Source organism: Saccopteryx leptura, chromosome 10 (genome assembly GCF_036850995.1).
Source record: "Saccopteryx leptura isolate mSacLep1 chromosome 10, mSacLep1_pri_phased_curated, whole genome shotgun sequence".
NCBI classification, from domain to species: Eukaryota; Metazoa; Chordata; class Mammalia; order Chiroptera; family Emballonuridae; genus Saccopteryx; species Saccopteryx leptura.
The window spans coordinates 46,119,797-46,406,343 of NC_089512.1; the positions used below are offsets into that span (position 1 = coordinate 46,119,797).

General features: G+C 48.6%; 3 protein-coding genes and 1 long non-coding RNA gene across 11 annotated transcripts in view; 2 read left to right on the plus strand and 2 right to left on the minus strand.

Annotated features, from left to right (window-relative positions):
- Positions 1–35,473: 35,473 nt before the first annotated feature.
- Positions 35,474–38,062, minus strand: LOC136382181 (uncharacterized). Its single transcript, XR_010747213.1, has 2 exons — positions 37,972–38,062; positions 35,474–36,593 (listed from the first exon to the last, which is right to left on the minus strand). It is a non-coding gene; the product is annotated as an uncharacterized lncRNA (long non-coding RNA).
- Positions 37,567–125,240, plus strand: SLC6A6 (solute carrier family 6 member 6). Its single transcript, XM_066351191.1, has 14 exons — positions 37,567–37,853; positions 81,561–81,803; positions 84,180–84,314; positions 85,392–85,626; positions 96,137–96,269; positions 103,350–103,484; positions 104,631–104,734; positions 104,864–104,988; positions 108,672–108,784; positions 113,370–113,507; positions 114,695–114,797; positions 115,366–115,466; positions 117,716–117,886; positions 120,550–125,240. The coding sequence occupies exons 2-14, from the start codon at positions 81,575–81,577 to the stop codon at positions 120,688–120,690; spliced, it is 1,863 nt and encodes a 620-aa protein (XP_066207288.1). The 5' UTR covers positions 37,567–37,853; positions 81,561–81,574; the 3' UTR covers positions 120,691–125,240.
- Positions 125,241–128,021: 2,781 nt separating this feature from the next.
- On the minus strand, positions 128,022–232,183 carry GRIP2 (glutamate receptor interacting protein 2). Of its 8 annotated transcripts, none has more exons than XM_066350957.1 (25): positions 232,101–232,183; positions 159,820–159,900; positions 158,571–158,706; positions 157,595–157,740; positions 156,468–156,554; positions 155,829–155,904; positions 154,467–154,612; positions 153,446–153,593; positions 153,164–153,333; positions 152,087–152,212; positions 151,605–151,754; positions 148,116–148,302; positions 147,515–147,660; positions 146,761–146,841; positions 143,648–143,714; positions 143,398–143,543; positions 142,085–142,229; positions 139,935–140,074; positions 139,184–139,363; positions 138,008–138,179; positions 136,274–136,379; positions 132,340–132,483; positions 130,840–130,986; positions 130,368–130,582; positions 129,887–129,962 (listed from the first exon to the last, which is right to left on the minus strand). In XM_066350957.1, exons 1-24 carry the CDS (start codon positions 232,153–232,155, stop codon positions 130,400–130,402), a joined length of 3,165 nt encoding a protein of 1,054 aa, XP_066207054.1. In that variant the 5' UTR covers positions 232,156–232,183; the 3' UTR covers positions 129,887–129,962; positions 130,368–130,399. The 8 variants fall into 8 exon arrangements, with proteins under 8 accessions (XP_066207056.1, XP_066207059.1, XP_066207054.1 ...); XM_066350960.1 differs by lacking the exon at positions 232,101–232,183 and adding an exon at positions 186,567–186,672 and having other exon boundaries at positions 130,368–130,504; XM_066350956.1 differs by lacking the exon at positions 232,101–232,183 and adding an exon at positions 186,567–186,672.
- A 50,338-nt stretch (positions 232,184–282,521) lies between these two features.
- CCDC174 (coiled-coil domain containing 174) overlaps positions 282,522–286,547 on the plus strand; it is a 20,219-nt gene continuing 16,193 nt past the window's right edge. Inside the window, exons 1-2 of the mRNA XM_066351295.1 lie at positions 282,522–282,662; positions 284,911–285,015. Of these exons, the coding sequence (XP_066207392.1) occupies positions 282,621–282,662; positions 284,911–285,015 (147 nt within the window). The 5' untranslated portion in view covers positions 282,522–282,620. The remainder of the gene's footprint in view (positions 282,663–284,910; positions 285,016–286,547) is intronic.

Below are 286,547 nucleotides of genomic sequence, written 5' to 3' on the forward strand. Positions count from 1 at the left end.
TCTGTCCCTGTAAAAAAAAAAAAAATCAGGGCAGGCTGCACTGACAAGAGGACATTTGTACAAAGGCTGCAGAAGTGAGAGACAATGGTGTGAATAATTTGAGGGAAAAACATCCCAGGCTGGGGGAAGTAAATACAAAGGTCGTGAGGCAGTAGCCTGAGATTAGAACAACCAGGAGGCCAGTGAAGCTGGAGCAAAGCCACGGGGAGCTGCTGAACAGAGGATGGATGAGGCTTCACTAAAGGTTTAACAGGATCCTTCTGGCCCCTGTGAGTAGAGACTAAAAGGGCAAGGGAAGAAGCAAGAGAGATTATGGTGGCTGCACTAGGTGGTAGCAGTGATATATCAAGAATTAAGTGGTTTCTGGATATGTTTGTTTTTGTTTTGTTTTTTTTTTCTGAAGTTGGAAACGGGGAGGCAGTCAGACAGACTCCCGCATGCACCCAACCGGGATCCACCTGGCATGCCCACCAGGGGGTGAATGCTCTGCCCTTCTGGGGCGTTGCTCTGTTGTGACCAGAGCCATTCTAGCACCTGAGGCAGAGGCCATGGAGCCATCCTCAGTGCCCGGGCCAACTTTACTCCAATGGAGCCTTGGCTGCAGGAGGGGAAGAGAGAGACAGAGAGAAAGAAGAGGGGGGAGGGGTGGAGAAGCAGATGGGCGCTTCTCCTGTGTGCCCTGGCCGGGAATCGAACCTGGGACTCCTGCACGCCAGGCCAACACTCTACCCCTGAGCCAACCGGCCAGGGCTGGATATATTTTTAAAGTGGAGGCAATAGCCTGACTAGGCGGTGGCACAGTGGATAGAGCATCAGACTGGGATGTGGAAGACCCAGGTTCGAGACCCCAAGGTCGCCAGCTTGAGCGTGGCTCATCTGGTTTGAGCAAAAATTCACCAGCTTGGACCCAAGGTCGTTGGCTCAAGCAAGGGGCTACTCGGTCTGCTGAAGGCCTGCAGTCAAGGCACATATGAGAGGGCAATCAATGAACAACTAAGGTGTTGCAACGCGCAATGAAAAACTAATGATTGATGCTTCTCATCTCTCTCCGTCCCTGTCTATCCCTCTCTCTGACTCACTCTCTGTCTCTGTAAAAAAATAAATAAATATAAATAAATAAATTAATAAAGTGGAGGCAATAGAAACTGGAGAAAGAAAGAGAAGAGAGGAGAGGAAAGGGAAGGAAAATGGAGGGGAAGATAGGAGAGAGGGGAGAAAGAATGTCGAATCCATAGCACATACACACATCTCTGTTCTCTCCTGGGTCCATGACAGACACTATTAACTGAGGCCTTTTCCTCATTCTTCCTAGATTGATCCTCAGAATCTCCCTAAGTCAAAACCAGTAAGCCATCATTCCCATTAATCAAGATTGAATACTGAATAAGGTTAAAAAGCAGCCTAGGCTCACACAGGGATGGAAACCATTGTTTGTGGGTACTACTATGTGCCTGGCACTAACTAGTTGCTTTTCTTTTTACTTATCAATTATAATTTTTAATTAATCTCTAGCTTTATTGCTAGTTGTTTTTCAAACTCTCTCATTTCAGTACTTGCAACACAAACTATAGTGTTGGCATTAGCATCCCCATTTCACAGATGAGGAAACTGAGGCTTTGAGAGGTCAAGAGACTCATCCAGGATTTTCCAATTAGAAAGTTTGGCACCAGGATTCAAACACAGCAGTTACTTATTTCAGCTCCTCATTGGAGACCCTACTCCCCACCGGAGACCCTGCTCCCCACCCTGTTCAGGCCTCAGTCACCGCACCTGGGCCTCCTAGCCCTGCCAGGGCTCTACATTCCAGCAGGCAGATAGAGGCAGGTGTGAGCAGAGCACACATGAAGGCTGAGAACCCCACCTACCAACCCCTGGGCTATCACCAGGCACAGTGGCGTGAGGGGTACGTGCTCGACTTTGGGAGTCAGGTGCTGGCTAGGGGATGGCCCCACCCAGCCCAGGGGCTGCCAGCTGAGCCCGGCCAAGAGCAACAGTCTTTTCTCTCTGACGCACCTGGAAGTTCAGGGCCAAGAGTTACTAAGGAAAAGGTACAACTGAGGACACAATGCCGTCAATGCCTGGAGATCACACCAATCTCAAGGCGTTAAAGTTGGCCATTGTCACCTGGGCCACACTTTCCTCCACTGGGACATCTTCCATATAATTAGAGAGTTAATGTGTCTGCTGTCCTGATGTATTGTGGGGGTCTCTAAGAGCCAGTTGTGACTTAGGAGGACAAAGAGGCTCATGATTCCACAAGGGGCTTCACAGTGAGATAGCCCGAGCTTAGTTCTCAGCTCTGTCACATACCTGCTGTCTGGGCCTCTTTCCAGATATATAAAGACTAGTAATACTGTCCACCTCCTAGGTTTTTGTAAGTATTGTGAGTGGTACATGTGAAACATTTAGCACCGTCAGTGCTCAGGAAGGTTAACTACCATCATCATCTTGATTCATACATGAGTCTTCAGGATTCACATGGACCTGAGCAGATGCCCAGTAAATCTATGGAGAAACACAGTGATAGCCAGTCTCCTTGAGGTGGTACCAGGGGGCTGGGGCATGAGGGAGCTGGCTATGAACCTATGTGAATTAACACCTTGCTGTGTGACCTTGAGCAAGTCCAATGCCCTCTCGCCCTTGTTCATTTGCAGACATGCATGAAGGCCCTCCCAGGTCTGCTGCTCTATGACTAGACTTTTGTGGGGCAATAGGTACCTGCTGTGGGCCCAGCCCAGGGCCAGGTGCTTGGTGATGTCTTGATATCAGATTTGGAGGGGGCTTGGGACCCCTGGGGCTCCCCATCTCTTGAAGGAGTAATTGGATCTTGCTGGTTATTTGGTTTCCCCTGTGCATTCCTACCCCCTTGCAGGCTGTAAGTTCCGGAGGTGAGTGTGCTTTCTCTCCGTGTTCTGCCAAGCTCAGTCACATGGTACCAAGCAGGCTCCTCCTTCCACACTCAGGTCAGGCTCTACCTCCTCCAGGAAGGCTTCATTGACCCAGGCTGACTTAGCAGCCTCCTCAGGGCCCCTTCTTATGAGATGGTTAGGTTTGGGTTCTGTCTCCCTACCAGATAAGCTCCCTTGGAGGTGACCTGTTGCTGTGTCCCTGGTACTGTAGAGTGCCAGCCACAGTATGCACAGGAAATCCTTGATAAGTGAATGAATGAGTGAATAAAGGAATGTGTGGAGGCCACCTAAGACTCTAGGGATCTTTGACACTGTCAGCCCAACGGGATGGGATGTGCTGAGAAAAAGCACAGAGAACGAGGAGCCAGACAGGCTAGGATCCAAATCCTGTCTCTGCTCTGTTCTTCCTGAGCAGGCTATCCCACCATGAGCCTCAGTTTCCTTATCTGTCAAAAGTGGCCAATTCTCACTGCCTCTCAGGCAGGCACACAGAGAAAGTTGGTTCCCCAAGGGACTGGAGACAGTGTACACTGAAGGGTCCGTGCTTGGAGGGTTTCTGTCCAGCTCTTCTGACTGAGTCAAGAGGGCTCAGAGCAGGACTGTGTGTCTTGGAATCCTCTCTGCTATTTGTTGTTCTGTCCTGTTAGCAAACTGACACATCAGTGGTGGGTTTCAAATAATTTAACAACCGGTTCTCTGCCTTAATGACCATTTTAGGTATAAAAAAACGATATACCAAAAGGTATTTTATTATTTAATACATTTAATACTTAAATTAAAAGAATAAAAGAGGTACACAAAACTAGATTATAAGATTTTTAAAATATTAATAAAAATATTAAATACTACCTGACCAAAAAACAATAAAACTGTTATTTAAGATATTTTCATATTGTTTTTTGATTGGCGTCCTCACTTCCTACTGAAGTAACAAATGGGAGGGGATTAAAATGTAGTCTTTATCAAAGGTATAATGAGTTTTATGAAATGAATAAATAAATATTACAAGCATAGTTTTGTCAAATTTTTTTCACCCCAGAACAGGAGAGGCTGCTAAGCATGTTATAGCTCATTGTCTGTATGCATTTTTCTATTATTGGATTTCCTAAACTGGTTAAAACTGACCATGCTCCTGCATATTTAGCAAAAGCATTTACTGTATTTTGTCAAACCTTTCGAATTATGGGTATTTCTTACAATCTTTAAAGTCAAGGTATTATTAAAGCATACCCAGCAAATATTTTAAGGTCAATTTAAAAAAATTTAAAAGGGGGGAGTCATATCCTGGAACTCCTACAGGTTTACCATATCATGCTTTTTATTTAAAAAAATTTAAATTTCTTTTGAATGCTGATGAACAGGAGACGCCAAATCTTCTCCTGCAAACTTCTACCTTCTTTTATTTGATCCAGCTAATAACACTGTTTTGTCTTTTTCCAAATAGCTCCAGATACATGGAAAAGGTTTATATAGGTGGGTGGGGATCCTCAAACCCTTCAGCGAGATCTTCTGAGCATGGCTTTTAAGGTACCAAGAGGCAGAAAAAGCCCAATAGAGATCAGGTGAACTACCAGCTTTTAGGATATGCCCTTAAAGGCTCCAACGCCCCAAAGAAGTCTTATAGGAATCCATCTGGGCCCTGCTTCAATAGTGGAAAGGAAGGTCATTGAGCTAAAGCCTGCCAGGCTTACATGCCTCTGCTGTGAGGAAACAGGGACACTGGAAGGTAGGCTTCCCCCTTGCTCCTCTAAGGGAGGGTTCAGTCTCTTCCAGCCCTGCTCCAGCCACCTATGACCTAACCTTGCCCAGAATGCTGGGGTTTGCCACTGAAGGCTGAAGGTGCCCAGGGCCGTCGGCCCCATCTACAACACTGTGGACGAGCCTAGGGTATTTCTTCCAAGAAGTAGGTAAACTGATCTCATTTGTACAAGGGCCACTTAACTATGTCTTGCCTGAATAGTCAGGTTTTTTATTCTTCCCTCAAAGATCTCTGTTGTGGGTGTTGATAGTCCTATTTTCTGCTGCTTTGTTTAATATATAGTGTTTCCTTTATCCCTCCTACCTCAATGCCCCACTTATATTTCAGGCTAGGACCTACTCCTAATTTAGAGCTCTTTCTCCCCCTTTTGCCAACTTCTACTATGAATCTACATTTGCCACCCAGCTTAGTGTATCCCAAGGTTTTCTTTACCAAGCCACAGTCGCAGAGCTCCAGGGAAAAGCACCCTGGTCTCATCTCTCCAGGCAGAGAACAGAGGCTCCATCTCTACACATGCTGCAGATGGCTTTTCCAGTCTACCTGAATCATTACCAGCTAGAAGCAATGGTCATTGGGACTTGGACGTGAGCTGCAAAGTATAGAATTGTGACAACAATTTCAGTGCCATGCGGACTTTTCCTGAATGTGGACTTTTCCTGGACTTCTGCTCCTTGTGACAGCTCCTAACGGACTGAACTGGGGTTGGGTTGCATTCGCAGGGATTTGGAATGGTGTTGGTGCCAACTTGGACTTGGTGAACATGTTAAGGACACTACTCTTTTATGGATTCTTGTTGTATTGGCCAAGAGTTTGCTTAAAGGCTTTAATCACTGTAAAAAAAAAAAAAAAAAAAAAAAAAAAAAAAATATATATATATATATATATATATATATATATATATATATATATATGACTGGATAAAGAAGATGTGGCACATATACACTATGGTATACTACTCAGCCATAAGAAATGATGACATCAGATCACTTACAACAAAATGGTGGGATAAAAAAAAAAAGGTGGGATCTAGATAACATTATATGGAGTGAAATAAGTAAATCAGAAAAAAACAAGAACTGCATGATTCCATACATTGGTGGGACATAAAAACGAGACTAAGAGACATGGACAAGAGTGTGGTGGTTATGGGGGGGGAGGGAAGGAGGGAGAGGGGGAGGGGAAGGGGGAGGGGCACAAAGAAAACTAGATAGAAGGTGACGGAGGACAATCTGACTTTGGGTGATGGGTATGCAACATAATTGAATGACAAGAAAATCTGGACATGTTTTCTTTGAATATATGTACCCTGATTTATTGATGTCACCCCATTAAAATTAATAAAAATTTATTTATAAAAAAAATTTTTTTTTTCACCTATGGGCAGAACGAACATTACTACAGGCGCTTAGAATAAGCTGTTGTGCAGACAAACGTTAAAAAAGAGTAAGGAATGTAAATTTGTGATTTCCACATTGGGCAGCTGCCCAGGCGCCCACCTTAGAGAGAACCCTGATTACAAGTGCCATTTTACCAACCGGTTCAACAAACTCCACAAAAAGCTAGGTATGGGTTCTACGGAACCGGTGAGAACCGGCTGAATTCCACCACTGGACACAGGTCTCTGGCTCTGAACTCTCCCAGGTAACAGCATCTAAAGAAAATTATAAAACTGTGTTATATCTTTGTTCTATTTGTTTTCCTGGTACCATCTGTTTGTAGCAGCCATTTCTCAGATGTGCTGTGGTTTTTCCTTTTAAAGTATGCTGACCTAAGCAATAGTGTCAGGGATGTGGGGGGGGGGGGTAAGTGCTCCAGGTTCAAATCCCAGCTCTGCCTCTTCACTGCTGCATGCTCTCAGGCAGTTCTCCTTGCCTCTGTTTCCCCACTGGACAGTGTGAAGATAGAACTGGCATCCCTGTCTGGCTGAGGGCTATTATGAGGGTTGATGGGTATAAAGTGCTTAGACTTGAAACAGTGGCATACTCAATGTTACCTTCTGCTATGAAGCTATTTTAAAAAGTGGGTTGACAGAGACTAAGCATATTAAGTAAACCTGGTGACTGGCAGACATCATGGCCTGGGAAACTCTGGCCGGGGCCACCTGCTCCGCCCCGCTCCCCAAAGCCTGCTGCTACCTGCCTGCCTCCTGGTAAGCCCCAGCAGCATAGCCTTAATCTCCAAGCTGGTAAACATGTGATCAGGTTTCTCAGCTTTGTCCTGTTACTTGGAGCACTTCTCAAGCCCTGCACCCTACTCTCACCAGCACCCCCTACCACCCTGACTCCAAAAGCCTTAGGTTCCAGGCCCAAGTCTGTCCCTGACCCGTGCCTTAATGACCTCATCTATGAAATGGGCAGAGGTACTTGCCTCTCACCCCTGAGATGGGCATAATGCTGTGCTTACCTCGTAAGCTGTGATAAGAAACAAAGATGTTGTTGTCACATGCATTGTCATTACTATTGTTCACTGGCTGGCTCACTTGACTACAGAGCCCCCCAAAATTCCACTGTGCCCTGTACCACCCCCTACACTGCCACCTCTCACCTTCCTCAGCTGGGACCCTCATCTGGAATGCCCCTCACATTCTTCACTGCCCATCCCTCTTCCCCCCGACTCTGAACACCCCACAGTACAGAACCAAGGCCCTCGCCTGCCACCTGGTAGGTCAGCTGGGGCAAGAAAGAATAGCGAAGGCCAGTTGGTCCTGAGTTACTTAGCTGTGTGGCCTTAGGAAGGTCACTTGACTCTCTGTGCCTCAGTTTCTTCATCCATAAAATGGACAGTAGCTTCCCTGTAAGGGTGATTGTGGTGATTTCATAAGCTGTGTGCCCGGCTCACGGTCAGCCTCCCATGGCTGTGTCCACTGGGATTATCATCCTTTTGAGACTGAAATGGGGAGGAATCCGGCCTTCTGTAGGGTGGTTTCTTGCCCTGTGCTTGACATGTATAGAGAAATTCACCTCATCCTGTGCTCTCCACACACAGTTAGCCTGGCAGGGAGGAGGCTGGCACCTCTGATCTGCCCTTCTCCACAGCCCATTCATTCCACCGCATGGCCACCAGCACCTGGCGTCCTCGCCTGCCCCAAGCCTTCAGTGGTGCCTCACTGCCCTTGCCCCCTCCTGGCACTCTCCTGCTGCCCCCACTGGTGCCCTGCTGTGTGATTCCCCAGTTTGCCTCGGGATTTCCCAGCCGGACCTTCAACCCAGAGGCCTCTTCTGCCAGCCCCCTCTCATCACCTGCTGAAATTTCACTCATGCTTCAAAGCCTGCTGCTTGATATCTTCCTACACAGAGGACAGGCCCTGCGTTTGAATTATGGCTTCCACCACTCATTTGCTGCTTGCTCTGGGCCAAGTCACTTTTGCCTATCTGGAAAACAGGCTCATATTGGAGATTAAAGATAACATAACAGCCCTGGCCAGTCGGTTCAGTGGTAGAGTCTCAGCCCAGCATGTGGAAGTCCCAGATTCGATTCCTGGTCAGGGCACACAGGAGAGGCAACCATGTGCTTCTCTACCCTTCCCCTCCCGCAGCCAAGGTTCCATTGGAGCAAAGTTGGCCCCGGGTGCAGAGGACAGCTCCATGGTCTCTGCCTCAGGCACTAGAATGGCTCCGGTTGCAATGGAGCATCGCCCCCTAGTGGGCTTGCTAGGTGGATCCTGGTTGGGCACATGTGAGAGTCTCTCTGCCTCCCTGCTTCTCACTTCAGAAAAATACAAAAATAAATTAAAATAAAGATAACATAACATATAGAGAGGTTCCATTGCTCGGGGCATCCAGACAAGGGTTTACCAGCAAGATTTTGTTTTCTCTCCCTAACTGCACTGTGACATGGGGCACAGCTGACCTTTATGAGCAACAACTCTGTGCCAAGAACTTAATGTGTATTCAGTCATTTAATCCCCAAAACAATGCCATAGGAGAGGGACTGGTATTATCCCCATTTTACATATGGGAAACTAAGGTACAGGATGGCAAAGTCACCAGCCCGAGGTCACACCATAACAAATGAGCTGGGCAGTCTGGCTCGAGTCTAGAACATAGGTACTTAGCCACTTGGTGAGCTGATCTCTAAATATGCCCAATTCAGATGAGGACGCTGAGATCCAGAAAGGAAAAGTGACTAGTCCAAGTCCACACAGCAGAACTGACACAAGGTTGTATCATGCCAAACTCCACACTCACTGTCCAAGCACAAGGCCAGGCACACAGCAGAGTCTCTATAGAGGAGATTGAGTGAGTCTACCACCAATTAAGGGAGATCACTGTGCCTGAGAATCTGAAAGTTTCCTTTTGGGGCCCCTGAGCTTTTTTTTACCTGGGGTAGAAATGACTTGTGAACAAAGGTACCTCTCCTACCCATCTGGAAGCTTCCTGGTGATGGGGACTTTGCTTCATTTATCCATCCACATACCCACCCACTCATCTTTCCATCCTTCTACATATCCATCCATCCACACATTCACCCATCATCTATTCATACATACATATATCCATACATCCATCATCCATTCATCATTCATTCATCCATCCATCCACCCATCCAGTCAGCCAGCCAGCCAGCACTTGTTCAATGCTAGGCCCTGTGCTGTACTGTGCTGGGCTGAGGACTGGGGTGAGTTATCTCCCTAACATCCAGGACTCACTCCCCAGTAAAGGGTACCGACATAATTTAGTGGGATATAAATTGACAAATGCTATGCAACAGAGGCAGCATGAAGGGCTATGATAGACCAGGGAAAGTAGAGAACTCTGCTTAGGGATCAAGGAAGACTTCCTGGAGGAGATGCTCTTTGAAAGGCATCTGTATTAACCAGGGCTCTCTAGAGAAACAGAACCAATAAAAAGTATATGTATGTTCGATTCCCGGCCAGGGCACATAGGAGAAGCGCCCATTTGCTTCTCCACCCCCTCCCTCCTTCCTCTCTGTCTCTCTCTTCCCCTCCCGCAGCCAAGGCTCCATTGGAGCAAAGATGGCCCGGGCACTGGGGATGGCTCCTTGGCCTCTGCCCCAGGCGCTAGAGTGCCTCTGGTCGCGGCAGAGCGATGCCTCGGAGGGGCAGAGCATCGCCCCCTGGTGGGCAGAGCGTCCCCTCTGGTGGGCGTGCCGGGTGGATCCCGGTCGGGCGCATGCGGGAGTCTGTCTGACTGTCTATCCCCGTTTCCAGCTTCAGAAAAATACAAAAAAAAAAAAAAGAAAGAAAAAAAAAAAGTATATGTAGCCTGACCAGGCGGTGGTGCAGTGGATAGAGCGTCAGACTGGGATGCAGAGGACTCAGGTTTGAAACCCTGAGGTTGCCAGTTTGAGCGCGGGCTCATCTGTTTGAGCAAGGCTCACCAGCTTGAGCCCAAGGTCACTGGCTTAAGCAAGGAGTCACTCGGTCTGCTGTAGCCCACCGGTCAAGGCATAAATGAGAAAGCAATCACTGAGAAACTAAGGTGCCACAACAAAGAATTGATGCTTCTCATCTCTCTCCTTTCCAGTCTGTCTGTTCCTCTCTCTGTCTCTGTCACCAAAAAAAAAAAAAGAGTATATGTAAAAAGAAAGATTTATTTTAAGGAATTGGCTCATGCAATTATGGAAGCTGGCAAATCTGAAATTTGCAGAGTGGGCTGGCAGGCCAAAGACCCAGGAAGAGCTGATGTTGCAGTTCAAATCTGAAAACCATCTGCTGCAGAATTTCCTCTAGCTCAGGGGATACTAATCGTTTTGTTCTAGTCAGGCCTTCAACTGATTGGATGAGACCCACCTACATTAAAGAGGACAATCTGCTTACCCAAAGTTCACCAATTGAAATGTTAACTTCATCCAAAAACACTCTGACAGAAACAATTACAAAAATGTTTGACCATTTATTTGGGCGCTGTGGCCTAGACAAGTTGACACATAAAATTAAACATCACAGCAGCTTATATGAGGAGAAACAGGGATTCAGAGCATTCTAGGCAGTGGAAACAATCTTTGCATTGGTCAAGAGGTGGGGTGTGGCTTTGGGACAATGGACAGTCCACTAAGAACAGAGAATGTGAGCAGAAGGGGGCAGCAATAGCAGCGAGTAGGTGGCCCCATCCTGACATGCAACAGGAAGCATTTGCTGAATCCTCATCTCTCAGCAAGAAGCATTTGCTGAATCCTCATCTCTCAGCAGGAAGCATTTGGGGGAAAGGGGGTGGCGTGCAGTTGGCATTTTCCCTCCTTTCCCTTTCTCCAATCCCAGGGATCCTCCAGGCCCAAGTCAGACGTGGAGGGCAGAGAAGAAAACCTGGCAGGCTGGGGCTGCTTTAGCTGCTGCCTCCAGCTGCCCCTGAGCTCGTTAGAGGCCTGTGCCCTTGTCAGGGAGAGACCGGCCTGGCTGAGCTCTCCTTGCTTCCCACCCCATTCTCTGATTTATCTCACCCTCCACTCCCCATGTCCTTACCTGTTTACCTCCTCAGCTTGTTCCACTTTTGTCCTTGGCTGAATCTCTCTCTCTCTCTCTCCCTCTTGCTTCATCTCTGAGATAAATGAAGCACAGATTGATGGCTCTTTGCCACCCTGACATTCGAGCATCCCCGATACAGAGACTACCCAGCTGCAAACACCTCAGAGACCACCTTGTCCGACAGTCGAGACAGTGGAGGCCTGAGTCTTGCCCGGGATCACTCAGCAGGTGAGAGAGGGTAAAAACACCTCCTACCCCTCTGATTCAGAAGTGGGCCATCCTTGGAGCCTCTAGGGCTGGGACCTTTGTCTCCAGCTCCCACAACTGCTAAACCCTAGAAATAGCAGCTAAACTGTAGGCTTGCCAAGGAGCCTGTTGCCTAGGGCCAAGGATAGAGCTTAGCAAAGAATAAGCTCAAAGGAGAATACATGGGACATCCAGGAGGAGGCGGTCAGGGAGGCGGCTGGCACATGTGTGCCTCAGTTTCTCCTCCTGTCTCCTTCTGCCTCCGTGATCCCTCCAGCCCTCGGACAGCCATGGCTGGGGCCTCACGCGGAGATTTCTGCAGACCCAGCCCTTCCCTGGCATGCACCCTTAGAGGACCCACATTTCCTGTTCTTCAGCTTTTCTCCTCAAACCTGTCAGTGTACAGCCTGGGACACAGGTGTCCACCTTGCTGTGTGGCCGTGGGCAAGTAAAGCCCCTCCTGTAAAAATGGGATTAATTGCCCTCCTGGTGCTGGCTCTGGTGACAACCAGGTGTCAAGTTTCTGCCATTAATCTCTCTTGCCTCACTTTTCTCACCTATGAAATGGAGATAACAGCACGTGCTATAGAGCTATGGTACACTATAATCTAGTTCATATTTATAAGTGCCTAGAATGGTCCCGGCACAGAGTAGGTACCATAGTCCTTTTCCTCTCGTTTGTTAGTGTTGTCATCATTACCATTACAGCAGGGGTCCCCAAACTATGGCCCACGGGCCACATGCGGCCCCCTGAGGCCATTTATCTGGCCCCCACCACACTTCTGGAAGGGGCACCTGTTTCATTGGTGGTCAGTGAGAGGAGCATAGTTCCCATTGAAATACTGGTCAGTTTGTTGATTTAAATTTACTTGTTCTTTATTTTAAATATTGTATTTGTTCCCGTTTTGTTTTTTTACTTAAAAATAAGATAGGCCTGACCTGTGGTGGCGCAGTGGGATAAAGCGTCGACCTGGAACACTGAGGTCGCCAGTTCGAAACCTTGGGCTTGCCTGGTCAAGGCACATATGGGAGTTGATGCTTCCTGCTCCTCCCCCTTCTCTCTCTCTCTGTCTCTCTCTCTCACTCCTCTCTCTCTAAAAGAATCAATAAATAAAATATTAAAAAAAAAAAAAGATATGTGCAGTGTACATAGGGATTTGTTCATAGTTTTTTTTATACTCCGGCCCTCCAACGGTTTGAGGGACAGAGAACTGGCCCCCTGTGTAAAAAGTTTGGGGACCCCTGCATTACAGCAAGTGGCAGGGTGAAACAGGCTTCAGCCTCTCATTTCTCTGACCAAGAAGAGGCCAAATCTACATGTGTTTGCTCTGGAGAAAGAGCTTAAGAAATCCCCACCAGCTGATGCTGTGATCTTGCTAATACTACCACCTTCAGGTCTGGAGGCCTGCACACTCACCCCACTTCTGCTAGGCGATCACAGGCAAGTCCCTGGCTCACTCTGGGCCTCAGTATCTCCACCTGGAAAATGATTTTGCCCCAAAGCTCCTTCCAGCTCTGACATGATTCAAATCTGGGAAATTTTAACACAAAGTTCAGCCCAACTATTTAAGTGTGAAATGTTGGTAGGCCACGACCCTTGCAATGGGAGCAAGGAGGAGAGAAGACGCCGGAGCCTTCTGTGATGGGACAGTGGGCTCTGATGCCAGAACCTTGCCAATGGGTCTTGGCCTGCCTGCTGGCATTGAAGGACACCAACTGGTGGGACTCATCGCCTTCCTGTCCTCGGTCAGATCAACCTCTCTTTGGGCCCTCCTCCACGCTCTAACTCTTCCACAGGCATCCTCTGGGCTCAGCTCAAACGCCCCTTCTCTGAGGAAGTGTTCTGAGCTCCCCACCCGATTGCTGTCGTCCCCGTCCCCTGTCTGACCAGCTCTCCTCTCTCTCTGATTCTCTTGTAGTTGCCTTTTTCTCAGTTCCGCTGTCTCTTCCTCTCTTTGTCCCTGTCTTTCTCTGGCTAACTTCTCTTTGCCACTCCTCCACCCGCGCACTTACCAGCCATACCCAGCTCAGCCCAAACCCCCAGCCCTGGCCTCCCTTCTCTAGCTGACAGTTTATCATGGAGTCCTGGGTGCGAGCCCTCTCAGCTGAGGGCGGGGACACGCTCGCCTCCTGGTCTTCAGTGCCAGCCCCTCTGCGGCACCCAGTCCCCCTCATCACCCTGTCTGATCCCAGGGCTTAGACGGGACATGCAGCGAGCCAGGGCCACACCGTCTGACAGTGGCAGTGCTGAGATCAGCCCGGGCTGTCTGACCCAGTTCCCAAGCCCTGCCTCACATGCTCCATCTAGAATGAGGTCCTTGAACCACCGCACAGAAGGTCTTTCTGAAGGTAGTGAGGGACAGGGGAGGCAGAAAAAGACAGAGGTCGACACAAGATGAGCCAACACAGGTAGAAATGGAAGGGACCGACAGGACCCTTAGCACTTGGTGATAGCTGAGATAAGATTTTCCAGCAGGGCCTGCTGTGGTCTGAGCCTGGGCAGTCCCCAGGGTGACCTGAATTGGCTCTTCCTGCCAGGTTTGAGTTTGTGTCAAGCGGGTGCCTCATGCCTGAGTGACAATGTGAGGGTGGGCAGGCGCCCCTGGCAGAGGACACCCTTGGCAGGATGGGCAGGGCCCAGCGCCAGGCGCCACGGGTTGGTGTTCTGTGGTGGTGGGCAGGCAGGGGTGGCTGTGGAAACTCTGAGAGAGGCAGCTGCCTCTCTCCTGGGAGTGGGAAGGAGGAGGTGACGAGAGGAGGGGGGTTTCTGTGGGCCCCAGTCCTCGGGGTGACGTGTCTGCATGTCTGGGGCATGAGCTGACAGCCCAATTGAGTCCATGGCCATATTCCAGGGCCCTCCCAGTGTGGGGTGGTGCCAACAGGCAGTGCCCTGGGCTCCAAGGTGCTCACTGGGCGTCCTGGTAGGCTTGCCTCTGCCTGGGGGGCTTAGATGGTGCTCTGTCCGGGTCAAGGGACAATGATACAACCCACTTCCCTGTAGCCACAGAAGGTCTAAGCACCTCACAAAACCCATCCCACAGGGGAAGAAAGAGAGGTATAGAGAGTGGGGGTGGCCCAGGGTCCCACAGACATTTCCTGATCTGTGATTAGAGTCCTGTCTTCCATAGCCTATGGCTGTATCCTCTGCCTCATTCTGACTCCTAATTCTCAGTCTCTGTTGAAGCCTCAGTGTCCCTTTTAACACTTGGCCTATAGCAGATATCCAGCACAAGTTTGTTGAACGAATGAATGAATCTGGAAAAGCCTAGAATAAAGCACCGCAAGATCATTGAATCTCAGATGCTCTAAACAGTGTTTGAACCTTCCTCTGTGCAGGGACAATGATCATCCCCATATTACAGATGAGGACACTGAGTCTTAGCGTAGACTTTCTTATTCAGTGCCCTAAGCAGGAGCTGTCTTACGGAGCCACAGTCTACCCAGTGACTTGTGCGATGTTGCCCCCCTCTACCCTGGTGTGGACTGAAACCTACAGATGGATTTAGAGCCAGGGTGGTTTCTGACCACTGGTCACCTTCCCCAATCAATGCTGTGCCAAGGCCCCTCTCCCGGCCACGCCCGAAGGCTGAGATGGCTGGCACTAAGACCCGCTTGGCTTCATGGTCTCTTCCCTTTTTTTTTTTTTTTTTTTACAGAATTTAATGTAGAAAGAGCATGTGAACATTCAAATGAGGCTCAATGGGGGTTTCTCTGCCACTTAAAAGCTGGTTGATCCCAGATGAGCCTTTAACATCTCTGAGCCCACTTTCCCATCTGTAACATTGGAACCAAAATCATACCCACCTGAACCAGTGGTAGTTAAACATAAGAACAAAAGATTGAGTTAGTACCTCTCCGTGGAGTACCACATAGCAGTAAGAACTGAATGAACTGGAGCTACACGTACCAATTAACGGAAAAGAAAGGGCAAGTTCTAGAAGAAAGTATTCAGTGTGGTCCTCTTTACCTAGTAATTAATGACACAAAACATTTGGTATATACCATTTGTATATACATACATAAGTATTAACAGTGAGAGAATAAAAATACATTTTGAACAAGACTCAGTTACCTTTGTGAAGACTGAGAAGTACTCAGAGGTGTTCAGCATATCCAGGGTACAGGTTTGCTGAAACCTGACCTTTCCCAGCATCACTTTTGTCCATCTGCACGTTGTCCAGGCATGTGATAAAGGTGGACGGGACCTGCATGGTGGTAAAAAAGAGGGAGAGAAAGAGTAGGTTTGAGTGGTATTTTGAGGGTATATTTGGACAGGACTTGGCTTTGGGGTTATATGTGCCTTTGGGCAACTGACTTGACCTCACTGAGCTCAGTTTCCTCATCTGTGAAATGGGGATGACCCTGTCTGGAGTACAATCAATGCCCATAATGTGCTCAACACGATGCCTGGCTCGCTGAGGCTCCTGTCCAGAAGTAGAGGGCCATGACCACTGTGGTCTTTATGAGGTGGGGGGAAAATGAGGGAAGGGCCCATGTGGGGGCCCCCATTAGCCCACTAATTGGCCAGGGCTTCCATGGCTCCGCTCCACCTCGGAGGTGGGAGATCAGGCATGGAGACACTTTGCTCCAAGCAATCCCTAAAAATCCCTCCCCATGTGACTCACAGGCCCAGCTAATCAGTCATATGTTTGACCTTGAGCTCAGAAGCTGAACCACACAAGTCCATACGGCCCTCCTCCCACTGTTGTGAAGCCCTGAACCTGGTAGGGTTTCCTGGTGGTGGAGAGAGAGGTCCAGCCAGCACCAGCAGCCCAGAGCATTTCAGAGAGCCAGGCTGAGGGCTGACCACTGTGCCCGCTTAAAAAATCTCGGAACAAAAGGCTTGGCCCTGTGACTTTGACCTATACTTATGGCTCTGAGCCTCAGTTTCCTCATCTGTCAAATAGGAATATGATAGTGCTCACTGCAATAAAATCATGATTTTTCATGCTTGACTGGAATGGAGCTACCTTTTCTGTTAATACTAATCTCAAGCTCATCTCCAGGCCCTGTTCCTGACCCAGGACTATAGTTTTAAGTACCATGGGATCTGGTTGACCCACTGCTAGCCAAAACAGTGGCCAGCACAGGCCATGGCACACGGCAGCACAGTATGTGATCAAGTGCTTTGTGTCAAGTAAGAGTTGGAGGAATGTGTCAGGAAGACGCTGGCATGAACCTGAGCCCCATATCTGCTCTGACCCCTGTGTGACACTGTCTTCCACCTGCCTAGTTCGCCTGGATATCAAAACCAGTTCAAATGCCACTTCCTGCTGGAGCCTTCCCAGGCCCAGGCACTTGTTCTTTCCTCTCTGGTTCTGTTGCCCTTCATCCCAGCACTTCTGACACCACTGGCTGTTCATTTGAGGCTCTGGATGGTGTGCAATGTCTTTGCTATGGAGGCTTTGTCAGATTTTGGTGGCTTTATTCATCCTTGCATGGCCCACAGGGTTTGCTCCCCTGATGAATCCTCTGAATAGATAGAGTTCTTTCTCTGCTTGACTGAGCCCAAGCCTTCTTACATTCACCTTGCATGCCCAAGACCTGACACAGTAACTGGCACACAGGGTGGCTGGAGAGTGGACAAGTAGACCAGAGGGTTGGTAAGGTTCTTCCCTGTTCATTCTTATCTGGCTGCCTGTGTGCCTCCTTATGGGTCTCTATAATTTTCTCCTCCTATTATTCACACCCTTATACAGTCCCCACCCACAATGAATAGGGCTGACCAGTGTAACTGATAAGATATTGCAGAAGTGACCATGTGTGATGTCTGAGGTTAGGTCATAGGGTATTGCAGCTTCCTCCCTATGCTGGGACTGCTTCCTCTGGGGAAGCCAGCCACCATGGGGGCAGCGGCCTGTGCAGAGGAGCTAAGGCCTCCCACCAACTGCCAGGACCAACTGGCCAGCCCTGAATGTGAGCCACCTTGAATGCAGAGCCTCCAGCTCCAGTCAAGCCCTCTGATGACAGCAGCTCCAGCTGACACCTTGACAGTGATCTCACGAGACACTACACTGCCCCCTCCCAAGCCAGAAGCACCCACCAAAGCAGTTCCAGAACTCCTGGTCCACAGAAAACGTGATATATATAATCAATGTTGATTTGTTTAGGGTAACTTGTTACACAGTGCTGGATAATTGATACAGACAACCTGGGCTCCCACCACATTCTCCTGGGCCAACAGGATTTCAGGCAGGAGCTGCTCCCAAGTTTCTGAGGGACTTCTTGTCAGGTGTGGATGACAAACAGGGGCCTGACCCAACCCCCTGGACCAATTTGCATATGTGTGGGCCTGAGCTGAGGGGAAGAAGAGCAAGTTCTCTGTCCCAGGCCCCATGCTGGGAACTGTCTGTCCCCAGGAAGCAGATCTGACTGTTCTCAACCGTCTGTCACTGTGACAATGTGAATGATGCTCCCCAAAGGCAGAGAGGTCTCCCTGGTGATTCATGGAGTTCAGGGAGGAGGGCTGAGAGTGTTATTAATCAGAAATTGCTTCAAGGCCTGCTGGGTAACCAGGTTGTTATATTCTTGTTCTGTTCTGTTTTTTTGTGTTTTGGGGTTTGTTTGTTTTTTTGGTTTTTTTTTTTTTTTTTTTTTTATTGCAGCATCAAACCGCAAAAGTTGCAGTTTCCCCGAAATTGACTAGGACATCCTCTCTGTCAGTCTCCAGACGCTCAGCTCAGGCCAAATAACAGTGACTGGCCACCTACCATATGTAGGTGCGAGGCTAGTACGGCTCTGCTCAGAAGACGGCCACCTCTCACCCCCTCCACCGCTGCCAACATCACCACCTGCCTGGGCTGGGGCAGCAGCCTCCTCACTGGTCTCCCTGCCTTTGTCCTTACCCCCCCACAGTCTATTCTCCAAGTGGAGCTCAGAGAGGTCTTTACAAATTATAAACCAGTTTATGTCGATCGCTGCTCAAATCTCTCCACCGACTCTTTTCTAAAAGTGAAAACTTATCTTAACAGTGAAACAGTCTGGGGTTACTGCCTGCTAGTCTGGAATCACTCAGAGTCTGGGACATCTGGCAGTCAGAGCCTCCTGGTGGGATGTGACACGAGGGGCACAGCCCCATCTGTGAGGTCTCAGCTTATTCAAGGCGTTTCAGTTCATAGAAAATCAGGGGAGAGAACAGGTTAAGTGACACCACAAGGAAACCAACAGCTACCACAACTGTCCTGGACTCTTCATGAAAGCCACTGTCTTATTCACTGTCGCCAAACACACCCAGATGTCCCTCCGCAGGACAACAGAACACTTCATGCAGAGCTGATAGGCACAGGAGCACAGGGAATTTCTCAGATGTCATCCTGAGGGACAGAAGCCGGACACATGAGAAAATGCCGTATGATTCCACTTATGAGAAATTCTAGGACAGCCCAGACCGATCTGCGGTGACAGCAGCTAGAACTGTGGGTACCTCAGGTGCGGGTCGGGATTGCTTGAAAGGAGCTTGAGGGGACCTTCTGGACAGGTGAAAATGATCTGTAGCTGGATCTGGGTGGTGGACTATATATAAACAAACTTACCAAGTTGCATACTTAAGATTTGTCCATTGAATGGGTGATATAATTTAATAAACTAATAGAAGGAATACACTTTCTAAAAAGTCAGTGTCAGAGGTAATAGGTGGGAGACTATTCTAGTTTAAAAGAATTTGATATAGGAGTCAAGTGCAACATGTAGACCTTCCTGAGGTTCTGGCTCCCAGAAAGAAAAGGAAAGAACAGGAGGAGGGAGGAAGACCCACCTATGTAGAATATTTGGGGGACAATTTGAATATAGATAGAGCATTAGAGAATTATTTTTGTTTTTATTTTTTTGGTAATAATGGTAATGTGCTGACACAGAGGGATAGCCTTGCTCTGAGGAGACTCATGATCAAGTGTTCAGGAATTAATTATGGGTCATGAAATCTTCAAGTTATCTTCAAATTTTAAGCCCCCCCCCCAAAAAAAGCCACATTTATGAAGATAAGGCAAATATGCCAAAATATTAACAGTGGCTGACCCTAGGTGAAATATAAGTGTTTGTTCTAAATTCTTTCAATATATATATATGTATATATATGTGGACATTTTTATAATAAAATGTTGGGGTACAATGCATAAAATCTAAAGTTCTAGCTGTGGTCTGTGAGGTCCGACGTCATCTAGCACTGCCACCCCGATCTCATCCCTTGTCATTCTGCCCCATCGTTCTTCCTACTCCTGACACAGCACACACACACACACACACACACACACACACACACACACACACACACACACACACACACCTCACTGGCCCCAGAACACACAAACTCCTTCATGGCTGAGGCCTCTGTACTGGCTATTCCCTCAGTCTGGACAACCTGCCCCTGGATGGCCACATGGCTGGCTCTTTTGCCTCAGATCTCAGATCTCAGTTCTGATCCCAGGAGATTCAGTAGCTCAGTTCCTAGGGGACTCCCAGCACATTCTCACTTTTTACAGCATCATCCTCAGCATGTCAGTGACACCTTTTCGTGGAAGACTTCGATAGTGGCTATAGCTCCAGATACGAAGTGCCCCAAGCTGGGATAAATGAGGCAGTGGCTGCCTCCCCTGAACAACGAGATGTCCCTTGTCTTTTCCCCAGGAACAAAATCTTTCTCACAGGCCACCGAACAGACTTCTCTTCTTTTCATTGGCCAGAACCCAGTCAACTGCCCACCCCAGACCTGTCACTGAATATGGGGGATAGAATGGCTGGAACTGTCTAGACAAATCAAGATTATCCCCTGGGGTAATCTTGTATTGTAGGGTGTGTTGCTCCCTCTCCTAGATTAGAGTTCTCTTGGCCAAGAGGAAGGAAGACAGTCACTGAGGAGACAATGCCAGAGGTGGCCCTCACATGTTTCTGGAACTTGGAGATGATAAAGCTCATTCGGCATCTGTGCATTTTTTAATCCTTCCTGAAGGCCTAGGGAGAAGCTGGGGGTCTCAAGTCCTATTTTGCAGATGGGCAAATGGAGGATCAGAGAAACAGAATGACTCGCCTTAGGCCTGCTGGTCCAGCCCCTCTGTAAGTGCAGAGCCTACAAGGCAGGACTGGCACAAGGTCATGGAGATCCAGGTGGGGAGAGATTCCATCAGAGCGGGGAAGCATCAAGGCTTCATGGAGAGGTAGCATTCCGTGGCACCTGGAGAGTGGAGGGGATTTCAACAGAAGCTGGACAGAGTGTCAGGAGGAGGGGACGGGCTGAACAAGGACAAGGAGGGCAGCGGACACTGTACATCTGGGTCAGGAGAATGGAGGAGGAGGCAGGAAAGAGAGACACGGCCAGATTTCAAGGCCACCTGGAATGCCAAAGGAGGGGAGCCACTGAAGGTTCTAGGGGCAGGAACACTGCAGAGCAAGCTGAGAGAAAACTGGAGGGGCAGGTGGAGGCCAGGAGGCCATAGAAGAGGCTGATGCGGAGCTATGGATGTAGCGAGGAGACTCAGTGATGGCTCAGAGGGCCAGGAGCTTGTAGGGCACATCTTTGGGGAGAATATTCCTACTTCCTGGGCAACTGGGCCTCATCTGTGAAATGGCATCATGGCAATGCCACCACCTCACTGGCTCCTGTGAGGACATTCTCAGCACAGTCCATTCGTAAGGAGCCCTCCCCTTTCCACACCTTCTCAGGCACTGTTGTTTTCTGCTGTGGCTGCACACTTCCTATGTAGTGGCCTCGTGCCGAGGACGGCACTACTTCACATTGCACTGACATTCCGCAGACACCTGTGAAGGCCATATTGTTGGAAGGGTATTGTCCAAGGCACGTAGCTAGGAAAAGCTCCAGCCACCGTGTCCTGGAAATCAGGGCCATTGCACCAGTTGCATGTGACCTCCTGGCTCACAGACCCACTGAGTAAGGTCAACCCAGCTCAAGGACTCCTAGGACCTACAGTAGCTTGCCTCAGATGACCCTATCTCACCTCCAGCCCACTGTTGGACCACCTCTCAGGTCCCCCATCCCTGCCTCTGTCTCAGCACTGTCTCATCTCCCAGACCCCACTTCCCTCCTGACGATGCCTTGCCCCCGGGGACCCTACAAAGGGATTTGAGCCTCCTGAAGCCAAGAAAATAGGCCCAACGACAGTGGCTCCTACCAACCTCCGGAGTACAGCCAAGATGCAATTTTTGCCTAAAGGAAACCTCACAATTGGAAGAAGCACTTAAGAGTCCTGCTGATGGGAACAAGGGAGGTCCATGGTGAGCTGAAGCTTTCCTTTAACTGCTGACTGGTATAATTCCATGAATCACTAAAATGGGCACAGGGTCACAGCTTTTCATAGCAGAATGAATGGTTGGCAACAACGTCAGGTATGCCGATTTTTTGAAAGCCTCCTGGCTGACATTTTCTGGGATGCTCTGGGTATGGGAGAGGGAGGACTCAAGTTTATGGCTTCTCAAGTTCACACATATTTGGAGGTCCCTTACGTCTAGGCACTAAATCTTTGCTGCCCAATATTCCCCCATTAGAACACCGGCCTCCACTGGGTTTTATTTCCTGTGTCTTGTTAGGCTGAAAGCTCCTATCACCACGTGATTCTCACTCTGAGGCTGGGGAGGTGACGTGGCTGCAGGGGAACAGAGAGGGCTAGACTCCAGCCCCAGCATAGAGGGGCTCAGGAGTACTTGCACAAAATGCACAAAACAGGTTAACAATCTTTGTCACCTAATTCAGGAGGAGCCATTAGCTTGGCCTGGGAAATAGGCAGGTGGACTTCAGAGAGACTGCTTATGCAAAGACACACATGGGAAAATCCAAAGAAAAGAGAATCCTTTTGTATAGCTAGTGGAAGTGTTTAGGGGAGATAGCTGGCAGTCCATTTGAAGAGGTAGGACTGCAAGACTTGGGGTTGGCTGAGGGATTTGATCATTTAATGCAGTGGTAGTCAACCTAGTCCCTACCGCCCACTAGTGGGCATTCCAGCTTTCATGGTGGGTGGTAGCGGAGCAAGCAAAGTATAAATAAAAAGATAGACTTAACTATAGTAAGTTGTTTTATAAAGATTTATTCTGCCAAACTTAGCAAAACTCCGACATAAAGTACTTGTTAAGTAATTATTATTAAATGCTTTAACTTGCTGTAATTCTGCTTTATAAATTTTATAAAGTAAAGTTACTTCCCTACTTTATAAATCACCATTACTGTGGAACCGGTGGGCAGTTAGAAAATTTTACTACTAACAGAGATACAAAAGTGGGCGGTAGGTATAAAAAGTTTGACTACCCCTGATTTAATGGATAATAGGGAGCCAATGAAGATTCATTAGCAAGGGAGTGATGTGTGAGTTGGCTTTTCCCTAGGGGTGCAAGTGGAAGCAAAACAAGTGAGGAGGGTATTAGCAGGGGCTGGGCAGAGGGGCAGAGGTTTAGTTAGAGACAGGGTCTTGGGCTCCCCTTATTTTGGAGAGTCTCTTAGGGTGCTGTGGACCTGGGGACTGGGAGTGACTTTGGGCTGACCGAGTGGGGTGGTTAAACCCCAGTGAGGAGCAGGAAAAGGCCAAGAGAGATGAGCCCGTGGGCAACTCAAGATGGCAGGACTCAGCCCTTTATTGCACAGATGGGATAACGGAGGTCCAAAGAGGGCAAGGGCCCCCCACGAGTCGATGGCAGTTCTAGGTCTCAACCCCACGCTGCGAGCTCTGTATGGCTCAGACAGGCAGCCTCTCCTCTGCCCGCTCTGGAATCAGGCCGCTAACCCTGCCTCTGCTCCCCAGATTCTGTCACACAGGAGTGAAATGCTGCATTTCTCTATTGGCGATGATAATAGCACCGGTCTCCTTGGGTTATTGTGGGGATTAAATGAATTAACAGGTATAAAAGCTAAGAGTAGGGGCTGACACACAGCATCCCTGTCGCAGTTACTTCCCCTTTCCCTGTCATTCTTCTTCTGTCCCCTTATTTTCCTTCCTGCCTCCATTCTCATACACAACCCTTTCCCCCATTTTCTTTTTCCTTCTAAAACAAACAGACGTCCACCTGGTCAGGTGTGTTTTATGAAAACAAAAAAGATCAAACTCACAGATCCCTGGGGGACTTGCCAGCCAAGGGGAGCCTCTCAAACCCACACTCCTACCCACTGAGCTCTCCCTCCTTGGGGGGCTCACCACTCCTCACCAGGGAGCCTGAAGTATTGGTAGCTATCACAGCTCCATGGTACAGGAGAATATGCCAAAGTGCAGAGAGGTTGCCCAAGACCACACAGCTTGGAACTATGAGAGCTAGGGCTACCCCACCCTAGGGCCTGTGTGCTGAGCCCCGGTACTGTGTTGGAAAGGGCTAGCCCTTGGGGATAGTCTACCCAAGAATATATCACTCGTTCATTTGCTCACTTATTCATTCATCATCATCTGTGTTTCTTCATGAATCTCACATTTCTTTAAAAACATTTTTTTTCAATTACAGTTGACATTCAATATTGTTTTAGTTTCAGGTGTTCAGCATAGTGATTACACATTTATATAAAAGTGATCCTCTCCCCCAACACCATACATACTTATTACAATGTTCTTGACTATATTTCCTATGCTGTACTTTACACCCCTGTGACTACTTTGTAACTGCCAATTTGTACTGTTTAATCCCTTCATTTTTTTTTTTTTTGAGAGTGAGAGAGACAGGAAGAAAGAGAGATGGGAAGCATCAACTCATAGTTGCAGCACTCTAGTTGTCTATTGATTGCTTTCTCATACATGCCTGGGGGGAGGGGCGGTTTCAGCCAAGCCAGTGACCCCTTGCTCAAGCCAGTGACCTTAGGCTAAGGCCTTCCACTGGGATCATTTCAATGACAATGCTCAAGCTAGTGAGCTTGCACTCAAGTCAGCGACCTGGAGGTTTTGAACCTGGAACCTCAGCATTCCAGATCAACACTCTATCCACTGCGCCACCACTGGTCAGGCAATTCCTTCACCTTTTCACCCAGTCCTTCAACCCTTTCCTGTGTGGCAACCATCTGTTTACTTTCTGTATCTAGATCATGCATTTCTTAAAGATGAAATGAAATTAGAGGCTAAAATCACCAAACCCACAAGAAGCCTCACCTTCCTTTTAAAAATTTTGAACATTAAAATGCATTCTGACACAGGAGCAAGAGAACACCAGCATTTAGTGGCCATCTTTTCTGTGCCAGGCTCTGTCTAAAGTAGAACCTCATTTATTCCTCACCAGCCCACAGAGGGTTGGAGTGGGAGGTATTAGTTAGTTTCGGCTGTATAACAAACATCCCAAAACTAAGTGACTTAAAACAACAACAGCCCTGGCTGGTTGGCTCAGTGGTAGAGCATCAGCCCAGCATGTGGAAGTCCCAGATTCAATTCCTAGCCAGGGCACACAGGAGAAGCGCCCATCTGTTTCTCCACCCCTCCCCCTCTCCTTCCTCTCTGTCTCTCTCTTCCCCTCCTTCAGCCAAGGCTCCATTGGAGCAAAGTTGGCCCAGGCACTGAGGATGGCTCTGTGGCCTCTGCCTCAGGCGCTAGAATGGTTCCGGTTGCAACGGAGCAACGCCTCAGATGGGCAGAGCATTGCCCCCTAGTGGGCTTGCTGGGTGGATCCCAGTCAGGGGCATGCAGGAGTCTGTCTCTCTGCCTCCCTACTTCTCACTTCAGAAAAATACAAACAACAACAACAACTTATTCGGTTCACAATTTCATGGGATGGTGATTTGGGTGTGGCTCAGCTGGGTGATTCTTCTGTTGGCCTGGCTGGGCTCCCTCCTGAGTCTGTGGTCAGATGGTGGGCTGCTCTCCACATGATCTGTCATCTGCCAGCAGGCTACCGTTTTACCCAGCAGAGGAAAGTTCCTAGATAGCTAAAGCAGTAGCTGCAAAGCCTCTTGAGGCTCAGGTTTGAAACCAGCAGTGTCACTCCCACCACACTCAATTAGCCCAAGCAAGTCACAGGCCAGCCCTGACTCAAGGGCAGTAGGAACATATCTCAGCTCTTGTTGGGGAGAATTATATAGTATCATGGTCATGTCCTAATCTGCCACTTGGACAACCTGCATTTTACAGAGGATGCTGGTAGGGACAAAGCAGCCCGAGGGAATCCAGGTACAGTGTCCCTCCCACGGACCCAAATCTGTAAGCCTTTGAGCTTGGAAAAGCAGATCTCACTGAAGAGGCTGCTCTGAGGGGTCCCTGGGAGTTTGAAAACCCCAGAAATCAAAGCTCAGAGAGGAATGATGGCCCCAAGGTGCCCTGGTTATAAGGGCAGGGCTTGGGCAGGACCCCTCTCCCCAGACTGCCTTTCCCGTGCTCTTTGGCTTGAGCAGAGTCCTCAAACCTTTGTTATATCTCCCGTACAAGTTTTTCTTTTGCCACTATTACCTGTTATGGGTTGAACTGTGTCCCCCCAAAAGATACGCTGAAATCCTAACCCCTGGCATCTGTGAATGTGACCTTATTTGGAAATAGGGTCTGTGTAGATGTAATCAAGTTAAGATGAGGTCACCAAGGTGGCCCTAATCCAATATGACCAATGTCCTTATAAGAAGAGGGAAATCTGGACACAGGAGGATGGCCATGTGAAGTCAGAGACACCCAGGGAGAATGCTATGTGACGATAGAATGGAATGACGACGCTGCAAACTAAGGCATGCCAAGGATGAATGGAAACCACCAGAAGCTAGGAAGGGGCAAGGAAGAATACTCCACGGAGTCCTAGAGGGACTATGGCCCTGTGATCTTGGACTTCTGGCTTCCGGAACTGTGAGAGAATACATTTCTGTTGTTTAACCCCCTCAGTTCGTGGCTCTTTGCTTTGGTCACCCTAGGCAGTCATATACCTCCTCTATCATTACTCATTTAATTTCTTTTCCTTAAATGGACTCATTTTAAACAATTTGCACACATTTTGCTACGAAGTAAATTTCCCATCACTGCTATAGATGGAAGAGCACAATGTTTTCCATAAATAAAAGGTGCCTTAAAAATCAAGACAATGAAAACTAGACATTTTAGCCGGATGCTGTTTCCTGACGGCTTTGATCTAGGAACACCTTTGTTGAAAAAGGAAGTGATCAAGTGACAAAAGGTGCTGAAGACACACAAGCACCTAGCTGAGACTTCTTCATTTACCAAAGGGCTAAAAAAAGAATTGAAAAGAGAAAACTCCTTTATTACCTGAAAATGTCTCCTTCTGAGATGACTCCAACGATTAAGGACATTCCCCACGTCAAACCTCTACTATATTTGAAGAAATTGAGGTCCAGAAAAGCACAATGATTTGCTCCAAATCACAGAGCATCAGTGACCATGTCTGGATTTAAGCCAAACTCCTATGTTCTTTCAGGAAATCACATATCTCGGTCTGTCCAGTGGCCTTGGGTCATGCCCAGGTGGCCATGGGCTAAGCACATGGACACAGAGCAGGGGCAGTTAACTCTGAAGGCTGTGCAAACAGACAGGCTGTGTGTCCTAATTTCATAGCAATTACAACCAAGTGAAGGCCAGGCAGAGTTACTACGTTTCAAGGTAACTGGATCTGGGCAAAGTCTGACTCACGTTGAGGATTATAATCCAAGTGATGATCAAAGATTTTTCTCTTCTTGTTCCATTGGACCATCTAGATTGAAAACCAGGGTCCATGCAGGCAGCTGCTCCACATCCTGTCACATATGGTCACATGCTAAGCCACAGAGGTCATGGAGCACATCTCCAGAGCACATCTCCTTCCCCTCCATCCTGACCCTGTGCCATTTGCTTGCTTCTAACCTCTGCTTCTCTGTTCTTTTGCTTCCATTGCCTGCTCTGGCCCACGGAACGGAGCAGGGCCATAGCTCAGAGTTTGATCTGCTTGGATTCAAATCCCAGCTCCACTGTGTGGCCTTGGGGAGGTAGCTCATCATCTCTGAGCCTCCGTGAAATGGGTTCCTTCCTCTCGGGTTTTTGGGAGGGGTCAATGAGATCAGCCTGTGAGCATTAGACTCTGTACCTGACACATGGTAGGAGCTCAGTAAATATCACTTCCTTCCTCCTACGATACTGTAACCTCCTGTTGTCCCTGCCACACAGCTTGCCACAGGCCTTCTCAACATCACCATCAATAATGTGAACTGCCCTGCCTGACCAGGCAGTGGCGCAGTGGATAGAGCGTTGGACTGGGAAGTAGAGGACCCAGGTTCGAGACCCCGAGGTCACCGCTTGAGCGCGGGCTCATCTGGCTTGAGCAAAAAAGCTCACCAGCTTGGACCCAAGGTCTCTGGTTAGAGCAAGGAGTTACTCAGTCGACTGAAGGCCCGCGGTCAAGGCACATATGAGAAAGCAATCAATGAACAACTAAGGTGTCGCAACAAAAAACTGATGATTGATGCTTCTCATCTCTCTCTGTTCCTATCTGTCTGTCCCTATCTATCCCTCTCTCTGACTCTCTCTCTCTGTCTCTGGAAAAAAATAATAATAATGTGAACTGTGCTGGGCCCTGTGTTAAGCCCTTTCCTGCATTAACTCACTTTACCTTTCCGCCAATTTTGTGCAACAGATACAGTCACTACCCTAGACAGAGGGGCCTGTGCCTGAGAGGGCCCTGTGGGACCACTTTCTCACAGAACGAGGATTCCTTAGAGCCAAAGAGAAGTGCCCACCCAGAGCTGAGAGTGCTTGACTGTTGGCCTCTTACCCCATCCACCCACCTGAGGGTGGAGATTTCCACTGGTGTGTCTTCCAGGCCCAATGGGGAATAAGCGGAGCTATTTGAGGGCTTGCAGGGTGTGCCTGAGCTAGAATGGGAGTGCCTGGTTGTTGTCATATGTGCATGTGTGCAAAACTGCTCAAGGGTGAAGGCAGAGCCAGGGGTGACAGGAGAGGAGCAAGGGACGGGGTACCAGCCAGGGCCTCAGAGAGAGGGCTGGCTCCCTGCCCCCACCACCACTTGCAGTATCGAACTCTAGCTCACCATGAAAGTACACCAGGCTAGGTTTTATTTAATAGATTAGTAGCTTGACGTGTAACTTTCCAATATTGAGACAGATGCGTGTGGGCCTCCATTTGTCGTCTTGAGGCAGGCCCTGCTGGTGCGAGGAATGGACTGGTGTCATCCCTGTTCTCTCAAACACTGATTCACAGAGAACAATGCATTCATCGAATAAAAGAATGTGCTAGCTGCTTGACCAGGCAGTGGCGCAGTGGATAGAGCCTCAGACTGGGACGCAGAGGACCCAGGTTCGAGACCCCGAGGTCGCCAGCTTGAGCAAAAGCTCACCAGCTTGAGCCCAAGGTCACTGGCTCTAGCAAGGGGTTACTTGGTCTGCTGAAGGCCCACGGTCAAGGCACATATGAAAAAGCAATCAATGAACAATTAAGGAGTCGCAACGCGCAATGAAAAACTAATGATTGATACTTCTCATCTCTCCGTTCCTGTCTGTCTGTCCCTGTCTATCCCTCTCTCTGACTCTCTCTCTGTCTCTGTAAAAAAAAAAAAAAAGAATGTGCTAGGCCCAAGCCTTATAATACACAAGTGGAGAAGATCAGGCTTAAGACCTGAAAATAGCATTCAGGTACAAGTGTGGACAGTGGTCCTGGAGACCAGCTTCAGGTCCTATGGGGCAAGCCACCTCCTCTCTCAGCACCCCGGTTTCACCACTTGAACAGTGAAAGCATTTGCCTCCCCCCTCCCTCCAGTGCCTGTCTAGGATCACCCTTAGTAACCTTGGCCCTTTCTCTTCCGTTCTCATCCTCCAAAACTATTCCCTTACCTTAAGTAAGAGGCATCAAAGACCTAGATGAATAACCTCCTATATTCCCCTTTCCCACAGTTCTCCACACAGACTTCTCCCTTACTCATTCCATTCTTCCAAGATGGCAAAAATAATCAGACTGACAGCAATAATTACAAGCACTCATCTTGTATAGCCCCTGACCCTTACAGTGACCTTAGAAGGGGCTCTAGTGCCATACTTGTTTTATAGATGGACAACCTGAGGCTCACTATGGATCTGGTCCCTCCCTAAGGTCCAGCTAGCAAGGGTCAGAGCCTGAACGGAATGCACATCTCTCTGACCCCTAGAGCCCACACATCTGCCTTATAGGTGGAAAGTACAGATGAGAGGGACTTCCTCCAAACTGCTGTGTGTCCTGGGACAAATCACTCAACCTTTCTGAACCTCCATTTCCCTCGGGAAGTAGCCTCAGAGGGCACTGGGGTCACTGCGAGCTGAGGGATTCTGGGATGCGGGGAGTGGAGCTGGGCAGCTGTGTGTGAGCCAGGGCCACCCCCCCCCCCCCCCACCGGGCTCAGATGACCAGTCCTGAGGGCCCAATCAGGCAAGCCTGGGATCAGGCCATAAGTGGGAACAAAACAGTCAGGGAGCTTGCCTCCCCGGCTTTGTTTATTGTCTGGGAGCTGGGAATATTTTGAATTGTTGTGTTTGGGGAGGGAGGGAAAAATAACCAAATATAAGAAGGCAGCCAGTGAGAGGCCCGGACAGGAATGCAGAAGAATTAGGCCTGCCTGGGGATGTCTGGGACCTGGTGATGCTCCCAGAGGCCCCAGCACCCTCTGGGTCAAGGATGCTCAGCTCAGATGAGACATTCAAATTGTCTGGAGAACTTTCTTTTTTAAAATGCCTCATGCCCAATTAAATCAGGATTTCTGCAAGTGGGACCTAGACAGAATGTTTTTTAAAGTTTCCTGTGTAATTGCAATGAGCAGCCCAAGCTGAGAACTAGTGCTGCCTTGCAGCAGCCCATGAGAAGCCCCATCAGAGGGCTTGTAAAACATGATCCCTGGGTCCAGCACAGAATTCCTAATTCAGAAATTTTGGGTGGGGCCTGGGACTGCGAATTTCTTGCAAGTTCCCAGGCACGGCTATTGCTGGCATGGGGGCCACACTTTGAGAGCCACTCAGGGTTATAGAACCATTAAGGATCTCAGGGCTTTGATCCCAGTCTCTCTAGGAGGGCGGGGGAGGGGACATGGTTCCCATGATTGAATGTGCCATCTTCAAGACTGGCTCCTTTTCCCCCCAGCTACACGGATAGTTAGTTTTACAATGTGTGTGTGTGTGTGTGTGTGTGTGTGTGTGTGTGCAGAAACTGTATCCAGAGTGGGTGTGTGCAGAAACTGTAGGCAGCTACAGAGCCATTCATTCAGCAGACATTTGTTGGGCACCTACCATGGGCCCGGCACTTCTCTAGGCCCTGCAGATAGGGCGCTGGACCCTGCCACCTCAGCTCTGCCCGTGAAGTGGGCAGCCTGGATGTGGAAACAGACATAAAAATGTGATCAAGGTACATTCATTCACAAGGTTCTCCAAGTTAGGATGAAAATAAAACCAAGCCGAGACACAGTACGGGGGGAGGGGTAGATGGCTATCTGAGACCCAGTGGTCACGGAAGGTCTTTGTGAAGGAGGTAGTGGCCGAGACCTAAAGTATGGGAAGGAGCCAGCCCTGGGAAGGACTGAGGAGACTGTTCTGAGCAGAGGACTAGCCAGAGCAAAAGCCCCATGGCAGAAGGAGCATGGGGCCAAGGAAGACCCAGGAGAGCAATGTGGCTGGAGGGGGTGAGGGGGTGAGTGACAGAGGTGATGGGGGGAATGTCTCAGAGGCTGTGAGGAGTATGGGCGTAGTGCAAGCATGATGGGGCCTGGGGTTCAAAGCAGAAAGGAGAACTAAGTGGGTCTGAAACTCTTTCTTTGGATGTTTTACTGAGATATTCAGAGCATTGAGTGATATGCAACAAATCTAAAGTATATAGCTCCATGGGTTTGTATATGTATACACCTACACATACACCTGTGTAGCCTTCACCTAAATCAGGTTATAGCAACTTTCCAATTCTCTGAAAGTTCTCCTAGGGTCCTTCAGGCCAACTCTCCCTGACTCCCCCCAATCACTGCTCAGATTTCCAGGACCATAGATTTACTTCCTCTGATTTAAAAGTCCCCATCACTGGAACAAACGGCACAGCATGTGGTCTGTGGCGGTCCTCTCCCCCATCAGGTGTTTTGGAGATTACCCCCAGGGTTTTGTGCATCTCAGGAGCCCTTCCTCCTGCGGATATACACAACCAGAGCTGTTTCCTCCCCCCTTCCCCGCTTTTTTTTTGTGGCTATTATGAATAATGCTGGTATTTACATTCTTGTGCAAGTTTTGAACAGAAAAATAAATTCAACTAAGTAAATTTGAAGTTCTAATTGGCTTTATTAAGCGAATCATGAATTAGGCAGAATCCAATTTAGTAAATAGAGGGTGCTCTGAGGGGGTGAACAGAATGGAAGGTTTTTAAAGAGAAGAAGGGTGGTGCAAAAAAGCTATTAGCAAGAGAAATGAAAGGATTATTTTTGGGCTGGGACATCTTCCTTTTGGGGAAAGAGAACAAGAAGGGTTTTATAATGCGAATTGCCTCTTCTTTTGGCCCTTGTGACAGATTACCTCATTGGTGTTGACCAGAAAATTCCAGACTGGTTGATTACAGTTCTGCAGAAGGTCAAAAGTCAAAACTACAATTAGGTTAGGTATTAAATCTAGATTTGGTATCATGGGCTTTTAGCACAAGTGATGCCATTCTGGACCTGTGGTTTTTCTTTTAACAGTAGGCACAGAATTCAGGATGAAAAAGGGGTCCTGTGAAAAGTAGTCTTAGAAGTTGATCTGATCATAAATTCCTAACTGGGTAGGTCATGAGGGTAGTCATGCCCCAGGCATATAACTTCCTTGTAAAAGGTTTATCTTCCTTTAAGCAAACCCTGTCCATTGTTCTGTGCATCTAGATTAACACACCTTTGTTAATCCCTTTTCAGACCCTTCCTTCTAAAGCAAGACCACCCTCAAAATAACAATCCTGTAATCCTCCCACCTTGCTTTCATATAATCTTCCTTCTGTTCCCTCCTTAAATCTAAATGCATGAGAAGTGGCAAACTCATTTCTTGGGAGTTTTTTTTCAGTCTGTTGAGATCTTGCTTCCAGGTGTATCCTCTGTTTGACTCAAATGATTATTATAAAAATTCTCTACATTCTTACTTCGACAGAATTGTTAGCTGATAGGTTAAGTGGATGTTTAAACCTTATAAGAAATTGCAGGCCCTGGCTGGTTGGCTCAGTGGTAAAGCATTGGCCCGGCCTGTGGAAGTCTCGGGTTTAATTCCTGGTCAGGGCACACAAGAGAAGCGCCCATCTGCTTCTTCACCCTCTCCCTTCTCTCTCTCTCTCTCTCTCTCTCTACTCCTCCCATCCTGCAGCCATGTCTTGACTATTGGAAGTTGGTGTTGAGGATGGCTCAATGGCCGTCCTCAGGCGCTAAAAAATGGCTCCAGTTGAAACTGAGCAAGGGCCCCAAATGGGCAGAGCATCGCCCCCTAGTGGGCTTGCTGGGTGGATCCCAGTCAGGGCACACGTAGGAGTCTATCTCTGCCTCTGCTCCTCTCACTAAAAAATTAAAAAAGAAAAGAAAAATAAATAAAAAGAAATTGCTAAACTGTTTCTGCAGTGGCTGTGTCATCCCATGCCCCCACCAGTAATGGAGGAGAGTTTCAGGATCCCTCTCACAGGCTGAGTGAAGGTGGCTGGGGCGTGGGAGAGGAGGTCAGGGAGGACCCTACTGTACCTTCCCCTGCAATCATCAGGAGGGAGACAATGGCCTGGCTTAGGTGGCTAATGAGCTGAAGAGTGGCAGCAGTATTGGTGAATGTGTAAATGTGCACATGTCCCCCCCCCCCACACACACATATTTGCAGTACCCACCAAGGGAGAGGAGAGAGTGAACCCTGGAGGCTTGCCACTCACAGACCACATCCAGCAAGGTTTCTTGGGCTTCTCTGCACTTTGGGCCCTGCGCTAGGCATTGCTAAGGACCCCTGCCTTCTGAGTGCTCCCTCACTGTGGCTGTAAGTGTGCTTGAGATCCAGGCTGCAGGTGGGCAATGGGCTAAGTGCTTTGGGGGAGGAAGCAGTCTGGGAGAGGAGATAGCATGTGGGGAGGCCAGGAGGAGGAAAAGCTCAGGGCATGCATGCAGGAGGGTCACTGAATGCCCTGCCAGGCACCGGACTCAGGGCTTTTTGTGAGTCAGCTCCCTACAACAACCTGGGATACAGAGGTTATGATTAGTCTGGCTTTACACTTTAGGAAACTGAGTCACAGGGAGGTCATACAATTCACTCAAGGTCTCAAAGATTTTTTTTTTGGTATTTTTTGTATTTTTCTGAAGTTGGAAACGGGGAGGCAGTCAGACAGACTCCCGCATGCACCCGACTGGGATCCACCCGGTACGCCCACCAGGGGGCGATGCTCTGCCCATCTGAGGCATCGCTCTGTTGCAACCAGAGCCATTCTAGCGCCTGAGGCAGAGGCCATGGAGCCATTCTCAGCACCCGGGCCAACTTTGCTCCAATGGAGCCTTGGCTGCAGGAGGGGAAGAGAGAGACAGAGAGGAAGGAGAGGGGGAGGGGTGGAGAAGCAGATGGGCGCTTCTCCTGTGTGCCCTGGCCGGGAATTAAACCCGGGACTCCTCCACGCCAGGCCGATGCTCTACCACTGAGCCAACGGGCCAGGGCCAAGGTCTCATAGATTTTGAGAGATGAAGCTGGGATTTGCAAGCAGGCAGGAGGAGGGTGGGGAGGTGAAGCAGATTCCCGAAGACTCAGATGCTCTGACAAAGCCTCTGTGGTACAACCAACTATCTGTGCACCTCCAGAGATGTGGTCACATGGGATGTGCCCAGGAGAAAGTGACTAGGATAGCGTCGTCACTTTGTCTCCTTAGGGAGTGACGTTCTGAGAGGTATTAGGAAGCTGGCCAGATGGACCTCCAGCTGGCATTTCAACAACTCTTGTTGGTTGACTAAAAGATGAGACAAAATATTCCGAAACAAGGGACAAAGGGTTTTGTTCAAAGTTCTGGATCAATTTTAATTTATTATTGCCAACTGCTTAAAAAAAATTCATCAAGTTTCCTTTTCACAATATCATTCTCTGCCTTGTTCAAGGCTGCAAACGGAAGAAAGCCTGACCCTTGGCCATCTCTCCTCAAGCGCCCTCCCTGAGCGCTCCCAGCTATTGATTTTCATTTTTGAAATGGGCAGAGGTAGTCCCCGCAGAATTTCAGGCTGGCATGTGGCTTCTGATGGAAACTGATGCTTGGGTTTCCTTGAAGTTCCCTCTTCGTTGCCAATGGGTTTGGTTCCTTGGTGCTCAAAGTCTCTTCCTAGAGCTTCCAGCTGCCATCCCCTGGCACGGGGACAGGGATGATGCACAAAGTACACCATGGGTCTCACAGTCATCCCCATGCAGGGAATAGGCAGGTGGCATAAATGAACTAGCCAGGTGGGGACTCTGGCAACCTGGAGAGCCCATGTCCCCATGCAAGAGGGGTGCTGATGCCACTTAACTCCAAGTGATGGTAGACAGATGAATAATGGGACTAAGGTGGCTTTCCAGGAAAGCAGACATTCAGGTTTCTAAACTGAAGTCTCCCAACTTTTTATTCATGGCAATTAACTCAAGTATTTTAAAGCCAAATGGAGGCCACAGAAGCATATCTGGGAGCTGGATTCAGGGCAGACTCTTCCCCTCTCCTCCTCCCAGTTTGAGATCTCTCATTACAATGTGTCTATGAGGCAGGATTTATTGTCCCATATTATGGATGGGGAAACCGAGGCACAGGGAGTGGGTAGGCAGGCCCAAGTCACACAGCAGGGAAGCAGAAGAGAGGAAAATAGAAACTGTGTGTCTCTGGTTTTGTGCCAACCTCTCTCCACCTCATCCTGGATTTCCCCATGCCCCCCCGTCCCACCTCTGGCCTCTTATTCACCCACCTGGCCTTGGGTTGAGGTCAGAGCCCTTCCTGGCTCCTCTCCTGCTCCTTTCTCCCACCTCTCTCCTGCCCTCTAGGGCTGGGTTTTTGTCTGAAAACCATTAAGAGCCTAGGAATACAGTCATTTAAAAGTGTGGCCTCTGGAACCAGATGGCCTGGGTTGAACTCCAGCTCCACTATGTGACCACTGAGTGACCTTGGGTAAGTTACTGAATTTCTCTGAGGCACAGTGTTCCTCTCCATAAAATGGAGAGAGTAATACTACCAATCTGATAGGGTTATTGTGAGGATTGAACAAGTTAACCTATTTAAATGCATTGAACTGTCCCCAACATGTCGCTAAGTGCTATCTATATAGGGTTTTTAAAAATAAAATAAAAAAACCAAACATTTATTGAGTAACTTGTGTATGCCAGGCTCAGGACTCAATAGGGGCATAAAGGACAAGATCCCAACCCTTGTGGAAGAAGACAGAGGGTTGGACAGAACTTGTCGATGTGTTCTGTGCCAGCACTATCTGCACTACACTGGCTTGCTGAAGTTCAGACGACCCAATGGACCTTTTCAAATTGCAACCCTGGACATACCATTCCCCTCATTCCTCTTGTGGCCTCACTGCCCTCGCTTACTCTCTGCCACCCTCAGCTGGGCCCGCATCAACTTTGCTTAGGGCCACTACCATGCTCACCACTGAGCTTTTGTATAACAGCTTCCTTTGCCTGAAACTTGCTTATCTCTCCGTTCTCCTTAACCCTGTGGCTTAGTGAAAGCCTCCTGGTTCCAACCTCAACTCCAGAGTCACATCCTCACACTAGGACCTGCCACTCTGCACTGTGTGCAGTGACTCGCACAGTCAGGAGTTTCTGCTTGCTGTTGGCTCCCTCAATTCGTAGAGGAATCTTAATTCCAGCAGAAGGAGAGAAATGTGGGAACTCAGTGGCTTCTCCTCTCCAGCTCTGGTTTCTTTACTGATAAAAGGGGTGCAGGTTGCCTGAACTAAGGAAGGAGCTGAGGTGACTGGAAGTGGATGCCACCTGGGGCTGCTGGGACACTGGAGACACTGTTGGACCGTGGGTGCTTCCTGGAGAAAGGGGCACCTAGGGCCAGGAGAGAAGGGCAGGGAAGACACAGGGGAAGGCAAGGGAGGGTATGTGCCAGGAGTGGCCAGTGTCTAGGTTGGCTGGAGCTGAGTGGGGGTAGCCTGCCAGAAGGTCAAGATGGAACCAGTCAGCAGGGGGCCTCAATGAGGAAGCCTGAGGAAGCCAGGGTAAGGTAGTGTCATTTCCAGAATCCTGCTGTTCAGCATCCCTGGTCCATCTCTGGGGCTACTCAGGAAGAGTGCTATGGAGCTCCTCTAGGCAGTGGGTCCCTGCTGGGCCAGGTATACCATGGTGTGTGGGGAGGTGGCTGTCTGCAGGTCCTGCTTGGTATTTCTTCCTTCATTTTCAGTGTAAAAGTGGAAGGATCCAGTTTTCCACACAGCCTCCCTGCTGCAGAGAGGGAAAAAGAGAAAGAGAAGGGAGAAAACTGGAGCTTGGAGAGGGAAAAGACCTTGCTGGAAGTCACAGAGCACTTCCCCCTCATGCTCAGCCAGGCCTCGTTATGGAAAATGGTCTCTGAGGATCCGCTCATGCAAATAAGGACAAGAATAATGGCACATTCCCCATTTTCATTTAAAAATAGTCACAGTAGCTGACACTCGCTCGGCACTTAAGTGCCTGGTGCTGTTCTGATTGCTTTACACTGTTAACCTTGGATCTTCACAGCAGCCAGGGGTGATAAGTTTTCCTATTTTTATTTCCATTTTACAGATCAGGAAGGCAAGGCACAGAGAGCTGGAGTAATACTACCCCAAGGTCACCCAGTTGGGGCAAGACCAGGAATTCGGGAGCTCTTTTCCAGCTTCACATCACAATCTCAGGTTGCCCTCATGCCTGAAAGGCAGCGAGGGCGCTGTGCCCATTTCTTGAAGGAGCATATCAAGGCTGAGAACCTGGATAGTCGCCTAGGAGGACGTAGTGGAGTGGTTTGGACCTGGTCACTCAAGGAACCACAGGCCCCTCTCGTAAACCAAGTGAATGGGTGAGTGGTGGGTTTTAAAGACTGGTGTTAGGAGTCAGAGCGGGTCGGGGTTGCGGCCTCTCTTGGCAGGAGGTGGTAAGGACGGGCGGTATCATTTGGCATCAGGGGTTGTAGAGTAAGGGTTTCCTGGAAAATACGCTGTAATGGGGGAAGCAGCGGACCGAATGTTCGCCCACTGCCTGAGGTGTGCGCGCGCGCGCTCGGCGAGCCCGGGCTCTTTGTGTGTCCGAGCCCGTGCGCGCGTGCGTGTGAGAAGTGTGCGTGTGTGCACGCGCGCGCATGTACATATGTGTGTGTCCCCGTGTGGGGCGGGGCGGGGTTCTTCGGCCACGCCCCTAACCGCCCCGGCCCCGCCCCCGGCCCGGCCAAGCTGGTATTTTTCCACCCAGCAGGATGGGTGATGCTGAGAGCTGCCTACTCAGACAACAGACACGCGAGGTCAGGAAGAAGCCGCTTATAAATTACTGCTTCCTTCGCGCCGTCACCAGCGCCGAGCTCCGGGCCGTAGTCTCAACCCCGCTTGCTTGCCGTCGCCGAGCTCAGAGGACAGCGAGCTCTGAGACCCAGTCACGCGGAGCAGCGCGGAGCGCGGACCCCGCGGGCCAGAGATCCAACGGGCGGGCAGCCCCCGGCGAGTGGAAGGGAGCGCAGCGCCGCTGCCGTTCCAGGTACCCGAGGGAGAGGGAGCCGGGCACGCCGAGCCCTCGCTTCGTCCCTGCGCTCCAGCTAGTCCCGACCTCCTTTCCACCCAGTGGCCCCCACCCCCATTCTGGCGTCCCCTCTCACCACCAAGGGAGGGACGGACAGTCGGCTGCTCAGACCTGCTGGCGGGGCTGTTATTGTTTCCCCAGAGAAAAGACTCAGGCTTCTTGTGCAGGCGGCAGGTGTGTGTGTGTGTGTGTGTGTGTGTGTGTGTGTGCGCGTGTGCGTGCGCGTGCGCCTGTTTTACGGGGGTCTGTATGTATCTCCCCGTCCGTGTGTGTGTGTGTTTCTGAGGGTGGCTGTTTCTCCATGTCCCCAGCAGCATGCACTGTGTGACCCAATGTATACCTGCTATTCTCTGTGTCCAGGACTCTGTGTGTGTGTGTGTGTGTGTGTGTGTGTGTGTGTGTTCTGGTGCGTCTGTAATACCTGAGTGTGGTTGTGTCTTCAGACGTCTGCATTTGTGTGTCCCGGTGTGTGTGTGTGTGTGTGTGTGTGTGTGTGTGTGTGTCTGAAAGTACCTGGCTGTGCACGTGTGTGTCCCCAAGTGTGGCTGTGTCTCTGGGTTCCTGGTTGCTGGTACTTGTGTGTCCTCGGCTGTACCTGAGGGAGTGTCTCTGGTGTCTAGAGGGCTTAACCGCAGAGCTGGTTCTTCAGGGCAGGCACTGAGTGGGGAGAGGAGACAGGGCGGCATGGCTCCAAGAGTGCTGCCCGTGTGTGGCGTGCAGGTGGTAGTGCCAAGGTCCAGCCGTCTTGAGGGACAGCTGGAGGCCAAGTGGGCTGTGAGCAGGGACAGCAGGACACTCTTGACTTTTCCTCTTCCTTCTGGGGGTTGCTTTTTGGGGCAGGAGTTTCTATCGCTGCCACCGGCCAGAAAGAGAATCTCAGAGAGAATCCACAGCCCCAAAGCGTCAGCCTGGACTGGAGGGAGGACCTGTGGGCTGCCTTCTTGGGCACTCAAGAGGGAGGTGTGTGCTAGGCAGGGCCACCAGCCTGGCTATTTTGGTCACTGCCAGGCCTCTGCCAGATCCCGGCCTTCCCCAGGACCAGCCCCAAAGGCTTGGGAAGCAGCCCGGGCCCCCATTTCCTGCCTGGTGAAATAAATCAGCTCAGTAACTGACCAGGCGCTTGAACGGAGGGTCTTCAGGCTGAGGTTTTGAGGTTTAGCAGCGCGTGGCTCCATTTGGACTTTGGTAAATTGGCCCACGCTTTGGCACTGCTGATGTTCAAATAAATGTCATGGAGGAGATCTTTTAACATTTCTTTTAAATTTTTTCTTGGCTAGAAGGGAGGGGATCTCATCCAGAGTCTCCTAGCCAGAAGGAGTTTATTTTTATGAGAGAGAGAGCGCGGGTGAGCACTTAGCAACCAACCGCCTGCCTTCCTCTCAACTAGGGAGTCATCCAGGGAGAGTGGGGTGGGCAAGAGGAGGTGTGGGGGTGGAGTGGAGAAGGAATTTCATCAGGATGGTGTTAGGAGGAAGGGGGATTAAAGGGGCCTCAGGGCACTGGCTGATGGGTACCCACCATAGGGTAGAATGGCAAAATGGCTAGAGTTCCTAGGTCTGGCTCAACCCCCCAGTTGACGTTGGGCAACCTATTTCTGGGCCTCAGTTAACTCATCTGTAAAATGGATGATGTAAACTGGTTATGGGGTAAGCAGAATCTGAGTCAGGAGCTTGTCCCCAGGGAGCTGAGTTCAAGTACTGTGTCTCTCTGTCTTATTCTGCCTGCGACCTTGGGTGATTTCCTGGGCCTCAGTCAGCAAGGACGCCAATGCCAGCCTCACTGTGTCCTTGAGGGGATTGAGGGAGATGAGGCTGAATAAGCCTGTGGTAAGCTGTAAAGCCGTACTAGGCTTCAGAGCTGCTGATTAGAGGGTGTCACGAGGTCCCAGGTCACTGCAGTATGGGGTAAAGGCTAAGGCGCACCTCAAGGTTTTTTCCTTCAGGGATACCCTTGTACTGACCTGTGACACAGCTGCAGTCAACCTCTCTTTCAGCTCATCTTGCTATGATTGGGTCACATCTGCTTTGTGGAATTGGGAGGCCCTAGTGGGAGTACCCATTTTACAGATGGGCAAACTGAGAGCCGCCAGAGGACAGCAGCAATGGTAGGATTAGGCTTCAAGCTTTGGCCAGTTGTGAGTTTTGGCTCTGTGGATTTGTAGTAGCTAATGTTTTGAAGGGTTGAAATTGGACCAAGACTGGGGAAAACAAGGGACAAAGGTGTCCCGGTCCTCAGGGTTGGAGTGTGTGGGACTCATTGGCACTTTTGAGTCTGTCCCTAGTTATCCATTGTCCTTTCTCTGTACCTTCTCTTTGAGCCTTGCTGCTTTTACTACGCAAGTGTCAGCCTCCCCAGGAGGTTATTTGGCCACATGAGTAACATTGTCTAATTCCAATTTGTCCACCTGTCAGCCTGTCAAAGGACTTGGGAGTTGTACCTTTGTACTTTTTGGTGTCTTTCCAAAGTTCCCAAAATGATAAGACACTTGAGTTATTGAACATATTCCTGTATATCGGAAAGAGCTAAAAAATAAATCACAAGGAATATCTAGAATGCAGCTTGGCTACAGGTGGAGGGGGTCTGGGTAAAAATTAGGGCTGGCTTTGAAGTCCTAGTGTCACCTCGATTGGTGCGGTTGGTGCGAGCTGACCCCCAATTTCTGCAAAAGGTCATAGCGAGAGTCAGATTCTTTGGAGCTGCATCTCACTTCTCTGGGTTCACCAGTTTATCTTGACCAAAGTGTTTGTGTGAATTAATGGGATCTGGGGAGGAGCTGTGGATGTAGAAATGCTCAGTGACCTTCAAATGTGAATGAGAGCTCTTTTTTTAATGTGCCTCATTTAGTTGGTTAATAAACCTTGTTAAGGTCAGTTCTGGTCAGGCACTGGATTCAGGGTAGAATATTGGCTTTCGAGGAGCTCATAGCCCAGAGGAGAAAGGACAGTGTGGCAGCTGCTGTGACTGTGCCATCCTTGGGGTGCTGTGACGACTCAGTGTGCATTGATGGCAGGGCCGTAGGCAGGAGGAACTTTTGTCTTCTTAGAGGAGGTGATTTTGGAGTTGGCATCTGAATGCAGGAACAGGATGGTCTGGTGTTATAGGGAGCACAGCAGTTGCAAAGGCACAGACATGTCTGTCTCCCAGGGACCCAGCTGGAGAGAGGAACTTGTCGAGGGCCTTGTGTGACAGGTAAATGGGCTTGGACTTTATTCTGAGGGCAGCTGAGATAGAAATAGCATCAGACCAGATTTAGGGACAGTGCTCGGGAAGCCAGTTAAACACGGAGCCCTGGAGACCCCTGAGAGTGAGTGAGGAACTAGTCTGGGGTATAGAAAACGGAGGGTAGCCCAGGCACTGTTGGTCATGACTCAAAGCAGTTTCTGTGCCAATGAATTTTGCCCTAAGCTCTTTTTGTAAACACAGGGTAAAAGCCTGGACATGCTATTTAACAGGTACACAGGCCATTAACATACTGGCTTTGACCTCCTGGGATCATGCAAGCCTGGCCTCTTTAGGGTGAGGTATGTCTGTCCTAGACTGGGCTCTGGGATTTCCCTTCTCACCTCACCTGGTCAGAGGCTTCCTTTGGAAATCTGAGCTGAGGGGCAGGGGTTAGGGTTGGCTGTGAAAGGTCAGAGAGAATGAAAATTGTTACGTTTCTAAAGCTTGATGATCAACCAGCACTCTCTTGTAAAAACCAACTGCAAATCACTCAAAACAATAAAGGGGGGGGGGCAGCAACTGTAATTCTAGTCAGGTATCAGAATTACCTGACTAGAATTACCTGAATTACTTTTTATAAATCCAGATTTCCAGGCCTAGTCTGGATAGTGAAGCAGAACCCCTAGGGGTAGAGCTTGGGAATCTGTATTTAAAATTTTTTTCCTCCTGATTTAAAATAAAATAAGTTGTCTGGTGGAGTAGCTCAGTTGGTTAGAGTGTTATCCCTATACACCAAGGGTGCAGGTTCAGTCCCCCATCAGGGCACATACAAGAATCAACCTATAAGTGCATAAATAAGTGGAACAATAAATCAATGTCTCTTCCTCTCTCCCTTCCCCTCTCTCTCTAAAAATCTATTTTTTAAAAAGATAATGTTTTAAAAAAAAGAAAAACATCAAGTTGAGATATAATTTACATGTAGTGAAATGCAAAGATTCTGTTACAGTTTGATGAGTTTTGGCAAATTATACAGGTGTAACCAACACCCAGATCAAGATAAAGAGCAGTGTTTTTCAACTGCTGGTCCAAGGACCTGTGCTGATTTGGTTCATAATCTTCATTCATACAGTGTCAGGGTGGTTAACTCTTTCCTGGACTGGCATGAATTTTCTGGTAGACCTGTGGACCAGCGGTTGAAAACCACTGATACAGAGCATTTCCAGTTGCCTCAGAAAATTTGTCTGTGTCCTTCCCCCCCAAAAGGAACCAGTTTCTGATTTCTATCACCATAAATGAGTTTGGCCAAACCTAGAATGGGCTTGAATGGCATGTACTCTTTCGTGTCTGGCTTCTTTCTGCCTGATGTTTCTGAGATCCGTCTGTGCCGTTCAGCATATATTAATAGTTCATTCCTTTTATTGCTGAGTAGTATTTCGTTGTATGGATGCACCATTTTGTTTATCCATTCTTTTGTTGATTGATATTTGGGTTGTTTCCAGTTTGAGGTGATTTGGAATAAAGCCTCTATAGCATTGGTGTACAAGTCTTTTTTGTGAGTATATACATATTTTCATTTTTCTAGTGGGAAACTGTCAAAGGAATCTTTTAATTACAAAAAATAATATACCTCAAGCAATACAAAAAAGTATAAGCTAGAAATGATCCTTGAAGATCATTTAAAAAAATAAGTGCAATCTAACCTTCAGTTTTTCTATCTGACTGACAACCTATCATAGATCTCTCTTTTTATAATAACAATGAAGGGATTTAAGATTATACATTTTCCTCTGCCTACAGCTTTAACTGTATCCCTCAGATGTCTACATGGGCGTATGCTCCTTTTTATTACTTTCTAGATTGGTTTTTATTTCCTCTTATATCTAACGATTATTTAGGATCTAAGCTAGATGTGGTTTGGTTTTGTTGTTAATAAAAATAGCATCGTAGTGTTCTTGGTCCTGCCTCTCACTCTGTTCAAACAGCAGACTATTGTAGAAACGCTGCTTTTCAGAACATACAGATCTGCCAGGCCATTGTGAGCAGCTAGTGTGCACTTGGGAATCACTAATCTAGGCTGGCCTGTCTTCATCACCTCAAGTGCTGCCAGCACAGTGAATGAAATGCCCCCACCCAATGATGGTGGACTTGCCCTGACGGTGGGCAGAAAAGGGCAGAAAAGCAACCTGAGACCATTCAAATTCTGAGATGGGAAGAAACCATTCTCACTGAGCACCCATTCTGCCCTACCACCCTGACTGCAGTGACTTGTTCCAGCTCACGGAGCTGGGAAATGGGGAGGAGCATTGGAAGCAGAGCTCATCTTGTCCTCTTGTTTATTGAGCACCTACTTGGTGCCAGGCATAGTGCTGTGACCAGGGGGACAGGGTTAAATAAATCAAACAGTGCCTGTGCTCAGGTAACTCACAGCCTCCTGGAGGGAAGGAGATCTCTATCAGGAAGAGTTAATGAACAACCCCAGGCAATTTATGTCAAGGAACACCTGAAAGGTCTAGGGGAGAGTGGGCCCCTCGCTGGAGAGTGTGGGGACTTTGGGATCATTGAGTTAACCCTTCCTGTCCACCCACTTTATGGATGAGGAGGCTGAGGTCTGAGTGAGACATAGGTCAGCTCTGGAAGATAGGCCATCAAAAAGGCCATTGTTCACAAACCTGTGGTCGGTCCCCAGCCCCACTTGCCTTTCAGTGATTATGTAAAACAGGTAGGTGTATTTAAGGACTGTTTTTTACCTCTGTCTCAGACTTTCAATGGTTGGTGGTCAGGACTCTCAGATCCTGATTTTATCACAGCGAAATTGGAAAAGGGTGAGGCCACAAAGTCATACTAATCTGAAAGATTCCTTAGAGCTTGGCTGCTCAGGAGGCACCTGTAGAATCAGGAATGGGGGTTCCTGGAAAGCAGGACAACCTGCGTGGGGAGGAGCATGGAGCCTGGCTCCTGGTGGGCAGCTCTGGCCCCTGTGGAGTAGAATTGGAGAGCTGAGTTCTTGTTCTGCTCACCTTGGGTTCTTCATGGCCCCTCTGAGCTTCAGCCTTCCCATTAAGTGGAGGCTTGGACTACATCGCCACAGGGCAGCTCCAACAAAGTCTGCCTTGGCACAGAATAAAAGTGATAACGTGAATTATTGCCATGTCTCACCACCCCCATCCAGCAGAAAGTTCTTAACCCTGGGGGCCACGTTGCCCACTGCCTGGTTGGGGGGGGGGAGGTGAAGTTGGCCAGTGGGTTTCAGCAGAGCCATGCTTAGTGGGTGATGGACACTAGAAGGGGTGGTTTGGAAGGCTCTCCTGTCTTGCTGCATAGCCAGTCAGCACCTGGAGATGACGGTGGCTCAGGCCATTATTTCAAGGACATTCGTTCTATTACCAGATGGCACCTGGTGTCTCCTCTCTGGGTGGATGTAACCACAGCTCAAGAGAGTAGCCTCCTCACCAGCCTCCATGCCTCCTGGGCATTTCTTTGTATGATCACCTACTTCAAGAAGCTTTCATTGAACCCCTTAATGATGCCTGGCACATGGTAAGCACTCAAAAACTTTATGAGAGTCAAAGTAGACATAACTTCACCCTGCTCTGAGCCCCTGTAGGGCAGAGCTCAGGCCTCTGTGGTCTTGGTCTTTTCTTGAATTCATCCCCCTGACTAGGGGACGAAGGGGGAGGAGGGTGCTCCAGCACACGCGCACACACACACACACGCACACACGCACACACACACACACACCCCTCCAATTTCCTCTATCCTGAGATGGGAGGCCTTAGTTTAAACATCTGAATGGGCCCAGGCTTGGAAATTAAATTCACCCCGGTGATGTATGTAGCAGGTGACCAAGACAGAACAAATCGTGCCCTTATGAAGCTGAGCACGGGATAAGTTAATGAATTATCACAGGGGCACTGGAACACCAGGGTTTGGATGATCTTGGCTGCTGGCATGCTGTGTAATCTAGGCGAATCCTTTATCTTCTCTGGTCCTCAGTCCTAACTTGTAAGGAGAGTTTGAGTTTAGGGGAAAGTACCTGCTGAATAAAAGGAGGAAATGCCCTTTCTTTTCTCTATTGGGGAGCTCATGTCATCCCCGTGTTGGATGCTGCTCTGGTTGACCTCCTTAAGGATACTGTTATCATCCTGTTGGTTCTCAAGATGTCTTGGCCCTGGCCGGTTGGCTCAGTGGTGGAGCGTCGGCCTGGCGTGCAGAAGTCCCGAGTTCAATTCCCGGCCAGGGCACACAGGAGAGGTGCCCATCTGCTTCTCACCCCTCCCCCTCTCCTTCCTCTCTGTCCCTCTCTTCCCCTCCCACAGCCGAGGCTCCATTGGAGCAAAGATGGCCCGGGCGCTGGGGATGGCTCCTTGGCCTCTGCCCCAGGCGCTGGAGTGGCTCTGGTCGCAACAGAGCGACGCCCGGAGGGGCAGAGCATCGCCCCCTGGTGGGCAGAGCGTCGCCCCCTGGTGGGCGTGCCGGGTGGATCCCAGTCGGGCGCATGCGGGAGTCTGTCTGACTGTCTATCCCTGTTTCCAGCTTCGGAAAAATACAAAAAAAAAAAAAAAAAAGATGTCTTAGTCCTCCTTAGGAAGGAGCCTCCCGATTTGGGGCCTGTGTTCTCAGATGCTCTGAGCAGAGCTATGGCAATGGGCTTTTAGTGAAAAACATTTGCTGGGAGAACAGGGTGGGTTTTTCTTCTACCGTAGGTAGAAGAACATAGATTAGAGCATACCTTAAAAAAAAAGAAAAAGGAAAAGGACCTCTCTCCCCCTCAAACCTGCCAGCCTCTCCTCACTGGTACTGAGCAGAATTCGGTGGTCTTCCACTTCTCACCAGTGGAAGGTGTGGGTTGTTTTCAAAGGATTTGCGTGCCAAACCTGAGAAAACAGTACTAGTCACCGCAAAATGGTCTCCCAGGGGCAGCTCTGGACACAGGCGTGTTCTGTGTTGTCCACACAGAGTTTTAGAAATTTGAACCAATAATTTTCAACATGGGATTTTTTTTGCATCTGCACCTGGTCACCTGGTTTCTCTGACTGCAGTGCTGTCCCGCTGGGCAGCGCCCCCTCCCCTCCCCATGCCGCAGCTTGCTGGGGCTCCAGCCCTGGAGGTGTGGCAAGTGTGGCAGGGTGCCGCAGGGGGACCACCAGTGGAAGCACAGGGGAGGTGATTCAGGGGCCTTTCCATTCACAGCCCTCAGTGGGGACACTTAGCACTTTCACAGGGCAGTTCAAGGCTAGAGCTGGGGAAATCCTAGCTTCTTGCGGGGCTCACAGGCTTTCACTGCACACCGCCCCCCCAGGGCTCCCCCCGCCAGACCTTCCAGGGCAGCCCCTTTCCCACCTCTGCTGTGAGTTTGAGGCAGTTTGCTCTAGGCAGAGGGTAATTTAATTTGCCTCCTTCAATGCAAAAGGTTCAGCCTTTTGTGGAGAGGAGCAGAGGCAGCCTGACTATTTATTGGAAGCCCCAAATGTAAGACCTGGGATGTTTTTAGTAAATCTTATTACCTTAGCTGAGTCATGTGATCAGCACCTACTCCTAAGTCTCACTGTAGGACACACCCCGCCTAGGCCCCTTCCCCTTTCCCCAGCGATCAAGGGGCTCGGGAGACTGAGAGATATATAATTTTTCTTTCCTCTCAACATTTCATTACCTCTGACCCCTACCTGCCATCCCCCAACTCCACGCCAGTCTCGGCTCTGTCTTAGGGTGCTGCTACCACAATAAAAACATATACCTGAGCCCCTCAGACTTGGACGCTGTAGACCTCTCCTGGGATCTTGGTAAAATGCCCCTTTCTGCAGGAAGACCAAGGTGGGGCCAGGTGATGCCAGTGCTGCTGGTCTGGGGACCAATCTGAGCAAAGGAGATAAGTCATAGCTGTGGGGTGCCCACTGCCTTTGTAGAGCCAGACCCAGGCTCAGGGCCTTGTCAGCAGCATTTCCCTAATCACTGCAAAAGGTACCGTTATTCCCATTTTGCACAGGAAAAGCTGAGGCCCCAGAGTGAGCAGGTAACTAGCCTAAGGTTCCATAGCTAGGAGGCCAGACCCTCTGAGCCAGTGCCACCTTGGAAAGGATGCTGGTGGGGAAACCCTTTTCTGCTGAACAGTGTCCTTGGTCCAAAAGCCACAGGAGGCTTTTAAAGGCAGCCAAGTAGGATGTAAATCAGGGAGAGCCCAGGGCCCGCCAGGCCCTGCTGACAGCAGGGCAGCCGAGGCAGCGTTTCAGGCCCAGGCCTGCAGCAGGATCTGGTGCTGGCATGCTGCCTGTGCCCAGAGCCACTGGGGGATGCTCACAGCTCCTGGAGGAGCCTCAGCAGCCCAAGGAGGCTCCGTGTCTCTTACAGCCTCCCCAATATTTAGATAAACCCCAGGGTGAAGGGCTGGCTAGAGAGGTGGGCAATGGAATGGGTGTAAGCTGGGACCTAGTGCTTTAGTTGTTTAAAGACTGGCTCATGCTTGAACCATGTGATCACTTTACTTAATTGGGGGTCTGCTTTAAAGACCGAGTGGCCTTGGTCTCCAGCCTGGCTGGGGCTTTATTTTGCACAGGCACCTGCCCTAAGCAAATGGGAAGAGTAGGACAGATTTAGAGTCTAGGTGGTCACTGGACCAGCAGTAGTAGAATGATAAAGCAGACGGGGGTGGGCCCAGCTTTCTGTTTTCACAAGCCCTCCAGGCTGAACTCTGAGAAGGGCTGATTTCTCTTACATGGGGAGGATCCGCAGTCTAACCTCTTTGCAATAGCTCTTTTGGTAACTAGAGTTACTACCACTACAAAGGGATCTCAGATACATTTCATCTGTACCCCACTTTTCTGATGGCCTGAGTGGGAAGGGGGCAGCATAAAATTATACAGCATATTCACAGCAGGGCATAGGTCTAGATTCTCTTGGATGCAAGCAACAGGAATCAGTTCAAACTAACTGGAAGAAAAAAGATAGTTTACTGACTCCTTTAAGTGAAAAGCTCCAGGACCCTCCTTCAGGCATGGCTGGATCCAGGTGCTGAGAGCTGTCATTGGGACACCTTTCTCTCCATTTCTCTGCTCTGTGTCCCTCTTCTGTTGGCTCCATTTTCCTTGGGGTACCCCAGCTGCACAGGGTTTTCCTTCTCCTAGCATAGCCATTTTGGCTTAGAAAGAGCCTTCTTTTTTTCTCAGTATTTTTAGCATAACTCCTGTCATCACTCTCATTGTCCAGGCTTGGTCATGTGCCTGTCCTTGAGCCAGTTGTGATGGCCCCTCTGGATGACTAGGCCTTGCTCACATGGCCACCCTGGGAAGTAGGAGGTGGGGTTAGCCCACCCAGAACCCCACAGACTGAAAATGGGTGCATGTGGGTCTCCTGGTGGACTCCATGAAGGTTGTCCCTAGAAGAAGGGGCCTGGGTGCCAGCCACCAGACCCACAGGGACTTAGTGCCATTCTTATCCTCCTCTCTGAGCTGGCCTCATGCAGCTGCTTAGGTCTCACCCCACGTAGAATTATACTCTTCTTCCTCTGGTTCCCTTAATGTGCTTGTGATTGAGCATTCAACATGCTACCTTCATCCTTCCCTTTGTCCCTCTTTCCTTGATATTGTCCAGAATAGCAAGGTACATGTTGGCACGTCCATCACCCACACCAGTTGGAGATGTTTCTAATCTACCCCAGCCTTCACAGACCTATGTGTCTACCCAGAAAACAAAGGTTCCATGACATCTTTGTCACATGTTAGCCTTTCCCATGGGGTTCCAGGCTCCATGAGAGTGGGATCTCAGCTGTCTTGTTCACTGCTGTGTTCTCAGTGCCCAGAACAGTGTCTGGCACAGAGTAGGTGCTCAATAAATGATTGACTGAAGGTCCCTATGCCGTAGTACCTTTGACTCAGCGGGCACCAGTCTGAGCCTGTTGACAGTGGGGGCCCTAACAGCAATGAGGGGACAAGGAGCCCTCTGGTCTGGTGAAGAGGCTCTGAGAGCAGGGCTGCAGACACAGTGAGGTGTGAATGGAAGCACCTGGCCTGGAGGCCCCTGTCTGCTCAGCCATTTCAGTGTAAGATCTTAGTTGTTAAGAACTGTTTCCTGGGTTTCTGCCTTTTAACTATATTCCAGTAAAGCAGGAGAGCCTTCCAGCACAGCTCTGCTGGTGGGATGAGACCCAGGAGGGACGGCCCCACTTGCGTTATTTCCCAAACTGAGTTCCAAAGAGCAGGAGGTGTTCTATTAAAAAAAAAAAAAGTCTTCTGGGGTCAGTCACATTTGAGGACTGCTTGGGTCAGCAAAGCTCAACAGATTTTCTTGGCACATGACTCTCAGAGCCTCTGAAGAGTTGATAAGTATTCTCCAAGAATCCGGGGTCCCCAGGGCCTCCCACAGCCCACCTATCTAGCGTTGGCGTGTCCTCTTGCTTGCAGGGAACAGTCATTCCTAGACCTGGGCATATGACTGGGCTGCTGGGGTGCTCACAGGAGTGCAGACCTTTGGGTCGAGGCTGGCGGGGGCGGGGGGCAGCTTAGTCAGCAAGAAGAGCCATCTCCTCCTGACCCTGGGCTAGGCCATCTGCTCCTCCCAGCACAGGCTACCTGTGGACAGTTTCAGGGACACTGCTTCCAAGAGAGGGATGTATGAGCAGGTGTGTCTGCATGCATGTGTGTCAGTTTGTGAGTATGTGAGTGCATATACAAGCACCTGAACTCCCAGTTATCCGGTCCCTGCTGGGTGTTCATGGGGGTCCCTCCTAGCACGTGCGAGTTGGGTAGTCACATCTGGAAGAAGACTTAGAGTCCTGTGTACAGTCACAACCTGACCAGGTCTTCTTTCCTTCTTCCTCTTATTGTAGTAGGTCCAGAACAACAGCCCTTTCTGAGGAGCCTCCAAATGTAAATGGCACCGAGCTCTCTCCATGGCGAGGGGTTTCACAGTTGTGGCAGTGAGCAGAGGTGTGGCTGCAGTAGCATGGTGTTTCCGCCAGGGCCTAAGAGGAAGAGACAGACCGAAGCCTCAGGCCCTTGTCCGCACGTTGTCACCTTGGTGGTGGGTCCACAGCCTGGATTGGCCATCTTTGCCCGCCTGTGCCAGGGAGACAGCCCTGCAGATGGGCCAAGCACTGATTTGGGAGCCCTAGCCTAGCTCCCCTCCTGGCTTTGCCACCAAGTGGTGATGGGCGCCTTGCTGAGTTGATGCTGAGGATTGGGGTCAGACGCATGTGAGAGGTGAGCTGCTTGACTGCTAGCACAGACAGGATGTTTCAGGAATCAGGGCTGCTACCCCAGTTTTCTCTTTATTAGATTTTTTTCTTTTTTAAAATCGAAAGCCTTCAGAAAAGTTGCAAGAATATTATAGCCAACTCTCATATACCCTTCACTTATTAGATTTTCCCACTGTCGACATGCGCCACTTCAGTTCATCTCTTTTTCTTTTTATGGTATAAGAATAGTCACTTTAATATTCTCTCTCTCTCTCTTTTTTTTTTTGCTGAATCATTGGGGGTTTTGCAGTCAAGATGCCCCTTTACCCGTAACCCTTCAGCATGTGTTTCGTAAGAGTGAGGCCGTTCTTTTATGTAAGCACACGTAATTATCAACCCCAGGACTTTTAACATTGACACAGTTCTGTTATCTAATCTACAGACCTTAATGCCATTTAGTTTTGGCTGATGGTATCCTGATATTTACAGATTTTCCACCCTAGTTCAGGATCACAACACTGTGTTTAAAAGGGTTTTAATGGGGCAGGAACCGGACTCACTCACTTTTCTGCAGATGTCTTCTTTACCTTGATTTAAAACGTTCTTACTGTAGGGGTTTTCAAAGTCTTCTAGTTGTGACATTCAGTAAGACATTTTACGACAGGATGCTGCATTTACTCACACAGGTACACACGCATGAAACTGAAACCACAGTTTCAAAAATAATAACTCACGCCCCCACCATTTACGGGGCTCTGCTCACTTCTGGTTTCTTGTGTAAAAATGATAGCTCTGACCTCTAAGTTGATCTCATGACTCGCTAGTAGATTCTCCTCTGGAACTGGAAAATCCTGGCTCCCTGGGCAGTAATTTCTCCTGGAGGGTAGGGTTGGGGGAGAGGTGATGCCCCTGACCAAACTTGTACTGGTGTAGGATTGGGTTTGGTTGACTTGGGGTCACCTGGCAAGCCAGGACCAGGAGAAAAGGCCTGCAGACCCTTGGTGGGCTGCTGCTAGTGGTGGTCCAGATTCTCTACTTGTCATTCAGACCCTCCACCCCAGGTACTCTGTCACAGTTCACTTGACCCTGTGGAGACCTGTTTTTCATGCTGTAGCATCAGAGTGAACAATCAGGCAGGCGTATCTGTGGTGGCTCAGGATACCTCCCTGACCAGCTGCCAAGTAGGTACAGAGATGTCTCTTCTCTGTCACCTCCAGAGTCATCCTAATAAACCATCATAAATGTCAATAAGAATACTTGCTAACATTTAACTCTTAACAGCATGCCGAATGTGGTGATGAGAGGTTTAATTGTATGCTAGCTCATTTATCCTACAACACTCCTACAACTTGGGTACTGTTATTCTCTTTGCAAGAATGACAGATAACATTTATTGAGTGCTTACTCTGGATCAGGCACTGCTAGGCACTTTCTAGACTCATGCATTCCTCACAATAGCCCCGTGAGGTGGGCACAGATATTATCTCCCTTATACAGATAGGAAAGCTGAGGTTTAGAGAGGTCCATTGATTCGCCTTGAGGTCACAAAGCTAGGAAGGATTTGAACCCTGGCTGATATGACCCTAGTATCGGCATCATCCAGCATTGCCTTCCCCTCTCCTTTCCCCAGACTGGGAGCAGACTCCTGGTTCAGCCCTTTCCTGAGGCCCAGTCCTGGTTAATGAGTAGCTCAAGGCAGCTGGAAGCCAGGTACCTGCTGTTGAGAAGTTGGAATGTGAGTTCTGCTTTCAGATAAAGAGAATATTGTGCTTGGTGACCCCCACCTGGGCTGGTGACTTTATAGGAAATAAACAGATAAAAGCCAGCTACTGTTCCTTTCTTCTGAGGTTTGCTGACCTCCTCCACACTGGGTGGGAGCTTATTTTACAGGAGAGGTAATTGAGGTTGACAGTTTGGTTTGCTCTCAGGCCTGTCTTATGCCTCCTCCAAGCAGCCCTCCTGGGTTTACTCTTGACATGGCAGGCAATGGGATTTTGGAAGAGGGTGTCTTGAAAGAACAAAAGCTGTCATCCCTAAAGTCTGAGCACTACTGGGTTGCAGTCCTCCTTGCTGTGACCTCCAGGTTCCCATCTGAGAAAATGGCTGATAATCACTTATGAGTCCCTCACGGAGTTGTGCGCAGCCTGGAGGAGAGGATGTGTGGGTGTCTGCAGTTGTTCAGGAGACTCTGAGTTATTCTGTTTTCCCGAAAATAAGACCTAGTGCAATTTTTTTCAAGCTTAAAAATATAAGGCCTCCCGTGAAAATAAGACCTAGTGAGTCTTTAGGAGCAAAAACTAATATAAGACACTGTCTTATTTTCAGGGAAACAGGATAGATTTTGTGCATGGAAATAGAGCCACAAGAAATTCTTGATGGAATTCAGTTTGGCTCGTTATGCTGATGTTTGTGATGACATGACTACAGTATATTAATAAATGTTGACTTTTTGTTCAACAATAAATGTGAATTCTTGTTCATGGAAAAATAAGACATCCCCTGAAAATAAGACCTAGCGCGTCTTTAGGAGCAAAAATGAATATAAGACACTGTCTTATCAGAAAAAAAACAAGAACTGCATGATTCCATACATTGGTGGGACATAAAAACGAGACTAAGAGACATGGACAAGAGTGTGGTGTTTGGGGGGGGAGGGAAGAAGGGAGGGGGAGGGGGAGGGGCACAAAGAAAACTAGATAGAAGGTGACGGAGGACAATCTGACTTTGGGTGATGGGTATGCAACATAATTGAATGACAAAATAACCTGGACATGTTTTCTTTGAATATATGTACCCTGATTTATTGATATCGCCCCATTAAAATTAATAAAAATTTATTTATATATATAAAAAAAGACACTGTCTTATTTTCAGGGAAACACGGTATTAACGAACCAGCCAAAATACTTATTCCTGATGGGACAATTCATGCAGTGGAAAGTCCATGGAGCTGGAGAGTCAGACAATTTTGGGTTTAAATCCTGGCTTCACCCTGTGCAGCTGTGTGAGGAGAGAGTCACTGAACCTCTGAGCCTCAGTTTCCCCACCTGTGACCTGCAACATGGAACAATAACAGCATCCAGGAGGATTAGAAAGACAGCGAGTGTGGGATCAGGGGTAACGGTCACTTTGTCATCACAGCGGCATTTTGAAGCACTCAACAGCCTAACAAAGTCAGTTCCAAGAACCCCACCACATTCTCTCATTCATCTCCCTGGCAGGATTCCCTAGAGCAACCCTTACTTACCCCCACCGCAGCTGAAAATCAAATCCACCCTCCTGGGTGTCTGCGGTAATTTTAGCAAGAGGGGAACCTGTCTGGACTTGTCATAAGAATTCCCATAGGGCCTTCCCCCACCCCTCCAAGTTGTAAGCTCTCAGGGAAGGGCTGTTAATATCAAGACCTGTGACCACTTTCAAGCATCAAAGTCAGCAGTAGTTCCTCTGATGGCAAGGCAAGGAGAATAGTATTTACTGTTTCTTACCTGATTAAAAAATGGAGGTGTTTGACATAGAAAAACATTGTGTAGGTTTAAGGTGTACAGCATATTCATTTCATACATTTGTATTGCAGCATTGATAGTCATTGTGCTGTTAGGCTTGGGTCCTCCAAGTAAGGGCTCCATGAACTAATTAAGGGTGGAACAGTGTGTATTTTGTGTGTGAGCCATGTGGTCTCACCTCTGCTTTTGTAGTTAGAATGCAAAGCCAGTATGCAAATCATGGGTGTAACTTTGTGTCAGTAAATCTTTATTTACAAAAACAAAATCCTTGGATCTGGCCCAGGGGCTGCAGTTTGTTGAGCCCTTGTTCAAATTGGTTTTCATTTGTTGGGTAAACCATCATTTATTTAATTAATCCCCTAGTGATGAGGGATTGGCCTTTTGCAGTTTCTCTTTCTTGTAAACCACTCTGCTGTGAGCATCTTTTTCCTTTCTATTTTTAATTGTGGTAAAATACACATAACATAAAATTTGACATCCTAACCATTTTTAAGCCTACAGTTTAGCAGTGTTAAGTATATTTACAGTGCCGTGCGACCAATCTCTGGAACTTTTTCATCTTGCAAAACTGAATGCAGTGAACGTATTTACAGGAATCTCGTCAGCCAAGTGGAATTGCTAGCCTAAAGGGGCTGTGCATTTTTTTGTTTTTGTTTTGTGTGTGTGTGTGTGTGTGTGTGTGTGTGTGTGTGTGTGAGTGTGTGTGTGTGTCAGTGAGACACAGAGAGAGGGACAGACAGGAAGGGAGAGAGATGAGAGGCATCAATTCTTTGTTGTGGCTCCTTAGTTGTTCATTGACTGCTTTCTCATATGTGCCTTGATGGGGGGGGAGGTCCACAGCAGAGCAAGTGACCCCTTGCTCAAGCCAGCGACCTTTGGGCTCAAGCCAGCAACCATAGGGTCATGTCTATGATCCCACGCTCAAGCCAGCAACCCGCTCAAGCCAAATGAGCCCACACTCAAGCTGATGACCTCTGGGTCTCAAACCTGGGTCTTCCACTTCCCAGTTCGATGCTCTATCCACTGCACCACCTCCTCATCAGGTGGCTGTGCATTTTTAAGATGCTGGACACAATGTTGCCAAAATTTTGACTCTAGAAATTACCTTAAAGGACAGCCCCAGGCATTAAGAGGGAGTGGTGGCACCTCCTTGAGGAGGCCCTGTCTTCAGGGCTTTAGGGAGCAGAAGATTTAAAACAAGCCATCGCAGAGAAGTAGCTCCCAATCTGCTCGCCTTCCTTGTTTGGGGAAGAAAATAATAACTCAGTAAACAAGAAATGCTATGAATGCAAAACAAAGTATTTTTCTTCATTTGTTTATATAGAGTCCCCTGGTTAAAAATAAAGTTATATATGTCCCCCCACCCCCCCAAAAAAGATCTTAACTCAGATGTCCGGTGAGTGTGGATATAAATGCCATTTGGCCTTTATCTTACTGTTTGACTTGGGACATGCAAATTAACTTCTCTGGGCCTGAGTCCTCTGTCAAAATAGAAATGATATAGAATGATGTAGTATCTCCCTTCTCTCGTTGTTGTGAGGATCAGGGAAGAAAAACTATGAAAGTTCTCAGTACAGTGATGGGGAACACAGCAATTACTAAGTAAATGGTAGTTATTACAATTGCTATTCCCTTATGGTAATTATCTCGGACACCTCTATCTCAGAGTAGTCTGAATATATGGACAGTAGTAGCATGAGCAGCCTATTGCAGTTCTCAGAAAATTTTTCCATCTTTAAGACTTATATTATCTTACAGCTTAGTTATTACTGTCCCCATGTAACAGTTGAGAAATCTGATGCTCAGGAGGGAGGTGGCCCGCTCGAGGTCAGCCACATGTCAGGACAGCGAGCCGGGGTTTCAGCCAGTGTCTCCGGCTGGTAGGCTCTCACACAGCAGCTGCTGGGAGCTGGGCCTCTGGACGAGCAGAGCAGTGGAGCCTCCCTTTCTGGCCGCACCTGTGTCGGGAGGGCTGGGGTCTCACTCAGGCAGAGAGAGGACTCCTTGGGTGTATCTTCCTGTCTTGGCTCTTAGCAAGCGGTCAGTCAGGGATTTCTTTCAAAAAAAAAAAAGGGTTACAATTCTAATGTACGGAGATTTTCCCACACGACCAAGCGATTCTCCCCCAGCAGCTGGGTGTCCTGTCATTCAACGCAGTTCCGACACCATCTACCTGGCGACAGTGTCCGATTCCACAGGGCGAGGTCTCAGTCCCACAGGGTTGCTCTCCCCTCCTCAGACCCAGGTTGTCACCTGTGCCTCTGACCAACTGGGATAGATTGGAGGTTCCCATGATCTCCTCTTTGGATTCCATTAATTTGCCAGAGTGACTCACAGAACTCGGTGAAACATTGACTTACTAGCTCACTGGTTTATTATTCAAGGATATGAAGGCACAGAGTTCCCATGCCCTCCAAGCACATCACTTCCCCAGAATCATCAGGAACCACCAACCCAGAAGCTATTCGAACCCATCCTTTCGGTTTTTTGGAGGTTTCATGAAATCGTTGCCACTGCTGGCAGTTGGTTCCACCTCCAGCTCCTCTCCCTTCCTGGAGGTCCTGTGGGAGGGACTGAAAGTTCCAACCCTCTAATCACAGGGTTGGTTCTCCAGGCAACCAGCCCCTACCTTTGGTCCCATTCTAAATCACCTCATTACCATGACAAAAGCCACCTTTATAGATTTCCTCAGAGGAAATTCCAGGGGTTTTAGGGAACTCTGTGCCAGAAATAGGGATGAAGATTTAATATATATTTCTTACTATAAGTCACATCATCACAAGGGTTTTTCCCCCCCCCCCCCAGAAACTGAAAGGACCTCTCGAGACCAGGGCTTCCCACCATGGTGAAACCTGAGAGACATTTCAGGAAGCTATTCCCAGCTGTGTCCAGAGGCCAGCTCACTGGGGTATCCCTGAGGTGGGGTACCCTCGGTCACTAAGAATCTCCAAAGTTGTAAAGAATTCATATAAGCCCTGGTGGGTGGCACAGTGGATAGAGCCACATCCCCAGGCACCAAGGTCACCAGTCTGATCCTGGTGTTACCATACCGATGCCGATCCCGAGGGTGTCAGCTCTGTCCCAGGGTGAGGGCACCAGCTTGCCCCCCCTCCCCGGGTCTCCAGTTCAAGCCCCAGTCAGAGCACAAATGAGAAGCAATCAATGACACAACTAAGTAGAACAGAGTCTCCCTCCCTTCCCCCTCCCTTCCTCTCAAAGGAAAAAAAAAGAATTCATGTAAGATTTTATTTGAGCCAAGTTGACATCAGTGCTGGGAAGCAAATCTCAGTGCTTCCGAGAAGGGCAGTTTTGCAGTTTCTTGCATCTGGAATTAAGGAAGATTACATGGAGGTGGGAGAAAGCAAGGTGCAGAGTAGTTAACAAGATTACCAGCATTGACTCCCTGGAGGGTGGTTACACCTGTGAGGGGTCTGGAAAAGAGGATTACTCCTGGCATCTCAGAAGTGTGTTAACACTAGACAGGGCTTAGAAACCTTTTACTAGAGAACTCACATGCTGGGGTGTGAACTTTTGATCAGATCACCCTGTGAGGTTACTTTCCATAGAGTCCCTTTTTCATTCATAGTCTATATTCAGACCCAGCCAGGGAAGGGCCCCTGGCACCTCCGCCACATCTGGTGTCCTCCCCTGAAACTTGGGTCTAGAGCCCCTTCCCCAGGGTGGCTGCTGAGGCGGCGGCGCTGACCTTCAGATGGGAATCTTAGCTTTGCCATTCAGGAGCTGGGTGCCCTGGTAGGAGGCGTCTCCCTTCTTGAGTGGGGTATTTGCTGTAAAATGGACAACAGGGCATGGGACCCCTCCCCCCTGTCCACCCCAGATCTGTATGTGCTTAGGAAAAGAAAAGGGCTGGGCCTGACCTGTGGTGGCACAGTGGATAAAGTGTTGACCTGGAAATGCTGAGGTCGCTGGTTCAAAACCCTGGGCTTGCCTGGCCAAGGCACATATGGGAGTTGATGCTTCCAGCTCCTCCCCACCTTCTCTCTTTCTCTCTCCCTCTCTGTCTCTGTCTCTCTCCCTTTCTCTCTCCTCTCTAAAATGAATAAATAAAATTAAAAAAGAAAAAAGAAAAGGGCTGGCCCCACCCGAGCCTGGCAGCTTAGAGGCACACCTCAGTCTTTGTCCCTAGGAACAGAAACAGGTAGTTTTGGGTCCTCTACCCTCCTGCCCTTCACTCCCAGTCCAGACTTGACTCCTGCCTCACCTTGCACATCCGTGGGTGCTCTCACCCCCACATCCTCCCATCTTCTCCTCTCCTTGTCCCCGAGCTCTTGCTGTGTGGGGTCCCGCCAGGGCTGTCGTGTAGCCACAGTGAGGGGGGTGTGTTCTTACCCATATTTTCAGGGTTGAGTGGTACTGTGAGCCCCTGCTTGTCTTGCTGTCCCCCTGGTCTTTTCTGAGTGTCCTGCTTGCCCTGACCATCTCTCACACATGAGACCTTTCTCTTGTCCAGTAAGTTCCTGGAGCCCAGAGAGAGCCTAAGTTCTGGTGAGGAATGGAAGGCTGGGCTCTGATCAGTGAGAAGGATGCCATGATCCATTAGCGATGTCTGTCAAGGGGGCAGGGTAGTAGAATGTGGAATGTGATGGTCTACGTGACATGACGTCTTTGGCAGTGGACACCTGCTTCGGAAAAAATGTGGACCCAGAGGCGCCAAGAGGACGGTGAAATCTCCGCAGCCATGAGGCAGGAGGCTTCCTCTGGGTGGCGAGAAGGAAAGGAGCCTGCCTGTGGGAGACTGTGTGGTCTTAAGTCCTGACTGACTTAATTTGTACTCAGGTGGAGGTTTTTAGACCAGACAGCCAGAGTATCTGATTCCTGTTATTTCCTGGGCCTCATATTTTGTGCTGGCTTTGGGGTGGGTAACACATCCAGACGTTATGGATTAGGTTGCCAGATAAAATGTGAAGCACCCAGTTAAATTCAAATTTCAGATAAATAATGAGTCATATTTTTAGTCTAAATATGTCCCGTGCAATACTTGCTAAATCTGACAAGCTTACCTCTGTAGCCTCATTTATCCAACAGCCCAGGGAGGTCATTCCCACGGAAACTATGACGAACTGCTTCTTGAAGTTTCAGATTGTCCCATGAATCTAGTTACAGCGGCTGTTGCCCTGGCCCTGAACCTCTTTGCGGTGAGACTCGAAGACTCTGCTGTCGTGGGTCTCTGTCTCCTCATCCAGGCACCAGGAGCGGAGGTCAGCCTCACTGATTTACGGAGTCTCCTTCTGACATAGGGATGCTTACTGAGCACTTACCATACCCCAGAACTTAACTCTTCTGAGCTGAGACAGCCCTGTGAGAAGGTTACAATGTTTTCTGCTTTGTGGATGAAGAGGCCGGGTTCAGAGAGGTGCCCGGTGATGCCATTGTGGCCACATAGAGTAGGAGACAGAACTGGTGGGCTTTTGGGCTTTCCACCTGCCTCCCCCTTCCCTGGGGTGCTCCCAGGAGGCCCCTGCTGCCCTTCCTGGTTTTATTCCCTCTTGACCCTCTTCTGTCCTGAGACGATCTCATGGCTGAATGAACTGAGTCATTTATTCAGCATCATTGATTCATTTACTTAGTTTTTATTGAGCTCCCACTGTATACCAGGCACAGAGCAGTGCAGTGGGGATAGAATGGGGACCAGGCAGGAGGGGAGAGACATAAAGGATTACACAAACCATTATTCGGTTGCAAAGTGGGTTAGGGGCCCCCAAAACTCAGTCAGCATGTGTAACCAGGAGACTGGACCTTGTCTCAGGGTGAAGGAGAGAAGTGGTCTGGGAATGGGGAGTCAGCCCCCTTCTCATGACTGTCTGCCTCCACCTGCCCATCCATCCTTCTTTATAACGAGCCTCCAGAGATGCCAGGCCTCTGCTCCTCTCAGAAGCACACTTCCTGTCCTGCTCTGCTGCGTCCTGGCTGTGTGACCTCCCTCAAGTCCCATCTTCGGCCCCAGCTGTAAAATGGGGCTGTGATGCCCACTGGGTTAACTGGTACGTGTAGGAGAAAACAGTTTGGTAGATTGAAGGCCTTGATGCAGATATTTCTTATTAATGTGTCTTACCAATAATGGTCATAATAAAGTGGTTTCAGGGACAGTTTAGTCACATTAAACAGTCCAACTCACCCTAAAAGACAAAACTAGAAAAGGAAACCTCTGGAAGGTCCCCAGGGCTGGGGGGTTCGTGGCGGGGCTGATACCTCCACGGATCTGTGACCTTCTCTGGGCCAGCTGATCTCTGTGTGGCCAGGCCTGCAAGTGTGATGGCTGAAGACTGGGCCTGCGGGGTGCTTCTGGGGAGAAGGGTTGCCTTCCACTTTTATTTATTATTTATTTATTTTAAGACTTTATTCAATTTTCAGAGAAGAGAGAGAAAGAGAGAGAGAAGGAGGGGAGGAGCAGGAAGCATCAACTCCCATATGTGCCTTGATCAGGCAAGCCCAGGGTTTCGAACTGGCAACCTCAGTGTTCCAGGTCGACGCTTTATCCACTGCACCACCACAGGTCAGGCTTGCTTCCAACTTTAAAAAAAAATTTATTCATATTTATAAACATGACAGATACTAGTGATACAAATATAAGTAAGACGTAGTGTTAATTTAAAAACATTTTACAGTCTAATGGATGAGACAAATATGTGAACATAAATTACATTAAAGTTTGGTGAGTTCTTATTTCCAGTTTTATTGAGAAGTAATTGACATACATCACTGAGTTTAAGATGTAAGGCCCGATGGTTTGATTTACATATATTGTGAAACGATTACCACATAGGTTTAGTTAACCTCCGTCATTATGTAGATACACAATAGCCCCCCACCTTTTAAAAATGATTTTTAAAGAAAGAAGGGAGAAAGAAATATCGATTCTTTTTTCTTTTTTTTTCAGTGAGAAGAGGGGAGGCAGAGACAGACTCCCGCATGCACCCCAACTGGGATCCGTTTGGCAAGCCCACAAAGGGTGATGCTCTGCCCATCTGGGGTGTTGATCCGCTGAGGCGGAGGCCATGGAGCCATCCTCAGCACCTGGGGCCAACTCACTCCAATTGAGCCATGGCTGCAGGAGGGGGAGAGAGAGAGAGAGAAGCGAGAGGTGGGGAGGAGGGGTGGTGGAGCAGATGGGTGCTGCTCCTGTGTGCCCTGGCCGGGAATTAAACGGGGACATCCACATGCCAGGCCAACGCTCTACCCTGAGCCAAGCGGCCAGGGCTGAAATACTGATTGTTTTTGTCCACTTAACTGTGCATTCATTAGTTGACTCTTGTATATGCCCTGATCAGGAATCGAACTTGCAACCTTGGCATATTGGGATGATGCTCTAACCAACTGAGCTACCTGGCCAGGGCCAAACCCCTACTTTTTAAGATCATAAGTTGCAGACCTTTCATTTTCCCTGTGGCCTTTACAGTCCATTTGACATATTTTCAACCTCCTTTTCAGTCCTACTGAGTGAGGGAAAGGCCCAGGTGAAAATTATTTAATGCCAGGGGAAGTTTGGGGAAAACCTGTAAACATTCAAAAACTGAGAATTGAAAGTTTGTTTATTTTGTCATCAGAGAGTTATGGGCTTTTCCTATGGGTCAGGTCCTGATGGGGTCCAGGGGACCCAGAAATGAATGAGTCTCACTGTCCAGACTGTGAACTCTTGGACCGGTGGGGAGGCAGATTGGGTGTCCATTGGCAGGGTCTCTTGAAGATGTTTTGGGACACAAAGTTTTAAAATCTTCCCCAGAGGCCTTGAGTAGGCTCATGCCATGTGGGCACAAGACCGGAAGGGCTTTATTCACTGGCAGAAAAGTCACCCATGAAAAGGTAGGGCAGAGTGGAAGCATGGAGTGAGCGCTCCTTGTGCCATAATGGGGTAGCGTGGCTGAGTGTCCTGTTCTGGGCAAAGGAGAGCAGCTGGATGGAGTGGTCTGGACTGCTGACCCCAAACACCCTGCTGAGTGGTTGGCCTTGGTTCACTTTGGGGAACCAGCCTGAAACCAGAAGTCCTTTATTTAATGCTTCTAGGTGCCCCTTAAAGGTAGTGACTGTTGTTTAGTTGTTGTGACAACTGGGGGGAAAACAAAGCCCAGCCCTCACCCAGACACACTCGTAGGGGAATTCCAGGCACGGCTAGAGGTCCCATGAGGAAGCCCACTCTAATAAGATGTCTAACCTTTTTTGCTGATGATGTGGTTTGGGGAGCATTTGAAGTGCCTTGATAGGCAATGAATGGCAGTGCCAATGAACTGGCTGTTTGACATAAAACACTGATGGAAAAGCTGTTTATTTGGTATTTACCTTGCAGGACAGATCAGCGCTAGGTGTTTGTGTCCACCTTTCTCAGCCCTGGTCGATGGCGAGAAGGGGTGTAGTCAGTGTTTACTAACTATGTAAAATGAAAGATGGCTGACCTTTCTCATTCAGGGCCATGCTGTTTTTCTTGAGAGCAAATCCAAGCTTGTATTGAGGTACTTCCCTGTACTTTCCCTTGTGTTAATGTGAGGCGTCCCATTTTACAGATGATGCAACTGAGGCCCAAGATGGAAGTGACATTCCTGAGGTCACTATTTCTTACAAATGGCAGAATCAGGTTCCAACTAAAGTCTTTTCTGGTGACACAGCATAGGCAAAAGTGGAACTAGGCAAAGCGCATTTGGGTAACAGTCTCGAGGGGAGTGTGTGGGGTGCCTGTTGAGGAATTCAGAGAACAAAGCTGGTGAGGCTGGTAAGACCCCTCCTCTCCTATGATGGCATTGGGCAGGAATTATTTAGAACTCGGCCATCGGCCATGGGGGGGTCAGCAGGAACTGATTGACCAAATAAATAGATGAGTCAATTAAAAAGGGTGGCTTTCTCAACTATTTATAGTTGTGGCCTAAATCTCAGGTATCCTTGCCCTGAAGCAGTAAAAGGAGACTTTTTCAGATCCTATCTACAGGATGAATAAACCGATTAAGTCCTGGATAGGACACTTTGCCTGAGGGTCAGGGTGAGAGAAGGCTCAGGGGAGGTGTGGGGGTGGGGGGTGCTCTCTGGGCTGAGAGGGAGTCAAGTGGAAGGGGGCAGTTGCATTTCCAAAAATGCTACTGGGTTTGGAGGCCAACCCCTGGATCCCACCCCTTCCTTCATCAATTATTTGAGATTAGTCACTCCCCTGGACACAGTACTTAATTGCTCCTCCTGGCCAGAGGGGCCAGTATTAGTCATCCCAGCAGGTATACAAAATTAAATGGGAAAATCTTTGTGAAGCACTTAGTACAAAGGCTCAGCAAAGTATGTATATATTCTTGGTGGCTGATGTTCTGTGGTTGAAAATGGCCGTAGCCTAGTCCTTGAAGATGCAGAAATACCTGTGATCTGGGCCCTGAATCAAGAGACCTGGATTCTAATCCAGCTGGTTAATTTGCAAAATGACACCCCTACCTCAGGTCAACTTCAGTTTCCTTCTGTAAAGGCCAGTGGCTGCTGCCATGGCCATGCAGGTTGCCATTGGATTCGGGCAGATGGTAGAAGAACTGTGGAGCCAGAGAATGGTGGGCCATTCTATTTATTAGAATCTCATAATGGCAGATAAGCAAACAGTCAGGGAAGACCACTTCCCTTTCTCTCTGTGGACTCCCCCAGACTCATAGGCCCTACCAGCCTCAGCACTCCTGTAAAGCCAGTGACTGCCATGGTCATGCACATGCAGGTTCTCATTGGATTCGGGCAGACTGTAAAGAAACAGTGGAGCCAAAAAAATGGTGGGCCATTCCGTTTATTAAAGTCTTATACTAGCGGACAAGCAGACATGCAGGGAAGACCGTTTTCCTCTCATTCAGAGCTCTCAAAGCCCTGACACATTCTCCAGTTCCACAACCTGGAAAATCTCCATTCCTTCTGCAGAGCTCCCAAAGCCCCTCAGCTCTGGTTCCCACAAATGCACTTCTCTTCCTGCAAAACCCAGGCTAGGGAAAAAAAAGCTTCTCCAGCAAACAATAGCAAACAATGGCCCCTCCCAAGCAGGAAGGTAATCCGCAATTTGCAATCTGCCTCCTGAGGACAAGCTCCACAGCCTTTCACAGAGGACGTACACAGGGCCCTGCCCCTTGCCAATGCAAAATATAAGTGAGCGAACTTAAAAAACACATTTTACAAACTTATTTGCCCAACAGCTCCCCAGCCAAACAGGCTGGGCCAACTCCCAAGCCCCTCAGTACACTCTAGACTCATTCTAGAGACTTTCCCTCTGGGCTCAGCACTCCCGAGCAAAACAGAGGGGGTGAAAATACCCCTTTTCTAGCAAACATTAGGAAACAGTCACCCCTCACACACATGGTGCTGCCCCAGTACAAGCAAGCAAACCTACAAAAACACTTGTTTACCCAACACCTTCTGTGTCTGTGAATAGAGGGACTTCCTGGTGGAAAAGCGAGGAGATGCCCCAGAGCCCAGTGGCTGGAACCCAGGACTCTGGATCCCTGCCTCTCCCTGGCTGTGCAGCCTTGTGTGAGTTGCTTAACCTGTCCAAACCTCGTAGGGTAAGAGCCCTTGTCTCTGTATAGAGTAGTTGGTACAGTGGTCCCCCATCTGTCACAGGGGTTAGGTTCCAGAACCCCCCTGTGATAGGCGAAAATCCGCGAAGTAGCAACCTTATATTTTTTATATATTTATATATATTTTAAGGCTTTATAAACCCTCCCCATACTCTTATAAACCTTTCCCACACTTCCTTTGCTTATTTAACCGCAAAATAATTAAAAATTATAAATATATAAGAATACCTATATACTACACAATCCTGCCGTGATACAAAATTAGATATATACAATTTAAAAATCTGCGACAGACCGTGAAAACTGAACCGCGATATGACGAGGGATGACTGTAAGGACTGGGTAAACTGCACCCAAATGCCGGAGGTTGAGCCAGGAACACACGGCTGGCTGCTCAGCCCAGGGAGCTGGCATTTCTCTCTGGAACTGCTTATGCAGTTGGAGGATTTTTCATACTTTTAAGGTATTTTGAATGTCCTTTTTGTCCTATCAGACTCTGAAAATGCTGTGAAGTCTCCTTACCTTGGACAAATTACGGGAGAAAAGTAAGCAACCATAATCAGTAATTTAAAGAAATAAAAATATTTAGTATGATTAAAAAACTACTATTAGCTAGAATTATACCAAGTGCCCAGCTAAGTGCCAGGCACACAGTCTTACCTGAAATGATTGTTTCTAGGATATAATAACAGTTGGAATAGAACCAAGGGTTGCTATGACAATGATAGTCCAGGGTCCTCTTCATTTGCTGCCCTCTGGGCAGAGGCCTGCCCCTTTTTATAGAACACCCTGTGATGCATATATGACCACAAGGGGAAGATTTGAGGGTTACAGCTGGGGAATGAGCAACTCGTTCAGTTGGGAAAGGGGCAGGAAATGGCGGAGTTGGCATGTGAAGATGAGAAGAGCAGGAATGAGTGTTCCAGGGCCTTGAACCGCCTATAAAAATGCTCTGAGCTGTGAAAGCCCACAGCCTCCCAGACAGTGGTGTGTAGAGACAGTGAGTTCTGTGATTAGGAACTCTCTGGCTTTGGTTCTACAAAGGGACATTCCTAATCAGCATTTTTCTGGAGAATGCAGTCTCTGGGCACCTGGGCTGTGTTGGAAAGGGCATTGTAACCTCATGAGCAGATATTCTGAGGCCCAATGTGCTGGGTATCTTCTGTATCCTTGAAGGCCTTTGATGTGCCCCATTTGCCAGCCTGGGGTAAGTCACTTGCTTGCCCGCTGGTAAACCCTGGCTGCATGGAGCCTCTGCTCCCTTAGAGAACCACACTGGGCTTGCCTTGTCTGATTCAAGCGTGTGAGGTCTCCAGCAGCCACAGTTTCCTGGGAAACGGTGTTCAGGGAGTCTGCCTAGATGGGAGAGGGTAGAAGAAGCAGGGACAAATGTGGGAGCCCTGAGATGCTCTGAGTTCCGACCTGAGTGGTCCTGCTGGGGCCTGGTGGGAACAAGGACCTCAGAGGCATCCAGCTTGGAGCAGGTCATGGCTCCCAGAACTGTGACCTGCTTGCCTGGTTTGCCCACCCCAGACCACCAGTGGGACCCTTTGTCTACCCAGTTCCTCAGTCCAAATCCTTGCTTCATCGAGCCTGTTAGCCCCTGAGTTGACTGAAGGTAGGTTGCTGGGTGACCAGGAAGGGCATTCCTTTGAGGTCAAGGACATCCATGGGATTTGGGGCTCTGATTTCCCTGAGTCTGGAAAAGAGCTCCCCAAATAAGGAGTGGAGCTGGTCCTAAGCATCGAGTCGGAGCAGACTGTGCGGAGTTCAAAATTGAAACATCGTCGAAGACTCAAGCTCTTATACCTAGGCTTCAGTTGCTCCCATCTGTAAAATGGGCACGAGACTAGATGATGGTATAAATTTCACAAACTACTACACGTTTATAAAACAAGTTGGGGCTGAGGAGTGGAATGGTCTACCCTCAGGCTGGTAAACTTTTTATTTAACTCTTTAGTGGCAATTTTTAAAAAGATAACACCTGCTCTCACTGTAGTGTTGTGAAAGAAATGACACCTTTAATATCCCTCCAAAAGTAAGACTAATCAGGTTTAGGAAAGGTGCCCAGGCAGCCCCTCTTCACAGGCCTGGACTCCATGCCCTTGGCTTTCTCTTTGCACTTGGGCTGGTGAAGGCTCACCCAGGTTGGCAGGGGACTGGCGCTGGACAGCCACAGATCAGAAGCTTTAGAAGGCTCTGAGAGCAACTACAGTGATCTCTGCCATCTTGCCTTCCTGCTAGGAGGCACTTCTCTTAGATTTGCTCCAGTGTGAATAGATATTCACCCTCATGCGTATTATCTCAGGATGCACCGTCTGTGTGCCTGGCTCTATGCCAGGGCATTTACCTGCCTTGGGAGGTTGATGCTCCTGTCAGCTGCATTTTCAGCTGAGGAAGCTGAGGCATAGTAGGTTGTCCAGGGTCACACAACAGAGCCAGGATTTGATCCCTAGCAGCCTGACTCTGGAGCTTCTTGGCAAGCCTTCGTCCCCTTTCAGGCCTCAGTCTCTTCTGTAACTCTGGGCATGGGATCCTGGGTGGCTGTGTCATTCAGTGATGGCCTGGCGAGGAATCTCAAGTGCCCAGGGACCTTTGGGGTTTTGAGGCTGCCAGTCGTTGAGGGGTCACAGTATCTGATTTCTATAGCTCTAGCCGCCTGGGGGACACCAGCGAGGCCGTCTTCCTCTCCAGAGGTTTTCTTTACAGCTGCCCAGAGTCTCCAGCTGTGACCAGGCCTTGCCTCCTCACTGGCAGAGCTGGAGCCTCACCAGGGCCTCCTGGGGCCCTTCCTGCTGTTCCTTGTACTTTGGAATTTTAGGGATAGGTATTTCTCCTTTTGGAAGGCCCTATCTGCTGCCTCTACTTTAGAGGAAAAGTGACCCCTGCCTCTGCAGGGGTGACAGCCAAGGAGGTCCCCAGGTCCCAGGCAGTATACGCTGCTCCTTGTTCCTGTGTTTGGAGACGCTGCTGGTGGCCGCTCAGTTGACCTCCGAGCCTCACCAGGCTTGGGAGCCAGGTCCAGGCTTCCCTCATGCTCCCTGCTGGGTGGGGGGTCTCTGATGCATGTCCATCCCCAGGATCCCAAATACTCCACTGAACTCCCTGCTCCAGAGCCCCAGGTAGTCTGCCTGCCAGCCCTCTCCTGTGTTTCTCAAACTCCTTCTTACTTAGTCAAGCAGATAAAAGGAGTGTTGGCCTTGTCCTGGGTTCAAATTCTGGCTCTGCTGCCCACTGGGTAACTTTGGGCCAGGTCCTATGGCCTAGGTCCTATGGCCTCTCTTAGCCTCAGTTTCTTTATCTGTAAATTGAGGACAAAAGTGCCCATCCCCAGGGGAACTATAACGAGCAGCAGCAACAGAGTGTAGGAGAACCAGTGGGAAACTGTTGAGTCTGCGCAAACGATTCCTGGGGTAGGCCCTGGACTTGCTGGGGCTGGCGGAAGTGAAACCGAGCCAGGCCCAGTCCCCAGCTGCTCAGACCCTGGAAGGGGAGACCATCCACGTATACACACATGCATAGACACATGCACACTTATGTGCATTATCAGCCACCCGTCGTCATCTTTTTCTTTGGTTGATTTTGTTTTATATTTTACCAGTGTCTCCCAGTTCATTAGCACCACTGTTCCCAACCTCACCTGATTCTAAGATTCACTGTGGGTCTGGGGGCTGGCTTAACAGCCTTGAATATTCATATTTCATAGACCTGAGGTGGGCCCAGGCTCCTGCCATTTTAGCCTGAGTCCCAGGCAATACTGATGTTTCAGGCATATGTAAGGGTTTTAGTCATTTACAAACCCTTTTGTCTAAGAACCCAGAAACTTCAGCAAGGAGCAGTTTTACAGATTATGGGGCCTGTTTTACAGATGAAACCGAGGTTTTCCAAAGAGAACTTTGAATTTGTTCTGCGGTTATGAGCAAGAGCCCACGCTGGAGAAGGAGAGGGGGAGGTAGTAGGGTGGGGAGGGAAGGCTTCCTGGAGGAGGCGAAACTTGGGCCAGGTCTTCAAGGTGGGTGGGATCCACCTACACATGAAGGAACTCACAAAGCACAGGGTTGAATGGGGGAATGCTGGGGAGGCCCCAGGACTCATGCAGGGAAAGAGGAGAAATAAAGTGGCAGAGATTGAGGACTGGGGCAAACAAGTATAATGAGCCTCGGATTCCAGGTGGGAAACTGAGAAACTCGTCAAGCACCTGGGAGCCAGCGCTAGCTCTGGAGCTGAGGGTGACACGACAGGGAGTGGGATCTGGAAACAAGCTTGACGGAGTTCAGGGCACACCTGGAGTTACCAGTGGCAGGGGTGGCCTTGTTTTGTGATGCTACATAAGGAATGGGGCCCCAAGGAGGCAGTGCCATGTCCGAACACTGCACAGACACTAGCTAAGAGAAAGTGGACTCGATGCAAGTTTGAGGGAGATGAAAGCTGTCTGGGTTGCCCTGGGGCGGGGGTGGAGTGAGGGTGGCGGCACATGTAGGAGGACCACAACTGAGAAATGTCTGTCCTTCCTCGAGCTCATCTTTGACCCTGGTGTGGATTTTTTTTTTTTTGTATTTTTCCGAAGCTGGAAACGGGGAGAGACAGTCAGACAGACTCCCGCATGCGCCCGACCGGGATCCACCCGGCACGCCCACCAGGGGCGATGCTCTGCCCACCAGGGGGCGATGCTCTGCCCATCCGAGGCGTCGCTCTGTCGCGACCAGAGCCACTCTAGCGCCTGGGGCAGAGGCCAAGGAGCCATCCCCAGCGCCCGGGCCATCTTTGCTCCAATGGAGCCTCGGCTGCAGGAGGGGAAGAGAGAGACAGAGAGGAAGGAGAGGGGGAGGGGTGGAGAAGCAGACGGGCGCTTCTCCTGTGTGCCCTGGCGGGGAATCAAACCCGGGACCCCTGCACGCCAGGCCGACGCTCTACCACTGAGCCAACTGGCCAGGGCCCTGGTGTGGATTTTAATGCTGGGTTTTTCTTGTAGCTGAGCAGTGGCTGCTGTTAGGCACCATCTTGTAGCCCTGGAAGCCACCATTGCTGCCACACCAACATCTTCCAACCTGACAGAATTAGCTATGAATCCGGTCTACCCAGGTTTGGAATAAGAGCTTTACTTTCAGCCTCTGGCACCCACTGAATTCTGCCGGATTGGGGATGTCTGGAGTGTCCCTGCCCTTGGCTGCCTCCTTCCAGCTTCAGTTTCCCTTCTGTGCACCGAGTTCCCTGCAGCTCTGATGGTCTATCTGTGAAAGAGACTGGTGTCTCTTGTTGCTTGCCCTAGGTCCCAGGCCTCTGTTTCCTCGTCTGGAAAGTGGGCGTGCACCTACACATGCCGAGACCACTAAGGATCCATTTGAGCATTTGGTTTTTGTGCAGGGTCCAGCAGCTTCCCCCAGCACTTGGCCAACCTTTAGGGGACCAGGGAGAATTCACTTCAAAGTCATTTTGGGAAGATGTTCAGGGAACATGGTGTTTCATGAAAGTGGATTTTCTAAAGCTTGGGGGCTTACCTCAAAAAGAGGCAAAGGTTTGGAGATTTTTATAGCATTTGGGGGAACAGTGCTCAGATGCTGGGAGTATATCTCTTCTCTAGCAGAGAGTATGCAGGCCTCCCTGCCTGTGTCCTAAACGTCTGCCATTGCTCTATCACAGCGGTTCTCAACCTGTGGGTCGCAACCCCGGCGGGGGTCGAACGACCAAAACACAGGGGTCGCCTAAAGCCATCGGAAAATACATATTTTATTTAAAAATGTATAATAAATATTCTCAACCCACAGGTTGAGAACCGCTGCTCTATCACCTTGGTGGAGGAGCCCTCACAGCTATAAGGTAGAAGATATTTACGCCTACATTGAGTTTCCCCAGAGTCCTGAGCTCTAAATGTTCTGTCTGAAAAATATTTACAGTGCCAGGCCCTGTCTGGAAGCAGACCCTGGGCAATAAACGAGCAAGCAGATAATTGCATTATGGGCTGGTGAGTGTGGCATGGCCCATGTAGCTCAGGCACGGCACTGGAGGGTCTCGGGCCTTTCTTCCTGGGGTATTTATTGCCTGTGAGTTCCTTGAGTAATAGTGTCAACAGGCTAAGGGGAACAGCATGAGCCAAGGTGTGGTTAGTCGTCCCAGGGATCCTGAGTGGTGGACTCTGGATGGTGCAGGACACCTGAAACTTGACTTCCAGTAAGTGGGACAGTCATCCAGACTGAAGCTCCTTTGCTCTGAAACAGGGGCGCTGGAGGCAGGCATTGCTAGTCGATCACCCCTCGGTCTTGCTAAATCCCAGGCTGTTTCATTCTGCAGGCACCAAACTCCCCTTGACTTAAATTTCTAAGTTGGGGTGAGGTAAGGGTGAAGCTAGGAAGGAAGATGAAGATCTTTCCTCACTGAGGAGAAGCATGTTTAAAAGAGGAACAGTGAAAACAGGGAGCTTGTTTCCATTTACTGAGCTAGGAGTTTTCACATGTTGTAGACGAGCTGTTGTGTCTACCTTGCGGAGGGTAACATTGAGACTGTGCGGAGGGTAACATTGAGACTGTGCGAAGCGACTTGCCCCAGGTCCCACAGCTAAGAGGGCCATGGCTGGTTTCTGTGCTGCCGTGACTTCCTGCAAAGCTCTGGCGATGATAGCGTTGGTTGGGATTGGCTGGGATTGGCTGGCTCTGAGTGGGCATTGGGCCACAGGTGCGCCACCAGCTGGCCCTCCACCCAGGCCCTGTCTCTGTCCAGTTTCTCCACAGCGAGGGAGGGGCTGTTCTTTGTTGGCTTTTCACAGCCAGTGAGAGGAAGGTGGCTTTAGGGCTTAAAAGGGGAAGTTTGAGGAAATGAAAACCAAGCCTTTCTTTTTTCTCATGTCTCTTTTTGTGGCCTCCAGAAATAATCCTGGGTTCTGCAGAGCCTGCCTCAGGATGGTGTGCTTGACCCTGCCCACCCCACCCCCACTTCCGGCCAAACCATGCTGAGGCCTGGGTGGTGGGGAAGCTGACAGGGAGAAGAGTGACAGGCTTGTGGCTGGTGAGTCAGTGCCTGGAGGCTGTTGCCTGCTGACTCACCGCCCTGTGCCTGAAAACAGGCCCCTGGGCACCCAGCAGACATCATGGCGGCCCTCCTCTGTCTAATCCTCTCCTTTAGCTAGGCTTCGGTTATGGCGGTGTGTACCATCTGCTACAAATCTATTAAGTGGCCTTTGGGGTCTGAGCCCCAGCAGACAGGATCCGAGAGGCTCGGCTGTTCTGGACCTCCGCCTTCCTGTGGAGTGCAGGGCCAGCTCTGGCAGGGCCCGCAGAGGGTGTCATGAGACTTCCTCCTTGAAGCCTCTCTTGTTCCCCTTTAACTCAGACGTGTGCTCCTGGCCTTATGAACTTGTAGAATAATTTTTGATTTACTTTGACAAAATGAGCCCCTCCCCTGTCTCTGGGCATTAGCACCTTGAGGACATAAAGGTGTCCCCTGCAGTGGGCTTGGGCCAGCTGTGTGCAGGTATTCAGTCAGCATACTTGGGGCTTTTCCTTCTGACCAGCTCTAGGTGAGTAATGGCCCGCTCAGTGCAGGGAATTGACTTGTCTGCGATCGAATAGTATCAAAGGCTGATCCTGTTCTTTCCAAACCCACCAGCCTCACCCTGGAGGAGCGAGGGGTCTAGACATGATGCAGAACATTTTCTTCTGGTGTCACTGGTGTTGTGGCCCTTGGTCTCATGAGGGCCACAACAGCAGTGCTGGGCAGCTCTGGGGGCTCTGGGGAAGGATTCTGGCTCTATATGCCCCCACTAGAAAGTCCCCACTAGCAACTGCTTATAGGGAAAATCCCACCATGGGCCCTCAAATTCCCATTCAGAATGGGAGGAAGGTTTTACCAGGTGGTCAGGGACAAGCAGGGACTTTTAGCCAAATGTGCTGAGCCTTCAATGGGCAGAAGAAAGCTCTCGTGGGTTCCCACCACCTTTGGGATAAATCTAAGTTCTAATCCAGGCTCTAGGCCAGGGGTCGGGAACCTATGGCTCGCGAGCCAGATGTGGCTCTTTTGATGGCTGTATCTGGCTCGCAGACAAATCTTTAATAAAAAAATAATAACATTAAAAATATAAAACATTCTCATGTATTACAATCCATTCATTTCCTACCGCTCATGTTCATGGTTGCAAGTGGCTGGAGCCAATCACAGCTGTCCTCTGGGACAACACCAAATTTTTATTGGATAATGCGTAACGTACACGGGTCGTTGTATGGCTCTCATGGAATTACATTTTAAAATATGTGGCGTTCATGGCTCTCTCAGCCAAAAAGTTTCCCGACCCCTCCTCTAGGCCCTCTCTAGGTCACCCTGTTTTTCCTGTTCCCACACTGGCCTTCTCTGTTCCTTTACCATGCCTAGTGTGCTCCTATTTGCACATGCTGTTCCCTGCTCTGGGAACACCATTCCCCCAGATGTTTGCTGTGCAGAACTCAGCTTCAATATGGGTTCAAATGAATCCCAGTGATCATCTGGGTTCAAATGAATCCTGGTGGTGTGACTTTTGGGCAAATGACTTCACCTGTCTGGGCCTCATTCTTTCATTCAGGCTCTTTCATTACCCCTCTTAGAAGAGGGGTAAATGAGTTGGTGTCTGAAAGGGTTTAGTGTGGGGCCTGCCCAGAGTCCTCAGTATCTGCCATGAAACATCACTTCCTCAGAGGGGCCTCTCTGACTCCCCAGGCCCTGTCACCTACATCTCATCCTACTTGATTGTCATCTACATGCTGGCCCTGGTCGACACTGTTAATTCATGTTTAGTGTCCATCTCCCCTTCTGGAATGTCAGTTCCTCAAGGCTCATGTCCGAGCTCTCAGTGCCTGGAGCCGTGCCTGGCACCTAGGGGAGGTTGTCAGTAAATGGTTATCCAGCATTCACTGCTTGCTAAAGCCACCCTTGCTCCGTTTTGTCCCTGGACATCTGAGATGCAGAAGGGAAGTACCTGCCCTGCTTGACCCAACAGAACTGAATTAGAGCTAGGAATCTGACTCCTAGCCCACTTCCCTTTCTCGAGTCCATGGCCTGCACAGCTCATGCCTGAGGCACCTCTATTTTGGGCATGATGTGTACCCAACTCGCTTTCACCTGGAGTGGGGGGCACCTCTACCCTTCTCCAAGCCCAGCCCTGCCACAAGGGAGTCTCCCCCACCCCCGCAGTGTGCACATCCTCCTCTTCGTTTCATCTCTGCTGCTCGCCTGTGGTCTCTGGGCTTTGGGTGAAGGCCTGTCATCTCCAAGGAGATAAGAAAAATATTTGGTACAGTCCCCAGACCTTTTACCTTCAAATGTCTTTGTGAGGGGAAGAGAACAGGTGGCTGTACATCAGGCCCACGTCCTTCTCACTGGCATTGTCCCAGAGGCTAGTTCTTCGCAAAAATTTTCTTGGGGAGAAGTAAATGCTTCTGTAGTTTGAAGGCTGAACCTGAGCCAGGCAGGTGCTCGCAGCGGAAGTGGAGGGGGGTGGTCTCTGAAGGTAGGCCTGAACTTTAGTGGTGTGGGGGGTTGCAGTTAGATTAGAGGAGGGGAGGATCTTGCCACAGACACTGAACCCCAGGTTGATAACAAGCCCTGTCCCCAGGGATGTCATGCTGAAAACAATTCCGCAAACAATTCACTTTCACTAGGACCAGAATATTGTCGCTCATTGTTTCAGCTTTGTTCCGGGCAAAACAATGCCAGGCTTCCTGGATGACCTCACTAGGGTGAGCCATTAGGCCTCTGAGGCTGGGCTGGTCAGCATGTCCTTTGCTGTGGCCACCTTGGGTGACCTGGGGCAATGATATGACCAAAGAGGGCAAACTGTTTGTATTTGGCCCACGCAGTGTTTTAGAAATGGGAGTGTGTGTGCTCTTACATCTCAGGTTTCAGTTTGTCTTGAGAAATTGAAGGAGCTGGCCCCAGTGGGCCCCAATCCCAGGAGCTGGAGCTGAGAAGAGCTGCCTGTGGCTGGAACCTGGGCCCTTTTGCCACAGTCCCTACTCCTCCCTGTGGCCTCCCTACTGTACTCCTGTCCTTTGCCTGCCAGACCCCTGGAGGCCTTTGAGCTTTAAGGCCTTTGAGCTTGTCACACCTGAGTTGGCCTTTGTTAAGAATAAACAAGATAGAAGGATACAGACTGAATCTTTTAAAGATGTATCTTTATGAGAAAAAGAGAAAAAAAGCTTTCTTTGATTAACATCTACTTTTCAAAAACAGCCACTCTAGGTAGAGGGTGAAATGGTGCTCTTAACACAACTCACTTTTGAGGGGGAGGGTGCTTAACGGCTAAGCGTTTCCTAGGCCAGGATGGTGTGTGGCAGACATTACTGATTGACCTCAGGCCTCATTTTCACTGAGCCTGTCCCTAGCCTGGAATCTGTGGAGACAGTGCTCACAGGAGCCTCTTCCAATCCAGCAGAGAAGCCTGGGAGACTGTTTGCTAGAGGAAGCCTCCGGCACATAGCACCATCCGTTCTGACCCTAGTTCATGGGGTTTCCTCAGCCTGCCCAGCTCAGCTCATCCATGTGGCCCTGGACACTGACTGCTTCCCAGATCCCCAGGCCCTGCCCCATCTCTGTATGAGCCCTCACTTCCCTCTTGCCCCTGTCTACTTCCCTAACTTGTCAGCCCAGTCCAGTGGCTTGAAGTTGGCTTAAAGGCATCAGACCTAATTTCACTTTGTGACTTTTTTTTTTCTTTTCCAGTGAGAGGAGGGGAAATAAAGAGACAGACTCCTGCATGTGCCCCGATGAGAGGAGGGGAAATAAAGAGACAGACTCCTGCATGTGCCCCGCCAGGGACAGATCCATCTGGGCAACCCCCCATCTGGGGCCGATGTTATGCCCATCTGGGGCCATTCTTGCAACCTCAGCACCCGGGGCCCACGCGCTTGAACCAGTCAATCCAATCCAGCTGCGAGAGAAGGGGGAGAAGCAGATGGTCGCTTCTTCTGACCGGAAATCGAACCTGGGACTTCCACTTGCTGGGCCGATGCTCTACCACTGAGCCAAATAGCCAGGCCTCACTTTGTAACTTTTTTTTGTAAATATTTTATTTGTTGATTTCTACAGGGGGAGAGGAGGAGCGAAAAGTATCAACTCATAGTTGCTTCACTTTAGTTGTTCATTAGTTGCTTGTTGTATGTGCTTTGACTAGACCAGAGTCTCGAACCAGCAACCTCAGCGTTCCATGTCAACACTTTGCCCTTTGCTCCACCACAGGCCAGGCAGCACTTTGTGACTTTTAAATGATCCCAAACTGCTGAGTGGTTGAGGCCAAAACAGGAATTTAAAGGCCAGAACAGACCTGGGAGTTGTTTGAAGTTTCAGCAGCCTTTTGCTTGCTGAGTGACCCTGGGCAAGTGACTTCACCTCTCCGCACCTCATCATCTAAACAGAGATGGTAACACCACCATTGAGGGGCTAAGAAAATGCTGGCAAAGCCTTAGCACGGGCTGAATAAAGGTGTCTGCAGTCAGTGCCCAAAAATGCAGCCTACTTGCACTTTCTTTTTTTTAAACACTCAGGATACAATGCCTGCCACACAGTATAATAAATTCCCAATGTGGTCAGCTATTTTCCTCAGTAATAGCTAGTATTCATTAATCACTTAATATGTACCAGGCCATGTGCTGAAAATTTTATAGGCATCATTCTATTTAATCCTTGTGAGGTGAGTTATATTTTTATCCCCATTTTATTAACCATGGAGGAAACAGGCACAGAGAAGGTTGTCACTGACCGCAGGTCACACAGCATAGTCATGGCCTCAGTGAGCCTGGAACATGGACTCTGGAGTGGCTTCAGGACTGGAGAGGAGGGCAGACCAGCGCCCCAGCAGTGTGCTTCACTCTACAGCCAGCCCAGGAGGCAGGGCCCCAGGAGGCCTTGGGTTTCCCCACTCGTAAAATGGGAGTCATCCAGGTCTCCTCCTTACCCAGCCCTGGGATGCTGGAAGCCACTTGCTTAACCCCCATAGGTTCACGAGAAGCGGCAACTATCCAGTCGATTTTCGAGGCCGGCTCTGTGTAGGCCCTTTTGGAGTGGGGGGCAGTATTCCAAAGAGGAAACAGAAAAAGTACCTGTCCTCTTACTTAAAAACATGGTAGAAGCTCCTGGGTCGTTGTCAGTGACAAGGAGAGATTTAAGTTACTGTTTTCTGTAAGATAGCACTGTGGGAAGCTGTTCATTTGAGAAAGTTCAGGTTCTGCAGAGGAGGCCAAGACAGAGGGCCTGCCTGGCAACTGGGCAGCTTGTCCTAGAGAGGTAAGGGCTTGGTTTCTCCACATCCTGGGGCTGAGGTGGCAGATGTTGGGGGGAGACAGCCAGAGCAGCATCTGCAACTTAAGTCAAGGCCCAGCTGGCTGGGTTATGGGCACCTGGGGCCAGATGGGGTGGGAAGGCACCAGAGGAGGCAGGACTCCGGTCCATGGCCGTGCACTGCCACTCCCTCTGTACCTCCGTAGTCCTTTCCCCTTGGCCTCAGTGTCCCCATCTGCAAATAGTGCAGAGGCCTCCTCTTTCAGCTTTGCTCCAGTGCCTTAGGCCTTGGGTAGACCGAGGTAGGAATTCTGGCTCCAGTCCCCTTTCCTGCTTGAACCTATCTTAAACTAAAAGCTGTTCTACAATAAGGATCTTTGAAGAGTCAATAGAAAACTGTTTTCAGACAGCTCAGCGTAGAGTAAATACTGGTAGTTTTCAATTAGGGGGAGCAAACTAAATCCACGGTTTCCCTGCCTCCAGCTTACATCTGTCTGAGTACGAGCCAAAGCTGACCAGGTGATCTTAATGTCGGCCTAAGGGCATGGCTGCTTCTGGCCTTAGTCCCTGGAACAGAGACAAGTAGAGATTCAGCTGGGCCAGAAGGGAGCCTTCATCTTGGAGCCTCTGTTTTCAGAGCCAGTTCTAATCGCCTGTAGCTGTAATAATCAAAGAGGAAGCTCTTAAAATGGGGAATTATGTATCACCTTCGCTACAAAATAGCCCTGGGCCTGGCGCCAATGAAAACAGCCCTCGGCACAGGCCAGCACTGCAGCGCCTGCTGGGATGCCTGTGGGGGGAGCTCGGCCCTCAGCGCTGAGTCCCGGGGTGGGCTGTTCTCGGTGTTGGGTGAGAATTGGTGGGCCTCATCAAGTGTCATCTGAGATCAGGCTGGGCTGGCAGAGGGGCAGCAGAAGCAGAGCCAAAAATTCAGACATGTTATGGTCACTGTCACAATCCATTTCATGACCTTGGGAGTATCACTTGGCCTCTCTGGGCCTTGCTGATTTCACCCTGAGTAGGACTGACCCCAAGGTCAGGCCAGACTCAATAATAATTATGGCAGTAATAACAACAGTAATACTAGCAGCTGCTATTTAAGGAGTACGTGCCATCTGCCAGATACTGTTCTAAGCACTTTCTGTGCACCTCTCTCATTCAGAGCTCACAACACCTCTGTGAGGTGGTTATGATTATCCCTACTTTACAGATGTGGATGCTGAAGACTAGAGAGATTGAATAACTTGCCTGAGGTCATCCAGCCAAGAAATGGCTGTCAGCTTCTAGGCCAGGGTGCATGCTTCAATTCCTGCAGGGGGACGGCCATCACTAGAGGGCCTGGGGCAGCCATGCAGAGCCTGAGCCTGAGGGGGGATGAGCTAAAGCACTTTCTGTGGGGTTAGAGTTCTGAGGAGAAGGGGCCTGTGCTGGGGGCCTCAGTAGGCTGTGAGGAGGAGCTGGTGTGTTCTAGTAGTGGAGTGTCGGGCAGGAGGGCATTATGATCTGAGTGTCCTTTATACATTGCCTTTAGCTGCCGTGTTGAGAATAGATCAGGGGAGTAGGTGGGTAGACAGAGTATCGGCAGGCAGGCCTGTGAGGAGGCTGCCTCCCATGCCCTGCAAGGACTGCTGGGGCCCAGAGCACGGTGGTTGCCATGGTGATGGAGTAAAGTGGGTGGATGCCAAGAATGTATGAGACAGAATCCACCATCTTGCGGTTATGGGCTTCTGTAGGCGCAGGGCTGGTCAGACACCTTAGAGGGGCTTGTAATAAGCCCCCTGAGAGGGAGTTGGGGTGTCTGCACCTGGGTGTGACCTCATCCATGTGTGAGTAAGCATTGAGTGAGACCATGAAGGATGGCTTGGCCTGAGAGAGCCAGAGGTAGGGTTGCTGGCTATGTGTTCTTGAAGGGCAGGTGGGCCTGTGATTTGCAGCAGCCACAGGTGGGACAAGTGATGGTGAAGGACGAACTCATCTCTGGATACACCCTGGGAATGCGGATCGGGGAAGCCCCCATCACACCAGGCACAGGACAGACCTCAGCTCTGCCCCATTCAGACCCTCCCCCAATCTGTGCTCAGCCACAGGGGTCAGAAAGACAGAGTCCTTAATGTGGAGAGGGAGCTAGAGGCCTCATTTTGTAGGAAACCAGGGCAGAGGAGTCACAGGGAACTTGTTGCTACCCCTCCTCTCCCATGTTTTCAGAGGGTTCTCTGAGTGCCAGTGTGGCTAGTGGGTGTGGGGCCCAGAGGGCATAGCCAGGACTCTCAGGGTAGCCATGTGAAGCAGACCCCGCGCCTAGTGGGGAAGAGCTTTCGCCAGTCTCAGCTGCCTATGTGAGCAGAAGCTGGCCACCTCCCCCTCTGTCTGGCTGACCTTGCGGAGTGCCTTCCAGCTCTGAGATTCGAGGAGAGCCCAAAAGGGCGGAACCAACCTTGCTCGGAGGCTCAGGGGTCATTCCCTGAAAAACATCTTCACTAGAAGGGAGTTGAGTCCCACATCCTCCAATTATGCTCCCATCCAGCCAGCCCACAATGGATTGCTCAGATAACCATCGGGGGCTGCACAAATTAACACTGAAACAATGCTGGCTGCTCGGCTATTTTTACAGTAGCCATACGCCCGGCCGAACCCCTGCGTCGTCCCGAGGGAGCAGGGCAAGAAAGGCCATGCGGATGCCGCCACCAGTCTGCATTCTGGGAGACAGAGGAAGGGCTCAGTGAGCCGCCCGGCGGCTCCAGGAAGCCTTTTCTTGGTCTGCTCACCACCAGATAGCAAAACAATTGGGGTCCCCCACCCCGAGGGAGAGGAAGGGGGCGTGGGGGAAATAGGGGTTCTGTTGTGCTTTTGTGTCTCTGCTCCTCAGATCATGGCCCCTGTGGGCCTGGCTGCTGGGGCCAGGCCAACACGTCCCCTCTCCACACCCCAAGTCTTTGCTCTGCTTTGGACTGTCTTCTGGGCCAGGCATCTTGGGAAGCCAGGCCCTGAGGCCCGGTGACTCGCCGAGTGCTGTAGTTGTAAAGTGGCCGAGCCACGGTTCACACTTAGCACCAGCTTCTGGCACATCGCACTCTGGGAACCATCTGCCCAACAGCTCTTGCTGACCGCCAACCCTGTCCCAGGCTCTGGGCAAAGAGCGGTGGACAAGATAGGTCCTTGTCCCCATGGAGGCACTACTCTAGTCAAGGAGGAGACTACAAGGAGAAAAGGACATGAGTCAAGTCATTTTCAGGTGGTGGACAAGACAGACTCAGATGCCCACTGAAGATGTCCTGTACTCTGAGTGGTGAGCTGGCCCGGGTGATGGGGCCACATCTGGTCCAGCTTATGGCTGCTGAAAGGCGTGTGAGCTACACGTGGTCTGAGCTTTTGGTTTTTGTTTTGTTTTTTTAAATTATTTTTATTTATTCACTTTTTAGAGAAGAGAGAGAGAGAGAGAGAGAGAGAGAGAGAGAAGGGGGGGAGGAGCAGGAAGCATTAACTTCCATATGTGCCTTGACCAGGCAAGCCTAGGGTTTTGAACTGGCGACCTCAGCATTCCAGGTCGATGCTTTATCCACTGCGCCACCACAGGTCAGGCATATAAAGTTCCCCATTGTGGGGCTATTAGGTTTAGTAAGCAAATGACCTAGGCTATGTGAGACCTCTTTGGTTTTTTAAAATCATGATGATTTTACATCTAAGTCTTAGTAAATGGATCACAAGGACACTAGTAAATGGATCACTAACGGGGTTAGTCACTCAACATTGGTTAATATTCTTTTTGAGCTTTTGGTTTTTTAAGAAAACCTAGACATCTTGACTTTGCTCTGAAATGTGGTATTTTCAGTGTTGACCACCGATTTTGATCACGAAGACAGGTTGTGTTCCAGGGTGCCTGGCTCTGAGGCAGTCACCTTTGCCATCATCCTTTTCATTCCGCAGATGGAGAAACAGGTGCATGGAGGGTTGGGTAGGCCCACTAGCCCTGGTTCCCCAGCTCATCTGTCTTCTGTAGCCCTCTGCCATGTAGAGGTAAACCCTTGAAGACACCTAGTCTCTCTGGGCTGGGGCTCATGATGCCCTTGTTTTCAAGGCTGAGCTGACAGGGAGAGGGAGGACTCGGGAACCTGAGGAGGTGCAGAAAGAAGGGGCTCCACCATGGTGGGTGGCAGATGTTCTCTCTAGTGTGGGGTCTAAGAAGAGGTGGGCTGAGAGTGACCATAGGCAGCTCCTGGAGGCTTAGGGATTTGACCTTCTATGGGGCCTTCCATTGCCAAACTCAACAGGGTGTCAGAACAGGGTGCCTGGATAATGCAAGAGTTGGAGCAAGCCAGAAAAAGGATGGGGAGGGGTGGACAAAAGGAGATGAGCTGGCTTTCTTACCTAGTCCTCATTAGTGCAAATCCCTTAATTTTTATGCTGCAGAGATGAGACTGGTTAATGAATTGCAAGTGTGTTCATAAACATCCATTTTCCATATTTTGACGGAAACCCCATTTTTCAAATATTGTTTCCATTCCAGCCTGAAACCCCATTCTTCATTCATTTTATGTTTATCTATTCTTTAAACAGTTAGAAACGAGCACCTCCGTGTGTTACGCACTGTGCTGAGTCATGAGTGAAATGGGAGTTGTCATTTTCTATGCAAATCCAAAATTTAGAAATAGTATCTATTCGTTTCTAGAAAATTCAGGCAGGTGTTATTTGGAATGTGCCTTAGAACTGCCAGGGGTGTGTCGTATTTGGTAGAGGTGATGCCAGGGCAGGGGGTGGCTTCATGCTTATCTGCCTACAGGTACAGGTGAGATGACATTCAAAGACGGCAAACGTGGGCTCCCATGCTTCTCTTTAGCGGTTGCCCTAGGAATGGAATCTGTCAGTTTTTGAACCATTGGGTCCCTGAGTACCTAGAGGGGGTCTGAATTGCTAAGGATGTTTTCAGATCAGTGGACAGACAAGGGGATGGCAGGTTCCCTGCCACAGACCCGGGCAGTCAGAGCTGGCATGTGGGTGAGAGGGAGAGGTTGTGTTGAAGACACACGGGCTGTTCCTTACTGCCCCTTGGGTTCTATTTTGTCCCCCATAGAAAGCGAGGAGGAGATGGCCACCAAGGAGAAGCTGCAGTGTCTGAAAGACTTTCACAAGGACATCCTGAAACCATCCCCAGGGAAGAGCCCGGGCACGCGGCCTGAGGACGAGGCGGAAGGGAAGCCCCCACAAAGGGAGAAGTGGTCCAGCAAGATCGACTTTTTGCTCTCTGTGGCTGGTGGCTTCGTTGGCTTGGGCAACGTCTGGCGTTTTCCGTACCTCTGCTACAAAAATGGTGGAGGTGAGTCTAGGCTGGGCAGAGAGAAGGGTGGGGCAGGGTGGCCTCTCGTGCCCTGCTTCCCTAGTCCCCTCGCTGACTCTCCTCGGCCAGCCTGCCGCTCCGTCGCCCTGCCCCACCCTACCTTACAGGGAGGAGAAGAGCATGCTTGGGAATCAGGTGGTGTTCTGTCGGGGTCTTACTGTGTTACCTTGAGAAGATTCTTTACCTTCTCTGATCCTTCCGTTTGCTATCTCTGAAGAGGGGTGATGAGGCCAGGCCCATGTCCCCCAAATCTCCCGACACACACGCTCCCTTCATCAGTTTCTTCTTGTCTACGTGCCTTTTGACTCCTCCTTACTTTACATCTTTCTTAACGTTTTCTTTGGTGTTTTTAATTTGCACCAAATGTAGTTCAAAAGCAGTTTCATTTCCTCCTGTAAATGGAAAACCAATACTTTTTACCATAATGGAAAAGTATGCAGGAAATAAAAATACAGTGAAGATATATATATTTTTTTATTAAAAAATATTTTCTAGTTTTATTGAGCTATAATTGATGTATAACCTTGTATCAGTTTCAGGTGTTGTACAGCATAATGATTTGATATATGTTTATATTGCCAAATGGCCACCACAGTAAATTTAGTTAGCATGCATCACTTCACAGTTACACATTATTATTATTATTTTTTTTTTTTTTAAAGCAAGACAGAGGCGGGTAGACAGACAGGGACAGACAGGAAGGGAGAGAGGGGAGAAGCATCAATTTTTTGTTGCTTTCTCATATGTGCCTTGACCCGGGGCTCCAGTAGAGCGAGTGACCCTTTGCTCAAGCCAGTGACTTTGGACTCAAGCCAGCGACCGTGGGGTCATGGCTGTGATCTCACGCTTGAACTGGTGACCCTGCGCTCAAGCTGATGAGCCCGTGCTCAAGCCGGTGACCTCAGGATTTGGAACTTGGGTCCTCAGCATCCCAGGCCTATGCTCTGTCCACTGTGCCACCACCTGGTCAGGCTACATATCTTTTTCTTGTCACAAGAACTTTTAAAGTTCCTCTCTTAGCAACTTTCAGGTGTAGTACAGTGTTATTAACTGTAGTCACCATGCTGTACATTCCATCCCCAGAACTTACTTATCTCTGAACTGGGAGTCTACCTTTTACCCCCTCCACTCAGTGAAGATATTTTTTAAATGTAAGGTTTCTGTTTGTCTGGTTTGTTTGTTTGTTGGTTGGTTGGTTGGTTCAACTTTTTTGGTTTTTTAATTTTATTTTTGTGTTTTTTAACCTGAAGGCTCTGAGCTAGAGTCCTCTCCTATAGGAGGTGTGCAATCCAAGCAGCACCTACTGGGGGTGTTCCTGCTGTGCAGTAGGAGGGCCTGGAGAGGACTGGGTAGAGAGAACTGTCTGTCATCGAGGGCTTATCTGTCAGCAGAGATGGGCATGCTGCATACAGTTCATGTTAGGAGAACTACCTTTCGGGACATTCTGCCTTAGAGCCTGGTTTCTCAACCCTTTGTAGGTCTCAGGCGCCTTTGGGACTCTGATGAGTGTTCTAGACGCTCCCCAGAGCAAAGCACATACACATAGACCCAAGCTGCCCACAGTTTCAAAGGGTTTATGGACCCGCTGAAGCCATTAGTGGACACCAGGTAGGAACCCTCGCCCTGGGGTTTTGCCCCTCACTCCTCCCCTGGCTCCCACCCCCGCTGAAGGTGCCCACCTCTTGCTTCTCATCACCGCTCCCTTCCAGCTAGTTCATCTCAGCTTCCTGCCCTGGGCAGGCCTGGGGCAGGTGGGAGGAGGAAGAGGCTTCAATGAAGAGGTCATATTTGAGGTGGGTCTTAAGGTCTGAAAAGTCCTTATTCAGGGGGACAGTGTGGGGAAGGCAGGCAGGCAGTTGGCACAGCCTGACCAGAGGCTCAGACGCTAAAAGCAGTGGTTTTCAACCTTTTTACACTCGGGGACCAGTGAAAATAGACGAATGATTTTGGGGACCGCTAAGGCAGAAATGACCCTGAACATAAGTGAATTCGACTAAGACCATTGGGTCTATAATCTCCATACAATGCCAGGGTGGTTAACCTTTTTTGCGGAGTGGCACGAAATTTCTGGCAGACCAGTGGTTGAAAAACACTGCTAAAAGCACTTCGTAGATTTGAAGAAGGTGAGAGGGCACACTGGAAAGGTGGTGCTCGCTGGACAGGTGGGCAGGGTCTGGAAAATTTTCAGCCACATCCAAGAGTTTGATTTTTACCCATCAGTGGCCTTTACCCGTCACGTTCTTCACTCATTCTCTCTGGTTCCATTGGCTGGGAGGACTTGGGACTGAGCACCTGCAGTCCTGGCCCCTGTGCCAGCCACAGCCTGACCCTTGCCCCACTCTGCTCTCTCCACAGGTGCATTTCTCATACCGTATTTTATTTTCCTGTTTGGGGGCGGCCTGCCTGTGTTTTTCCTGGAGGTAATCATAGGCCAGTACACCTCTGAAGGGGGCATCACCTGCTGGGAAAAGATCTGCCCCTTGTTCTCTGGTAAGTATGGGTCAAAGGTCACCAGGGGCCTGGTGTTCATCAGTTCAGCAAATTTTTATTGAGCACCTGCTGTTTGCCAGGTACATTGGAACCTCGTACAAGTCACTTGGCACTGTGCCTGACACAAGGTGGCAGCCAGTATATGATATAGGCAGTGCTGCTCACAGTGACTGCTTAATAGGTGCTAGCTATTTCCACCTCTCTGGGTTGTTGAAGGACAGAGAAGCTAACAGCTGCTTAGCAGTATAGTGTGGAAGATACACAGTCATATTCAGGAGCCTTACTGTCTAGATTCGAGTCCCTCTTCTTCCTCTTGCTAACTCTTGTGACTTTGGGAAAGTCAATCTCTTGGTGGCTCAGTTTCCTTATCTATAAAATGGAAATGGAATGCTTACTTCAAAGGATTACTATGAAGACAACATGACATAAGTCATGTAAAAGTGTCCACATAGTAAGCACCAAATTAATGGTAGCTTTGTTATTATAACATTTAATCCTATGTCTATTACCTAGTATGCATTCATAAGATAATACAGTTATGATTATAATTGGCAAGGATGGGAGGATGTATGTCTAGTTAGTCATCCACATAAATTTATCCGTCATCCATCAAACCTTTCTTCAGTAAACTAGTCAATTTAGTTAGATTACTCAGCCATTTGTCTCTCCCTCTTTCTAGCATCCATCCATATACTCATCTACTTATTCACCCATCTATTTCATCTACCCAAACTGCCAACCAGTCGCTAGCCATACATTCAGTTAACAAATCAAATGTCCATCAATCCAACATCTACCCATTTAGCTATCAGTTCACATGACCATCTAACTATTCATCCATCTAACCCTCCTATCATTGACCTGTCCCATTTCTATGCATTCTTCAATTCATCCAAGCCACCTACCCATCTATTTTTTTACCTATCCATTTATCCAGTCATTCATTCCATCCTACAGATATTTGCTGGTCACTGTTGAAGGTCCCTTAGGGGGCACCACACCTTCCATTTGAGTATGTGAACATGGTGAGTCGGGCCTTCCTCCTGATGCTTGTCTTGCTTTTGTCCACACTCACAGGCATTGGCTATGCTTCCATTGTGATCGTGTCCCTCCTGAATGTGTACTACATAATCATCCTGGCCTGGGCCACGTATTACCTGTTCCAGTCTTTCCAGTCAGACCTGCCGTGGGCGCACTGCAACCACACCTGGAACACACCCTTTTGCATGGAGGACACTATGCGCAAGAACAAGAGCCTGTGGATCACTCTCAACACCAGCAACTTCACCTCCCCTGTCACCGAGTTCTGGGAGTAAGGCTGGCCTCAACTAAGGAAGGAGGGAGGACATGGGTGGGGACAGAGGGGACAGCTCACTCCCTCATTCTCTCCTCAGTGATGTGGGAGTCACTATCTTGGGGTGGGATTGGGGAGGAGATAGGTACACATAATTCATAGAGATAAAATCCATGCCTTTGGCCTCAGACAGGCCTGGAATCAAGCCCTAGTTCTGCCATTTTATTGGCTGTTTGACCATCAGCAAGTTTCTGCCCCTTTCTGAGCCTCAGTTTCTTTAACTGTCAAATGAGGGCAATGTATTGTTTCAATACCCATGGGATCTCTGAGGATTTTTTTCCCCAAAGACAGGTATATATGTACTTATATTGTCTGAAAAGTGATATAGTTTTCTTAATGTATTTTAGAAGAAATAGAGTAGCACATCAAACCTGTTATTGCACAGAGAAAAGTGCATATATGAAGCTGAAGTAGTTACTCAAGTGAAAAGGTGAGTAGATAGAATAAAAATTATGTGTCAGTTAGCTTTTGCTATGTAACAACCACCTCCAACTTGATGATTTTAAACAACAACCATTCTGCTGATTGGTAGTTTGGTCTGAGCTTGACTGGCAGTTCTTCTGTCTTTCCTGGGCTCCCTACTGAGTAGATCAGCTATAGAGCAGGAGGGTGGCTCTTCTGGGGATGGTTAGTGGCTGGCTGCTAGGGTCCATATGATTTCATCACCCAGCAGGCTACCCTGAGCTTGTTCCAGTGGCAGCTTGACATTCTAAAGCAACGAATGGGATGGTCCAAGTGCAGGAGCACTTTATAAGCCTCGGCGTATATCATTTTTTTGTTTATGTCCCATTGGCAAAAGAAAGACACAATACTAACCCAGATTCAAGAGGTAGAGAAATAGGTTCTGTCTCTATGAGAGGAGTGTAGAATTATGGGCACTTTTACAGTTTACCACACTACTGTCAATAGGAGCATATACATAGGACAAACATCAGAAAGGCAGAATGTGGAGGGGCTGGAAGTTTGGGTACCTCTTATCTGATTTATGGGAAAGTTCTTTTAACACAATCCTTTGTGGCCAATGAAAAACATATCAATGCATCACTTTTGTTGCTGTTTGTGGGCAATTAAATGTGGGACTCAGCACTTGGGCGCCCCCCCCCCCCAATCTGGAAATAACTGAGGTAGCCTTGCATGAAGCCTGAAAGCGAGGAGCAGGGAATGCAGTTAGGAAGCAAGTGGACCCTAATCATCACAGGACGATACTGTTCCCTCTCTTGTGTATGTGGCTTTGCTGTTTTCAGGGTGTCTCCGACCTCTTAGAACCTGGCCCAGGAACAGTTCCCACAGGAGGGGAGTTGGTCCTAGGCATGCTTTGGGGCTGGAGCTGGGAGGTAATAGGTAAGGTCAGGCAGTCCTCACTCGGGTGGCGCCTGTCTCTATCATGACACGTGAGCCTTTCTTTATATGCCCCCAGATTCCTGGGGCTACTTGGAGTGGGGCTCTTTATGTGTACATATTTTCCACTCGCAGACAAAGAGCCTCTACAAGCACATTCATCACCCCTTCAGCTCCCCACCCTCTGGAGAGCTGAGGTTACAGACAAAGAAATGCTCCACTTCATTCTTCTCACTTGAATGGGGCCCGAGACCACAGCCCTGTCCGCTTTCTGCTGTTCCTGGCACAGCCTGATCACCCATGGCCTGCCCCACCCAGGACACTGGCACTTAACCAGCCACTTGGCGCCTGTGGGAGCCTCCTTGCCTAGGGCATGATTGCTGCCTGGGTTCAAACCCTAGCTCTGCCGCTTTGAGCCTGGCCAGGTGCCTTCACCTCTGGACCTTGGTGTCCTCACCTGCACCTGGGGAGGTTATACCACTGCCCGCCCAGGGACGCAGGGTCACACTGACTTGAGAAGATGCATGGCCAACCCCAATAAACCTGGGCCCTTGTTATTTCTGCAGTGTCCTCACAGTGGATAAAATACCCCTCAGGGGCATTTGGAACTGTAAGTGATATATGGCCTTCAGAAGGTTATGAGTGGCCCCTCTCAAATGCCCGTATTGTCCCTCCTGTTGTAGAGGAGTTCCTCTTTGCCTGTCTCCCTGCCGTCTAGGCCTGAGGGCTCTTGAGAAAGACGCTCACATGAGCGATGAGGTCCTCAGGGTGTCCAGTTTTCACCCATGCACTCTCGCCTGCTTGTCCCCCAGGCTAGGCCCTGCCAGGGGGTTTTAGGTCTCTGGCCTGGCAGAATCTCCAGTCAGAGTGCCCCACCTCCCCTTCTTGGCCCAGAAGACATTAAGACAGTGTTTATCTTTACAAATTTCCTGGTCCTGCGGCACCTCCCCACGCTTCACAAGATCCAGATAGACTCGCTCAGTCTGGTCAGTTCTGGCCCCTGTCTGGTGTTCCCTTCCTGTTGCAGCCTTCACACCCCCTCCTCCTGGGTGCTAGCAGAGCTCTGTGAGCCCACTTGAACATCCATAAATAAACTGCTCTCTTTCTAGAACACTGGAGGACTGGGGTCCCCAGAGGAGGAGCCTGGGAACAAGCTTAAGTGAGAGGAGCAGACCTGCTGCCTGTGTGAACAGAGGCTTAGCCCACCGAGCCGCTGGGCCCGGGGCTGCAGCTCAGTGCCGCCAAGTCAGGCCCTGGGCACGAAGAGCCTGGCTGCCTGCCTTCAAGAACCTCCTGTTCTCTTGGTCATGAAAGGGGGGAAAGAGAACTAGTGTGGAATGACTGACTCCCATGAGCACTGTAACAGGGACTTGTCCCTGCCCTTTCATTCCATTGCAGGGGCCCTATAAACAGGAATGTCTAGGAATCATCCCAAACTGCTTTCTACCTCAAATGCCACACCCAGTTTGTAGGTCCTCTTGGCTCTTCCTTTCAGGTATATTCAGAGTCTGACCACCTTCCCCACTTACACTGCAGCGGTCTTCTCTTCACCTTGGGACCCCCATCATCCCTCTCCCGGACCCCAACACTGGTGTCTCACTGCATTCCCTGCCTTGCCTTTGCATCTCTGCAATCAATTATGAATCCAAACGTATCATTTCTCAGCTCAGAATCCTCTCGTGGCTTTTCCCATAGGGTGTGATCTCTCCCAGCCAGAGGGCATTTTAGGTGTTTCCACGTAGTAAGTGCTCACTGACTGCTGATCTTATTAATTGCATATCTGCAGCCACTTGACTGTGTAGCCTAGAACAACAAGTCACTACCAACCTCTGGCCTCATTTCCCCGTCTGCAAATAGCCACCTGAGCTGGGCTTTGAGGGATGAGTGGAAGTTCAGTAGGCTGAAAAGGAGAGAAAAGACATTCTGGATCGAAGGAGCATCCCATGAATCCTGAAGGCATGTGACTGTTTTGGGAACAGCAAGTCATTGGTTTGGCCAGAGCATAGGACACATGGAGCCAGAGAGAAGGATTGAGGCCTCAAATGTTAGGCTAAGTTTGAGCTTTGTTCCCTAGAAGGGGGAACCATGGAATGTATGCAAGAAGGAGTGATGTGATTGAATCTGTGTTTATGGGCATTGCTTAATGAGCACACTGGTGGGAAGAAGGCTGGGACATGCATTAAGCACTGACTGTGTACAGGGCCTCAGAGGGCTTGGCCATCAGTGGGTCTGGGTGCCTATTGGGGTAAAACTTACATGGTTTCCCCTGAAAATAGCTACCAGCTGCACAGTGACTAGCTTCGGGGTTGTCAGTGAGAGAGGACTGCTGGGTTATTATGGGGGTGTCACTGGTACCCCTGTTGGGCTGCAGAGCAGTGAGAATCTCTCAACGGCTGTTTCCTATGCCGCTCGAAGTGAAGTCCAGTCACAGCCATTGTTTCCCTTCACTTCTCTTACTTGCACCAGATGCATGGGTCCCTAAACTCTCTTTCCTTTGGACAAATGATGCCTGATGGGTACTCAGGAGCTCCCTTGAAATCAAGATAACAAGATACCATGAGACCTGATGCTTCCTCCTGGCCCTGGACAGAGAAGGACCTTGTTGATTATCCCTGCCCCCCTCTAGTTTTAAGAGAAGATAGTAGGGAGCAGTGGGTGGTGCTCCCATCTCATAGAATGGGAGGCTGGCTCAGGCTCCTGCGTGTCCCAGCTGCACAACCTTGGGGCAGTCACCTCCGCTGTCCAAACCCTCAGAGGTAGCCTGGTCCCCAAACTTCAGCCTAGCTCAAGTGTTAAAAAAGCTGAGACGGCATGCAGGCATGGCTAATTAGATTGGAGGGCACTGAGGACCAAAGAGGTTAAGTAACTTGACAAAGGTTACTGTGCAGCTAGACACAGCAGAGTCCCCAGCTCTGACCTCAAACACTGGATACCACCTCCAGGGGTCTGTTTTCATTAGCTATAAGTCCAGGGTAAGTCTGCAGTCAGAAGTAACACTGCCGTGTGTGTGTGTGTGTGTGTGTGTGTGTGTGTGTGTGTGTGTGTGTGTGTTCCCACTCCGAGGGTCTGCATGGGGTCTTCTCTTGGCCTGGACCTTCCATGCCCACCCTGTCTACCATGCTAAAGCACCATGCTCAGTTGGAGCCAGTGTGATGCCCTTTACCAGATCCCTGTGAAAGAAAGCTACCTGGGCTCCTGAGACAGTCATTACTCACTGGCTTTATATTTTATCTCTGAGTCAATGTGTGATGGGGAAGCAGAGCTTCTTCTCCTGGTCATCTCTGTCCTGTTCATCCCTGCTCTGGGGTCACCTCTGTCCTGAGGGTCCTGCTTAACTCCTAGCCCTGGAAGACAGGTGGGGCCAGATCTGGCCAAATGCCCCCCATCAGGCTGGAGCCATGCCTTCCTCCCCAGTTCCTTCAGAGCCCTCTGGGAGCTCAGCACGTATCATTAGACTTTATTAGAATCAAAGAAATGAGTCATATTTGCAAACAAGCCCGGCTCAGCCAATCTTCCACTGCAGCTGTCAGAAGGGGGGGCGGGGGAGAAAGTCTTGTGTGGCCCCATGCTCAGGGCAGACGGGCTCTTTTATAATTGTTGCTTCCATCAGTCTCCAGGGAAGAGCCATCGCCAATAAATGGCTGGCCGGCAGTCAAAAGGAAACGATTTGGCCCACTCGGAGGACGTATTTACATCTCTGAGTCCCGGCTGGACGGCAGCAGGCTGGCCAACTCAAAACAGACGTCCAGGCAATTCTTTTTTGGATCCCACCCTAGAATGAATCATTACTATTCTTGGACAAGAATGCAGCTCACCTCTGTATCGCCTTCCTCTGTATGAGAGATGCAGGGTAGTATGGGGTGCTGGGGACCTTGTGAAGGGCAGTGTAGGACCCAGCATACTGGTGGCTGGTCCCCAGTGTGGCATCAAAAACACAACAGAAAAAAAATGGGCCCAGGGTTGTTTTTTATCTGGGTAATTTCAGATGAATTCCTGAACCTCTCTGAGCCTCAGTTTCCATATCAAACAAGTGGGTATAATCATTTACTTGACTAATGTCTATTGAGCAACTACTATGTGCCAGGTGCTGTTCTGGATCGAGCAGTGATCAAGACATACACAGGCCCCGGCTCCATGTCTTGGCACTACAGTTTACGGAACACTCCCATGCTACACGGGGGGAAAGCTCAACGGAGCTGGTCTGCTTTGTGGCTGATGTCATTTTAGGAGGACTGGAAGACGTTAAACAGATACCACAAATAAAATTGTAATAGAGAAGTAAAAAGTGACGGGAAATAAAGCTAGGGTACGGGAAGAAAGGTGACCAGGGATGCTTTTTACACAGGCTGCTCTGGAGAGACTGCCCTGGGGAAGTGGCAGGGTGGCAGGTCCTGTAATGAGTGGCCAAGGGACCAGCCAGTGCAAAGGTCTCGAGGCAGGAACATGCTCCACCTATTCTGGGAACATTCCAGAAGCCAGCGTGGCTAAAGGAGGAAGTGAAGGGCCGTGTGGGGATGAGGTTCGAGGTAGGACTACCCACTGTACATAGCTTGTCCTGGACATGTCCCATTTACACCTGTGGTCCCAGAGTCATTAGTAGGCACCCCCCCCCCCTTTAGGGTGTCTGGGTCTAAATGACAGTGTGTTTGGTCACATCTAGGAGGGTAGAAGGGGGAGGGCAAGTCGGGGGGCCTTACTGGCCAGGTAGGTAGGAGCCACAGGGGGAGGATGTGGAGCAGAGAAGGGGTGACCTGACCTAGGTCTGGGCAGATCAATGAGAACGAACTGGGGGCTGAGAGTGGAGGAGCCGTTGAAATAGCCCCGGGGAGCCATGGGGGGAGGTGGCAGTGTTGGGGAAATATGGCCAGATTTGGGGTAACCTGTACAGGCTCCTGGCATGGTTAGGAGGCCCCTGTGAGGGGCAGTGCACCGTGGCAGTCCCTCAGGCACATGGCACTACAGTTGACGGAACACTCCCATGCTACACGGGGGGAAAGCTCAACGGAGCTGGTCTGCTTTGTGGCTGATGCCATGCTGGTCCGCCAGGGAAGGGGCTTGGGAAGGGTCCTTTGAACTGCGTCCCTTCAAAAAGGGAATCAGATCGACCCACACACTTTGTGGCCTCCACAACTACCCTTGAGACGTCTTTGGAAAGGATGTCAGTCCCTTTGGCCCCGAGCCCATGTCAGGCTCTGTTATGACAACCTCTGATTGATGAGACATATTTATTCCATTCCTAGAACATCTGCATAGCCCATTACAAACATTTCCTAGAATTTAAAATAATTTGTATAAAGCAGGTATGTGCACATTAAAAACACTCAAATAATGAAAAATATATTTAATGCCAAGTGATTCCCCTCCCACCAGCAGTGACACAACCAGTGCCTTGTATGCCCTGCCAGAAATAGTCTGTGCGTGTTCAAGCACAATGTGCATTCATCCCTTTCTACACAATAGGGAGCATGCCGTGGGCGCTGTTCCTCACCTTGCTTTGTTCATGTATTTATCTCCAGGATGGAGCTCCTTATCAGTACCCAGGGAGTTTTCCCGCTGTCTCGTGGGCTGCCTAGCATTCCACTGTGTGTCTTTGTCCCTGCCCTGCCCCTATTGATGGCCATTTGGGTGGTTTCCAATTTTATGCTCTTACAGCACTGCCTTTGGCCACAGGTGCAACAATAACTATGGGGGGGGGGCATGTTGGAAATGAAATTGCTGGGTCAAAGAAAACATGCCTTACAATGTCACTGGAGGCGCCATGAGATCCTACGAGGAGATTGCCACCAGCAAGGGAAAAAGCAGGTTGTGACTCAGGTTCCTTGTTGAAGCCTGCCTAACTGATCAGTTGTTTAGAACAAGCCGATGTGGCAGCCTCCCATTCATAGTGGGCACCCCTGGTTGCCCCAGAACGGTGTTGGGAGAAGGCAGAAAGGTGTCAGTAAACTAACTGTGGGCTTGGTGCAGTCAGAATCCCCGCTCCGGAGTTTCAAACTTCTTGGCCACCCTGCTGCTAAAGAGAAAAGAAAAGGCTGTTTGATGACTGGGCACCTCAGCATTAGCTGAGCACCTACTGTGTGCCTGTGAGATTCTTGTCCTTGGGATGTTTAGAGTCTGGTAGGCAAGCCAGACTTGTCACCTGAGGGTGACATCCAGAGAAGGCAGCCAGCGATGCTACAGTTAGACATCTGTGGAGCAGAGGGAAGCATGAGGACAGTGTGCTTGGCGTTGGAGAGGGAGCAGCAGTATGGAGGTAGAAAGTGCTCTCCCTGACACTGCCCGTTCACCAGGAAGTCTTGGGCCACTGCCCAGCATGCCCTGGTCTTCATTGAGGGCACGAGCTCTGGAGGCTGCACGGGGAAGGCTTTTTTGTTCTAAAGCTGCTGCAGACGCTAGGTCCATGTGCTTGGCAGGGACCCAGCTGGGATGCAGCTGGCCGCCAGCCCTGCCTTATAGGGATGTCTGTCTACACCAGCCCCGCAATTCCAGGTGACCCCGGCCCTTAGCAGGACCTGGAGAGATTTCTTTTTAAAGTTTAGGTTCTGTTTTCTCTGTGAATCAGAGGGGCAGTTAGGTGGAGTTCAGCTTTCAAAGTCAGATGGCCTGGGTATAGGGTGGCAGCTCTGTCCCCTGCTCTTTGTGTTCATAGGCAGTTGGATCCTCCAAGCCTCATTTTCCCCATCTGTAAAAGGGGACATAGGACCTCTAGTCATTGGATCAGATGAGATGAATTGAAAAGGCCTTGTTAGTGTTACTGTGTGCACACACCATCCCATGTGCCAGTGGGAAGCCCACTGATGTTGGGGTGACCAGCAAGAAACAAAGGAAACTAAGCTGCTCCCTTTTTTTTTTTTTTCTTGAAGTTGGAAATGGGAGGCAGTCAGACAGACTCCCGCATGCGCCCAACCGGGATCCACCCACCACACCCACCAGGGGGCGATGCTCCTTCCATCTGGGGCGTTGCTTTGTTGTAACCAGAGCCACCCCAGCGCCTGAGGCAGAGGCCACAGAGCCATCCTCAGCGCCTGAGCCAACTTTGCTCCAATGGAGCCTTGGCTGCGGGAGGGGAAGAGAGAGACAGAGAGGAAGGAGAGGCGGGGAGGGGTGGAGAAGCAGATGGGCACTTCTCCTGTGTGCCCTGGCTGGGAATCGAACCCAGGACTCCCACACGCCAGGCCGACGCTCTACCACTGAGCCAACCGGCCAGGACTAAGCTGCCCTTTTTTAAGGTTTGCTAGTGGACATGCAAACTTTCCGTTCACCCAGTTACGTACTTTTATTCGCTCAAAACGTACTTACTGAGGCCTTGCTGTGTGCCACGTGCTATCCGAGATGCTGGGAGCACAGCAGAGAAAGGCCTTGCTTGAATGCCAGTGGAGTAGGGATTTTGAATTTATTCAGGGTCTTCGTGTTGAAGCTTCTCTGGGGAAAAAAAGAAGCAAAGAAAAAGTGTCCCCGATCCCAACCACAGGGAACGTCTCACGAATGGCTGAGAGCCGGGACGGCCCGGAAGGCGTTCCCATTGGCATCTTGGGCAGGAGCTGCTCACATTTTACAGATGAGGAAACCGAAGCACAGAGTCACACTCCCCTGCCTCCTGCTCGAGAGTGTGGCCCTCAGATAGGGAGCTGAGTTTGTTAGAAGCAACCCAGCTTCTCCCGAAGAGCGTGAGCACTGTCTCCCAGGGCTTGTGGCCTAGAGATTTGGTGGGCAGGTGACTAGTGGACTGGTGGACAGGGCCAATGTCCCTTTGTTTGGTGTGGCTGCTCCTGGTCAGTACTGCAGCTGTGAGAGCTCTGGGACAGTGGGGACGTTTCTGGGTATTAAGTTGCATGGTCTTCTCAGCCATCAGCACCCTGTGCTGCCCTGCCCTGGTTTCAGATGGCATCTGCCCGTTAGGGTTGTATCTGTGAGTAGCTGCTTGTGTGCGTCAGCAGGGTTCTTGGACTGCAAAGACTCAGGCTGTGCCACGTGCCCTGTGCTAATTGTCCTTCAAATGGTCTATCTCAGTGGTCCCCAACCTTTTTGGGCCACAGACCAGTTTAATGTCAGAAAATATTTTCATGGACCGGCCATTAGGGTGGGACGGATAAATGTATCACGTGACCGAGACAAGCGTCAAGAGTGAGTCTTAGACGGATGTAACAGAGGGAATCTGGTCATTTAAAAAAAATAAAACATTGTTCAGACTTAAATATAAATAAAACGGAAATAATGTAAGTTATTTATTCTTTCTCTGTGGACCGGTACCAAATGGCCCACAGACTGGTACCGGTCTGCGGCCCGGGGGTTGGGGACCACTGGTCTGACTCCTTTCGAGACCTTCACAATCCTGGAAGGGAAGGGGGGCGAACCAGCACTGCTTAGGTGCTAGGAGCTGCTCCAGGACTCTCAGCATCATGACAGTGACAGCTGCTAGGGTTCTCCAGGACTCTCAGCATCACGATAGTGGCAGCTGCGAGGGTTCTCCAGGACTCTCAGCATCATGACAGTGACAGCTGCTAGGGTTCTCGGTGGCTGGCTGCAGCCCCTGTCCCCGGAGTTAGTGCTTTATGTGGGTTTTCTGACAACAGTCCATGTAAGGAGGTGCATGGGAGTTCTATAGCCACAGCTAGAATACCTCATCCCCTTGAAGCTTACATTTTAGTGAGAAATCCAGGTAAGAAACGGGTGGAAAAATAAAAGAGGCATGGAATAGCATGTTGGGGGATGCTAGTTGTTCCCATTTTATAGATGAGACTGAGGTCTGGGAGGTTGTGTAACCACCAAAGTCAGTGATTATACAGTAGAGCTTGGTTTGAACCCAGTGCAGAAGGGTCTGCTGAGAATCACACAGGATCAATACCCATTTTACAGATGAGGAAACTGAGGCTTGGGGGTTTACTTAACTGCCCAAGGCCACGCTGGGTTAAAGCCAGGTTCACCTACGTTAGGAGTCTGAATTCATCCTCTGGTTGACTTCCCCACAACTCTATGACAAGGGTAATAACTGTTTCCTGACACCAGCGGGGATTCCAGGGCCTGGAGAGGACAGGTGACCTGTGCATATGCAGTACATGATCTAGGATTTGATCCCCAGCTTGTTGGAGTCCAGACCTTGGCCTGACTGACTTGTGGCTCTGTTTGCTTCAAGGCGCAACGTGCTGAGCTTGTCTTCTGGAATCGACAGCCCCGGTCCACTGAAGTGGGACCTTGCTCTCTGCCTTCTCTTCGTCTGGTTGGTCTGTTTCTTCTGCATCTGGAAGGGCGTCAAGTCCACGGGGAAAGTGAGTTGTGCTTCTATCCCTCCTTGGCCTCATGGAGATTGGCCCTCGCCAGAGGGGTACCACCTGAGCCCGCAGGCTATCCTGCACAAAACTGGCCCCAACCTAGGAGGGGGTGCAGGCTGATAAACCAGTCCTTGAAAAACAAACACAGCCCTGGTTTGCAGCATTTCCTCATTTTACAGTATAAAGACTCCCATCTTGTCTGATTTCAAGTTATCGATGGTTCAACAACCAGCTCACAAAATTCCTGACAATTGAATAGTCAGCTCTCTCTGGAGCCTGTGCAAGTGTCCCTACCCCACTGGATTTCCTATCAAGGTGTTGGCAGTAGAGCAGAGGTTAGTAGATAACCAATGTTGAGGTTGTCACCGATAAGTTAGCTGGTAATGAGATCTTTCTCAGTTCCATTGTTAATTGTCAGCTCTTAACGGGCAACATGGACCCTTCCTTGCTTTGCAAAGCTCCCTGACTAGCAGCGTCAGTACCCTCTGGGAGTTGTTAGGCATGCAGACCCTGTCAGCCTGCCCTGGACCAACAAAGTAAGAGTCTGCATTTGCACAGTAGCCCAAGATAATCCAAACGCACATTGAAGTTTGAGAAGCACTGACTTGGATTTTTGCTGCTGAGTCAAATTAACTGGATTATTTTACCACTAATATTTCAGCTAGTAACTAAGATTTCTTATTAAGGAAAACTTTCACTGATGATTAGGTCATTCACTCATTACTCAGATGTTAGTTGGTAACCAAAATGTTAGCTGTAACTAAAATATTTGCTACTGGTTAATATGTTATGTGATGACTAGGATGTTAGCTATTAACAAAGGTGGTAGTGGATAATTAAAATGTTAGCTCATAAATAAGACCAGGTATATTGTACACTGCTCATGAAATTAGGGGATATTTAATCGCAGTGGTAGTCAACCTGGTCTCTACTGCCTGTTAGTGGGCGTTCCAGCTTTCATGGTGGGCGGTAGCTGAGCAACCAAAGTATAAATAAAAAGATAGATTTAACTATAGTAAGTTGTTTTATAAAGATTTATTCTGCCAAACTTAGCGAAAATCCGACATAAAGTACTTTGTAAGTAATTATTATTAAATGCTTTAACTTGCTGTAACTCTGCTTTATAAATTTTATAAAGTAAAGTTACTTCCCTACTTTATAAATCACCGTTATTGTGGAACCGGTGGGCGGTTAGAAAATTTTACTACTAACAGAGATACAAAAGTGGGCGGTAGGAATAAAAAGGTTGACTAGCCCTGTTTTATCGCTTCGTATTCATTTTGAAATATCACCTAAATTTTGTGAGCAGTATATATTGGCAATAATGAAAATGTTAGCCTGTAACTAAAATGTTCTGTGTGAACAGAGCTGAACAGTTCCCTGCTAACCAGGATTGCCTGATACCATGGTCACTGTAATGACAGTCAGTGCAGAGGGGTCTGCTGTGGTCCGAGGTGTGAACCTGAACCCACGGCACGAAGCCGTAGTGCGGGTGTTGGCTTGATCTGCCTTCACACGTCCGTCCATCATTTCCCCCCAGCATCTGCATCTTGATGGGGGGGAACTTTAAGATCAAACCTGGCTGCTCCGGAAGTTAGAATTAAGGACCATGTTCTCTGGGCTGAAGAGCCCCTTAGGCAAAATCGTGGATCTGAACAGACTCCAGCTGAGCATGAACTGGGACCCCACGGTTGCAGAGACAGATTGAGAATGATTTTGGAGTGGGGGCCTGTACCCCCACCAAATGATCCCTGCCTGTTTCTCAGGGAAGAATCACCCTGTGACCCTAAAACCCAGTGTGGAAAGGAAGCAGGCCAGGCTTCAGAAATCTCTACCCGCACACCTGCAGCTAACAGCGTCCCCCAGGAGGGGCAGGACGAAGGCAGCTCAACTTGTTTCCACAGCTCCCGTGAGCTCATCCACCTGTGTAATCCCATTTCATCACCTCCTCTCTTTCAGTGATGAGGGAACTGAGCTGGGAGAGGTGAAGTGACTTGTCCAAGGCATTCCCCTCACCTCTGAGCCTCAGTTTCCTCATCTAGAAAATGGGTGGTAGAGAGGGTAAAAATGAGGTGAATTCTGCACCCAGCACAGTGCTTAGCATAGACTGCAGTAAGCACCAATCCCTTTCTCCCTGTCTCCATTCCCCACAGAGAGGTGAGCCTATCAGGAAGTTTCTGTGGAGCATGGTCCCGAGCAGTGTTGGACACTGATCATTTACTTAGGCACTCCTATGCTGTGAGCCTTTAGATCTGCCAGGTACTATTGTAGGAATGGGGCTTGGGGAAACGCAGGGGTCAACAAAACAGGCAAAAATACCTGTGGTCCAAGAGCAGACAGATTCATTGGTTGTAACAAGGGGAATGTATAAAGTACAGGATGGGGCAAAAGTAGGTTTACAGTTGTGAGTATGTGAAACAGAGCTTATTCTTGTATTGTTATTTATTAATTATTGCATTTTACATAGGAACAACTATAAACCTACTTTTGCCCCACCCTGTAATAGGAGTAAGATGGTGACAAGACCTATGAGAAAGAATAATGTGGCAAAGGAGAACAGGGAATAGAGGGTGGCCAGGCAAGGTTCACCGAGAAGGGGACTTAAGGCAAAGATCTGAAGGAAGTGAAGGGGTCAGCCATATAAATATCTGGAGGAGAAAAAATTTCCAGGGAGAGAACAGCTAGAGCAAAGGCCCTGAGGTATGTCTGACTCAGACCTTTGAGGAGCCCCCGGTCTGATGGAGGAGGCCAGTGTCTACTGGGAACTGTGGGCAACATTTGAGATACAATAGAGGAGGGGGCAGGAGAATAGAGTCAAAGTAAAAAGTAGTTTCAGGCTGCAACTGGCCAGTTGAAGACGTGACCTGCCTAAGGTCTCCCTAGCCTACCCTAGAGACAATCGCCTCCTCAGGCGGCTCCAGGCCCCTGAAGGGCAGGTGTGGTTCCCAGAACAATAGCAGGGTCTGGGCCAGCCCAAAGTAGCCAAGGCAAAAACACAGTTATGCTCAAGCTCCAGGGGCTAGCTGCCCACCCATCCACCACTACCCATTGGCTTTCAGCCCTGGCCACCATGGTGCAGGAAGGTGACAGAAGTCCAGACCTACACACAGGAAGTACAGGCCTGTGGACTCGAAGGAGGGACGCAGCACACGTGTCCTGAGGCTGTGCCTCTCCGTTGCTAGCCTCCAGGGCAGCTGTTCCATCCAGGGCTTAAAATAAAGTAGAGGTGGCGGTCAGAGCCAGACCTGGTTTTGGGTCTCAGCTGTGCTGCCCACAAGCTGCATGGTTGCAGGCAAATTCCTTTTCCTCTCTGATCCTCATTTTCTCGTTGTGTAAAACAAATAAGCAATGCCCGTCCACCCCCCACCCCAAGACATGGGGTGCATACCCTCCGGGCATGCTTAGGTACTGGGCACTGACCTGGCCCCACCCGCCCAGGCCTTAACCTTGGAGGCAGCTCGGGGCAGTGGGAGATGAGCCCAGCTCCCTCCTGCCTCACGGGCTACCCTCTCCCCACTGTCACCAGAGAATGAGGAAGAGTTGTCCTTGCAAGTTTCCAGGGCATTTGGGCCACAGGGCATTTGGATTGAGGGCTCAGAGGAGCCACAGAGGTTTGCCGTCAAGAGTGGAAAACTACCGTGTCCTGTGGCAAGGCCTGCTGGGCCACCGCCAGAGGCCCACTGGCGGTGGTTGGCATCAGCCTCTCCCACAAGCATCCCCGGGGAGTCATGGAAAAGTTGAGAGAGTGGCTCTCAGGGGCTTGTCCTCAGAGCGGTGAATTCTGCAAAACAAGAGGCGGCTGAGGTGAGGCTGTGACCAGGTGAGGTTGTCCTCGTCCAAGTTTGGGGAACACAATACAAGATTCAGGACCCTGAAACTAGCTGGCGTAGATCAAATTCTAGTTCTCTAAGCCCAGACAGCTTATGTCACCTCTCCGAGCCTCAGTTTCCTCAACTAGAAAATACAGCTAACAGTAGCACTGATCTTTTTCAGTTGTGAGGATTAAATGAGTTAACACGCAACAAGATTTTAGCATAGTGCCTAACACACAGTTAGCCAACAAAATAAATACAGAAAAACAAGGGAAGCCACCCCCCCCCCCCATCCCCCGGTGGTGTCCTGTGTCCCTGACACAAAGCTCTCTGGCCACTGCCTGGTTGTCTGTCCAGTGGAGTCCGGCCGGCTTTGAAGTAGCTGCCTCTGGGGATGCCCGCTGTCGGCAGCTATTGTTCAGTGGCCCCGGGCGGGGCCCACTGCAGCCCAGAGGTGGGGACTGGTCAGGGGGCCTGTCCGCAGGAAGGGAGGAGCTGCTTGCCGGTTTTCTTCTTTCACCCCTTCTGGGGCTTCCTGCCCTGCTCCCACCCCCTACGTCAGTCTTCTTGTCTTTGGGAAATAGTGAGGAAACGAAAGTGTGGATGGCTGGGGAAACTGAGGCCCAGAGGAGAAAGACACCCAGGGAGAGTGTGGCACAGGCCAGAGCAGGGCCCACCTGCCTTTTGGGATCATCAGGGGAGCACTCCCTGCTAAGCTTCCTTGAGGGCTCACTATGTGTCAAGCGCTGAGTGAGGTCAACAATTTTCCTCTTACACTTGGGGGCTGAGGTCAAGCTGCCCAGCTGGGAAGTGGCAGCAGTGAGGATGAAGTGTGCCATCCAGGCAACCCCATGCTGGTCGCTTGGCCCCTCCCCCTCCCCCAGAGAGAACCTCAGGACTCGTCTGGTCTGAGCATGCACCATCTCACAGGTGGAGAATGAAGCCCAGAGAGGGACAGTAACTTGCTCAAGGTCTCACAGTAAGCCAGCCCCGAGCCTCGGGGACTCCAGCCTCCCTCTGGCCTGTGGGAGGATTGAGTAAACTGCCTGCCGGACTTTGTACTGCTCTATGTTGTCATCCAGAGGTCTGCACTGGGGTGTGTCCCACTCTGCCCCTCAAGTGCTGTGTGATCTGTGGGGGCGAGCAATGGACTCTCTCTGGGCCTCAGTCCCCTTGCCTTCAACCTGGAAATAGTAATATAACCCACCTCAAAGGGTTAGAGCAGGACCGACTGCATATAGAAGTTTCTGCACTTGGAATAGCAGCAGGCATATAATGAGTGCTCAATAAATGCTGGTTGGTGGTATTGACTGAAGGCAACAGAGTCAGACCCTATGAGCTTCCTTTTTGTCCTTTTCCAAAGCTCCTTTCTGGTTGTTTCCACACAGAGGGATGGTGGCTGCCTGAGAACTCGGCTTCATCAAGGGTTTCTGTGCCAACCAGGCAAGGTCTGGGGCTCTGTCACCTTCTGTTGGTGTCCGTGACTTCCCTGGACCCCAGCAGTGCTCTGCAGTACCCTGGCACCACCTCCTTCCCTCGGCACCACGGCACATTTGTCCTGTTCTCAGCCTTGGTTTTCTCACCTATAAAATGGGTGCATTTGCTCTGTGGCAGTTCCTCCCTAGTCTCCTGGCCTCTCAGGGGCTCTGAACCAGTCCGAGTGTTCTGGGTGCAGATCCTGCTCTCTGCAGATGACTTGGGAAAGTCCGAGCCCTGCCAAGCCTCAGTTCCCTCTGTTAACAGGCGGCAGTGCTACTGATTTGGGAGGCATGGTGAGCATGACGTGGACCTGTGCCTGGGGAGTCCTAGCTCAACCGTGCCCTGCTGGAAATGTCAGAATTTCACCACCCATTCAGCCACACACCTTCAAGCTCCTTCCAGGCATAAACCGTACATGGAATCTTCTCACTGTAAAGGAAAAGATGGAGAAGTCCATCCACAAGAACTGAGGCCATAGGACATTTGGAGACCAGTGCTTTCAGGACAGGAGAAGGAGAGAAAGTAGGGCAGGCCCTTGGGGATGGAAAGGCCCAGCCTGGGTCATCTCTGATCCACACCTTGCATTGACCTTGGCCTGTCTGAGATGTGCTCTGTGACCCAGGGAAAGCTGTGGTCCTCCCACAGCTCCAAGGAAGTCGAAGACCTTCCCCATCCTCCTGGCTGAGGGGCTGTAGAGGCCTCATTTCCTTCCCAGAGGTTTCCTTGTGCTTCCTGCAAAATCACAATGTCAACAGCAGGGCCTGTGTCTTGACCACCTAAGTGCCAGGCAGGCACTCTCTTGATTACATTAAAAGCATCAATCAATCAATCATCCTGTTGACTACTTGCCTCACTGGGTTTTTTTGGGGTTTTTTTTTTTAAGAGAACGATACAGAGAGACAGGAAAGGAGACAGATGAGAAGCATTAATTCATAGTTATGGCACCTTAGTTCATTGATTGCTTTCTCATATGTGCCTTGACTGGGGGTGCTCCAACTGAGCCAGTGACTCCTTGCTCAAGCCAGCGACCTTGGGCTTCAAGCCAGCAACTTTGGACTCAATGTCTATGGGCCCAAACTTTGGGTCATGTCTATGATCCCACGCTCAAGCCAGTGACCTTCGGTTTTATAATCTGGGTCCTAAGCTTCCCAGGCCGACGCTCTATCCACTGTGCCACCGCCTGATCAGGCAAATATTTGCCTTGCCTCTTGATGGTCACCTTTTATTTCCCTTATCTCCATTTTACACTTGAGGCAATAGGCACAGAGAAGTTAAACATGACGCCCAAGGCCACACTGCAAGTGAGGGGATAGAGCTGGGATTTAAACCCACACTTATCTGATTCTTAACGGTGAGTCATACTGATAGTTGTTCTGTTAGTTAATATGAACTAAGTGCCATGTACCAACTACTGGGCTAAGCCTTTTTCATACACAATTGATAGTTTACTCTCTTATTTTGCATTGTTCATCTCTACCCACTAGAATGTCAATTCCAGGGATCCAGGGACTTGTATTCTGTCTTGTCCAACGTTATTACGAGTATAAATATTTACTAAATATACGATTTTTAAAAATTGAATCTCAGTAAACTTATGAGGTACCTGCTTATACTCTGGTTATAGGTGAGGCAGCTGTGGCCCAGTGAGGTTAAGCTACATGGCCAAGGTCACACAGCAAGTGAGACGGCAAGCTTGGTCATAGACCCCTGCCTCAGAAAAGATGCTGTAGTTTAACAGCAGCAGGTGATGCCACGGGCCCCCCTGAATCCGGCTTGTCCCTTGCAGGTTGTCTACTTCACGGCCACTTTCCCGTTTGCTATGCTCCTGGTGCTGCTGGTGCGTGGACTGACGCTGCCTGGTGCAGGGGCAGGCATCAAGTTCTATCTGTACCCTGACATCAGTCGCCTCGAAGACCCACAGGTACTGCGGGGCAGCCTGTCCTCCCTCCTACCCAGGGCTGTGGTTCTTGGGTGCACAAATCTAGCTACCATCACCCCCTGGTGCTTTTCCAGTGGGCGGTGACAGATCATTCGCAGTGCTCATGGGCTTTTCCAGCTGTGTTTTTATGTTTTCATGTCAAGGGCTTCTGAGTCAGGCCAATTATAGTCCTCTCCAGGCACTATGTCAGGGAAGAGAGAAGACTTTCCGAGCTGATCTCCCTGGACCTGGCACCAGCCGAAAGGGCTGCATCGTGGGGGTGGGAGAGATGCTGGCCTCCTTGGCCAGGGATGGCATTCACAGTTGGTGACCTCTTGAAAGCTGAGGGGTCAGTACTGAATGTCCACTTCGTGGCACTCAGCCACGTGACCACAAAGGGGTGAGAAAACTGGGAGATTTTATGGGCCTGTTTAAAGATCTTTCTGTATCCAGGATCCTCAGCCTTCAGGTTGCTGCTTTGGGTTTCTTCCCACTCTCTTCTCCTCCTAGGTAGGAGGTAGTTGGGAGGGGGCATGGCCAGCATCAGAGGACAGTGTGGAAGGTGGCTTTGTGGCCGAAAGGAGACCTGCTTGATGAAGGTTCTGGAGAGCAACTTTGCTTTCAGTTGACCATTAGGGATTCTTTTCTATTCTCACTCAGGGTCCCCAAACAAGAACAATTACTGTAATGACAGCAGCCTTGACTTACAGGCTACCGCTGGCACTAGATTTTTTTTTTTTTTTTCCCCCGCTGGCACTAGATTAACTTTTATTCTTTGAACCTACAAAACAGCTCTATGCAGCAGGGCCATGGAGCCCATTTTACAGATGTACAGATAGGCTTTGGGAGTCATATTTACTTGCCCACAATGATTCCATGGTTGGGATCCAGCTCCATCTGCTTAAAAACCCAGCCTCTCAGCCCTGATGCTGAGTGACTGTGGGGTTTCTTCAAATTCAGGGGATCTTTTCAGTTCAGTGTTGTCTTGAAAGACACTTTGGATTTTAGCACGACCTAATTGCAATTGAGAATGTGCACATTTTGAGGGGCAGTCCTCGGTGGCCAGATGGCCAAGGACCCACACTGCCTACTACAGGAGACCAGCTCTAATGGTCTCCTCTCTCTCCATGCCACCCCACACCCCCATAGGTATGGATTGATGCTGGGACCCAGATATTCTTCTCCTATGCCATCTGCCTGGGGGCCATGACCTCACTGGGGAGCTACAACAAATACAAGTACAACTCGTACAGGCAAGTGTTGTGCCGGCGGGCCTGGTGGACCTTAGAAATGATGATGTTTAAAGAAAAAAGAGAAGAAGTAGGGAGCGTGGCTTCCTTGTGTTGTGAATTAACTTGCTCCCTGACATATGTGTAACTTAGGGACTGTATGCTGCTGGGATGCCTGAACAGTGGTACCAGTTTTGTGTCTGGCTTCGCAATTTTTTCCATCCTGGGCTTCATGGCACAAGAGCAAGGGGTGGACATTGCTGATGTGGCTGAGTCAGGTATGGTGGTATCGGTGGCAGTGGTGGTGGGCACTGCCACCTAGTGTTTAAGCTGAGTACTGCAGGCATGAAGCCAGACCCCAGGGGCTTTGGAGGGGGGGGGACGAGCCTGGTTTCCAAAATGGACCCCCCCCACCAAGATGTCCCCCAAGTACCAGAGTATAAAAACTAAATTTTAAACACTTTCATTGCAATTTGGCCCAAGGGGCGGCAGAAACATGGGTTTGGTTAAGTTGGGATGTGATCTTCCCCCCTCCCCATCCTTCCCCAGTAAACTCCTGGTTTCCGGATAGAAACAACTTTTGTAACTCAGGTCCAAGTCAGCCACCAATCGGCATTCCATCACCACCTTCTCAGCTTTGGTTTCTGTATTTTGCACTTTGCTCCTAGCGCGCTCCCTCTAAGCAAACCCATCCATTCATTCCACTGATGTTTATTGATTTATTGAGCCTCCACTCTGTGTTAGGCACCACCGTAGGCATGGGGTGGGTGAGGCATCAGATGTGGCAGGCCACCCTCTTGGATTGTGGTGGATCTGATTTGGGGGTGGGATGTGGGTACACAGGCACCCTCTCAGGATGTGGGCCCTGGTGCTAGTGTGCTCCTCCCTGGGACACTGGGAAGTGAAGGGTCTTAGAGTCATGGACTTTGCAATGCCTGGGCTCTTAGGCTGATCCTGGAGCTCCAGCAAGGTAGTTCCAGAGTCTGAGGATTGTAAGGTCTTCAGTTGCTAGAATCCTAGAGTCTCAGAACTACCATATCTCGGGTGCCTAAGTTTTAAGACTTGTCATGATGCGCTGAGTGCTGGACCTGCAGCTTTAGTACTGCAATGGCTTAGCCGTGGAAGTGGGGACCTTAGGCTCTCATGATCCTCAGAGTCCACCTTTCTGGCTTCTCTGCCCTTTCCTGGTTCTGCCCAATTTACTTGGAAGGTGGCCATCAAGGTGCCTGGGAGATTTTGTTACTTTACACACCTCCCTCTCCTCTGCCTGACCTAATTTTTCATGACCTCTGTGGGGCCTCTTGGAGGCAAGTGGCGGTCCTGGGCTGAGGCACCTCAAGCCCTGAAGAGAGCAGCTGATTCCAGGGACCACCACAGACCAAGGTCAGGCACAGCTGGAGTCTCCACCAAGGTGTCAGTCAGCCTTGTCCATAGGACCGTAGAGTTGGGGGCTCAGGTACCTCAGCATTGCACATTCAGATGTCTACACAGATAAGACCAACGGCCTTGAGAGACTTGGGCTGGTCAGGGACAGAGCTTGGGTCTCCAGGACAGGGCTCCTCTGACATGAGGGTGTCCCCCCTCCTACCTAACCCCCCCAACCCTGGCAACATCTGGCTGTTCCTGTGTGAGAAGATGTCTGGGTTCCCCTTGCTTCTCTGAGCCCCTGGTCCTGCTTTCCTCCTCACATGTAAAGATGCAGCCAGGCCCCGTCCTCACACCACAATGTGCAGGACAAGGTGGCAGGTTCGTGCTTCGGCCCATGCATTTCTCCACTGGCCCCAGTTCCAAATCAGACCTTCAGACATAGTTTTCCTGCCCTGAGAAACCCCCAAAGGCAGGCCTGAGACTTAAGGACACAGAAATTAATTCCAGAAATATCCACACCCATCTGTGAGTTGGTAGAGTGTGTAAGGGAGACAGTATACACCTTTGCAGATGGCTTTTTTTCAGTGGAGGGCTTGTAAACTGCGTCTGATTGGGAATCGCCAGGAGCGTGGAAGTGAACTTGCTGGTGGGAGATAATGTATCAATATGTAAGACAGTTCTCTGTGGACAGCTAGGTATTTTTATGTGTATGTATGTATACATTGTCAACCTAAGTTGTTTTCTTCCTCCCCATCCACTTCAAAGATCTTGGCGTTTATTCCCCATGGTGATGTCTGAATAACCGACACATCAAGGGTGATTATTTCTCTAATAAGCTTTTAACAAGCACCAGATTGAGCCAAGTACATTTGAACAACATATTATTTAGCTGAACGGAGTGCAAATGAAATGTAGAGAAGTGCAGTCTCCGCTAACAGAGAGGCATGCAGAATGCTCGAGCGGCTGCATTATTTCACAGGGCTTCTCTAGAGGCACCGTGCGCTTCGAGAGAGAGGCGCTCAGACCCTCTCCCAGAGGCTGGCTTGAGAAAGGCAAAACTGAAATACAGAAACGAGTGCATTGAGAACCTTCACAGGCCCCTCCTGGGGGGGGAGGCTAGGGCACCCATTTTACATCTGTCTCAAAGTCGGCTGGACTTGACTCCTCACGCGGAGCTGACGTGTTGGGGGACCAGGGCCCTAGCCTTGGTGGAAGCGTGGCTTCCGAGTCCCACTTGGGCTTCAGAGTTAGAGCGAGCACTCCTTCCACCACTTCTTAGGGGCTAGTTCTCTAGCCACCTGAGGATGCTTGGTCATGGTGGGTTTGTCACCAGGTTGAGTGGACTCTGGATTATGAAAGGACTCGCCCTTGACTGCCACATTTGTGTTTAATGCTGTGCCGCGTGGTTTCTGGCTCCAATTTATTTCAAAGGTTCCCTCGACCCTCATTTTTTTTTACTGGTCATTTGGTTCTGGTATCTGCTTTAAATATCCTGCCTCCAGGCTGTTTTGTTTTGCATTTCTTCATTTTTTTTCTTTTTTTTTTTAAGTTGTGGGTTTTATTATTTTTTTTTAGCTCAGGCCATTTAGGCCTCCTGTGTCTTGGACCCACGGGTCTCAGTTACACTTCTGTCTGCCCCCTGGCATCTTCTCTCAGGTCGACTAGAGATGGGAGACATTTCTCCATGTCTTTAGAATGGGTCTGATCAGAAAGGCGCCCCCTGAGCTGATGGGGTTCCTGTCTCCCAAGCCCTGTCACCAGATTCTGTCAGTGTCCCCTTTTTAGAAAACAGAAGCCCTTTCCTAGGGAGGTGGTGTCAGCATCTGAGAATCTGAACACAAAAAGGCTCCGTGGGAGTCATTTATGGTATGGTAACCTGCCCTTTACTTCTCAGGTGGGGAAACTGAGGCCCTGAGTGGGCGTGTGGTAGTATAAAGAGTAGATGAAGGAGACTGTGGCATGAGCACCTGAGTGAGGCCCGGGGTCCCCCTGGCCCGGTGGCTGACCCCACACACTCCTCCCTCAGCTTTGGGCTCGGCCCCGACGTTGCGTGGGTGAAGGCGCAGAGGCACGCCTGAGGAGATACTTGCCCTGCGGGACACGGTCCTCTGTTCCTTCTCCTGTCTTTCCCACTCATGCAGTGTTTCAGGAGGAACCTTTTCTTTGCAAACAGGGATTTAGCAGTCACATAACCAGACCTTTCCCCCTAGTTTCCTTCCAGCAAATGTTGGCACGGCTGCTCTGGTCTGAGGGCTGAGGGTGCTTCCTTTCCAAGTCGGCCGAGTCCAGGCTCAGCAGTCCCAGTTCCCAGCCCAGTAACCAGGGTCTGTCCGGATTCTGGTGTGTGAGGAGGCTACTTGTGCTGCTGCTTAGGAGACAGATGCTAAAACGGGGCCCTGCCTGAGCCCCTGTGCGTCCCACCCAACAATGGTGTCTTTCCCTATGCAGGCGTCCAGGCCTGGCTCCTCCCTGCATCTTGGGTTGGGAGACCCGCCTTAGGCGCAGGTGTCTGTGTATGAGCTCCGGTGCTCCTGGTGCTCGGCCGCTGATGCGTCTCTCCCCTCTGTCCCTTCCCGTCTTCTCTTCCCTTTAGGTCCTGGCCTGGCCTTCATTGCCTACCCAAAAGCTGTGACAATGATGCCGCTGCCCACATTTTGGTCCATTCTTTTTTTTATTATGCTTCTCTTGCTTGGACTGGATAGCCAGGTAGGTGCAGACGGAGGGTTCGGCCCAGGGCGGGGCTCAGCCCAGGGCGGGGCGGCCCAGGGAGGGCCTGGTTCTGGAAGAGCTTCCTTTGTGCTGTGAGGTGGTTCTGCCCGTCCAGCCCTCATGGGAGACTTGCAACAGTTTCAGCTAGCAAGGTTCCTCTGGGACCACGGGAGTGGGACAGGCCTCAGGGACATCTGCCTCAACGCTCAGGTCTTTGACATCATCAAGGGGAAATGGACAACTGAGGGGTGTGGTTAAAACAAAGCCATAGGTGGGAAACGAAAGGGCAAGGCCGAAACAGAAATGGTGCACTCCCCCGTGGGTGGCTGGGCAGGGGCCCAGGAGTGACATGGCACATGACAGTTAGGGGAAGAGGGACCAGCATCTCCCCTCCAGGGCTCGGGCCTCCCTCTAGAGCTCAACCAGCCAGGGGCTGCATCTGACTTTGGAGTAACAAACAGTGCTAAGCCCCCCAAGCTGCTGTGTGATGTTGGTCACGTTTCCTTTCCCCTCTGAGCCTCAGTTTCCTCATCTGGTAAATGGGTACGATTATATCTCCATTGCATGCATGAAGCACCTGGTACAGTGCCTAGTACAGAGCAGTCAGAGGTGCTCGGAGGATGAATAGTGCGAGCTCTAAGTCACCTGTCCCTGGAGATACTGTATGTGTATTTTCATTGGGGTCTTCCCAAGACAACAGTTTGAGTACAGGCATGATTCCGGAAGTGGGAGTTATCGTGTGCAGGGCAGGCTGGTCCCGTGCCCAGGCTAGTTAGAGCCTTGCATGTGGTGTCTGTCATCTAGGGGCCAGCATCTGAGGTCAGTCACTGAAAGCAGGCATTTTGCAGCCTCATGTGTGATGGTCTGGGGTCTGGCTGCCTCATAGAAAACTGTTGGTCATCTGAGACCCAGTGAAAGGTGGGGGCCTGTGGCCAGTTCAGAAGACTGCTCTGCCACGCACCCTGAGGGCAGCAGCTGCAAAGCCAGTGCCTAGGGCAGATCCCTAGGAACTCAGGACCAGCAAGGAGGCAAGTCTTAGAAGGTTAGGCAGAGCAGAGGGGGTGGTCCACCAGCAAGGTCAGGAGCAGAGCGAAGTATTTGACAAAGTGGAGCAGGATTAGCAGAGAAGACAGAATGAAAATATTTGGGGGATAAAAACAAAGTGCTTTCCCAGTTGTTGATGGGCTTAAGCTGTGTACACAGCAGGACTCCATTAATCATCCCTAGTTAATGAGTTTGGCCTTCGGAGGCACCAAGCAAAGGGCTGTTCTAACTTCTTCCAGACCTCTAATTGAAAGCAAAAAACAAAAACAGAGAGAAGTTAATAAATGATGAAGCCCCAAATAGGCCTCTTGGGCTGCGGAACCTACTTCCTGAGCAAGCGGAGGTGGTTTTATTCGTTAGGTTTTTCTCCCTGGGAGGCAAGTGGGGACAGCTGGGGATGTGCCCCTCTGAGCTTGCTCCCTCAGTGGCCCAGGCACTTAGGGAATCAGGGAGCTCCTAAAGCCAGCCTCAGAGGGAACAGTTCTCTTTTCACTTCAGAGCATGGAAGTCTGCTCAGAGCTCAAACGACCTGCCTTTGATATACCAACAAGGGACATGGTAGAATTATACGTGGAGAGCTGGGTGGGCACGGTGTCTCGCATCCAGTGGCATAGGTTGGGATCCCTCCTTGGCACTATGTGCTGTGTGAACTTGGGGACATGAGGGAAGGTTTTTGGAGCAGTGCCACTAGAGGTGTTTACATGGGCCAGGCTTCATGCTAGGCTTTTATGTGTATATGTGGTAAAATACACAGAACATAAGATTGCCCATCTTTGCCATTTTAAAAAAATTTTTATTAATTTTAATTTATTGTGTTAACATGGATTCAAGTGTGTTAACATGAATTCAACACCCTCACCCCCACCTCCATGTCCCCCATTACACCCCCTTAGCCATTTTTAAGTGTGCAGTTCAGTGGCATTAAGTATATCCACATTGCCTGACCAGGCGGTGGTACAGTGGATAGAGCGTCGGACTGGGATGCGGAGGACCCAGGTTCGAGACCCCGAGGTCGCCAGCTTGAGCGCGGGCTCATCTGGTTAGAGCAAAAAGCCCACCAGCTTGAACCCAAGGTTGCTGGCTCGAGCAAGGGGTTACTCAGTCTGCTGAAGGCCCGCGGTCAAGGCACATATGAGAAAGCAATCAATGAACAACTAAGGTGTTGCAACGAAAAACTGATGATTGATGCTTCTCATCTCTCTCCATTCCTGTCTGTCTGTCCCTGTCTATCCCTCTCTCTGACTCTCTCTCTGTCCCTGTAAAAAAAAAAAAAAGTATATCCACATTGTTTTGCATCCATCACCACCATCCACCTCCAGAATTTTCATCTCCCCGAAACTGAAATTCTGTTCCCATTTAAACACTTAACTCCTCTCCCCCTCCTCCCACCCAACCTGGCTTTTTCCTGCATTAGCTCCTTAATCTGCACAATGTCCCGATGCCTGGAAAACTGAGGTTTAGAGAGATGGGGACTCCTCCGGCTGAGGCCACACAGCCGGTGAGCGAGTGGAGCCACAGCTTGTTCCCAGGTCTGCTAGTTTGTCACCCTATTTGTACCTTTGAGTTACCCCCAAATAGCTCCCTCATCTGGAAGTAGAGACCCGTAGTCAGTGTAAAGCAGGACCTCTCGCTGCTGTAGGAGCTGCACCCTTGCTCATTACAGGAAACACTCTCCCCAGATTTCTAGCACTTGGCGGGGCATTGTCTGGCTGAGGAGCCATTGCACTGCTGAGTGTTTCTTGGTGAGATGGAGCAGGGACAGATGCCTGTAGGTGTCTGGCCTACCTGCAGGTGACAGCTGTGAACAAACATCACAGGAAGAGAGCTGGAACCCCTCTCCCAGGAGCTCAGCCATCCCAGCCCCCTGACGTGGGTTAAAGTTAATCATGCAGTTGCAACTTCACTCTAATGACTTCACATCTGTCTCAGCATCCCTGCTGAGTAGGCAGGACCCTCCCATTTTGCAGGGGGAGAAACTGAGGCTTGGGGAAGTCAGTCACATAGCTGTTAAATGAGGCAGGTCTGAAGAGGCCGGTGGAGTGGGGGTGAGGGAGTATGTTCTCCGGAAATGCAGGGAACTTGGAAATGAGGGGCTTGTGCAAGTCTTGGCCCTGACTCACAGTGGCACTGGGTCTTCCTGTCTGTAATTTCCCCACTTCAGAAAAAAAAAGAACGAACCTTTGTTTTTAAATTCCCTTTGAAGCCAACGCTTGAGCTGCAGGTTTGCTTTAATTCAGTAGCAATTTAATTCAAAACCCATTTACCTGACGCTGTCAAAGAGAGGTTAAAACATCAGCCCCTTGTATTTGGGCCCCTTTCAAGAGTTTCTTGGTCATCTTTTCCCTGAGTCCCTGGCAACAAAGAGTCATTTCTCCTGCCCCTTTCAGCACATGAAAGGGGGCTGCTCCTTGTTTGTATCCCTTGAGCCTCCTGTGATGCATCCCGGAGGAGTAAGTGCTTGGACTTGTCTTGTAGGAAGGCTGAGGAAACATTCCTTCCCAAAAGCCTCTCCCAGATGAAAGAACAGAACAGATGGGTGGGGGTTTTAGCTTTTCAACTTTTAAAGGAATCGGATTGGCCTTAGAGGGTGTGTTGGTTGGCAGGGCAATGTGTCTGTAGCCATCCAAATGAGCCCTTTATCCTGAAGTTTTTCTTTGTGCACATCCGCCTAAAGACAGATGTAGGGGTAGAGTTCTGGCCCAGCTCAGTAGCTGCAGAGGCTGGAAACCATCTGTCGGGCACTGATTATTGATCTATGATGGCATGTATCCACAGGACGGAGTTTTATGTCACCATTTAAAAAATGAAGCAGCTTTCCATGTAATGACATGGAAGTCTCCAATATAAATTGTGAGGTACAAAGATGGGAAGATTTAGAAAGATAAAGGGTCATTCTAGAACATTAACTCATGGTTGGGAGCCCAGGGGTGGGTTCCTAGAGTCCATGAGCCCTGGAGTCCTGGCTATATTGAGCTAACACATGTGGACACAGATGTGCATGCACACATGCAAAATTCTCTTGTGGGCCTACAATCCCCAGTTAAAAATCATCACGTGAACCTGATGAGGAAACTGAGGCCCAGACTTGTTTTGGGTTATCCATTCATTTGTCATGTGTCTGTTGAGCATGTGCCTGACCCATCCGGTCACTCGAAGCCTAGAAATGAGAGGACACCACTATGGTTTCAGAGAGGATCAAGACCAAAGTTGGAGGTTGTCTGTCAACACACACAAGTGCCAGGGCAGAGGGTCAGCATTGGCTTCAGAGAACAGTCATTCTTGAATTGAGTCTTGAATGATGGGGGCAAAGCATTCTTGTAGCGGGACTAGCCTCGGCAGAGATGGAAGCTATGGAATATGGGGGGAACTGTGCCTGGGTCTCCATGGCCTGACAGGCAGGCCAAGCCCACAAGACCGGGTTCACAGGTTTGGACTTGACCCCACAGGCTGACTGTGATGCCAGGCCTCTCTCTCTAAGCAGAGGGGAGGTATTGGGCATCTGCCACTCAACTGCTCTCTTTCCCCCCCCTCCCCCCAGTTTGTTGAAGTCGAAGGACAGATCACGTCCTTGGTTGATCTTTACCCATCCTTCCTAAGGAAGGGTTTCCGTCGGGAAATCTTCATCGCCTTGATGTGTAGCATCAGCTACCTACTGGGGCTGACGATGGTGACGGAGGTAGGTGGCTCTCTTACCTGGTATGAGGGGCCTCCCCTTATAGGGCCCTTGGTGTCCCAAATATGTGTCTTAGAGCAGTTCAGGCCATACCACCTCTCGGGTCCCCCCAACAGCTGGGTGAGAGGGTCAGGGTGAGCAGTCTTCTACCCCCACCCAGTTCAGGGGCCCTGTTCTGCCCAGTGGCTCAGCCCACACTGTGGAGGGGAACCCAGCAGTTGATCCAAACTTTCTACCCCTTTTTCCTGTTCCCATGGCAACACTGCTGCTCTGTCTCTCCCTCATCCTGGGAGGCTTAGGGGAGCGGTGCTTCAGCTAAAAGCCATTTTAACAACAGCTCTGTTCACCCATAACTGTGCAGCTGCCCTTCACAGGCCTGGTGGGGAGGTGATTCTTGAAGGTAAATACTAGATAGTGCTGAGGCTGGGAATGTGCACTGTTCAGAGAGTGGGCAATGGCCAGAAGAGGATCCATTCAAAGTGGGACAAAGGAGCAGGAGAGGAAAGGAGCAAGAGTGTCTAAGGCAGCAGTGGATCAGCATGTCCAGCAAGAGGTGGGCCAGAGAGGAAAAGATTCTTGTATTCAAGAACGTAGGCCTGTGAACTTGGCATAGGCCTAGAGCACTATCTCTCCTGTACCTCATTCCACCCACCTCCCCATAGTCTTCAGAGAAGATTGCATTAGCTCCCAAACCAAATTCAGGGCTTCCCATCAATCACACTTTTCCTTACTGGCAATAAAAAGAAATATTTTTCTGGAAGTGTCTATAAGAAATATCCTCCCACAAAAGGTAGATCACAGGTCCACACTGAGTAGCTGGATGTTGCTGAAGTCTTCTATGTTGGCCACTGTTGGTTTTAAATACCTCCTTTGGAAGCAGCCTTCAGTGAACTCATCATTTTTTTTGCTAAGGAAGACATGTTGCTTTGTTTTCTGTGTGTGTGTGTGTGTGTGCGCGTGTGCGCGCGCGCACGCATGCACGCAATTTGTCAAACGTGGAGTGGAGTATCTTTTTACATAGGTATCTGGTTATCATAGACTTCAGTTTTTTGGGTTGTTTTGTTTTTAGATTTTGTCAGTTTTTCTTTTGGGTTTTGTATTTTCTTATTGATTGCCAGAGCTCTTTATATATTAAGGGATTTAGATACCAAATAACAAATCAAACATCTGTTTCCCCCTCCCCCCCACAGGGTGGCATGTATGTGTTTCAACTCTTTGACTACTATGCAGCTAGCGGTGTATGCCTTTTGTGGGTTGCATTCTTTGAATGTTTTGTTGTTGCCTGGATATATGGTAAGTGCTAGTTTTTGCCTACCTTTTCTCAAGTCTTTCCTTTGGGCCTCTCTATAGAAAATTCAGAAACAGAATTCTAAGGGGAATTCATGCTGAGTCGAACACAAAGGCCTCCCCTACCTGGACTTTTCGTCTGAAGGCTGCCTTTTCCTTACACAAATAATATTGTTGTAGCCATACTACAGATTCTCCCTCTGCTAAAGGTGCAGGGTGTGACTGTATGTTTTGGCAAATGCATAACTTGGCTGTGCAGGGCTCTATCTGATAAACCGTTCTGGAGTCCAGGAATGGTCCATCTGGACCTCCTTGAGACCTTGGCTTTGTCACACCAGGTTTTGGGTGGGATAGCTTAATGTGGCCAAAAAAATACAGGATGCCTAGTTACTTTTGAATTTTAGGTAATTTCAGACAAACATCTGCCACACTTGGGTATATATGGTATAAAGTGCAAGGCCCTGGATCAGACCTCAGAGACCCCTCATGGCTCTTGGGTAATGCTCTGCTGTTCCCAGGGTGGATGTTGGCACTGGACATCACATCATCACCTGTGTACCTTTGTCTCTTGCAGGCAGTGATAACTTGTATGACGGTATTGAGGACATGATCGGCTATCGGCCTGGGCCGTGGATGAAGTACAGCTGGGCCGTAGTCACCCCAGTTCTCTGTGTTGTGAGTTTGTTTTGCCTGGATGTGGGTAGCAGCCTTTTCTCATCTGCTAAACTATTTTGCATTCAGCATCTGCTGAGGGCTGTCTTTTAAAAAGCCTAGTGACAGCTCTGTCTGGAAGGAAGTGAGGCAGGCTGCTCCAGAAAGTTACCTTGAGATGAGTTTTGAAGGGTGAGTAGGAGCTTGTCAGGAAGAGAAAACAGAAAGGGCGTTCCTGGCAGAGGACCCAGCACGTACGAAGGCAAAGCGTCCTCAAAGAGGAAAAACGTATCAGGGCACATTGAGAAATTAAGAGGATCCACCACAGAGCACATAACCTTTCTCCAGACCCTTCCAGAGCTCCTGAGCCCACTCTCAGTCACAGCCTCAACTAAGGAGCCATTAGGATGTACAAAGGAGAGGTCACAGATACTGGAAATGTGGTATTTCCCTGGCAAGATGGGGGTTGCGACTAGAGAGGGGATTTCCCAGCAGAGAGATGCTCTGGGCGCTCCCAAGAGCAACAGAGCTGCATCCCAGCCCAGGGCCCAGGGCCCAGGGCAGTGAGGTGCCACGCTTGTCTTCCCACCAGGGTTCCTCAACCACCGTCTTGGAAGGTGGCCTTGGAGTACATCTAGGTTCCCTGCGTGCTTCCAGGTTTCTCTCAGAGGCTCCAGCCAAAAGGAAGTCCTCTGTAGCAAAAGCTGCTTTCCTGTTGGTGTTTGAAACCAGCTGTGAGCTTTGCAGCTAATTGCAGGGGAACACACCTGCTGTGCCTTCTCATTTCACTCTGTGGGAAGCACAAAGGGCAGACATGTGCCATGCACTTGGGGACCAGGGGCTAAGAAGTAAATGGGCCCTCCTCTCAGTGACCTCTGCTCTCAGGCCAGAAGAAGTCAACATTGCCATTAACTCACACCTAAAGTCACACCTGAAGTGTCTTTTCCTCTTGGGCCCCGTCTCCCCATTTGTAAAACGAGGAGGCTGTGACATAGGACATGAGTGGCAGCTGGCAATCTTAGGTTGTTACCGTTATTATTTAATATGGCTGTGACCTTTCCCTCTGAGGTACTTATTTTATTTTCCCCATAAAAGGAAGTAAATATAGCAGCCAGTAACCACAACATTTGGCGAGTTTATTTTTGGAGATAAATTCTGTGACAGGCAGTTACGGGTCTCAAGCAGGTACAAAACTTCCTCCTGTTGGGAGAGCCCAGAGCAGCCACTTCCTGGCACCCTCCCTGTCTAAGCAACAGCCTCACACATAAGGACAGAACAACTGTAGGGTCAGGCTTACAGCAGGACCTACAGTTGTGGGTAATTCCCCCAACTCGTTTTCCCATTGTGGGTAATTCAAGACAACTGGGTTATACTCTGAGATGCTGTCATTCTGACCAGAGCAGGAGCCTTGGGCCCTCCCAGTACAGCCATATGTGGGAAATTGGGTCTTTGCATAGGTTTTGGGACTCAGAACTGACCCCTCCTCTCCACATCACATCCCATTGTTCAAGGATGCTGATGGCCAGTGGCCAGTTTCATGGGCTTAAGGCTGGGCTGTCGACACCCAGTATGGGAAGGCCCAGGTCCACACCTTGTCCTGGGGGGCTGGGCTTGGGGCTCAGAGATGGGAAGGTATGGGGAGGGAAGGGAAGCTTTCACCCACACAGCTAGCATTTATTGTGCACCTGCTGTGTGCACCTGGAACTGCACCAAATTTTAGAGAAATGAAGGAATGAGACACACATCTCTGTCCTCACTGACTCAGGTTGGGTGGGCAGGAGGTGCTGAAAAGTGGTTTTAACCTCATGATTTCTGGGAAGGAAAGTATGGATGCCTGACTGAGTCTGGCCAGGACCTGGGCAAGTAAGGCAGGACCATTCAAGCTAAATTGGAAAGAGAAGGAGGCGAGGGGAAAAGAGTTCCGGTCAGAGGGAACAGCCTGGGCTAAGGCCCTGCAGCAAAGGGTGGAGGAACCGGAAGGAATTCAGCGTAGCCGGAGTGCAGATGCAGTGGGAGGGGTAGGTGAGAGGGAAGGGGCACAGCTCCCGGTAGTGCTCTGGCCAAGCCGAGGAGCTGGGACTACATCCTGAAGGCACTGGAGAGCCACAGAAGTTTGGAGCAGATATGTGACTTGGTCACATTTGCACTGGGGGAGGTCCTACTGCTGCAGAGTGGAGAAGGGGTAGGGCTCCTTGGGTGGGGCCTGCCCTGGTCCCAGAAACCCCCCACCCCTGATGCCCAGGACTCCCCTAACTGTTCCCATCTCTCCACAGGGATGTTTCATTTTTTCTCTTGTCAAGTACGTACCCCTGACTTACAACAAAGTGTACGTGTACCCCACCTGGGCCATCGGGCTGGGCTGGAGCCTGGCCCTGTCCTCCATGGTCTGCGTCCCCTTGGTTATGGCCATCCGCCTCTGCCAGACAGAAGGGCCGTTCCTTGTGGTGAGCACTCGGGGGCCCCAGGCTGGACTGAGGCGGGGGGGGGGGGGGTGCCGAGGCCCCGCCTGCTGTCAGTTTGCTGTGCGATCTTGGGCACATCACCTGCCCTGGTACTGCACCCTTGCTGCCCAATGGAGTGGTTGAGATTGTGGACAGGAGAGTGCATCATGGGAAAACTGGAACGAAGTCCAGTTCACAGGGGAAAAGGCTCTGTGGTGGCATTCAGAGCAGGGCTGCAGCAGGAGGAGGGACTTGTCAAACAGAGAATTTGAGATGGAAGGCTGTGGGACATGGTGCAAGGAGGTGGGACCGCACTTGGGCAGCAGTGACACATTCTGGGGGGTGGGTGATGAGGCTGGAGAGGTGACAGCAGCTTTGGATGCCAAGCTGAGAGCTAGGGCTTTATCTGGAGAACAATGGATGCTGCTTCTGAAGCTGTGAGACAGGAGACGAGGAGCCAGGGAGGAAGCCTGAGCTCCACCAGAGGCCTTCCCTTCCCCTGGAGCCAAACTGCAGATAAGCCTAGCCCATGCTGGTGTCCCCCTCCCCGGGTCTGTGGTCCTGTCTGTTGCCTGACCCTCAGAAGCTACCTCTGTCCCAGGCCAAGCCTCCAGCTCCCAGGCCTCTATGCCCGCCGTCTCCTCCCCACCGCCTACCTCCTCTCAGAAATTCCTCTGACAATACTGTAGATTCCAGGCCTGGTGAAAACCAGGGCTCTTTCCAAGAAATCCTTTTCTTAGAATCTCCCTTAACCTTTGGGCTTGGATGGGCTCCAAGAGTGCACTGTTTTGTTCTGGGCTTTTTTTTATTGTTATTCTCTTTAAAAATCTGGAGCCAGGATGTCCTGGGGCCCTGGCTCCCCCTTGGGCTGGGTGGGTTTCCTTGTGGACAGGGGAATTGCCTGGAGGTGTTGGGGGGGGGGGCTGGGAAGAAAGGGACCAGCCTTCTTGAGACAGAGGAAGTAGGCAGGGGTGTGCCAGGGAGGAGAACATGAGGCATGGCCCTGGGTGTTCCTGCAGCATGTGGGGCTCACTGTGTTTTTAGAGCGCACAGGGAAGGACCCTAGTGTCCAGCCAGAATGCTGAATGGCCCTGGCATTTGTTAAATATTGAAATACTGAGCCTGGGGACATACAGGCAAAGGTTCTTGCCCTGAGCCCTGCCGGTCCCCCCTACATATACCCTGTGCCAACCCAGCCCCTCCCCAGTAATTTCCAGAATGTCCCTACCATCCAGGAACTAAAGGGCTAATTGGATACATAGCAGAGGGGCTTGGATGTCTGTTCTGATTGGTCAGTGTCTACAGCACTTATATAGTTCAGTTACATGGTGTGTGTGTGTGGGGGGGGACACAAGGACACCCAACGGGTCACTAACTTGTTTCCTTCCTTCAAAATCTAATATTTTTTTGAAATTTTTTATTTAGTCATTTTAGAGAGGAGAGGGTGAGAAGAGAGAAGGGGGAGGAGCAGGAAGCATCAACTCCCATATGTGCCTTGACCAGGCAAGCCCAGGGTTTTGAACCTGTGACCTCAGTGTTCTAGGCTAATGCTTTATCCACTGTGTCACCACAGGTCAGGCCCTCAAAATCTAATTTTAAAACATTGTTTCAGCCCCAGTTTAGAAATTTAGTCAGAGTGGGGTTGGTGTGGGAGGAGAAAGGAGGGGGTGAGGAATCCACCCCAGCCCAAACTTGACCCCTTCCTTACCTCCAAACCTAACCCCCTCCTCTGAAGGCAGGTGGGTCGCCAGCCTTCTGTCTCTGCCATGTGCACCCTGGGGCTGCCCCTGTGCAGGCTGCCCAGGTGTTCTCCCAGCCATGAGTATCTCTCGGAGCCAGGTTCTGCACACCCGGGTCTCAGCCTGGGAGCAGTCCGGCTGCATCTCATCCCCCACATAAACAGGTGGCTGGCCAGGGCCATTAGCTTCTTGTTCCGCCTGCTGTGTGCACACCCCATTGTACAGGTGTGCAGACGGGTGGAGCGATGGAAGGAGAGCAGGGCGCCCTTCCTGCTGGCATCCTACCCCTCACCCCTTACCTTGGGCCTCCAGCCCGTCCCCCGGGACCAGGCGGGCAACCCAGATGCGGGAAGTCACAGGGGCAGGCCCAGGTGAACTGGAGGAGGCGATGGAAATCTATGGCGGCAGTAGTGCACTCAGCTCTGGCCAGTCGTTACTGAGAGGGGACATGGGCCTGAGGTTGCCAGACCTTGCACTTTTTAAAGAGAAGGTGGAAATCTGGATTTTCAAGTGAACTATAGCTTTTAATGAGCAGCTTTGAAAAATTACAATATACCTAACCCAAGTGCCTAGGTATGGAACATCTTGTTCACAACTGCTTTCTGTGTAAGTTTCTGTGTGGACACTGGACAGAGGTGGGCTGGAGGCCGGAGCCCTGCGTCCCTGTCCCAGTCTGCCACTGGTTTCTCAGTGTCCTTGGGGAGGGCTTTCCTTCACGCTGTCCACGAAGGAGCAACCAGCTGGGAGGTTGAAGGGACCTTAGTTCAACTTCTTTATCTGCCAGTGGACAGACAGAGGTCCAGAGAGGGCAGTGGTTTGTGAAATGCCAAACAGCACACGGGCAGGACCCAGAGCGGGTAGAAGGCTGTGGCGGAAGGGAACCAGACTGTCTGACTTCCGCCCACTCCTGTCCCCTTCCTTCTCCAGAGACTCAAGTACTTGCTGACCCCGAGGGAACCCAATCGCTGGGCTGTGGAGCGAGAGGGGGCCACACCCTACAGCTCCCGCTCGGCCATGAACGGCGCTCTCATGAAACCGACCCACATCATAGTGGAGACCATGATGTGAGCTCCTGGGTCCACGGGGCTGCTTTCCTGCTGTTTACTAACATTAGATTCTCATAGGACCAGGTTTACAGAGCTTTATATTTGCACTAGGATTTTTTTTTAATTGTCACAGAAAATATTACTGTGTGTGCGTGTGCGTGTGTGTATGTGTGGTGTCGTGTGTATGTGTATTTTGTTTTGTTTGGGGATATTTTGTACAAAAACCCCCATGGACAGAAGTCCGGGGCAAGGCAGAGCTTTCATACTGAATTAGATGTATTTTATGGGAACTGGTAAATTTTTCTTTGTATTTTTTTTTTTTACATGTAATTATATATACACTTAGAGATTGTCATACACTTTTACCACTTGAATTGATCTTCTTGCCAGCAATAGATCTCATTTTCAAAAGCAATTCTTCGGTGCTTGTGTAGCTGGCAGGAAGTTCTGCCCCCGAAAACACACGGTGGAATTTTCCTGGGACAGCAGACCCATTTTAAAGGTGTAGTACCTCCCAAACCTGGTTCAAGCAGAAGCAGAAGGCAGGGAGAGGATCCCACTCACTGGTCAGACCCACAGGAGCTGGGGAAAGGAGGGCTGTGAGGAGACGCCTCATTACAATTGTAGCCAAAAAGAGAGATGCCAAAATAATGAACCAACCCCTCAAACAAAGGCACTAACTTAAAGCTGACAGGTGAGGCCCTATAGCAGGGGTCGGGAACCTATGGCTCGCGAGCCAGATGTGGCTCTCTTGATGGCTGCATCTGGCTCGCAGACAAATCTTTAATAAAAAAAATAATAATGTTAAAAATATAAAACATTCTCATGTATTACAATCCATTCATTTCCTACTACTGCTCATGTTCATGGTTGTGGGTGGCTGGAGCCAATCACAGCTGTCCTCCGGGACAACACCAAATTTTTATTGGATAATGCGTAACATACACGGGTCGTTGTATGGCTCTCACGGAATTACATTTTAAAATATGTGGCGTTCATGGCTCTCTCAGCCAAAAAGGTTCCCGACCCCTGCCCTATAGCAAAAGTCTGAGCAGTAGAAACCATTGTACCAGGAACAAAATTACCTTTTAATTTGAGATCAATGGTGGGTAGTGAGATGGACTATCTGAAGCAGTCATCCAAAGTGGGTGGTGAAGATGGGGCTCGGGTGCTCGGGAGCCCTTGTGAGGCTGACTGCCCAGCTGCCATCCTTCCGGGGGCTCCCCAGGTAGGCAGAGACTGAGGCCGGCCCAACAGGAGCCGGCAGTCTCAGGGCTCTGAACCTCCCACACCTGGGACTGTTGCATTTCAGTGGGGTTCTGTAAGGTTCTGTTCATTCCCCATCTGTCAAAGCTGCCTGTAGGAGGGAAGCATCATGTATTTGATGAGGGATGAGGGGTGAGCAAGTGGACCAAAGGATGTGGGGCCCAGGGTTTGGGGGGCCCAGTGGTGGGGAGGGGTGCTTTTTTCCCCTCATCTCTCCACCCTCATCTCCCAGTGGCTGAGAATCTCCTGACAAGCTCTTGTTAAAGATCCCAGCCCAGGGCCATGCGGGCTCCTTGCAGGGAGTACTGAGTGTCTTTGGAGTTTCACTGAATATTTAAATCCGGTGAAGTGCTCCCAAAACTCTCCTCCCAGTTCAGCCACAAGTGCAACATTTGGTAGACCCTGGGAGATAGTAAAACTTCATTTCCCAACCCCTGCAATAGCTGGTGTCAGGTACGCGCTATGTGGGGACTGAGGGGAGGCAGTGAGGAGCGTTTTCTAGGAAGTTGTGTTGTTCAGGGGGCTGGCACCCCAGAACTGGCTCAACCAAGAGCAGTGTCCTCTCCAAACCAGAGAGAAGGTACTCTACCTTTAATAACCCAAGTATGGACACACCTCCACCCTGGCCCCCATTTGAACCTAAACTGTGCCATTTAAAGTCACTTCCAAGTTCAGAGTCTAAACTAAACCGAAGCGTCACAAACCAGCCGTGTCTGCCTAGTGGGTAGAGGGGGTTAGTGGAGGGTGAAGTCCAGTTCAGGTTTTCAGAGCAGGGGCTCTGAATCCTGGAACCCCTCCCTAAATCAGAGAGGGAGGAGCCTTTGGTGTCCCCCTCCCAAAGGGCAGAGGCAGTTCTGAACCCCTTGCCTTTGGTAAACTTTCACATTTCGCTGTTTCCAAAGTATAGACATACTCTGCCAAACAACACCTATTCCAAACTGTTCACAGTTCTAATGTGTTCCTGTTTCTTTATGTATTTATGGTTGCCGCTGTCTGATTTGATTTTATTGTTATTTTCCCCCTAATTTTACTGAGTAGTAATGTGACCTGTTTTTCTCTGTCTTACGGAACTTGAGTAAACTAACCGCTGTCGGTGACTGGGGACAGGTGATGTTTGGGAGTGAGGAGGGCTTGGCAAGCTGTGGCTACCTGGGCATCTGTCATTTCAGGCTAGATACATCTCCCCTCTGGGGCTCAGATCCCCCAATGAAAGGCACAGAGTGGCAGGCAAATTGCAACATTCTGGAAATGGCCCAAGGAAGGCCTCCTCTTATAAGATTCCCAGACCAAATTCTAGACCAAAGACACATGCAGACCAAGCCCCAGGTCCCACCTGGTTGGAAGGTCAGCCACTTTCGCCAAGCCCATTCCTCAACAGTCTCCCCGGGCACCTGTCTCCAGTTGCAACCCTTTTGTCTAAATCCCCTAGCTCTGGTGTATCCGCAGAACTTGGCTCTATGAGTACAATGTGTAATGATGCGCTACTCTTATATATCTCCACGTAAAGGAAACTGTCATTGGCACTCCTGACTCCTGTCTGCCTGTCTCAGGAGAAGGGGAAGGCCCACTCTCTGCACTCCCTGTCCCGGATGGGTCACAAAGTCTGGTGCCCGCACATAGTTCAGGCAGATCTGGAAGGGGATGCAAAGGAGGTGTTTAAAGAATTTTTGTAGGATACAGAAATGGGTAATGACCCCAGGATAAATCTCACCAGGGGGATGTTTCACCAAGCTGGGCCTGGGCCACGGTAGCCCCTGAAGTGGAGCCACATGGTCAGTGATGAAGAGGCCTCCAGTCCCCCCCTCCCCCGCCCCCCAGTCAGCACTGTTGTAAAAGGGGGAAGTTGAAGCCTGGCCTTCGGGAGGGCCTTTGGCACAGCGCACAGCAGGCGGGAGTGGAATGAGGCTGTCTGCAGTCAGTTCCAGCTGGGGGTCCTCTGAGGTGTGTGTGGGGAGTGCAGCTCCCCAGAGTTCTCCCTGAAGACCAAAGATGAGCCTCTAGGAAAAAGGAAACTCCATCCCCAGCGTTCAGGGACAGGGTGAGCAGCACATGCCACTCTGGGACTCCCAGCCATTCTCGGGCCAGCGGGTCCCCGAGCCGTGACTCGGATCTCCAGAAGGAGAGGCAGCCCCTCTTCACTCTGCCCTGCACCCAGCAGCCCTCTGAGCTTTTGCACGTGAGGAAACTGAGGCCCAAAGAAGCCAGCTGGTGTGCAAGAGGCAGAACCTTTCAGCAGGACTCAGCCTGAGACGGCTACCTAGGACATTCCCAGGCATCAGGAAGTGGCCTTGGCTTCTGGTCTCTGGGTGGCACACCGCTCCCTCTCTGTACCTCTGGTCCTTGGTCTCACCCCAGACCCCAGCAAGGCCTAGCACCAGGTGTTTCTGTGTCACCAGGTCTGACCACGCGGTGGCCCAGCCACCTTCGCAACACTGCCCCTCTAGGTGGGGGATGTGCTGGGCATTTAGTACTGAAGATAGAGATGCCTCCCTTCGATTTACACCTTAGACACAAGCCAGGAAAGGACCCAAGAGAAAGCCCCGCTAGGTGGCTAGAGGGCCTACCCAGCCCTCAGACCCAAGGTCAGGCAACTCCAAGCTGGGCTCTCCACGTGGATGTTATAAATACCACTGTGCAAAAATGTAGCAAGCACAAAGCCACAAAACAAAACCCAGAGATCAAAATTGGAGAGGAATGCGGGGCCCTTCCTCTTGGAATGCATCCTACTGTAATAGGAAGCTGTTTCATTGTTCTCTGTGGGTGTCACTACAGACCTGTCTCTGATGAGGTCCCTGAGGGATGGAGCATCTTGTGATACATTTGGCTTCAAACTGAGATGTTAGCTCCATTATTATTATTATTTTTTACCCAATTAATTTTCACATCCTCACCAACTGTGACTGTCTAGCACAAGAGAAAGCTGAGAGCGGGGTCTTACCTCCTTCCACAAACATGTCTGGCTCATCAGGACTTTTTTTTTTTAACTTCAAAATATTTTTAAGATATTTTAAACTTTTGTAAAAAAACAACAACAACAACAACAACAACCAATGAGAGACTCTTCCGAGGAGGAACATTTGTATTTGAATAAGATCCTTGGTGTATAATTCAGTCTTGCAACATACAAGCTTTTGTGTATAAATGTTTTATGATATGAATCCCTGTATTTGGCAGGGTTTTTCCTTTTTTCTTTTGCTTTTTAGATAAATATGTATATCAATATTTTAAATTCATCTTTGCTTTTTTTTTAGAGGAGTTTGTAATCACCTTATAACATGAAAATAAACATTTCCTTTTTAAATCCAACACATGTGGGTTCTATTTTAATGAGGCTGTTTTTTTTCTTTGGCAAGTGCTTTAGGGTTCACAGAGGGCCCTGCCCCAGGTGCCCCTCAAAGGTATCACCCAAGGTTGGAGTCACAGAGGCAGGGGCTTCCCAATGGGATGGGGCTTGTTGAAGCACGCAGCAAGTCTGAAAGAGTCCATTTGCACCCATGTCCTCTGACTCCTGGGTCTGCTCTGGCTGTTCACCTGCGCACACATAGCCCCATGCAGCTGGGGCAGGGGGATCTCACACAGTCTCCGGAGCCTCGGTTTTTCCATCTGGAATAAACCACCCCCCCTTTAGAGGGTTCAGGGATGATTAGAGGTGGTGCTCATAATGCTGCAGGCCCTTGCCTACTCTGGCTTCCTTTCCTTCTTTCCTAGCTCAGGAAAGGGGTGTGGGGAGGGGGCACTAACCTGAGGTCACTGCCTTCTTCCTGCCCACTCTGCCTCCCACTGGGTGCAGTCACTAAAGCCTGCTCCCATGCCATCCCAGCAGGCCTCTGATTGCCAAGGCCAAGAGTGAGGCTGCGGGGCTGCTAGAAGATGGGTAAGTGGCATCTGGAGGCATGCACATTGGGACCTCGGGAGGACACCCAGGACCCCAAGAGGTCAGTGGTTGGCACAGAGGTCCTCAGCCTTAGATGGGGACACACTATTCTAGATGGCAAACAGGTCAGGAGAGGGTTGATGTTTTGGGCAGCCTTCTAGCTCACTGGCCTCATCACTTTGAGTGGCCAAGGTCAGGGGGACCTGCTGGGTCCCTTCCCCAACTTCCCACACCAAAGGAATCTTTCTCAGTATTTCATTATTTATAGACAATGTTTGAATCTCCCTTCCCCCCTATTTTTCTATCAGCCTTTTGTTCAAATCCTGGCTCCACCCCTTATTACCTGTGTGGCCTTGGACAAGTTATTTAAACTCTCTGTGCCTCATTTCCTCATCTGTAATGTTGGGTTGTAATAGAGCCGCCTCTGAAAGCTGTTGGGAGCAGCCAGGCTGTAGGACCAGCGCTGCTGCTCTTGAAAAACCAGCAGTGTGCCCTGTACAACACTACAGCCCCCAGTTTGCTTAGCCCAGCCACATCAATGCAATCAGTGTGGTCCAGCCTTGCTTACACCCCTCCTGAGATGGGGAGTTCCCTCCATCTGGCATAGCTGATGGGAAGAAGCTCTTCCTCTGTTCACACAGAGCTGTTACTTGCCCGGGGGGCCCAGCACACCCCCGGGACTCATCCAACCTCATACACTGCCACCAGGCTGCCCTTCTGGCCCCTTCGCCACCCAGGCAGCTGATCCCCCACTTTCCAGCCTCAGTGACTTCCCTGTATAGAGAATAAAATCCATAGTCCCTACACAAGCCTTCATAATTGGGTTCTGCAGCCTTCAGTCTAGCCTCTAACCCCACTCCCTTCCACGCCTCCTTTCTCTTCCTTTGAACAGGTCAAGCTCATTCCCAGCTCAGGCCTTTTAACATGCTGTGCCCTCTGCCTGGGACATGCTTCCTCCATGTCTCCACAGGGCTGACTCATGTCCTTAAGATCTTGGCAGAAGAGTCACCTTTTCAGCAAAGCCCTTCCTGACCCCGTGACTAAAGGTCCCCCACCCCTATTACTATCCCCATCACTGTTTTGTTTTCTTTGCTCTTTCTTCCTCCTGCAAGAATTCTCTATGATTTTTTTCACTTGTCAATTGTCTGTCTGTCACTAGAATATAAGTTCCATGCAGACAGGACTTCATCTGTCTTGTTCTCTTGTCCTCCCAGGAGCTAGAATGATGCATCGTACACAGCAGACCTTTTGAATGAATTAATCAAAAGCAGGTGAAATGTCACAAGATCCAAACAGAAGCTGACTCTTGACTCTTGCCAGCTTATGATTTAAAAAAAATAAAAAAGCCCTATCCAGATAGCTCAGTTGTTTAGTGTCACCCCAAAATGTGAATGTTGTGGATTCAATCCCTGGTCAGAGCACATACTGGAACAGGTCAGAGTCTGTTTCTGTCTCCCCTTCTCTCTAAAGTCAATTAAAAACAAAAGTAGACACTCAACTCTAGGTGCATTTAAATAATTTTATTTTAAAAAGTCCAAATCAGCCCAACAGCACCCCACCCCCCAACTCCCAAGTCACTGTAGCCCCTGGTGGGACAGACAGATTTACACAGGGCCTAGACAGACCCTGAATGACCTTTGCAGTCTAGCCTCTTGGCTAGTGGTGCTTCCCAAGAGCCCTAAGAAACCCCATGTAGAAAAATACTTTACAAGGAATATGCTCTCATCTCAGCCAGAGAAAAATACAGCTTTTAGGGGTGAAAGGGGCATGGTGCAAGGGCTGTACCCAAAATGCATAGGCAGGCAGGACACTCACTGGGGACGGGTGTCGGGAAACATCAAGTCTGGGATGAACGATTCCCCAGGAGAAGCCAGAAGAAATATTGCATATGAGAAGACGGGCCACAGCTAGGAGGTCTGTGGGGGCCTCCAGGCCTTGTTGCATACATGGGTGGGGGAGAGGGTGGTAGAGGCCTCAGCCCGCGGAAAGGGGAGCATTTGTCAGAGTTAGGGTGCACCTTTCCTCCTGCAGTCCAAGGCAGCTTGCCAAAGCCAAGAAGCCCTGAGAATGTGTTCTCTCCAGCTCTGTCACATGACAGAGGTCCAGAGAGGCTGAGCCACTTCCCTAAGGTATATGGTTGAGACTGGGAGTGGCCATGTCTCTGCTGTACCCCCACACCCTAAGCTGAGAGTTCTTGGCTTTTGCTTGGTCCCCCTGTAATGGGTGAGCAGTGCCCTTTCACTCAGGGGTGGATATTCACATAGGAATCCAAGATAGTAGAGGCGCTGGGCAGTCCAGCCAGGGCATGAAGGGCTCTCCAGGGAAGGGTGAGGGGAAGGAAGGGGAGGCAGACCCTTAGGGAGAGTGTGGGCAGGGTGCCAAGGGGCCACAGTGGACAGGGAGGCCTGTGCCTGCTCAGAGACTGTCCACCCCTTGACTGTCCAGAAGGGGCATCAGACTCGGAGGGAGTCACACAGCCACCCAACGGCAACTCGGGGTAAAGAACAGGCCTCTTGACTCCCTATCTGGTCTCTTGAGTGGAAGAAGGTTTTTCGGGCCTCCAGGGGACAAAGGTGGAGGAGGGTGCAAGTGGGAGCGGTGGCCCGTTTCCCTGAGACCCCCACCCCCCCAGTAAGAGCTGGGTGAAGGCAAGGCAAAGCCCCAGACCGGGCTGCATCCTGCCTGTCCATCTCCACCCCAGGGGCCACACCCAGACCACCAGTTGGAGGCCCCATGCCCTTTTCAAAATCAAAAGGGTTTATGGTCTGTGGAAAATGAGGAAAATGATTTTAAGAGATGCTGGTGCTTCCAGATTTCAAGTGGGAAGAGACTTCCTTGAATGACAACTTTGAACACTGCCACCATTAGGTGTGAGAGAGAATGGCCCATCTCTCCAGCCTATCTCTCTCCTGTCTATCTCTGTCTCTGCTTCTCCCTCCTGCTCCACTCAGTTGGACATTGGGAGTAGCTGCATCAGCTTATATATCATATTTCCACGGCTTCCCATCTTCCCTGAATGACAGGTGGATGGAGCCCCAATTTTGTCCCTAAGTGACTCCCTCCTTATGAAGGGACCTGGGCACAGAGGGGTGTATGCAGATTGGTCAGCGACTATGCATCCTACAAAAGAAGCAGGAGGGGCCAAGAGCCCAAAGCCTGACCCACACTAAGCTGCCCAATGGGCCCAGGACCACAGTCTCAAACCCAGATGCTTCATACCGGAGATACTGAAATGAATCAACTGACTTTCACATTGAGGGCTGGTGCTTCTTGGGTTCCAGACACCCCATCTCAGAACCTTCTAAATGAGGATGTTCCGAATCAGAGTCTCAGGACCAGCAAGCCCCAAACACCAGAATTTGGGAGAAGGAGGTGGGCTCCTACCCCAAGCAGCATCCTTCCTGGCAATCAGCCTCCTGCTAAAAGTGGCCCTCCAAGCCTCATCCTGAATGCTCCCCCTATGGGGAAACGAACCCTCTGAGCATGTGCGGATGCATCACTGGATGCCTCACACCTCAATCAATAACCCCACTGAGGTAGCCAGCCCCCACTTGCTCACCTCCTGTGACGAGGAGTTCTCCCCTCCGTGGCCATTCATTCCAGCTCCATAGCTCTGCTGGGAGAAAGTGCTCCCTCCACTGAGCTGGGCTCTCCCACACCAGATAACCTTCCCAGGAAGCCCTGAAGGGGCCTGGGGCCACCTCCAGACCCTTCTTTGTCCAGCTGAGCAGCCTGTCTCTATTGGGCCGGGCACCCCTGGGCATCTTGGAGACCAATGTGCAGAAAGACTTAGATGCCACTCCAACTGGGCAGGGCCCTCACTGCCTAGAACCCCAGTTCCACTCAACCAAAGAACAGAGACAAGGTCCTGTCCACTGCTCAGAGCCTGCCAGATGCACAGATGGGTGAGTGGGTGGCCACTTCTCCAGCCCGGCTACAGGTGTGGGAGCCAGGATCTACTCAAGTGGCCCTCGGGTGTCTGGATCATGCTGACTTCAAAGCATCCGGGGGCTGCTGGGGCCTGGTGCCCGCGGGGTCTGGCTTCTCCGTGCCAGCGGGTTGCGGCTGATGATCAGCTCCAGCACATCGCCTGCCTCAGCCAGGAGCGGCACTGCCAGGCAGCAGTCGAAGTCCCGTGTGCGAACGTGGTTGACCTGCACAGGGCACAGCCACGGGGGCAGACTGGCATCGGCTCAGCCTGGGCTGAAGGGGTGGGAATCGTGGGATTTCCTAAATGTGGGCCCCACCCCAGCACAGACACGGTAAATCTAGAACACTCACACAGAGGAAGTCATTTTTCATTTAACTTTTTCAATACTTCTGGTGGGTTTAATCAAAGAGAAAGTCCTAGGGAGCTGCCAATACTTCCTTCATACCCCTGACACTTGCTTCTCTCCCTTTTTAACATGAATGAGCGCGCGCGCGCGCGCACACACACACACACACACACACACACACACACAGACAGACATATACACACTCAGCCTCCTGCCTAGAATTTTGTGACCAGGCCTTGTTTCTGGTTGTGTCAAGGCACCCATAACTTTCCATCTGCTCACCTACATTTCCCAGCCTCCCTTGCAGTTGGTGGTCACATGACTAGTTCTGGCCAATAAGCCATGAAGGGGAGTGACAGGTGAAGGCAGGAAAAAAACCCAAATGGGTTTTTCCAGTCTGGTTTCCTGTGCTGTGGAGTCTGAAGCAATAACAAGAGGGCAGAAGCTCCATCAACGCAGGCGGAGCAAGGCTCACACAAGTCCACAGTGGACACGTACTGTAAGCAATAAATAATTGTTCTTGTGTGTTAAGCCACTGAGATTCAGGATTGTTAGTTACTGCAGCATAACTGAACCTAACCTGACTAATACAACTAGTGTCGGCATGCCCTTTTTACAGATGGAGAAGCTGGGGCTCAGGGAGGGGAGGTCACCTGCCCAAAGCCACTTAGCCACGGTAAAAGTGCATGCTCTTTTTCCCACCCCAGGGCTAGGAAAGACCACTCAGTCTGAGGTGTCCCTGCTGCAGCATTACCTGGAGGACTCTGTCAAAGGACTGGAGGCCCCCGCGTTGGGCGGGCCCTTCAGGGCGCACAGTGTGGACATAGATACCCTTCTCCAGGAGGCCATCTGAGACGCTGAAACCAAAGTCATTCCTCATAGGGTCCCTGTGCAGGGTCACCTGGGAGCAGAGGAGGAGAAGGTCCCTGGGGTGCTGAGCTTTGTCCCCAGCTTCCTACAGTAGCTAGAAGGCTGTGGTCTGGCATTCAACACCCCTGGGACCCAGCCCCAGCCCTCTGCCCGGCTGCACTCCCTGTGCTGCTCTGCCTGTGCCCACGCGGCTCCTGCCCTCCCTACATCCCAGCAGACTCCGTCCCCAGCCCACAGCGCTCAGTCACAACAGAGGCCCTGAGGGAGGGAGTGCTTTTCCATCCTCTCGCCTCCATCCAGGAGGAGGTCTCAGGGGGGTGCCCATGTGTTTCCACCACCCCTAACACTTGCTCATCTCCCAGTTTACCAAAGAGCTGGCTTCTGAGGGCTACCAGGTGAGAGGTTTTTCCCCTCCACTCTGTGTTATTTTTATGTATTATAACCTATAGATGGCAAAAATGCTTTAAATTAGTAATATCTACACATATATAGAAAGTACACACACACACATATACATACACAATAACTGAAGTTGGGAAAAGTGAGTGTAGCCTGACGTGTGGTGGCGCCGTGGATAAAGCATTGACCTGGAATGCTGAAGTCGCTGGTTAGAAACCCTGAGCTTGCCCAGTCAAGGCACTTACAAGAAGCAACTACTATGAGTTATGCTTCCTGCTCACCACCTACGCCCCTCTTTTCTCTCTAAAAAAGCAATAAATAAAACCTTAAAAAAAAGAGTGAGTCTACTTAAAGAAAAATAGCTCGGCCAGGCAGAGCACATTGGATAGAGTGTCAGACTGGGACACAGAGCACCCAGGTTCAAAATCCCCAGGTCGCCGGCTTGAATGCGGGTTCATCCAGCTTGAACACAGGGTCGCTGGCTTGAGCATGGAATCATAGACATGATCCCCTGGTCGCTGGCTTAAAGCCCAAGGTCACTGGCTTGAGCAAGGGATCACTCACTCTGCTGTAGCCCCCCAGTCAAGGCACATATGAGAAAGCAATTAACAAACAACTAAGATGCTGCAACAAAGAATTGATGCTCCTCATCTCTCTCCCTTCCTGTCTGTCTGTCCCTATCTGTTCTTCTCTCTGCCTCTCTGTCTCTGTCACACACACACACACAAAAAAAAAAAAAGAAGAAAGAAAAATAATAATAGTGCAGGGTGTATTACAGGGGTGTGTGTGTGTGTGTGTGTGTGTGTGTGTGTGCGTGCGTGCGTGTGTGTGTGTGTGACGGGACTTTTGGGAAATCAGCACAAAATCCCCATTTCATGGTGGAGGAGAATGAAACCTAGAGAGGGGCGGGCCCATCTGGAGCCCATGTTGCGTCCTCATGGCACCAGGTCAGGCCCAGGCCTCCTGCGCCCACCCTAGCACCCACCTTGTGCATCTCCAAGGGGGTCGGCAGCAGCAGCTCCTGCCTCTCTTCGGGGGAAGCTCGTACCTCCCGGCCCCTCCGCCAGGGATGGTGGCTGGGCCTGCCCTCGACGGCCACGCTCTGCACAGTGCCCGTCATGATGGATGCCTGGGAGGACACAACCCTTCGCTCAGACACTCAGTCTCTTCTCAGTCAGCAGCTTTGTACACCTACTATGTGGCAGCCTTCAAGGTCACAATGGCAAGGAGCATAGATGGGGCGCTGCCCTCCCAGGGCTCTCGGGACTGATCAGTCACACTAGCAAACAGAATAAGCACCATGGCACTGAGTTAGCACTAACTCTGCTGGGCTCAGTTCTGAGCACTTTATACAGAGAACTCATTTTATTCTATATGATATTATGAGACCAGCAAATACTGTTATTATTATTCTTTTTCCATTTTACAGATGGGGAAACTAAGGCTTAGAGAGAATAATATTTGAACTCAAAGTCTAGCTCCAAAGTCAAGGGTCTTAACCACATTGCTACCTTGCTAATTGCAAAAACAAATCAGATAAAATTACATGTGGCAGTAAAAGTCACAGGGGCCAGGTACATGGAAGGTGAGGACCTAGGACCATAGATCTGGTCCAGTGTGAGGGCTCAAGGAAGCTTCCAGAGCAGAGATCTAAGAGATGAGCAAGAAAGGGGGGTGGAGAGAAGGCGGATCCCTGGCAGGCGGAGGGGCAGCATGTACAGAGCCCTGTGATAAGGAATCTGAAAGAAAGCTGGAGGGGTGCATGGGATGAGGTTGGGAGGCGAGGGCTTGATCCTGCATACCCTGTGGACTACAGTGAGAAATGTTCACTTTATCGCAGGAGCAATGGGGATGCTCTGAAGGATTTATGTGTGTGTGTGTGGGGGGGGGGGGAGGGACAGGATCAGATTGGTAGATACAGTAGCCTCGTCCAGCTGCTGGGTGGAGACTGAACTACAGAGGTACGTGTGAAAGCCAAGAGGGAGACCTGTTAGGGACCATGTAATTGTCCAAGCAGATGATGACTGCGGTCTGGACAGGAATCGTGGCAGCAGGGAAGGACGGAAGGAGCAAAGCTAGGACTTGTGTCAGAGATGAGTCGAAGGCATGCTCAGGGAGGGGCAGGCGGAGTCGTGAAGGCTGTGCTCTAAGCGGAGAGAAGCAAGTCTGTGGCCCCGAGGGAAATTTACTCATGTTCAGACCCAGAAATCCACAGATGGGAGTAGGGGGCTTTGGGGGCTGGTGAAATGGGAAGATGTACTTCTTTTTTTAATATATAAATTAAGATGAATTACTTTTTATTTTAAGTTTTTTAAAGTGTTGCCTGACCAGGCGGTGGCACATTGGACAGAGCATCAGATTGGGATGCGGAGGACCCAGGTTCAAAACCCAGAGGTTGCTGGCTTGAGCTCGGGCTCATTTGGTTTGAGCAAAGCTCACCAGCTTGAGCCCAAGGTCACTGGCTCGAGCAAGGGGTCACTCGCTCTGCTGTAGCCCCCCAGTCAAGGCACATATGAGAAAGCAATCAATGAACAACTAAGGTTCCACAACGAAAAATTGATGCTTCTCATCTCTCTCCCTTCCTGTCTGTCTGTCCCTATATGTCCCTCTCTCTGTCTCTGTCTCTTTCTCTTTCACACACACACACACAAAATGTTTATTTTATTGATTTTTTTCAGAGAGAGAGAAACAGGAACATATTAATCTGTTCCTGTATGTGACCCGATGGGGAATCAAACCGGCAAACTCTGAGTTTTGGGACAATGCTCTAACCAACCAAGCCATCTGGCCAGGGCCAAGATGAATTACTTTTTAAAAATGTATTGATTTTGGAGAGAAAAAAAAGAGAGAGGAAGAGAGAAAGAGAGAGAGAAACATTGATATGTTGTTCCACTTATTATGCATTCATTTGTGGTTTCTTTTATGTGCCCTGATCGAGGATCAAAACCTCAACCTAAGTGTGTCAGGACAATGCTCTAAACAACTGAGCTACCCAGCCAGGGCCTGAGGATATATTTCTTACATGTGATATTATAAATTTTGCTAGGCACAGAGGTATATTCCCAGCGTAGAAACTTCTTTCCTCCTGCCCAACACAGTATTTGAGTTTCCACTATTAATACAAAGTTCTATCTGACATTGGGGCTGGAAGTTTGGGCCTTTTAGAGGTCCTAAGGAAAGGCAGATTATGACAACAATCGTCTTAGGGCCAGAGGGTTAGGTTGGGGTGGGGAGGAAGAGAGGAGAACGGGAGAGGACACTGAACAAAGAGGCAGAGGCACCTTTCTCAACTCTTACAACTGGTTATTACTTTCCTGGAGAGCTAGGGTCCAAAAGGAAAAAGACTCACAATCTTGGGGTAATAGAATCATTAACAAATGAAACTGGGGTATCGTATAGGCTCTTGGACTCCTAGGATTATAGAATTCTAGGACTTCCAATTAAGATGCAGACTGAACTGATATAGAAAGCTTATACCTCCCTCCAAATCTTGTCATAAATTAAAATAAAAAAAAAAACACTTTCACAGCAAGAAATTAAAATGAGGATGAGCAGGAGTAGAATCGTTTGGCCTATGGAACCAGATATGCATGTTAGGAGCTGGGGTACCCATTCAGGGCAGAGCAGAGAGCTGGTGCAGTGCCATCTCCTGTTGAATGGGGACCAGATATGTCTGCCTGGCAGAATGAGGGTGGAGGAAGGAACCACCAGGACTGGGGAAACCGCTTGTGAGAAACCAGAAAGCTTCATGTGACCACTGTATAAGCATGGGGCCAGAATCTGCCTTCTATAAATAGTGTACTAGAAACACCAAGCTGAGAAATTAATGTGAAAAACTGATCTGGAAATGATGATGTTCAAAGCCCCAGCAAAGACCTATGAGGCTCCACCTTGGAGATGCTTCAACAACACAGAGCATGTGTGGGACACACCTCCAGGAGAAACCACTGCTGAAAGAAGCACAGCGATGAAATACAAAGTCCACCTGCTCAATACAACAGACAAAGGAATTTTCACCCAAGGACCTAGAATAAAAAAAGACATCTAAAGAGGCATTAAAATAAGTCTGCTTAAAATATGCAGAAAAATAAGAAGATGAGACATTAAAAAAAGACAGTGAAGAGTTGAAAAATAATGGGAAATTATAGAAATAAAAGATGTAGAAATTGAAGTACAATACTTAAGAAATAGGTTAAAGAGTTGACTAAATACGGCCAAGGAGAGAATTAGTGAATTGGAAAACAGATTAAAGAAAGCAACTACCAACACACTACAGGGAAAATGTGAAAGAACAGCAGAAATTTAAATGATTGCTCTCAGAGTATGAAAGAGTTTTAGAAGTAACCCAGTCAGATCCTCCCTAGATGGTCCTGGGCAGCGTGTCCCATCATGGGCAATGCTGACCTCACACAAAACAGAATTCACCTTTCAGCTCCTCTGGCTCCTCATCTCCTGTGTTGTAAATACTGTCAACATCCACACACTTGCACAGGGCATGCCCACAACCACATCTACATATGGCACATGCACACACAATGTCAAAACTGTCCCTATGCATCCAAATGTGCACATTCAGACACACATGATGTGAAAAGACACTCAGCATTTGTGCATGCATGAGCGTGCTCACATTCATGCATACATACATGGTTCCAATGCATACACAATGACCTCAGACATGAACACATGTGCACACACCCTGATGTGCCAACCACGATGCTCTCAGTCACTTGCACACATGTCCATGCATAGTCTGCCCATGTATGAAGACACCTTTACACAGAGGGTGCTGGGTGAGTGCACACATACATGTTGCACGTGAGCACAACCCATCAACATGCTTGCCTCCCTCAGGCACACACAGCAGTGCGGCCAGATGCAGGTGCCCCTCCACAGGCCTGCAGGGCAGGCAGCCCTACCTCCAGTTCCCTCAGTAGCTCTGACTGACCACACGACTCCAGGTCTTCGAGGGCTTCCCCAAACACACGCCAGAAGCCCTCCTTGTGGGCAGGGCCGGGGGCCGGGCTGTAACGTAGGAACCAGAGAGCATCAACTTCTGGTAGCGGGTGGGCAGGCAGCAGGCAGGCTGGGGCCTGAGGAGTCTTCTAAATAGCCATCAGCGATGGGCTTGAGGGGCCAGAGAGTGGGCGGGCAGGCGGGCATCCTCGGCAGTGCTGGGGCCCCGGGGCAGTGGTGGGTGACACAGAATGGGGGGAAGATGCAGTTAGGGGCGACCAAGACTGCCGGTGGCCAGTTAGAACAGGGGCAGATGAGACGGGGTGGAGAGCGGTGACACAGGACGCCTGGGAAGAGAGACGGAAGGACAGACAGACAGACAGACAAAGAGGAGATCCATGGTGTAGCCCCAGAGGACAGCTTCTGGCCCCCACCCAGACACACGGCATCATAGGAAGGTGACAGGGACACAGCAGGAGCCAGCAGGACAGATGGAGAGGATGGAGTATTTGTGCCCCATAACTTCCATCACAGGTTGTAGAAGCCCATTATCAGCTCTAAAATTGAGTCTCGTTAGAGAGGTAACAAGTCATATTTTCATGTTTCAGAGTTCACAAAGCCATCTGCCGTTGTGAAAATCCTGGCTGCTTATAAAGTGTGCTGTGGTTTGCAAAAACACTTTCTCCCAAAGGCATACAGGCTCTCCTCTAGGGAGCCTCAGGGACAATGCCGTGAAATAGTTGCCTCCTTTTCTTCCCATTTTAAAGATGAGAAAACAGGCGGAAAGCCATTCTTTCCATTTAAGTCAATTGTACAAACAATTGGGCTATGGAGGGGAATAAGGCGTGGTCCTTGTCTGCAGGATGGTGAGGATTCAACCACAAAGTGCATAAGCACCTACTGGGTGCCAGGCAGTGAGATAGGGGGCCACGTAGAAGAGACAGAGATGAGCCAGGTAATTAACCAGGTAGACACAGGTGGCCAGCCCCACTGGAAGCTTCACGCAAGCAGCTGTGAGCACCAGCAGAGAAAGGGAGGAATGTTATCTGCCTGAAAAAGCCAGGGGAGCATCCCGGAGGCAGGGGAATTGGAGCTAGGTTTTGAAGGATGAGTAGACGTTGGCCAGAAAAGGAGAGGGAAAGGTGTTCTGAGCAAAGGAACTACTTGACCCAAAGCACAGACACAGGGAGGGGATGGCTAGGGCCAGACAAGGACAGCACTCCTTCACAGACCCATCTCCTTCTTCAGGGGGAGAGGCTGAGTCCTTCGAAGTCAACATTACAAAAACCACCACCATATCCACAACCCAGGGCTGGTGGCCATGACCTAGAAGGCCTTTGCAGAAGGCTATCAAGCAATCTGGGCTCAGTTAGGAGGGTCTGGGTTCAGGTTCTCAGTCTGCCGTTACTCCTCTGAGAGCAGGAGACCGGACTTGGGAAGGACAAGCCAGGCTGTTTGCAACCTCCCCACCTCTTCCCTGCTGCACCTTCCACCCCGAATGCTTTTGCTACCGTTTCAGCCCAGCTGAGGCAGTCTGCTTGCTGTTTTCTCTCCTCTCCCAGGAGAATCTCCTCCTTGGGGGCCAGGTAGGACTCTTCCCTTGTCTCCACCATTTTGGCACAAGGACCAGCTACCCTCACCCACCCCAGCCAAGAGACCATGACTGTCTTCTTCCTCATGGCGTTCCCATCACAGACCTAGTTGGTGGCTCCCAATCCTCTTCCTCCTCCTTGGGGAAGCTCTCGTCAGCAGGAGCTGGAGTATAGCTCGTCCTCCAGGGCTCAGTGGGTGGGGGGCTGCTTCTCAGCCGGTTGGGCTGCCACTCCTGGGGAGTCACACCTCGGGCTGTCATCTGTGGAGTGTAGGAACCTGGCAGGTAGAGACCAGGGGGCGGCTGCATCCTCTGTGCCATTAGCTTGCCCTCCCTCCTCCTTCCTGGTCCCCTTGTAGCAGTGTTGGGTAACTCTGAATAAGTCTTTGCCCTCTCCGGGCCAGCAGAAATACCCAGAGTGCCCTGAGGGTTCCTGCCACCCACCCTTACCCCAGAAACTCCTGGATATCCTGATCATCTGGAGGAAAAGTTAATGCTTGCAGCTCCAGGCTCCACTGGGCTCGGCTTGGCTGACCCCTGACTGAGAGGGAGGTTCAATGTTTTGACCATCCTTCTCTCCCTGCCTGGGAGAGCTCTGAAGGTCCTGCCTGGGGTTGAGCTGAGAGATGCTAACCAAGTGTTGAAGACGGAAGCTGTGACCCAGAGAGCGAGGACCAGGGCTGGGAGCCCCCTGAGGCCACCTAGACTCCTCACTCCACTAGTTCCCTGAGCTGGTTCTTGGGGAGTCCCTCTGGCTCTGGCTCACAGGGGTCAGGAGGCTAGCAACCAGACTCAAATGCCATCTGCTCCTCCTGAGGTCACCTAAGGGTCTCAACATGCGTAGACAGGGGAATTTGTATCCTAGGAGGACACCTTGAAGGTTTCCACCCCAAGTTGGGTCTTGTAGGAGGGGTTTCTGCCTTCCCATCTCTAATTGGATGCAATGAACATTTACTGAGCACCTTCTATACGCTGGGCATCAGGCTAGAATGGGAGAGACAGCAGAAGGCAGATAAGCACGGTCTCTAACCTCACGGTGGATGCTGTGGTGCCAATGAAAAGATGTGTGAAGGCCCGTGGTCTGTGCTCTGAGGAGTGAGGGGCCCTGGGAATGTCTAATGGGGCCCAATCAGGTTTGCCTTCAAGGAAAGTGTCCCTAAAGGATGGAGACAGGAGAGAAGGAGTAAGGAGAACTAGGCAGAGGAAACAGCCCTGCCAAGGCCTGGCAGTTGGGGAGACCCACAGAGAGTATGTTGCTTGTCCAAGGGCTCCTAGCTGTTACCTGGGCCCCCAAAGCCACTCTCGGTGGCTGAGCTGTCCCAGGACTCCACAGCGCTGTCCACACTGGGCACAGCAGGCGAGAACCGGGCTGCCAGCAGTCCGCCTTCCAGTGCCTCTGGCGGGTCCTCATCCACGTCGCTGGGCTCACTGAAGCTGCCTGACTTGCGGGGTGGGAGTGGGCCTAAAAGGAAAAGGGGGTATCACTGCCACTGGTCTCTGACCTTGGAGTCACAGAGATGCTCAGCAAACCTCAGTTTCCCCATTTGAGTCCTGTTTGAGAATGCACAGATATTGAGCCTCCCAGCCTATTGCTGGGTAATCTGACATGTGGGAAGTGACACACTAATAAACCCATTTCACAGACATGAACACTGAGGCTTGGAGATACTGAACAACATGCCCAGGTCACATGGTGAGCAACATGGTGGCCTCCCTGCCAAGGCCAGGTGGTACAAATTCAGGGTAAGCTGAGGAATGCACAAGTTGTGACTACAAGGTATAACAAGCAGCGTTAAGAGGCAGATGGTGATGAAGGGTTCAGACCCAGGCTCTGCCCCACAACAGCTGTGTGACCTTGGGCTCATCACTCCCCTCTCTGAATCTTGTCTCCTCAGCTGTCTCAGGCCGATACCCGCTTCCATGGGGTTAGCAAGGATTCTGTGAGATGGGGCACACAAAGCCTGGCACAGAGACACAGAAGGATCTCCCTTCCTAAATGGGCTGAATGGCCCCAAGTGTAAGGTGAGGCTCACGGTCTAGCTGCTTCTTGATCTTCAGTGTGACGGTCTCGCCAGCCACCTGCAGGAGGTGGATGGCCTCACTCAGTGGCCGGCCCTTGAGGCTAACGTTGTTGATGGCCAAGATCCGGTCCCCAACGTGGATAGCGCCAGTCCTGGGGAGGAGGCACAGGGCAGAGGATGGGAGTTAGATAGTCAGGGCTTCTGAGTGGGGTCTGCCCCCAGGAAACAAGGAACCCCAAGGCACAAGACTGGCTGACCCAGTCAGTTAAACCCAGATGCCAAAAAAAAAAAAAAAAAAAAAAGTGTGATCTTGAGTTGCATTAATAGAAGTATAAAGTCTAGAATCTAAAGTTAGGTTCATGCTTGAATCTAAAACTAGTGTCAAGCATGAGTTTTAGGCATGGTTTGAATCCCACAGACTAGCTGCCAAATTCTAGCTACAAGATCTTGGGCTAGTTTTTTAACTTCCCTCTTTTCCTTCATCAGGAAATTGAGAGTGATAATACTTACTTTATTGAATTATGATGGAAGAATGGGTAGATAGATTCATGTTTCCCTCCAGCAGAAATATGTGGGTAGCTGATCCCTCTCTCTGGGCCCCAGTTCCCCACTTACAGAGTGAACATAATCCCCAGGGCCCAGTGGTTTTCTAACTAGATGCTATTAGAATGACCTAAGAAACTATTTAAAAAATGCAGATGCCTGACCCCACCCCTGAACAATGAAATCTATGGGACTGAGGCTAGGGAAGGTGGTTTTGAGGAGCAGCCAGGCCTGAGGGCGGAGGATTGGCCAAATGTAGATGCTGCCCCAGGTGGGAGCTCACAGAGGGTCCCGCCCCGAGTCCTCTATCTCCGGCTCCGCCCAGCAAGCTTCCCTAGGGCCTGGGGTTAGGGTTGAGTGGGTCAGGGAACGGCAGACTCAGCGAGGGAGGTCAGAACTGTGCTATTGGTCACGTATGGCTACTGGGCCCCTGAAATGTGCTGGTCTGAACTGAGAGTTGCTCAAAGTGTAAAATACACAAGCTTCTGAAGATATAGTATGAAAAAGAGAATATAAAATATGTTGTTAATAATTTTTATATTGATTGCATGCTGGAATATTTGATTCATTTTATTTATGGTTTTGTGTGTGTGTGTGTGTGGTTTTTTCCTTTTTTTTTTTACTTTTCTGATGTGGCTCTAGATAGTTTATAAATAAATTGATGGCTCACATTATGTTGCAGTTGGACAGCCACGCTAGATCAACCGAAAAAATCAGGGGGAATTGAATTGTCTGTTGCATCCCGGCGGGGGGATCAGAACAGGCTGGCACACACAGTAGGTATCCAGTAAATGTGGGAGTGACTTGCGAGGTCAGAACGATCCACACTGTCCTCTGCAGTCTGCCAGGTGACCAGCAGGGGGCGCCAGAGGAGCAGGGACACTCAGAGCGAGCCGCCCTACAGAGACTCAGCCGAGTCCTTCCCATACTGCTGCACCCTACCACCATGTAGCCCTTCTGCACTGTGTCCTCCTCCAGGGACCCATCCTGCCTTTCCAGCCTGGTCAGGCTCTCCTTTCACAGTGGGCTTCTCTCAGAGCTGGGGGCTCACTGCACAGCTGAGGGGAGAATGCTCCCTCTCACCCACACTGGGATGACCTCTCTGTGAATCCTGTGGGGTCCCTTCCACCGCTGGGCCCCAGATCTACCTGCTTCCCCAAGCAGTCAAGGAACCTGGGATACTCTCTCTTTTCACAGCTCCCCAGCTTTGGGGACACTTTCCAAAAAAGAGGACAGCAGGAAAAGCCCCAGGCTGTCCAGGATCCAGGTGCTGGGGCCCAGGTACCAGACACCGCTCTTATACTATACAGGCACGGCAGTTGTTCCACAAAAGCTCACGGTGCTGATTTTCCAGAAACGGTGGAGTTTCCAGACAGAGAGGGAGCAGAGGGATTAGCACACATTCACCCAGCACAGATGTGGGGCTGGGAGGTCTATAGGGCGCTGGCCTGCTTCTGCGGAAATGAGGCCAGAGAAGGAAGGAAGGGACATGCTGATGTCCCCAGAGCATAGATGTTGAGACAAAGGTCAGAATCCAGTTTGGCTAATTCCAAAGTTCAGCTTCTGCTCCAGGAGGGTCCCTGGCCCACCCTGTGTGTCCCTACAAAGCCCTGGCTCACCTCTCAGCCAGACCACGCTTGGTGAGGCCGGAGATGACAATGGGGTCAAAAGGCTCCTCTGTGCCCGAGATAGTGATGCCCAGGGGGCCCCCGTAGCGTTTCAGCTCCACTGTGTAGCTGATGGCACCTGTGGTCTCCTGCTCATCTGCAAGGATGACACCAATCAGGGGCAGGGTCCCGCGGGGTGGTATCCAGGAGCTGGGCACTCCAGCCCCCTGAAACCCGGGTACACTTCCTCATACTCGTCCATCCATTCATCCATTAATTCACACGTTCACTCGTCCATCCATTCATCCATTAATTCACACGTTCACTCGTCCATCCATTCATCCATTAATTCACACATTCACTCGTGCTGTGACTTCAGAGGGTGCAACCTGGGGACCCTGAGGCCATCTCCTGCCTCTAGAATGTTTTTTTTTCCCACCCACACACCATTTAGAAAAAGAAAGAACTGTGGAACAAACATTTTAAAATGTAGATTTCACACATCACACAAAATAACAACAATAATGGTGGTGATAAGAAGAAAACAGATTTCCAACTTCTCTTTAAAAAAAAAAAAAGGCCCAGTAGCGACCCTCTTTCCCAGGGTAGGAGTTGGTGACTGCCCCTCTGGATAAGAGACTTTACCCTCCAGTGGCCACAGTCCTCACTCCTTTTTACATCCCAATCTGTATCGTTTTCCTTATCTTCTGTCACTTCATTCATTTATGTCACCTGTCTGGCCTCAGATATGCCCGAGTTTGCGGTGTTTGCCTGTTCATTCGCACGCCCACCCACGCTGTGGTGCATCCGGCCCTTCATTCACGCCCCACCCACTCTTCTGCTCACAGTTACTCCTCGTGGGTCTCCTCTGCTAGGCTTTATGCAGGGCGTGGGGGATCCAGGCAGTGACTTAACCCCACCATGGACCTCACAAGGGTCCTAGAGGGCCCCGACCCAAGGGACAGCAAGAATTCTATGGTGCTGCCCCCCTGAATCTATCCATCTCCACCAGCCAGCCCTCAGGTGGCACTCACCACCAACCCTCCTTGGCCAGAGGGGACCCCAAATTGCCAGCTGGGTACCCACTGGTCTGGAAGGTGGACCTCGAGAGGTGGCAAGGCAAGGTGGGGTCCGAGGGGTGGCAGGGCAGGGTGGGGTCCGAGGGGTGGCAGGGCAGAGTGGGGTCCGAGGGGTGGCAGGGCAAGGTGGGGTCCGAGAGGTGGCAAGGCAAGGTGGGGTCCGAGAGGTGGCAGGGCAAGGTGGGGCCCGAGAGGTGGCAGGGCAAGGTGGACCTCGAGAGGTGGCAGGGCAAGGCGGGGCCCTACCGGAGTTGTCCTCGTCCTTCCGGACCTTCAGCTTCACCAGGTCCTCACACTGCCGCAGGATCTGCACGGCGTCCTCCATGGCACAGTTGTCCAGGCGGATATTGTCGATGGCCAGTAGCTTGTCTCCCGGCTCGAGGGTGCCAGTCCTGCATGAGCAGGGATGGGTAACAGGATGGAGCCTAGCACATACTAGTGCACTACCCACCCCCACTGCCTACTCACCCCACCCCGGGCCCAGGGGCACCCCTACCTGTGTGCCACACTGCCTTTCTTGATGTCAGAGATGGTCAGGGGCTCCCCTCGCTTCCTGCTGGCCGCTGGAGGAAGAGAAGCCATGACTCTGACCTTTGATGGTTTCAGTCTCAGGTGGTGGGGGTAGGACCCAGGATTGGGGCATGGACTTAGGCTACAAGTCCTGCTCCCACTACTGCCTGGTTGGAAGGCTGTGAGCAAATCAACTCGATTCTCTGTGCCTTAGTTTTCCCTCTGCAAAATGGGGTGATGCCACAAAACTCATAGGGATGTTCTGAGATTAAACTAGATAATGCAGGCTCCTAACACATAGTAGGTACTCAACCCACATCAGCCATTTTTCCGTGTGTGTGTGTGTGTGTGTGTGTGTGTGTGTGTGTGTGACAGAGACAGAGAGAGGGACAGACAGACAGGAAGGGAGAGAGATGAGAAGCATCAATTCTTTGTTGCAGCACCTCAGTTGTTCAATTGCTTTCTCATATGTGCCTTGACCGGGAGGCTACAGCAGACCAAGTGGCCCCTTGCTCAAGCCAGCAACCTTGGGCTTAAGCCAGTGGCCATAGGGTCATGTCTGTGATTCCACACTCAAGCCAGCGACCCCGCACTCAAGCCGGGTGAGCCTGAACTCAAGCTGGCAACCTTGGGGTTTTAAACCTGGGTCCTCTGCGTCCCAGTCCTATACTCTATCCACTGTGCCACTGCCTGGTCAGGCCATGTTCTATTTCTTAAGTGGGGTAATGGAAAGTCACAATTTGCTGTATTATTATTAAAGTATTAGGAATAATAAAAATTATTTCAGAATTTTAATTTTATTTACTTTTTTTAGAAATCATCAGAATTTTCTTTTTCTTTTTTATCAAGAGAGGGAGAGGGAGACAGAAAGGGAGATACTGAGGGAGGAGAGAGATGAGAAGCATCAACTCATAGATGCATCATCTTAGTTGTTCCTTGATTGCTTCTCATATGTGCCTTGATCAAGGGGCTCAGGCAGAGCCAGTGGCCCCGTGCTCAAACCAGCAACCCTGGGCTCAAGCCAACAACCACGGGGTCATGTCTATGATCCCACACTCAAACAACCCTGCGCTCAGGCTGGTGAGCCCGCGCTCAAGCTGGCAACCTTCGGGTTTCAAACCGGGGACCTCAGCATCCCAGGCCAACGCTCTATCCACTGCACCACCACCTGGTCAGGCTGTTTATTCCTCTGCTCATCCCCCAACAAACTGTGAGCTCCTTGAGGGTCTTGTCTGGCAGGTGTCTGTGTCCCCAGCACCTGGCACAGGGCCAAAACCCAAAACTGGGTGATTCTTCCACAATGGAGTTCTTCCTCTCAGAGCTGCAGGGAGTGTTGGCTGCTGACAGCTCACAGCAGGATCCCATTCTGGTTACTGCCTTTGGCCAAAGGAGCAGCCTCGCTCAAGGTAATGCCCCTCCTGGGTGCAGCCTACATCAAAGGACTGCTCCACAAGGTGATGCAAAGGCCTGTCTCCCAGCCTCAGCTCGGACAGCTTCCAAGGCCTCCCGGCTGAAAGCTCTCTGGTGAACTTGGCTGAGCCTCTATTGCTACTGCACTGTAGCTCAACTTCCCTCTGTGCCACCCCTGTGGCCCTTGCTGCTCACTGATGTTGATCTCAAGAGGCCTTCTCAGTAAACCTCCTGCGTGCAACTTCTTGTCTGAGTAGTTTGTGTCATGTACCTGTGCGGTCACACCAGGTGGCCCCGCCCAGAGGTCCCTGGGCTGGAAGCAGCTTCTCCCCTCCTAGATGGCTAACACTCCTACCTCCATCAACCGCAGAACCTAGGGCAGGGAGGAGCCACAGCAGCAGCCCTTCTAGACAGCTCCCCTTCCACAAAGCCCAGGTGGGGGCTGAGGGTCATTCCAACAGGGACTGCAGCACTGGCCACCTGTCCTCAGAGGCGGTCCTTGGGGAATGGTGGCCCACCATCCCTTGTCTGACCTGCAGTCAGCTCACCAATGTATGTGCTGCTCTGGCCAGAGTGAACAGCTGCCAAGAGGCCACCTCAGCAGGGCAGTGGGGATGGTGATGCTGTGGCCAGGTGGGTGGGGTCTCCAGTCTCCTCACCCCAACATCTTTCCCCTTAGGGTCCCCAGGACAGAGTGGGGCTGAGCCAGACTTGGGACTCCCGGGCCCTAGTCAGCATCATTCTCTCTCCTCATCGATTCATCCTATAATTTTTCATTCACTAAATAAACATTTACTGAGTCCCTACTATGTGCCAGGGAGGAAAAGAGCAGTGAATGAAAAAGATAAGATCCTTGACCTAGAGCTACCAATTTAGTGGGGTGGGTCACAAATAATCAACACAATTTTTTCAAGTGGTTTGTCAGACAATAAAGCGTGTTGGGGAGAAAAATGAAGAAGCGCGGAGACCGTGCAGAGGGCAGTGCAATTTTAAATCAGGTGGTAGGGATGCCTTGCCAAGGTGACTGTGAGCAAAGACCTGAAGGGGGAAGGGAAGAGGGCAGAGGACAGAGCCAGTGCAAAGGCCCTAGGCTGGAAGGAATATAGCCCGTTCAGGGAACAGCCAGGAGGCTCGCAGTGGCTGGAGGAGTGTGACCGAGGCAGATGGCAGGAGGCAATGTCAGGTCACAGAGAGATCACAAAGGGCATCGTGGGCCCTGAGTACTTCAGCTTGGGAACCCTGGGAGGATTCTGGATGTGCTTTGCTGTGCTGCCCACTTCGTCTTTCCTTCTGTGGGCCTCTCTCTCATTCTTTTGGCCAATGTGAATTAAGCACTTACTGTGTCTTGGGCCTTTTCCGGGCCCTGGGTACACAGAGGGAGACAGAAAGCCCAACCTGGCCTGTGAGTTTGGCACCTGACAAACTGTTCACCCCACCGGGAGACCCGAAGGGCCTGGAAACTCCCATTGTGCAGAACAGGAAACCAAGGCTTTGAGCAGCTCTGGTCTTGCTTGAGCACAGATCTGGGCAGGGCAGGGCTCAGGGAACCCAAGTCAGCCAGTCCTCCCACTGGGAGCCTTTCCCCTGGGCTGGGTGGTATAGTCTTTCTCTCAGCAGGTGGGCTCTCTCTGCTCCCAGGGTCAGGCAGGGACAGTACAGAGGGGACAGTGTGGTGGGCAGGGGACTCACAGCTGATGGTGATGCCCAGCTCCACACCACGCCTCTTAGGCAGCTTCACGTGGAAGGTGCCGCTACTCGGGATGATTGACTCTGGGTACAAACAGATGTGGACCCATGTGAGACCCAGCACCCCACACATTCTGGTCCAGCTAGGAAAGACCCCAAAAAGTCACTGTCCCAACCCCATCCTGCTTCTTACACTCGACCAATGAGAGAACTGAGGCATGGGAGCTGACAGATTGGTTCAAGACAACCAGTCCTCCCACCCCCCAGTCAGAGTGGCGTCTGAGACTGGAACCCAGACCTCTTAACTGCCAGCTGGGCGTTCCCCTAGCCAAACCCAACACAGTTTGGATCCAGCGACAATTTCCTGAGCACCCATTTGTATGCCAGGTTGTTTTAGCTGGGTGTTGTCACGTGGTCTATCTCATCTAACCCAAGCAACATCCCCTGAAGTGAAAGGATTCCATATTTAATAGTTGGGGAAGCTGAGGGCGAGGCGGGGGAAGTGTCCTGTCCAAGGTCACAGATTGTCCCAATGCCAGGACCAGAATTCTAACCCAAGTTCCGGTACAAAATCCCTCTTCAACCCTGACACTGGTGTGCGGAATTCCTTCCTCCGGAGAGGCGCCCGTGCCTCTGCCTTGCTTCCTGCCTCCCTCGCTTAGTGCTCAGACATGCACCTTGGCCCGAGGCAAGAGCGAATAGAGGACAGAGCGCAGGGTTCCAAAGTGTGAGGAGGAAGTGAGGGGCACTCACTCACCTGCCACATCAAACTCAATCTCCAACACGACCTTGTGGGCCAGCGCAGCATCCCGCAGCAGCTGGTTGGCTTCCTCCATTGTCCCATCCTCGGTGGCAATGCCATTGATGGACAGGACACGGTCCCCCACCTGCAGCAGCCCACACCTGAACCCCAGCCCGCCCAGCAGAGAGAAGTTCCATCACCGTCACAACTCCATTGGGAGACAGAAACACTGTGCAGGGGTTGTGAGTCAGCTCTGTCCTGTACCAGCTGGAGATCCTCAGGCCATTTACCACCTGGCTCTGGCTAAGGGTTTCACTTTGCTGGGCCTCAGTTTTTCTGTCTGTCTAATGGGAATGATGCTGTGCCTTATTAGATGTATATGTAGAGGACTTTGACCTCAGATGGAAAGAGGTTCAAATCCTGATCTGGGAAAGTGAATCAGCTTCTCTGTGCCTCAGTTTCCTCGTCAATAAATGGGCTGGTGATGGAGTTAAATGTGATGATTAAGTGAGAGAATTCGTGAAGCCAGTTTTGGTGCGTAACTAAGTTTCCCCAGCTGTCCGTGAGCTCCCATCAGAGAGCAGCAGGCCCAGTGGGGAGGGGGCAGTAGGCTCACCTCTCTGCCGGGCTGTCAGGCTCAATGAAGCGCACAAGGGGCGGGGAAGACAGGGTCTCCGTGGCGAAGATGCCGCCCTGGAGCTGGAGGCCGAAGCCGCTGAGGGGGTCACCGCAGAGCACAACTTCCGTGGTCTCCGTGTGCACGATCTGCCCGCCTGGCCCCACTGTGCTGGAGGCCAGCGACACTGTGGGGCGGGTGGGCATGGCACTCAGTGGGACTGGTCCAGTCAGGCCTTCCTGTGGGGGCCAACCCACCCCTGGGCCCAAGGACCTAGAGTCAGAAGGGCAAGGGAGCGGGAGTTCTGTTTCGCCCTGATGCCAGCCAAGTCATGGCCCATTCTGAGCATCAGTTTCCTCATTTGTGCAATGGAGTCATGATTCCCACTTGGCAGGGCTGTGGCAAGGATTAAGGAAGACCGCTGCTGGGATTGTCATGTTATAAAATAGTAATATTATGTCATATGCTATATTATGCTATCTATGTTATAATGCTATTATATACTATAGTATATATTATATTATTTTTGGTAACAGTTTTTTTTTGAGATACAATTCACCTACCATAGTCTCACCAATTTAAAGTATACAATTCAATGCTTTTTAGTATATTCACGAAGTTGTACAACCATCCCCACAATCAAGTTTAGAACATTTTCATTACCTGAAAAAGAAACCCTCATTTCCTTTGAGCTATAGCCCAAATCCTTCCGTCTCTCTCAGTCCTATTTACTTTTTTTTAAAAAAAAAGATTTTATTTATTCATTTTTAGAAAGTGGGAAGAGAGAGAGAGAGAGAGAGAGAAAAGCGGGAAGCATCAACTCCCATTTGTGTCTTGACCAGGCAAGCTGGGGTTTTGAACCAGTGTCCTCGACATTCCAGGTTGACTCTTTATCCACTGCACCACCACCGGTCAGGCCCTATTTGCTTTTCTATAGATTTTTCTATTCTGGACATTTCGTATCAATGGAATCCTGTAATATGTGATCTTTTGTGTCTGGCTTCTTTTGCCTAGCATCATGTTTTCAAGGTTCATTCATATTACAATATATATAAAAATTTTACTCTTTTACCGCCTTTTTAAGGCTGAATATCCCATTGTACAAATATACCACATTTGTTCATCCACTCATCTGTTAATGGACATCTGAATTGTTTCTACCTTTTGGCTAAAATGAATAATGCTGATATGAATATTCATGTATAAGTTTTTGGGTGGATGTGACATATGTCTTCATTTCTCTTGGACAAATGCCTAGAGGTAGAATTGCTGGGTCCTATGATAACCTTATACATAACTGTATTATTAATATGGATATTGGAAAGGGATTAAGCAGTACAAATTGGTAGTTACAAAATAGTCTTGGGATGTGAAGTACAGCATATAGAATCTAGTTAATAATATGGTAATAACTGTGCACGATGTCACAGGGTACTAGACTCATTTGGGGGATCATATAAATGTCTAACGACTGTGCTTTATACCTGAAACTAATGTAACATTGAATGTCAACTATAATTGAAAATCCTTTTTAAATTTTAAATGTGGATATTGTTTATTAAATAAAATTTATTTTCATATTTCATTATATCACTAATTATAAAGTTATATCTTTAAACCATTTTGTTATATTTCATATTACACATTATAATATGCATAGCCTATCATGTTGCTAGGTATATTGTACTATTATATTTATATTTATTATTTTTTTACTATTACATCCCTAATGATAAGAATGGTACCTGGTACAGAGGTGTTCAAAAAATGTCACTTAAATAATTAATTAATTGTCATCATCAATAATAACAATAACTTTATAGTCATTCATTCTAGGAAGAGGATAGGTAAGGGTCCCCAAAGCCCCCAGCTTCCACATGCTCCTTCCTATATACCGCTTTTCTAAATCTTTTCACAGCCTTAGTTTTGCTGGTTGACAAAGGTGTTTGGGAAAGGTGCGTTTTATTTCTCAGATGCCTTTGAAATGTTTTCCTCTTCACCTTGGCTGCCAGAAAGCTCATAATCATATTTAGCTCCTTTCAAGTGCCAGGTGTCTTATACTTGCCTTTTCCTTCGCCTGGTTCAATGGCCCAGTTTGACCCTCCATCCTTCCTGGAGGCCTCTGCTACTCACATGGCAGGAGGCTGGGTACACCTTCTACATCAGGGGTCGGGAAACTTTTTGTGAGAGAGCCATGAATGCCACATATTTTAAAATGTAATTCTATGAGAACCATACAACGACCCATGTACCTTAGGCATTATCCAATAAAAATTTGGTGTTGTCCCAGAGGACAGCTTGTGATTGGCTCCAGCCACCCGCAACCATGAACATGAGCGGTAGAAAATGAATGGATTGTAATACATGAGAATGTTTTATATTTTTAATGTTATTATTATTTTTATTAAAGATTTGTCTGCAAGCCAGATGCAGCCATCAAAAGAGCCACATCTGGCTCATGAGCCAAAGGTTCCCGACCCCTATTCTACATCAACAAAGGAAAGACTTTTCCCAGGAAAGATTTTAAAATTCTGGGCATTCTTGTGACTTTTGCTACTTCTACATGGCTCCTACATTTTCATTGGCTATTGTCTGTTTATTTATTTACTCTTTTGGCCCTGGCCAGGTGGCTCAGTGGACAGAGCATCATCCTGGTGCACTGAGGTCACAGGTTTGATCTCCAGGCAGGGCACATACAAGAAGCAACCAATAAGTGCAGAACTAAATGAAATAACTAAGTGAAATGAGTTGATGATTCTCTTTCTCTCCCTCTCTTATCCCTCACCTCCCTTCCTCTCTCTCTTTCTCAATGGAAAAAAATATATTTAAATACCTTCATAAATAAAGAGAAAAGTCTATAATCAAAAGGTAACTAGAAATATACAGGGTAGGGCAAAGTAGGTTTACAGTGGTGAGTATGCAAAACACTGAGTTTATTCTTTTATTATCTTTTCATTATTGGATTATTTTCCATATGAGCAACTATAAATCTACTTTTGCCCTACCCTGAATATATAGTAAAAATAAAAATGATTACATTCTAGATGGCTAGTCTTGGGCTGGTGTGTCTTTGTCTTAGGGGAAATTTTTTAAGTGTCAGGTGATAAAGTCACAGTTATACCACACACTAGACTATATCAGAAAGGAGTAAATAAAAGACAAGTGAAATAGAATTACTGTGAGAAGTTCATGCAAGTCTGAAAAGGCATGCTGTCCTGAAGACACTTTGTACCACCTACTAGGAATTTTACATGACAAAAATAGAGGACTAAAATGTACAAAGTAACTGGTATCCCTCAGATGTGTCCTTGTGCAGTACACAACCTGCCCAACCATCCATGGCAGCCTGGTGTTTCCCTCATGCTATTTAACCACCCCCCCCCACACACACACCCAGGGCCCTGCCCCAAATACTCCCCCCATCCTTTGGTAAACCTCTCTTTCCGGCATACAGGCAGCCCAGAGGGGAGGGAAGAGACCACGGCTTACATGAGCTCTTGTGTTCCCTTCTTCGCTGCCTCCTCCGCCCCATCGTGGTCCGGGGGCTCATGGGCTGGGATCCGCGGGGAAGGGTGCTGGGGTTGGTGCAGGGAAAGGTGTGGTTCATGATCGGCGAGGAAAATGGAGTTGAGGACAAGGCTGGGGAGATGAGAGCACAGCCCCGTGAACCCCAGCAGGGCCGTCCACCTTACTGCACGGTGGGTGCCAGGAAGCCACCTACCACAAGGAGACACAGGGAAGCCTTCCCCCACCCCCTTAACCACTTGCTGTGTGACCTCAGACAAGTCTCTCCCACTCTGGGCCTCAAAGACTGCAGGGTTTTCACAGACCTGGTGAAACCCAGATGCCAGGACAGGGGATCTTCTCATCCTAATGGGCTAGGTGACACTGGGCAGGCCCCCGAAGTTCTCTGAGTCTAGGTTTCCCCCCCTATGAAACATGCACAAGCCCCAGTGGGGTGGGCACATTACATCGGCTCTGGTCTTGGCAGGCAGGTGTGACCCAGGTGGCTGTCCTGTAGTGGCTGGGCCGGGGGCTGTGGCAGGAGGGCACACAGGGGTCCCAGCGATGTGGTTGCTCACTTCTCTGCACCTTCACTGTGGCCAGCGGAGGAAGGGGAGAGAGAGGTACAGGTGTCAAGGGATGAGCGAGTCTGAACTCACCACACCCACAGAGATCCTGAGTTTCCCCTGAGCCAAGGGAGGCAGTGAGGACTCCGCTCATGTGTCCAGGATGCTCATGACGTGCCGGGCACTGTGCTCAGGGCCCAGCCATGCTGCAGCAGGAACAGGGGAGGAAAGGCAGGTCCAGCCAAGGCCCACAGTGGGAGGTGGTGGAGGAAGAGCTGAACCAGGCTGACTGGCTCTGGAGCCCGGGAACTGGTCTATCAGCTTTGAGAAGTGCAGTCGGCAGTTGGCATCTGGCCGCAGCACCTTTGGAACCTGCCGCAGGGCTACAGCCTGGGCAGCCTCGGCCGGAGGCTGAGCCCGCCAAGTCCCAGGGCCTGGCCATTTCTGTCCTGTGCTGAGCTCTCAGGGGTGGCCCGTGTGCCAGCGCTCCTGTTGGGTTGGCCGAGTCTTGCTCAGACCTGCGTCTTCCCCCCAGTGAATTATTTGCACTCCTACTCCATCTAAGCATCTGCTTCCCAGGGGACCCCAGAGATCCTGCCTCCCCACCTGTCCCACCTTAACTGGCTGCCATGTAACACTTCCTGCTGGACTGCCCCAGGTTCTGTCCTGGCTCTTTCCTCCGCTGCAGGGCTTTGAAGGGCCCAACCTGGTACAATGTATCCTTGGAAGGAGGGATGAGGCCCCAACTATGTCAGCCCATTGATTCTGCCTCCTTGTGCAGCACCCCCACCCTCACCTGGGGCTTGGCTGACTCGAGCCAGCTGCTAGATCACCTGGACAAGTCACTTAACCCCTCTGTGCCTCACTGTTATTATCTGTACAATGGGACTAAGGTAGTGGCCACTTCCTAGGATAATGGGGAGATTCAGAATGAGTTAATACATATGATGTGCCCTGAGATCCTCCAAAGGGACCCACCTGTCTCTGAGGGCTTTAGGGGCCGTCGGCTTTGGGGCACAGGCATGATCTCCAGTTGCACTTTCTCTGACACACTGGCCAGGAGCTTGGTGGCCTCAAGCAACGAGCAGTGTTCCGTGCTGGTGCCGTCGATGGACAGGATGTGGTCTCCAGCATGCAGCGCTCCACTCCTGGCCGGGTGGCAGGGAGAAGGAGGAGGCTGGTCTGGCCAGACAGAACTCTGGGTGGCCTCTCCCCCCGCCGGCCCCCCGTCACCGTGGCAGCGCCCAGCGTGTGCCTCACCTGTCCACCACGCTGGCCGGCTTAATGCGGTCAATGGTGATGACCGGCTTATTTCGGTAGGAGCCGGTGTTGAGCGAGATCCCTAAGGCGGACCCCGGCGTCTTGGTTATTTCCACTATCAAAGGCCCCGAAGCATTGGCCACGGTGTCTGACACATAGAAGAGAAGAAGAGTTTAAAATGCAAATATTGAGCACTTTTGTCCCTAGCCTGACTTGGCTGTTTCGATGTAATTCTTATTGCAGGGAGAGGATTAATCCTCATTGCCAGGGAGGGATCATTGTGCACATTTTACAGACTAGAAAACTGAGCTGTGTGGAGGTAAAGGCTTTCTTTGTCCAGGCTCACACAGCCGCTGTGCAGCTGAGGCCAGGGATTCAGGTCTGAGGAGCTCTGACTGCAGGGCTTTGCTGGACAACACTACTTTGCTCACATTTATTGAGAGCCTGCTGGATGCTGGTACTGAATTATGGTGTCCACGGCAACCCTTGTCCACCTCAGAAAATGGCACCTCAACTGACCCGCCCCGTGGCTCAAAAAAAAAAGTGAGCTCTTTCTGCTCTTGGCCCCGCCACCATGTTTGAATACCAGCAAAGCGGCCAGCTGACCTCCATCACACTTCCTGGATCTGACCCTACTGTGTCGCTCCTCATCCTCCAGCCTGCCCAGGCACTGTGGCCTTTCTCTCATTTGATGCTACAAATTAGAGGGCAACCCCAGCCTTTCCTATCTCTCTCCTCCCTTTTTTTTTACAGCACCTGCTGCCAACTGCCAGCCTCTATATTTGATTTATTCTGTTTGCTGTCTTTCTATCCCCACCAGAATGTCAGCCCCATGAGAGTGGAGACCTTGTCTGTACTGTCCTCAGCCGAGTCCCCAATGCATCTGACAATGTTGGGGACACAGAGACTGACGGGCCCAAGGTCACACAGCCTTTGCAGTGGGGAGGGTCTGTGCCCACGATCTCCTCCCTCCGCCCGTGGCCTCTTCCTGCCCAGCCCTAGTCCTCAGCGCCCAGCTCACCTGGAATGGCCACGTCATACTCCACCCGGAAGAGAGCCTCGTGGCTGCACTGCTGCAGAGTGGCCAGGGCAGCCGTGTGGCTGGCCCCGTGTAGCGGGATGCCATCAACACTCAGCAGCCTGTCCCCCACCTTCAGAGAGCCCTCCCTGTAGGGAAGGGCCCAGTTAGCCAGCCTGGCCCGTGCGAGCACGGGGCACGGCCCTGACGAGAGGGCATTGGTAAAAGTGGGCACAGAGGACAGAGGAGGGGCGGGGAGTGGGTGAAGGAGAAAGGGACGGAACAGATGGATGAGGAATGCATGAGTGACTGAAAGAACGAGTGACTATAAACCGCAGCAGAATACATGAAGTGGGCGAGAGGAGAGGGGAGCTAGGTCAGCGCTGACATCTCCCACCCCACTTGCTGCTTAAGAAATTCAGTCCCAGCTTAGCCTTAGAATGTCTGAGCTGGGGGTGGCCCTTGAAGTCACCACTTCGCTCCTGTCCTGAGGAAAGAAGGGAGTGCCAAGGTCTAGAGAGGATGGCAGCCCTGCCAGGCCAGCAGCAGCAGCAGTAGGGTGGTCTGGATGCTTCACGCTGCCATCATAGAGCTTTCCTCCCAATGTCCTCACCCTGGTCTCTCAGCAGTGAGTCTGTCATGGTCACCAATGTGCCTGGGAACCACTGCATCAGGGGCCCCAGGGTGTGGTCCGAGCGGGGCTTCACCTCAGTTTGGGTCAAATCCCCGCCCTGGCATGCCTGCTCCAACAGGTGGCCAAAGCTATTCTGGGAGGTTCTATGAATAGCTTGTCACAGGGCCCTGTCCCAGGACAGATTTAGAAGCCATTCCAGGCTTCTCTTAAGACGGCCAAGAATCTCCCACTGGGGACATCAGAGGCTGGGAACTGGATCCATTCTTTCCTCACATTCTCTCCGCCTGGCATGTGTAGGCAGGGCCGGGGTGGGCAGCACAGCCAGAGCTGGGACGCCGGGTCACAGAAGGCCACAGCGATGCCAATCACCGTACCCCAAAATCTCTCACAGCAATTCTTTGGGGCTATAATATTGCACCATTCCACAGAAGGAAAAACTAAGGCCAGTGAAGGGAAGATCAAGGTGACACCAAGGCTTGCTCTCCCTCTGGCTCAGCCAAGACAACAGAATATTGGGGAAGAAAAAGCGTGGCGTCTCTCTCATTGGGGCATTAGTCCTGGCTCCACCAGCAACTCCCTGAGTGACTATAGGCAAAGGGTGTCCCCTCTCTGGACCTCAATTTGCTCATCTGGAGAATGGGCACCATGGCTCCTGCTCTACCTCCTTCACAAGAAGCTGGGGTTGGCCAGCACACTGCGAGGCTATAAGGTTTCCTTTGGCTCAGGCTCACCTGTCGGCAGGACCCCCGGGCCGCACATAGGTCAGGACAAGTGGGCGACACTTGTGGCTGTCTTCATGGGCACCTCCTGGACAGAGTTCAACAAGAGGCAGAAAACAATCCACCCACACTTCCCCTGATGCCTAGAGGCCCTGACCCAGCCCCTAAGCAGGCTCCCTTAATTGAATCTCTTTGAGGACCTTGTCCTTGCTATTCACAGTCCCTCTTATGAGACCCCAACTATAAATCCCACTTCCCGCCACCCAGAGCTGGGGCAAAAGTAGGAAATGTGACCAAAGTCCTCTCCCTGTCAAATGGTTTGCTCCCCATCTTGTTTCTCATCCTATTTCCCTTCATGCCCTGATTGCTAGACAGCTCCAAACTTTGTTCCCAATCTCAGTGGCAGCTGTCACCATCATTTTCTGCCACAACTTTTCCCTCACACTCGCCTCAACCACACCCACATCATTGCTTGGCAAAATATTCCATTTGACACTTGGTTTAATGGTCCTGGATTCTTTAAATTCAGAAGCAAGACATATATGATATATCAGATTTATATACAGATTCATTAAAGCAAAACAGAATATACACAGAATGAGAATTAGGTACTCCCTTGCCCCCTGGCCCAAGGGTGACTTTTACACTCACCTCTGAGGACAAAGCCGAAGCTATTGCCCTCCTTGTAGAGGGAGACATCCACTGTCTTTGAAATGATCCCCAGGCTGTTTTCAGGGGCTACAGAAAAATGGAGGACTCCTTTGAGTCTCTCAGACACGTTACCGAGCTGGCAGATGTCCCCAAAGCTCATTCACGAGAGATGGGTGACCAGTTAAAGAGACTAGATGGCGGGTAAATTCCTCCCCACTTAATAGGTAGGACCAGTGAGGCCCAAAACCCACGTAGCCCATCACTTGGAGAGGGAAAAGGGCCTGCTCATGCTCACACAGAGACGATGACAGAACTTAGGCCTGAATCCACGGCTGGCGGGCTCAGGCCTGGGTTGAATTCCAGACAGTTACTCAATTTCAAGACTTTAGAGCAGTGGTAGTCAACCTGGTCCCTATCGCCCACTAGTGGGCGTTCCAGCTTTCATGGTGGGCGGTAGCGGACCAACCAAAATATGATATAAATAAATAGATTTAACTATAGTAAGTTGTTTTATAAAGACTTATTCTGCCAAACTTAGCGAAAATCTGACATAAAGTACTTGGTAAGTAATTATTATTATATGCTTTAACTTGCTGTAACTCTGTTTTACAAATTTTATGAACTAAAGTTACTTCCCTACTTTATAAATCACCATTACTATGGAACTGGTGGGCGGTTAGAAAATTTTACTGCTAACAGAGATACAGAAGTGGACGGTAGGTATAAAAAGGTTGACTACCCCTGGTCTAGAGCAACTTTGTCAATTCAGAGCTGGGTCACCGAACCCAGTGCAGGATGGTATGGCGGGGACAGCAGTAGGTCAGGGAACAATTTATTCAGCCAATGTTCCCCAAACGTGCCCCCTTAAAAGAAAAAATTTGCAAATTAAATATGCAAAATAAAAATAGATTATAAATGGGGCCCTGCCACCTCTTGGTGAGAGCAGCATACTGAGGTTGTAAGCGAAGTCCCTAGGGGAGGTATGGTGTTCGTGGCCAGTCTCTAGGTCCCACCTATCCCATCTATCCCATCTGGCACGATCCCTACCACCCAGGCCCTGATGGGGAGGCAGATGGTCCACCCACAATCAAGGCAGTGGAGAAAGTTCCCTGTCCAAGGGCACCCACCAGGCGGGGGCAGCTCATACTCCACCTCCAGCACCACGCGTTCGCCCACATTCTTGAGCAGGGTGATGATCTCATCGTGGCGGAGCCTGGTCAGGTGGATCCCATTCACTGATCGAATGTAGTCACCCACATTCAGCAGGTCACTCCTGGGAGCAAGGAGGCCAGAGCACACGCATGGTGACAGGTGCCAGCAATCACACCCCCACCCTCCCATTGATTCCTTATGTCCTCTGGATCCTCAGTTTGCAGATGGGGAGTTTAGGCTCAGAGAGGTCAGACAATGTCCAGGGTCACACAGTGAGTGAGTATGAGAGCATGGATTCTAACCTTGACCTGTCTGACACCCAGGCCTGACATCCCTCCCACCCCTAATGCTGGTCTGCCTCCTTTTCCTCCTTGTCTAACCAGCCCCAGACAAGCCTGCAGAGTGGCCAGGTTATCACCTCCTTTGCTAGTCCCTAATACTCTTCCTGGCTTTTCACCAACATTTTTCTCTTCTGTTCAACTGAACCTTCATCAGTGCCTGCCCTGTGCAGGCCCAGAGAGGCAGCGATAGAGAGGCTTACTCCCAGGTCTCAGGGAACCCATAGTCTAAGGGAGCCACTGAGCTAAAACGACAGAAGTGCGTGCAGAAGTGGCCACAGAGCTGTGTGAGCAGAGCGGCTGTCCCAGACTGGGGTTTGGGCTTTCCCAGAGGCATTCTGGAGGGATGAACAGGAGTCTACCAGGAGGATGTCGTGGGGAATGGGACTTACAGGCAGAGGGAACTGCTCAGGCTAGTGCACGGAGGGCCTGGCAACAGGGGCACTGTGGCCAAGTCAGTCCCTAGCATAAAGGAAGAGGAGAAGCTGGGGCCTAGAATGACAGCTCCCACCGAAGGGCTTCCTTCTATAGACACTGAGCTCTTGGGTGCTTCCAAAACAACTGCTTTTCATTTTCCACTGGTCCCCAGCCCCCACCAAGCCCCACTTCTCACCTGGCTGCGAGCCCCCCAGGTCTCAGGTTGGAGACTCTGGGCTTCCCGTCCTTGTCGGTGCCACCTGAGATGGTCAGGCCCAGTGTGCTGCCTTCTTTCTTGATCAGCTCCACCACGGTGACCCCTCGGAACTCCTCTGCTGACATATGGGGGGGTGATGGGACAGCATGGGGCAATTTAGGCCCCCAACTCTAAGACAAGTGAGGCTAACACTTGGTAAGCAGGGCACTTGGCTGCATTCCGCTGGGTGAGATCGCTCCTTTTTACAGAGCAGGATCAGAAAGCTTATGCCGCGAACCAGCGCAGCTAGTAATTCCAGGTCCTGAGTGGGAATGGTGCAGAATTAACAAAATAAGCTTAGGGTAAAAGGATGGGCTCTACAATGCTGATGGCAAGAACAGAGGATGATCAACACCTGCTTCCTGCTTTATTTATAGGGCAAAGTGGGCCGTTAGCAAATCAAAGAGATCTCTGAGCACATTTCCAAAGCAACCCAAGAATTCTACCAAGTGCAGAAAACCCCCACCATATATAACATCTTAACTTCACAAGACAAAAGATAAAAGAAACTTGCCTCCAGTCTTTCTGGGGGTTATGGAGGGCAGGATGGGTATAAACAATCCAGCACCATAGCAAATAGCCTTTAGCAACTTGACAGAACAAGTGAGGTGGGGGGTTGGGCAGACTGTCAGCTTACTGCCAGTTCCCCACACCTCTGTCCCCCAAAAATCTAAACTGCAAAGACTCTGTTGGCTTTCAGTCCCCAACAAGGTTATATGGTTGGTCTAAGGCAGTGGTAGTCAACCTGGTCCCTACCACCCACTAGTGGGTGTTCCAGCTTTCATGGTGGGCAGTAGCGGACCAACCAAAGTAGAAATAAAAAGATAGATTTAACTATAGTAAGTTGTTTTATAAAGATTTAGTCTGCCAAACTTAGCAAAAATCTGACATAAAGTACTTGGTAAGTAATTATTATTATATGCTTTAACTTGCTGTAACTCTGCTTTATACATTTTATAAAGTAAAGTTACTTCCCTACTTTATAAATCACCATTGCTGTGGAACTGGTGGGCAGTTAGAAAATTTTACTACTAACAGAGATACAAAAGTGGGCGGTAGGTATAAAAAGATTGACTACCCCTGGTCTAAGGTCACAGAGCAAGTTAGCAGCAGAGCTAATGCTGTCTGACCCCTACCCAGAGCTCTGTGTCTCCAGGACAGAGAAATAGGAAGGAGAGGGGTTCATTACCTGGAATGCTCTGTCTGCGGCAAGCCAGGGCCACGTCGGCTCCTCCTGCGTCCTTGCCTCCCTTGGCATAAGGCCCATCGTCTGCAGGCAAGAGAGACAGAAAGGCCCTGAGTTCCATTTTCACTTCTATTCAGGCAAACTCTTTCGCTTTGGGAATCTTCCACTTTATGGACATGGCCTATAAGAGGGGTTCCTTCCTGCCAGCAGCTCCACTGTCTCTGCTGGGGATTCTTGTGGTTTCTCCTCCCAAAAGAGGCTTCGTCTCTGCTCCTGGGGCTGAAAATGTTCATTTGAACACTCACCATATCCAGGGTCCCCAAACTTTTTACACAGGGGTCCAGTTCACTGTCCCTCAGACCGTTGGAGGGCCGCCACATACAGTGCTCCTCTCACTGACCATCAGTGAAAAAGATGCCCCTTCCGGAAGTGCGGAGGGGGCCGGATAAATGGCCTCAGGGGGCCGCATGCAGCCTGCGGGCCGTAGTTTGGGGATGCCTGCTACAGTACTGGAAACTTCATACCTGTTCTGCATTTAACCATCTGCACAGCCTCCTGGTAGTACTAAGTAATATTCCATTGCACACGTAAGGAAGCTGAGGCCAACAGAGGGATAACTCATGCCCATGGTCACACAGCTGGGGAGTTATGTAATGTGGATGAGGACCCAAGTCTGTTGACTACACCACCCTAGGCTGTGTTTGCATACCTATGGGACAGGGAGCTCTCTCACATGTAGGTGGATGTCAGAGCACATGTGAGACAGTGCTATGAGCCAGTTCAATCTACAGTGGACCTGATTAATGTTTCTTCATGAAGACTGTACTTTACAGTGCACCAGCTAGCTGTATTCTCAGACATTCTAGTCAGCACAAGGTAAGTCTGTTTCCCCCAGCTTCAATTCTAGAAAACACTCTCCCATTATTCCTTCAAGTATTATTTCCTTCATCTCTCTCTTTCAAAATGCTTAGCCAAGTACCTGGCCGGTTGGCTCAGTGGTAGAGCATTGACCCGGCATGTGGAAGTCCTGGATTTGATCCTGGGTCAGGGCACACAGGAGAAACGACCACCTGCTTCTCCCCTCCACCCCTCCCCCTTCATCTCTCCTTCCATCCCATAGCCATGGTTCAGTTGGTTCCAGCACATTGGCCCAGGCGCTGAGGATGTCTCTTTGGAGCCTCCATCTCAGGTGCTAAAAATATCTCAGTTGCGAGCAGCCCCAGATGGGCAGAGCATTGGCCCCAGATGAAGGTTGCCATGTGGATCCCGGTTGGGATGCATGCAGGAGTCTGTCTCACTACCTCCCCTCCACTCACTTAAAAAAATGCTTAGTCTATATACTTTGAGACTTTCCATTTTATCCTCCATGACCCACCAACCGTCTTATTTCCTGTCTGTTTTTCTGGGATGTGTCTAATCTGTAATGAAATCTATCATTTTGGTTTCTTTTAACTGACGAAATTTTTCATACACTTCAAACATAATCAGGCCCTGACTGGTTGGCTCAGTGAATAGAGCCTTGGCCGGTGTGCGGATGTCCCGGGTTCAATGCTCGGTCAGGGCACATGTGAGAAGCAACCATCTGCTTCTCTTCCTCTCCCTCTCCCCCTTCTGTCCCTCTTCCTCTCTTGCAGCCAGTGGCTCGACTGGTTTGAGCGTCAGCCCAGAGTGCTGAGGATAGCTTGGTTGATTTGAGCATTGGGCCCAGATGGGGGTTGCTGGGTGGATCCTAGTCAGGGGACATGTGGGCATCTGTCTCTATCTCCCCTTCTCTCACTTAAAAACCAACAAACAGACCCATAATTTAAGTACTAGAATTGTATAAGGCAGAGAGGTTCTCAAAGTGTGGTCCCCAGACCAGCAGTACTAGCATCACATGGAAATTTGTCAGAAATGTAAAGTTTTGGGCCCCACCCAGGACCTAGTAAACTGGAAACTTTGGAGGTGAAGTCTAGCAATCTGTATGTGTGTGTGTTTTAGTATATTAACATAACATTTTTCTCCACTTTAAAATTTTTAATTAATTCTTTCTGATGTGTATTTATGTTTTTGGGAAATGTGTCCTACAATCAAGTTCTAGAACATTTCCATTGCCCCCCAAATTCTCCCTTGTTCCCCCTTTGTAGCTAGTCCCTCCTCCATCCTTAGCCCCACAAGCCCTGATCTGTTTTCTGTCTATATAATTTTGCTTTCCTTAGAATGTCATATAAATGCAATCATATGGTATGTAGGCTATTGAGTCTAGTTTCTTTCATTTACTACAATCTTTTGAGATTCATCCACGTTGAGTGTGATCAGTAGCCTGTTTCTTTTCATTGCTGAGTAGTGTTCCATTGCATGGATGTATACCTGTTGAAAGACATTTCCATGGTTTCCAGTTTGGGGTCATTTCAAAAAAAGCCTTAAGAAATGTGTGCATACGGGTTTTTGTATGAACATAAGTTTCCATTTCACTTGGATAAATTCCAATGGATAGGATTTTGGGTCATGGGGTAAGGATGAGGTTAATTTTGTGAGAAACTGCCAACCTGTTTTTCACAGTGGCTGCACTATTTTGCACACCCACCAATGATGTGAGAGGGTTTCAGTTGCTTCCCATTCTTACCAACACTTGGCAATGTCAGGATTTAATTTTTTTAATTTTAGTTATTCTAATAGACGTGTAGAGATCTTATAGTGGCTTTAATTCACATTTGCCTAATGACTAATGATGAACATTTTCCCTTATTTGCTACCCATATAGCTTCTTTGGTGAAGTGTCTGTGCAAAGCTTTAGTCCATGGTTACATTGGGTGTTTATTTTCTTGTTATTGAATTTTTATGCATTCTGGATACAAGTCTTTTGTCAGATGTAATAATTTACATATTAAAAAGCCTACTAGGTCATTCAGTGTCACACTAAAGTTTGAGAACCACTAGTAATGAATCATATTTACCCAACATCTAGTTTTAATAATTAACACTTTGTTTTGTTTACTCCATTTATTTATTTCTATGCTTAAATATTTTAAAACAAACCCTAGATGTAATAAAATTACACTTCTAAATATTCTAGTGTGCATTAAAAATAGGAATATTATTTCTTACATAGCAAAAATACCATTATCACACCTTTCCAAATTAAAATAATCCCTTAATCATTAACTTAATACCCACTTCATAGTCAAAATTTCCCAATCCCAATGAATTTTTTATTTTAATGAGTATATTTTGAGGTTCTGAAAACTGTTTGGTTTTTTTGCTTATTGCCTTGTTTTGCTTTCATATTTTGTTCTTTCCTTTTCTGTTGTTTCTTATGTGCCTTTAATACTTAAACAATTTTTTCAACATTCACCTATTACTCTGTGTTTCTATTATCTAAAACTCTTGAGATGAGATGAATTGCTGCTGTCTGATGACACTCCCTCATGGTGGATCATTCCCTCATGTGTTTGGTAATTGTTGGATGATAAGCTCATCTTTACTGGAGCTTTATCTGTGGGAAATTTATTCAGCCTGGTTAGGGCAGTCCCTCCAGGTCCAGAAAGAATTTGTAATTCCTTCCCCTCGGTGCTTGCCAAGAAATCATTACCTTGACACCAATATTTACATTAAGTTCTTGGCTCCAAGATTCTAGAACCATGAAAGTAGTGTATAATATAACTGTCAATGAAAACAAGGAGCAACCCTCAGATCACAAATTCTCAAAGGAGTCTACCTGGGCCTAAGAGAGACAGAGAAGCTTTTGTTTTATCTCCCTGGTAGATGGGTGGATATTTTCCAAGTCCCCTGTTTCACTAGGGTGTATCGTTTTTAAAGTCCAACTTTATGCTGGGCTGTCAGTTCCAACTAGGGGAAGTACAGTGCATCCTCTTCATCCCTAAACTATTAAAACCCAGGCCCTTGGTTACCAGACCAGCAAATACCCCCATTCATGCTGCAACCCCAATAGGGAAGCATCAGCATCAACTCACACTCATCCTGCTGGTTTTTAGTTTTCTCTTATTTTTTGGTTGGAAATGCATTGAATTTGTAGATCAATTTGTGAAAAACAAATATCTTTAAACATTGAGTCTTCCAATTGATAAACATATCATGTTATATCCTCCATTTATTCATTTATTTATTTATTTATTTATTTATTTATTTATTTATTTATTTATTTTTTCCTGTATTTTTCTGAAGCTGGAAACGGGGAGAGACAGTCAGACAGACTCCCGCATGCGCCTGACTGGGATCCACCCGGCACGCCCACCAGGGGCAACGCTCTGCCCACCAGGGGGGCGATGCTCTGCCCATCCTGGGCGTCGCTATGTTGCGACCAGAGCCACTCCAGCGCCTGAGGCAGAGGCCACAGAGCCATCTCCAGCGCCCGGGCCATCTTTGCTCCAATGGAGCCTTGGCTGCGGGAGGGGAAGAGAGAGACAGAGAGGAAGGAGAAGGGGAGGGGTTGAGAAGCAGATGGGCGACTCCTGCACGCCAGGCCGACGCTCTACCACCGAGCCAACCGGCCAGGGCCTATCCTCCATTTATTTTTGTTTTACTGAATTTCTCCCAAGAATATTGTGTACTTTCATGGGTAAAGGTCTTGTATCTTTTTCATTAAATGTATTCCTAGATTTTTGCAGTGATTTTTTTATTTGTTTGTTTCATTGTTGTTGTTTTTTCTGAAGTGAGAAGCAGAGAGGCAGTGAGACAGACTCCCACATGCACCTGACCGGGATCCACCCAGCCTGCCTACTAGGGGGCGATGCTTTGCCCATCTGGGCCATTGCTCCTTTGCAACCAGAGCCATTCTAGCACCTGAGGTGGAGGCCATGGAGCCATCCTCAGCACCCAGGCCAACTTTGCTCCAATGGAGCCTTGGCTGAGGGAGGGGAAGAAGGAGATAGAGAGAAAGGAGAGGGGGAAGGGTGGAGAAGCAGATGGGCACTTCTCCTGTGTGCCCTGGCTGGGAATCTAACCTGGGACTTCCACACGCCGGGCCAATGCTCTACCACTGAGCCAGCTGGCCAGGGTGATATTTGCAGCATTTTAACACTATCATAAATAAAATTATTTTTCAAATTTAATTTTCTAATCATTGGTTGCTAGTATATAATAATAGTTGATTTTACATTCTGACCTTTAAAATCCACATATTAATTATAATATTTATCGGTAGATTCTTTTGGGTTTCCTGTCATCTGTGAATGATGACAGCTCTATTTGTTACTTTCTAGACTGTATCTTTTTTATTTCTTTCACTTGCCTTATCACACTGGCCAGACCTCCAGGACAAAGCTAACAGAAGTGATTATACAGACCATCCTATCTCCTTTCCCGCTCAGCCTCTGCATTTTCTGTTAGTTCACCTGTGCATCTCAAAGGAGGCTGAAGCTAGTTTTCAGGCTGCCTGCTCTGTGATAATGCCAGAGCCCTGCCTCCCTGCAGCAACCCCTTGTCTTACCCACCGTACACCTTCTGGATTCTCCTCTGTGTCCCGACAGGACAGGGGAAGGGGACTCATATGCTGTGCACCAGCCACACCCTGTACACACCACCCACACCATCTCCTTCTTCTCCTTCACTTCTCACAGTGACCCTGGGAGGAGGTCGGTGCTCTCATCACGCCCACTTGACAGATGAGGAAAATGAGGCTCAGAGTAGCAGAGCCCTTGGCCAAGGCAGCCTCTGCAAAGAGCCAGGACCAGACCTAGGCCCCTTTGCCCACCCCACCCTCATTCTTTAGGCTTCTTTGACCAGCTTATGTTTTTATATTTCTTCTCCAAGTCCTTTCTTAGCACTGGACTGAGACAGGCAAGGACAACTAACAAATCATCAAGCTAGTGGGCCGCCCATGCTGCCTCCGGGGTCACTGCTCCCAGGTCACTGCTCCCAGATAGATACCATGGGCTTGGGCTGCTTCCTCAGGACTCACCTGAGCCTGCACATGGCTCCCAGTCTGCTCACTACCCTTGAAGAATAACCCTCCTATCACCTCCACCTGGCAGCTCCAGCTTGGCTCGGCCTGGCCTGAGCACATATGCAGGCTCAGCCATTCACCAGCTATGGGAAGATCACTCTTCTCCTCCCCTCCCGCAGCCTCCTGGCCAAGCAAGACCTAACTCACAGGACACATCTCCCCTCACTTCTCAGAGGAGGCATGAGAAAGAGGGCTGGAGAGCATCAGCTCTGACAGGGGCAGACGCCCCGAGCCCACCCCAGCCAGGTCCTGTCCTGAATCAGATGAGAATTCAGTCAGGAGTGGAGTCAGTCTAGGTCAAGATCAGGACTCAGCCCGGGCCAGGGTTGGGGCTCAGTCAGAACCAGGAACAGGGTCAGTCTACAGCAGGTTGCCCAGCCCCCACACTATTGACCTTTTCACTGACATTCCATGGGTGGCTCTCTTGCACTGTAGGCTTTTTAGCAGTACTCCTGTTCCCTAACCACTAGATGCCAGTAGCACCCAATCCCAGGAGTGACAACTCAAAATGACTCCAAACATTGCCAATGTTCACTAAAGGAGCAATCTTGCCCCGACTCCATTGAGAATCCCTGCTCTAGAGTCAGTGTTGGGGCTCAGGCTGGGGTCAGGGCTGCAGCTCGACCTGGGTCTAGCAGAGCCTCAGTACCTCCACTCCTGCAGCTCTACCTACTGAGAAACCATCCCTGCTGCCCGCTTACTCCACCCCACCCCACCAGACCAAGGCTAGGCCCCCTGTGCTTGCTAGAAGGTGGTAAACAACAAATCAGACAGCAGTTAAACCCAGAATAAGTTCTAGGCCCCTGGAGTCGGGCCCCCAGCAGGCTCAGCCTCCTTCCCCCAGGCTCCCTGTTCACATCAGTCAGCAAAGACTTAGGCAACACCTCATTAGGTATAATGCCTCCCATTACAGTTCTCTAACTCGCACTTCATTTAGATTCAACAAGACGCTCCTGAGCTAATAAAATTAATAAGACTGGATTATACCAACTGTGTGACGGTGAACTTCCCTGGTATTTCATGGCGGCAATTCTGGAATTGGAATCTGTCTTATCCTGTGCAAATGAGATTCTGTTGCTGGACAATCCCTCTGTCCTGGGAAGACCAAAAATTAGTTTGATGGTTCCCGGTTTATGAGTCTGGGAGAGGGAGAGGGGAAGATTATCTCTAAGGAAAGGAGGAGAAGGCTGAGGATTGAGTTTGCCAAATTCAGAGCAGTGGGATACCAGAGAATAACTGGAGTGGAACAACAGTGAGTCCTGATATTAAAAGCAAAATATTCGGAGACTTAGACTGAGGAACAATGGGATCTCCAGATGCAGGATTCTGAAGCAAAGGATGCAGGATGCTGGCTGCTGAAAGTCAGGACCCATCTTGAAGTGTCTGTGGAATCCTCCAAGTTTCCTCATCCCAATATTCAGATCTTGCTCTAGTGAACTACTCAGTGCTGAACTGAGTTGCGATGACGTCCTCGGGACAGCTGAAGTATGTGAGTCTGCTTGTCTCAACACTGAGTCACCCTAACTGCCTTCTGCTATAAGTTTTTGCTGGCTTTGGGCTCTGGCGGTGGGCTGTTTCTTTTCCCAGTGGACAGGCGGCCCTGACAGTGTGCAGCAAACCAGGATTCATACAGTGTGCAGAGAGCCGGCAGGCAATAAGTGAGGCCTTGAGAGACTCTTTTCTAAAGGAGGCCATGCATTTTAGGGTGTAGCCTTGATGGCCTGTCCTGGAGGTCAAGGCCACTCTGGAGAGGAGAACTGCCAGTTAAGATTTCTGGATCTCTAAGACCCACTGCCATATTCAGAAAGGCACCCAAAAGGAATGCTACAATGTTTTCTGGTCCTGTTCAGAGGGGACATAGCATCCCACTATCACAAGCAGCCTCTGTTGGGGGTGAGGAGGACTGAAGCAGTATGTAAACCAAGAATCAAAGCAGGGCCAGAATTACTCACTGGCTGTGTGACTTAAGTCTCTATTTCTCCACCTGTAAAATGGGAGAGGGTTATCCTCACCTCCCCATCACTGACTCTAGCCAGCCCAGGGTGAGAGTTTTGTTTTTTTTAACAAGAGCTTTGAATGTGAATACCCTCTCTCTCTCTCTCTCTCTTTTTTTTAAAGATTTTATTTATTCATTTTAGAAAAGAGAGAAAGAGAGGGAGGGAGAGAGAGAGAAGGGGGAGGAGCAGGAAACATCATCTCCCATAGGTGCCTTGACCAGGCAAGCGCAGGGTTTTGAACTGGTGACCTCAGCGTTCCAGGTTGATGCTTTATTCGCTGCGCCATCACAGGTCAGGCCCCAGGCATGAAAATTTGAAGAAATTATTTTATTTATAGAAATATCCATGGGGGTTCGGGCCGCAGTCCCCCTCCCTCAGAGAACATGCTCACTCTTTCCCGCTCTCTTTTTTGTTCTGGGTCCCGGTAATTATATGCTTAGAGATGAAGGCTTTTCAAAAACATCTTTCCCACCAATTTTCAGCTGGAAACGTGCATAAAAAACAGAGATATTTTTATCCGCATGTTTCTTTTTTCCTGTCTCCTCCTTCCAGCAATGGGCAATTATGAGCTTTTGCCTTCAGTCCAACCATCCTGTAAGAACTCGCTTCAGAGGGAAATTCATTTCCGCAGTGGTGCCAGCCGCCTGGGCAAATGTGGGCGGGGTGAGTGTGGGGGGAGCAGTAGGGAGAGGCGCTGTGCCCAGCACAGCCCTGTACACCTGGTCCCCAGCTCCACGCTGTGGTTAGGGTGGGTGGGTGGGTTTCTTTCTTATTTTATTTCTCTTGAAAGCATTGCTAATTTGCCTTCATTATCCCCGTCTCTCTGGAGCCCCAGGGAGCTAGTGGGCTTTGACAAAGGGAAAAGGAAGTCAGCCCCTGGCCAGGCGCCTTTGCCAGGACCCGCCCAGCAGGAGAGGGGTGCAGGAGGGCGTTGCTGGGAGGAGCTGTAGACTCAGCCTTGACTGATGCTTGATTCTGTGGGCTTCCAAGAAGGAGCATTCAGCATCTGCAAGGGGTCCCCTGAGAAAATGAATGTCCAGAGGCTCAACTTGGGACAGTGAGCCACCTGCAGCGCTAGCCTGCCCCTATGTGCTGGTGGGGAGCAGGGGGCTCCCACTGACCTCTAGGTCCTACCTTCACAATTGTACACCGTGGCCCATTGTTGACTCCCCGAGGGAGCCCGCTATAGCACTCCGTGTGCTCGGCCACTCGTGGCTTGGCTGGCCCACCTTTGAAGGCCTGGCTGGTTCCGTGGGAAGGAAGGATGAATTTTGGATTGGACTTAGGCCAACTTCAGATTCTGATTCCAAATCTGCTGCCAACTGACTAAGGGATCTGGGTCAAGTCACTTCTTTCTGACCCTTGGACTTCTCTGCACAGTGCGGGGGCCAGTTCCCACCTCAGGGGCTGGTGGGAGGAATCCATGAGATTCTGTGGTGCCCAGAAACCATGAGTCATGACAGTTCTCTCCTTGCCCCCTTTACTTGCCTCCTTAGGAAGGTATTCCTAGATTAACAACGGTAGCAACTCCTAGAGATAAAACCCTGGATGTTGTGCTGTGTGCTCCATAAGCATTATCCCATTTAATCCTCACCATTTTCCGAGATAGTATAATTGTTATGCCCATTTGAAAGATGGGGAATTGAAGCACAGAGAGGTTAAGTGATCTCCCTTGTAAGGAGCAGGGCCAAGATTTGAACGTAGGCCATGTTTTAAGAACTTTAAAATTATTACCACTTTATGGTCACAATCATCTTATGTTGCAGATAGCATTATCACCCCAATGTTATAGATGAAGAGACTGAGGCACAGAGAGGCTTATACGCCCAGGGTTACGTAGCTCCAAAGAGGCAGAGCCAGAGGGCCCTTCCTGCCTCCTCCTCCCACCCATGACAGGCCTCGGAGGACCCGGATAATGCCTGCGGCCCCGCAGCAGCTCCTTTGGGAACTCCTCACGATTAGTGTCCCTCTGGTCACCACAGCTAGATGGAGATACACGGAAGCTGGTTCTTCTAGAAATGATAGCCGCTGCCCCCCCCCCCCCCCCCAGCTGACGACCTCCCCAGAAGCCAGCTCCCTTGGGGAAGAAAAGCATAGGAAGATCAATGCTGCAACAGGGTGGCCTCTCATTCTGTTCAATGCATGTTTTTAAGGGAAACAAGAAGAAAAAATAGGAATAGATATAAAAAGTTGATTCCTGATTCACTGGGTGCCAAGGATTCCAAAAAAGACCATGGAAAAGGAGCCCAGGGTGTGGGCCCTTCCCTGTGCCAGGCCTGCTCTAAGCACTTCACATGCCCCAAACTCAGTTAACTGCACCGAGAATTATCTGATGATTCCCATTTCACAGATGAGGAGGCAGCTGGTGAGTTGCAGAAGGAATAGAATTTGGGCCTTCTGGGCCCCTCAAAAAAACCCACATCCTTAACCCTTGACTCTGTTCTCTCCTTCTCATAATAGGGTAATGGACCTCAAATGTAGGGCATTCTGGAAGGCAGGTCTGGCCTCCGGGATGCCCCCTCCACACACACACACACCAGGGCTCAGGTTCCCACAGGCTGGGCACGTCAGGGCTACCAGGATCCATGGCCATGACCCGAGAGCTTGCCAGCCCTGCAATCCCCCTTCCATGAGGTGTGTGGAGCCCCGACCACTGGTCCCAGAGCCACACTCATCCGGCATCCCCCTTCATGGGGCCATGGTGGTCCCAACATCAGGTGGGATGGGGTGCAGGCTCAAGTCGGCCTTGGCCTTCTGCCTTCTGAGTCTGTGCTCTCCTGCCTCACTCTGAAACCAGCAATATCAAGGACCATGACCTCAGAACTGAGTCACCACAGAATCATTTTATTTCCCACCAGTGGTTGCCAAAAGCAGTAAAAAACACTCAATTTACCCTGTTTAGAGTAAAAGCAAAATCCTCCTCATAGTCCCTCAGCCTCCCTGACCTCACCTCCTAATAGTCTCCCCTTTGCAGGCTCCACCCCAGTGCACTGGTCTCCTGGCTATTCAACATACCAGACACACGCCTACCCCAGGGCCTTTGCATAGCTATTCTCTCTGCTCAGGATGTCCTTTCTCAGACATCCACAAAACTGCCTCCTTCGCTTCCTTCAGGAACTTGTAGAAATGTCACCTTCTCAGGGAGGTCTTTCCCACTCAGCTTGTTTGAACTTACACCTGTACCCCCATACTTCCAGCACCTCCCATCAACTTCCTTCCTTGCTTTATTTTTCCTCATAACATTCAATGTCATCTAACAGACCTCACTTTTTTTTTTAACCTTAGTGATCTTAGTAACTATTTGCATCTGCCCCACTAGGATATCAGCTCTGGGGGGTGTGGCGTTTGGGGGGACTGCTGTCTGCTTGTTCACTGCTATGGCCAGTACAGAGAGCCTGGCACACAGTAAGTACTCAGTAAGTAATTTTGAATTTGACTTCACTTACAGATTAGGAGAAGGGGACTCCAAGAGGTAGAATGAGCTGTTCAAGGTCATAGAATCAAGAAGAGGCAAAGCCAGCATGCAAGCCCAGGTCTCCCTGGCTCTAGGCTGTGTGGCCTCTGTGGTCTCTGTGGTCTGGAGCCTGGAGTCCCCCCCCCCCCCCCCCAGCTACAGCCCCTGCTGTGGAGCAGAAGTTTGGAACTGCACAAGGATCCAGGTGGTTCTGGTGAGAGTCCCCTTAGAGGAGTGGCCCAGGCCACACAGTAAAGGAACCCCTACCCCCACACTGCCCGAGCTTTCCCTGTCCTGGCTGGGTGGCAAGTGCTCACTCAGGCCTAGCAGGCCCTGGGAACAAAGACCACTTTGTGACCTGGAGTCAGAAAGGAGTAAACACTGAGGGGGGAAGTTCCTGCCAAAATCTATGTTCGGGCCTACTGTGCACCCTAGCCCTGGTCACATCCTGTCCTACAAGGACTCAGGGTTAGTTGGGAGTAAACAAGATTCCCAGGAGCAGGACAGGACATGGTCAGGGTACGGACCTGAGAAAGGACTCAGGCAGGCAGAAGTCCTTTGGGGCAGAGAAAGGGCACTGGACAGCATGTTCCACAGACCCCAACCCCAAGCCTGGTGCTCACTGGGGAGTACTGCGAGTGGCCTGACTTCTAAAGGCCTCAGCCTTCTTTGCAATATGTGAAGGTTGTATGCAGGGGCCACCTGTTGGCTGCCCTGTCTCCAGGAGATGACTTGGCCAGGCCTGGCCAAACAAAGATCCAGTGATTGGTCAAGAGAGAACATGTGATCCAAGCTGGTCCTGGGACAGGACCTGGGACATTTGCTGAAACTACTGGAAACCATCCTTTGATAGGGAGAACTGAGCTAGTGAACCTTAATCTTGAAAGTGCCAGGGGCCCTCTGGAGAAGAAAGAATCTGCCTGGAAATGACACTTTCCTAAAGAAAGGCAGAAACCTAGAGTCCTAACAGTTAACTGAGCACCTGGATCCTGCTATGCCTGAAGCTCCATCTTTGGAATTTTCTTAAAAAGTAGAGTCTTGACACTGACACCAAATGAGGCAGGTGTGACCATGAGTTTCTGTGACCTGGGAAGGAAACTAGGTAGAGGTTACAGTGGTGAGGGTGGGGGTTAAGTCACCAGAGAGGAAAAAAGGGAGATCACAAAGGGCCATGAATGCCAGGATAAGGAATGTAATCATACCTGAGTTTTAGCAAGCTCCCTTCCATGGCAGCATGGGGAGAGGGAGGAGGCCAGGAGGCCAGGAGGCCAGGGAGGAGACTGGGCACAGGTCTAGGCAAGTGATGCTGAGGCCTGAGCCTGGGTGAAGGCAGAGGCCCATGAAGAAGAGGAAGACACCTCCCTGCCAATGCTCCAGGTGAGGTCTCTGGGGCACCACTGCCCTTGTGGCTCTGATCACTACAGGATGAGATGACCCCCTCACGGGGGCCCTAGGTCAAGAGGACAGATATACCCAGGCCAGGAAGGCAGTGCCCCAGGCCATTTACAGTGCAGTAGCCAGGACAGGGCAGGAGCAGACCACATGGGATCAAATCCTATCTTTGCCGCTTCTGGCTGCAGAGCCTTAGACACATAACTTAACACCTCTATGCCTCAGTTTCCCCAATTGTAAACTGGGAAGAATGAATAGTCCTGAACTCACAGAGAGGTGAGGATTAAGTGAGAAAACGAATGGCGAGAGCTAGAACAGAGTAAGACCTGGCACGGAGGAAACGCTCCACAGCTGTCACTATTGTTTGCACTATTATTATGAGGGAGTCTGGGGTGACCCTGCCTACATGCCTTGCCATGGGTGAGGAGTGGGAGCCCATGTTCACTGGGCCCTCAAAAGCAGAGTGGGGAGCTCTGCTGTAGTCATGTGGGCACGAATCCTAAGTTGGCCACTGTGTCGTAGCTGTGGGGCCTTGGGAAGACCACTGGGTCTGTGCTCTGGTTTTCTCATCTGTCCACTGGGACCACAGTTCCTCCCTTTGGAGATGTTGAGAGGCAGTAAAGTCAAGAGTACATCAAGTGTGGGAAGGAACTGACAAGGGTGGCCCCAAGTCACAGAATGAAGGATGACCTGGTCCTGGCTCCTGACAAGCTTCCTATTGGAGGGTCTGGGGGAAGTAAGGCCATCCCAGTAGGCTGAGGCTAGAGAGACTGATGGACAGATCGATGGCTGGAACAACTACATCTACCCCACAGCCCCTCCCTGAGTCCCAGTGCTGGCCCACCCAGGAATGTGGCAGCTGCGTGACATCCACCCCACTGTCTCCAGAGCCCCAGGACTCACCAGCCAGACCCCCAGCCAGGGCTTCTTCCTCCTGCTGTAAGGTCCAGGAGCTCCCTCCACACCCCCTTGCCCTTGGCCTTTGCTCTCTGCTCTGGGCAGGGAGCTTGCTCCTACCAGCTCAGGCTGGGAGGCATGCCCTCCCGGAGGCACCCATAGGGGCTGAGCCCTGCCCTCTGGAACTCCAGACCTGCCTGCTGCCCTTGCTGTCAGTGCTGGACAGCCCAGGGGACTCAGCCCCTTGCTACAAGACAGGCAGCCCTGTCACCTGCTTACCGTGGCCAGGTGTCCCACCCCCTGCACTCTCTCCATGCCCTGGGTCTCGGAGAGTGGCAAGCCCAGTCTTAGCCATCCCAGTCCCCTCTCAGGCAGCAGTTCCAGGAACCAGCTCCTCCACTCTGCCTACAGGTCCCCCATTACTTACCGGCCTCTCCAGGGGTCTCCCGGTTGAGCCCACACAGCATGTCTGCTATTGTCCCAGCTGCCCACCAACTCCCTCAGGAGCCACGCTGCACAGCCCCTCCTAAGCCCTCCCCAGGGAGGGGCTGTGGGAGGGAAGCTCCCAGCTCCCACTGGCTGGGCATTGAGTCCACCCACTGCAGCAGGCGGCTCTCCACTTAAAGGGGACACGCTGCTATCATGTCTGGCTCCTGGATGGGGTTCAACAACCTCCCCATAGCCTGCGCAGATCTTTGAAGCTAGCACGCCTGGGGTCTCCCCCAGGACCCTCAGATAGACAGACCTCGGGTCTAGTTCAGCTATTCACTTGCCCTGGGACTTTGGCAAGTGATTGCCCTCCCCAGGCCTCAGTTTTTCCATCCAGAGAAGAGGAACAATGTCTTTCAAACTTTTTTTCTTTAAACAGCAGGTTCCAACAGAATATTGCACAGAACTCCAAGACATAAACCAGTGCAGCCAATGGATGAGGCCAGGGCACATCTGTAGGTCTCTTGCTCTTGAAGCCCCCTGGGGCCCTTCCACTGACATTCTAGGCAGATGTAACCACCTCCCCCAGGCCTCAGTTTCCTCTTCTGTAGGGTGGAGCTCGGGGAAGATGAGCCCAGCAGCCTACCACATGGAGCACCCCCCAGCCTTCTGGGAAGACTGAAGCTGGGCTGAGGATCTGCTTGCCTCTGGGCTTGATGGGCAGTAGCAGCTGGTCACAACTCCAGCCCCAGCTGGGCCTCAGCGCTGCTGCACACTCCTAGATTCCTCCATGCCAACTCAGTACTGACCCTGAAGACCTGGATGGATGCCCTCTTCCAGCTCCCAGCTGCTCCTGCCCGCATCCCACCCACGTGTGTTGGCACCAACTGAGAGCCAGACACCACACAGGTGCTGCAAAGAAGTGTGGGTGATAGTGACGTGGGTGTCAAAGCCTGCAACAACAGGTTGCATCCAGTTGAATGCAGCAAAAAATGAGGCACCCATGAAGTTCTTGGACACATGGGAATAAGCAGGTCTCACATTAATTCTGTGTCTTGCAGCAAATGGGAGAGTGCTTCCCAGTGGTTAGGGACCAGAGATTTCTTCTGAGTTCCCTCCTCAGCAGGGATGCCCAGCACAAAATCCAGCCCACAACTCCCAGGCCGCCCACACTGGCTCCTACCAGCCCGATACTGATGGCACCTTCAGAGCAATCCAGACTCTAAATCTGGGGTGGGGCCACTTGTACCCCTATATCCATAGATTTGTGTTCCTCCACTGATGCTGCCTTACTAGGGGCTTTCCTCTGGGTGACTTCAGGCAGGTCCCAGGGGGCAGGGTCCAGGTTCCAGGTGAGGTTCCCTTGGACCAGCAGTGAGGTCAAAGGTCAGAGAGAAACACTGGGATCTGAGCCATGGGGGCGATGGTGAGGCAGGTCACAGAGAGAGGACCTGTAAACGGGCCAGGCAGAGAAGGGGACGCAGACTCTCCGTGTGGTTCACGGTGCCAGGCCATGGTCAGGACAAGGCTCTCATGAAGACCCAGCCCCATGCCAGGTAGGAAAGGACAAAGCCTTCTAGGCATGTAAATTGCTCTGACAGACCCTTGCCCTCTTTCCCTCCCATTTACAGCCCCGTCAGGAAAGAGGGCTTCACAGCACACAAGGATTTAGAGTTACATCCACCCCCTCTTCTAAGAAAATATTTGCTCGCCATTCAGATGCATTTAAATGAGCTATTAACATGGGCTGTCGGAAACCTCACCGTGTTTGTCTCTCTCACTGCTCCTTTGGAATTTACTTTTGTGGATGAGAAGCTCCTGGAAAGGTCACGCCGTGGGTTATGGGAGAGTTTTTCTGTGCAGCGTTTCTCTGAGTGCCTGCTGAACCAGGCATTGGGGACTGAGACACCAGGAGACAGGCGGTAAGCAATGTCTTCCCGCTGCCCTCTGTCCCTATAAGCCCACTGGGCACATTTGCATTTGATTTTTGTTTGGAAGCAACTGTTAGTCCATTTTGGAACAAGGCAGGGTTTAAATCAGGGGTCCCCAAACTTTTTACACAGGGGGCCAGTTCACTGTCTCTCAGACTGTTGGAGGGCCAGACTATAAAAAAAACTATGAACAAATCCCTATGCACACTGCACATATCTTATTTTAAAGTAAAAAACAAAATGAGAACAAATACAATATTTAAAATAAAGAACAAGTAAATTTAAATCAACAAACTGACCAGTATTTCAATGGGAACTATGCTCCTCTCACCGACCACCAATGAAAGAGGTGCCCCTTCCAGAAGTGCGGTGGGGGCCGGATAAATGGCCTCAGGGGGCCGCATGCGGCCCGCGGGCCGTAGTTTGGGGACCCCTGGTTTAAATAAATAATCAGCGCAGAGAAGTTAAGTAACTTGTCCAAGGTCACCTAGCTGTAAGAGTGGAGCCACACACATTCACATCTGCTCTTAAAGGTACTGATAAGGGTCTCTCAGAATTTCAAGGGCCTATACAGGGGTCCAGGAGGGCAGATGAGGAGCAGCCAGCTCTTGCTGGCGGTCCACTGAGAAGGTACCTTTGAACCTGACTTTGAAGGATGGGAAGGAACATGTCAAAAAAGGAGACAGCCATTGCAGATGTGAGCCCATGAACGAAACCCCATGTGACTAGTGAGGAGACCAGACGGAAGTGGAGATAGAGCCTGGTCACAAAGAGTCTACCGGGGTCTCACTCTTGCAAGTGTGGTCCTAGGACCGGCAGCCTGGGCATCACCAGAACTGGTCAGCAATGCTCAGGCCCTACGCGGCCTGCTAAATCTGAACCTGAATTTTAACAAGGTCCCAGTGGATGCAGATGAAGTATCAAAGCACAGTATTAGGAGTTTGGCTTTTCTCCTACAGACAATGGGAGGTACAGATGGTTGTAGAGTAAGGGGGTGAGAAGGCTCTGCAAGGACCTCAGACGTAGAGCTCAGCGAAGGGAGAAGGGCGAGGATCTCCCTGGGAGAGCAGGAAGAGCTGCTGCCTGGCTCCAAAGATGACCTCTTTCCTCCACGGCTGCCAGACCTCTAGGAAACAGAGGAGACGTGGGGGCCCATGGATGGGTGTGTGCGGTGGCGGGGGGCCAGGCCAGCTAGGTGCCCTGGTGGCCAGCAGCTCTGGGTCACAGAATTCGTTCCATATTTCCAGTGCAATGGATGGCCTGTGAGGAGAACTGGGAACCTTATGGGAGCTGATAGGGCCACTGAGGGGTGGGCAGGCCCTCTGTGGTCAGAAAGAGTCCTGCCACCTTTGCATCCTCAGGTTTTGTGAGACAATTGGAGGATAGATTGCTGTGTGACCTGGGGCACATGTCTAAACTTCTCTGGACCTCAGCTTTCTCGCCTGTAGAATGGACACCTATTGATAAGTCAAAAGCATTCATCCATCTACTTTTCTGCCATGAGTGTCACACCAACACTGTGGAAAGGACCAGAGAGGCAGAACTTGAAGGTCAGATGCACAAAGGTTCAAATCCCAGCTCTGCCAGCTATGTGATTCTGGGTGAGTCACTCTGTCTGAGCCTCTACTTACAACTGTCCAAGACATACTCACGATCTCTTCCTTACACGGGGCCACGCCCGCAGGGCCCTTCTTTGTGTTTCTTAACGGAGCACCATTGGCACCACTGTTGGAACATTCTCAGGTGTGCTGAGCTGGTTGTCATACTGAAGGACCCCTGGTGTCCCTGACTCTCGCCCATCCACGGGCAGTGGCTGCTGCAGTTAGGAACCACCCCACCCCACGCTGCACAGATGGAGAAACCGAGACCCAGAGAGGGCCCCCACCAGTGCAGAGCAAAGAGCCTGGACCCTGGCCTCTTTTCTTCCTCTCAGGCCCCAGGGCTGAAGCCATCATAACCACAGTCCATTCTGAGCCTACCAGGGGCCCAGAGTGACAGCCGGAAATGAAGTCTGGGTGCAGAGATGGCGATTTGAGGACAAGAGATAAACCTGTTATTGCTGTTCAGTTGCTGCTTCTCCCTCTCTCCTCACGCCACCCAGGAGGTCAGGCCGGGACAAGCGCTCCCCCGCTCGGTGGTTAAACTTTCCTAGTACATATGCATCATCATCCCCATTTTACTGGTGGGGAAACTGAGACCCAGTCTGTGATTCCACCACCCACAGGTGAGGGGAAACAGGTGACCCCCTCTGAGGTTTGGCACCCACTTTGGCCAAGTTGCCCAACATCTCCCCTCACCTCCAGTACCTCTCACTTGACTTCAGGGCAGGCTATGTTGTGTTTCAGGGGTAATGCCACACCCCCGAGGCACTCCCAGGCTGTGGCCCCAGACTGACACCTGCCAGTTCCCAGCACCCCTCCCGGAAGCCTTACTCCGGCCCTGAAGGGTAAGGGGGCATGTAAGGCCCAGGGTCTCAGGTGTCTGCCAGAGCACAGCCTGTGCAGCTGTGTGCACAGGCTGGGGGAGAGGGAGGCTCTGGGATTGCACAGAATCCTGCCGACGGTTCTTCAGGACAAGGTGGGGCAGAAACTCTGTGTGCCAAGCTTTGTTTTCAGCATTTCACACCTATTTTCTCATTTCACCTCCATAGCATCCCCACTTCAGAGGTGAGGAAATGGGGCTCGGAGAGGTACAAGCACTTGCTCTTGGTCACAAAGAGCATGAGGGGTGAGCTGAGACTGGGACCCAGGTCCTCCTGATGCCATCTGCACAAGCACATGCCTCCTGACATGTGGATGGCATTAAGAAGGAACGCGTTCTCCTGAGATGATGAGAGAGTGGGACACACAGCGGCAGCTGCAAGGGAACAAGGTTATCAGGGGCAGGGCTGGGGCCGCAGTGCACCGGAATCTGATTACAGCGATGCCCTCTTGTGGCTGGTGATCAATAAGGCTTTAGGAGGGGTAGGCATAGTCCTTTTCCTGTGCCCTCGTGCCCAGTGGAGGGGGAGACTGGCCTCAGGCTAAGGTTCAGCTAGGTGGCTAAGACTGTGTCTGGAATCTTACCTTCTACCCTGTAGACCAAGCAGCACCCTCTGAATAAGTGCAAATGCCCCAGGTGAAAAAGAAGGGGCTAACATTTATAGAACACATACTGGTTACCCAGCACTATGTGCAGGGTCTCTTGAAATCTTTCAAAAGCCCTGCTAACCTCATTTTACAGAGAAGACACTGAGGCCCAGAGAGGAGAAGGAACTTGGCCAAGGCCTCCAGCGAGGATGGGCTGAGGGTCAGATTGTCAGAATCAGGTACTCCCTCCTCGGGTCCTTTACATGCGCTTTTCCGTCCACCAGGAGCCCTCTTCCGGCTTCCATCCTTCAAACCCAGCCTAAACACCGCCTCTACCAGTAACCCACCCTGACTACACCAAGTGGGTCCCCTTCACCCTCTCACGGACTTTCCTCCAATGCATTTGCTCACTTGTTCTTTTCCACTAAATGGGAGTCCCTCAATTGTCCTACTCATTGATTTCAACCCGATGCCTAGGACTGGGCCTTGCACACCGTAAACGCTAAGTGTTTGCTGAATGAGTGAATGGGAAATCAATGATGAACACACATAATCTCTGGATGACTATGTCAAAAAGAAACCAATAACGTATCCTTTCTAACACTTCAATCTGATACAGCAAATCCTTTCTGTTATCTGGTACAGCTTGTACAACTCCACAAATGGGGTGCTCACCACCTCATGAGCATCCCACTTTATTCCTAAACAGCTGCAAGGGATGAGAATCACTCCGATATTCTGAGCTGGAGCCTGCCTTCCTGTGGCTCCCCCAGGCCCTAGGCCCCCTGCCCCAGGACTGCCCTGCATAGTCTCAGAGCTGTGTCTGGTCCCAGGTCATGAGCTCTGCGTCCTGGCAAGAGAGGAGGAGCTCAGAGTCTGGATGTAGCTTCAGTGGGGACCGGCCAGCTCCCTTCCCATCCTGAGGGCCTCTCCTCAGTGTGTGGCTGGAAACAGTGGGTGGCCATTCACATTCACTCCATCGGTCTGGGGCAATGTTCATAAACCTATCGTTAATCCCTTATAGATTGCAGCATGCTTTTCACCTCTGTGGTGTCTGCTTCAGGCTGGAATATTCTCTTTTTACAGATGAGGAAACTGGAGGTCAGAGGACAAAAGACTGATGAACTTGGATGTCTGGCTCCAATCACAGTTCAGTAGAAACATATTCTCAAATAGAGCTTTGTGTGATAGTTCTATCTGATTTTGTGCCCTCCTGGTGAACTCAACTATTGAAAGAGAACCTGGAGTTGTGGACTAACAGGGGAAGCTCGGGCAGGGTGCTAACCTGGGAAGGACCCTGCACAGCCCAGTTCAGAGACCCAGGGAGCAGGTCCTCCCCGTGGAGGGGTGGGGTGGGGCTTTGCAGGGTTAGAGATGGGGTCTGGCAGAGGACACTTGTTTGAGGACAAGGTCTGACCCCGAGATTTCTGGGCCAGTGCTGGCTGCCTGACAGCAGAGGGACCCATGTTCTATGGCATTACCCGTGCTGTCCCAGAAAGATCACTGGGAGGCTGCCAACTGGTGTCCAGACCAGCCTGGCCCCCCTCCAGCCTCGCCTCCCCAGCACCAAGCACCTTGAGCCCACTCACGCCTCCCAGTCTTTACACTCATGGCCCCACAGGAATATGCTCTCTCTAATCCCTCACCTGCTTGGCCAAACCCTGTAAGTCACCCTAAAATTTCCCCACTGTCCCTTCCCCCAGGAAGCCTTCCCTGATCCTCTAGCTGGTTAATGCCTCATCTGAGTCCCCAAAGCCCTCAGGCAGCCCTCAGCCTCACTTTTGTCAACTCACCAGATGTCCCATCTTCCCCAAGGTGAGCCTGACACCAAGGTGGTGATGAACATTCTAGCCTGCCCCTTGCCAGCCTGTTAACACCCCCTCTTCCAGGAGCAGCATCACGGGGGCCTTCGAGGGTCCCTGCATCCAAGTCCTTCTTCCACCTTGAGCTAAACTGGCCTTGACTTTCTCATGTTTAAAATGGGGGTACCTGTATGGGCTGGGGTAGGAGTGGGACCTGTGGTCTCTGGGGGATGTTTCAGCTCCACCCTCAGCCAGCCTCGGACGCCCTCACCTCAGTCCCCCAGCCGGCACTCCAAATGATCCCCGGATGTTTCCAAACTTCAACAAACCTTCCTCGACAGACCCACTCGGCAAATGGGATACCAAGACTCATTAAGGGGCAGGGACCTTTCTCAAAGTTGCCTGCTGGGATCCCAGCTGCCCCTGTTGTGTGGTTGTGAGAGGTTGCTGAGTATGTGCCCCCCCCCCCCACCTGCCCACACATCTGCTTATGAGTCACCACCACCTCGGCCAAAACAGCAAAATGCAGGGACTGGAGGGACAAGGTCAGTTCAAGGAGAACAAGCAGGCAGATATGAATAGGCCAAGAGGAGGCTTCCAGCCATGGGAGAGCAGAGTAAGGGGCCCAGAAAGGAAACTGAGGCTAGGAGGAGCAGGGACCTGTTCAAGGACCACAGAGTGGGGGCAGCCTAGGCCTCTTGTCTGATGGACATCCCTTCCGCCCCATCAGGCCATCTCCCCAGAGAGGGAGACAGGCCAGTGGCCTTCACAATTATCCGTGCAATTAAGACAGGCAGATGGTCTTGCTGGACTGAATGTTCAAGCCGACAAACGGAAACAATGATGGGAGTTAGCTGACAAGACCAGTGCTGGTTGGGGTGGGTGACACAAGCATGGCGAATGTGCAATCAGGACATTCACCCCAAGTGTGCACCTGGAATCTGGGAGGGGACAGGCTTAGCTGCCTGCTCTGCCCTATCAGGCTTCCCCAGACCTGGGCTCAACTCTGGGCTCTGCCCCGGAAGAAGGACAGACAGGTGGGGCAAGGACAGAGGTGGTGACCAGGTGGGGAGGGGGAGAGACCCTGAGAAGTGGGACTGCTCAACCTGGAGAGGGGCCTGGGGGGACCCGGTCACTCTTGCTGCAGGGCTGTCCTGGGGCAGAGGGAGCAGAGTGAGGCAGAGAGCCTTGGGGGACCCCGGTGAAGACAGACCATAGCCACACACTGGAAATGCAACAAAGGGTTTCCTTGCTCCTGGCAGGGAAGACGGGATAACTGACCACTGAGAACTGCCCCATGGTGAGCCATCTGGGCTTTGAAGCCAGACAGCTCGGCTCAGAGACCCAGACTGCCACTGCCTTCCTAGCTGTGTTTCCTTTGACAGGCCCTTCCTCTGAGTTTCCTCACCTGCAAAATGGGGCAATTTAGTTCACAGCTCACGGGGTTGTTGTGAGGACGAGAAAGTCCATGTCAGGTACTTAGCATGATGCCTGGCATACAGCAAGTGCTCAAAACATGCTTGAGAAACAAAGAACAGGTACAGAGGTTCACTCCAGACCGCCAGAATTCCAGAAGCAATTCCTAGGAGGAAAGTTCATCCCTGGCTCCTTCATAAAGAAAGAAATCCCATGGCCTCCTCGGAGGCTGGTCTGAGCTTCTGGGCCCATTCATGGGGAGGCAGAGGCCTGGGGGCAGGTGCTGTTTTGGCACTGGGGGAGGGGATTGGTTTCCACTTGGGGAATCAGATCTGAAACCTCAATCCAGCTGCTGCAGTGTGAAAATGCCAGGAGCTGGATGTGGAGGCGAGTTGGAGACAGAGGAGAGCCTCATTACAGAGGGAAGGAAGGAGTGAATAATTCATCACAGACACGTGTCATGGAGGGGTGGGTAGACAACACTGGGGGGAGGCACAGCACAGCCCTTCCCTGTGCCCAGGAGGCTCCATGCAGCGGCAGGAGAGATTAATATCCTTAATAACCTTGTTATCTCTAAAACTGCCCATTGTACCTCCAATGTATTACTCTGCCCGCCCTGGCCTGGGAGGCCAGGGATAGGCCCCTGCCCAAAGCCTCTCTGAGCTCATCTCCATGCCCCCCTGCCCCCCACTTCCCTTTTATGCCCTCTGCTCTAGACTTGCCAGCCTGGGAACACCCAGTGAGTATCCGTACCCTAGGACCTTTGCACGGGCAATGGCCTCTGCCAGCTACATTCTTCCTCTGGATAGCTGCATGGTTCCCTTCCTCGTCTCCATCAAGGTTTTGTTCTAATGTCACCTTCTCAGGGAGGCCTTCCCTGAATACCCCATTTAAAACCACTACTCACACACCCCACTCGTCTCTCAGCTTTGTCTTTCTGCACAGCTTGCATCATTCCCAAGATGACGTTCTGTTCCCTGTCACTCCTAGGACGTCAGCTCTAGGAAGGCAGGGACCTAGGTTGGTCTTGTTCCCTGTTGTACCCCCAAGGCCTAGAACAGTACCTGGCATATGATGGGTACTCAACAGACAACTATTGGATAAACAGATGGCACAGGGTCTTCTGCTGCCCCAACATCCACCAACTCTGCTCACTCACAGCCCTAGCTCCTCACCTGTCACCTCGCACTTTAAAAACAGTTGTCCTCGCAGGCGAAGAAGGTTCTAATAATAACTCCAATTTACAGATTGCTAAAACCCAGAAGCCCAGAGAGGTAAAACCACTTGCTTCAGTTGCACAGTGGGATTTATCCCTGGCAGTTGGCTCCAGAGTCTCTGCTCTTTATATATACCCCCGCCACACACACATACATGAACACATATGAAATTAAACCCTTTACTCTTTGAACTGAATGTGATCATTTTATGCCCCTAGAGCAGTGGTCCCCAACCTTTTTTGGGCCACGGACCGGTTTAATGTCAGAAAATATTTTCACGAACCGGCTTTTAGGGTGGGACGGATAAATGTATCACGTGACCGAGACAAGCGTCAAGACTGAGTCTTAGACGGATGTAACAGAGGGAATCTGGTCATTTTTTAAAAATAAAACATTGTTCAGACTTAAATATAAATAAAACGGGCATAATGTTAGCTATTTATTCTTTCTCTGTGGACCGGTACCCAATGGCCCACGGACTGGTACCGGTCCGCGGCCCGGGGGGTTGGGGGCCACTGCCCTAGAAGACAAAGCACAGCTCCTTGGGAAACCTCACTGATCTGATCTCCCAGAATCCTCAATTTCTGGGGAGATGCTATCATTACGCTTAAGCTATGGAGGAAGACGCAGTGACCCAGGAGTGTCAGTGCCGTCTCGGGCACTGAGGTCCAGCACGTAAGTGTTAGAGTCAGGCCCTCCCCTCCTCAGGCCTCCGTTTCCTCACTGTCCAAATGCAGACAATAAGTGACGCTGCCAGGACGGTCTGAGGTTGGCCGGGGGTATATACTGGGTGTCCAGATGGCAGAGGTGTCCCATCCTCGTGCGCACACAGAGGTGCTCTCCCTGGGTCTCGGACCTGGGATTAAAACTGGGGAAGCTGAGCCTGGACCGAACACACACACACACACACACACACACACACACACACACAGCCCAGGCAGGAGGTGCTACTTCTGAATTTAAGCAAAGCCTCAAAATCTCAGTCCAGGGGTCACTGGAGGGAGTTCAGTTGGCCACGTGGCTCAGGGACCCACCCTCTGTAATCCCAGGGGGAGGAACTTCAGGGCCTCACAAGATAAGATGGAAAACAGAAAAACCTATTTAAAAATATGGGCTGGAAGTGGGGAGATGTGTCCTCTTGGAAAATAAGACAGAGGAAACACCTCCCCTTCCCCTAATCTCTTAAATCCTTCTCCCTTGATCTTTCATGTTTTCACAAATAGATGCTCAGGCTCACTGTCTGGGCAAACAATTCAAGTGTCTCCTTTAGAGTCCCAGTAAAGGAATGGAGAGTCAGCACACAGTGTGCCCTCAAACAGAGCAATCTCCCTTCTGTTTTCATATGTCTTTTTAGGGCTTTGCTGGTCCCAGACATGACTACCCTGGGGTCAGTGGTGTGTGTATGGGGCAGGGGTGGGGCTAGGAGGTGGGGGGAGAGGCAGCAAGTGGCTGGGCTTCTGATAGGAGGATGGAATTCAAAACTGCCAGGTGTCTGCTGTGTGCCCGGCCCTGCCCCAATCTTCCTGAATTATCTCTGCAGTCTTGGAAGGATGGCTTTTCTTGGGTCCATTTCACCAATGAGGAAACTGAAGTTCTAAGTGCTACACAGGAAGTAAGGGCCAGGAGTAGGATTTGAATCCAGGTCTGTTGGGAGCCATTCGAGTAATTCCTGCATCTCAACAGGGGGCAGACCTGATCTAGAGTATTTAGTGGGCTGTTCTTCAAATCCTGGGGAAGCTCAAATCTGGAGCAGTCCTGGATGTCTGTCTATCCCTCCAGCCTAGGAGGCTGCCACTGGGTTTGGGAGTCTGTGGACCTGAACAGCACAACAGTCTTGATGGGGGGTTGGCGGCTTCTCCCTTGCAGGAAGTCCCAACATAGGAGTTCCTGGAAAACCCCAAGGAAAACCCTGCTCCTGATGCTCTCCAGGCTTTGGCTGCTCTGTCCCTATGGAAGGGACTTCCATGGACCTCTAGGATATCAGACTGCCAGCTGCCATGGGTCAGTACAGAGCCTAGAATCCTGTCTCCCCATGGACCCTGCTACAACTTGATGATTCCTGAGGCAGCCCCTCCCTATGTAGGCCCCTCACAGTCTAGAAAATGCTCATAGCAGTTATGAGAGTTGGCTTGAGAGAGCCTCTGTATGTTAGCTGTGTGGCCTTGGGCAAGTTATTTAACCTCTCTGTTCCTCAGTTTCTTCCTCTGCACAATCAGAATAAGGATGGGACAAGCTAGCAGGGCTGTTGTGAGGGTTAATGAGTTAATGCAATGCCTGGCACACAGTGGCACTGATGAACGTCGGGTTACTTTTGTTCTTATTAAAAGTGTGATTATTCTTAGTTCTGAGGCCTGCAGCATAGAGACTGTGATCCCAGCACCTCCCACCACCCCTCCATCCTGCAGGAGGAGAGATGGCTGCACAGGGAGGCCACAGGTGAAACCGGGGTCGCACAGGCTGAGGGGTTGACTCCCAGCTCCAGACACTCCCACCGCAGCCTCTCTCCCACCTTGAGCCCCCTCCTGGGGCTCTCTAAGATGCTGGACATGTGTCCAGGGAGGGGACTCCGCACATGCTGGCACTCAGCATAAACTCTGCCTGACCCAGGGCCAAGTCCTATCTTCACCCTCAGCACCCCTACGCGCCAGGTTCCCCACACTGAGCCCCTGCCTGCACCCCCTCCCACATGCACACACAAAGGACCCTTGCCAGCTCAGCTGAACTGGTCAGCCCCGTGCCCCAACAGGGAGGGAAGAAAAGACCATCGGGGACATGACATGTGAAGGGGGGTAATGAAGGAGACTGTGGCACAGAAAAGTAGAGGGAGGGACACACACACTCACGCAGGGACCACCAGCTGCCATGAGCCAGTGCGGAGCCTACAGTCCTCTGTCTCTCCTGCATAAGACCAGGTGGGGACAGAAGGGGGGACAAGAGACACAGTAAGAGTCAGAGACAGAAGCAGAAAGATGGAGAGACAGAGTTAAAGAGACTCAGACAGACAAAGAGTAGGAAGAGAAACCCCGAAAGCCATAGGATCAAGGTGAAGCAAGGAGACAGGGCAGGGAGGGGGATTGGAGGCCTGGATGGAGGTCTCCATGGACCCCTCAGCCTCGCCGTCCATTTAGCTCCAGGTCCAGCCACCCAGCCCCTGGGGCAGGCAGCACGATCTGCCCCGCGCTCCATTCCGATCCGCTCGGTACCTTTGGGCCGCCGCCTCACCACGCCCAGCCGCCACTTGAGTGATACAGCCAGCATCGTCCCCTCCTGCCCTCAGGACTCAGGGCCAGGGATACGACCTGCCCCAGGTCCCGGCGTTCCTGGAACCGGCGCTCCTCGGCACTCCTCTGCGCTCCGGAGCTGCCTGCGCTAGCTAACTGGCAGACGCTGGGAGCTCCCTGCCCCCAACCTCCCCGAGTTGCTAAAATAGATAATCCTCCCCGGAGCCAGCAGCGGTGGTGGCATCGGAGGCAGTGGCGGCAAGGCCCTTCCTCCACTACAGCCCTGGCTGGAAAGTGCAGATCTGGGGTGTTCTGGACCCTGCAGCAAACTTCCATGCCCCAACCCCACAAGTTCTCTCCCTCCCAAAGTGCTCACCTTACCCACTCCTTTTGCCCCAATCTACCAATCTCACTCCCTCCTTCCCTAAACGGGACTGTTTGAAACCCCCAGGCCTTTGCACCTGTGGGGGTCCTCCACTTGGAATACCCTTCCTCTCTGGCTCTGTTGAACCCTCTGCCTGGGAATGTTTGCTCAGCCTTCTGAGATGTTTGCTTGGAAGTCCTTGCCTGCTGGATCTCAGTTATGCCTTTCACACTAGGCTGAGCCTGTCTACTCACTCCCAAAGACAAGGACAGAGTCCACTTGTTCTGTGTCCCCTGCAGTCAGCACAGGCACTTGATGGGGTCATGAGTGTGGAGCGATGAGAACTAAGTCCTGCCTCTTCACCTAACCGCTATGGGTACTGTATCCTCACTGTAACATAGGCTAACCGGAGAACTGGCTGGTTGGGTGGAGCCAATGGGACTACATGCAAGTGCTCCAGGCATTCAGCAAGAACTCAATAAATGCATCTGCCACCCCTTCCTTTTGCTGAACAGAAGAGCTCCAATTTAGCAAAAAGAGAGTGAGGGGAGAAGTCACAACTCGAGATGGGCAGACCTGAGTGAATCCTGACTCACTGTGTCCCACTAAGACTTAGTTTCCTTAGCTGACTAATAGGGCTAACAGTTCCTGTCTCCTGTGCCTAGAGTACTTACGGTAGCTCAGTCTAGCACACAATAGGTGCTCGATACATAAGAAGTAACAATAGCTATTAATATAGTGATTATCCTGCATAAGCCCATGTTGGGCAGATAAAATATATTATGCTCACTTTGTTAAAGATGGCGCTGCCCACGTGGAGGCCGTCATCCAGGTGATATTAATGTGTGTTGGGGGCGGGCTGTGGGCAGGCAGAATCCTTGTAGCCTGGGACTTGGTTTTAGGACTAAGCCTTTCCCACCCTTTTTGATGTGGGGTGGTACAATCCCATCATGTGTCAGATAAGTGACTTTGTATTAGAGACTTCCCTATTTTGTATATTGGATTAAAGGTTATGAATCTATACTATAAAGTGGGGGCAGAACAGAAGCTTGCTCTCTTGGTTCCTGAGATTAGCACTAGAGGAGACGGCAGAGAGCAGAGAGCAAAGAAAGGCCACGTGGAGGAGGCCAGGAGAAGCAGCCAAGATGGTGGAGTGTTGAGGGAGAAGCCAGTTTGTGCAGAGTTTGTTCAGGGAGAAGGAAGGAGATGGGGAACAGAGGTGAATAAGTCTGGTGAGCTAGAAACCTTTGATTCTAGGAAACTCGGATAAGTCAGTAGCTTTGTGAGCACTGAATGAGTGAGTTTTGGAGCCCAGTGTATGTTTTTACTTGTCCACTGGGTGCAAGCTAGGATTAAAGATGATGGCCCATCAGTTTTTGGCTCCATTGTTTCTTTACCGACTGTCCGAATCCAATGCGAACCTGCATGGGCCAGGCGGCTGTGATGGTGGCCGTGGCTACTGGCCTTACAGCCCAACTCTTGTGTGTGAGTGGAGATGGGAGGTCCAGTGAGGTGACAGCGGGCTGAGGTCAGCCAGGAAAGTCAGGAATCCAGTGTTTTCTGCGAATATCTCTTTTAAAGCTCACAGGGCACCGGATGGTCCTAAAGTCATCCTCGTTTTCCAAATGAGGAAACTAAGGCTCTGAGAAGTACAAGATGCCCTCAGGTTCACATAACATGCAATTGGCAAAACAGGGTCTCAGATGCCAGCCACTGCCTCAGCCAGGCCACAGAAAAGCCCTTGTAAAACGCTTCCTGTGTGCCAGGCTCTGGGCTAAGCATGTTGCCAGCTGAGCTCAGGAAGGTGAAGCTGCCTGCCTGGGGTCATGCAGACTGTTAAGACCAGAGCTGACAGGGGAGCCCAGATAGTTGGAATTCAAAGCAGGGGCTCTGGACAAGAGGGAGGCAACTCCCCACCTCATTCACTGTCTTTTGAGAGAAGACAAAGGGCACAGGAGAACATGTGGAAAGTACAGCAATAAATAAGGCTGTTCAGGAAGGAGTGTGCTGAGGCACCCAGGGTGGGGAGACCCGGAGGACTGGCCTAAAAGGGTTTCCTGCCTGACCAGGTGGTGGCGCAGTGGATAGAGCATCGGACTGGGATGCGGAGGACCCAGGTTCGAGACCCCGAGGTCGCCAGCTTGAGCACGGGCTCATCTGGTTTGAGCAAAGCTCACCAGCTTGGACCCAAGGTCGCTGGTTTGAGCAAGGGGTTACTCAAACTGCTGAAGGCCCATGGTTAAGGCACATATGAGAAAGCAATCAATGAACAACTAAGGGGTCGCAACGAAAAACTGATGATTGATGCTTCTCATCTCTCTCCATTTCTGTCTGTCTGTCCCTATCTATCCCTCTCTCTGACTCTCTCTCTGTCTCTGTAAAAAAAATAAAAAAATTAAAAAAATAAAATAAAATAAAAGGTTTTCCTGTCACCAGTTTACCCTGGAGGATGCCCTGCAAATGTCCCAAATCCCACAAGTAAGGACGCCCCCAGGGCTGGATCCACACACAGGTAGAGAGGTGGGTCGGCCCACAGAGGATCTAGGCCAGCCTCCACCCCTCCATTCTGCTTTTCCCATTTCTGCCTCTGCTTCACAAAGCCCCAGAGGCCCCAGTTGCTGCCAACCCCCCCTCCCATGCCCCAGCTTCCAGAAACAAATTAGCATCTCATCAGACATGCCTTTAATCTTCTCAGCCAGGCCCTTTCTTCCCTGGCCAAAGTGGTGACATTTCTGCCTCCCAGCTCTTCGGATGTAAATGAGACAGAAGCCTCTAGGCTTTAGAGAAGGGGGATGGGGGCCAGACCCCTCTTAATCACATATCCAGGCTGGGAGAGGGAGAGAATAAAGGTCATCCACCTACCCATTTACTCACTCAACAAATGTTTATTAAACACCTTCTGTGTGCCAGGCCTGAGATATAGCCATGAACAAATTCAAGCCCTCATGGTGCTGATATTCTAGTGGGGAAGACAGAAGAAATGACAGATGTAATAACTGATTAGACGTTACAGTATGTTAGAGGTGAAACATGCCAAAAATAAATGGAGCAGAGAGAGTGGGTATCCGAGTACAGAGAGAGATGTTGCCATTTATAAAGGGGGTGGTCTCTCCAGGACCCAGACTGTGGTCTCTAAATACCTCTTCTCACTATAACGGCCCCCAGGGCTCCTCAGAGAAATGGCTGATTCCAGGACTGGGGCAGAGAAAGTAAAAAATGGGCCTGGGACATCTTGTGGTACCCGAAAGCCAAAAGGACACAGAAGGCCCTGGCCGATTGTCTCTATGGTAGGGCATTAGCCTGGCGTGTAGATGTCTCAGGTTTGATTCCTGGTCAGGGCACACAGGAGAAGTGACCATCTGTTTCTCCACCCCTCCTCTCTCTCTCTCCCTCTCTCCCTCTCCCTCTCTCTCTCTCTCTCTCTCTCTCTCTCTCTCTCTCTCTCTCCCCCCTTCCCCTCCCGCAGAGCGAACTGGCCTCAGGTGCTGAGGATGGCTCCATTGCTGAGCAATGGTCCTATATGGGCAGAGCATCGTCCCCTAGTGGGCTTTCTGGGGTGGATCTCAGTCAGGGCTCATGTGGGAGTCTGTCTCTCTGCCTCCCCTCCTCTCACTAAAATAGAAAATAATAATAATAAAAAAAGGACACAGAAGCCAGCCTGAGAGGGCTCCCACTGGCCAAATCTGGGACAACTTGAACATCAAAAGGAACAATGACTGCAAAACGGTAAAAATCCATGTGTTCATGATTCTCAAAAGAAAAAAACATCTCATGGGTCCCTCCGGAGGTAGTTAAGGCACCACCTCATTATTCTGTAAGCAGAAAATGAAGGTAAAGAATGAATCATTTATCCTGTCTTCCTGTATGTACCATATTTTAGGGGTCCCTAATAAGAGAAAGTCATTCTTTACAAGAGAATCACAGTAAATAAGTGCAGTGAAAATAGTAGAATTAAAAACTCACCATTTTGCCTTCCTAATGAAATTAAGGATCTGGCATTGACTATCAATAAAAGGCTGAAAAGGACTGAACGACAAAGGGACCGGGCAGATTGCACTTGAATCCCTGGGCCGATTTTAGCATTACCGAAAGTGAAACATTCTGGCATCTGTGCCTCTGATAGGATGTGGAAGGAAGACCACAGCACCATCCATGGTATATTCCTGCCTATAAAACTGAACCTGAATCAAATCCACCTTTAGACCCAAATACTAGTGGACAGAAAGTACAGAGGACAAGAGAACGTATCAAATGATACCACAGGGACATTCCACAGGACAAATGACCTGGTTTCTCCAACAAATAATTAGAGTGAAAGAAAAGAAAGAAGGAGAAGGGACTGCTATAGATTAAAAGAGACTTAAGAGACCCATCAACCAAATGCACTACAAGGACTTAGCTGGATCCTGATTTGCATAAACCAAGTGTGAAAAGACATTTAGCAGACAAGAGGGGGAAACTGCATGAGGATTGGGTATGAGACCATATTAAGGAATTTTGGTAGATTCTTTTTTTGTTGTTATAATTTATTTTTTATCATAAAAGATAATGATACATTTGAACTCACAAAACAGGTTTGTGCTGACAAAAGACTGCTTTTTATCTGTTTCATGTACATGGGGGCCACTGGCAGTATTTCAACCATCCATCCACCTCACACTGGCTTCCTGAGTCAGTTACACGGGCCTCTATGCTCCTGTCTAACCTAGACGGCCAGGCTCATCTCTACCTCTGGGTCTTCATACTTGATGTTCCCTCTGCCTGGAGCTCTTCTCCCATGTCCTCACATGGTCCACTCTTGTCATTCAGATCTCAGGTGAAATTTCCCCTCTTTAGTGCCCTTTCCTGTCTCTCCAAGTAATTTTGTCCCCCTTCCAATCACCTTGTATCTTGTCACTCCATTGAACTGGTGGTATCATAATGCTGATTTTATACATTTGGTGTTTATCTGTCACCCTTTTAGACCAGTGGTAGTCAACCTGGTCCCTACTGCCCACCAGTGGGCATTCCAGCTTTCATGGTGGGCGGTAGCAGAGCAACCAAAGTATAAATAAAAAGATAGATGTGACTATAGTAAGTTGTTTTATAAAGATTTATTCTGCCAAACTTAGTGAAAATCTGACATAAAGTACTTGGTAAGTAATTATTATATACTTTAACTTGCTGTACTCTGCTTTAATAAATTTTATAAAGTTACTTCCCTACTTTATAAATCACCATTACTGTGGAACTGGTGGGCGGTTAGAAAATTTTACTACTAACAGATACAAAAGTGAGTGGTAGGTATAAAAAGGTTGAGTACCCCTGCTCTAGACTGTGAACTCCCTGCTCATCTCTGTCATTCCAGTACCTACATAAAGCATGGTGTAAAGTCGGTGCTTGGTAAATATTGTTTAATGAATGAACTAAAAGATAGCTTAAGACACCTGACTGGTGGTGGCGCAGTGATAGAACATTGACCTCCATTGTTGAAGTTGCTGGTTTGAAACCACGAGGTTGCTGGCATGAGTGCAGGCTTGCTAGTTTGAGTGAGAGATTGCTGGCTTGAGCATGCAATTGTTGAAAGGATCCCCAAAGGTCACTAGCTTGAGCCCAAAGGTTGCTGGTTTGAAATACCAAGGTCGCTGGCTTAAGCCCAAAAGTTGTTGGCTTGAACAGGGGTCGCTGGCTTGGCTTGAGCCCAAGATCTGATACCTGGTCAAGGCACATAGGAGAAGCAATCAATGCACAACCAAAGTGAAGCAACTATGAGGTGATGCTTCTCTCAATAAAATAAACAAACAAACAAATAAATAAGAGCTTAAAAGAAGCATGTGAGCTTCTAAGTGACAAGTTCCCTACAGTCCTTGCAGCCCTATCACGTGGTACATGCCCAACATTGGGGAAGCACCGTGTAAAGGAGAGATTGCAAAATGGTGACCCAGCATACTATTCAATTTTTTTAAATTGTGACAAAAAAAACACATAACAGAAAATTCCCCATTTTAACCAGTTTTAAGTGTACAATTCAGTAGTCTTAAGTATATTCACATTGTTGTGCAACAGATCCCCAGAACATTTTCATCTTGTAAAACTAAAGCTATACTCACCACCATTTTACTGTTTCTAACATTGGACCCCTTTAGATACTTTTTTCCATTATTTTTATTTATTTTAGAGAGTAAAGACAGAGAAAAAGACAGAGAGAGAGAGAAGGGGAGGGGAGGAGCATGAAGCATCAACTCCCATATGTGCCTTGACCAGGCAAGCCCAGAGTATTGAACCAGTGACCTCAGCATTCCAGGTCGACGCTTTTATCCACCACACCACCACAGGTCAAGCTAGATACTTCATATAAGTGGAATCACACAGTATTCTTTTATTGTGTGATTGGCTTATTTCACTTAGCATGATGTTCTCCAGGTTTACCCATGTTGTATGTAGCATGTAATATGTATATATAATATATGCCACATTTTGTTTTTTCAATTATCTGTTGATGGACACTTGGGTTGCTTCCACCTCTTGGCTATTGTGAATAATGCTGTTATGAACATTGGTGTGCAAATATCTCTTTGAGATCTTGCTTTTAATTCTTTTGGGTATATACCCAAAGTGGAATTGCTGAATCAATTTTTAATATTTTTGAGAACTAACAAACTGTTTTCCATACTGACTGTACCATTTTACTTTCCCACCAACAATGCACAAGGGTTCCAATTTTGCTAAGCTTCACCAACACTTATTTTCTTTTTCTTTTTTATGGTAGCTATCTTATGGGTATGAGGTATACTTGTTGTGGTTTTAATTTTCATTTCCCAAATGGTTAGTAATGTTGAGCGTCTTTTCATATGCATGTTGATCATTTGTATATATATTGTCTTTAGAAAAATGTCTATTCAAATTCTTTGCCCAGTTTAAAACCCTGTTATTTGGTTTTTGTTGTTGAGTTGTAGTTCTTTATATAATCTGGATATTAATCCCTTATCAGATATATGATTTGCAAATATTTTCTCCCATTCTGTGAGTTGCCTTTTGCTCTGTTGATTTTGTCCTTTGATGCACAGAAGCTTTTAAGTTTGATGTAGTCCCATTCATCTATATTTGCTTTTGTTGCTATGCTTTTCATGTCATATCAAAGAAATCACTACCAAATCCAATGCCATGGAGCAATTTAGCTGTTTTTGCCTAAGAGTTTTATAGTTTTAGGTCTTATATTTGATCTTTGATCCATTTTGAGTTATTTTTTGTTACTTTTTAAAAATTATTTTTTATTTTTCTGTTATAGGTGACATATGCTATTAAATTAGTTTGAGGTATATGCTCCAGTAATTAGACATTATACAATATAACTAAGTGATCATCCCAATAAATCTTATACCCTACTGATAGCATATATATTTATAGTCATTAGAATATTACTGACTATATTTCCTATGCTGTATTTTACATCCCCATGACTATTCTGTAACAACTAATTTGTACTTCTTAATCTCTTCGCCTTTTTCACCCATCCCCAACCCCTCTCCCATCCGGCAACTACCAAGTTGTTCTTCGTATCTATGTGTCTATGTCCATTTGATTATTTATTTTGTTTTTTAGATTCAATTGTTGATAGATGTGTACTTATTGAAATTTTATTGTTCAAAATTTTAATCTTTTTTTTCCTTCTTCTTAAAGAAGACTCTTTAACATTTCATGTAATATTGGTTTGGTGATGATGAACTCCTTTAGCTTTTTCTTGTCTGGGAAGCTCTGTGTTTGTCCTTAGATTCTAAACAGGAAATTGATGAATAGAGTCATCTTGGTCGTAGGTCCTTGCTTTTCATTACTTTGAATATTTCTTGCCATTCCCTTCTGTCCTGCAAAGTTTCTGTTGAGAAATCAGCTGACAGTCTTATGGAGCTCCCTTGTAGGCAATTAACTGCTTTTCTTTTGCTGCTTTAAAGATTCTCTCTTTATCTTTAACCTTTTACATTTTAATTATTGCTGTGTTTTGGCGCGGGCCTCTTTGAGTTCATCTTGTTTGAGATTCTCTGTGCTTTCTGAACTTGTGTGTCTGTTTCTTTCACCAGGTTAGGAAAGTTGTCTGTCATTTTTTCACAGTGATTTTCAATTTCTTGCTCTTTCTTCTCCCTCCAGCACCCCCATGATGTGAATGTTGTTGGTACACTTGAAGTTGTCGCAGAGACTCCTTACACTATCATCTTTTTGTTTTGGGATTCTTTCTTTGCTTTGCTGTTTTGATTAGGTGTTTTTTGCTTTTTTATATTCCAAATCACTGATTTGATTCTCAGTTTCATCTACTATACTGTTGATTCCCTGTAAATTATTCTCTGCTTCAATTAGTATATTCTTCATTTCTGTTTGGTTCTTTTTTATGGTTTCTGTGTCCTTTTTTATGCTGTTGAAGTCCTCACTACATTCCTTGAGCATCCTTATAACCACTGTTTTGAACTATGTATCTGGTATAGTTTGCTTGCCTCCATTTCATTTAGTTCTTTTTCTGGAGATTTCTCCTGTTCTTTCATTTGGGACCTTTTTCCTTGTCTCCACATTTTGGCTGCTTCCCTATGTTTGTGTCTAAGTATTAGGTAGAACTTCTATTTTTCTTGGACTTGGTAGAGTGGCCTTAAATAGTAGTGTCTACTGGACTTGGTAGAGTGGCCTTGTGTAGTAGGGCCCAGTGGTGTATCCTCCTAAGTCCGTGATGGCGGACCTTTTAATAAAAACCGCCTACTTTTGCAGTGCTGGTCAACCTGGTCCCTCCCAACCTGGTCCACTTGTGGGCATTCTAGCTTTCAAAGTGGGCCAATCATGGTGTCGTTTGGTTGCTCTGCTACTGCCCACCATGAAAGCTGGAATGCCACGAGTGGGCGGGAGGGACCAGGTTGACCAGCGCTGCAAAAGTGGGCAGTTTTTATAAAAAGGTTCGCCATCATGGTCCTGAGTCATCCAAGCTAGGCACTCCAGGTGTGTCCCTGTGTGGGCTGGGTGCACTGTCCTGTGGTAATTGAGCCTTGATTGCTGTTGGCATCACTGGGAGGGTCTGACCCCCTCAACCCCTGGCTGATCAGCTGCAAGGAGTAGTTGCTACTGCAGCAGAGGAGCTGCTGTGCAGAAGTAGATCCTACAGAGCAGGAGTTGCTTCAGTGGGGCTTTGGTGCTCACTGAGTCTGCCTCTTGTGTGTGTTGTGGATGTGGTAGGGTTGTAATCCAGCATGTTTTGAAGCTGTCCATCAGGTGCACTGGCTCTGGGGTTTCTAGGGAGGTGCAAAGTCAGACACTTTATGCCCTGCCTGGGGCTACCCTGCATGAGCTACAGAGCAATCTGTAGATGGCTGCTACTTGTGCTGGGCTTGGAGGTGCGCAGGAATGGCCAAGCTGTGAACCAAAGCCAGTTGCTGCTAGTTCTAGGCCTGGGGCCACTTAGGGAGAGGTACAAAATACACAAAGGCCAGATACTACTATTTGAGAAATTTTGGGAAAGTCCAAAGCATGAGGCAAGAGCGACCATTTGTATGGAAAAGCCACTAAAAAAATGCTTGAGTGGGCCCACAAGTTGGGTGGAGATAGATGTCAGGGAATCATCAAGGTGGGGCAAACAGCGTGAGGCAGGTTGATGGAGACTCAGATATAGCACCTGCCTGCTGGTTCTGTGGGACGGTCTCAGAAAAGGAACAAAGGCCTCTGCCAGCACTTCTGTATGACAGAAAGTTACTTCCAGTTCTTGCCCTGATGCCAGCCAATTCAAACTCCCCCTCCCCAGTATATCTCTGGTTCTTTTCAAGCTGGAGCTCAGAGAGAGTGAGTCTGAGTAAGTCTATGCTTGGGCCCTTTAAGAGGAGCTACCTGGGACTTCAGCAGCCCTCCGTCTCCCTGAACCACAATCCCCCCTGGTTCTTAGAGCAAATTATGAGGACTTCTCTTCCTGGCTCTGGAACCCTGGGCAGGGGGAAGCCTGGGTGCGGGAGCAGCCTGGTCCGCATCTCCGCCCCGCCTACCAGTCTCAGTGTGGCCTCACCTTTAAATCCCTAGTTGTAGGACTTCCAGTGAGCTAGATTTCAGGCAGTGCTGAATGATGGTTGTTCTGTAGTTTAGTTATAATTTTGATATGGTTGTGAGAGGATTCAAATACCACATTTACCTTCACCACCACCCTGACAGGAAGTGTATGGCTGATTCTGTTGGGTTATGCTATATTGTAATTATATTTAAGAAAAAGTCTTTATCTGTTGGAGATACAGATGAAATGCAAACAGTCCAAGATTTGACATTAAAATGCCTCAGGGTTATCCCTGTTTTATATGTGCCATTTAGAAGTAAATAAAAATTTGAAATATTTATTATATAAAATAAAAATAAGCAGGAGGGTCATAAAAGGCCTCACTGAGAAGTTGACATTTGAAGAAAGGCTGAAAAGCAGGAGGGAGCCTTGGGGGTCGGGGGGTTCCCGGCAGGGAGGGGGCAGAGCAGGCCTGCATGTCCACGGAGGAAGAAGTGTGAGGGGAGGGAGTGGGCGGTGTGATGGAGGGCTTCCTAAGGAGCTGTGAGATGGGAACTAGTGTAGCATTTGGAGCAGAGAAGGGACATGGTTTGACCTGTGATTTAACACCATCCTCTGGCTGCTGGAGGGAGAAGGGACTGCAGGGGGCAAGGACAAAGGCAGAGAGACTAGGGAGGAGGCCCTAGCACAGGGCTGGGAGCCCAAGGTCATTGGCGGGGAAGGGTATGAACGGAATCTGGCTTCTTTAAGGTGAAACTGCTTTCCTTTGCCATTTGCAAAACAACTGATATTCTTTTCTCTGAGGTAGCACATGAGCTCTGGGTCCAAAATGCCTGTGGTCTCTGTGTCCTGTTGGTAAAATGAAGAGGATGACTAAGAACTTGGACAATCATTAGGCTGCTATATGGAGACAACAGAAATAAAAATGTCCTGCAAACTGGTAAGGGCTTGGGCATGTGTCACCAAAAGAGAAACAGCTTTTATTGGGCAACTACTACATACTAGGCACGGAGGTTGGGGCTCTATGGGCATCAAGCCTCACCTTTATCACATATGACATTACCTGAGGAGCTTAAGACAACTAGTACTGAGATTTAATTGATTTATTTTAGAGAGGAGAGAGGGAGGGGGAGGAGCAGGAAGCATCAACCCCCATATGTGCCTTGACGAGGCAAGCCCAGGGTTTCAAGCTGTCGAACGCAGTTTTCTAGATGGATGCTTTATCCACTGTGCCACCACAGGTCAGGCACAACTAGTGTTGAATCAGAAATTTTGCTGGACTCTATTCAGCTACGTTACTTGAAAGAATCACTGCCTCATTGTTGCTCTGCAATGAATTTGAGGCTCTAATGTTCACTGAACAAAAGTGATGGTTCCAGCATCACACAGCTAGTAAGTGGCAGAGGAGGGATTTCCAACAGAACCTCGCCCCCTTACTTTCTCCAGACCCTCTCACCAGACCCCTTCCCAGGTCAAGAGCCAGGAAAGAGCCCCACAAGAAGCAAAAATGCTGCCAGAGAAAACAGCTTATCTGTCTGATGGTTCCAAGACCTTTCTGAGCCAAATAAGAAAATGCCTCTAAGCTTTTTCAGCATGAGTCAGGGTGCCATCAGACAGGTGCACCAACAGGGCCACCTGCCAGGAAACAGGTGGCATACCTGTTAATGTTACTGGCACTGCCTTCACTGCATAATAATTAGGCTCCAATCCCTGGGCAGGTACCATTAATGAATATGCAGATTAAATCATGGGGCACTTGGGTGGAGGTGATAGAAATGCTGTAATTATGGCCCCCATGCCCTACAGGGGCAGAGGCTTGGCCAGGGCACCTCCCCATGCCAGTCTATGCCAGCACTGGCCAAGGTACTTTCCTTGTCCATAAAGTGGGTAAATGTTGTCCAGGCATCGGGTGGTTGTGACAGTTTCATGCAGTAACACTAGTCTGTGAACAGAGCCTATCTTCTAATTATGTGCAGGCATTTGCTTTCAGATTGTAGTCTTTTTCTCTGAAAAATGGATATCAAAATAACTTTTATTAAGAATGATTCTGCAGTAGATACTGTTAACCAGGCTTTGCACACATTAACCCTCTCTGTCACCCATGAGGTGATGACTCTGATTGGACTCACGTGGAGACCAAGGTACGTGGAGCACAAGCAAAGGACCAAGGTCACAGGGCTCTGAGCCTGAGCCCCATCAGGCTGGCTCCAAGCCCACGTGTGCACCCCCTCTGCTGTTCTTCCTGAACACAGAGGCCTCTGTTATGGTTCCCTTGAGAGCGTGTAGGTGGGTGTGATTAAATACTGCAAACATGGCATAATGAGCAGCAGAGACACAGCACAGCTTCTGGCACTGCCAGCTTCTGTGCCCTTCCACCTCATTCTCTGCTGCATGGCTGTCCCCACAGGCTGGGTAGCCAAGACATCCTGCACTGAGCGGCAGACCAGAGGGGGGCCCTCCTGGGTTCTGACCAACTGTGTGACCACGGGGTCACAACCTCCCCATCAGCACCATGGGGACATCCACCTGGCAGTTCGGGTTGTTGGGAAGGCATACTCAGGTCAGCTGTGGGAGTTGGTATCATGCCCACCCTCTTCCCTTGGCACCAGCCAGCAAGACCCCCATCTAGGAACTGGGTGACAGCCTACAAGGGCACACAAGATTGAAACCACGTAGCCCCAGAATGTTAGTCTCACCAACCCCAGGATGGTGGCTCCAGACCACAGAGCATTCCTCCTGGATCCATGCCACACTGGGTTCTGACCACAGGCCACTAGAATATCAGCAGAGTGTGCTAGAATTACAGGCATAGAAGCCACAACGGTGAGTGCGCCCAAGCCACAAGTCACCATCAGATTCAGGGTGGGGGCAGGTCAGAGGGATTGGCATCGTGGGAACCCAACCATGTCCAAAGAGACAGTATAAGTCATTGGTTCTTGCCAAACAGATTATGGCCTCCCAAAGCTCCTTCCCACAGTCCCCGACTCCTTCAACCTTGCCCTCAAGCCTACCAAACTCCTCTTCCCAAAGCTTTGGATGAGAGAGGCAGTCACAGGGCCACTGTATGACCTGGGACAAAGTCCTGCCTGCTCTGGGCTTCAGTTTCTCCACTATAAAATTAGGTGTTTGGCTCTTTCTGGGGGTCAACTCACATCCAATAATCTGTGAAAAGAGCACTCTCCCTCCTTACAAATTTCTGTGGCTCGCAAAGGATCTCACTTGAATAAATGATTGAGTGAATAAATGAATAAGTAACCCTTCTGAAGTCTGATCAGTGCTTTGTGTGACTCGTCTCCTATTCCCCTGGGATCTCAGCCTCTAGGTCTCCTAGATAAACCAGATCCTTCTAGCCTTCTTTTATGACATGGCCTTCTCCTTGGAAAACCCTCCTCTTCACCTCTCTAAATCCTCGTGACTCTCTGATAGGTCTCCCCGCCCCCGCCCTGCAGAAAGCCCTTCCTGAATTCTCAGGCCCTGGCTAACTTCTCTTCATACACTGCTGGACCAACTGGATACCACTCAGCACCCCACTGCTCCCTACCCCTCTACCTCTGCAGTCCAGCTATCAGCATCATTCACCTGGACAATACCAGCAGCCTTCTTACTGGTCTCCCTGCCTCCACCCTCACCTTCCATGGCGGTCAGAAATGACCTCATCTTTCCCCTGCTTATATACTCCCATGGCTCTCAGGACACTTGTGAAACTCAAATATCTCACAAGGTCAACAACGTACAATGTGTTCAGTCCCTGGTGAACCTCAACTCCCTTCATATTGGCCTTTCACCATTTCTCAACCACAAGGCCTTTGTATCTGCTGTGCCCTTAGCCTGGAGCTCTATTGCCTGCTGTCTGAATGGTTCCTCCCCGCCCCTCCCCTCCAGGTCCTCACTCAAAAATCATTTTTGTCACGACTATGGAAAGGTACAGACCTCATTCCCAGCACCCCACCACCTTCCTTGCTTTATTTTTTCCTTAGCATTTCTCATCTGGCAAACCACTTTTTTTTATTTTTTATTTTTTATTTTTTACAGAGACAGAGAGTGAGTCAGAGAGAGGGATAGACCAGGACAGACAGACAGGAACAGAGAGATGAGAAGCATCAATCATTAGTTTTTCATTGGGCGGTGCAACACCTTAGTTGTTCATTGATTGCTTTCTCATATGTGCCTTGACTGCGGGCCTTCAGCAGACCGAGTAACCCCTTGCTGGAGCCAGCGACCTTGGGTTCAAGCTGGTGGGTTTTTGCTCAAACCAGATGAGCCCGTGCTCAAGCTGGTAACCTTGGGGTCTCGAACCTGGGTCTTCCGCATTCCAGTCCGACGCTCTATCCACTGTGCCACCGCCTGGTCAGGCCAAACCACTTTTTTAAAAAAGATTTTATTTATTCATTTTAGAGAGGAGAGAGAGAGAGAGAGAGAGAGAGAGAGAGAGAGAGAGAGAGATGGGGAGGGGGAGGCGGGGAACAGGAAGCATCAACTCCCATATGTGCCCCGACCAGGCAAGCCCAGGGTTTTGAACCAGCGACCTTAGTGTTCCAGGTCAATGCTTTAGCCACTGTGCCACCACAGGTCAGGCAACAAACCACTTTTTACTTAAATTGTTTATTAATTGCCTGTCTCCCCCACTAGAATGTCTGCTTTATCAGGGCAGGGACCACGACCATCCTGTGCCCTGTCCCAGCATCTAGCAGGTACTCAACAAGTACTCGTTCAATGAGGGACTCGAGTCACCCCAAGTCTTGAGGCATTTTCTTGCTTTTTGCTGGCTGTTGGTCTTATCACTGAGGCCAGCTGGGCTCCCAAACTATTCCTCTCTATTTCCCCCTTAGTTTGGGGCAGGTACTTGCTCAAGGTCAATCAGCAATGAAAGCAAAGCTAGGATTTGAATCCAGGACACTTAGTTCCAAAAACTCTTCCAATCTGTTCCTGGGCACTGAACAAATCTCTACAAAAAAGAAAAAAAAAGTCTGCAAAATCTCTGGAAGAAGAGGACAGGACCCTGAAAGGAACCCTAGCTACAGGTCACTCAAAGTCCCTTGCCACCATGTGGGTTACAGCTGAGTGAGGCCAACCATCCATCATGACTAGTCTTAATGAGGCTATTAAATGCCAGGGCCTTCCATGGGGACCCTGCTTTCCATGGGGACACTGCGTGCCTCTGGGTTGCAATGTCAGGTGACATCCCAGGAATTAGGATGCCACTCCAAAGATAAAGAAAACCTGGGGTCAGAGTGAGTTCACCATTCACAGGGGGCTTTTCTTGTCCTCAAACCACGGTCTGTCTGAGGTTTGGACAGCAGAAGCATTGAGAGAAAAAAATAATAATGATGACAGCAATGACAATCCAGTACTGTTTATTCCAGAGCCCATGCATTAATTTGTACCCCATTATTCATTCACTCACTCACGACATAGTTTCTGAGCAGCTTTTATGCTCCAGCAGTGAAACCAACTTGTAACACTTATATTCTAGTAGGGGAGACAGACAAGAAACAGAAAATATGCAATATAAGCTAAGTTGAAGGAAAATAAAGAGGCATGAGTGGATGGATGTGGTAAGAAGTCCCTCTGATTAAGTATTTACACAAATGAAGGTACTGGGGGACCTAGCATGTAGATATCTGAGCCAGGAAGAGGTTGCAGCCAGTGCAAAGGTCCTGAGGCAGCACTGTGTGTGAGGCATATGAGGATCAGCAAGAAAGCCAGTGTGGCTGGAGCTAAGCGAGTGATTGAGTAGATGCCTCAGAGGATGTCAGGAAGGTCATAGGGGCAGACCACAGCAGGCTTGCTGGCTATAGCGAGGACTTTGGCTTTTCTACCAGGGGAAATGGGATGCATGGGAGGGATGTGACAGGATTCCTCTGGCTTCTGGGGAAGAACAGACTGTGAGGAGTGAGGCCAGTGATGAGACCACAGCAACCATGCAAGCATGAGGTGCTGGGGGCTTGAACCAGGAGAGTGAAATGTGGGGGATTCGGGACATGTTTTAAAGAAAAGTGACTACAGACACACAGCACTGTGTGTCTGGAAGAAGTATGTCTACTTTACAGAAGAGAAAACTGAGTCTCAGAGAGGTTAAGTTATTTGCCCAAAGTCACACAGTGAGGAAGTGTCAGAGCTGGGATTATAAACCAGGACAGTGGGCTCTAAATCCTGTGTTCTCTCATTCAGATGGCCATAAGGGTCTCTCTCCTTGAGGCTTATGCTTAACTTTTATGGTATGAGGTTTGGGGTGTGAGATGGAACAGAGAGCATCCCCACCCCACCACGAGCCCCTGGTTCAGCTACAAAGCGAAGCTGGGAAGGGGACAGAGGGATGCTTGTGTGGGAGGCAGGGAGTGATGGGACAGGAGAGAGTGAGAGAGGAGGTGGCTGGGGACATATTCCCTGCTTCCGAGATCTGTTTGGGAAATGTGCTGGACACATAGGGAGCAATGAACTAACATCCCTGTGAGGAGGCAGTGGAGAGCAGGCTGTAGCCAGACAACCTGGCTTCCCCTTCCAACTCTGTCCTACACCAGCTGTGTGACCTTCAGCACATCACTTACTCTCTGTGCCTCAGTTTCCTCACCTGCTAAATGGGGCTGTTGTGGGGGTAAACATACAGCGGATGGCAGGGGCGACCCCCTCAGTGGACACGCAGCTGCAGGGCCACCAGGATCACTGGCAGGGGAGGCCGCAAAGCCTCCTTGCTTCACTCTGGCTGTCCTGCCTTTGGGTTTTGGCCTCACATTCTATTTCTGTCTTCTGCCGTGGACTCAGGCCCTCCTCCCATTAATTCAGGAGTGACAGCCATGACCGAGTTGGGCCTGCTTGCCTGGAATTCCGACTCTAAGGGAAGAATAAGATTAATACTCCTTCCAAAACAGGGAGATTCACTAAATGACGTAGTGGCTGAGGGCTGGATGCTCAGAATCTGTTCCAGAGAAATCTCCTGACCAGCCTGAGTTCGAACTGCTTCAGCGCCTGCCCCACGGGCTCCCTTTCTGGAACACCCAGAGTCCCCACCAGGCTCTGCTTCCAAATGTCATGGGAGCAAAATCAGCCCCGCCTGACAGCTGGCTCCAGACCTCCCCTCAGGGGTGAGGCAGATCTGGGCAAATACCAGGCAGAGGGTATGGGACAGCCAGCGGGCCAGGGAGCCAAGGCAGCAGGGGAGGCAGCCATCCTGGGAAAGCCAGAGTGTGGTGGGGAGGCTGAGATCACACCTTGCATTTACGTTGTGGGAACCCCAGGCCAGGCCCCGTTCTAAGCCCTTTATGTATACTAACCCATTTAACCCTCACAGAAATGTTTGCTACACCTACTATTATTATCCCCATTTCTCAGGTGAGCAAACTGAGGCTCAAGCATCTTGCTCAAGGTCACTCAGCTGGCAAGTGGCCAAGCCAGGATTTAAAGCCAGGCTGTCTGGCTCCACCGTCCATGCAGAGAAAGAGGGGCTTGAGGTAATGGGGTAAAGCTGAAGAAAAGGACTTTCAAGGGCAAGGTTTCTGATGTCCAACTAGAAGATATGTGAGTCTGTACAATGAAACCCCCTTCACTGTCTCCTCCTGTCCAGCATCTTGGTCAAGGTTGCTGTTCCACATCCCTCTTTGGGGTTTGTGCCTAAACCCAGATGGGCGTCATGGGAATAGAGACCACCATGTGGGTCGGGAGTGTGACCCTTACGCTGAAGCAGCAGCATCAGGAGGTCAGAGATAGGGGGCTAGTGTGTGTGTGTGGGGGGGCTGCCCTGGGTGCAAAGAAATACTAGAGGGTGTTTGGGCTGCTTGGGGCCTAGAGTGGGGTGTTGGGACAATGAAAACCTTAGCCAAATTGAGAGTGGATTTATATTAACTGTATTCTGGGGACCTGGGCTTGTCCTTGAAATATTTCTTGCTGGACAGCAACAGATAAATTCAGAAATGGAAATAAACACTTAGAGACTATTACAGCAATTTCACATTGCCACAACATCCAAGCAGCTGATCAGTGGCTTCTCCTGTTCATGCCTTGGTTGTTTTATTTCATTTTTCAATGATTCATTGCTAGTGTATTTTTTCACATGTATCTATTACCCATAGATTGAAAATAAAAAGGAAATACTGGTCTTTCACCAGATAGTCTGAGAAGCACTGCTTTAGAGGAACTAGCCAGTAACAAGAAGCTGGCACCGGGCCGGATATATATTTCAATACAAAACACAGCTGTAAAATAGAAGTTTAGCTTTCAAAGTGACACAAAATTTTTATGGGTGCTGAAATGGAAGTAAGTTTTTTTAAGATTAGGATTTATTAACCTCCAGTACTATTGACATTGTAGACCAGATAATTCTTTGTTGTGGAGGGCTGCCCTGTGCCATATAGGATATGTAGCAGCATCCCTGCCCTCTACAACTAGATGCCAGGACGCCCCCAACCCAGTGTGCCAACCAAAAATGTCTCCAGACATTGTCAAATGTCCCCTAGGGGGCAAAATCACCTCCAGTTGAATGTGCCAGCTTAGATGTTCTGATTGCATGTGTGTGTGTCTAGGCAAATGTGTCTCTATGTATAGGTGTTTGTGTGAGTGTGTGTGTGTATGTGTGTGTGTGTGTGTGTGTGTGTGTCTGTGTGTTTCGTCCCTAGCCCACCTTCCTCACTCATATGGCCAGCTTGCCTGGCCCCTTTAGGCATCTGAGTTTGCAACCCCTGGCGTCACCCATTATTCTTAAGGGTGGCCTGTCAGATCTTCCCTCCCTAAAGTTGGCTCACAGTAGAGGCTCAGCTACCACTGAGGACCATTCTAAGAAGGTCACCATGAGAACCAGGGGACCCTCAGAGTGGCAGTCCACACAGAGGCGAGGCTGTCTTCGCTGCCTCTTACCACACCCCAGCTCCCAGAGCGAAGAGCAGCAGACAAGACCAGCAGCTGGACAGAAACCATGGACTCCAGCCAGAGGCAAGGGACTCGATTCCTGAAGAACACAAGGTTGTGCCTGACCTGGTGGTGGCGCATTGCACTGGGACGCAGAGGAACCAGGTTCAGTTCCTGAAGAACACAAGGTTGTGCCTGACCTGGTGGTGGCGCATTGCACTGGGACGCAGAGGAACCAGGTTCAAAGCCTCAAGGTCGCCAGCTTGAGTGTGGGCTTATCCAGCTTGAGCACAGGCTCATCCAGCTTGAGCACGGGCTCACCAGCTTGAGCCCAAGGTCGCTGGCTTGAGCAAGGGGTCACTCGCTCTGCTGTAGAACCCCCTAATCCCCAGTCAAGGCACATATGAGAAAGCAATCAATGAACAACTAAGGAGCTGCAACGAAGAATTGATGCTTCTCATCTCTCCCTTCCTGCCTGTCTGTCCCTATCTGTCCTTCTCTCTGTCTCTGTCATACACAAGAAAAAAAAAGAAAAAGAAAAACCACCAGGTTGTGACTGAGGAAAGCTACACGGCCACCTGGCAGGGGGTCAGTGGAGCAGAAGCTCCTAATAGGTAACATCAGGAAGCACACAGCTTGTTCAGACCACAGATAATCTGCCTGCCAACCATGGGGGGACTGACTCAGAATGAGCTGGCAGCGCCCCAGGATCTGTCTTTTTAAAGCTCACCAGGTGATTTCGATGCATAGCAAGAGTTGAGACCTTCCTCTGAGAGCATCAGAGTCCCCTGGGAAGCTTGATAAAAATATAGCTTCATGGCAGGAAAATGAAAAGTTCTGACAATACAAAGTATTGGTGAGGATGTGGAGCAACTGGAGCTCTCATACACTGCTAGTGGCGATGTAAAATGGTACGACTTTGGAAAGGAACTTGGCAGCATCTACTAACATTTAAAAACATGCATATCCTAAAAGATACCTCAATAAAGCTGTTAAAAATATGCATACCCACGGCCCAGCAATTGCACTTGAAAGTATATATATCCACCAGAAATGTGTGCACCTGGCTACCAGAAGGCAAGTTCAAGAATATTCACGGCAGCATTATTCATAAGAGCCAAATATTGGAAACAGCCTATTAGTCCATCAGTAATAGAACAGAGGAGTGAAAACAGTGGTGTATTCACGCAATGGAGTTCTCCACTGCAGTGACAACGAGTGCACTGCTGCTACGTACAACACAATGGATGAATCCTGAAAATCTGATACTGAGTGAAGAAAGCTAGACAGAGAAGAGTATATATACATTATAAGATTTCATTTATCTGAAGTTCAAGAACAGGTGAAAACAAACTATCACGTGGTGATATAGACAAGGTAGAAATACCATAAAAAAACCAAGATAGCGATCACCCAAAATATCAGGAAGGTGACTCCGTCTGAGTAGAGGAGGGCGGGGACACAGTTTGAGATGAATCTGTGGGGAACTTCTAAGGGGCTGGCAATGTTCTGTTTCTTAACCACGGTGGTTACCAGGGTGTTCACTTTCCATTATTCTTTATGCTACACCTCTCTGTTATACCCATGTGTCTATTTTATTACTTTAAATAAAAGGTGAAGGAGGTTTTTCTGTCCCACTCCAAGCAGTGCTAATTCATCAGATTTGGGTTTGGGCCTGGGAATGATCATCTTAAACATGCTTCTCAGCCCAGGTTTCTGATTCTCAAGGTCCTGGGCCACGCCAGCATCTAAGACAGGGGTCCCCAAACTTTTTACACAGGGGGCCAGTTCACTGTCCCTCAGACCGTTGGAGGGCCGGACTATAAAAAAAACTATGAACAAATTCCTATGCACACTGCACATATCTTATTTTAAAGTAAAAAAACAAAATGGGAACAAATACAATATTTAAAATAAAGAACAAGTAAATTTAAATCAACAGACTGACCAATATTTCAATGGGAACTATGCTCCTCTCACTGACCACCAGTGAAAGAGGTGCCCTTCTAGAAGTGCGGCGGGGGCTGGATAAATGGCCTCAGGGGGCCCCATGTGGCCCGCGGACCGTAGTTTGGGGACCCCTGATCTAAGACATATGCTAAGCGCATGCCAGCGTAAGAATCCCAGGAAGCCAGCCCCCAGTTGGCAGGCTGCACCATCACTGGTTTTGAGTGGTGAGCAGCCCCAGAGGTGAGAGCCAAGTGTCCACCAGTACAGTGGCCAGCCCACAGGACATCCTGCCAATGCAGTGACCAAAAGAATGGCTTTGTGGGCTGCTTGCTTTACTAGGAGCTGTCATGGGTTTAAGGAGGGAATTTCTAGAGGGCCATTCTGGATGCAAGGAGTTCTGGAAGGGATGGTAGCATGGAGGTCATCAGTCACTGAAATCCCTGGCAGCCTGGTATGACCAAGCTGGGCTGACAGCCCTTTAAGGAAAACTAAAAGGATGGGGAGGAAGCAATTAAGGTCTGTCAACTGGAAGCAGCTGGCATCCATCTGCTGGGGCTGTTGTGTCCCCAGAGCCCAGGTCAGGGGCAGGGGGATGCACTTAACTGGGGAACTGTCAGGCCCATTCTCTGCGTGAAAAGCCTTGGAAACCGAGGGCCTCCTGAGCCTGTGTTATTAGCCAGGACACTCTGGCTCAAGCCGGTCTTGAATCCACAGGAGGGAGTGGGCTACTCATTAATAGTCCCTGCAGTTTAGATCGCCTAAGAGCCAGGCCCCAGGGCAGTGCTGTGGATAGGAGGGCAGATGTGGACCCACTGCCATGGGGCTCATGGGTAACATAGTGAGTGCTGTAAAGCTCATGGTGGTTCTGTGAGAGGGTATAACAGGGAGCCCCAGGAGGCTTTCCTTCAGAAAAGGTGCTTGGCGTGAGATCTGCAACATTAGAGGAAATTGACCAGAGAACACCCCTCCCCCAGGCAGGGAGAACAGCAGGGCCAGGGCCCCTGGGTGGGAGTAAGAGGAACACCCTGAGCACTCCCACACCCAGCATGGCTCCGAGGTTTCCCAGCACTGTTCAGCCTCCTGACCACTCTGACGTGGGTGCTATTATTCCCATTTCACAGATGAAGAAACTGGGTCACAGAGAGGTTAATTAACCAGTATAACATCACACAGCTCATCAGTTGCCCAGACTAAATTTGAACTCACTGTGCTACACTACCTCGTTTGGCTTGCTTTCCCCCAAGAATGGTAAGGAGGCTGGTGTGGCTGGAGCCCAAAGAACTTGGAGGACAGCAGGGAGAGAGGGGGTGGAGAGGGTGGCAGCACCAGGCCACGTGGAGAATGAGTACTTGATGCTGGCAGCAGTGAGGAGCCACAAAGGTCGGAGGATGTGATGGTATCAAATATATGTTTTAGAGGTGCCGTCCAGCAGTGTGTGGTCGAATAGTCAAGCAAGACTGGACCATCAACAAACACTTCTTCGCTTGTTCAGGATAACTGAGTGTCATGTGGCATGGTGATCTTTTCTCCAGACGGTGGGGTTTGTTTTGACACTCTTCCCCACCAGACAACAAGGACATGTCAAATATTGTACAAACAAACACACTTTTCTAACTTTAAAAAAAAATTTTTTTTAATTTATTTATTAAATTTAATGCAGTGACATTGATAAATCAGGATACATATGTTGAGAGAAAACATCTCTAGATTATTTTGACATTTGATTGTGCTGTATACCCCTCCCCCAAAGTTAAATTGTCTTCTGTCACCTTCTATCTGGTTTTATTTGTCCCCCTCCCCTCCCCCAACCCCGGTTGCCATTACATTCTTGTTCATGTCTCTGAGTCTCATTTTTATGTCCCTTCTATGTATGGTTTCATATAGTTCTTAGTTTTTTTTCTGATTTACTTATTTCACTCCGTATAATGTTACTAAGGTCCATCCATGTTATTGTAAATGATCCGATGTCATCATTTCTTTTGGCTGAGTAGTATTCCATAGTATATATGTACCAAAGCTTTTTAATCCACTCATCCTCTGACGGACACTTGGGCTGTTTCCAGATCTTCGCTATTGTGAACAATGCTGCCACAAACATGGGGGTGCATTTCTCCTTTTGGAGCCGTTCTATGGTGTCCTTGGGGTATATTCCTAAAAGTGGGATAGCTGGGTCAAAAGGCAGTTTGACTTTCAGATTTTTGAGGAATCTCCATACTGTTTTCCACAGAGGCTGCACCAGTCTGCATTCCCACCAGCAGTGCAGGAGGGTTCCCTTTTCTCCACATCCTCGCCAGCACTTACTCTGTGTTGTTTTGTTGATGAGCGCCATTCTGGCTGGTGTGAGGTGATATCTCACTGTGGTTTTAATTTGCATTTCTCTAATGATTAGTGATGTTGAGCATTTTTTCATATGCCTATTGGCCATCTGTATGTCCTCTTTGGAGAAGAGAAGTATCTATTCATCTCTTTTGCCCATTTTTGGATTGGATTGTTTGTCTTCCTGGTGTTGAGATTTACAAGTTCTTTATAAATTTTGGTTATTAACCCCTTATCAGACGTATTGTCAAATATATTCTCCCATTGTGTAGTTTGTCTTTTTATTCTGTTCTTGTTGTCTTTAGCTGTGCAAAAGCTTTTCAGTTTGATATAGTCCCATTTGTTTATCCTGTCTTTTATTTCACTTCCCCGTGGAGATAAATCAGCAAATATATTGCTCCGAGAGATGTCAGAGAGCTTACTGCCTATGTTTTCTTCTAAGATGCTTATGGTTTCACAGCCTACATTTAAGTCTTTTATCCATTTTGATTTTATTTTTGTGAGTGGTGTAAGCTGGTGATCTAGTTTCATTTTTTTGCAGGTAGCTGTCCAATTTTCTCAACACCATTTGTTAAAGAGGCTGTCTTTACTCCATTGTATTTCCTTACCTTCTTTGTCAAATATCAGTTGTCCATAGAACTGTGGGTTTATTTCTGGGTTCTCTGTTCTGTTCCATTGATCTATATGCCTGTTCTTATGCCAGTACCAGGCTGTTTTGAGTACAATGGCCTTGTAGTAGAACTTGATATCAGGAAGTGTGATACCTCCCACTTTATTCTTCTTTTTTAAGATTGCTGAGGCTATTCGTGTTCTTTTTTGGTTCCATATAAATTTTTGGAATATGTGGTCTATATCTTTGAAGTATGTCATTGGTATTTTAATTGGTATTGCATTGAATTTATAGATTGCTTTGGGTAATATAGACATTTTAATTATGTTTATTCTTCCTAACCACGAGCACAGTATATGCTTCCACTTGTTTGTATCTTCCTTGATTTCTTTTATCAATGCTTTGTAATTTTCCGAGTACAAGTCTTTAGTCTCCCTGGTTAAGTTTACTCCTAGGTACTTAATTTTTTTGGTTGTAATTGTGAAGGGGATTGTTTCTGTAATTTCTCTTTCTGACTGTTCATTGTTGGTGTATAAAAATGCCTCTGATTTCTGAGTATTGATTTTATATCCTGCCACTTTGCTGAATTCATTTATCAGGTCCAGGAGTTTTTTGACTGAGACTTTAGGGTTTTCTATATACAATATCATATCATCTGCAAATAATGATAGTTTTACTTCTTCTTTTCCAACTTGAATGCCTTTTATTTCTTCTTCTTGTCTGATTGCTGTGGCTAGGACTTCCAGTACTATGTTGAATAAGAGTGGTGAAAGGGGGCACCCCTGCCTTGTTCCTGATCTTAAGGGGATTGCTTTTAATCTTTGCCCATTGAATATGATGTTGGCTGTGGGTTTCTCATAGATGGCTTTTATCATGTTGAGGTATATTCCCACTTTGCTGAGAGTTTTGATCATGAATGGGTGCTGGATTTTATCAAATGCTTTTTCTGCATCTATTGAAATTACCATACGGTTTTTCTCCTTCTTTTTGTTTATGTGATGAATCACATTGATGATTTACAAATATTGTACCAGCCTTGCCTCCCCAGAATAAATCCCACTTGATCATAGTGTATGATTTTTTCCATATATTGTTGGATTCGGTTTGCTAATATTTTGTTGAGGATTTTAGCATCTATATTCATCAAAGATATTGGCCTATAATTTTCTTTCTTTGTGTTGTCTTTGCCTGGTTTTGGAATCAGAATTATGCTCGCCTCATAAAAGGGGCTTGGAAGTCTTCCTTCCTCTTGAATTTTTGAAAATAGTTTGAGAAGGATAGGAGTTAGTTCTTTTTTGAATATTTGGTAGAATTCCGTTGTGAAGCCATCGGGCCCCGGACTTTTCTTTGTTGGGAGTTTTTTGATAACTGTTTCGATTTCATTTGGTGTAATCGGTCTGTTTAGGTTTTCTGATTCTTCCAGATTGATTTTTGGAAGATTGTATGTTTCAAGGAATTTGTCCATTTCATCTAGGTTGTCTAGTTTTTTAGCATACAGTTCTTCATAGTATTTTCTTATAATATTTTGTATTTCTGTTGTGTCAGTTGTTATTTCTCCTCTCTTATTTCTAATTTTATTTATTTGAGTCCTCTCTTTTTCTTGGTGAGTCTAGTTAAAAGTTCATCAATCTTGTGTACCTTTTCAAAGAACCATCTCCTAGTTTCATTGATCCTCTGTATTGTTTCTTTAGCCTCTATGTCATTTATTTCTGCTCTGATCTTTATTATTTCCTTCCTTCTACTACATTTGGGCTTTACTTGCTGTTCTTTTCTAATTCTTTTAGATGCAGGGTTAAGTTGTTTATTTGAGCTTTTTCTAGCTTCTGAAAGTGTGCCTGTAGTGCTATGAACTTCCCTCTCAGTACTGCTTTTGCTGTGTCCCATAAATTTTGAGTTGTTGTATGCTCATTGTCATTCATTTCTAGGAATTTTTTTTATTTCTTCTTTAATCTCATTCTTAATCCATTCATTATTTAACAACCTGCTATTTAGTTTCCATGTGTTTGAGAATTTTTGAGCTTTTCTGTTGTGGTTCATTTCTAGTTTCATGCCATTGTGATCGGAGAAAGTGCTTGATATGATTTCAGTCTTCTTAAATTTGTTGAGAGCACTTTTGTGCCCTAACATGTGGTCTATCCTAGAGAATGTACCATGAGCACTTGAAAAGAATGTATATTCTGCTGCTTTAGGGTGAAAGGTTCTGAAGATATCTATTAAATCGAGTTGATCTAGTGTTTCCAATAAGTCTGCTGTTTCTTTGTTAATTTTCTTTCTTGAGGATCTATCTAGTGATGTTAGTGGGGTATTGCAATCCCCTACTATTATAGTATTGCTGTTGATCTCGCCCTTTAAATCCATCAAAGTCTGCTTTATATATTTTGGTGCTCCTATATTAGGTGCATAGATATTTATAATAGTTATATCTTCCTGTTGGATTACTCCCTTTATCATTATGTAGTGGCCTTCTTTATCTCTTACTATATCCTTTGTTTTAAAGTCCAGTTTGTCTGATATAAGTATTGCTACCCCAGCTTGTTTTTCATTTCCATTTGCATGAAATGTTTTTTCCATCCTTTTACCTTCAATCTATGTGTATCTTTTGTTCTAAGGTGTGTCTCTTGTAGACAGCATATGTATGGGTCCTGTTTTCTTATCCACGCAGCTACCCTATGTCTTTTGATTGGATCATTTAATCCATTTACATTTAAGGTTATTATTGATATGTAGTTGTTTATTGCCATTTTCTTCTTTAAAGGTGTATTCCTTTTTTGCTATATTCTTTTCCCACTTTGATCTGTTTACAACAGGCCCCTTAACATTTCCTGCAGCATTGGTTTGGTTGTAAATAATTCCTTGAGTTGTTTTTTGTCTGGGAAGCTTTTTATTTCTCCTTCGTTTTTAAACGATAGCCTTGCTGGATAAAGTAGTCTTGGTTGTAGGTTCTTGTTCTGCATTACTTTGAATATTTCTTGCCATTCCCTTCTGGCCTCAAGTGTTTCTGTTGAGAAGTCAGATGTCATCCTTATGGGGGCTCCTTTGTAGGTGATAACTTTTTTTTCTCTTGCAGCTTTTAATATTTTCTCTTTATCGCTTAGCTTTGGTATTTTAATTATGATGTGTCTTGGTGTAGGTTTCTTTGGGTTTCTCTTTAATGGAGTCCTCTGTGCTTCTTGGACTTGTGAGAGTTTCTCTTGCATTAATTTAGGGAAGTTTTCAGCTATGATATGATTGAACAAAGTCTCTATCCCTTGTTCTTTTTCTTCTTCTTCAGGAACCCCTATGATGCGGATGTTATTTCTCTTCTTGTTGTCACAGAGCTCTCTAAGAGTTTCCTCTGACTTTTTGAGTCTCTTTTTTCTTTTCTTCTCTGCTTTCATGCCTTCATTCCAGTTGTCCTCCAACTCGCTGATTCGATCCTCAGCTCTATCTATCCTGTTTTTAATTCCTTCCATTGTGGTCTTTATTTCTGATATTGTATTTGTCATCTCCGACTGATTCTTTTTTATACTTGCTATTTCTTTATTTAGGTGTTCATAATGACCATCCATTGTTGTTCTAAGATCCCTAAGCATCCTTACAATCATTATTTTGAACTCTGCATCTGGAAGTTTGATTATTTCCATATCACTCAGTTCATCTCCTGAAGGATTCTCTTGTGGTTTTGTTTGGATTGCACTTTTTTGTCTTCTCATTGTCGGTGTTTTGTTTGTAGAATTGGTTGAGTCTAGGCTTGGTGTTGTCTGCCTCCAGTTTGTGTTATTTCTAGGTCTTCTTGGGTTGGTATCAGCTATTATTTATAATCCACTTTCAGATTTGAGCAGCTTTGAAGTCTTGATTTGTTTGCTTTCTTAACAGGTGATAGTCTTGTTTACTGATCTCAGCAGGGGGCTTCCTTGAAACTGTATCCAGGAATGTGATGGGTGTAACCTGAGACTCTGAAGGCCTCTTTAGCCAACTAATCTCTCTGGGGGCAGGGTGTTTTCTCAGCTTCAGTAGGGGGAGGTGTATCTCAGATCTCCATGGAGACCTGAGTTACTGCCCCTCCTCCCCACTTCTTGTTTTCAGCTGTGTCTTGTTGCCCTGATTGGAGCTGGATAGATGTCTGGAGATCTCTGATCTGGAAGCAATTCAGTACTGTTTTGTGAAAGGTTCAGTCCCTCCCCCAGCTATGGCCACCTCCAGCATGGATGAGTCAGCTTTTTTAGGTCGTCTCCTTCATTCCTTAGCCCCTCACAGTCTGCCCCTCTCTCTTTCCTTTCCACTTGGGAGATAAGCTGGTCTTTTCAACACACCTCGCCCCCTGGTCACCAGGCAAGTGGCTGTGAGCAGTAGTTTCTGCTCTTTTCCCTTGTGTGAGATCCCCTCTGGACTCTCAGCCTCACCCCCCCCCACTCCGTTCCTGTAAGCAGGGGAGATTCAGGCGCTCCCTACCAGGTTTGATTTGTATTCCAGTGTGGTGGTGAAAGCTGGATGTCTGTGCTTCCGCCTACTCCGCTGCCATCTTTTTCTCTCCTTTTTTTTTTACAGGGACAGAGAGAGAGTCAGATAGAGGGATACATAGGGACAGACAGACTGGAACGAAGAGAGATGAGAAGCATCAATCATCAGTTTTTCATTGCGACACCGTAGTTGTTCATTGATTTCTTTCTCATATGTGCCATGACTGCGGGCCTTCAGCAGACTGAGTAAACCCCCACTCGAGCCAGTGACCTTGGGTCCATGCTAGTGAGCTTTTTGTTCAAGCCAGATGAGCCCACACTCAAGCTGGCAACCCCGGGGTCTCAAACCTGGGTCCTTCCGCATCCCAGTCCGACGCTCTAGCCAGTGCGCCACCGCCTGGTCAGGCACTTTTCTAACTTTGATGAACATGAGGAAGCCCTTTCTGGCACAAGCCCCAAAGACCCCATGTAAACGTTTGATTAATCCTTCACACAGCACAATTAAGCTACTTCCACATTTCTCCATTGCCACTTTTGCTTTATTGAGGGCAGTTTCACTGAGATGGAACCTCTCCTAATTAAGATACCTGACTCATCGATCAGCTTTTTTGCCCACAGCACATACTACTGATCGGAGACAGTTCCTGCTCCCATAGACTTCCCTCTCTGGAAGCCATGGTTTCTGTCAACTCCAATTCTCTCAGGTCAGATTTGTGCGAATCTTAATTTGGCGTAGAGATTTCATTCTTTTGTCAATTTTTAGATCAATAACTATTTTTTACCATGCACAGCTTCAGCTGATGTCAGTTTTATTTTGTGTTGATTATTTCTACTAGTAATGCTCATGATGGATTGGATTAGAGACAAACGGTCTGTGTTTCTTAGGAAATCCATGAGAAATTGAAACATTCGTGAGTCAATCTTTTTTGTGGGTATCTCACTGTGATTCTAATTTCCATGTTCCTCTGTGAAATACTGTTGAACACCTTTCCATCTGTTTATTGGCCATTTGGATGTCCTTTGTGAAGTGCCCGCTCAAGTCTCTTACCCAGTTTTTCATTGGGTTGTCTTTCTCTTGTTCACTTATAAAAGTTCTTTATATAGTCTAGATATGAACCCTTTGTTGACTACAAATGCTAAATACAGCTTCAAGGTAGGCACAGAGACCAGAGGCCACTCGCAGCACTTCGGTTGATTGTGGACAGGTCTGAGAGAGGACTTTGGACCAGTCGCAATGCCTTTCCAGGTTGGACGGGTTAGGAATCTCTGACCCTCGCATCTAGATTACATGAAGGACTGGAACACAGGCTGGGAAGAGCAATGAAGTAGGCAGGCAGGGCAAAGGAGGAAGAGAGGGCCATCATTTATTCGCCCTGTGCCAAGAACTGTGCCAGAGGTGTCATCTGCTTTATCTCACTGTGCTCTTGCATCCCTGGCCTTTCCTGAATATGCCAGTTTTCTGTACCTCGGGGCCACTGCATTTGCTGTTACCTCTGTGCATTCATTGCAGAACTGACCCCTTCTCATCGTCCAAGAATATCCTTGACTATCACCTCCTCAAAGAAGCCTTCCCTAAGTACCACAGATGAGAGAGACTCTTCACCTCTCTGCATCCTGACTCTGCTTCATTGATTTTAGTTTCAAGGCCTGTCGTTAGAGTGCACATCAATTTGTTGTCATGGTGCTTGGCTGACTTGTATACTAGAATAGAAGATTCATTAGGGCAGGTTCCTAATCTGTCTTCTTCATCACTGTATCCAGGGCCTAAGGCAGTGCCTGGCACATAGTAGCTGCTTAGTAAACATTTGTTGAGTGAATAAATGAACAAGTCCCACAGCAACCCTGTGAGGTAAATACCAAGACTGTGCCCATTTCCAAGATGATGGCACTGAGACTCAGAGAAGTTGAATAAGTTGTTCAAGGTCTGAGAGGAAGTATCAGAGCAAGAGTGAAATCTGGTACTTCTGACTCCACATGCTGTCTCTGTCCCTTTCCCCCATTCTAAGTTTCTTTCATTTCCGAGGGCAGCAGGTCCATGAATTGTTAGCTTGCTTTATAACTGGACTTCCTGGCTCCCGGATGAGCTGGGTGAGAGGAGCAGGGAAGAACAGACCTCAGTGGGGATTGTGTGGAGACTGGGAACCCTGTCAAGAGGCCAGTGCCTGAACTTGAAACAGGTGAAGTGTGCATAAACTAGGCCCACCTTAAGGGGTCAAACCATCTCAGGAGATGTCCTAAGAGGAGTAGTCCAAACCCCACCCACGACAGGAACTCATTCGGTACCAGCCTCGCTGGGAGCTCATCACCTCCCAGGGCAATCCAGTCCCATCTTGTCCAGCTCCAAGCAGAGCAAAAAGTGCCTTCCCCAACCTGCACTTGGCTGGGAGGCCTGGAGCCCAGTGCTTCCTGAACTGGGAATTCTGCATGCTGCTGGATATGTGGCGAGAAATTAGGTTAAAGCAGGAATAATCAGCTCATTAACCCCCTTGCCAGACTCCAAATGCATACAAAGTCTGCTTCAGAGCTACGCTGCCAACTGTCACTGCCTGCCTGCATCCGGTACAAGTGAGATATTTTATTTATGTGTCGTGCATATTTATTAGGAAGAGGTAAATAAATTAGCTCCCTGCCATCTGTAACCACCAGGCTTTGACAAGTTCCCTCCCTCCTCCTCTGCCTCAGAGGGGCCACACCAGCAAAGCCTGGGTCCTGTAAAAGAAGGGGCTCCTTTTCTTTTCTTTTTTTTTAACAGAGACAGAGAGAAAGTCAGAGAGAGGGATAGATAGGACAGACAGACAGGAATGAAGAGAGATGAGAAGCATCAATCATCAGTTTTTCCTTGCAACACCTTAGTTGTTCATTGATTGCTTTCTCATATGTGTTTTGACCGCGGGCCTTCCGCAGACCGAGTAAACCCTTGCTCGAGCCAGCGACCTTGGGTCCAAGCTGGTGAGCTTTGCTCAAACCTGATAAGCCCGTGCTCAAACTGGTGACCTTAGGGTCTCGAACCTGGGTCCTAGGCATCCCAGTCCGACGCTCTATCCACTGCACCACCGCCTGGTCAGGCGAGTCTCCTTTTCTAGTAAGTTTTTTCTCCAGGGTTTTGAGTGGCCCTAGAATTACATATTTTCTGAGAGGATATCAGATACTTTTCTAGGCCATTTGCCAACAGCTGTTCCTCCTAGCAAGCCTGGGCATATTGTCATCCTCACTTTATAGATGCAGACATAGAGGCACAAAGAGGTCAGGTCACTTGCTCAGGTGAGTGGAGGAGCTAAGTTCAAGCTACAGGAGGCCCAAAGGCTTGGCAATGTGCTGGGGTGCAAGGCTAGACCAGGAAGCGACTACAATCCTGGCTCTGGCACTAGTTGCTGTGGGGTTCAGTCTGGTCCCTTAACTCCCCTGGCCCTTCTCTGTTGAATGTGAAAATAAAACACAACAGAACAGAATCTATATGGGGCTGTGTAAAGAATCAAATCACTATCCATCTGAATCCTGAGTGGCCATGGAGGCTCCTAACCCCTTGCCCCACCCTCCTTAAAGGGGCAAGAGCTCCCTACTCCTGTTCCAGGCTTGTTGTGTGACTCTGAGAGTATCAATGAGCCTCTGGGAGTCTCAGTTTTCTCCTATGTAAAATGGAAAAACAACTGGGCCAGGAGGGTGAAGGCTGGGAGGAAGAAGAGCTTACAGGTATGAAAAGGTTTGTAAAATGCAGGTCTGGTGGGAGGCAAGGGGGCAGGCAGAGGCCAAGGACCATGAGGAGGAGAAGAACCCACAATGCCTGATGGTCTACAAGCCCAGAGAGGGGCTGTGACTTGCCCAGAGTCACACAGCCATCACAGCCATCAGGAGCCTTAGACTTTCTGCCTCCTGGGCCATGGGGACAAAGCCCAAGGCACTGAGCCCAGCCCCATGCAAGTGCAGCCTGGATCTGAATCTTTGATGAAGTACAATAAATCTCCCCCAAATCACATTGCCCACAGCCCGCAAGCACTGCCTCACTGCCTCGCCTCCCTGCAGGGCCTTTACGTTAAATTAAGTGCAGAATCCAATGTAATTGCTTTTGATTTTTCCTGAGGGCCACCTGCCACCTCCCTCCAGGATGCCTGCAGGACCAGGGTTGCTGCCCAGCACTCACATACCCTCTCAGACAAACATTATAGAGATTTCTAGATAAAATGTTATTTTAAAAAAATGTTTGATTTAGTATCTTTGGAGCTGATGTTTGTGAGCCCCCACTAGGTCCAGCACAGCTTCCCTATAGCCCCTGAAGCAGAATCAACCGTTTCACACAGAGGGACAGCTCAGAGCAAACACAGGACCCTTGGGCTCCCAATTCTGGGGCCAAGAGAGTTAGAGGAAATGTGACATGAAGATTCAGTTTGTCCTAGGACAACTGTGAGAGAGAATAGGTGCGAGCTGCAGCCAGAAGGAGGCAGGTCAGACCTCAAGGAGGCCAGACGGCAGTCCTGATGTACTCCATGCAGCAAGCAAGACTCGTCTCCTGATTTCCTTCCCGAGGAGGGAACAACAATAACAGCAGATTGGTAGCTCAGCTGGGCCCCTACTGTGTGCCTGGAACTGCCAAGGTTTCCTATGACTCTTCGAAGACTCCTAAACTCCTTCTCTAGGCCAGTAGGGGCCCTGCTGGCTTCACACCATTCTAACTCTCCTGCTCCCTTCTGACACTGCAGCCACGCCTGCCTCCATTCCTCCAATATAACACACCCACTCTTGCCCCAGGGCCTTTGCCCCTGCTGTTCTTGCCAACTGTAATGCTATTTTCCCAGATCTTCCCTTAGCTGGTCCCAGGACAAATGTCACCTCCTCCAAAAGGCCCTCCCTGACTACCTCATCACCCCCTTTTATATCATCCTATTTCCTTGGCTTTGAGCAGCACTTTTCACCTATGAATTCTTACTTATTTTTCCACCTGTTTATAGCCTACGTACCTTGCTGCATAAAGACAGATTCTGTCTAGTTTACTACTATATCCTAGCACTTAGAACAGTGTCTGCCATATGGTAGATCATAATTAAATAATTGGAATGAAAGGAGAAAGGAAAAAACCAACTCGCACAAGGTCTGAGTGCCCAGGTCAGGATACAGGCAGGAGAGAGGCAGCAGATGTCTGGGATTTAGGCAAGATGATCACAGGCTTCCCTGCCCCCTGGAAGTTGGTTCCCTCAATCCAAGATGCTGGGGGAATAAGATGGTTTTCCAGAGAGAGAGTGGGGAGGCCTCATGGGATACGGAGAGGGAGAAATGGCCTAGAATATGAGGAATAGCAACACTCCAGGAGATTATGTGGCCACTAAAAATGACAAGTTTAAGAAATAACATCTGCAGGGGAAAAGCCTATGTAGAATTGCATTGCAGGCTGATCACAAGCACAGGAAAGCTGAGTCTTACTGTAGCTTAGTTATAACAGCTAAATGCTAGAAACAACCCTGTTACCCAACTGCGGGGGGCGGGCAGGGAAATCACTGTGCCCAGTCCAGCCACTCCGTGAAGCAGTCGACAGCTAGAATAAGCCAGGGAAATGCTGGCCCCATAAATCTATGTGAAATAAAAGCAAAACCTAAATCAGCATATGTAGTAGGGTTTCAACAAAAATAGTGGAAAAAGATTGGAAGGAAATGTACCAAGAGTGTTCCCGGACGTTGGGTTGATAGAAGATAATTTTAATTTTCCTCTTGGTCTTGCTCTGGCTTTCCAAAAGGGTCTACATTTAACAATAATTACATGCTTAATTAGAGAGAAAGTAATTTAAGGGAATACTTTTTTTTTTTTTTAAATAACGGCAAGGGGCCAGGGAAATGTGTATATATTAGTGCTATATGGAGAAAGTAGGACACGGCAATGTCTTTTTTTTTTTTTTTAACTGATAGTGCAATGTTTAATTATTTAAAATAGTTTAAGAACCCAACAAACATTTTTTAAATTTTTTAAAATTGGAAAAACAGAAGAAGCAAGAAACTGGTCAACAGGAGGGCTGAGAGACCAGTCCCAGCTTAGGTCTGAAGTGGGCCAGATCCCTTCCCTCGGAGTCTCAGGCTCCTGGGAGGTAAAATGGGGCTCACTGTCCTTGCCTCTCACTGTTATTGTAGAATCCAGGCCTCTATTGCAAGCAGTGTGCCTCCAGCACTTAGTAGATGCTCAGTCAATGCTGGTGCCCTCTACCCTCCAAGCAAGGAAGATTCCAGACAGTATCCTTAGAACTACTATACTCTACACAGGTAGCAGTCCATCCTTTCCCACTCACTTGAGCGAGGTGGCCTCTCCTGGGAGGTGGGAGGCCACAGTGATTTACACCCTCCTGGGCCCAGCCTCACTATAAAATACAGCTACCCCTACCATATCTGCCCTCCAGAACTCCTGCCCACCCAGAGCTAGCTGCTGTAAAACCCCCAGACATAAAGCTTGAAGCCCAATTCCATCAGCACATAAGGCGAGCAGTAAATCTGAACCTCCAGGGACTCTGGCAGCAGAGTTTCCTGGGACAATTCATTTTTCACTCTAGGACATATTATCCTCACTGGACAGGAGAGGGGAAGCATTGCTCATTGGGTTGGAAAATGCTTGTTTGAAGGGTACTGTCCATGGGGGTTCCCCAACTGGGCTGCCAGCCCCAGGTCACTCCTAGCTCCCACAGCAGTCCATCCAGGGGCCTCCAGGACCAGGGCCTCTGGCTGGCCCCCCCACACTCGGCCCCCTCTAACCTGCTCCTGTCTATCCCCTGGCTCAGTGAAAGGCACCTGTGGAACTCTTCAGACAGGAAGCGCTGAGTGTCACTTGGCCCTCCACATCTGTCCATTGCTACATCTCAAGGCAAGCATTCTGAGAAGCCATTCAAGGCTAAGGACTACAGAGGCGTGAGTCCCTAATGGGTAAACTGAGGCAGACCAGCCATCAGGAAGAGTAGGGGGGTGACCCAAGTTCCTGGTGTTTGGGAGGCACAGCAAGAGGCAGCAGCCCACAGGGCCTCAGCTCCATGTCCGGGTGCTCTGAGATCGGGGCGCTCCTGATCTTCTTCAGCACCATATCCTCATGTCTGGTATATAGTAGGTGGTCAAAAAATGCCTTCTGAGTGAATGGATGATTTAAATAACACAAGTAAGAATGTTTTTGCGGCCCTGGCTAGGTTGTTCAGTGCATAGAGCATTGTCCCAGCATGCTGAGGTCACAAGTTCGATTCCTAGTCAGGGCACATTCAAGAAGCAACCAGTGAGTGCACAACTAAATGGAATAATTAAGTGGAACAATGAGTTGATGCTTCTCTCTCTATATCAAATCAATGGGAAAAATTGTTTTTTAATGTTTAATACACAAACTGGGATTCAAATGTGTTCAGCAGCGCCCCGTGAAGGAGGGTCTCTGCCGGCTCCACGCTGAGGACTGGTCGGGCCTGCTCCCAGGCTCAGGCCCACAGCTCAGCTGAGGGGGACACACAGGACCAATGCAGAGCAAGGCCTCAGAGGCTCCAGTGCCACCACTGGGAGGCTCCATCAAAGTTTAGAGTGCCGAGGTCAGGTCTCTCTCCAGCAGTGAAAGAGAAGAGGAAGGATAGAGGGACGAAGACCATTGGAGTCCTGGGAAGCCCCAAGTACAGTTTAGCCCCCCTCACTCAATTGAAGGAACTGGGCTCAGAGAGGAGAGGACTTGCCCAAGGTTAGTCAACCAGAGTGTGAACCCAGGTTTAAATGCTGTCAGAGGCTGGGATCTTTCCATTAAATCCAGCTTTCTGGATAGTAGAAGCCCTAGTATCCACAGTTGGTGGGGTGCTGAATGTCAGACCTGAAGCTCTGGGCTTCAGTAACACCAGAAATCAGATCAGGACAACTAAGACTGTATGTCATGTACATCGATTGAGCCTATGTGATTCTGACCAGTGGGCATGAACCAGGCACAGACCAATGGTACAAAATGATGTGGGTCCAGCCTTCCTGTGGTTCTTCCAAGATGACCCTGAACACTGGTTTAAGGAGACAGAGCAATGTTGCGATGCCACCCATCCTTCACAAGGCCACAGGTCACCCTCTCTTCTTAGACTCAGGGTGAGTTGCAGGTAGCTACACAGTCTCTCTCCCAAACACTCTGGAAGCCAATGTCACCCAAGGTTTCTCAGTAGGGATGCTGGTGGCATTTGGGGTATAGAGTTCTTTGGGCAGGACTGTCCTGAACGTGCCAGAGACTGCATCTGTGACCTCATCTCATTTGATGCCAGCTACGTTCCAGTGGTGGTGACAACCCAAAGACACCCGAAGTTTGTCTAAAAGTCCCTACTGGAGAGCCACATTCTAGTCTGACCTTTGGAACACAACCTCAATGAAAGCTCCTCTGGGCTCTGTTTCCATGACCCTCATGACAGGAAGCTCGTTTCCTGTCAGAGAGCCCAGCCCATACATGTCCAGCTGTGACCAAGAGAAAGCCTGTACCCACCAGTCACTGGGACCATCTCCCTGGCACCCCTCTCTCCACGTGGGCCTGGCTCTGCCTTAGTACTACTTGTTCTCTCTGCCCAGGATGGGCCTGTTCTGTGTCCCCACAGAAGAGAGCCATGTTGGAGCCTGAGCTTTCATCAGCTTTACAGTAGTTTAAAGTATCATATTTTCCTATATATAAGACACACCCATGTATAAGACTCACCTAATTTTGGGGCCCAGAATTTGAAGAAAAAATGTATTACATAAAGTTACTGAACTCAAGTTTTATTCATCATAAAATTCATACAACTCCTCATTACTGTCAAAACTCCCATCCATTAGCTTGTCCTCATCTGTGTCTGAGGACAATCACTGTCTTCAACAATGAGTCTAAAAACAAGCGCAAAAAAGCGGGACATCCAAGTAAAAAATCTACAACCAATATATAAGATGCACCCAGTGCATCTTAGACCCCAAATTTTTCGGGAAAAGGTGCATCTTATACATGGGGAAATGTGGTATCCTCTGCAGCAAGACTGCCTGGATTCAAATCTCAGCTCTGCTCTTTACCTGCTGTGTTCTCTTGGACAAATCACTTAACCTTTCTGCTTCAGTTTCCTTATCTGAAACATGGAGTTAATAATAATACCCACCTCACAGGGCTGTTATGAAAATTAAAATTGTTCATATATAAAGCACTTAGACCCTTAATAACTGTTAGCTGCTAGTGTTATTGTCAACCTCACACACTCTCATCACCAAAGTCCCTATTGCAATGTTATTTTTCAGCATCAACCCCTCCCCATTTCTTCGGGGTCTTCCACCTCCACAGGTGCAAAGCGCTCTGCACATTTCAAATCACTCTTTCCCATTTTATTTCCTTTCATCCACACAGCATCCTTTTGGGGCAGAATTATTTTCTAATTTTCCTGAGGTGGAAACTGAGGCCTAAATGGATCAGGCAAGTTACATTCTCATCACCCACACAATCAAGAAAGAGACCAGATTTCCACCTCCAGCCCCGTACACTCTCTGTGACACCCATCCGGCCACCAGCATTTGTGTTTGGTGGCTACTCTGCATGGCCTTGAGGGTGTCACAGCCACAGAGCAAGCTAAACACACAAGGCAGGGCATGGTTCTACCACTGAGTAACTGAGCACTGTCCTCATTGTGCCAGACAGCATTCTGTGAGTGCACCCCAATGGCAAAGTCCTCTCCTACCTGCCATCTCTGGATCCTCATGATAACTGCTAGGGCTGTTAATGCTCCCATTTTACAGAGAAGAAATGTGAAGCCCAGAAAGGCAGTCATTCCCACATGGTCATACAGTTTGGGAGCAGCTCTGCTGGGCCGGAAGCCAGCCCCATGTAGCCTTGGGATAGAGCTTGTTTGGGGAATGGAACGGGATGGCAACTGCACAACAGCCAGGAAGAGGCTTTTAAGGTCAATGTGTGCCCCTGCACACCAGGAACTCAGACCAAATCTAGTGGATGAGACAGATGAGCAAACACAGTTACACTCCAAATGGAGCGGAACCAGGACTGAAGTGTGGTGGGAGAGACTAATTTAGCCATGTTGGGGGGAGGGAGGCAACAAAAATAACTGTTAGCTGCAAAATAGCAGTTATTGGCCTGCCTTAGGGTAGGGACTAGAAGAAGCAAGAACGTGCTGGGTGAAGAAGAGGCTGGGGGAGGGGAGGCAGCCTGAGCCGAGGCTCAGAGGTAGCAGAACAGGCTCTGTGCACTATTAAGGAGGGAAGAGAGGGTACTGCAGCGAGCTTGCAAAGGACCTGGGACACCAGAGGCCTCCAGCTCCAAAGAGAATGTGGCTTGGCCCTCAGAATCTTTGTTTGAATTGGTGTTTAACACTTAAAGTTGGGGATATTATGTAAAACTCTGGATTTTATAGCTTCTCCAGAAAAATCAGAAGATCTGGCAGGCTGAGCCAGGGCTCCTACAAAGCCTACTTTCTGGTTCAACATTGTTCTCACGACACATTTTACTCCCTTAGTTCACAAATGTTTATTGAGAAACTGCTATGTGTCAGGTAATGTGCTAGTTACTGGGAATACAGTGGAGAATAAATAGACACAGTTGTGACCTTCATGGCATTTACCTACCAGTGGGGGAGAAAGGCAGTAAACATGACACAAGGTGCCTAACATAAAGTCAGGCAGTGCAAAGTGCTGGGAAGAAAAAGAAAGTTATGGGTCTAAAAAGTTATGGGTTTCTATTTTAGATAGGCTGGTCAGGGAAGGCCTCTCTGAGGAGGAGACCGTTGCAGACATCTAAAGGAAGAGAGTGAATCATATATGTACAGGGTAGGGCAAAAGCAGGTTTACAGTTGTTCATATGGAAAATGATACCATAATAAAGAAATAATAATACAAGAATAAACTTTGTGTGTCACATACTCACAACTGTAAACCTACTTTTGCCCCAACCTGTGTAAGATGTTAGATCAATCTAGCAGAAGGAATAGTCAGTGCGAAGGCCCTTGGCCTCCTTCATTCACCTTTTGGGTAACTTGAGTTGTCCTATTGGCATTTAAATGCAAGACCCCTATTGTAAGTAATGGAGCACAATGGGTAATGCGTAAACAGGTAAACCACCCCTAGATAATAACCTCTGACCAGAGATGAGGGAGACACAGGAAATGGGGAGATGGTAAAATGTCACAGTATGATTTTTTCCAATGGGAGAAAACCCTCACTAGGATGAGAAGAAAGAAGCAGAGAAGGTTTATTAAACATGGCACATTAAAACTTAAGCCCAGCCTGACCAGATGGTGGTGCGGTGGACAGAGCATCAGACTGGGATGCAGAGGATCCAGGTTCAAAACCCCAAGGTTGCCAGCTTGACCATGGGCTCACCAGCTTGAGCATGGGGTTGCTGGCTTGAGCATGGGATCATAGACATAACCCCATGGGCGCTGGCTTGAGCCCAAGGTCGCTGGCTTGAGCAAGGGGTCACTCGCTCTGCTGTAGTCCCCTGGTTAAGGCACATATGAGAAAGCAATCAATGAACAACTAAGAAGACTAAGGAGCCACAATGAAGAATTGATGTTTCTCATTTCTTTCCCTTCCTGTCTGTTTGTCCCTATCTGTCCCTCTCTCTGTCTGTCACAAATCACACACACACACACACACACACACACACACACACACGACAAAAACTTAAGCCCAGAAAACAGAAGCCAAGAGTGGGAGCAGGGAAATCCTCCTTTCCTTCCTCACCAGCTGTGTCAACTGCCAACCCCTGCAAAGTGGGACTTGAGTGTGGGAGAGAGACAGTGTGGGTGCAAAATCTCCCACAGCCCTGGAGCTGTGTGGTTGTTGCTGTTGTGTTTTTGTTGTTTTCCAAACATAACTGAGCTGCTGCTTTAGAAAGTCAACAAAGGAAACACTTCGATGGTGTTTTATGTTTGTTTCCCCATCCCTTTATAAGCAAAATCAAAGTATATATTCCTTGTCCTTTTACCCACAAAGTAGAAAAAAAGAGACACCATTGTTTAAAAAAAAGAGGTGGAAGCAAATCTACAGTCTTATGCCATCCTTCTTGGCTGGGATAGAGCGGGGGTAGAAATTCTTCATACTAACATCGAAGCCCACATCACAGGACATAACTTCCATCACTCAAAGGTTTATTTGCATTTTTTTGGAGGTAAAGGGAGATGTTTAAAACCAGCTCCACCATTGACACTGCAGTTATTTAAAGCAAACAAAAGATCCTTTCCCAAGTCTGGCTGGTTCTTCTTAAATTTATTTGGGCCCCACTATGTAAATTAAGGCAATGAGCAGATGTTTCACAGCAGGAAGTGCATTAGCTCCAGATGTCACCGCTTTGTTCAAGACATGCACACACGCATTGGCAACCACACATACATATACACAGGGCTCGGGGCAGCGAACATTCACAGCTCCCCTTCTGGCACTTGGCATGCTCGCATGGACCATTTGTAACCTCTGCCTGCGGGTCTGACAGAGACATGAGCAGTGGGAATAAGTAGCCAATCAGATCTTGCCCCATCGTCTTCCCATTGTCTCCTAGGTAACCAGCACAGGGACACATCAGCTAGCGGGATACCACCACCAACACACACACACACACACACACACACACACACACACACACACACACACACACACACACACCACGCACACTACACACACACGCACGCACGCTACACACACACACACTCACACATACACACCGCTCCTTAAAGATCCATCATTGCAGACACTGGATGCACCTGTCAGAACCCTGGACAGCTCCCCAGGGCTGCGCTCAGTGCCTTTGGTTTCTGCCTGTCTGGCAGTCTCACCTCCAGTTTTCCCACCTCCGCTTCTGGCTGGCATGCCTCTCTCCACTGCCATCTCCATCAGTCAAAACCTTGCTCATCTTCGGAGCCAACCCAAGTCCTTGATCAAGACTTCCAATGGCTCCCATAAGAATAAAATCCACAGCTCTCCCATGTGCAGATCTAGCTCCTCCAACTTCATTGCTCATCACTCTCTCTCTCCCTCATTCCTTTCTCTTCCTCCAACAGGTCAAACTGGTCCTCTCCACACTAACCCCTACAGACCAGGGCTTTTCTTATCACTTGCTGTTCCCTCTGCCTCCGTGGCTCTTCCTTCTGCTCTTGGCATGGCTGTGCCTTCTTGTTCTTTAGTCCCAGCTGAAAAGCCACCTTTTCAGAGAGACCTTCCCTGATCACCCAACAAAAGAAGTCACCTCCCTGGGACTCTTCATGATATCATCCTATGTTCTTTTTTTGTCTTTATCTCACTGATGTTTCTGAAATGATCCCATTCCTATTTATTTGTCTCTGTTGTCCCCCTCCCCCAGAATGTAAACTCTGTTACAGCAGGGTCTTTGTCTTGTTCATGGCCATATCCCCAGCCCCCAGAACGGGGCCGATAAGTATTTGTTGAATGACTAAAAAGTCATTTACTCTTCACTTTTTCTGTATTTCCCCATCTCTCTACTAAGAGGGTTGAACGTGATGACTTCTATTAACCCTCCTGGCTAACATTCCAAGAGTCCATTAGAGAGCAGAAAAGACTGGCATAAGAAGGGAAATTAATCAGGCCACACCACAGGAAGGCTGCTGATAGAAATCTGACCTCAACTGGGTCACAGTGCCCTCTTCCTCTGAGCAACCTCCTTGATAGAAATTTGCTGCTGCTTCCAACTTTACATTCCCCAAGTACCAAACACCTTGAACTTTTGTTATCTGAGGAACTGGGGGCAACTCAAAGCTGAGGACTGACTTCCTGCTCACAGATCAGCAAGTGCCTTGGGGCTGAGGGAGAGGTCCTCTTGAAACACTTACTGTGGTGAATTGAAGAAATGTGCTGCTGATTACAGGACCACAAATGTCAAGGTGGAGTTTCATTAGAACACAAGTCTCTCTCTCCCTCTCTCATACACACACACACACACACACACACACACACACACACACATACACACACACATCTCAAAAGCATCATGAAGCTAGAATCACAGGGTTCCCCAACCCCAGTGGCTGGCTGCATGTGTCTCTTTCTTCAAGGGACATGACTAGTACTTTAGATTCTAAAAACTATGCAGAGTTGCCCCAACACATGTGCTATGTAAGTGTGTGGTGAACAAAACCATGTTTTTGGTCTACCTCATTGAGCAAAGCCAGGTGGTAGATTAAAATAGCCACATGATAGAGACAAACATGGATCCCCCAAACCCTAGGAGTGGAGAGCTTCAAGCTGGCCACTCATAACCCAGAAATCTACCCTCAGTCCTGCTGTCCACTGACCAATGCACCAGATTATTTCCCCAAATCTGGTCACAGCAGATGTAAAGATCATGAAAGGAAGAGCAGGATTCGTATTTCTTGAGCACCTACTATGTGCCAGGTCCTGTGCTAGGATATGTTAACATTGACTCTTCAAGACCACCCTACAAGGCTAAACTTCCTGCTTTATGGGTCAAAAAAATTGAAGCTCAGAGGAATTAATTAGCATGCCCAAGGTCACACAGCTGGCAAGAGGAGGGGCTTAAATCCAGGACATGAACCTAGTCTTCAAGCCCACTCTTCTTTCCCCAGAATCTTAAATTACACCACAGAATAAGAAGATAAGCTGGTCTTGTTCAAAACATTCCTCCTGCTGGCTAAAGCCCTTCTCTGAGGATGCCAGGTTTATGGCCCTGTTTCTTTATCTCTGTCATTCTGGGGCTTGGCTGGCCTCCCACCATGAGCCTCTTGTCAAGCTGTACCCACATCCCAGAACCTCTAATCTGAGATCCAGCCCATAGGAAACAATTTTCTTGTGGCCCAGAGAAAGCCAGGATTTGTCTTTTTAAAATAATAATTTCCTGCTGGCATGGGTAGATGTACCAGCCACCCTCTGATTTAGTGCTGAGCTCAACAACCAATCTCAAGTAAGATTTTCCAAAGAAAACTCAAATGCTGGGTACCTCTTGACCTTGAGGAAGGCAGAAGTGGCCTCCTCTCAAGAGATGTGGCCAGCAACAGACAAAATAACTGTCACTATCACAAGACAACATGCTTCATATATGTCACATGCAAGCCTCATGCACACCCACATGTACCTCAAATACATCACCCACGTGCCTCCACATACACCTCAGACATACACCATCCACATGCCTCGCCCACGCCACATACACACACACACACCACCACCACAAGGGAGGATTGGTGGCAGAAGAGCAACTCCCTAGAGATCCTGCAAGACAGGCGTTAGGCCCTCCCTTTACAGATACAGAAAGGGAGCCTGGGACAGAGGAAATGACTTGTCCAAGATCACAGAGCATGCTTGTGGCCAAGCAGCTGCCCTGATTTCTGAAGAACCAAGCTCAGACTGAACGTTAATGGTGAGTACAAGGCTCTGCAAGATTTCCTTCTTAATTTACTACACTTCTTGGGGTAGTTCCATTAAGTAGAGAAGCTGACTGAAGGTTGGTAGTGGGCAGAAGGCTCTGCAAGGGTTCCTTATTAATGTACTCCACTACTTAGGGGCAGTTCTACCGAGTAAGGGGCACTCCTCCATGATCCCCTCCTTATTAGTGGCCTTATCCATCTGCTTCCTCCCTTAGCCCCAGGAAAGGAAACCTGGGTACCCTCTGTGCCCTAAAGCTGTGCCATCAGCACCAACTCAGATCAGAGGAGAAATGGAGTGTGCTCCTTGGGCTGGCTAGAGCTGTAGGCTTGCCAGGGGCTTGGCGCACCAGCTAAGACCCGATGAGGGTAGAAGCAAGACCCTCTGAAGCCTCTGCTTCCAGGCCCTCACTAGGGTCACGATGGGGGCAAAGGTTACATACCTGGCTTAGCCCTGGTGACAAGACAAGGAGAGACAGGGACCAGTTCTCAATACCCCCACCCCCAAACCCCACACAGAAGCTTCTGGTTTGAGTTGGAAATAGATTCTTTCTCATGAACTGTGCCAGACTCAATTTGGGGTGGGGAGAGAGGAAGGAGGTGGGGGTCTGGACACCACCAAAACCTTGCTGGTCACATCGCAGCTTTACCACCTACTGGCTGTGTGACCTTGGCAAGAGGCTTCCTCTCTCTGAGGCTCAGTATCCTCACCTGTAAAGTGGAAAGAATAATAGCGCCCTCCTGAGGGGGTGGCTGTGAAGGTTAAAGACAGAGGCAGGAGTGAGACACCAGGGCATCCACATCATACGCGGGGCCTGTAAGTCCGCCATTATGCCCCCCTAAGTGAGCAGAGGGTGGGCAGCTGTCATTCCTACTGCACTCTGTCCCCCGACTCGCAGTTCTGGCAATTCTCACTTAGCACCGAACCCGAACTTTCCTTGGCTGTGGTAGGACCTGAGCGCCGGTCCTTCTTCCTTCTCCCAAGGCTACAACCGGTTCTGACAACAGGTACCGGGTTGGAGCAGCCCCGGAGACGGCCCCGGCGGAGGGGACCGCACCGCAGCGCTGCGGCAGGGCCCGGCCGGAACAGGGGGCTGTGCAGCCGAGTCCACCCGCTACCCTCAACCTCCTCCTGCATCCAGCGTCTTTGCAACTTTGAGAAACTGCAGATCTGGGGTTGGCGCGGGGGTACTCCGGACGCGTCAAGGAAAGTTGAGTCCCAGCGACCGCCGCCCCGGGATCCAAAGGCCCCCAGCCATGAACGCCCACATATTCCTGCCCCCGGCAAACTCGCGGAGAGCAAGGAGGCACGTGGTCGCCGCGCCGGCCCGGGCCCGCTTCGGCACCCGGACTCGCAGGCTTGTCCAGCATGCGCCCTCGAGGGTTCAGAGCCTGCAATTCAGCCTCTGGGGGGTCGCCCAGTCCTGGGTCCCGTTTCTGTGCGCCCTGTGGAACCCCCAAGCAGCCTTCTGCGGGCTAGGCTGCGCTCCGCACCGCGTGTCCTGCGGTGACCCCTTCAGGCTGCGGACTTCAGGGGCGCTCCCCTCCCGCTCCTCGGATTCGGCCGCCTGCCCTTCGCCACCCGCAGCGACCCTCCCCCGGCGCCCCCTGCGTGTGCGCTCCTGGCCAGCCCGGCGCTGAGTGCTCCCTCCCTGCCCAGCGCTGCGCCGGTGCTCACCGGCCTGGGCAGCCGCCGCGTCCTACCTTCGTCCGGCAGCCGCTGCAGGCAGAGCGCGAGGTTTCTCCGCCAGCCCCGCATTCCGGCGGCCGCCCTGCGGCCCGGCCGGGTCTCGCCAGCCCGGCCCCGGCCCCGGCCCCGGCCCCGGCCCCGCCCCCCGCTGGGCCCGGAGGCGCAGCGCCGCGCTGCGGAGGGCCGCGGGCCCAGGGCGCCGCGGGCATGGGCGGCCGCGGAGGGTCGGGGGTGTGGGGGCGGCCGCTAGGCGCTCCGCTCGGCTCACGAGCCGGAGGCTGAGCAGCGACGCTCCCCGAGAGCGCGCACTTTCTCGGGCGCGGGGGGCGGGGCGGCGGACCGGGCGGGAGCGGAGAGGGAGGCTGAAAGGGACCCGAAGGAGCCTGAGCCGGCTGACCCCCGTCACTAACTTCCAACAGACCCCTCGCACACCATTGCCAATCTTCCCCATCCTAGTTGTCCAACTCTTATCTTAACGCCAATCACCACTACTTAGTCAATGAATGAGTGAATCAGCCAGTGCGTGAATAAATGAGAGAATAAGTGAATGAGTAAATAAACTGTGTAAGGATGATTGAGATATTGAATAATTGAATGAGTGAATGAATGAGTTAGTGAATTGATTAATGAGTAAATAAGTGGTGAAGAAGCAGGTAAATAACTGACTAAATGAATTAGTGAACCAATGAATGAATGAGTGCCCCTGGCCTCAGGCCTACAAGAGGCAAAGGTCTCTCCGCAGGAGCCCTCACGCCTGCCTTGGGAGAGGAGGTAAGCCTTTGGGATGCACCTTGCAGAGGAGGCCAAGGAGGCTCAACGAGGGTGGGCCTGTCCTTGGACAGCAAAGGTGAAGGCTAGTGGGGAGGAGGTCTGTCTGTCTGCAGGCTTTGTCTCCTGTACCCAATCACAATTCCCCTCCCTCTGCCTGGCAGCCATCGAGCTCACCAGATCTCAGAGGTTGAGGAAGAAAAGCCCAGGTAGGGATTGGGGGGTGGGGATGGGGTGGGGATAGGTTCCTATCCTCAGAAGTCGGATTTGCTTCCTGGGTGGGAATGAAGTGAGGAAAGGGGAAAGTGTAATTTAGACAAAGGAGCACTACACAGCTAGAAAAATGAGGGGCATTCTTTAGAAGAGAGCAAAATGAACAGTGTTTGTAATGTGTGCAGAAAAAAGGAGGAAGGATCTGTATTCATATTTGCACAAGCGTCTGGGAAATTACCTCCAGTGGAAACACTGGTTCCCTCCAGAAGGAAAATCATGTGGCCGGAGGCAGGTGGGAAAGACTTGCTTTTCATTGAATCCCCTTTTGTGCATCCTGAAATTTGGAACTCTGAAAATGCATTACCTATCCAAAAAATAAGTTACAGTTTTTAACTAAATACATTTTTACAATATTAAAAAGCATTCCTACCTCAGTAAAGTCTGCCTCCTCTGCCCCACCAATCCAATCAACCTGTTTACCTAGATACCGTCCCTCTGTCCTCCAGCTCAGAGACAAAGCAGGTTTTGCTAGTCAACAGCAGAGTGAAATACCAACACGAGGGTGAGCACAGAGCACGTTCCACCTCTGTGAGTGTTGGGAGGCAAGAAAGTGGCTTCTGCTTATATCCTGGGTTTGTCAGATTTTAGCTGTGTGTCCTTGGGCAAATCTCTCTGAGCCTCAGATTACCCACGTGCAAACTAGGGATCATCATAATGTCCTAAAAGAGTCCAGTGAACTTGGTCTCAGGTGCTTGTATTCCAAAAGGGAGTTTAATGATGGAATCCCAGGCATCTTGAGCTTACCAATGAAGTCACTTAAACTTTGACCTTCAGAAGTACCTCTTTTGTAAGGGAAAGGTAAGATTTTTATGTGATCTTAGATCCCCACTACTTCTCCAAGGTTGTTATAAATAGCCCCATTTATGTAAAATGAGGACACTGGGGCTCAGAGAGGTTAAGTGTCTTTCCCAAGGTCACAGAGCCAAGAGTCGGCAGAACTGGCATCTGAACTCATATGCCCAGCTCCAAGCACCCCTAGACACACTGCCCACACAGTCTATCTGATACACTTATCACCTATTCATGCTTTTAAGATCCTCAGGTGGATCACATTCAAGACCCATATTCATATCCTGAATTATTAAACACCTCAGTAAGTAGGGTACAGGCCCAGGGGGGTTGGGATGAGGGAGGGGCAGATCAAGATGCAGACCCGAGTCTGCAGAGGGCCGACTCCAGAACTTGTCTTAATGGCTTTAAGCCTCTGACAGAGCAGCGAGTCTCCCCGGCAGCAGAATTGTGAATCACTCCTGTCTACACCCAGATTGATGGCCTCCACAGCCAGGAATTCCCACTGCTCAGAGGATGATGGGACTGGGATCTCCGATGAGAGAGGCGAAGATACCAACATCGAGGTGAGGAGGCCCCAGTGGAGGAGGCCTGCCCGGCAGGCAGGGCAGAGGCCCACTACCTCTCCTGTGGCAGGAGAGGAAGAGAAGTGAGCCAAGGAGAAGGGGCAGTGTGCATGAGAGGAGAGTTCCAGTTACCTACCCATTGCTACACAATGGCTGCTCAAAACTTAAATAACATAAAACAACTATTTTATTATGGTTAAAAATTCTATGGGTCAGGAGTACAGGCAAGGCAGAGAAGTGTCTCAGCTTCATGATAGCTGGGCCCAGCCAGGAAGAGGGGAAGACCAGGGCCTGGAATCAATCACCTGGAGGCTTCTTCACTCACTGTTGCCTGAGTTGGAATGATTTAAAAGCTGGGCTCAGCTGAGACTTTCACCCCAAGTGCTTACCAATGACTCTCTGTGTGACCTGCGCTTCCTCACACACAGCATGACGGCCTCAAGTCAATGGAACTGCTTACATGGGGCTAAGGTGGAAGCTGCATCCCCTTTCATGACTGAGACTCCGAAATCATGAAATGCCACTTTCTGCTATCCTCCGAGCACTCACAAGCCTCCCAAATTCCAAGGAGGTGGCACAGACTCCACCTTTCATGGGAGGAATGTCAAAAAAACTTGCAAGTATTTTTGAAACCCACAGAAGGGAAAAAATATTTGAGGAAGAAAGAGGAGAAATTAATAGAGGAAGTCCTATTAATTGGAGAAGTAAGAGAAAGAGTAATTAGGATGAGGAAGTCAGAGAAGAAATAGCTTATTTGGAGGAATGATAAATGTGGCATTAGGAAGTACTAAAATGTGGTAGAAAGAGTAGAGGGAGAAGGTGCCAACAGAAGAGCACTATTTGGGGAGTAATATAAAAGAAATAGCAATAAGGATGGCACCAGGTGAGTCACCTTACAGTGTAATAGAACAAAGGGAAAATGCAATAGGAGGATGTGATCAGAGGAATAGTAAAAAGAAAAGGAGCAATAAGGGGGAGAAGTGAATCAGTGAGTGAGGATGGTGATAGGTGGAGTGGCAGAGCAGTGTAAGACCCAGAAGATTCTGAACCGGATGCCTAGTCTCAAACCCACCTCCAAACTGCATGGCTTCCGTTGATTTTCTGAACTATACCCCAATTTTCTTATCAGTAAAATGGGCATGGTGATACTCATCATATCTCTCTGATAAGGTTGTTCAGAGGGTTAATGGGTTAATATGTGTAAAGCATTTAGTGTTTGGCTTATACTGGGGCCTATGTAAGTATTAGCTACTGTTACTAATTTTTTTAATACCACAGCAACCAGAGCTAGCTGCAGGGGGTGGTGGGGGGGAGCAGGACCAGCTGACCCAAAGGCCTGCCTGGCCTGCTGCTTTCTCGATTATAGCCAAGATATTGTCCCTCCTCAAAGGCCCAGCTGCCCACCCAGCACACTTAGTTCATGGTGGCCCCTCACCCACTGGCCTCGGAGAGGGTCCCTGTATGGAAAGTGGGGTGAGGACTGTGAGCCCCACCACAGGCAGGAATCTAGAGCTAAAGCAGAGACAGACTCAGCCAAGGTTACTTACCCAGGGGCAGGACCTGGGCCACACCCAGGCCTCTAGTTTCCTCGGCCAGGACTTTCTGGGGGAGAAGGATTCAAGTTTGGCTCTAGGTATTTGGGGTGGATGCACTAGAATCTTTATGACTTTGACTGAACTCCCTAGGAACCTGTCAGTCTTAGTGGGTAGGGGGAGGGTCAGGAGGCACAATCTGGTCTGGTGAGGCAGGGGCCACTGAGGAAACCACTGTGGGGCAGGAAGGAACTACTCCTGCTTACCTTTCTTTTCATTATCTAAAAAATAAAGTCAGCTTTACTGATATTTAATATACTGATATTTAATAATTGACAGTAGTATATATATAATTTAATTTACAAGTATATACACATTTGGGGGGTATGTGCTTAAAATTGTTTTACCAGTAAAGGTGTGAGACCACAGAAATTGAAGAGCCCCATGTGAAAGTACTCACCTTCCCCCCACCCCCCAAGCCAACCAGCCTTCTGGGGGGATTTTCTATGTAGTCACACACTAACAATTGCTCTACAATTACACAGGATTCCAGCAGACTCCAAAAAAGGCTTTGTGTGCTGGTCGAGCTCTGGTACAAGCCTCACATCTGGCTTCTCTTTTCAAGCTGAGTCTGGTACTAGACTTCTCATCGACATGAGCTTTTACTTCACTCCTTCCCTGCTCACTGCTTCCAAACAATTGGTAGTCTGCATTTTTATATATCCTTCCCCTTCCAGGATAATAAGTCAAATATTTCCAACTTTATGGCTTAGAAATGTCACTGAGCATTGGAAAGAGCAAAGTTCAGATTTCAGGCCTACCATTTCATTCCTTCACTCAATAGACATTTGTTGGGCCCCTACTATGTTCAAGGTACTGTACTTTGGGCAGGGGTATATCAATCACTTTGACAGAATTCTTGCTTTTATACAGTTGACATCCTCAGAAAACAGCTTATTTGCTGTGTGACCCCACGTAGATCACTGTACCTCTCTAAGTCTCTGTTTACCCATCTGTGAAGTGGGGCTCATAATCCCCAACTTGGCAGCACAGCTGTAATGAGAAGAGGTAAGGGGCCTGGGGCATTTGATGCAGGGCACTCCGGGTGTCTAGAGCTGGAAGGAGCCTCAGTCCAACTCCCTTATTCTGCAGCTATCAATAAATGCAGATGAGAGAGGGGCAGCCATTCATCCAAGGTCACTCAGTGATGGGAGGCAGAGAAAGAACTGGGGCCTGACCAGACGGTGGTGCAGTGGATAGAGCGTCGGACTAGGATGCAGAGGACCCAGGTTCGAGACCCCGAGGTCACCAGCTTAAGCGTGAGCTCATCTGGTTTGAGCAAAGCTCACCAGCTTGAACCCAATGTCACTGGCTTGATTGAGCAAGGTGTTACTCGGTCTGCTGAAGGCCCACAGTCAAGGCACATAAGAGAAAGCAATCAATGAACAACTAAGGTGTCACAACGAAAAACTGATGATTGATGCTTCTCATCTCTCTTCGTTCCTGTCTGTCTGTCCCTATCTATCCCTCTCTCTGACTCTCTGTCTCTGTAAAAAAAAAAAAAAGAAAAAAAAAAAAGAAAGAAAAGAAAAGAGAAAAAAGAAAGAAAGAACTGAGGCCTTTGGCCCTCTTTCCTCAAGACTGAAGCTCTCTGCCTGGTCTAGCCATGGCAAAGGAGGGCCATTACATACCGGGGTGGAAAGAAAGCTCTCTGATGAGTTTACCTTCATCCTCACACCAGCCAGCCAAGGTAGAAAACAACTTCTCCCATCTCACTCTACCACCAGGTAGGTGGGCATTGGAGGAAATGTACCCTGGCTCCCTTTTAGAAACAGCAGCATCGGATGTGAGGGCGATCTGGCTGCGACATCTGTCACCCCACTGATCTCCAGGGTTGATTCAGCTGATCTGGCTGGCTAGGCAGGTGTCCCCTTCCTCCCTCACCGCTCCATGTGCGCCCCTCCCGAAGCTGTGTGCTCGGTCAAAGAGGATGACCTTCCCCGATAGAGGAGAGGACCGTTCTTCGGTCAAGGGTATACGAGTAGCTGCGCTCCCCAGCTAGAACCTCCAACAAGTCTCAAGAAACAGCAGCATCTAGTGTCTGGGCCAGAACCACAGGTGGGAGCCCCAGGCAGTTCAGCATTTGAGTTGCATGGAAACAACTATTCTCTAAATATCAATTCAGCCACAGCTGTTCAGGATAAAGGCCCAGCACAGCATGGGGAAAGATGAAGAGAGCATGTGGGCATCAGGATCAGTGTTTCTTCATCTCCTGCAGTTCAGCTGGCCACAAAACTGTGCATCTTACTCAGCAAAACAAAAGGTTGATCCCTGACCCACGCTTTGGTTAGAAGACCATTTAGTGGGCATGCTCTCAGAGTCTCACCATTCCCCCAGAACAGGGGCTCATTAAAGGATGATTTTGTTGAACCCACAGAGGACGCTCCTCCAAGGAGTCTTGAGTACATAATTGTCTCTACCTTGGTACATCTTTAGGGATGTTTTATGCCTAAGATTGGGGCACCAGGAAACTACCTCGCTTTCCTGACCCTTATTCCAGGTCAGTGTCCATGGGATTGGCCTAAACATCTCCAGAGAAATGTCTTTAAATAAGATCCCATACTTGAGATGTGGTCAAGAATGTCTAAAACCATCTCTTTTCGCCCCCTCACATTTGCACAGTGAGATTTTTGTTGTTTAAACTAATAATAGTTTCTTAAAAAAAATAAGAAGGAAAGATATTAATAGTCCCATTTCATATGCTAATGCACCAGAGGGCTGCACAGGCATCCAGGCGTTGAGGGATTGAGATCCTAGGGAAAAGGGAAGCTTACTGAGTTGAGCCTAACATTCCCCCCTGTGGTCCTGTGCTGATTCTTGGCACAAGTGAGAGGTGGAGAAGCCAAATGAGCTTTGAGACAAAATTTGAAATTCAGATCTAGCAAAGCCAACAGATCTTGAAGATCCTAGAGAGTCAGGAGGCACAGAGAAGCAAAGCCAACAGATCTTGAAGATCCTAGAGAGACAGGAGGCACAGAGAAGTAAGCCTGACCCTCTGTACTGGGTTTTCCCTCAACATTCACCAGTCCTTAGCCAAGCAGAAAGCTACTGAAGAGCAGAGTGGAGTGTTCTTCAATCTCACAGTACTCAAGAGACAAAATTAAAGTTTAAAGTTCAGCAGGGAAGATAAGCTCTAGGAACTGCCTCAGACCTTATTTGGGATCACTGGAGGTTTATAGTACAGAATGAAGGGGTGAGTCATAGGTAAGCCAAGACTTACAAAAATTGCAATCCAGACTTGAATCAGGTAGGCAGACCCTGATTAGATTAAGGAGATGGACCCTAACTGTAGCTATCTCAACAGGAAAGGGTAAGTCTCCTCTGGAGAGAGGTAATATTATGAAAGCCCACTTCAATTTTTCATGCACAATATCTGGCACTCAATTCAAAAAATTTTTTAAACCAGACACCCCAGAAAATAGAGCCAACATGAACAAAAAAAATCCTCAATAGAAATGAATCCAAGCTGACCAGATATTAGTGTTATCAGGCACAAACTTTCAAAAACTGTGATTAGCCTGATGATGTGGTGGCACCATGGATATAATGTTGAACTGGGACACAGAGGACCCAGGTTCGAAACCCTGAGGTTGCCAACTTGAGCGCGGGCTCATCTGGTTTGAGCACAGCTCACCAGCTTGAGCCTAAGGTCACTGGCTTCAGTAAGAGGTCACTCGCTTTGCTTTGCTCCCCCCCCTCCCCAGTCAAGGCACATATGAGAAAGCAATTAATGAACAACTAAAGTGCCGCAACGAAGAATTGATGCTTCTCATCTCTCTCCCTTCCTGTCTGTCTTTTCTTATCTGTCCCGCTCTCTGTCTCTCTCTGTCTCTGTCACACAAAAAAATAAAGACTGTGATTAATAAGTTCAAGAAAATGTAAAAAATGGAGAATTTTAACAGAGAACTAGACTCTATAAGAAATAATCAATTGGAAAATCAAGGACAGAAAAATACAATCACTGAAATAAAAAATTCAATAGATGGATTTACAGATAATTGTGGCTGTTTAGAGAGAGGATTTGTGGGTTGGAAGCTAAGACAGTAGAAAATGTGTAGAACACATCTCCAGTATAAAGACAAAAATAATGGAAAATACACGCAACACATGGGACACATTGAAAAGGGCTAACATATGTGGAACTAGAGTCCCTGAAGGGGAGGAGAAATAGAATGGAGCAGAAGCAATAGTTCTAATAGTGACCAAGAATATTCCAAAATTGATAAAAGAGACATGAAAACACAGTTCCAATAAATGTTACAGACTCTAAAAGAATAAATCTATGGAAAACTACACCTAAACTCCCAAGAGTAAAATTTCTAAAATTTTTCCCAGAGGCAAATAAATAAATAAATAAATATCTTAAAAGGAGTAAGGGCGAAAAGTGGAATGACACATTTCCTTCAGAGGAACAACAGTAACTCTGACAGCTAATTTCTTTTTTTTAGTTTTTTTTTTTGTTTGTTTGTTTGTTTTGTATTTTTCTGAAGCGAAACTGGGAGGTAGTCAGACAGACTCCAGCATGCACCCGACCGGGATCCACCCAGCACACCCACCAGGGGGCGATGCTCTACCCATCCGGGACGTCGCTCTGTTGTGACCAGAGCCACTCTAGCGCCTGAGGCAGAGGCCACAGAGCCATCCCCAGCGCCCGGGCCATCTTTGCTCCAATGGAGCCTTGGCTGCGGGAGGGGAAGAGAGAGAGAGGAAGGAGAGGGGGAGGGGTGGAGAAGTAGATGGGCGCTTCTCCTGTGTGCCCTGGCTGGGAATCGAACCTGGGACTTCCGCACGCCAGGCCAACGCTCTACCACTGAGCCAACTGGCCAGGGCCATGACAGCTAATTTCTTAATAGAAATGTTGGAAGATGGAAGACAGTGGATGACATCTTTAAAGTGCTGAAAGAAAACAATGGTCAACCCTAAATTTTGTACTCAGCGCAAATATCCTTCAAAAATAAAGGTTAAAAAAGAAAAAGACAGCCCACTGAGGGAAATGTTACCAACAGGCCACGCTAAAAGAAATTCTACAGGGAGTTCTCCAAACAGAAGGTAAATAATCCCAGGTAGAAATATGAACATGAAGGAAATAAGGGTAAATCTGGATTAAAGTGAAATAAAACTTGACTGTACAAAAAAAAAGCTATAATAATGTCTTCTGGGGTTAAAAATAAAATAGCATTAAAATACAACAATGGGAGAAGTACAAATGGAGTTAAAATAGTATAAGGTCCTAGTATTGTTTATAATATGGTGAAAGTACTAACTTATACCAGACTCTAATAAACCAAAGATGCATGTTGTAATATTGAGGACAAAGATGAAATTCATGATGGAAAAAATATATAGCTAATAAACTGACAGAGGGGAAAATGAAATAAACATTATTATTTTTTTATAATTTTTTTAAATTTTTAAAATTTTTTATTTATTCATTTTAGAGAGGGAGAGAGAGAGACAAAGAGAGAGAAAGACAGAGGGGAGGAGCAGGAAGCATCAACTCCCATATGTGCTTTGACCAGGCAAGCCCAGGGTTTTGAACCGGTGACCTCAGCATTTCCAGGTCGACACTTTATCCACTGTGCCACCACAGGTCAGGCCAACATTATTTCTTGATTAGTCTAAAATAAGGAAAGAAAAGAGGAAACAAAACATAAAATAGGTGGCACAGATAGAAAACAAATAGTAAGACTGTAAATATAAAATGAAAGCGATTTGACAAATATTTTAATGTACAGTGACTATGCTCAATGCAAGATGCACAGGTAATTAAGTCACAGTCCCTACCACCAGACAATTTAGCAGTGATTTTAAGGAGAGAAAGAAATCTTGTGATATCCTGTTGAAATTCAAGTGAGGCTTTATGAAGCAGGTGATATTTGATCTGGGCCTTTAAGGACAGGACAGATTTTTTTTTTTTTTGCAGGAAGTAGAGCAGGCCTGCTAGGAGGACATGGACAACATGGACAAATGGCCACAGGGAGTCAGGGAAGTGAGTATCAGAGACGCAGAACCATTTCGATGGGGCAGAATATTTGCACTCATGAATCCTGAGAGAGAAAGTAATGAAGACCTGGAGGGCTAGCCTCAGGAGTGAGGATTACTTTTCCAATTCATGAAAAAAAATATCTAGGAGTCCTAGAGTTCCTCTAGTGAACCCTCCCTCCCCCATTTTACAGATGAAGAAATTGAGACTTGTATGAAAAAAGAAACTTTGTTTGGTGCAAGCATAATATGAATTTATCTGGGTTTTAGAAACCTTGTTTTTGTGGCCTTTGGGGAGGATAAATTAATTGGAGAGGCAAGATTTGAGGCAGGGAGACCAATGAGGGGTTTGTGTGATGGAACAAGTGATGGTGAGGAGGCCTGTCCTGGGGCAGTGACCATGGTGATAGCTAGAAGGAGGGAGGCACATATGGGTGACAGTGTGTGATGTGGCTATGTGCTAGCAATGAAGAAGAGCTAATGATAAAAGTTCCAGTCTGAATCTGAAGGCAGGAGAAGACCGATGTCCCAGCTTGTAGACAGTCAGGCCGAGAGGAATAATTCTTTCTTATTCAGGCTTTTATTCTATTTAGACCCTCAGTGGATTAGATGAGATCACCCACACTGGGGACAGCAACCTGCTTTACGCGGTCTACTAATCCTAATGTTAACCTCCTCCAGAAAGACCTTTACAGACACACCCAGATCAATGTTTGACAAAATATCTTGGTATCCCAGGGCCAGTCAAGTTGTTATTTGAAATTAACCATCACACCATTTTAGCCATAGTCCCTTCCACCCAGTACACACAGTATGACAGCCTGCCCCTAAATTGGAATGATGGCATAGTAAACTTTTTGGGGAAAGGAACTAGAATTCATCAAGCCCCTAGCAAGTTTGTGCCGGGCTAAGCACCATGGCCAAGCATGATCTTATGTAATGCTCATCATCACCCTCAGATGAGGGTTGTGCTTTTCCTTTATAGACAAGAAAGCTGAGTCTCAGAGAGGTAAAGTGTTTGAAGCTGGCACTCAGACATTGTCGAACTCCAAAGCTCATGCTCCTCTCAAGCATCAGTCAGGGCTTATAGATGACTTCAGCCCAAATGAATTTGTTTCTATAACACAGTGGTTCTCAAACTTTTTGAAGTCAGGGCGCATTTAAAATCCTACAAATAATTGTTGGTGCACTATATACAAATTTCTGAGAAATATGTTATAATAATTAAATCAAATATTAAAAAAAATATATAAAGTCCAAGTGTGCTTTTATGGTAATTAAGCAAAATAAATATGACAAAATTAAATTTATTCCACCATTAAAAAACATTTTTATGTTACATTTGTTGAGTTATGCATTTTAGAATTCATAAAAAAGAGGGGTTAAAAAATTTAAAAATGACAAGTTATCTTTTTATATATATAGATACAGTCTTAGTAAGATTTAGTAAATTCTGCAGGTCCCAGTGTGAATGTGTTAAGTTTTTAATTCTTGTGTTTATGAGAAACATGACCCTGATGTGTCCTAGCAATTTCTTCAATGTTTGGGCATATATATGAAAGACAAACTCTCATTTTCTCGTCAATACATTGAAGAATTCCTCTCTTTTTACTCTTTTTTTTTTTTTTTTTTTTTCATTTTTCTGAAGCTGGAAACAGGGAGAGACAGTCAGACAGACTCCCGCATGCGCCCGACCGGGATCCACCCGGCACGCCCACCAGGGGGCGATGCTCTGCCCATCCTGGGCGTCGCCATGTTGCAACCAGAGCCACTCTAGCGCCTGAGGCAGAGGCCACAGAGCCATCCCCAGCGCCCGGGCCATCTTTGCTCCAATGGAGCCTTGGCTGCGGGAGGGGAAGAGAGAGACAGAGAGGAAAGCGCGGCAGAGGGGTGGAGAAGCAAATGGGCGCTTCTCCTGTGTGCCCTGGCCGGGAATCGAACCCGGGTCCTCCGCACGCTAGGCCGACGCTCTACCGCTGAGCCAACCGGCCAGGGCTCTTTTTACTCTTAATTGTGTTGAGTGCCGAAAACCCCTACCATACATAGCATCTTAACTTTACACCAAACAAAGGATAGAAGAAACTTGCCTCCAGTCTTTCCGGGAAACATGGGGGTTAGTTAAACAATCCAGCACCACAGTTTACACAGCCTTTTGCAACCTAATCAGGCGAGTGAGGTGGGAGGTTGGGCAGACTGTCAGCTTACAGCCAATTCCCCACACCTCTGTCCCCCCAAAATCTAAACTCCAAAAATCCTGTTGGTTTTTTGGTCCCCAACAGGCACATATTTCTCTGGAATACCATAGGGCGCACCTGGAAATATTCTAGGGCGCACACTTTGAGAACCACTGCTATAACATTACCTACTGTATCGAGCAGACCCCCCCAAACATATAATGGCTCAAATAAGATATAAGTTTATTTCTCATTCATGTGAAGTCCCCAAATCCCTTCTCCACTCAGGGATTCAGAAGTCAAATTTCCTCCACACTGTGGCCCCAGCATTTCCTCATGGTCACAGACACCAAGCTGGGGGGAAGGGGAACAGGAGGCAGGATGGTTTAAGAGGGCTTTAGAGTCTACCTGGATGTATCTAAAAGATACATATAGGTAGAAAAATGCATCATCTGGCATGACCAGGTGGTGGTGCAGTGGATAGAGTGTCGGACTGGGACACTGAGACACTGAGGACCCAGGTTCAAAACCCCAAGGTCATTGGCTTGAGTGTGGGCTCGTCTGGTTGGAACAAGGCTCACCAGCTTGAGCCCAAGGCCCCTGGCTTGAGCAAGGGGTCACTTGGTCTGCTGTAGCCCCCCTCCCAGTCAAGGCACGTATGAGAAAACAATCAATGAACAACTAAGATGCCATAACAAAGAATTGATGCTTCTCATCTCTCTCCCTTCCTGTCTGTCTGGCCCTATCTCTGTTTCTCTCTGGCTGTGTCACACACACAGAAAAAGAAAAATGCATCGTCTTAGATTAGGTTCCCTAGAGGCAAAGCCTTAGACGGGGACTCTGTGCAAGTGTTTATTGAGGGAGAACCCAGGAGAAATTGGCAAAGGAGGGAGGAGGGAAGCAAGAGGAGGCAAGGAAGAAACCTAGCAAGGATGTGGTTTCCAGAAAAGTCTAGCCTCTGTCTGACCCCATTGGGAGCTCTGGAATATGAATGCTACTTAAAAGGTTGTTCCACCACCATCCCATGGGAAGAGCATAACATCCCAGACATTCCCTAGGGAGGTTCCTGTTGGCTAAAAGCAATTCATAGGAGAAAGGTGCAGCTGTGAGCTTCTAGGCACTGATACTCATAGAAGATGTGAGGTGGTGTCCCCTTTAGGAAATAACGATCAGGGTGGAGGACTAACAGCATTTACTACAACAGGAGAGAAAGAAAGGTTTCCTATAGGAGAGGGCATTTGAGGGGTCACCAAAGGTAAGTTGAAGTTTTCCAAGAGTGGAGGATTAAAAATACGAATTCAATACCTCTGAGTTAAGCCCCACTTCTGAGCTCATTTTGTCCCCAGAAGTGCTTGTCATAGTGTATATTGAAAATCAGACTGTCACTGCCTGGAGTGTGGCTTCTTCAGGGAAGTTCTGGGTCCGTCTCACTTTGAGCCAGCCAGTGCCCGTTTCTCCAGCTCCACTCTGTGTGCCAGGCCCTCAGGTGCCAGAAGCTCTCAGAATCCCTGCCCCAAGCCCTGGCCGGTTGGCTCAGTGGTAGAACGTTGGCCTGGCGTGCAGGAGTCCCAGTTTCGATTCCCAGCCAGGGCACACAGGAGAAGTGCCCATCTGCTTCTCCACCCTTCCCCCTCTCCTTCCTCTCTGTCTCTCTCTTCCCCTCCCGCAGTGGAGGCTCCATTGGAGCAAGGGTGGCCTGGGCGCTGGGGATGGCTCTGTGGCCTCTGCCTCAGGCGCTAGAATGGCTCTGGATGCAACGGAGCGACGCCCCAGAGGGGCAAAGTATCGCCCCCTGGTGGGCATGCCGGGTGGATCCTGGTTGGGCGCATGCAGGAGTCTGTCTGACTGCCTCCCCGTTTCCAGCTTCGGAAAAATGCAAAAAAAAAAGTTGGACCAGTGACCAACACAGAAGTAGGTAAATGAGTCACCACTAGATAGAACTGGCAAAGAAATGCCCCGAGTGCTTCCAGTTCCTGACCCCATGCTCGTGTAGAAGAGATGCTAAGAGTTTGCTGAATGAGAGACATGCCCTTCCCAATGTTCCCACATCCCCAACACCCACCTTGGTCTCTCTACAGAGTAAGGTGCTCCAAAAAATTTGTGGAATGGATATCCCTGGAGCTAGATTCGGGCTCAGAAATCACTGTGATTTCTGGTACTCATCTACTCTGGCTAACCTGGATGTTGAGTTGGGGAATGTGTCTGTACAGACTCCAGAGCCACTATCCTGTTTGTGGCTCCCACCCCAGGTACAAGCTTAATACCAGACTGCAGCTGTTCTTCTCCCCTCCCATATTCTGCCTGGCGTTCTTATAAACACAGTGAGTACCCAGTGAGAAATGTGTGCTTTGGTCCTTCATCCATTATGACCACTATCTTTGTCAGCTTAGGTTATGTTAACAAAATGCCACAGACTAGGTGGCTAAAGCAATCAAAATTTATTCTCTCACAATTTCGGAGACACAAATCAAGGTGCCACCAGGGTCAGTGTGTGGTGAGGGCTCTCTCCTGGGTTTGCAGATGGCTTCCTTCTCACTGCACCCACACTGTGCTTTTTCTCTGGGCTCCCATAGAGAGAGAGCTCTGGTGTCTCTTCCTCTTTTTATAAGACACAAATGCCATTATGAGGGGCTACCTTCATGACTTCATATAAACTCAGTTACCTCCAAAGACCCCACCTCCAAATACCATCCCATTGGGGGTTAGAACTTCAGCATATGAATTTTGGAGGGATATGATTCAGTCCATTGTAATCATCTACTGTGTATTGGTGCAGGGAATAAATGGTGAACAAGATAGACAGAGTTTCTGTCTTCATGGAGCTTAAATTCTAATGGGAAGAGAGGAAGAAAATTGAAGAAATGGTGAGAAGAAAACAATAAGAGACTGTGACCAAGACAAAGTAGAATTGACTTCAGGAAGATACTCAGAGAAGGCCTCTCAGAGTTGGCATTCAAGCTGAGATTTAAGGGACAAAGAAAAGGCAGTCCTGAGAGGGGTGAAGGGAAGACATTCTGGGTCTAGGAACAGCATGTGCAGAAACCCTAAGAGAGGAACAATCTGAGCCATTCTGAAGCACTAAGTTAAGGCTCCAGCAGATAGAAGATGCCAAGGAGAGCGGACAGTGGTCAGGAATAAGGCTGAGAAAATGGCAAAGCCTTATCCCTATAAAGTTTGGATTTCATTCAAAGAACAACAGAAAACCATGAAGGGGTGTAAGCAAGGGAGACACATAGTAGGATTTATATTTCCACAAGTTCCTTTGGGATTCGGGGTATGGAACAGCCTTTAAGGGTCCATTCTGCAACAGAAGAGGGGTGAGGATTAAAGTGAGGTGGAAGTTGGAGACAAGGCAGGGGTCTAGAATTGAGCAGTGGTGGTCTGGGGCAGAGCAGCAACCATGGGAATACAAAGAAGGTGAGGGAGATGACACAGTTTGGTCCTAATTCTTCATTCCTCCTGTAGCCTCACGCTTTGTTGTTTAACTTTGCAGCACTCTGCTCCTTCACTTTGGGCTTGGCCACATGACTTGCTTTGAGAATTGAGATGTCATCAAGAGGTGATACCAGTAGAGTCTAAAATGGCCCAGTGCACTTGGGGGGGTGCTTGCCCAGTTCCTCTGCCATCACCATTCACTGGGCTAGCCTGGCAAAGGATGAGAGATGTGTGGAGTTGCCCCAGGCCAAGGCTGACCTAGATCCATGGCCAGCTAGCACCCCAGACATATGAGGGGGCCTAGCCAAGATGAGCAGAACCACTTAGCCTACCTCCAGTTGATCCCAGACACGTGAATAAACACTATTGTATGCACAAAGGTCTGTAGACGCATGAATAAATGCTTAGTGTTGTGTGCACCAAGATCCATATTTACTTGTTATGCAGCAGTATTGTTTTACTGGATAACTGATACAGAAGGAAACAGATTGGAGAACTGCTTTGGCAGCAGAGCCTGCAGAATGTGTTGATGGTTTGCAGATAGAAGTGATGGTGAGAGAGGAATCAAGGAGAATCCCAGGATTCTGGGTAGATGGGATTTACGGTCTAAATCATGATGAGAAAGAGAAGGGCTGGGAGGCTAGCAAAGGAACTGGAGAAGCTCCCCAAGTCCCTTTCTATTTGCTCTGAACAACAACAGGGAGTCACTGAGGGCTCCTGAAGAAGGACAGTAACCTGGTGACAGTGATGAAGGGCATGTCCTGAACTGAATGCTCTCATCACCAAATGCCTTTCCTGTCATAGGGCTTTCTCAAAAAGTTAAACAAATGTTTTTTGTTCATTCTGTTTCCAGAGAGAAACAGACCATTCCTTCCTCTCCTTTTCCAGTTGCTAGGACACTAATCTGTTTGAGAAAGTCACGGGAACATCTGGTTGGCGGAGCAGTGCTTTTGGGAATTTCCTTTGTGTCTGTGATTCCAATTGCTTCTCCTGGTGCTCCCGATGGCCAGGGTTCTCCAACAAGGACGGGCAGTTCACATGGGTCCCCTGGGCAGCAATGAGAAAAGCAGTACTGACTAGATGCTAGCCTGTGCCAGACACTTCCAGCTGCACGGGTGTCAGTATTTACCCCAGTGGGGCCAGGCTCAGAGAGAAAAGGAATCATGTTAGCTTTATCCTGACTTATTTTTCCCAAAGAAAGATACTAGTTTTATATCTGTTATTCTCTGTCTCCCTCACTAGAATATAAGCTCCCTGAGGCTGCTGACCCTTTGTTGGTTCACTCCTGAACCCTTGGTGCATAGACAAATGTCTGCACATAGTAATAATAGTACCTAGCATCTGCGCAGTGTTTACTAGCTGTGTAGCACTCTTGTGAGTTCTTTAGGTGTACTAACGCTTTTAGACTTCAAAATGACCTTAGAAGTGGGTATTCCTTTGTTCCTCATTCTACAGATGAGGAAATTAAGGCACAAAAAGATAAAATAACTTGCCCAAGAAAGTAGAAAAACTGGGAATCCTAGGCAGTCTGACCCCAGAAACTGTGCTCAGAGATGCAGGATGACTTGTTGAATAAAGCAATGAGCTTGTCTTAGGTCACACAGAGAAACTGGGATCAGCAGGTCCCTCAATAGAATGTCCATTCCCATCACACACACACACACACACACACACACACGAGAGGGGGGGGGCTCTGATGCTCTTATCTTCTTGAGGTATGAACTTCCAGTGTGGCTGGGTTGGGTTTTCCTCCTGTTCTACCTGGTGGGAAAGCTACAGGTCAGCTCTGCTCAGAACCATCAAGTGCAAGGTCACAGGTTTCCCTCCACACCACCAGCACCTTGCCAGGCTTCAGGCACCTTTGCCACCCCACATGGAGTGGGCAAGTGCATACTGGGTAAGTCAGAGCCAAGAGGCGTCTCAGGGCATAGATGTTGTCCTTCATCTACTCTCTTAAGCAATGGTTCTCACTGGATACTGATCAAGACAGTCAGACCCCCTTAACCCTGGGCCTTTGTCTAGATTCTGCTGACCTCATTCTGTATCCTCGCCTCCTCCTCCCCTTACTTCTTCAATACAGAAAACTCTTTAATATTTTGAGCCCCAAGTCACCTGACCCATCATCTGTTTTTCCGGAAAGCTACTGATTAGGACATTAGCCTATGCTCTTACTCAGATCTTCAATTTTTGAAACCCCAAAGACCAGACTCAGGAAAATAAAAAACATATTTGAAACTTATCAAACTTGGCCTTGGAATTCAAAATTCTTGGCATTTGAAACCAAAATTCTTAACGTTTTAAACTAAAACATCTTAGCTTTTGAAAATCTTGGCATTTGAAACCAAAAAGTCTAGGCTTTTAAAACTCAAAGCTCTGTGTGTATGTTTATTTGTAAGGGTAGGAACATGAGTAAATATTTATGGATGAAGGGTTAACAAAACCTTTTTGTTTTCTTTTAACAAATTAGATACTGGATTAACTTACCGTCTCTGTTAACCCTAGAAACCAGATAAAGGTGGAATGTGATTGTGTTGCCAGGCAACATTGCTTACATTAAAAATGACACTTGATTGGCGCATTGGTCTGGACTGGAGGACCCATGAATGAATTATAAATGCCCAGTGTGAACACCATCCTGTTGAGCTTTTCTGTGTGCAAAGACTTGTAACTGGGTGTATCCCTTATGGACACCCTGGAAACTTTGCATATGGAGCTGTTGTTACAAAGCCACTGGGTCCTAAGACATGAGCCTTTGAGGCTCACACTTGCCCAATATAAATCTCATCTCCTGGATCTAAGTTGTGACCTGGGGCCAGACATGAGCATCTCCTGAGCTGCTGTGGGAACTCACAGGGATGGGAAAGGCCTGGTGTGCTGAAACCCTTAGGCAGGCTATTTCTCGGACTGTGTCCTCAGTGACAGATGTGTCCTATGGTCAGGGGTGAATTTCATTTTCTAGTTGAATCCAAATAAGACTCCCCTGGTGGCCTTCCTCCACTAGCTCACATCTCTGTTCCAATTACAGCTAGGGAGGCACTTGGAATATAAAACTTAGCTGAAGAAACATCTAAAGGAGGGAAAGGAATATCCACTACATTCCCAGGACTTCCACATCTGTAAAAGAGTTAGTATCATCCTTTTTTTTTTTTAAGATTTTATTTATTCGTTTTAAAGAGGGGGAGAGAGAGAGAAGAGAAGGAGGAGCAGGAAGCAACAACTCCCATATGCACCTTGACCAGGTAAGCCCGGGGTTTCGAACTAGCTACCTCAGCATTCCAGATTGACTCTTTATCCACTGCGCCACCACAGGGCAGGCATTTTTTTTTTATATTTTATTTATTCATTTTAGAGAGGGAGAGAGAGAGAGAGAAAGAGAGAAGGAGGGAAGGAGCAGGAAATATCAACTCACATATGTGCCTTGACCAGGCAGTATCATCTCATAATATTCTCCATTTTATAGGTGAGGAGACTGAGGCTTCCAGAGGTAAAGAGACTTGCTGAAGGTCATGCGGAGGAACTGATGTCTGGAAGGCATCAGTATTGGCCAGAACCGGTTCAAGTACTAGTTCTATTGGGTATGAGCTGGCAGACCTTGTGGGCTACTCTGAACCCCAGTCTCTTCCTTGAAATAAATGAATGTAATTACCACACAGGGAAGCTTCAAAGCTTGAGATAGTTCACTTTCAGATGTCAGGTGCTACAATGCAGCAGAATTCAAAATCTCCTCCTTCCTCCCACCCTGTTTGCTGCCTACCCATCCCAGGGGTTATACTATCTGACAATAGCTTCTAGTTGCCATTGGACACAGCTATCCCTACTTCTGCAGAGCTGCATTTCTGTGGCACAGTTTGTTCCAGGGCAGAGCTAGGACAGAGGTTCTGGTTGCGTCAATAGCTAAATCTGACTCAAAATGGGGAGCCTGGTTGCCAGCATTCCAGAATCACCTCTGGCAAATATGAATAAACAGCAGTTGTTTAAGCAGCTGAAATGAATCCATTCATTCAATAAATATTTGACAAACACTTAATATGTGCAGGGCATTGTGAATACCATTATCTGTGAGCACACATAACTTTTGCCCTTAGTGTTTCAGTTAAGTTAGGGAGACAGATATTAATCAAGAAAACTATTCTAATTAATATATAGTTTTTTAAAGCCAGCAAATATTACAAAGGCAAATTGCAGGGTGCTATGAAAACTTGTAACAGATGGTCTTTTGTAAACTGCTGTTATTTTGCCCACTTAGCTTCATGCCCTCATTTTCTCAGTTTTTTGGGGGGGGACCCACTTTTTCCTTTCATTGGTCCATGTGATTAGGGATGGGTTTAGGGTAGGCATATGAACCTGATTATTCAGAGCATTCTACTTTATGACCACTTAAATGATTGGTCAAAGATCTACACATGACCTAAGTCTGGCCAATGAGATTCAACTCTGGGACTTTTTATAGGGACAGTTGAGAAAAGGAAGTTCTCTTTCTGTTAGATTTTAGTTCTCTTTCTGTTAGAGGCTCAAAAATCCAGGTCTCTCATGGGGGCTCCCAGGAGTGCCTACCTCAGCCTGAAGTTCCACAGAGGAAGGCTGAGAAATTTGTCATTAGGCAGCTTCCTGAAGATGTCATTTGAGACCTAGATCCAGTGATACCTGATGCCATTGCCCCCTGGGCTTTTTTGTTTTCTGAACCAACAGTCATCCTTTTTGGCTTATGTCAGTTTAAGTTTGTTTTTCCACCATTTGCAATTGAGAGCTCTGCCTAAGATATGACTAACAGGTCTTGGAACACTTCCCTGAGAAGTGACATTCATGCTGAGTATTGAAAGACAAGTAAGAGTGAACTAGGTGAAGAGGCCAAGTCTGAAGTCAGCAGTGTTTAGGCTTGAAAACCTTGAGAATTCAGGAAAGGGGAGGGGCTTTCATCTTATGTAGGCAGAAAAAGGAATAATGAAGGGAGATCATCATGGTGAAAAGGTAAGTCACAAATCACACCGAATGCTTAAATTATTTGTCTTTCATTTCAGTTAACAGAAATATTTATTTACTTCTGAGATGACCTATATTATAATGAGCTCCCTTTGCAGACAGAAAGATGCCCTTCCCTGCACTGGCCATTCACAAGAGGGCAAAGCCCAACCCTGCCTTCAAAAGCACTTCTGCTTCTGGCTTTGAGGGAGTTGCCGTCCCCTAGTACACTTGCGCTGTTTTGGACTGTTAAAAGCACAAGTTTTTCATTTGTGTTGCTTTGTTTGGTGACTTTTTGGTCCTTATCATGGCTCCTAAATGAAAGTCAGAGCCTCTGGCATCACATAGAGAGGAGCTGTCTGCTGAGGACCTCATTCAGCTGGAGAAGCAACTAATTGAAGAGGAAGAGCTAGAAACCCCAGAACCCAAGAGATTTACTACCAAGAGTTTGGCAGAAGGTTTTTCTATGGGAAAGGATGGGTTGGCAAAATTTCAGGCTGAGAACCCCAGCGATGAAATTTAATAAGGTCTACAGAGCTGTTATGGATGCCTTGCAATGCTATAGGCAAGTTTTGGAAGAGAAGAAGTCATTAACCTTCCAGACTAGCTTGGAACAATTCTTTAAGAAGGTAGACAGGCCTGCAACAGATCCTGTACCCTCTACATCATCTGCTTCTCAGGATGAAACACCTATGGTACAAGTAGAATCATCCCCAGCATCTCCTGCATGTTCCTTAGGCAATCCTGACTCACCTGACCCAGTATCTCCAGCACCTGCTGCAGGTTCTCCTGCCTCTCCAGCTCCCTCCTCCCAATAGGTCACTCTCTCCCACCTTGCAATGCCCCTTCCGGTGTGCAAGCCAACCACAGGAATAAAGGTAAGGAATTTTGTTTACACTCATTTTTTGTCATTTTTTCTGTTACTACAATACAGTGTATACAGTACAGTAGATTTATGTCCTTTTCCTTTTTTTGTGGCTTGGTTGTATTTTTATGTTCTAAATTGTGATTTTACAACTATGTTAGGATAGGTAAGTGACTTAAGCTAGAGTGTGTTTCGATTTACACCAAAATTTAGGTTAGGTCACTGTCACAGAAACAGAACTATGTTGTAACCTGAGGACTCCCTGTAACCATTTCTTAATTTACCAGTTTTATAACATTGTATAATGTTGTGTTTCAGATTTTCTTAAATTTTAAGTCTTTTGTTTTTTCAATGTGAAAGTAATGGAAAATAAAAAGAAAACTCTTTAGAACTCTCTCATTTCAATCCAACCAAAGTTAGGTTTTTGGTATTTTTCTTCTTTTTGTTTGGCTAGTTCAATACAGTGCAGAGCCCAGGGCTTTTAAAACCTTGACATACCTAAGGATCACCTAGAGATTTGTTAAAATGCGGATTCTGACTCAGTAGATCTGGGGTGGGGCCTGGGATTCTGCATTTCTGCTAAGCTCTTGGGTGATGCTGGTACTGGTCCAGACCATGATTTGAGTCATGTGAGCTGAAGTCAACTCCATGCTGTGTGGCTTTAGGCAACTTAGTATTTTTTCCCCTAGTTCATGAGTCCTGGTTCTCAGGATTCTCCTGTTGACCCCTGACAGGATTAAAGGACCAGGCAGTAAGAGGTGTCCAAGTCATCAATGGCTAAGCGCTGCTTAGATGATGATGATGATGATGATGATGACGATGATGACGATGATGACAATGATAATTACTATTGCCAGGTGATTAACTTATTTAGATATCTCAGACCTCAGCCTTGACCCATGTTCACTGGGTGTGTTGGCTGAAATCTTAGCATAGTAAGCCCTTAAGGTATTTGCTTGGAAGGGGAGCACTTTCTACAAGAGATATTCATTAAGTCTCTATAGCAGGGGTCCCCAAACTTTTTACACAGGGGGCCAGTTCACTGTCCCTCAGACCGTTGGAGGGCCGGACTATAAAAAAAACTATGAACAAATCCCTATGCACACTGCACATATCTTATTTTAAAGTAAAAAATCAAAACGGGAACAAATACAATATTTAAAATAAAGAACAAGTAAATTTAAATCAACAAACTGACCAGTATTTCAATGGGAACTATGCTCCTCTCACTGACCACCAATGAAAGAGGTGCCCCTTCCGGAAGTGCTGCGAGGGCCGGATAAATGGCCTCAGGGGGCCGCATGTGGCCCGCGGGCCGTAGTTTGGGGACCCCTGCTCTATAGCTTTAGTGAGGCCAGATCCAGCCTGCCTTTTGCTTACTACACACAGGCATCTGCCCTCTATTCCCCCTGGCCTTGCACTACAGAAAGCCCATTCTTGTAGCCTGGAGGTTTTCTGTCCATGATCTAACCCTTTCTAATGTCCCTCTCTCATTTTCTTATGTCCCATACTCCACGTATAAGAGATTCCCAGGCTTTGCCATTTTACTTCCTCTGCCTCTAATGCCCTTCCCTGTATCGATCACTGGAGAACAAACTTCTATTCATCCCTCAAAACTTAAGTAAGAGGTCCTCTTCTTCAGAAGTCTTCTAGACCCTTTCTGGCATGGCTGACTTCTTGCTTCATGCTACTTTGTGTCTTGTACACGCCTTGCACAGGCATGACCCTCGCTCGCCTAGGAAATAAGAGGGAGGAGAATTCATTGGTTTATGTAATGGGAAAGTCCAGATGGTAGAGCTGGCTTTGGACAGAAAGGGTTAAAGTGTGCTACTGGGGCTCTGTTTCTAGCCATTGATTCTGCCTTTCTTTGTGTGGGCTTCTCTCTCAGGCAGCTCCTAGAAGCCCCTGGAAGTCCCACACTTTATCCTCCCAACTTTAAGTTCAGTCAAAGACTTCACTTTCTCAGCAGCCCTGCAAAAGACCCCAAATTGAGTCTCATTGATCTGTGTTAGGTCACATACTGATCCTTGAGCCGATCACTGTGGCCAGGGGGTCAACAGCTCAGATAGGCCCAACCTGAGTCACAAGGCCACCCCTGGAGCCAGAGAGACTAGAGTGGGGAAGGGCAGCTTCTGGAACGAAATCAGGGTCCTGGAGCCTGAGGCTGAGTGAGGGCCAGGCAGTGAAATCCCAGAAGTGCCTACCACACATGTCTCTCAGGACCTTTTTCAAACTATATTATTTGCTTTTACGACTCTCATCCAGCTATTAGAGAACAGAGTCCTTAGAATTTATAATTCCAGAACATCATTCCAACCCAAAGGAGAAGTTTACTAAATAGCCATTAAATTGTACTTTTTAGGCATTTTCTTGCTGTGCGACCTACATAGCAAGTAAATCAGAACAGAGTCTGACAAAGATTTTTGTGACATGTATTAAGGTAATGCTTCCTGACATTTTTTGAATCGCAGATCAGGTTTTTGCTCAGTATCTGCGTCCATAGAGGGTGAGTGCGTGTGTCTCTCATGGACTCCTCACGAGCCAGGGAAGGAGGGCTCCTTTCCTGATGGGTGAGAAAACCGAATGAAACCCCAACACCTTAAATTGCTTATTTAAGGAACTGCAGCTGGCAATGCTGAGAGCTAATCCCGGGGCAGCTGACTTTCTAGGACTTTCTGATTGTTTACTGAAGGGGCTCTCGATTCTGGAATACAGAGAGGGAAGGATCTTGGAATCACCTTTAGGGATTTTTGAAAATATTCCTCCGCCTTAGTTTGGTTTTCCTCAGAGGCTGATCCTGAGACAAGGATTCAAGTGGATACATTTTATGTGGGAGGGGATCCAGGGTTTCCTGCTGGGAGAGTGCCCGCATGAGACAGAGCTTTGCATGTATGGACACCACTGTGGGCAACTGGAGTGGAATGCTGTGGATATTAGCTGAGGGTCAGGGAGCAGTGTAGCTCAGTCATTCCACCTGAAAGCCGAGGGAGCTGGTATGTTTGTACCCCAGCTCTCTTCAGTCATTGGTTGGGACTGCTCCCAGGGGGTGGTAATCTGCCAACACATTAGGCATCTGGGAAAAGGCCTCAGGCACTGCCAGATGGGCAGGCCAGTTTGGGCTGAAGAGGGCCAGGAGCCTTATTCAGGGGCTGCTGTGACCCTTGTCCTTCCAAGCTGGGAACCACTCTTCATAGAAAAACAGGCCAAAATATTTGAAATCAGGGTCATCGCGGGCCGTTAATGGTGGACCATCTCAGGTGCCTCGTCCTTAGAGCCGAGGAGGCCTGTGGCAGGTGTGGCAGTCGGGCTAGGCTTTGCCTGGGCTGCTTCTCTTTGCTTTCCCTTCACTCTTCCTGCTGTTTCTCTAAATTTTTACAAATGTTGCACAAAGATGCTCATGAAGAATATACTGGGGATTGGAAAAGTAGAGACTGGGGTTTGGTAAACAACACAGGTTAGTTATTTTTTATTCCTTCTAAGAAAATTATGATAAAATATTTCATAAATGCAAAGTGGAGAAGAAAATAACATAGTGAACATCTATGTACCCACCACCAGGCTTAAACACCAGACCATTTCAAGCTGATTCCATCTTTCCAGGACCCGCCATCCCTTTAGAGAGCATGAGATGTGGAGGCAGAAGCCCAAGCTTCCAGGCACCACTCTGCCTTTCGTAGCTGTGAGCCCTTGAACTTCAGTTTCCTTATCAGTGAAACTAGGTATGATGCTAGGGCCCACCCCAGGAAGAAAGGGAAGGAACCTGTGAACTGATGAGTAAATTTAGGCATCCAGTGCCTTTTCTTCTGGCAAAATGTTTCATTGAGTTTCTTTTTTTTTTTTGACAGAGACAGAGAGAGAGTCAGAGAGAGGGACAGATAGGGACAGACAGACAGGAAGGGAGAAAGATGAGAAGCACCAGTTCTTCATTGCAGCTCCTTAGTTGTTCATTGATTGCTTTCTCATATGTGCCTTGATCAGGGAGCTAAAGCAGAGCAAGTAACCCCTTGCTCAAGCAAGCAACATTGGGTTTCAAGCCAGCAACCTTTGGGCTCAAGCCAGCGACCATAGGGTCTTGTCTATGATCCCACGCTCAAGCCAGCAACTCCACACTCAAGCTGGTAAGCCATGCTCAAGCCAGATGAGTCCACACTCAAGCCGGCGACCTCGGGGTTTCAAACCTGGGTCTTCCATGTCCCAGTCCGACACACTCTATCCACTGTGCCACCGCCTGAACAGGCTCATTGAATTTCTTGATAAACTTGAAAAGTCTTCTCCATCTTTTCTTCTCTTTCAATGGCTGAAATCTTTATTCAGGAAGTTTCTACCACAATAGCATTCTTAGTGAAAAATGGGCAAAGGCAAGCCCGGCCACTTCTCAATGCTTGTTAGCAAGCAAATACATGGGTATATACTTCCTATTCTTCTGGGAGGGGATGTGCAGATTAGTTCTGGAGCAACCTGTTACAATAGGAATGTTAATTTATCTGCTGACATAGGTGTCCCCATGGCTGGGGTAGGAAGGTATGAATCTACTTTATGTCAATGAATATGGCCCCCTGACACATTTTTATCCTGTTACATTAATATCCAAATATCCTGATATTCCTTCAGAAATCCTCTAAAGTCTCTATTTTCTCTTGAGTGCCAAGAAAAAAGGGCAGAGACCTTAAATCTTATGCCACATTGCTCACCCATATCAAGAACAGAGGAGTGTCAGCTAGCTACTGCTGGGTAACAAACATTGCAAACTTAATGGCTTTAAACAATCAACCTTATTGCTCACGAGACTGCAGGTCAGCTGGGTGATTCTGCTGTGCTCACTCGTATGTCTGAAGTTAACTATGAAGTAGGTAGACAGCTCTCTGGGCTCTCTTAGGGGTCAGATTGGCTGTAAGCTGGTCCAGGATATAAGCTAGGACATGTGGACTATCCTCCATGTGGTCTTACATCCATCAGCAAGTTAGATCAGGTTTCTTCTCAAGATACGAGAAAGTTTGGAAGCAAGCAAGTCCTCAGAACTGGCACACTATCACCTTTGCCCCATTCTACTGGTTAAATGATAAGATCAGCTCATATTCAAGTGGTGGAGAAACAGAATCACCTCTCTACTGAGAGGAGCTGCAAAATTATGTTGCAAAGGGATGTGAGTACAGGGAGGCTATTAATAAAGTGAATCCACTAAAAAGGGGATCATCCCAGGACAGGCAGCCTCTCTCATCTGCCACTACCCACAGCTGAGGCGTATGGTCTTCAAATTGACAGGTTCAGCTTTGTGCCAGACAGGAAGAGAGGGAGATGAAGGAAGAGAGGATTGGGATCCTGGTGACCCTGTGTTTCTTTTCTGTACTACCCAATACCCAGCATGCTGGGAAAATTTGTTCTGGTACTGCAAGTTCTAGGAATCCTAGTTGGAGCACCTATTACTTAATAGATCTCACAGACAGTTCTATAAGTAGCTTTCCTAGGACATTACTGGTGCATAAACTAAGAATGAATTGTTAAACATATTTACCTAAGTCTCTGAACTGCAAGATAAATACAGAAATCATGTTACAGTGGTATCCTGCCTTGACAAGAAGACTCACTTAATCCAGAACTCTTCCAAGAACTGCATATGCTCCTTGTGTGAATCTCAAAGGTGGGCGTACTGAGCAATAGGGAGCACTACAGAGAGATTTAAAGAAGGCTTTCCTCCTGTCACAGTGACTGCCAGCCTGGACTCCAGAGCCTCCTGCATCCCAGCTCCTCCAGCAATTGATGTCTGCTCCTTTCTTTGTGTAGTTGGCTGCCTCATCTCATCTCTCTCATGCCAATTATTCATCTGCTTCCTTGGGGAGAGCACAGCTTTGAGATTAAGCCTTGACTCTGAATCTGGGCTCCACTGCTATCCTGAGTTTCTTTGGAACAGTTTTAATACCTCAGTGAAACTCAACATTCTCATCTGAAAAATGAGAGAAGACCAAGATTGCTGTTGAAATTCACTCAGTGTATAAATCAAAGTCTTTACAGAGATCTTAGAGATAAAATAATCTGGCCTAAATTCACTTCCTGAATTCAGCCTCTGTTAGTCTCCCCATCGCTCATTTTCCTCTATTTACTCTGCCTCCTCGCTCTTCCAGGCAAGCTGCTTCCTCAGGGCTCTTGCATATGCTGTTCTCTCTGCCAGCAGTGCTCTTCTCTGAGATAGCCATGTGGTTCTCTCCCTCCTCTCCTTTGGGTCTTTACTAACGTTCACTTTCTCACTTTCTATCTGCCAGCCTGTCTGAAGGATGCAGCCTACTCCTTGTGGCACTCCCCATTCTCCACTCAGCTGGGTTTTTCTCCTTGTTACTTAGCATATCTAACTAAAAGAGTCCATCAAATTCAGACATCCTGAATAGCAAGATGAGCTGTTAGTTGATGTACCACATAGAAATGAAAAACACTGCCAATTAAACTATAAAAAAATGCTAAGATACCATTGAATGCAAGACACGCCCTGATTTCAGAAATGTTAAATGTGGGAGAAAAATTGACATCATAGAATCCATAAAGAATGGTATATTTTGCCCTGGCCAGTTGGCTCAGTGGTAGAGCATCAGCCCAGCATGTGGATGTCCTGGGTTTGATTCCCAGTCAGGACACCCATCTGCTTCTCCACCCCTCTCCCTCTCCCTCTCCCTCTCCCTCTCCCTCTCCCTCTCCCTCTCCCTCTCCCTCTCCCTCTCACTTCTCTCTCTCTCTCTCTCTCTCTCTCTCTTCTCCTCCTGCAGCCATGGCTTGACTAGAGCAATTTGGCCCCGGGTTCTGAGGATGGCTCCAATGGCCTATACCTCAGGTGCTAACAGAAGCTCGGTTGCTGAGTAGAGCATCACCAGATGGTCAGAGCATCACCCCCTATTGGACTTGACGAATGGATCCTGGTTAGGGTGCATGCAGGAGTCCATCTCTCTGCCTCCCCTCCTCTCACTGAATATTTTTTTAAATAATATATTTTACTTATTTATAGTTTTTTTCTGTTCTCCACACTAGAAAGCAGCTTCAGGAAGGCAAGGTCTCTGCCTGTTTTGTTTACTGCTGGGTCCTAGGATAGAGCCCAGGACATAGCAGGTGCTCTTGCAATATTGTTGAATATTGAATGATTGGTCTTTGTCCCCAAGAAATACAGGGTCTATAATTGCCTGAACACTGCCCAAATGAGCTATGTGGATAACTGACATGAGATGGAGCTTGGATCTAATGAAAAAGCAGCCTTCTGGACAGTGCTTCCTGAAAAAAGGGATTCCTTCTGCACCTGTGCCATAACCAGGACATTGTAAATGCTCAGTAAATATTTATTCACTGGACATGTGATTGTATAATCTGAGATGTTGTTTAGACCCCAAACTCAAGACTAATGTAAGACACTCCAAAGCCTGAGAGTAAAGGGCTTGCCTTTGAAGGGGATCATTGCTACACTGTGGGTGGCACCCCCTAGGGTTGTGGGACTACCCTGGATTCATGCCTCTGTGTCCTGGGGACTGAACCCAGTGAAAGAAGGGTATAGGCAAGTGAACATGGTAGATTGTGAGACCTGTCACAGGTCAAGGAGTAGTAATTTGTCCTTTCCTCACATTCACATGGGACCTCACAGATAGAGACTTGTGACATTCCAGGGGGGTCACATTCTATGTGAATTTGAGGCAATAAAAACAGACACACACATCAGTAAATGGAAGGAAATTCCTGTCAAACATTTTCAAAGCTGGCAGGCTAAGAAAATTGTAAATCTTTAAAAAAAATTTTAAATTAATTTTAATAGGGTGACATTGATCAATCAGGGTACATAGATTCAGAGAAAACATCTCCAGGTTATTTTGACATTTGATTATGTTGCATAGCCATCACCCAAAGTCAAATTGTCTTCCGTCACCTTCTATCTGGTTTTCTTTGTGCCCCTCCCCTCCCTTCCTCCCCCCCCCCCAGGTTACCACGACACTCTTGTCCATGTCCCTGAGTTTCATTTTTATGTATGGAATCATATAGTTCTTAGTTTTGTAAATTGTAAATCTTACTGAGCTCCTCCCACACAGTGGCGCCACGCCAGCCATAAACGATGTCACCTCTGTCCTGTCCACGTTGGTCTTGCATTGTGGGAGTTTTAAGTTATTCAGAGTCTTCAGAAACACATCCCTCACACACTCATTGTATTATTTGGATTGTGTTATTAGTTAAAAGTTTTCTTTTATTCATTTGAACCATTTAAAATGTACCACATTATGACACTATCTCTTCATTATTTAGTCTATCAGGAGCCCCCAAACATGGAAGTGGCCCAGTGTCTCTTGTCTTTGAGAGGATCTAGGTGCCCAACAGATATCACCTGGAAGCTTTTTCTCATTCTCAATCTGAGCTCTCCTTTCCTTTAGGTCAGTTTTATCCTGTGACAGGCCCTCTCTGTTGGTGGCAAGAAGACTTCTGACAGGTGCAGTCTCACCCTAGCTAAGGTCTCTGCTCTGCCTCTCAAACCAGAGTCCTGTGTCTGTTCTTAAACCAATGGCTCTGGGCATGGTGATGGAATCTGTTGATTCACTAGGCCTGGTTCATGTCTCAATCCTTAGAGCTAGATGTGGGCTCAGCTTCTCCCCAACCATGTAGTCTGAGAGTTAAGGAGTGGTGACTCCCCACAATAAACTGAGATACTATTGCCAGAGGGAGAATGGACACAGGACAGAGAGAAACCTCTCAGGTGTCCAAGAGACCCCACTGTCTCACTCATTCCATGACAATGTGACAGAACTCTGACTGGTGAGGTCAGAAAAGTGAAGAGTTGGCCCCCTAATGGTCCAGGGGAAGAATAAACAAAAGCCTTCATAAAGCTCACTTTGGGGGGCGGCAAGATGGCGATGGAGTAGGCAGATGTACCAACTTCCACCTCCCAGAACCAAAGTGGATTACAAACTAATTTTAAGAACCATCATCTGGAAAAACCAACTTTGGACTAAACTAAGAGGACTCTAACCAAGGAACACCGAAGAAGCCACACTGAGACTGGTAGAAAAGCAGAAACGTGGAGAGGGCTGCCCAGCTCCCAGGCACAAAAGGCAGCCCGGAGAGACTTGCATGGCAGGAAGTGAGTTTAGCTGAGGGGGGAGGGTTTTGAGTCCCAGGAACAAAGCCCCAGCCTGTAGCCCCAGAGCCTAGAAGAGGTGTATGGACAGTATTTAGCTGTGAAACAAGTCAGGATACTGTTTGTAAGAGACATATTTATCAGACCCAGTATTCTTCTTAAAGGGACCACACAGAAAACCTCTCTCAATCCACCCAGCTGGGGCTCTGGGGGATGGGGAGAGAGGAGAGGACTGGAGCAGTGGGAAGAGAGTGTAATCTAAGAGACACAGGGAGAAACACTTTGAAGGATAGCCACCCTAACTCCTGGGCTGAGTTACTCCCCAAATCTGAAGTGAATATTTCCCCTGGAAACAGCAATACCAGCAAAGGGAAGCAGGACACCAGTGAAACAAACCCTTCTGCGGCACTCAGAGCAGAGTCGCTTAGAAGGAGGAAGCTTCCAGGACTACAGTATGGAGTGCTAGGGTCTGAGCTGCAGCGCCCCCACCCACACGGCTGAGGGCTCACCGAAGGGCACGCAGCGATGGACGCAGAAGCACGGTTCCGTCAGCAAGGGCAGAAGCCGGCCGGCCATGACTGAGGCCTGGATGTGAGCTCAGTCTTGCCTGGCAGGGGCAGAGGGGATGCCCGAGAGTGGTCAGGCGCAGCTGTGGGCCCGCCTGCAATCCCGCCTGCAGGGGAAGGGCAGGAGCCCCGGAAAAGGTGGAGATTTGCCACTGAGCAATGGTGCACAGCAGCGCAGCCATGCCCAGGCCCGAGGCCCCCAGATTCGAGGCTTGCGGCGACGCATGACCCAGCTCCTCCTGCAGGGGGTGGGGCGAAAGCCCAGAACAGGCAGAGACCCATGACTGAGCACAGGTGCACAGCCCCGCCTGGCTAGCAGAGCCAGGGGAGCAGCCTCCTCCCATGGGAGCAGGAGCAGGGTGAAAGCCCAGAAACAGGTGGAGACCTGCAACTGGGCAAAGGTGCTCACCCCTGCCTGCGGTGCAGAGGCTTGTGGCTGGGTGTGCCCCATAACCCCACCCATGGGGGCGGGGTGAAGGCTGAGGCTGCCTGAGGCTTGTAGACCCTGGCATGTGATCACAGCCCCTCCCATGGAGGAGAGACGGAAACCTCAGCAACAGCCCCAGAGGGCTGGCAATGGCAACCCCCATACCGAACGCCCTAGGCAGCAGCGGCAGAGGGGGTTGCAAGCCTGCAGACAGACCACACCTAGGGAACACAGAGGCCATACCTAGTGGACTCCAGTGGCCTAAACCTTCTTTTACACAGACAAAATGGGAAGGCAGACACAAATGCAACACAAATGAATCAAGAGAAATCCCCAGAAAAGGACCTGAATGAGTCAGATATAACCAAATTACCAGATGCAGAATTTAAAATAACAATTGTTAGGATGCTCAAAGATCTTAGAACAACAATAGATGGTCATTACAAACACCTAAATAAAGACATAGCAAATATAAAAAAAGGACCTTGAAATAATAAAAAAGAATCAGTCAGAAATGACAAATACAATATCAGAAATGAAGAACACAACAGAAGGAATTAAAAGCAGGATGGATGAAGCTGAGGATTGAATCAGCAAGTTAGAGGACAAGATAAATGAAGGCACAGAAGCAGAGCAGAAAAAAGAAAGGAGACTCAAAAAGTCTGAGGAAGCTCTAAGAGAGCTCTGTGATAACATGAAGAGAAATAACATCCACATCATAGGGGTTCCTGAAGAAGAAGAGAAAGAACAAGGGATAGAGACTTTGTTCAATCATATCATAGCTGAAAACTTTCCTAAATTAATGCAGGAAAAAGTCTCACAAGTTCAAGAAGCACAGAGAACTTCATTAAAGAGAAACCCAAAGAAATCGACACCAAGACACATTATAATTAAAATACCAAAGCTAAATGATAAAGAGAAAATATTAAATGCTGCTAAAGAAAAAAAGGCTATCTCCTACAAAGGAGCCCCCATAAAGATGACATCTGACTTCTCAACAGAAACACGAGGCCAGAAGGGAATGGCAAAAAATATTCAAAGTAATGCAGAACAAGAGCCTACAACCAAGGCTACTTTATCCAGCAAAGCTATTGTTTAAAATTGAAAGAAAAATAAAAAGCTTCCCAGACAAAAACAACTCAAGGAATTCACTACAACCAAACCAATGCTACCTGACCAGATGGTGGCGCAGCAGATAGAGCATTGGACTGGGATGCAGAGGACCCAGGTTCAAGACCCTGAGGTCGCCAGCTTGAGCGTGGGCTGATCAGGTTTGAGCAAAACTTACCAGCTAGGACCCAAGGTCACTGGCATGAGCAAGGGGTCACTTGTTCTACTGTACCCCCTGGTCAAGACACGTATGAGAAAGCAATCAATGAACAACTAAGATGCCATAACAAAAAATTTATGCTTCTCATCTCTCTCCATTCCTGTCTGTCTGTCCCTATCTATCCCTCTCTCTGACTCTTCTCTGTTTGTCCCTATCTATCCCTCTCTCTGACTCTCACTCTGTCTTTGTAAAAAAAAACCCAAAAAGACAAAAAGAAAACATTGTTGCAAGAGATGTTAAGGGGCTCGTTGTAAACAGATCAAAGGGGAAAAGGAATATAGCAAAAGAGGAATACAGCTTTAAAGAATAAAATGGCAATAAACAACTACATATCAATAATAACCTTAAATGTAAATGGATTAAATGATCTGATCAAAAGACATAGGGTAGCTGCATGGATAAGAAAACAGGACCCATACATATGCTGTCTACAAGAGACACACCTTAAAACAAAAGATGCACATAGACTGAAGATAAAAGAATGGAAAATGATATTTCATGCAAATGGAAATGAAAAAAAAGCTGGGGTAGCAATACTTATATCAGACAAAATGGACTTTAAAACAAAGTCTACAGTAAGAGATAAAGAAGGTCACTACATAATGATAAAGGGAGCAATCCAACAGGAAGATATAACCGTTATAAATATCAGCGCAGCTAATATAGGAGCACCTAAATATATAAAGCAGACTTTGATGGATTTAAAGGGCAAGATCAACAGCAATACTATAATCGTAGGGGATTGCAATACCCCACTAACATCACTAGATAGATCCCCAAGAAAGAAAATTAACAAAGAAACAGCAGACTTAAAGGACACGCTAGATCAACTTGATTTAATAGATATCTTCAGAACCTTTCACCCTAAAGCAGCAGAATATACATTCTTTTCAAGTGCTCATGGTACATTCTCTAGGATAGACCACATATTAGGGTACAAAAGCGGTCTCAACAAATTTAAGAACATTGAAATCATATCAAGCACTTTCTCTGATCACAATGGCATGAAACTAGAAATCAACCACAACAGAAAAACTGAAAAATACTCAAACATGTGGAAACTAAATAACATGTTATTAAATAACAAATGGGCTAACAATGAGATCAAAGAAGAAAAAAATTTTTCTAGAAATGAATGATAATGAGCATACATCAACTCAAAATTTATGGGACACAGCAAAAGCAGTCTTGAGAGGGAAGTTCATAGCATTATAGGCATACCTTAAGAAGCTAGAAAATGCTCAAATAAACATCTTGACCTTGCATCTAAAAGAACTAGAAAAATAACAGCAAGTAAAGCCCAGAGGTAGTAGAAGGAAGGAAATAATAAAGATCAGAGTGGAAATAAATGACATAGAGGCTAAAGAAACAATACAGAGGATCAATGAAACCAGGAGCTGGTTCTTTGAAAAGGTAAACAAGATCAATGAACCTTTAACCAGACTCACCAAGAAAAAAAGAGAGAGGACTCAAATAAATAAAATTAGAAATGAAAGTGGAGAAATAACAACTGACACAACAGAAATACAAAATATTGTAAGAAAATACTATGAAGAACTGTATGCCAAAAAACTAGACAAGCTAGATGAAATGGACAAATTCCTTGAAACATACAATCTTTCAAAAATTAATCTGGAAGAATCAGAAAACCTAAACACACCAATTACAACAAACGAGATTGAAACAGTTATCAAAAAAACTCCCCAAAAAGAAAAGTCCTGGGCCTGATGGCTTCACAAGTGAATTCTACCAAATATTCAAAGAAGAACTAACTCCTATCCTTCTCAAGCTATTTCAAAAAATTCAAGAGGAAGAAAGACATCCAAGCTCTTTTGATGAGGAGAGCATAATTCTGATTCCAAAACAAGGCAAAGACAACACAAAGAAAGAAAATTATAGGCCAATATCCCTGATGAATTTAGATGCTAAAATCCTCAACAAAATATTAGCAAACTGGATCCAGCAATATATGAAAAAAATCATACACCATAATCAAGTGGGATTTATTCTTGGAGGGCAAGACTGGTACAATATTTGCAAATCAATCAATGTGATTCATCATGTAAACAAAAGGGAGAATAACCACATGATAATTTCAATAAATTCAGAAAAAGTATTTGATAAAATCCAGCACCCATTCATGAACAAAACTCTCAGCAAAGTGGGAATACAGGGAACTTACCTCAACATGATAAAGGCCATCTATAACAAACCCACAGCCAACATCATACTCAATGGGCAAAAATTAAAAGCAATTTCCTTAAGATCAGGAAGAAGGCAGGGGTGGCCCTTTTCACCACTCTTATTCAACATAGTTCTGAAAGTCCTAGCCACAGCAATCAGACAAGAAAAAAAGAAATAAAAGGCATCCAAATTGGAAAAGAAGAAGTAAAACTATCATTATTTGCAGATGATATGATATTGTCCCTCAGTCAAAAAACTACTGGACCTGATAAATGAATTCAGCAAGGTAGCAGGATATAAAATGAATACTCAGAAATCAGAGGCATTTTTATACACTAACAATGAACTGTCAGAAAGAGAAATTGTGGACAAGTCCTGCCAGGGGTGAGGACAACGAAGATGCAAAGACCCGACTCCGGGGACCAGGTTCAGTGATGCAGATCCACTTTATTCAGGAAGTAAGCTAGCTTATATACATAGGTTCAGCCTACAGGGTGTTACAGTGTGTCCTTCATAGCCAATGGCTGAAAAGATCAGGGAGCTGCATGGTTGGCGCTAAGTCACTTCCTTATAGCAGGCAAGCTTCCTTCCAGGGTATGCCCAGGAGGCTTCTGGGAGCTGGAGTATTCTCACAGCATTGCATCAGTCACAACTGCTAGAAATGCGCTCTGCACTCCACCCGCATCTCCCCCTTCTCTTTTATTTAAGGCCAATTGGACTTGATGAATGACAGCTTGCTGTTGTTGTAGCTTCTGAATGCTACACATTATGCAAGGGAACCCTAGTAGAATTAAAACAACTATAATACCTATTATACTATATGCTAATAGATTAGCTGGATTAAACAATGAGCCAAGCTTCTGTAATGTTTGACTAGTTAGGAAATAGAACAGGGGTCTTAAACAGGGGATTCCTCCTAGGGGTCGGGATGTCATTTTCCTCCCATTGTGTTACAGAGACCTTCTAGTTGCCATTAAACACAGTTCCATTTTGATTGTAAAAAATGAACGTGGGTCCATGAATGCCTCCTTTCCACAAAGGTCCCAGCGTCCAAACACAGAACGGATGGCTTGCCGTGGGCTTCATACTGCATATGGTTGCAAGGCACATTACATAAATTACAACATGACAAATCATACAATTTTAACAATTACAAAGGTACATTTCACCAGTCTCTGAGCACTTTGCCAAAAGCACAAAATGTTCTGGGCCTTCTTTCTAGCCATGGGAAAAGCTTCCTGGGGCAGGGGAGTGCTTCCAGCAAAGCTGCCCCCCACCCTCATCAGGGTATTTCACATTGTCTAAAATCCGTAAGTCCATCCAACAAAGGAGTCAATGCTCACTCGGGTCGTAGTTCAGGAAATCAGTCCATGCACATGAGGCCTCAGCCACCCCCCTCATCCCTGCCGTCCTGGCAGGTCTTACACTGTTCCAAAGAGGAGCACATGGTAATGGCAGTCAGCATTTCCATCTCTGCTCCGAAGAGCATGATGGCACCCACCCCTATAACCCAAAATGTCATCAAACCCACCAGTTGTTTAGCAGGCATTCCCTGCCATTCCAGCGGCCACTCGGCGATGCAAGCCTGCCTTCCGACACTTCCATTCATCTTCCCGCTGCAGCTGCCGCCTTTTACCTTCTGGAGTCTGCAAATCACAACTCTGGCCCAATTCTCCTCATCCTCCAAAGATGAACTGAAAACACCAGCTCACGCTGCCAGGCTCGAGCCCCGGGCTGCCGCCTCCTGTGTCTGGGAGTCAGCGGTTACTATAGCAAGAACAGAGCACCAGGGCCTGGGGGCCCATCAGGGGCAATTCTCTGGACCCACCCCGCCAAAGCCTGCACATCCCCCCAGGTGATGGGGTGTGCACACTGGCTGTGAGTTCTTCTTCTGGAGCACTGAGGACCTCCTCCCCTCAGGCGTAGTCGGTATGGAGAAGGCCAGGGCTGTGGCTTTGGACGGGTGAAGACTGAACCACTTAGTGGGTGCCCAAGAAACCCTGTCAAGCAGGTTGGGGGGTTCCTGGGATCCAAATTGGCTGAAAAACACAAGCATAACCTCTCCCTTGTGTTAGAAGAGGGTGTGGTCCCTGCCACTGTGCCGTGGCTGGGTCTTTCCAGCGTCATTTCAGAGAGGGGGTGGGGGAGAGAGAGAGAGCGAGAGATACAGGACAGACAGAAAGAAAAAAGACACATGGGGGCATATAGGCTGGCCCATGGGTCTGCAGCTGGAACACGTGTTGGAGAAAATGGCGTCTGAGAGGCTGGGGTGGGGCATTGAGCCCCGGCAGGGAATGTGGGAGTAGCGACTTCTGCTTTTCCCAGCGGCAGAGCTGATGGCACAGTTAGCAATTCTGTTCGTTTCATTTCTGCATGCTCAGCCGCAAACTCGGAGGCTAAACTACTTTCTTCCTCAGTGGAGGGGGGCAAATAGGGAGGTAGGAGCTCCTCTGAAAATGGAGCAGCCTGCAGGACCCCAGGGACCGGTGGAGAGTCCCCAGCAGGAGCACCAGTCAAGCAGGCGTGTATTGCCAATAAGGCAGGAGTGAGGCCGAGAGGGAAGGCCCATCCTTCATGTACCTAGGCTGAAGGAACGCATTGGAGAGCTCAAGCCCAAGTATCCAGGTCCCAGTGGGGCGCGTCCTCAATCCAGGGATTGAGACCAGAGAGAATCTCCCAATAAGTACAAAGATCCTTTTCACTAACTTTAACTTGCCTACTCCTCAATAGGGCATGCAGGGCTTGAGCCTGAGGGGCCTGAGAGTGGGGGAGAAGGTTTCCCATTGCAGAGGGTCACTCACCCATCCATTGGATGCTGGTTAGGTCCCTGCCAGACGTTGGGTGCCAGTTGTGGACAAGTCCTGCCAGGGGTGAGGATGATGGAGACACAAAGACCCAACTCCGGGGTACCAGGTTCAGTGATGTAGATCCACTTTATTCAGGAAGTAAGCTATCTTATATACATGGGTTCAGTCTATAGGATGTTACAGCGTGTCTTTCATAGCCAATGGCTGAAAAGATCAGAGAGCTGCGTGGTTGGCGCCAAGTCACTTTCCTATTGCGGGCGAGCTCCCTTTCTGGGTATGCCCACGAGGCTTCTGGTAGCTGGAGTATTCTCACAGCATTACATCAGCCGTAGCTGCTAGGAATGCGCTCTGCACTCCACCCACAAGAAATTAAGAAAAACAATCCCCTTCACTATTGCAACCAAAGAAATAAAGTATCTAGGAGTAAATTTTACCAAGGAGATTAAAGACTTGTACTCAGAAAATTATAAAACATTGATAAAAGAAATCAGGGAAGATACAAACAAGTGGAAGCATATACCATGCTCATGGTTAGGAAGAATAAACATCATTAAAATGTCTATATTACCCAAAGCAATTTATAAATTCAATGCAATACCAATGACATACTTCAAAGATATAGAACACATATTACAAAAATTTATATGGAACCAAAAAAGAACATGAATAGCCTCAGCAATCTTGAAAAGGAAGAATAAAGTGGGAGGTATCACACTTCCAAATATCAAGTTATACTATAAGGCCATTGTACTCAAAACAGCCTGGTACTGGCATAAGAACAGGCATATAGATCAATGGAACAGAACAGAGAACCCAGAAATAAACCCACACTTTTATGGACAACTGATATTTGACAAAGGAGGTAAGAACATACAATGGAGTAAAGACAGCCTCTTTAACAAATGGTGTTGGGAAAATTGGACATCTACCTGCAAAAAAATGAAACTAGACCACCAACTTACACCATTCACAAAAATAAACTCAAAATGGATAAAAGACTTAAATGTAAGCCATGAAACCATAAGCACCTTAGAAGAAAACATAGGCAGTAAGCTCTCTGGCATCTCTCGGAGCAATATATTTGCCAATTTGTCTCCACAGGCAAGTGAAATAAAAGACAGGATAAACAAATGGGACTATATCAAACTGAAAAGCTTTTGCACAGCTAAACACAATAAGAACAGAATAAAAAGACAAACTACATAATGGGAGAACATATTCAACAATACATCTGATAAGGAGTTAATAACCAGAATTTATAAAGAACTTGTAAAACTCAACACCAGGAAGGACAAACAATCCAATCGAAAAATGGGCAAAAGAAATGAATAGACACTTCTCCAAAGAGGACACACAGATGGCCAATAGGCATATGAAAAAATGCTCAACATCACTAATCATTAGAGAAATGCAAATTAAAACCACAATGAGATATCACCTCACACCAGTCAGAATGGCACTCATCAACAAAACAACACAGAATAAGTGCTGGTGAGGATGTGGAGAAAAGGGAACCCTCCTGCACTGCTGGTGGGAATGCAGACTGGTGCAGTCACTGTGGAAAACAGTATGGAGATTCCTCAAAAAATTAAAAATTGAACTGCCTTTTGACCCAGCTATCCTACTTTTAGGAATATACCCCAAGAACACCATAACACTATTTTCAAAAGGAGAAATGCACTCCCATGTTTATGGCAGCATTGTTCACAATAGCGAAGATCTGGAAACAGCCCAAGTGTCCGTCAGTGGACGAGTGGGTTAAAAAGGTTTGGTACATATATACTATAGAATACTACTCAGCCATAAGAAATGATGACATCGGATCATTTACAACAACATGGATGGACCTTGATAACATTATACTGAGTGAAATAAGTAAATCAGAAAAAACTAAGAACTATATGATTCCATACATAGGTGGGACATAAAAACGAAACTCAGAGACATGGACAAGAGGGTGATGGTTACTGAGGGGGGGAGGAAAGGAGGGGGACGGGAGGGGCACAAAGAAAACCAGATAGAAGGTGATGGAAGACAATTTGACTTTGGGTGATGGGTATGCAACATAATGTCAAAATAACCTGGAGATGTTTTCTCTGAACATATGTACCTGATTTATCAGTGTCACCCCATTAAAATTAATAATAATAATTTTATTTTATTTTTTGTTTTATTATTATTTTTTTTTGTATTTTTCTGAAGCTGGAAACGGGGAGAGACAGTCAGACAGACTCCCGCATGCGCCCGACCGGGATCCACCCGGCACGCCCACCAGGGGGCTACGCTCTGCCCACCAGGGGGCGATGCTCTGCCCCTCCGGGGCGTCGCTCTGCCACGACCAGAGCCACTCTAGCGCCTGGGGCAGAGGCCAAGGAGCCATACCCAGCGCCCAGGCCATCTTTGCTCCAATGGAGCCTTGGCTGCGGGAGGGAAAGAGAGAGACAGAGAGGAAGGGGGGGGGGTGGAGAAGCAGATGGGCGCTTCTCCTATGTGCCCTGGCTGGGAATCAAACCCGGGTCCCCCGCACGCCAGGCCGACGCTCTACCGCTGAGCCAACCGGCCAGGGCCAATAATAATAATTTTAAAAAGCTCACTTCGGCTTGTCTAAAATTGGATGTGAGAAGGAAATAGCCTTCTGTACTGATTCATTTACGCAAAGAGAAACCCAATTTCTTTGGGAAAAAGTACTTCTCACATCAATGAGTCTCCCAGAGCTTGTAAGAGTTGGAGTTTGATTTGGTTTTTCTGTTTCCTTACCAGGAAGATTCCCCCACCCCCTTTAAGTGGCAGGAAGCAGCTTTTCATCTGAAAAAATCATCGTCAGCGTGCTTCCGCTTCCTCAGTGGCAGTGGGCTGACTCACTCAACTATGTGAAGCTCAGCAACTCAGTTCCAGTTGGGGGCTGTGTGTGCATGAGTGTGCATGCACACCCACAAATCATCCCTGCACACACAACTCCAAAATACAACCATTTCTGATGCCAGCTGCACAAAGGCACCATGCCCGAAGGGGGTGTGTCCCCCGACACCTGGGGCTGCCAACAGAAACCATTCGGCAAAAGCTCGTTGATTCTTAGACAGCCTGGTGTGAATATTGTGCAGACGTTTATAGCGCATCCTCGCACTCCTCGCCCACGCTGAGCCACGCACCTGCAGGAGGCAGTGCAAGCATCAGTGCGGCAGAAGCTGTGTGCCCCAGTAGTGTTTGCATTTGTACTCTCTATTGAAGGCGTGTGTTACCCGAACGCAGGATCTGAGGGAGGAGAGGAGCAGGAGGGAGGGTGACCTCCGGCCTCCCCAAGCCTATCTCTGGGTGACCTGGATGGGGAGCCTGATAAATTCCATCCCTGGAGGGAAACAAAATGCTGTCCTGGCTTTTTTTTTTTTTTTTTTTTAAGCTTAAGAAGATGTTAGATTTTATTATAGAGAATAAATACTGAAGGTGCTTGATTTTAACCAGAACGAAAACTTGGTTTTGAGTCCCAGTTCTGTCATTTAGCTAGATGTCCTTGGGCCAGTTGCTTAGCCTCTCTGAGTTTTCTCATCGGCAAAATGGGGATCTCAGAGGTACTTATTTTTCAGGGTCGTGGTCAGGGCAAGTTAGGTTAGTGATTCATATGCTAGAAGCATTATTGGATATTATCTCCTTTATTTGAGCTTTTCAATCAAGGGTGGTATGTCAGAACAACTTTGTCCTGATATTAGAGATATTACAAACTTTTCTAGTTGTGCTGTATCTCAGCTTCCTGCCCCCGACTCTGGTCTTTCCACACATGCTGGGGACAGGTCCACAGATGTCTCCGAAGCAGATCAGTCCCTTCTGAGTTCCCAGGTATCTCAGCACTTGAGGGGTAAATGTGTTATGTCATTTGGTAATTTTCTGGTTTCCAAAGTGACAGAAAACAGGATCCTACTGGTTTGTGTAACTAGAAAATTCAGGGGTATATCTGATTTTCAGAGCAATTAGACAGAGGGGCTCAAACAGGTCAGCGGTACCGGATTTTTCCCGCCTTTCTTCCCCACGTTCTCCATGTTGGCTCCATCTCAGACAGGCTTTCCCTCATGGTCACAAGGTGGCTGCCAGCAGCAATGGTCCATGGCCAGCTGAGAAAAGGTAAGTCTCTGTCCTGACATCCTAAGCAAAACTCTTGAGACTTACTCTGACCAGGCAGGTTGAGGAGATCGTGAAGCAGGCATGGCAGCCCAAGGAATGCACTGCACTCATTGGCTCAGACCTGGTTGTGGGCAGGGAGCCTCACCCGGACCAAGGGTGTGCAAGGCTGCCTCCTCAAACAAAAACCAGGCTCTTGCTAGCGAAGGGGTGTGGGATGCTGGTGAGAAGCCATAGCCATCTACTATGCACGTCAGCCTCCTGTATGGTCCAGGGAACCCTGCACTTAGCCTTCCCCTTGGTGCCTTCACCCGGGAACTGGTGTCCTTGCTCTGACCACATCCATCCTTCAGATAAATGTTGGGAACATGGGATTAATATACCTGCTTAGGTTCATGAACATTCACTGGGTCACATAATACATTCAGTGAGCTCAGCACATCACGGAAGCCATGCTTTATGCCACCAGAGCTGCCTCCATCTCCCAGATGCTCGAGGGGAGCACAGATCCAGCCTCCCTGCAGTTGGGGCTACGGGACTGGGTTCTGGCCAAAGGACTGTGTGGCTTGGCTATAAGATGTCCTATGGGCTCTTCCACATTCTCTGTCTTCCTTGCTTGTCAGGTGCAAACAAAGGGCTCTGAGATGGTGGAGCTGCCTGATGGACTAAGTCCCAACTCCTCAGCCATGTGTGCAGGTAAGCCACCCAGGTGCTCCCCAGCCTGGCCCAGGTACATTGGACTTTGTGACAACAACAAACAAACCTTTGATATGTTAAGTCAGAGGTTCTCAAAGTGGGGACATTGGGTAATGTCTGGAGACATTTTTATTGTCAAAACTGGAGGTTGGGTAGGGTGGAGAGATGCCATCTAAGAGGTCAAGGCTAGGGATGTTGCTAAACATCCCATAATGCCCAGGACAGCCCCCATAAAAAAAGAATTACTTGGCTCAAAATGTCAACAGCTCTAAAAACCCTGCTCTAAAGTATGAGCATCTTGAGAGAAGAGACTTGCCACTGCTCTGCTAAAAACCCTCCAATGACTTCCATCCCAGGCAGGATAAATTCCAGACCTTGACCTTGATCTACAGGGCCCTGCAGGACCTGGATCCTGCCAACTTCTTCTCCCTCACATCCTACCTTCTCCCTCTCACTCACGTTACTCCAGTCACCCTTGCCTTTCTTCTAGTCTTCTTTTGAATGCCAGGGCCTTTGCACTTGCTGTGCCCTCTTCCTTGAATCATTCAGGCACGATTTAAATGTTATGTGTTCAGGGACACCTGCCCCGATCATACAGTGTGTATTAGATTCCCCCTGTCACCACCTCACAAATCCCCATTATCACCCCATACTTGTCATCATCCTTTCACAGCCATAATCATGGTTTAGGATGAGTAATGTGCTGGTTACGTGGGGTGGGGGCAGGTGGGTGTCTGTCTTCCCCTGGCATGTGAGGACATGAGGACAAGCACCATATCCATCTTATTTATTTCTGCATCTCTGGTACAATAGCTGGCACATGTGCAAGAGTCAAAAATAAATTTGTTAAATGACCGAGTAAACAAATAATGGATGGAAAGAACAGAGATTTTGCAGTCAGACGATTCCAGATTGAATTCTAGTTCCACCACCAGCTGTAAGTCACCTGTACTCTCCAAGCCTCCATCTTATCATCTGTGAAATGGACACAAGAGTCTGTCTCCCAGCTGCTATAAGGATGAAATAGGATAATTCATGCAGAGTCCTGGCACAACCCCCAGTGCAGAGCAGGCACTTAGAAGGTGTGCGTTGAATATCAAATGCAAACAAAAGCATGAAGATAGTATAATCCCTGTGAGCTGCCACTTTGAAGGTGAACCCTTGGGGGAAAAGAGGAGGAAGTTGGGGTGCTAGGGGGAAGCTCCTTGGAATGGAAGGATTGAGAACGTGTCCTCAAAAACAGAGCCTTGTTTACCCAAGCAGCTTCTGCTCCCCCCTCTCTGGATGACCCTTTCTGCCTCACTCTTTTACAACCATGACCCCAGCTCCTTCATGACAGAGTCAAGGTGCCCAGGCTGATGTCCAGCTTCTCTGCAGCCTGTCTCTCCTTCGCAGGATCCAGGAGGGACACAGACATTGTTATGGTCCCTCTTGTGGGATTTATAGCCTTTCCTGGGAGGGTGCCTCCCTGCTCTCTGTCTATACCTCTGTCTAGACCATACAGGAAATGAAAGTGAACATCAGATCATTTTTAATAAATAGTTCATAACCCAGGCCATAGGACTTGTGCATGTCTGCAAAAAGAAATGTGACTCAGGGGCCTCTTTCTTTCAAGTATAGTCTCATATCAGACTTGGGGCCATAGAGAAACTTGAGTGGTTTTCACCTCTGGATGTGTGAAGGATGAGGTCGGCAGGCAGGACGCAGAGAAGGTGGCAAACTAGGGGAGAGACAGGGGCAGGAGCACCATCTTCTAGGAGAGGCAGAAGTGTGAGGTTGGAGCTTCCCCACTGCCTCTGGGGGCCTGAGCCTCAGTTTTCTCATCTGTCAAGTGGAGAAGGTAACAGTCCCTGTCAGTTAGATTATTATGGAAATTAGATGAGTTAAAATACATAAATCACCACTTGAGAATGGGCTGGTATAGGTGACTTGCAAAAGGGGGCCTTTCCAAGACTGACACTGGGGCCTGTCCTGGATTGAGATGTGTTCCTCCATATTGTCTTAACCCCAGGATCTCAAAATGTGACCTTCTTTGGAAATAGGGTAATTGCAGATGGAATTAGTTAGATGAAGTCACACTGGGGTAAGGTGGGCCCCTAATTCGATATGACCAATGTCCTTATAAGAAGACAGCCCTATGAGGACAGAGACACAGAGAGTACACCAAGAGAAGATGAGGATTGGAGTGGCATCAAAGGTTGCCAGCAAACCAGAAGCTAAGAAGAGGCAAGGGGGGATTTGGCTCTGCTGACACCTTAATCTTGGACTTCCAGCTTCTAGAATGGCGAGATAATCAATTTCTGTTTGTTTGTTTGTTTGTTTTTAAGCTACCCAGTTTGGCCCTAGAAATCTAACACAGGGACGAAAAGAGGGATGCGGGGCCAGGGGGCAATGACTTTGGCTTCTCCAACCTCTGTTGTTTCTTGCTTCTCCCCAGTTCATGGCCTTCAAGACACTTTGAAGGATACCCCCACCTGACTTGTTCTCTGTGCCCCATCTTTGGAGCCCCTCACTGGGCTTCAGGTTTCCTCTGCCTCCTCCCAGGTGTCCCTGGACAAGCAGTGGGGCTGAGGGGGCTTGAACGTGGTAAGGCACCTTTTCCTGCTCTTAGGAAGCCACTGGATTGAGGTTGGGGGCAGCATTCCACCCCAGCTGGCAGTTTTCTGGAACCTGTAGAATTCTTTTTTTTTTTTTTTTTTTTTTTTTTTTTTTTTTTTTTACTGAGACAGAGAGATTCAGAGAGAGGAATAGATAGGAACAGACGGACAGGAACCGAGAGAGATGAGAAGCATCAATTCTTCGTTGCAGCACCTTAGTTGTTCATTGACTGCTTTCTCATATGTGCCTTGACTGGGGGGCTACAGCAGACCGAGTAACCCCTTGCTCAAGCCAGCGACCTTGGGTCCAAGCTGGTGAGCTTTTGCTCAAACCAGATGAGCCTGCGCTCAAGCTGGCGACCTCGGGGTCTTGAACCTGGGTCCTCCACATCCCAGTCCAGCGCTCTATCCACAGCGCCACTGCCTGATCAGGATGGAAGCTGTAGAATTTTTAGCACTTCTTCTGTTCAACTTCTTGTGGCCTCAAGCACCAATTTCCCAGGCTGCAGGAAAAGCCCCATTCACCATTCTACCACCCATTTTGTAAGATCAGCTGCAAATAAGCTCCAGGCCACCAAATGATCCTTGTCTAGTCCCAGCCTGCACTGTCAGAACTCTGGCATTTACCCAGTCAATTTCTTCTGCCTGCAATGACCTAATGACAGGTCCTGCCTGCAGAAATATCCTGGGGCCAGCTCCTATCAAAAGTTCCTCCTTGCCTGACCAGGCGGTGGCACAGTGGATAGAGCATCGGACTGGGATGCGGAGGACCCAGGTTCAAGACCCTGAGGTCGCCAGCTTGAGTGCGGGCTCATCTGGTTTGAGCAAAGTTCACCAGCTTGGACCCAAGGTCGCTGGCTTGAGCAAAGGGGTTACTCGGTCTGCTGAAGGCCCACAGTCCAGGCACATATGAGAAAGCAATCAATGAACAAGTAAGGTGTTGCAATGAAAAAAACCCTGATGATTGATGCTTCTCATCTCTCTGTTCCTATCTGTCTGTCCCTATCTATCCCTCTCTCTGACTCTCTCTCTGTCTCTGTAAAAAAAAAAAAAAGAAAAAAGTTCCTCCTTTCACAGTAGAGTTGAATGGGCAAATGAGTAAGTGAATGAATGCAAAGTTAATACAGTCTGGGGTCCACCAAGGAAGGACAATGTGAGGTCCTGGAGCTAGATCCTGGGACCAAGACGAGCCGCGTGACCTTGACAAGTTGCTTAACTTTTCGGTGTCTGAGTTCCTTATTTTCAGAATAAAGAAAAATTAGCACTTACCCCTGAAGTTGCTGTGGGGATTTAATAAGATATGCCAAATAACAGATTTTTGTGCTTGATGCTAATAAAGGTTAGCTTCTTTGTCATCCAAGGCAAGAGTCTCAGTATCTTTACGCCTCATCCTGTGCCTATGCTTAGAACTTCATTTCTTTACTTAGGTTCAACCTAATCTTTTTGCACACATTGGACTCAGCTAATTCATTCACTGCTGAGTAATTTATTATCAGAGACAGTGTGCTGGAGATGGAACAAAGGTTGAAGTGCTGCAGGCTGAATGCATGAGGGAGAGACACATTTTTATTTTGAGGAAATAGGATTTTAAAAAAGAGAAACAGGATGTGTATAAAAATCATTCATGTGCCAAAATAAATGGGGCCTGGACTAAATTAAATCTTTTGACTTAAACCACCGATTAAAGTATTACAATAGCAGCACAGGCTATAGCCTGTAATCATGTTGCCATGAACTTTCATATTGAAAAATGACAGCATGGCTCCCTTTAAAAATCAGAGGATGGTTTGGTGGTCCTCTCGCCGGGAAATAATTGCTGTGTGTTTCTGAAGGTCTCCTCTCTCCCCTTTTATTTAAAGCACCTAAGAGATTTGACAGACAATTACAATCCAGTAAGAGACAAGAAGGAAGAAGATAATGGATTTCCTGCCAGTCCCACCACCTTGTCCCCAGCAGGGATGGGGACAAACTGAAGCTGAAAACACTGCAAAATATGCAGCACCATACGGCTGGTGGTGAAACGGCACCAGGTGTTACACCAGTGAAGTTAGACCAGACTGGGTTCAGCAACCTCAGTTCTGGAGTTCTGGCTAAGGAAGAATTTGGAGGCAAGACTCAAACTATAACAAAAAGTCTGTTTAGAAAGTCACAGAGGCAGAAGACATGAGCTGTAGAAGAAATGGGCTCAGGAAACAAGTTATAGAGGAAAAAAGGAGGGCCTTTGGAGCTTGGGAGAAGGAGAGAAAGACAACACCCTGGGGAAAGGGGTGAAGGTAGCCACTGGTGTGCTCTGTAGAGAGCACTGCATTGGGTTCTCCATCTTGAGGGTATTTATCTGGAGGTCTCAGGGGAGGATCCCAATACATACTTATCAGCTTTCCAACTGTGTGGTCTCTACTGATTGGTTGACACCAGAGGGTCACTAGTCAATGCAGTTGGTCCTGATGTCAGCCATGGCATCCTTTGTCTGATTTTGCTGCTTTTCTGGGCCAGGAGTTGAAACACAACTCAATTGGGGACTAGATGTTATCCGTAGGGATTAGTACTTAAGGGAGTGGTCATGCAAGGGCCCACACGGGAGTCGCATGAGGCCACTCTTTGGCTCCTTGTTCCTCCTCTGAGGGGAGCCTACCATATGGCTAGCAACATGCCAGGGGAGGAAAGGTCATGGCGGGGTCCCAACCGCATGACCAGTGATATGAAAGGTCAGGGAAGAAAGTTTACTCTGTGGATGACATCTTGTTTTTCCCAGTTTTGCTTGTTGCTAGGCACTTGGGGCTTTCTGCCCTGGTGACCTTTCTGTACCTGGTCCATCATCCTTGCTCTGTTCATGTCTGTCTAACTGCTTATCACAAAACCACAGACTGTCATCAAGCGCACACCTTCTGCTGCATGAAAACTGGGTTGAGCAAAACTTTTGTAACCTGCAAGGATGCATACACAGCACTTTTCAGCTTGAAAATCATTTCCATATTCTTTATCTCAAACATTTTGTGTGCCCCACTGGGTATGAGAACCAAAGCTTAGCAGAGCGACACGATGTTCTCAAGGTAAATCAAGGGACACATCTAGGACTGGAAAATCCCGTGCTTTTTCACCAGATGAGTCTATCCCTTCTCCTTTCTTCCAGACTAGACCTAGGGCTGTGCATAAGACACTGGTCTGAGATCTGGTTTGGAAGATGATACCCTGGGAAGACACTGTGGCCTGGTAAAGAACGTAAGGGCTGTGACCTCAATTTTTACACTTGGTAGAGGAATCCCAGAGAGACCCAGCTATTTGGAAAGCATCAAAGGAAGAGGAGAATTTGAGGAACAGGATAGGTGAAAAATGGTTGGTGTGCCGGAAGGGTATTCTGGTCAATCCAAGATTAAGCTTTCCATACTTCTCCAGACCTTGGTGTGTTCAAGGGCTGGCAGAGGGGGTGGAGGTGGGACTCACTAGCTTTTTCTTAGTACTTCAAATGGCTTGGAAGGTAATTAAAATCAGCTGGATGCCACTCTAGTGAGAACTTCTAGTCAGGATGATGGTACAAACCTGTCTCACAAACATGGAGATGACAACAAGGACACTGATAGGCGTTATAGAGAGAAAACTAAACTGTGGAGCTATTCTGGGGAATCCATGAACAACTAAAATTACTCTTTTTCTAGTTGCCCAAGATCAAAACACTCTGACTGGCCTTAGTACCGACAGCCTGTTGGGCAAGGAAACCGAAGTTCATGATTTACAATCTGTTTTCAGCTCTTCTTTCCCTCCACTTCCTTCTTTCTTTTATGTAAATCCTCTTTTAGCTTTTTTTTTTTTTTTTTTTTTTTGATGAAGTCAAGCTACTGTATATGGTTCTTCTCTTTACAAGTAAATTGGGTGCAAACAATTAACTCAATGTCTGACTTATTCTCTGACCCTGGGTTGCATCACTTGCTAGCTGGCAAAGGCACTCTGGCTGTCACTTAACCTCTTAGGCCTCTTTTTACTTCTATGTAAAATGGAGAGCGTAGCTCCCACCTCTGATATCATTTCAAGGATTAAATGGGATAATTGGTGAAAAGAGTTTAAGGTGTGCTTGACAGGTAACCATGCTATTGTTACAATTATTCCATTTGCATGCATGTTTCCTTTTGCTGTTGTAACACATTACCAACAAACTTAGTGGTTTAAAATAACACAGATTTATGGTTTTCGAGTTCTGGAGGTGGAAAGTCTGAGGCAAGCTTTAAAAAACTAAAACCTAGCTGTCATCAGTGCTGCATTCCTTCTGGATCATCTAGTAGGTTATATTTTCCCCTACAGTCTGCCTGTATTCCTTGACAGCAGTCCCATCTTCTTCTTCAAAGCCCACAGTGGAGCATCTGATCTGTTTCATTGATTCTGACCCTTCTGCCTCCCTCTTATCAGGACCCTTGTGATTACCTTAGGCGCACCCCAATAATCTTCCTATCTCAAGATCTTTAATCACATCTGTAAATTCCCTTTTGCCATCCATATAAGGTAACATATTCGCAAATTCTGGGGATCAGAAGACGGACATCTTGGGGATAGTCATTAGTCTATCCACAATCATTAATATTTCTTATCGAGTAGCTCATTTAATCCTCATTGAACCACATGACGTAAATACTATTTTATTTCCATGTGTGGTCTGAGGTACAGAGAAGTCAAGTCACAAAGCCAATACGTGGTGAAGGAGCAATTCCAAAGAGGAAATTGGATTCTGGAGTTCATGTTCTTATAAGCTGAACTATGTTAAGTGCACATAGTAATCATTATAGTGATGTTAGCTATTATTACTGTTATTCCAACTAAGATTAATATAATAATCCCTATATCATACAGCTCTCGTGAGAATTAAATCAACCTGCGAAAATCACCACTGACTGGTATACAGCAGGTCCTCCAATAGTGCTGCATTTAGCTATTTCCAGTCACCTATTCCCCTTTCTTATCGCTAAGAAGACGGTTAACTTCATGCCTCCCTCCCCAAGATGGCGCCATCGCCCACACCTAAAACTTCCCACTCAAGATGGCGCCTACAGCGCTGGAAGTTACATCAGACCTTCTCAAAATGGCGCAGACACTAGTCATATTCATTTTCCGCCCTTTTAAAGATAGCTTTAGCAGTTAGATGAAACCCTCGGCAGTCTGACCTTCCTAAAATGACGGCAAACGCGTTTGCATCATATCACGACCCTCTCAAGATGGCGTCAGTGTCGCAAACTTAGCGTCGCTATCTTACAGATACTTCCGGTTGCGCCGGAAGCCGGCGTAAGAGGCCAGTGGAGACCTGTGGAGGACTTATTTTGGGTTGGGGCACTTTGGCCGAACCATGGACCGGAGGAAAAAGCCTTTGGACGTCACGGCCTCCTCGGTGAGTATGGGTGTAGAGAATACTAGGGATCCGAGTTTTTTCCGCCCCCACCAGATAAGAATCTTGGCTGAGCTTGTTTCTTAACTCGGGGATCCAGACCTGGCCTCTCCCAGGTGGGAACCCGGACCAACTTTCTAATCCTACAGGACCTTGAACTTGGCTTCTGCCTTTGGACATGCATCCGGACCGGCTTCCCCCTCAGACACGGACCTGAACCTGGTGTCTTTCCTCAGTTAGGGGTCTCCCTACCTCCCTCTGCGACAGACAGTCCCAGGCCTCCTTGCCAGCTGGTCTTCCTTATGGTCGGGAAGGAACCCCGGCCTGTGCTTGCCGTGCACACACATCCCCCTTCCAGGTTCTCCTGTGCAGAGACCAGGAAGGCTCTCCAAGAGCATCAGAGAATGTGACATTCTCCCCGACCAGGAACTAAATAGTTGTTAATGCAGCCGTACGATGATGCGGTGCCTGGGAGCTGTCAGGTCTGACAGGTTGTAAGCGTTTTTGTTTGTTTTTTAAAGTTAGTTACTTCTAGGAAGAAAACCTGTTCTGAGTACTTCTCTGTGCCAGCACTTTATATGCATTGTCTCACTGACTCCTCCCAGTTGCTTTAGGAGGTAGGTGCTAGTAATATTTCCATTTTATACACAACCGGTCGAAGCTCAGAAAGGAGAAGTGGCATTCCCAGCTTACGTACAGAGTTCTTAGCGATACAGACTGGCTCACTCAGTCTGGTTGCCTTTTCCATTGTATCAGAGCAAATAGACTAACCTTTGCTTTAACCTTGAGTTTACTGCAAAGTATAAGGATGCAAGGACCGAACAAGGAAAACATCTAAATGCCCAATATTTAAATCCCTTTTCCTCATCTAACAATGAAAATTAGTACTAGTTATGTTTGAGGATTAAGAACCAAAAAGATAGAAAAATTAAAGTTATCCTATCCCAAAAGGTTAAAATTAACAATGATCATAATAGGAATGCCAACTGGAAAGAGACAATTTTCTGACCATCTTCCTTTTAAAATTCACTTCACCTTATCCAAAAGGCTGAGAAGTGATTCTCTTTTTAAAATTCAACAGTTGTTATAAAATAGGAAAACAACTAGAAAATGGATGGTTTGTATGGCTAGAAAATTGATGTGGTTAAGAAAGCTTACAAGAAAAAGTGAAGGTTTTTAAATTTGTTTTATTAAATTTGGAATATTAGGTCCGGGGATGAACTGCCCTTTGCATTATTCCTGCAAAGGCTACTTTTAGATTGATTTCTTCTGAAATAGAAATAATTGAACTCAGTCATTTTGATTTCCCTTTAAAGTCAGTCCATAATGCTGAGCTTTATATGTTATGATTTACAAATGCCCATATATATAAGCAACTGTTCCAGATCTTTAAAAAGGAAACTGCCATACCTTTTTTTCTTTTCTTTTCTTTTCTTTTTTTTTTTTTTTTTTGTGATGACTGATACAGCAGAGGGCTAGGTATGGGAATTCACTCAGTTGTCCTGTTTCCTTTGCCCTGACTTTTCCTATTCTTGAACCCTGTGATTGAGTTGAACTTAGTTTCTGAAACATACTAAACCAAACCTGGAAGCATTTTTATCATTTCCTTATTCTACTTTATTTTTGGCTGTTGAACTTCTGATGACTCTGGACAGAAGGAACTGCTGTCTACCTGAACTTTCATGCTACTTTTTATCATTCTTATAGCATTAATTACTTCTTATTTATATTATAAGTTATCTTTCTTATTAGATGGTAAGCTCTACATGAGGAAGGAGTATGTCTAATTTCATTTTTGTATCCTACTCTTCAGTGTTCAGTGCCAGGCACATACTGGGTACTTCAGTTGCTAAACAGAAACATTTCCCTGTAGAAGTAATAAATTGTTGTGATGATTTAATGAGATTATACCATATGAAAAAGCCAAGTACAGTACTAGTCAGTAAGTGTAGTTGAATTTGAATCTAAAAGATGTGGACTTCATTTACTTTGCTTTATCAGTTTCCCTTTGCCCAGAAGAAAGTTTTTGAGTGTTGAAAGTTAGAGTAGAAATAGATTTTTAACAAAGCTGGGATGAAATATGACTTAGTTTTATTTTGTATTGGATTCCACATGAAACATTTAATTCAGTATTCATTTCTGTCCATTTATAGGAACTTGGAATTTTGCTTTGAGAATTACAGTAACTTAGAAATTCAGTCACTCATAGACTTAAATAAATGTTTTCATTTGTTTATTGGTTTTATTCCAGTTGGTAGACCTTAAGGCCGAACTCTTTCGAAAACAAGAAGAATTCAAACAAGAAAAACTTCTAAAAGATTCTGGAGTTTTGGGGAAACCAAAAACAACTACTAAGGTAAAAATAAGATCTAATTATCTCCATTGATTCCAAACATGGGGAATTATACCATACTTAGGTTTGTTTGTTTTTTTTTCCCCTGAAGTTGGAAACGGGGAGGGAGGCAGTCAGACAGACTCCCGCATGCGCCCGACTGGGATCCACCTGGCACGCCTACCAGTGGATGATGCTCTGCCCATCTGGGGCGTTGCTCTGTTGCAACCAGAGCCATTCTAGCGCCTGGGGTAGAGGCCATGGAGCCATCCTCAGCGCTCGGGCCAACTTTGCTCCAATGGAGCCTCGGCTGCAGGAGGCGAAGAGAGAGACAGAGAGGAAGGAGAGGGGGAGGGGTGGAGAAGCAGATGGGCGCTTCTCCTGTGTGCCCTGGCCGGGAACATCCTTAGGTTTTTAAAAAAGTATTTGTGGTATGTGTTACATATAAATATTAAGGAAAAATCCCTGTATTGTATTTGAACATCTGCATGAGATGTTTTAAATATTAAAATAGAAATAGGTAAGATTATTTAAAAGCACATTTTAAGGCTCTACTTCATTAGCACTTCTTTTGGAAAAGTACATGCTATTAATAAGTGGTTTGTTGCATTCTCTTGGAAGATTTTCTAGTTACATAGGTGTTATAAATCAAGACAAACAGGTGATATAGAAATTTAGCAAAAAAATATCAGGGTCTTTAAAGGCTATGAATTGTTTTCTAATTTTATAGGTAATGATATCTACTATTCATATTACTAATTCTCTAATATACAGTCGTCCCTCACCATATCACAGTTTACTTTTCGTGGTCTCACTGTATTGCGGATTTTTAAATTGTATATATCTAATTTTGGATTTTTTGCTATATTGCAGGATTTTGCTGTATATAGGTATTTTTATATATTATTTAAATTATTTTTGCAGTAAAATAAGCAAAATGTGGGAAAGGTTTAGAAGAGTATGGGGAGGATTTATAAAGCCTTAAAATATATATAAATAATAAAATAAATATAAGGTTGCTACTTCACGGATTTTCACCTATTGCAGGTGGTTCTGTAACCTAACCCCTGTGATAGACAGGGATCACTGTATACATTTTTATTATAGGCTTGAATCATTCAGGAGATAAAGAAGTCACCCTGTGCAGTTGTATAAAGAAATTCCTTACATAATTCAGGGCTTTTCTTTTCAGCTCTAGCTTTGCCATGTATACTATTTGTAGGACATAGGTTAACTTTCAGAAGATCTAGTAATCTCCATTGATTTATAACTGGTCCCCAACCCCTGGGCCGCGGACCGGTACCGGTCCGTGGGCCATTTGGTACCAGTCTGCAGAGAAAGAATAAGTAACTTACATTATTTCCATTTTATTTATATTTAAGTCTGAACGATGTTTTATTTTTAAAAAATGACCAGATTCCCTCTGCTACATCCGTCTAAGACTCAGTCTTGACACTTGTCTCAGTCACGTGATACATTTATTCGTCCCACCCTAAAGGCCGGTTTGTGAAAATATTTTCTGACATTAAACCGGTCCGTGGCCCAAAAAAGGTTGG

What these genes read in the sequence shown, in the direction of transcription:
- SLC6A6 (XM_066351191.1), top strand. Translation starts at nt 81,575, where the DNA reads ATGGCCACCAAGGAGAAGCTGCAGTGTCTGAAAGACTTTCACAAGGAC. An exon ending in GCGTCAAGTCCACGGGGAAA is followed by an intron (nt 96,270 to 103,349) that starts GTGAGTTGTGCT and finishes TGTCCCTTGCAG; the next exon opens with GTTGTCTACTTCACGGCCAC. An exon ending in CAGAAGGGCCGTTCCTTGTG is followed by an intron (nt 117,887 to 120,549) that starts GTGAGCACTCGG and finishes TTCCTTCTCCAG; the next exon opens with AGACTCAAGTACTTGCTGAC.
- GRIP2 (XM_066350957.1), bottom strand. Translation starts at nt 232,155, where the DNA reads ATGCGGGGCTGGCGGAGAAACCTCGCGCTCTGCCTGCAGCGGCTGCCG. An exon ending in GCAGCGGCTGCCGGACGAAG is followed by an intron (nt 159,901 to 232,100) that starts GTAGGACGCGGC and finishes TCTTGCCTGCAG; the next exon opens with ACGATGGGCCTTATGCCAAG. An exon ending in GCTGGGCATCACCATCAGCT is followed by an intron (nt 143,715 to 146,760) that starts GTGAGTCCCCTG and finishes CTCTTCCTCCAG; the next exon opens with CGGCCAGCAGGAAGCGAGGG.